The 288,358-nt window shown below is 42.2% G+C and overlaps 9 protein-coding genes and 4 non-coding genes across 22 annotated transcripts in view; 3 read left to right on the top strand and 10 right to left on the bottom strand.

The window, feature by feature from the left end:
• Nucleotides 1–51,400: 51,400 nt before the first annotated feature.
• On the bottom strand, nt 51,401–51,473 carry Trnak-uuu. The gene has a single exon. It is a non-coding gene; the product is annotated as a tRNA-Lys (tRNA).
• A 5,893-nt stretch (nt 51,474–57,366) lies between these two features.
• Nucleotides 57,367–57,439, bottom strand: Trnak-uuu. The gene has a single exon. It is a non-coding gene; the product is annotated as a tRNA-Lys (tRNA).
• A 4,266-nt stretch (nt 57,440–61,705) lies between these two features.
• Nucleotides 61,706–72,533, bottom strand: LOC119660491 (exocyst complex component 4). Its single transcript, XM_038069078.1, has 10 exons — nt 72,469–72,533; nt 71,610–71,947; nt 67,307–68,060; nt 67,114–67,238; nt 66,713–66,964; nt 66,247–66,648; nt 63,410–63,842; nt 63,170–63,349; nt 62,902–63,108; nt 61,706–62,845 (listed from the first exon to the last, which is right to left on the bottom strand). The coding sequence occupies exons 1-10, from the start codon at nt 72,523–72,525 to the stop codon at nt 62,669–62,671; spliced, it is 2,925 nt and encodes a 974-aa protein (XP_037925006.1). The 5' UTR covers nt 72,526–72,533; the 3' UTR covers nt 61,706–62,668.
• A 154-nt stretch (nt 72,534–72,687) lies between these two features.
• LOC119660492 (katanin p60 ATPase-containing subunit A-like 1) lies at nt 72,688–264,036 on the top strand. 4 transcript variants are annotated; one of them, XM_038069083.1, is made up of 6 exons: nt 72,688–72,776; nt 82,931–82,941; nt 165,259–165,295; nt 262,036–262,280; nt 262,363–263,394; nt 263,455–264,033. In XM_038069083.1, exons 4-6 carry the CDS (start codon nt 262,067–262,069, stop codon nt 263,778–263,780), a joined length of 1,572 nt encoding a protein of 523 aa, XP_037925011.1. In that variant the 5' UTR covers nt 72,688–72,776; nt 82,931–82,941; nt 165,259–165,295; nt 262,036–262,066; the 3' UTR covers nt 263,781–264,033. The 4 variants fall into 4 exon arrangements, with proteins under 4 accessions (XP_037925011.1, XP_037925009.1, XP_037925008.1 ...); XM_038069081.1 differs by lacking the exons at nt 72,688–72,776; nt 82,931–82,941; nt 165,259–165,295 and adding an exon at nt 243,140–243,988 and having other exon boundaries at nt 263,455–264,032; XM_038069080.1 differs by lacking the exons at nt 72,688–72,776; nt 82,931–82,941; nt 165,259–165,295 and adding an exon at nt 252,448–252,848 and having other exon boundaries at nt 262,036–262,262; nt 263,455–264,036.
• On the bottom strand, nt 76,788–78,860 carry LOC119660494 (tubulin alpha-8 chain-like). Its single transcript, XM_038069084.1, has 4 exons — nt 78,528–78,860; nt 78,207–78,435; nt 77,734–78,154; nt 76,788–77,676 (listed from the first exon to the last, which is right to left on the bottom strand). The coding sequence occupies exons 1-4, from the start codon at nt 78,528–78,530 to the stop codon at nt 76,965–76,967; spliced, it is 1,365 nt and encodes a 454-aa protein (XP_037925012.1). The 5' UTR covers nt 78,531–78,860; the 3' UTR covers nt 76,788–76,964.
• LOC119660495 (uncharacterized protein ZK1073.1) lies at nt 81,850–180,471 on the bottom strand. 6 transcript variants are annotated; one of them, XM_038069086.1, is made up of 11 exons: nt 179,900–180,471; nt 168,964–169,280; nt 96,026–96,076; nt 95,892–95,955; nt 91,362–91,479; nt 91,083–91,293; nt 90,933–91,004; nt 90,234–90,242; nt 88,651–88,763; nt 88,233–88,395; nt 81,850–84,939 (listed from the first exon to the last, which is right to left on the bottom strand). In XM_038069086.1, the coding sequence occupies exons 2-11, from the start codon at nt 169,051–169,053 to the stop codon at nt 84,700–84,702; spliced, it is 1,131 nt and encodes a 376-aa protein (XP_037925014.1). In that variant the 5' UTR covers nt 169,054–169,280; nt 179,900–180,471; the 3' UTR covers nt 81,850–84,699. The 6 variants fall into 6 exon arrangements, with proteins under 6 accessions (XP_037925014.1, XP_037925013.1, XP_037925017.1 ...); XM_038069085.1 differs by having other exon boundaries at nt 179,907–180,471; XM_038069089.1 differs by having other exon boundaries at nt 168,991–169,280; nt 179,907–180,468.
• Nucleotides 190,622–196,667, bottom strand: LOC119658967 (E3 ubiquitin-protein ligase BRE1A-like). The gene is made up of 4 exons (XM_038066845.1): nt 196,307–196,667; nt 196,027–196,247; nt 191,850–191,943; nt 190,622–191,787 (listed from the first exon to the last, which is right to left on the bottom strand). Exons 1-4 carry the CDS (start codon nt 196,590–196,592, stop codon nt 190,622–190,624), a joined length of 1,767 nt encoding a protein of 588 aa, XP_037922773.1. The 5' UTR covers nt 196,593–196,667.
• On the bottom strand, nt 199,659–205,786 carry LOC119660496 (uncharacterized protein C11D3.03c). Of its 2 annotated transcripts, none has more exons than XM_038069091.1 (3): nt 205,630–205,786; nt 200,076–200,695; nt 199,659–200,014 (listed from the first exon to the last, which is right to left on the bottom strand). In XM_038069091.1, the coding sequence occupies exons 2-3, from the start codon at nt 200,688–200,690 to the stop codon at nt 199,823–199,825; spliced, it is 807 nt and encodes a 268-aa protein (XP_037925019.1). In that variant the 5' UTR covers nt 200,691–200,695; nt 205,630–205,786; the 3' UTR covers nt 199,659–199,822. The 2 variants fall into 2 exon arrangements, with proteins under 2 accessions (XP_037925019.1, XP_037925020.1); XM_038069092.1 differs by having other exon boundaries at nt 205,626–205,760.
• Trnan-guu lies at nt 205,337–205,410 on the bottom strand. The gene has a single exon. It is a non-coding gene; the product is annotated as a tRNA-Asn (tRNA).
• Trnar-ucg lies at nt 212,359–212,431 on the bottom strand. Its single transcript has one exon. It is a non-coding gene; the product is annotated as a tRNA-Arg (tRNA).
• Nucleotides 212,791–223,035, top strand: LOC119660498 (protein jagunal). Its single transcript, XM_038069093.1, has 3 exons — nt 212,791–213,110; nt 221,194–221,566; nt 221,774–223,035. Exons 1-3 carry the CDS (start codon nt 213,022–213,024, stop codon nt 221,903–221,905), a joined length of 594 nt encoding a protein of 197 aa, XP_037925021.1. The 5' UTR covers nt 212,791–213,021; the 3' UTR covers nt 221,906–223,035.
• Nucleotides 228,222–237,225, top strand: LOC119660499. Its single transcript, XM_038069094.1, has 2 exons — nt 228,222–228,557; nt 236,951–237,225. The coding sequence occupies exons 1-2, from the start codon at nt 228,296–228,298 to the stop codon at nt 237,094–237,096; spliced, it is 408 nt and encodes a 135-aa protein (XP_037925022.1). The 5' UTR covers nt 228,222–228,295; the 3' UTR covers nt 237,097–237,225.
• A 22,094-nt stretch (nt 264,037–286,130) lies between the features above and the next one.
• The window catches only part of LOC119660314 (histone acetyltransferase type B catalytic subunit), an 11,979-nt gene continuing 9,751 nt past the window's right edge, over nt 286,131–288,358 (bottom strand). The window contains exons 3-5 of the mRNA XM_038068789.1: nt 287,231–287,732; nt 286,814–287,171; nt 286,131–286,555 (exon numbers count right to left, since the gene is read on the bottom strand). Coding sequence (XP_037924717.1) covers nt 286,265–286,555; nt 286,814–287,171; nt 287,231–287,732 — 1,151 coding nt within the window. The 3' untranslated portion in view covers nt 286,131–286,264. The remainder of the gene's footprint in view (nt 286,556–286,813; nt 287,172–287,230; nt 287,733–288,358) is intronic.

Below are 288,358 nucleotides of genomic sequence, written 5' to 3'. Positions count from 1 at the left end.
ACGGTAGAAGTTTACCACACCCAAGGTCTTTGACCGACTTTAGCAGCGGATAACTAGTGGGTCGGGTGGTGTGCTGTCAATGGTGATGGAATAGCCTAGAAATTTAAGAATGTTCCAAATACTAGGGCTCGGTGGAAGATGCGACCAGAATGTCATCCAAAGGTACAAAACAGAAGTCCAAATTTTATTGTACAGAATGGATGAATCTTTGGAAGGTTTGCACCGCATTACACAGGAAAACAGTCATTCGTGTGAACTCGAAGAGTCCGAAAGGTGCACAAACTGCTTTTTTTGGAATATCTTCGGGATCTTCAGGGATTCGATCATAAGTCTTGGCAAGATCCAAGGTCGAGAAAACACAACAGTTTTTTAAATATTGCGCAAAGTCTTGGATGAGTGGAATGGGGTACTGGTCCGGAATTGTTGGAGCATTCAGGCGTCTCTAGCAAGGTCGCCATTCGCGGTTGAACTTGGGGACCCGATGGAGTGGAGGTGACCAACTGCTATTGGAAGGTCTGCATATACCTTGCTTAAATAGTTGTTTAAAATCTGAAATCTGCAATGGCGAGCTTCTGGGGTTTATTAAATTATGGACGGAAATCTCGAGCTAAGCGATGTGGGCTGCGATGCCATTTTTTGCAGAAACAACCTCGGATTTCTTCTAGTAGTTCATAGTGAGTTTTTCCTACATGCCTATCTACATTTTGCATATGGTGTCAATGGAAAATGAAAAATTGTGATTAGGTTGCTCATTTTCATGAAATTTTAGACGGCGCCCAATGTGGGGTACCATACAGCTTTCTTCTTTTTCTTCAGCCTTTGCCCCGTTTACAAGCGGGGTCGGCGCGTCGTGATCGGCTTCGTGAGGTGATAATTTTCCCCTCGATCATTCAACATCGCAATAAATAATCCATTAACCAATTATCTCGGGAAAATTCAGAGGATTTACTATTCAAACTTTCACACTGAGCCATTTCTCCGATAATCTGTTCTACCTTGAATCGCTTTACGTGGATACACATGCAAATTTGGTTAGGGGATTTCCAGTAAATCTGAAGATTCCCATCAGCGAAAACATATAAAAAATTGACTCAACCTGAATGTAGCATCTGCTACCATGTTCATGGATCTGATTGGATACCATATCTTGCATCCGCGTCGTTAACAAGAACACTGAAACAAAAGATGAACCTTGCAATATGCATATCAGGTACATATGCCAACTTACATATGGACAGATTCGTAGAGGTCCCTGTCTTCTTGGGCGATGATATTTACCTGCTCAGACCTGCAAACTTGATAATCAGACCTGGAGGTTTTGCTACCTCATCGCAGCGCTGTTATTTTCTGCGCATTGATTGTATGCACCACAGGTTCCCATCGGATAATACCAATGACCATCTGGTCCCAATATTAACCGAGGTAGATCGTTAAGTGGATTGAGTCCAATTTGGTAGATTCAGAGTCATTGGAGATTGAGGGGAGATGATTTATTTTGGTCTTGCGAAACAGACTTGGAACTATGTAATTCAATCTCTGGTAAAGTGGTAGATATTGAAGATGATGGCCTTGAGGGCTTGATTTTACCAATCTTATGATTACAGAAAAGATGCTAAATTACACGAAAATTCATTGAATTACTCAGTCATATCTGTTCTTTTGGGTTTCGTTTGTGCCCTTAAGAGCCCTTCATTCGTTTCTCTAATCTAAAGGCTGACAAAGCTCCAACTCATCCAACGTCAATTCAGCCATCCCAGTACTAACAAAACCCATTTTCAGGACATCTACCACTTCCCCCTTCTTAGAAAATTCACCTCATAAATTGGCATAGAATGTCAAAAGCCTCAATGGCATCTTAACACATTATTTCCTTTTATCCAATTTGAGTTGGCTTTTCTAATCAAATTTGCGGGAAATTCGCACCAGAGTACATGGGAACATTAAATGTATTGTCTTCCGGCTTAGTATTTACTCCGGGGCTGACTTTTATACGCTAACGAGCAAAGGAGCAGCTACTCAAAAGTACTGACATCGTTCTTCGCCTGGGAGCCAAGGAGTCTTAGTCGAAAGAGGAAGTTCTTAGAAAAACGATTTTCTTGACTGCAAGGCAACCACGCGTCATAACATCATTAAAATACAAATTAGCTGGAGTTTTATTTTCTTTTTGCTCTAGTCACTAGGAGAAGAAGGATCTACATTGAGTAAGGAGTTTGAGTTGCCAACACCATTAGAAGTCCTGGACAAAGTCGGTATTTGCAGTTTTAATTGAACCACTCCTGGTGGACCCCTACATGTCTATGCAATCAAAACACTCAACCAGCCTCCGAGATTTTGAAAAACAGTCCCTCCAAAGGACTCCCATTATGTCTTAAACCAATCGCTCCCACCCCAACCAAGTCGGTAATACTTCCCCTAACACCATCATGGTTCTCCCTTAAAAGCATCTAATACCGAAGGCTACTTGCAAATTCATGAGCTTTGGTGCGTCACTAGAATTTGCTTTAGGATTTCCCATTTAGATGGGTAAGTGGTAGATCCTTAAAAGGTCGCATTAAAATTTAAATTAGCATTAAAAAGCAGTTTATCTTTGTTTCCTCACTCACTCAAATGTCAGTTGCTTACGCAACACATCCTGAGCACCGTTTTCCTGGTGTTTATCTTATTTGCAAAAGAAGGAAATATTTTTTGAGTTTTCAAGTGTTTGTGTGTTAAAATGACTTGTTAAGGGTGAAAGGTAGTGGCAATGACCGACCACAAGGATTTGAGTGACAAGCATTGGAAGCTGGTGAAATTAAAGCTTTGGAAGTATTTCATAAGCATATGCTTCATTACGAAACTTAGCTAGAAATATTGTAGCCAGTACAGCAAAGCATAGACAAAGGATACACCTGCATTTCAGCTACATAATATAACTTTGCGGCTACAAACAGGGATGACCAGGATTATATATAGTTCCATAGTTTAATATGGAAGTGCCTTTTCACAGAAGTGCCTATGAAATCAGATTAGGTCATGCTAGGACAATAAAGTTGTCAAGAACCACGGTGCAGCGCTGAAACGATAACTACTGCTCTTTAGGTAACCACAAGAAGCATTTTTATTATTATTCTGTTAAGGGAGGGACACTACGTCTTAAATGCACTATTGTGCCCCCTAACTGGTGAGTCTATAGCCGTCAGCAATTTTAATATATTTCCTATTTCAAAGTATCTCAACTTAGCATCTGCTACTAAGTATTCTCACAGATACCTCGACCTACTTTGCATAAGTGCACTGTTCCAGAACGTGCATGAAGCGTGACACTCCATACAGAACCTGTAGGCAGGGCCCGTAGATATCCCTAGTTTTCTTAGGTGATAGTTTAGCCGGCAGTGACCAGCGGTACTCCCACTGTGGACCGGGGGTTCCTCTTGGTGAGGCTTAAACAGTCCTTTAAATGTTTGGATTTATATCATTTCCAATGTCACAGCCATAAACTGGTTTTCGATTCCACAGAAGAGTTCGCTCACTGCCTCATTGCCTTCTAACCCAACATGGTTGGCACCCAAAGTTTTGAGATCTTATTGTGCGACCCGATCATGTTTAGTTTTGTCAAGGCATTCCCATTTGGAATTTGGAATTCACCTGGTCGAACCTAAGTGCCTTAATAGCCGCATCGGTGTTGATTAGAATAGCAATATTCTGCCCCTATAGTTCCTTTCAAGGTTTAAGGAGGCACATCTGTCTGTAGCGTATATTTCCGCCTGAAATATGCTGGTAAGCATTACCCAATAGTTTCAGAGTGCAGTTCCCTGGGATCAATGACCAGCGCCTGCTCCCTCTGCCGTAAGGTGTACCAGATAATTTTTAAGTTTAAATTTAGCCGTTTGTCAATTTTACGCTCTTTCAGTTTGCCCTGTTACTCCGTGGTTCAAACTTCTTATCGAAGTGGAACCTCGTTGTCCTGTTATCCCTTGGTATCAGCCATTCAGGATGCCGCCTAGAAAGAATATCAAATTTGCTTTGATTTAGGTAGCTCCTCGCCTCATTTATACTCCTGGAAATTTCGAATAAGATCTTCCTTGCCCTACACCTACCTTGCCTAGATACAGATCTGCAGAGAGAGAGGAATTAATACAAAAGGGACCTCATTGCCATACGCAGCAGTGATATTTCTTTAGTTTTTATAGCATCCCATAATACATCCGTCAGCTGACACAGAGTAGTTTCGGTTGACCGTCCTGCAAAATAAGTGTGTTGATCCTCTTCATCGTTTTGAATGCGAACAATGTTAGGCAAATTGATCTGAAAGATTTCGGGTGAAAAGGATCCTTTTACTCGCTTTCCGAATAAAGACCAATTTTGCCCGCGTTTATGTACATCCCAAAGCTTCACTGTCCCTTACCACCCTTAGAGAAGATTCTAAGATAATTTCTAGGCCTTTGTCTATAGTGTTGCATAGCCTGGCTGCTTCTGTGGTTTGCTCTGTCCCTTCACAGAATTGCCTGAAGCTGTTTCGTTTTGTTTCCGTAATGGCCTTACTATCTTGCCAACTAACAGTACGTCAGGCTTGTTATGTACAGTTTGGTGATCAGTCAGAACTTGCCGGTCCCAATACATGCTGTAAGCAGAATTGTCAAGTACTGTAAACCGGACATGTTTCCGTGATCAACCCATGCCTGTATGCAAGGTTTTGATGGATGACCTTCCATACAGCATTATGCCTGGTGATGTATTGCACTGGTGCCATAACAGTGCAGTCAGAAATGAGATGGTTCAACGTCTCTAGCGCCGAACCACACATTCTGCACTGGTCGTTTTCCACTCGTTCTTTCATGATGAGCTTTTTATAAGCTCGGGTGGCGACCACGGCCACGCCCTTAGATGAACACACTGATAAGATGGTGTACCACCCTTCCATGACTCCCGCCAAAAACTTTATTATTTTCTGATCAACGCGATACAGGCGTAGGACATTGATTAGAATTTGTAGAGGGTTGGTAACAACGTAATCAGTCTTGTATCTGCGGGATCTTGCACCGTGTCCTTTTTGGGGATAAGGTAGGTAATTCCCGCAATGAGGAAGAGTGGAAATTCCTCCTATTTATGGCTCGTCGAACTTCCTCTTCGGTACCATCCGCATGCCAGGTGTAGTGGCATGGCGAGTGCTTTCGGCGGTGATCCACAAAGTATGCTCAGCGTGCTGAGCGGGTAACCCCTAAAGTCCACCTAAATACTCTTTCCCTTCCGTCACCGAAAACTATACTGTCTGAACTCTCTGTTGGGATTCGTTGAGTGATCTGAAAAAGCTCCGCAGGTTCCTTGCGTATGTTGCATTCTGGACACGTCTGGAGTGACTTTCCCCATACCGTTGGGACCGACTGCATATAACAGAAAGTTTCTGCTTTACCGTGTCTAGAATTTCAACTAAAGATGTTTCACTGGGGATGGCATAGTTTAGGTAAACCCTCTACACTTTATTTTTACCATGATACACAAGTGATTGTAGTTGCTGCAGCGTCATATCAGCACACAGTTGAGATGCAATCTCGTCATTGATTTGAGATAGAATTCCCGGAGTTGCTGGAGATGCATAGAGCCTGGGAATACTTGGTTTATGCAAAGGATTCATTTCCGAGAATTCTATACACGTTGTTTGGAATTCGTCCCGAACCTCAGCAGGGATTTCAGCTGGACGGTGAAGAAGAGTGCTTCGGCGAATGGTGAAACTGCCTGCACTGCAGCGTGGTGTTGTTGATGCCGCCGGCTCTGCTCCCATCGATTCTCGGTCACCAGTTTCCACGCTGACCGCAAGTTGAACACGCTCCCTGATGATGGCCGGGATTGTGTTGCTGCGATTTATAAAGCGGGAATTGCAGGAAACGCTCGACGAATCTCTGGTGCAACAAGGGGCGGTAATATGTTGTAACTGCCCTCGCCGTTATTTTGTTGTAGGAACGGATAATGAAGAGGTTCATTTCTTCCGTCCATTTCACCCGCTGCCTACGCGAACCTGCTGAAGTGGTCGACACAGATTGTGATGAAACAGCTAAAACAGGCGGAGCAATGCTCCTTGTCGTCGTGGCAACTAGATTTGGAACCACCCCACAACTAAGGGTTTCGATGTCGTGCTGTCTATTACGGGAGCCCGACCCTGTCACCAAGTCAGACGACTACCACGGGTTATCAGTACCTGACCTCAGGTTTCTCCTTCTTCTCATTAGATGGATTTGCATTTTATCCTAACCTTCCTTACCTACCCCCTGAGACGTTGCGGTGGTGTAGGCTGAAGGCATCAATCTCTCCTCCTTTCACAATCGGGCTTGGGACCGGCTACGGCTATTATTATTATCCTAGAATATTGTATACAAAGGCACATTGCACCAAGAATTCCTTGCAACGTCGGGGGTACTAGGACACAGGGACGATGAATCGATTGTGATTTCTGAAAAGTAGAAATAGGATCTTGAGGTCTAGAGAGCATGAATCTGCCGGAATTGTCAAGGAATAGTTGAAGGCAAAGCTATGGAACTAGTAGCCCTGAAGATATAGCGAGATCATCACTGAGTACGCTGTTTACAGAAATGGGTCAATTCCTAGTCTTTGGTCAGCCAATTCCAAGCAATAAAATTGGGGAAGAAGGTATCTAATTTATAAAAGATGACTACGATTTCGTCCAGTGCAGAGGCAACTTATCAGATGCTACCTCTGCCTCTAGCCTGGGAGCAGCCTGGCCAAAGTGGTTAGCAGATGTAGTTCGCTCCCTTTGGCATGGATATAAATTATATCCAGGACATCCGTCGACCGGAGTTGAAATATTTCTTGTTTGGATTGGCGGGATCCCTGAATCTGTCACGCTGTTCCCAGGGTAGAAGCAGAGGCAATGTCTGATCAGTTGCCTCTGGTGTGGACGAAACCGTAGTCGTCTTTTAAAAAATGTTTAACTTTGGATGTAAGCCCAAAACTTGGATCCCATGGACCAGAAAAGTGAGATGCAATTTGTCCCCATTTGATCTGGTCCGCCATCAAGTGGATGGCGGATTCAGGGCGCCCCCCACTCCAAACAAGGAAGACCTATTCAAGTTACCATTGGCATCGAATTAACTCCTCTACAGGGTAGAGGTGTATCTATTAAAAGGGATTAAATACTGGATACTGCCAGTGCCAGATCACAGAGCGCTGAAATATTCAGGTCGGACTCGTTCGTTGTGACTGATTTTGGACGTCATGCGTCCTTAATAGTTTTTTGAGGTTTAGATAGGATTCTGTTCTAACAGTAATATTACAAAGTCTACATCCTTCACAGAGGAGGATTCATCTTCCTCTTGGGGAATTATGAGAATCTATTGGTCTTTTCCTCTGAAGGTGGTACGTCAGCTGTCGGCATCAAAACCTCTCTGAACTTCACTTCTTAAATAATATGAAATAAACTACAAACGTTTCCTCTGGTTCAAAGATTGTTGGATGAACTCTAAGCCCGTTACTTCTAGCATTTCTTAGAAAATCCATATAAACCCCAGCCTCCTTCCAAATCTCGATTCCAATTAAAAACCAATTTCAGTATAAGTAATTTTAAATGAAATCTAAATTAAAATGATCTTCCGACAACCAAGTTCCAACTGCAAAAGTCGTGACTTTAAACCATCATTCACCCTCGTTGTTTCAGCTAAATTCCAATGGATTGTACGCCGGGAACACTAGTCACCACCAAGTCGTCATTATAAACGACGTAAGTCCTTAATCTTTCGCGACAGAAACGTGAAAAATACGAAATATGAACATTTGTACGCCACCTCGAAAACTCAACCCTCAACCCCCTTTTCATTCCTTTAAAGTGATGACATTTGAGCTTTCGATTACTTTTACGTACCCCCCTTTGCGTACGACATTGTTTACGATAGTATCCTGTGCTGCACAGACAGGAGCAAATACACGCAACCCGGCAATTTCCTTCCATTGAACGTCTTGGAAAATCAACAATACAACAATGTGGGACAGAAAGAAATGAGGAAAAATTTACTGGGACTCATATTAAAGTGACGACGTTACACAGGACTCTGTATAATGCTTGGTAGCAAGCAGGTTTTACCGTAGGCGCTTTGTTTTCATCATTTCGTCAGGGGTTGTTGCCTTTTGATGTTCTGAAGGTGTGTGCTCATTGCGAAGTGCGTGGTTGGTTATTTAGCATGGAAAACTCACCTTTAATACTAATCTACTACGTCGTGGGTATATGTTGGGTATAAGACGGTGAGATTATTGCCTAGAATTCAATTTCTTTGTATAAGGACTTGAGGAATACCGCGTAGAGGGAGCAGCACGGTGTTTAGGTGTTCCACATACATATTTCGTCGAAAATAAATGTTATCAAACCCCTTTGCTATGTCGGCCAACATTAGAAAGATTCATTCATTCAAACCTGAATCCTTTCTTCTGCTGACTTTATGAGAAGTTCCCCGGAACAGGCCCTCTCCTTGAAGAAAAAAACTGAACAAGGAAAAAACCGTATGTGTATAGGCCACTTAGAATGTAAAGGACTATCTCACCCTGTAAGCAATACAGCGAGGGTGTACGAGTAAATCACATTTTTGGGGCTTAGTTTCAGTTAATCCTAACAAACGATGCTTCACGCAATTTACCTGAGACGATTATGTCCTTGACGATATAGGATGCTGACATTGAGGGGCTGAATGTGTGATACTCATTATAAGGATGATCTTCTTCCTTCAATTTTATGGATGAAACATATATTGCATGAATTCCTTAAAGTAGGAGTTTCCAGGATGTTTTTCTTTGCTAGAAAGTAAGCTTAGGGAGTCTTGATTACTTTTATCCTTTACTCCTTGATGGAGGCCGACTCGTCTATACTTCCATCGTAATAAAGTGGGTTTTCGTGCAAAATTCATCGTTCATTCGATATTATTTGGGAGAGCAATGACACCTAGTCACTTAGGTTTTCTAGGGAGGAGTCCTGAAAGCGCTACCGAGTTACATAATTGTATATATATGTATACACAGAGTTCATTCATATTCATATTTCATATTTCATGTTTGATTATTATGTCACTTTCCTCGTGAGTAACCTTGGGAAACCTTCTCGCTTCCGGTTCCCTCATGGAGCAAATACAGATTGTTGCGACCCGTAATCACCAGAAAATGAAACTCTACTTGAAAAAAAGAGCCTCAAAAAATATTCTGCCTATTTTACTCCTTTTTAATGGACATCTCTACAGAAATAAACCCAGAAACATACCGAAGTCTCCGGTATATTCCTGAGTATAGGACATTCACCCAGTCCCAGTTTTCAATTTTACTATCATCACACTTAATCTTGTGTAAGTGATAAGCTGTTGTAACAGAACAAAGACGACCGGGGCGGGGGGGAATTCCTTTCACCAACTTGAGGGGAGAGGAGGAAGGGAACTATCAGTGCAAGGAATCTAGCCATCTAGCTCATCTAGCTCTTTCTTCTTTGCAACAAGAAGAACCCGAGCGTGTGCTGGGCATCGTCTACAACAACATTGCAAAACACACAATCCGGAAATCTTGCCTTTCCAATCTTGGGCAAGTAACACTGAAAACCTTCATGATCACTTAAGAACTGGGTAAGAAAATAGTCAGTCTCACCATACTCTCGATTCAGCCATGCACCTAAGTTGCCAATGCGCCGCGCGGTCGATCTGCCTCTAGTTTCATTGCGCCAAGAGTCATCTAGGTTGCGTTGCTGTTCTCCACAAGCAACCATTTCCCTTGGCTCTTCTCCCTTGCGCTTGTATATGGCTTGACGCTCCTTAGTAAGAAGGGCAACCGGGATCACTCCCGCGGTCACCATCACGGCCGATTCAGAGTCAATGCGGTACACAGCCGCCACCCACAGAGCTCGATATACCTCCTTGCTAAGAGCATCAGCCTATACCTCTGTGTCATAGAACAGGCCAGAAGACGTCGTCTGCTAGAAGTAGGACCCCCAATGTTTGCCATTAGCCTACTTAACGCCAAAACTCCAGCTACAGCCTTGGTCGCTGCTGCTTTGATTTGTGCAAAAAAGCTCATCTTTGAGTCAAAAGTCAGTCCAAGGTACTTTTGTCTCGATTATCGACTCTCTGAACGATATAGGACGCAGGGTCGAAATTCTCTTTTTAGTCATAAACACTTCTTCGGTTCCTTCCAGTGCAAGGTGGAAACCATGAGCATTCATCCATCCATTTACCCGTCGCATCAATATGACAAGTCCGCTTTGCACCTATTGGACAGGGCGTCCAGCAACAAGCGCCGCGACATCATCTGCATAAACGACTAGGTGCGACTCTTCTGGCATGTCGAGATCTCCGGCCCTAGGATGCATCTCTGCACTACCCCCGACGTAACCTCCATCCTCCTATGATCCTCTAACGTTTCATAGAGCAGGAAGGGGTTCTTCGGATGGTCCTTCAATATTCATAAGAGATTGTTCGGCACGTGGAAAGTATTGTCTAGTGTGCCTAGAATGTCTTTCCATCTTACGGAATTAAAGGTGTTTCTGACGTCAAGCGTTACGAGCAGCACCACCCGTCGAGTTCGGCGGCTATGTGCCTCCGCTCGACGAACGGCATCTATGACTTGCATGACAGCATCAACTGTGTATCTCCCTGCTCTAAAACCGAACTGCCGAGGATAAGTCTCCGGCAGCGCGTATCGCTTCAGCGAGTCTACTTCTGATGAACTTTTCGAGCAATTTCCCAGCAGTGCCAAGCACAAAAAGTGGGCGGTATGAAAACCACAACTCAGGGCCGCCTTTCCCCTTGCCGATCAGTGCAAGCCTCGCCACCTTCCAACGGGAAGGGAAAATGCCCTCTTTCAGGGAAGCATTGAATGCGCCGGGCAGTAGGTCTGGTCGATGTTGGAATAACAGTTTGTATACCTCTGCTGAAATACCATCGGGTCCTGGCGCCTTCTTATTTTTCACAGAGGGGACTGGCTGTTCCAACACTTTTCTAGAGAAAAGTAGACAGCCCTCGGTGCAGAGCCCCGATTTTTCTGGTTACCAGCTTGTAAGCGAGTCCCCGCGGGCCCCCATTCACCTCGTGGACCAGATCCTGTCAGCAGCGAGTTCTGTTTCTGTTTATTGGGTCGCGGAGTCTCCTTTTGGCTGATGTGTACTCTGCCATTTTGGTACATGCCCACTTCCGGTCGTTTCGATGTTGTGTTAAGCGGCGAAGTCTGTGACACTCCTTCCGGAGCTCTGCAATTTCCGACGTCCACCAACACATAGACGGTTTGCCACATCTCGATGCCCCCAAAAAGTTTCGACAGACCTCCCTGTGTTCACCTTTGCAACGTTCCGTGCACAGAAAGAAGGCCGGGGTGGCTCACACCGAGAGTTTATGTCAACCATTACGGAGGTATTGTATTGATGGTCGCTTGCCGAGAAGTCTTCGAGAACCTGCAGCCGTCCACCAGCGATACGGTGGTTACGTTGCAGCCTGGGCGCCGGGACGTTGAGGTGGATTCGGTGTTTAAGACTGCCAGTCCTGTTCTCGCCGCCATTTCGAGAATTCATTTCCCTCTGGAGTCTGGGTGAGGCATGCTCCATTCAAGTGCCCTTGCTTTGAAGTCGTCCCTGACCAAGAGGCTTTATAGCCTGCCTCACCGCATTTGCGGCATTCTGCCCTTCTGTCAGGTCCCCGACAGGTTGCAGCTGTGTGCTAATCCGGATATTGGTTACTTCCGGATATTCGCGTTTGATGGCCTCTTCTACCTCGTTCTTCTCTGTGAGGTAGCTAAGGTCTCGGATTTCCAAAGAGCACGTGGGTTCCAGGCTAGAAACCAAAGCTTTCACTCCCAAGAACCCCTTGGCTGCTTCACAGAAGGTAACATTATTTTGTTGTTATTATTTGTTGTCCTCGGGCCTAAATCGACTGGGTTTCCACCACCCTTCATTTTTCGAATGGAAGACATTTCTGCTCCACTTCGGGCTTGATAGTATCGTGCACGGCCGCCTATAGTCCTTTTTCTGGTTTTTACGGATTTTGTACTTGGTGGGAGTTGATCGAAATTTTTCGCAATAGATGATCCTAGGTGAAAAGTTTTCAACATATTAAGCTCAATCAAAGCTATCAGCTTATACGGCTTATAAATCGAAGAACTATTCAAGAATAACCCGGTATCCTGACACAACTTCTTAATTAATCATAATTCCGCGCTTCGAGAAACAATAACATCGTAAAACTAATACATATAATTTATTCATGCCAACTGCATCATCACATTGTCTTAAGATGGCTACAATGTTAGTACTCCATTATGGCATAAACTATGCAAAATCCTAGACTGCAAATTCTAGGCAACCACAATTCCACAAACTCCACATATGCCCTGTACACCCAAATCCCCCATCCTTGATGAAATTATTTTGCTCTTAGAGGATAACGCGAGCTACGAATAGTGTACTTATCACCCGCCAAGGAAATTGTGGTGTCATATGCAGACATAGGAAGTAGCAAGGACTCATTTGACAGGTAATGCAAGAGGACTAGGAACCTTTTCAGCTAGTTTTCGAGGATATTTCGCATGGGTGTCTGGTCTGATTCCTACTAGCTGACATTTCACTTTTCACCACGTTGGAATTGTAATCATCAAAGGATGTCAAGATGATGTCCTGAATGAATGTAAAGTTTTCAAGGCGAGACTCGGCACTATCTGAAATGTGTTATGTTCATTGTGAGCGTTGTGTGACTGTTTATTATGATAGTTCTGACAGTGTGACTTTTGGAATGCTAGGAAACCACAAGGGTTTAGGTTATTCAACTAGGAATTGGCGGAATGTTTGTGGTAGATATAAAGGGGTTAGGGAAGCAGGAACAAATAAGGAGAGGAGGACGTTGATAAAGGCAAGAGACAAGCCATGAAACAAGTGATATGGGAACACTGAGGCAGGAAAGGTAATCTCAGCAAGAGTTCGATCGCCAGTTTTGTCAATGGCTATGATGAAAACCTCTTTCTACAGGCTAGGAAAATGGCTTACTTCGAAGCTCTTATTGGAAATAATGAAGAGTGGAAGAGAAAGAATTGACCAGTCTCAATTCCAAAGGGGGTAGAGGACCGCCGTGACAGCTTTGGCGTCAAAGTTACCAATGAGGTCCTCGACAAGGAAAGGGGTAAGGTGGAGAATGGCAGGAGATACGAACAAGGCTGAATTGACTAGCGGGAGAGAAAAGAAGGGAGGAGAGGGAACATAGAATGAGAAAAAGTAGCGACATAATAAATCACAAGATAGTTGGGGTAAGTTCACAGAGGAGGCAGAGAATTTAATGAAAGGAGGAGATAGCTGGGCGGGATTGCAGGAATTGTGAATATTACAACAGAGTGGTTTGAGGTTTTCGCATTTCAGTGAAACTTCAGCTTTGGCCAAATATTGCTTACTGGGCATACATATCAAGGATTTGTCCAAGGAACGCAAAATGTTGACAAAACAACGAAGTCAGTATGAGGGACTTGGGGAAGGCAACGTACAGGAAGGTTAGAGAAGACGCTTAAATTTTGATAAAAAAAGTCTTAAATTATGAAAATCATTCAAGTTCGGAAAGGCAAGAGGATGGGCTTGGAAGCTCTGATTTCCCTGATCCTCTCGTAAGGCTTGACGAACGCGGAAAAAATTAAGATTCGGAGACAGCGTCGAAGTCGTGGGTATATGTCACTTCGAAGTAAGCGATCACTCGTTCCGGGGGCCATCCTTCTTCAGCTTCACACATGAGGGAGTTGACTATGTTGAATTAGCCTTGCTTCTGATGCAAACTAGAATATCGACCAGAATAAGTAATGGAGTAAGCTAGCGTCGACACGAACAACTGCTTTGGTGGCGAGGCAACGTTCAGCAGGGGACCGCTGGAGCGCAGCCAATGCAGGGAACGTGGAAGACGATTGTTGAGGATGATTTGGTTTGAAGGGTCTTCGAAATGGTGCATGGCAGACAAAGACGGATGACTAGTCGTCCGGGGCGGATTAGGTATGGCGCCAGTAATGTTAGCCGATTAAACAGGAGCTTAAGGAACCAGATTAGAACGAGAACTTTGAAGCTGCATGCAGAATATGTTGAAGGTTCGATGTGCGTTGCGGCAATTGTTTACTAAACACTGCTATGTTACCAAATTAGAAATTAGAACTTCGATCAAAATCGCCAACCCTTAACAACACCGATTGCTTCGCATGTCTTTAACTCAGCATCTTCGAAATGCGAAATGCGTCGGCGTAACCCAGCACCGCTTCCTTCGCAACATTAACATTAAGAACATCGTTGAATGTTACATGATGCTCCACGGTAGTAGGCCCACTGCAGAACCCATTGGGGCACCCCGGACACAGCGTGCTCCTGGGGTCCGTCATTGGTGTTGCAGAGCGCCCGTTCTTGTAAATATATTAGTAACTGACAATAGCTGCGAGATAGGCGGGAATACCAATCTTCGCCAGAGATTCCTATGTAAGGTTCCAATTGGCCGTTATATCCAGAGGTCGCTAAAAGTTGTCAGTGCCCTCCTCTTGCTGGGGAAATAACTCCTGGACGGATTTTAACAATACGGTGAGGCGCTTCCGAATAGAGCTCTTTAAAGCATTCTCTCTTGCTTCGTTGGATGGCCAGCTTGAGGGTTCTGTTGTCTTCTTTATAGGCACGCTCTTTTTGCCCCTGATCGATTCAGCCCACCGGCCTCAGAGCCAATCTTCTGGTGCGGTGACAGGCTGACCTCTTTACTCTTTCACCAGTTGTCTAGTCTTCTACTAGGGAATGAGCACCTCTTAGGCATGGACGCGTTACATGCCTTGGCGATTTATTGTGCCGCATGCACAGCTCTTTTCGTAGAAGTGTTTGCTTTATTAGGTCGGAATAACCACATCTCTATGAACAGCTGCTCGTCCAAAGCACAGGGCCTTCAAAGGTTAGGTCTACGATTGAGCCACCTTTCCAATCACCTTCGTTGGCCAGAACTATGCCCCATTAAATTTGCTTCTCTGCCACCCCACTCAAGGGAACAAGCATTGAATTCAGCGGCAAGTACCTTGGGGCTACGTGTCTTTGCACCTAAGGCAAAATTGTCAAACATTTCCTTGAAGTGAGGCAGAGTCTGACTTGTTGAGGTGTGCCAGTTGTGCACATATATTCCATTCCAATTTTTGCCCACACAAAGTGGCTTGCTGTCTGATTCGCAGTACATTGTACGGCTTGTCAATTGTCGCTCCACCAGTCGAACGCATACGCCTTTCTATAGAGCTCACTTATGGTGTCAATTTCCTTCTCAGATTCAGGTGATCTGCTCAAATAAATCCTTAGCGACCCTGATCATTCTCATTTTCTCATTGCAGTCAGCGCCTTTTTAAATTTCATGGATTTATCACTTCCGGCAATATGCCGATTATTCGGTTAGGTTAGGTTGATTAGGTGTCACTTAGGTGTCCTGTGACACCGTTGAGGCAGCTGGTATCGACTTGTCCTTGGAATTTCGTTCTTCCTCCCGGAATCTGGTATAGAGCACTCTAATAACTCTAACCATATTTTTTTATTGCTTGGTGCATGTTACGCTTGCCTTTAATAAACTCGGATATCTCAATTATCTTCGCATCAAGCTATGTGAAGGGTAATTGCTCTCGTTCAGGGCTCCGTTCTCCATGAGCCACGATCGGATTACTTCCTTTATATAGTCCTTCGCCTTTGGCATTCCTTGACTTTCTTTCTGCTTTATCCTTTATGGTTTTTGGCAGAGATCCCAGAGTTAACGAGCTTCTCCTGAAAGGGTCTGTGCTTCCTTCTGTCGCTCTTCTTGAACATTGTTACGACGTTATCCGATCTTGTTATTGGTGTTCTCGGCCTGAACACATTCTTCTCCAAATCTAAACCACTTGTAGCATTAGATGTCACGGTGGCCAAGTTACCGAGCACCGAAGCACTGTGGTCAAGGAATATCGACGACCAAGAGTACGCTTGCTCACTCCCAAAAGTCGTTGGTACCTGGATTCAAAGCTCCTATAACGTAAGTTTCCTCCTTCTCACGTCTTCCATGTTCGGATGTCCTCCCCCTAACCATTTTTTTCCACACACAGGGGGTAAGCGAACTCGTCTACTACGACATCCTCTACGCCAACCTCTCTCAGTTAGAAGGTGACTACGCATCCAATGTTGGCAGTTCCTGCCAGCATACAGAACAAGCGGAAGCTCGTATGCTCGTGAGCCAAATTTTCTATTTTCTGGCTCACATGTTAAAATCGATTCAGGGTTATCATCTTTCCAGCGTCTTTCCCCACTGCACTATTATTGTATGAAGGGAAATGTGGATCCAGACGCGTTGATTCCAACTCAATTCAAGCTTCTATACTCTTTTCTCATGCCATTTATTGTGCTTTCCTCCAAACCACTAGAGTCGAATTGTACTTCAATTGTAAAGCAACAATGAAGGGACCTGACTTAAACCGTTGCATCGGGTTCGAGGTATTACTTCGGTTTTTTGACCCAACAGTTTCTCGACTACGAATGGAGGAACTGTTCACTGGGTTTTCTCTGGACTTATTTGACTTCCAGCATCAATGGCTTTAACTATCGCCCGAGTCTAATAGTGGAGCCTCTGCCTCCACCTTCCGAAGGATATCAGAGGAGAACATCTCCCCCTTTTTTGAAAATAATTACTATTTTCTACGTACAAAGTAGCCAGACTACACAGTCTTTCATATCTAGACAGAGTAGCGTTGATCCTATTTCGTATCATTGAAATCAAATCAGGGATACCAAAAAGGGTTGAAGATTTGTGCTTACATTTTTTTGTAGCCAACGAAGCGCTATATAGAGTAATTAATCAAATTGTTTTCCTTTTTGAAGAGGAAAGAAGTGCAAGTGCTGTCCCTCGCAAACTCAACGTATCCTATCGCTCCACTTCCTTAATTAACAAATAGCACAACCAGCAAAGTATCTTTGTTTCTCAGAGAGCATAACAATCATTTTTTATCCTTCCTAAAAGCAACGCTGGAATACCTTACAAAAAGGATCCAATTACAGCTGGCCTTATCAATAAACTTCCTATCTGAAAAATCTGTAAGCCGTTACGGATATTCCATTACTTCAACAAACTTTCACTCGGTTTCGATGCTACGAGCGCAGAGTACCAAACAACAAAAGGCCTGCGGAAAAATCGATCAAATCGCGGAAAATGGAACGAAATTCTACAATCCTTATACAATCTCCAGCCATGCTCTTTTTGCAGATTGACGTGAGTGAGGGAGGAACTAAAAAATAGGGAAGCAAAATGGCTAAAAATGGAATATTGCAAGCCGTAAATCACATACTCGAAATGACCCATTCCTTGCTACTTTCAGTAGGGCAAAGGGAAGAGCTTTTTTTCCGGCCCAATATTTTGTAGAATTTTCTTCTGGGGATGAATTTTACTCATATGACTATGTATGTCGGTAGAGAAGCAGGGTCCTTGCTGGATGATTGTTCACTCAAGATGCTCACTGAACCACACATTTTCCGGGAAAAGTAATCAAAATTGCAATGAAAATTCATCCTGCTCTTACAGTGCCACGAGATAATTCGTCTCTCTTTTATAAAAGGACATGCCTTGTCATGCCATGAACTTAATAATTTTTTGAAAGGATCCTTTTTGCGCATTATGAAATCCGGCGAATGGTTCCCACTTGATGAATATCTTTCCTTAACAGTACTGACCATTGACTGGATCGGTACGATAAAATAAGTAGAACGCAAATGCGGGGTTTGATAAGGTTTCAGGACATCAGGACATCAGGTCAAAATCCCGGTCAAAATGAAGCTTATCTGATTGGGATTCTTATTCAAAAATTTGATTCTGGTGAAAGCAGTTGCGTAACATCAGAGCGGTGTCGAATTTTCCACTCCCAAGACGTTGATTGTTGACTTTCCATTAGATAACGGCATTATATCCCTTACACCCTCCTCCGAACTCCGTAGGAATTTCATCAACCTATTTCTCGCAACATCACTCACACACCTCCTGATCCCTCCGCATTGAATTGCAAATTCTTCATTTCGTTACAAAAACTAAAAACAAAAAACTTACAACCAAACTTCAACCGAATCGAAGCGTCCTTCCTCTAATGCAAATTTCACCCCCAAAAAGGGTTACTTTTGCAAACTTTCAACAAACCTTCAACGTCTCGCCATACAATCGGGCGCTTGAAATCTTTACGAAATAAATCAAAGCAAAGGAAGCCCCCAGAACGAGGAAGGATCCTAATGTTGTTTGTAAACTTTGCATGCGATTGAATGCTGTAGTCGGTTTGCGAGAGGAGCAGGAATGAGTTGAGGAGGATGTGAAGTATCCTTGGCCGGCTGAAGAGAAATCTTGTTTTCAATATGCTAGTGATATTCTCCCAGAGAATGATTGAAACTCATATTTAATGGGTTTATCCTTTTTCGATGGTAAGTGAGTGAAATGGTCGCGTTGAATGGAGCCGCTTATCAAATGGTTTCGATAATGGATCCTAGTTGGATGCTGAGCATTTGGGAAGTTTTAATTAAAGTTTGTTGCACTAAGCACGTTGTCATTTTATTGTGGATTAGGGACGGGCAAGCGCTTATCTGTGTCTTGAGGGTGATATTTAGGGTAGTTTCATTTTGACTTTGTAGTTGTAGTTTTCCCTGTAATCTTTGTACCCCCTGCGCTAGTTTTATGGTTTCTAGTCAACATTTGGGACCTGATATGAAAAAAGGGTTTTTCTTCAGAGTTGCTTCCCATAAATCTATCCTTCCACATTGACCGCAACTACAAAGTTGCATTTTATGGTACTTCCCCATCCGATTTTATTTAAAACCCTTTCAAACTCGGGTACCTTCCTTCCTTTTCTGTCTTCATTCCTTTCAAACATAGACCGTACCTCTGCGTCTATACTCAAGGATGCTCCATCACCGCCAGATTTCCATCTGTCCAAACTGGTACCAGGATTCAAAGGAAAAACAAGCTTCCTATCCTATCTAACAAAAATCCTTGCCATCAGACCAGGATACCATACCGTCAGATAAAGACATTCCACACTGCCATAATGTCGCTGAGATTATTGGACCAGAGGGTGTCGTTTCATGTTTGCTCAGCATTATGGCATCGTGCAATTAAAGTAGTTCAGGTGAACATGTGGATCGTATAAATTTGGATTTAATGTACCGGATACTTTTGGTTTCCTGTTTTGTGGTGTATAAAAAGGATGTGTGGCCGTGAGCAGGTGTTATTTTTGTGGAAACATTTTAAAGTATTTTAATGGTTTGATGGCGAGGAAAACGAATTTTTCGTTTGAAGGACTACAGTGGGGAGTTCAGTTTACCAGTTTAAAAGTCCCACATTCTTGATTGAGTCTTCAGGGATCATATCACTAGGTTTTAGCGCTTTGACCCCTTTGACTGGCGAATCAAATATTTTTTGTTTGCCCCCGAAACATAAGAAGTGGGCTTAATAGCCGCATCTGACAACAACCAACCTCGTATTTCTGAAGCTTCTCCACAGACTTTTCATTTAGTTATTATTTCTTGAGGTGAGCCTATCATAGAGCCTAATGATTTGAACATTTTCCCCGTCCCTCATTGTTCGAGTTGCCAAAATTCGTCAGCATTCTAATTCTTATAAAGGGCATAGTGATAGTAACCTCCTTCTGGTAAACAACTCCTAATTATCCTAGAAGATCAGCTTTGGCGTCCACCATCACTTCCCAAACAATTAACGCTCAGTTTCAAGTCATTGTTCTCCATTTTCTCTCTAACCATGGTTCAATTGACCTCTTCCAACTAGGACTTCAACATTTTGAATGTCTCCATATCTCTCGGATGGTTTGTATTGAGATCTACGACCAAGTAATCCAGGAATCAATCTTGGCCTCCTATCTCGCTTTGAATTTACATTTTTTGATCTCTTACTTCCTCCCTTACCAAAGTTAAATACTTCAAAAGCTTCCACTTGGTACCTCATGCGATTTATGCTCTGGGATGATGGAGAGAAACATGGGGCACCAACCCTGTCGGCCGAAACAAACCAACTGACCGAAGAGAACCTAAACGTGGTGACACTGGGAAATGCTGTACTCACTTTGACTTGCTGGTCGTGATCCAATCGGAAAATATTCCAAGCTTCAATTAGGGCGACCAGACCCGAGACCTGAAGTGGCTTCCTCCACAAAATCTCACTAGAGAATTTGGATAGCCCTTTGAATTTGCATGTCTAAAATTCCTGGGGTACGTACTTTCAACCCAGTTATTAGTGGTTGGCCTCCTAGTGGGAATAATCATGGGGGTTGTGATTACGTCCAAGCAAATGTTGGGTTACATTTACAACTCGGGTACTGTACTCCTTAGTTTGGTAGGTAGGTTTTGCATCCACCAGCATCTTGTACAGATTGGAATCAGTTGCTGCTTGCCACAGTGGGGCTCTGACTGTAGTCACAAAGTCAATCCGTATCTTAAGAAAGCAGTGGGATTAAGTCTAAACTACAGGTACTCACCTTAAACCACCAGGACTATATTAGGAAACAAAAATACTTTCACCTTACCTCGTATATATAGTGTCATTTAAAATCCTGGGACATATGAAACGCACAATCAGTATCGTCTAGCCCATTAAAAAAAATCGTGTGCTGGACCAACAAACAAACAGGAAGATTTTTGAGGAATCGGTAGGCCTTCCAATAAGTAGTAGCAGTGTGTGCATGAATATATGTGTGTGGCGAGGGAGGAGCTGCAGCTTCTTAGCACAGAGGCCGTGTTGGCCCGTTGTACTCGCCACCCCCATCTAACGAAATATTTCGGATTCGTAAACGTATCTCAGGATTTCCGTTAGGGAGTGTGATGCTCTTCAATTGCAAAAGGCCAGGATGCGGTTAACAGATCCGCATCCTGCAGATGAATATCCACCAGAATGCAACCGCTCATGAGTAGCTAGTGCAGTTCACTGCGTAGATAAAAGCTGATCTAGTGCTTATCAGTGAACAGTACTAAAACGAGGACACAGCTCCATGGCACCCCGACTCATCAGGCACCGCTGCCATCTAGGTTCGTGACGGTAACCGTCTTAGGCTTCGAAGGGGTGGCTTTGTCTGGAATCGGTGTTTAGGGGTAACGTTTTTCAGCATTTATCAAGCACCGAATGAGACCCGGATTTCGCGACGTAAACTATGCATCCGGATTACTAGTGTCGTTGGTGAACGGGTTGTGAGTTCTAGAAGATTTCTCGGCAAAAAACCATAAATACTTCGCGTTTGAAATGGTTGACGCCATCTCTCAATGTGAACCAGCCCGGCGCTCTTCTTGGGCGTAGAATGTTGCGAAGGTGAACACCGATAGAGCTGCACTGGAGGGCACTCCTGGAGGCGGTGGCACTGCAGCTCATACTCTCATAGACTCAGTTATAAACCTGATAAAGACCTCCATGCCTAGAAGGGGATCAAGACGTTGCAAATCTTCCATGTATTGATGGACCACAGAAATTGCCGAGCTCTGGAAAAAGTGTCCCAAACTCCGCCTCTTGACACAACGTCTGAACAACTGGGAGGAGGTATGTAGAACAATGACAGAGTACAGATCAGCCAAAAGAAGATTCCGCAGCGCAATAAACAGAAGCAAAGCTCGCTGCTGGCAGGACCTAGTCAACGAGATGAATTCGGACCCATGGGGACTCAGTTCTAAACTGATAACCCTAAAAATGCATGTTCTGTAAAATCCTTGTTCACTTAAGGCCGAGCAGGTGGACCGTATTGTATGGACATTATTCCCTGCACATCCCGCACGGGTTGACAGGGGACCATGGAAGGGGGCGAAGATTTTCAGCGTTTTTCTATATAAGAGGGAAAAGAAGCAGTCCTTTCTATGAAAAACAAGAAGACGCCAGGACCCGATGGTATCCCCAGCTGGTGTTCCAACAACGGCCAAACCTATTGCTCGGCGCATTTAATGCTTGCCTCACCTTCCCGCTGGAAGGTGACAAGGCTTGTGCTGATCAGCAAATAAAAGGGCGGCACTGAACTGCCTTGTATGGCTGACACGGCCAGAAAAGTATTCCAAAAGATCATTAATAGTAGATTTGCTGCAGCGATACATGCTGCCGGGGATTTATCCTCAACACAGTTTCAGAGCAAGGATATCGACACAGCCGCCGAAGTCGACGGGTACTGCTTGTCGTAACATTTGATGTTTAATTCCGTAAGATGGAAAAGCATTCTAGGCATACTAGAGAACGCATTCCACGTGCTTAGCTATCTCTTCGGATATTCAGGGATTATGTAAGAAACCGTTCCTTGCTCTATGAAACTATAGGAGGTCAGATCAGAATGGCGATAACTTTAGGGATAGTGCAGGTATCCACCCTAAGGCCGGAATTCTGGAACGCTTCCTGCCAACGCCGCAAAAAGAGTCGTGCCTGGTCGGTTACGCAGATGATGTTGCGGTGTTTATTGCCGGACACATTGTGGAACAGCCGCAAAACAGACTTGGTATTATTGATGCAATGGGTAAGCAGATGAATGACTGCTCATGGTTTCAGTCTTGCGTTAGAAAACACTGAAGTGGTCATCCTGCTTAAGAAGAGAAATCCGACCCTGCGTCCCATATCGTGTCTCGGATTGATGCTTGATTTAAGGGCGAGCATTTTCGAGCAAATCATAACTGGAGTTTCAACCTTAAGCCGGCCAATGAGAAAGACTGGAACAAAGGAGCTCTTTCCAGATAACATTATTGGGCAGATGCTAAGGAGTGCTGACAGGTACAGTCGTGCTGGGCATTATGTTCGAGTCCTCCTTGTTGTGGTTCATTTTCCTCTCGTTGGTGGGAGGAATTCCCTAACTTGAAGGTTTTCCAAAGCGAGAGAGCGGAAGAGCTGGCCCACCCTAATGTGACAAACAGTTCCAGGCTAGTTTTCTGACGATAGGGAGGAGTTTAGTTGGAAGACCGTGGTATACCATTGCGGGAGTCCAAGACTCACTTCACCTAGTCGTTTCGAAAAAAATGGGTAACATAATACACCATTCAATCGATAAAGGATAATCTCAGTACACTTTTTTGCCAGAATGCATGTAGGCATAGATGTAGGACCTCACTTGTTAGTTGTGTACCAAAACTTCCCTAATATTCTCAATGCAAAGGATGCCAAGCCAACTAGTCTGAAAGATTCAAATTGAAGAGTCTTTACCTGCTTTCAAAAGCCAGGCTCGTCTTCATGCTTGTGGTATATACTTGCCTACACTGCCTTTAGGTTCCGGTTGAAACGCTTCCTCGACACGAAAGCTATAAAGTCGCAAAATGGATTTTTCTTAATGTAGGATATGAGGGATCCTAGGTCCACATCTACTTGATATCGAACCGGACCAAATGGAGAGCAATTCACTTTTTTGGGTCCACGAACCCTTCGATTGGGCATAGTACCCAAGTATTGAAAAAAAACGACTATCGATTTCATCCAAGGCAGAGGCTATTCTTTAAAGCTGGCTTCACCTCCACCCTCGGAGTGGAGGTTATCTGTTCCTAACGCAAGCAGCAGGGTCCTGATTTTCAAAGCAAAAACCAATCTGATGCCTCTAGCAGGTTATGAGGTAGGTTCCCTATGAAATCCTTTTAAACTTGATTTGCAGAAAAGAGATCTCATTATGTACTGCAGGACATTGCAGTGTGCGGCTGTCATTTCCAATTCCATGAGTTCCTGGGCCCCATACAGCATCCGTTCGTTTCTTTTGCAAAACGCACTAAATGCAATTACTTATTCCCGATCTCTCAGAACGAGTTCAATTCTTACAAAAGAGTCGATAAATTCAAGATCAAAATAATTTGTAAATTCGAAATCCTTTTTTAGCTTTGGAACCTATGCACCTTCTATTCAGCCTTTTTTTCACTCCAAAGAATTTGAATACTTCTATGCGCTCTCATCCAAATAGCAAGATGAAAAATTCATTCGGTTGCCTTTCTGTAGCATTTTCCAGGTCTTTTTTTTTCCTTGACTACACCGAGATATTTCAGGAGAAAATTAATGACAAAACTTCTTCGATGCAAGTCGTCCAGGACCGAGGCAAATAGAAGAAGCGATAAAGACGAGGAAATGCAATTAAATAAGTGCTTGTTCAACATTTCAGACATTTGAACATTTATTTTAAACGAAAGACACAGACGACAAGGTGGATTACGATTTAAAATTTGACTTGACACTTTTGCTTTTTAACCGTGGAGTCAACTAGAAGCAATTGTAATTATTGTTGTTGCCTTCGCTTTGGGAAATGTTTGCACACCAGAGAAACTTGATTAATTTAATCATATTTTGGAATGACGGTTTTCACTTACTTCTGATTATTTAAGTAGATTTGAGGAATATTTTTATGAGAGTCAAGAATTTGCATTTGTAAGTCAGATTTGTTAGCAACGCGAAATGGGACCCGATTTCTCAAAGGGAAAAAATTGGAGAAATTTTTCGACCCCGTCCTAGTATCTTTCTGTTCTGTGGGTACCTGTGTTGTTATGCTTTTAGATTTACTCATATAGTAATGCCCTGACTTTTCACAAGATCTTCTATTCACAAAGCAACATCAGTTCAGATTTATAGTAAATTAATGACAACCATCTGAAAGTCATACCAAACAGATAATGATACCCATTACTTGTTGACTGCCACCCATGAAACGTTCATTATTCCAAGTGAGCCCGATCCTATCAAAATATCACCCCAAACTGATCATTATCACTTCATCTCGTATAAACAATTGTCACCACTTTGATCATCAAAATGGGATTGACACGACTTGAAGTCATCTCTAAGGGTACTCTGTCTTCTCAACTGCACCGTCTGGTGCATGCCATCCCACCCAAGATCTGATTACCATATCCATCATATCACAAAGTGTTTCAATCTTGTGTTCCTTGAGCGTGTTAGCTTCTCTATGGCGTCCTCAATAGAACTGGAGACCCATATTGACTGTAATGATTTCAAAGAGTTGAATTACATGCATGTGGTATGTCCCGGCATGTAACTTAGATGCACAAAGAGCATCTGAATGGAAAGATGCCCCATTGGAACAGTGGCTTGGCAACGGGTTGTAAGATATCTAGACGGGGCTCTCAGTTCAGTGAAAAGGTGGCTCAGAACTAGGAACGAAGAAGGACCGAGATCTATACCACCGAAGCTTCCGTAGCGCTGGAAAACTCCGAGGTATCCAACGTATTGTTTGGATTAGGCTCCTCATCTTTCGTTTTTTCAATTAGAAAAGTACAAGTGCCACAGATCGTGCAACTGGAAACGTACGAATGACGATCAGCACAATATACATCCTCGCCTTACTATTGTGTGCTTAATCCTATTCAAAGTACCTTCGAGATGATTTCCGGATTCCACTTACATCTGTACGTGCTGTACCAAAGAGGACGCATCTATTCTGGACAAACAGCAGAGCCTATCTTCATCTGAATTGAATATCCAAGCAATTATTTTCGAATCCATCGATATATTGAGAACATGTTCATCTGGTCTGCAACGTATCATCGAATGTGTGGATTTCGAAATTAAATCCAAGAAAATTATTGCATACGCACTTTTCCTTGTATTTTTTTTTCTCAAGTGGAGTCATTAAAAAGATTCTGAAAAGATCACGTTGCGCAGGTTAATTTTAGATTTGAATGTGGAAAAGTGGAAATATGGTTACATGTTTTTGTTTACTCGCCACCACTCAGCAGGGTTACTCAAAATAAGATGAGTTTTTCCGGAGGTTGTTTTGGAAAATTATCACAGGTGAAGGTCATGACTGCATTCGGATTGAATGTTGGAATATTACCTGAATTTAGAGGCATATACTTTGCTCAATACTTTAGAATTGATTGGGAAGGCCGTGGAATGGTTTTCTTATTGATGCTGGATTACATAGAAGTAGAAAGGTGGAGTATTGAAGCGAGTCGTTCGGAAATGGAATATTGTATTAGGCTGTTCCTTCGAAGGTGAACGACACGTTACCAGAACCTTTAGACAGGGACGAGCCTGTTGATCCCCCCGCAACATGTCCGCAAATATTTTATTATTAAGTCCGGAAACATCGAATTGAACACAGCAGAATATTCGACTTTAGCTTCCACAAGAAGAATGTTGCGACACCTTTGTGAACTGCTCTGCCAACGCGGATATTATTTTCCGCATGGCCTCTCGTAGTACACATTGTGCGGACATTTTTGAAGTACCCTTCGCGGAGCTCGACATTTACTTTCACCCCCGATCCCGAGGCTATGCCGGCCCTACAACGCCCTACAGCTAGGGTCCTTTGGTTCAGTCTCCCTCCTTAGCTTTAGCCTTTTATTTGCTCCTCCCTCCGAGGACAATAATTAACTAGCAATTTACTTTTATGTATATTGTTTTTAATTAAATAAATAAATCCATGGGAGCCGACTTATCGCCTCAATACAGGCTCCATCCCTGCTTGGTTGTTAAAATCCCTAAGTATGATTTTGGTATCATACCTGTGACAGGCTTCGAAAGTTCGTTCCTCTGCCTCCTCGAAGATATCCTTCTCCGAATCTGCATTCTCCTCTGTGACCATTAATGAGGCTTATATTTCGCTTAGCTTTTCAAAGCCGATGAAACCAGATTTTAGTTGAACACTTTGAATAAATGGTGTTCTGGATGGCCATTATAAAAGATGGTTTAGCGGCTCTTCTCCAGGAAACGAGTATCTGTCCAGGGCATGTCTTGTAACGCTGCTACATCAGTATTATATTGAGACAGGGTATCAGCTCACTGCTTGGCAGAAAGAATTCCCAACAAAGCCTTATCAGAATCGATTCGATGTCTGTTTGTCCGCCTTTTTTTTTCATCGTTGGAAGGTGGAAAAGTTCGAAACCTATTACTGGCTGCAGCCATGCAGTCATGTGAGACTTTTTTCATCATTAAAACTACCTCCTTCCCCTTCTCCATCCACCCCCTCAAAGGATTGCTATAAAGCATTGCATCGCGGAGCTAGATCAGTTCTTAGCTGCGGCTTATTATGGTTCTCTCCCTTTCTTTCGCAATTCTTCTTGCTTGAGCTATTGATAAATGGTTTTCAACTTTCCTTACAACTTAATTCCAAGCCTCCGTTGACTCCAGCATGAACTCCACTATATTTTCCAGTGTTAAGCGCCTGTCTGCGATCGCCTTCAGCCTAGTTCGTGGTGCGGTAAATCTAGGCAATTAAATACAGCTCCGCATTTTCAGCCACGTTGCCACATCTTAGGAAGCATGGTGGCTCGTCGTGAGCAAATCGATCTAGATAAACCTGATAACCTCCATTTCCACTTAAAATCTGCCTTAGCTCGTAGCCACATGTGTGGGAATTTTTCATACAAGATGAACCAAAACCTCTATACCTGAAGCGGCCAGCTTACCCCAAAGAGTAGGCCTGATAGAGACCTCTACACGGTGTAGGAATTTGTCACCAAAAGTGGATTTTCCACCTTGGAAGGTCAAGCATGGTTCGTGGACATTGAAGGGGCTTTTGGCTGTGCGCCTTTTGAAACACTTTGTGATGCCGCCAGCGAGCATGGTGTTGATGGTGCTTCAATTAAGTGGATCCATGCTATGCTAACTGCTATCTAACTGCAGAAGCAACAAAGGGCTGCCCTCAAAGAGGCGTGCTTTCGCCACTTCTGTGGAGTATGCTGATTGACTCACTACTATGCTTATGATGACGTGGCTGTGCTTGCTATTGATCGGGATCTTGGAATAGTGTGTAGGAATATACAACGTGCCGCTGATTCAGTTAATCCAAATAAAGCGACAATGGTATTATTCACAAAAAGGAGCAAACTGGATGGACTTTGCCTCCCTGAGATGAGGGGTACTACCTTTCAATTCTCCGAAGAAGTGAAATATCTGGGAGTCACTCTAGATAAAAAAACTTCTTTGGAACAAACATGTAGAGGTAAAGATGAAACGGGCTCTGACAGTTTATGGGCTGTGCAGACGGACCTTTGCCTCGACATGGGGACTCAGACCTCATGTGGTAATGTCGATATACGTTGCCATCATTAGGCCGATGCTCGTATATGCATCCGTAGTGTGGTGGGCTAAGGTGAGACAAAAAGGTTTTCATCGTAAATTAGCCGCATTGTAAAGAACTGTGTGTCTGGGTATCACTGGTGCCATGAGCACAACATCTGGCGCAGCTCTGAATGCACTACTCAATTTGCAATCCCTGGATATATATATTCAAAGCACTGCAATGAGAGCAGCTCATAGACTAATTCGATTAGATCAGCATTGGAGAGCATTGGAAAAATCTAGTTCATACAATGCCTTCCGATTCTCGTGTCCCTAGACATCTGTTTGGTAAAAGATATGAAGTTACCCCGAAGCGTAAAGAGAACTAGAAGCCCCAGAGGAATGTGTGGCGGAATATACGGAAGTCTTCTACATCGGTGGCTCAAAAACAGAAGAGGGTTCTAGAGCCGGAGCGGAATCCACGGAGCATTTCCTATGTGAATGCCCCGCCTATGGACGCATCAGGCATCAGATCTTTGGTGCGTATGTTCTCCAATTGCGACGGGTAGCATCACATCCACTAACGGAAATCCTGCATACGTTAAGGAATCCGGAATATTCCGTTAGACGGAGGTGGCGAGTGCAATGGGCCAACACGGCCTGAGTGCTCAGAAGCTGTAGCTTCTCCCCCACCACACACACACACACAACTCCAATCGCCTCCAGAACTGAGCGATTTAATTATCTCGGGTGAATACTATCAGCCCATGGAGAACTGCATAATGAAATTGCTTCACGCATTAACGCAATCAAGCATTCCACAACTGGTGTTCTTTGAGATCAACATTTCAACGAACGTCTCAATTCTAAAATTTATCGCATTGTCGTCCGTTCTGTCGCTCTCTATAGTTCTGAGTGTTGGCCGACTCTAAAAGACAATGAACGGCGTCTTCCGGTAATGGAAATGAAGATGTTGCGTTGGACTGGCGTGACACGTTTTGATCAAATTCGAAATGAGGATATCCGCGATCGATATGGGATTGCAGCGATCGTGGAAAAATTGCGAGAGAGGCGTCTTCGATTTTATGGTCACGTAATTCGCGCGATTTTATGGTCACGAGAATTCACTTGCCTAGATTGTTCTGAACATCAAAGTCAATGGTAAAACCAAAACTAAGGGGGCTTGATGCGCTGGACCCCATTTAAAAGCCTCGAGATTGCATTCTGATCAGGTATTTGATAAAACCAAATGACGAAACCGATCACGACCAACCGACCCATTAGAATATCTTTTTCGCCTACCCGAAGAGCCCGACAAAAACTAGTGAAGGATTCACATCAATTATTTTGGCTCCTTTCAAAGTCATTGCATTCTTGGCATGATGATTGCTAAATCAAAGTGGGTAGAAATTATTCCAGAAAAGACGGTATTATGCTCCGTTTACCCAGTCGCAATTCTCATGGATATTTTTCCATTACATGCATTTCCAGGCATCACGCTATCCGATCACGCAGCCATTTTGACCACGAAAGCTTTCCAGACTTCTTTCGACTTCTTTCCAGTAACTTGTCATTTCAGGCACAACCAGGGAATTCATGAGTCTGCATCCACTTGATGATGGATCGGACCAGCTTTGATTCTTCAGTCAATTGAATCTTATATGGAAAAAAAGAAAGAATATTTTATCGTGTTAAAACCGTGAAGGGGCAAACTTCCCACTTAACCATGACTAATTGAGATATTCCGGTTTTCACGGCATCAAGGGCTTCATGACCAGATTCAAATGCCAATTTTCAGACTAGCTCAGACTTACTCTAAAAGTGAAGGAAAGTAAATCTCACTGCTCTGCATAATAAATCACTCCAGTAAAAATTTAATAACATTTTTTCATCCCTTCCCACACATGTCTGGTACCGACACAAATAACATTAAACTGAGTTGAATAAAATTTAACCCATTTCGATCCTTTCCAAACAAATTTCGGTCCAACTCAGCGCAATGAGGAACAAGTGGAAACAAATGAGTTTGTGAATGTCTAATGGGGTTTTCCGAAAAAAGTTTCATTTATATGAACAGACCTTGCAAAAATTTTGTTTGCAGTGTAATAGTTGGAAAAGTGTTTTCAGGGGGTTGCAGAAAGTTACTCAAATTGAATGCTGTTTCTGTAAAATGGAGATGGAAATTGGTTAGAACTCCCGAGGTGCTGGAATTCACTTTTAAAGTAATAATGCCAGGTATCCCAGGTGGGTGAGTCAAGAAAAAACTTAATTACGCCATAAAGTTGCTTCCCCTCCATTTCCACGTTCTGCTGTCCGACAGGGTTGATGGAAAAAAATGAAATAAAATTTTCGAATGCATAATTTCATAATGATAATGTCTGCGTGCACATTTTCGCACAGTTCGAGAAAAATCCCATTCATTTTGCTTAATGTACGTGCATGAAACTGAATTTCCACTTGTTTCTGCCAATTAACGCCTGAATATCCTTACAAATTGCTCGTAATTGAGTTACGTTACTTCTGTCTGTCTGCACCGAGGCCTACTCTTTGCTCTGGCTCCAGTCACATTATTGGTAAAGTTTGTCGGAAAAGCACTACCGTGATTTCATTATTTTCCCCATACCATAATTTGTTTCCCTGTTCGCATATGTGAACATCAGATGTAACTCAAATGCCGCCATCAATGTACCATTATCATCAAGGGTAGTAATGGGGTGGCTGGTAGTCCTTTGGGACTAGTCCATTTTCGGGCACGGAAACCGGAAAGCTTTTATTGCATACGGATAGCGGATAGATGCATTGCATGATTGAAACCGGAATTAAGTTGATTAAAATGAGTCTGTTTTTTTATCGTTGTCGGAGGCAGTTGGGCTCTTGGAAAGGAGGGGATGCTAGTTACTAAGAAGATTTATTATAATATCGAGAGCTAGATTTGGAAAGTTCCCCTGAAGTCACAATCACACATCAACTAAAAATTCTAACAAAAACTAAATAAAAATGTCAATGAAAGCACATTGGCTCAAGTGGAGTTGTTAGTTCAGGGAACCCCTTGCCTTGCCGCAACACGGCTCCAGCTGCCGGTGCTCTTCAGCATCTCTCTGACAATGTTGTCTGGAGAGAGCACCCCTGTGTCTGCATAAAGCTGCTAACGAAAGCCGTCCCACCTTTTGCAAGAGAAAAAGGTGTGTTCAATGTCGTCCGCCACTCCATTGCAGAACACACAATCAGGAGATCGTGTCTTTCCAATCTTGTGCAGGTAAGACTGAAAACTTCCATACCCGCTTAGAAGTTGGGTAAGGAAGTAATCTATCTCGCCGCGCAGTTCATCTGCCCCTTGGCTCATTTTGCCAAGAGAGTTGCCACTCGGTAAGGGTGCGTTGATATTCTTTAAGGGCAACACCCTCTCTTAAGTTTTCACCCTTACGGCGGTCAATAGCATTACCCTCCTTGGCAAAGGAGGGCGACGGAGATCACCAGCACCGCCGGTTCTGAGACAGTGCGGTAAGCAGACGCCACTCGCAAAGCCCCCACCATTCGACATTAGCCGACTCAAGGCCGAGACTCCAGCTGCAGGCCTCTCCACTGCTGCTTTGATTTGCTCGAGCATTAAACCATGGTGTTTAACCGCTGGTATTGACTCTATAGTAAACTCGCTACTTCGGGTGGCTTCGCTGGCTACTTCGAGTTTTCCAGCGCAAGGCTGAAACCATGAGCAGTCATCCATCGCTTTCCCGTCGCTTTAATATTCCAAGTCTGCTTTCCGCCTATACAAGAGTGCATCCGGCAGCCATTCACAAAGTGAACTACAATAAACGAATTAAAGGTGAACAAGTCTGCGATCTGAACGCCTTTACACAAGGCAAGATATCCATAAGTCGCCTAATCATCAAACAGTCCTCCACAAATAATTCTAGTAGTTCGCCTGTCTAAACACCAGTAACTGTGAAGAATGGTGGAAATACCAACTTCAAGAACCTCTTTGAGCTGAGGGACATCAAAGGTTAAGCGTTGTTACCGTTTTGTCTTATATTGCTTCCCTAGATACTTAAATTCAGCTGTGGTAAAAAGCTTCTTCCCTGGTGATTCATCCCTCTCCAATTCCTTCATACTTAAGAACCCCTTTGAACAATTTAATATAGGATGTCCTCATATTTCTATCAGGAGATGCCAAGGAATGCCATACAAGAATGTATAAGGCAGCCCAGAAGTAGGTTCGTATAGGCAAAAGTAAATGGCATTTACATTTATATTTGCTATGCTGCTTCAAGTCTGACGCAAGCTAGCGCTTGGAAGCAAAAGGGCGGAGATCAAAAGACTTCAATGCATGGGCCTCAGAATGTTGGAGCTCATCGACGACTACAAAGGGCATTGTCTCTTGGAGGTTTTCGCGTAATTAGACACCATATTAGCTAACGATAATCACACCAATACTTATTGGAAAGGGGGGTCCAGTTCGGTTGTGGATGTGTCTTTTGTTAATCCTTCATTAGCTCGTGATATGTCCTAGAACGTCAGTGAACACTACACCAACAGTGAACATCAGGCAATCGTCTTTGAACTGAAGAACAAGCCAATTGGTTGAAGGCTTACTAGTCCAGGAATGAGTAGAACGTCATAGATTAGAGTATTCATAGATATGTGGTTGGGCCAGGACTTTATATCACGCGCACCCTCGGAGAGATCCCTCCATATCACGGAGTGCATTGCGACGTAATGCGATTCAACGATGCTGAAGCGTTATATTTTCCCCAGCTACTGGTGAAATAGTGAATTGTCAGATCTTCGGTCGTCGTGTCATTGGAAAAGACGAGCGGTCCAAAAAGCAATTGGTAGGATTGAACAGAAGCTGAAGCACCGTCTTTACAAGCTCGAAGAAACCTGAAGCTAGCTATACAGCAAAGCAAAAGGACTGCTTGAAACAACTCTGTGCAGAAACGGAAATAGACCCATGGCGAAGTCTACAGAGCTGTAATGGGGAGATTCATAGGTCAGGCAGCTCCGTAAATAACAAGTCCTGATCTCCTACTGAAAATTGTTCAGACTACACACTGTAACCGCTAGCGCTCTTCAGATTTCCTAAAGAGATATGTTTAGATGTGACTGTGATACCCACAGTAACGACTGAAGAAATACTGGATGTTTGCGGTAGGTTGGGAGACAACAAAGCACCGGGCCCCGACGGTATACCAAACAAAGCGCTTAAGCTGGCTGGAAACTCGAGACCAGGCATATTTGTAGAGTTGTTTGAAGCATGTTTGTTGGATCGGATCTTCCTGGAAGCATGGAAAAGACAAAGGCTAGTGTTGTTACCTAAATCTGGTAAGCCTCCTGGTGAATTTTCTTCCTTCAGACACAACTGCTGGATACTACGGGGAAAATTCTGGAGCGAATAATCTAAAATCGACAATTCGGTTTCCGTACGGCCAGATCAACCGTCGATGCCATCAAACTGGTCGCTGTCTTAGCTGAAAACGCGTTGCACGAAAAAGGTATAGGAAGTAGTGCGCACTGATTACCATTGACATTCAAACGGCGTTTACCTCGGCCAGTGAAAACCTTTGGGGACGATTGGTATACCCAGTTACTTAACTGCGCTTGTCGGCAACTATTTAACAAGTAGAAAGTTACAAAACAGAGGCGGTATCTATCACCGAGCGGCTTAAGGAAGCCACTGATCGTATCAAAATGGGCAAGCATATCATCACTTTGAAACCTACCAAAACCGGAGTGATGATAGATGCGAGGCTAAATTACAGGCATCATTTCCAAGATGTTTGCACCAAAACGTCCAATGTTAGCGTAACCCTGGCAAGGGCTATGCCAAATGTTGGGGTCCGCGATGTTCCTATATACTGCTCAAAGCTACAGTGGTGAGCTTTATACTGCTCTGCGCAGTGCCAATTTGGGCAACTTCATTGCAGTGAACGACATGCTAGGGCGGACTCAGTCCAGGTTGAAAGAGGGGACGAGAAAGGCGCGGTTGGGAATGCAAAGGAGCGGCTAAAGCCATGTCCATCCCGCGATGTAATACTTTGCGGTGGTTCCACCGCAATCAAATCTCCACGACCTATTGGGCTCCTTCTTATTTCGAACGAAAGAACCGCGGCTGGTCTGAAGATTTTTCAGCTCCGGAAGTTTACTCTCTAAAAAGAATATTCACTAGAATATTAGCAAAATACTCTCATCTAATGAACAATCCGTGCAATTTCCATTGGAGCTTGAAATGGTATTCCGTAAGGATCAACCTTTCCCTGAGGAGCGGTGGTTAACCTTGGCTGACACGAAGGTTTAAACCAGAAAAGAATTCTAGGATGGAAATGATTGCTGAGCTCCACAATAAAAATATTGAACATCCTTGCTCTCGTGCTTACTACGTATACCGAGTCCTTTCTGTTGCTATATAATACTCATAGTTATCTTTGAAACTATTACATGCTTCCCAAACTCCCAAGCCTCTTCCCTCCCTCCTTTTTTTCCAACAAACGCAACGTTCAAATCCTTTTATTTCCAAAATTTATTGGCTAGTACGGAGCTTACTACACGTAATATGATACACTCCTTTTTCACTTTTCCCGTATATATTTGCAGTTTTCATACCCAACTCTAATCCATACATCGTTGTCCCCCGAAATAATTCCATCAAAAAGGACAGAACCGTACGAATTTTGATGGACAGATGACCTTTTCAAGACAGAAAACAGTTTATGTGTGGGTAATATGTCTCTCTCGTTGCTCTTCATAATATGGATCAAAGTTTACGGATATTTTACAAAATCCTGTTGGAACTTGATACGAATGAAATTTGAACCCTTATCTTGTTGAATTATAGGAGGGTGAATGTTACAGTGGGGGAAGCACTTAAAAGCTCTCAGTATTATTCCTGAGAGTAAATACAGATTTGTAACATTTAGGTATTTAATATATTTATATTTCGGATGTATTAACCATAACTGTAAAAGATTTGACCAATCTATTGTCCTGAAAGGCTGAACTACAGGGTACCGTGTTTACCGGCTGATTAAGGGCTCAGGTGAGTGGTTATGGAAATTATGAATTAAGTTCCGTGGGTGCATGTCAAAGTTCTGTCTACAGCCCTTAAACTCGAAACAACTTTCGTTTGGCACCAGATATCCTCCTGTATAATCTTTTTTCCTTCCTTCTTTTCGAAGGATAATTTTTTTTTCGTTTGATTTGGAGCAATTTGCCACCCCACATCCTAGCGCTGATCTCATTGAGAATCTCTCTTCGAAGTTTCCATGTCTCTCTAGGGTCCTGTTTGTCATCTTCGCCTATTTCGTATTTGTATCGGGATTGAGTTTGAAGCCCAGTTCCGTGTTTTCTACAAAGCTACACCTACAATTAGATCCTTTAAAATCTGATGGAGGTTGGTTTGGGGTATCACCTAATTTAGCGGAAGCATCAGTGTTCACTTCAACGCTTGAGGCTTTTTCATCTTTTCGTTGACTAATCTAAAGAGAATTCTCCTTGCTTTTGCTGAATAACCTTGTAGCAACGTCCACAATAGAAGCCATGGTGATCACTGCTGCAATTCCCTTTAGCCCGCCGAGTGCTGCAACTTCTTCCAATGTTTGGATGTTTATCTCTCACCGAATCGAGTTTTTGTGATCGCTTATTTCAGTTTTATTGTGGTTCTTCATTCTGGGAGCCCCTGTTTTCTACGCATGGCTCATTTTCTTTCATTTACTGTTAAAGGATTGGAAAACGGTTATCAAGACGAAGTAAGTTTTGTGTGGACCATACTCCACTTCAGCGTGCGCTTGGGATCTCTTGGATTGACCATAAGCTCCACATAGCCTGCCCATTACAGCTTCCGAAGTTATACTAGAAAATATATAACTAGATCGTCAAACAGTCTGCATTGTCATAGTCCAGGTTTCAAAGCCTAGCATTAGCATAGGTATGACGTAAGTTCGGCACTTGGGCGATTTGCACTTTCTGCCTACCTACCTGCTTGACCTCTCAGCCCGCGAATTTCATCGTCTTCCTTGTCATCCTTTCTCAAGTGTGATTGGATTTCTTCGGGTGCCATGTTTCACAGCGAAATTGCGAAATTGTCTCCTTGCTTCAAACCCAAGTCTGTGTTATCTGGGTCAACTCTTCTTGGATTTCGATAATTGGGTTCTATATTATCCTTGATCAGTTTCATTGCTGAGCATTATTTTATGAAGTAAGTAGCTGTCATTAGCGTGCTCGAAATCATTCCTCAAGCATCTGCTTTACTGAGAACAATTGTGCATCACCCAGATGACCAGTGTTCTTTTCCACAGACCAAGACGTTCCTTTGTATCTTTTTCAATGATTTTCGTGAGGATTTTGTATAACTAACATGACAGTGAAATCCCTTATGGTTATCACGGAGACCATCATTCGGTATTCATGGGTCCATATCATAGTACAAAATTTGCAAAAAAAAATCCCACCTTCTACGCATAACTCCATCGGCATCCTATCAACACCAGGAACTGTTTTACCCCTTTGATCGTGTAGGGCTACTCCAACCTCTCCTTACAATAATATACGCGAGTGAACTTCGCCATTTTCACAGGTTTTTAGGATGATTGTTGGGGCAAAGGTATTCGCTACAATGCAACTCAGCAATTCTTTAAACTCTTTGCCTCTACTGTGACTTTTGACACTTATTCCCTGACTAGCAAAATGTTTTTTAAGTTGTCTACTTTCTTCTTTTGGGCCATACTTTCCTTAAAATTACCATGTTTCGCTATGTGGCATCGATATTAGATAGTTGTCGAAGTTGCTGTTTGCCCCAGGCACACGTACTATGGTGGCATCATTGTGCAAAACAAAACCTTATTAAAATCGGTTCAATGTCTGTCTTTCTATCCGTCTTTTTTGTCGATGGAAGTTGGAAAGTTTCAAAAGTTACCGCAGGGTCCTGTCAGACGGTTATGTGGGGCTCTTACCTACGAAAGCCACCTTCGTCTCCTTCCGCAGGAATCCCATATTGTATTAGGTCACAGGGCTGGATCAGAATTTGCTCTGCACTCATGCTCACGTTTGTATTTCTCTATCGTTTCTTCTTCCGAGTGGCTTATTCCTGCCTAAGCTTCATATGGATGGCTGCTCCATATCGAGTATTAAGTGCTCCCCTCTCAGTCCTCTGAACTGCGAACAGTGAAGTAAAATGTGGTCTATGTCCTCCGCAAATTCGAATACTTTGATCAATATGGCGAATCGTCATGCCCAAATCGATAAAGATATGCTCGATAACGTCCGTATCAGCTAAAAGCTGTGTTAGGTCGCAGCCTATTGTACTTCCTCGTGTGGTGGCTCTATTCCCGAATATATCATATGATTTTGTGGGTGCAGCGGGCGTTTCCTGACTCGGGCTTTTCTGACTGAGACGTAGTTTCAGTTCGGGCAAACTGCCGCCGACCTGTAAAATACACTCGATCGTAAGTACATTGTCTTTCTCTGGCCATAATATCAATCAAAATCTTTCCTGCTATCACGCAGGCTACTTCATCGGATATTGTTCTATAAACGCAACATATTTGGAGTGCACTTATGTGATATGCAGCTCCATTTTTCTCTTTTTTCTTATATTTTCCAGTGCATCTATCCACGCTGGGGCAGTATATAGTAGGATCGACCATGACCATGACCTCCCTCGAAATAAGGAACCGAGGGCTCAGCCTTGCACCTGTTTTAACTTTGATCTTCATATACGTGCACTTTCTCCGTTTAATAATAAGTACTACCTCCGTCTTATGTTCAGCGAGTAAAAGACCAGCATTCGCCAACCAGAACTTAATGTCATAAACTGCTTCATTTGCATAAAACTCGACTTCTTCGAGGAGACGGGCCATAATCGTCACTCCAATGTCCTCCGAGGAACCAGTCTAGACTACACCAGTATTGAAGTCTATTGTCAGTGCTTCGTTATACAAAATACTCCAGAAGACCGGGTCTAGGTTAGACCCTTGTGGGACGCATGCTGTTCGATATGATTTCATTTCTTCATCTCATTCGCAGCACAAAACCTATGGATTAAGAAGTCGACGACAATAGGCACGAGGTACTTGGGCCGTCTAAGTTCATTGAGGACTCAAGTATTTTGTTCTATCTCGTGGAATTGAAGGCATTATTAACATCGAGTGTGATCACGGCGCAAGTGTGGCCTTAGCTGTGTTAGCCACCACTTCCTTTTTCGAAAACCGAACTGATTCTCTAAGAGATCGCCTTCTTTTTTGGTAGTTGGAAGTAAGTTGGAAGTAATCATTACATTAGTTTCTGCCTCTTCCACTATGTAAGAAATGTTTCTTCTTTAAAACAGCTTCTAGGACCTCCTCCTCACTTACCAAGGAAATTTTGCCGGTGTCTAGCTCGACAATTGAAATGTTAACGGCACCCACATTGTGTATCGGCTACACAGATTGCAACGAAATTTGGTAGAAAGGTTGGAATTATCAAACTCAGTTTTACGTACTGGCTTTGGTATTCGATAAGAAAAGTGATCACCCTTAAACATTTCGTCGGTAATGTTGTCAAAGTCAGGAGGATTTTCGGATTGAATTTCTGCAGAACGCAATTTCGAACACCATTTGCTCTTGTGGTAATTACTTACTAACGTAACTACCGCAGGTACTCTAGATAGAGACGGATCACCAGTCGAAAAACTTGGGTAAAAACATCCTATAGGTCAATCACGAAATCATTCCATTTAACCAGCATCCCTTCTCACTCAGTTTCCGTTAGCAAGTCTCACTGGCCGCTCGATCTGCAAAGGTCATTTTAGTTCCTTAGTTGCTATTTCAAAGGTCTAATCGCTATTATGAGCGGGTATGCCCGTAAATTATTGGAAATCACTTGCTTCTCCTGGTTTCGGACCTTTACGAGGTGACAAACCTCTTCTTTATAAGGTCCTGTTTCAATCTAGAATTCCCCCTGGAGTTTTCTCACAAGCAGGGAAAAGAGATTTAAATGGAGTTTCATCTTAAGCCCAGATTTTGTCTCTACGGCTTTTTGCCTATGCCCTGCCCTTATCCGCTTCCCTTTAGTTGACAAACGGCAGCGTAGGATGGAGCGAATGGATTCACAGTATTAGCCATAATTTGAAGTTCCTCAGACTTCTATCCTTTGTCTTCTTCACCAAAAGCAAACCTCATAAGGTATTTATAACCTTTTTTTGATTTTTTTTTTCGTCTGGCATTTTGCCAAGGGCTTTAAAAAGACCAATAAATATTTTTATTTCTACCTTTGTGTCTTCGTACATATTGCCTCGACTGTAATCACTATTGCGTCATAAAAAAAGGCAAAAACTATACTCGTCCCCCCTTTCCTATTATCATTAAAAAGATAGCTCCCAGCAAAGTATCCTTGTGGCCTAAATCGATTCCTCACAGTAACTATCTATAAAAATAAGCTTCTTACTTTTCCGATGTCCATCCATTTGGTCGTGTGCCGGTGGATATTGATACTGACATTGGAAATCAAAATTTCCAAATAATATTGAACTAATCTTATCATCAAAAAGACATTTCGTTGAAATCCGATCGAATTGTTCATGCTCCAAATCGTTGGGGCAAACAAGGTTAAATCAAAAGGGCGGCATCAACGCCGACTTCATGCTATCAAGCTACACATATTTTGCTTTTCTGTTATTCCAGACGAATGGAGTTGATAGGAATGTAATTGCTATTTTTGGGAAATTTAATGCTTCTTGATTTCCAGTGGATAAACAATATTAAGGGGAATTGGGATCATTAGGAACTGTACATCATGGTCATGGCTGTTCTTATCGAAAGAAGATTGCGATAATAGGCTGTGAGTTTGTGGAGTATTTTTTTCATTATTTTAAGCAATTACGAACGTAGCGAGAAGTTGCAACAAGATATTAGATCGAGAGTCTCCAGTTGGTCAAAAATGCCAACTAAGGGGTTGAAAATCTTCGGAGAAAATTTCTGTTACATTTAGACTCAGGGCCCTTCTTTAAAATTCGTTGCCTTCACTTACTTCAAAAATTTGAGTGAAATATTTATTCACATCAACTTGGGCAAGAAAGTGGTTGAAATGAACCTCAACTTAGAACCCCTTACCCTTTCTTCAAGTATATTGGATCATATGTGAAAATTCGAAAGGATATACTATACATAGTGGGTCCTTCTCTTTTCAGGAACGATTGATCCTTTCTTGGTGAGAGAATTATTTCAGAACTGAGCCGCTTCCTCCTTAATTGTGAATTTTTATAACCAGTTGTTCATTTTGAACTTCCTGAAAAAGGACTCGAAGAGCTAGCTACCAGCGCTGGCTCAAACCGAAAATTCGAATCGGAAAACTGCTTCTATGGGTTCTCGCTTGGCTTAAGCTTAGATGTGCTCCATTTTCCTCCTCCATAGACATCCAACGACTTGACCTTTACGGATCTTACTGATCTCGTCCACCGTTCGTTCACCTTTTCTGCCCCGAATTTGCATCTTTTCAGCATATTTAGCTTCTTAGATATAATTTCTAAAAGAGAGAATTAGTTACGGCAATTGCTTTCAGACTTTCGTCAAACTTTCGTCTCTGCAATTACCTTTTGTTTTCGCAAGTCCGCCCACCTATCTTTCTTTAAGACTGATTATCGTAAAATAGTGTTCTATGGCTAATCGCCTCCTGGTCTTCCCTCAGATAGCCCAAATATAATTTAGCACCACCACTGAGGTCTATCTCCTTCCTGACGTTAATATACTGACCTGGATGCAATTTTTCTGGTCCCCGCTTTCTGAGCCGGGACCTTTGTTGATTGCGGTCTTCACAGTAGGCCAATGCTTAGTTTGGCTACATTCTTTGACTTCTCAATTCCTCCCTTCTTAGCTGTGGTCACTTAGTTCTCAGTATTGCGTAAATGTGCCTCCTCCTGATGGCCCAATTTGTGTATGCTATGTGGACCCGACTCTTTGTTGTTTTTATTTTCTCTTTTAAATTGCTCGTTTGCAAATTATGCAATGAACACGGTTTGCAATAATAGCCTGGATTCGACGAGGTCACCTCGCACAGAGTCTCGGTTAGCGTAATTAGTTTGATAAAAGCTTATAAATCTTTGTTAACTTCGGTCGCCTCCAACATCTCTAGCCAATTAACAAATTACAATTGAGAATCACAAACTGGAACTCAACGCTTTCCTTCAGTTCGTGTAGTAAGGGATGTCGCAATCAGCAATGCTGTTCTACCAATGGATACGTTTGCTACCATTATTGCTTAAGGCGGAGAGGTTGTTCAGACAACCCTAACTTAATCATAAAAGTTCGGTACTGACTTTGCTGTCATCAAAATTAGTTTCGCCTAAGTTCCAGTTGCGCTGTCTTCTAATCTTGGTGCGATCCAGTCTAGTAGTAGTAGTTTATTTGAGCGCACTCAGGCCTTTGTTTGTCCCATTGTATTGTTCCAGTAAATCGTCCAATCAATGGCCTGCGCCTGCGGTGATTGCAGGCTTTTGCGAATCTGAGAACATTCTCCAGAGGTAGAGAGTGTACAGATTCAGTGACGAAAATCTTACCGAGGTGTCTTTGTCTGAGATCTGAGGAGGTCGGGCAGCTACATATGAAGTCCTCTTTTTCTCCTCACATTGGCTGCATATAGCCGAGACTACCATTCCAATTTTTTTCATGCGCGTTTCCCGTTAAAATCCTCACTAGGGTTAGACTTGTATCTATCGAACGAGTTGAATGCCCAGCTTACTCTCTCTAAAGATACTACTGCTTGCCAGATTCCAGTCTCTTGGTTTGGGGCTGTATGTTGGCCCCAAAATGAGTTTTTGGATACTGCCTAAGAAGCACTCTTTAAGCAAATGGTTTACCATTTCGTTATCGCTATATGCGTACATCCCACTCTGTACTCAGCTACCGGCTACGTTCTTTGACAAAGATCCGCTTCAGTTTTGAATTTGCTTCAAGATAGTTATTTTCCTCGTCTCCATCATGCTCATTTAGCCGATCTTATGCTCTTCTTAAAGCTTTCTGAGCCTCTTTGTACCGATGCGGCTGAATCAGACTTTAGGGTACGATTGAGGAGTACCTTTGTCGGTCTCATCTGTTTTGCCAAATTCAAACTCTGCCATGGTGTTTTACCCTACTTTGGCTTATTAACAGCGCTATTCGCTATTCGCGCTTCCTCAATTCCAGCTTTCGATTTGATGTGTTTCCTAGGGATCATAACTTTGGCGCTCAGTTGTATTTTGCACTCCGCTCAAACTGTCTTGCGTGGATTCAGAAATAGAGTGGTTACGTTCTTGGTGGTGTAACGTGAATACCTGTCGAGTTTACTTAATTTCACGGTCTTTAAGTATTTAACATTCTTTATTTTAAATATTTATTGAATACTTATTATTTATTAATAACAAATGAATTATTGAATTCGTTCTATTTTAAACTTTTATTACAAATTAATTGGCATGAGGAATTATTGAATTCATTCTATTTTAAAACTCTAATAACAAATTAATTGGCATGAGGAATTATTGAATTCATTCTATTTTCAAACTCTCTAATTACAAAATTAATTGGCATGAGGAATTATTGAATTCATTCTATTTTCAAACTCTCTAATTACAAAATTAAATTGGCATGAGGAATTATTGAATTCGTTCTCGAACTCATGGCACACTTTTCTCCGATCTTCCACTCCCGTGGCGTGCTACGCAAAGTGGATAGATCCGCGCCATCTATTCGCTCGCACTCGCAACATTCGAAATAAATTTCGAATGCTGCGAATCCTGCCGCGCCACAGTCTTTTTAAGACACGGATTGATTTTGTGACCATAATTAGAGCCCCGCTGAGACAAGCACAATGGTACCAGTGTATACTGAGTGCATGACTCAATATTCATACAGATGGACGCAAGACCTACCCAATTCTTTGGAGTACGGCACCTGTGTTGACACGCAACGCCACGTTTGCTGAAAATTCATGAACCAGGAATATTCCTGGCTATCCCAGTTCCCATAGTAGCATTGTACCGCTGGCAACGGTTTCGTGACCCAAAGGTACTTCAGATGAGTCATCGTGCAGACTCGGTTCTGATGACCCTTACTAAGCCTTTTAGTATTCGACTATTGCATCACGGTCAGCAAACCAGTGAATAAATACAGCGTTTCCCGGTGCCACTACATGGAGGTTCTCCTCGGCCACTCGGTTTTAGTTAGGTCGACAAGGTTCTTGCCCTTTTTGATATTAGGTTCAGGAACGCCGATAGTATGGAAAGTTGTGGCCTATCGGCTCTCTCTCTCTCTCTCCTGCTTTGCTGCCTAGACGTATCCAGATGGAGGTGTTGAGGTTGTTCCAAAACCTCAGCACCATTACACTCATCTTCTGGAAAGGAGAGGAAGCACTTTTTGAACTATGGCAACTTAGAGACCCTTTTCAAGGTTAGTCGCGTACCCTCCCCTACATCGTTTAGAAAGGAGCGGTGCTACCTGAGCCACTCGTTCGTGTTTTCGTCGGCAAAGCTTAGCCGTAACATTTTACGGTATACTCACACCGTCTCAAAGCGAAGCTTAATGCTTTGCGAGGATGCAGTTTCCTCCTAAGCTATTCGCAATGCTCGCTATCGTAACCGGATGGATTCGTGTCGGCATATAAGACCCATCCATTGGTTGCGACAGCATTGGTTGTGTAAATGGAGACTTAGCCACTGCCTGTCGAGCCCTCTTTGCTGCCTTTTGGGTCGAAGAGTTAGAAACGGTTTGCCCGAAGGTATTATTTTGCTAAAAGGCGGTTTTCCCGAAGGTTGTTTGCTATCCAAAGACAGACGCTTACTCGTGGGTAAAACTTTATCCTATCCTTTTAACTCCTATGACCATTCAGCCCTTGGCACGATAGTCATAGCTTAGGTTGGTTTTGATTATTGCTTGGCTTCAGGTGTCACCTATGATTTCCTGGAGGATCTCCCTTACTGACCTTCTTCACCACGACAAGGTAGGTAATCGTCAAGAGAGCCCCTCTGTTAACTCCACAGCTTTCACACAACCGTGAGTTTTCTTCAATGAAAGCAGGCATACTTTGTCATGCCTTAACATGGACTTTCATTGCAGGGTCTTCCTCATCCATTTGGATCAACCGAGCCATCGTCCTTGATTTCATTCATGACTGCCTAGTCACGATACCGCTCAAAGGTTTCACTATCGGAATTAGTGAACGTTTTCGACAGTGACCTACCTGGGCTATGTGACTCTAGTCTTCCTTAATGGCTCCACAGTCCTAATAGGTTTTTCCCTTCTGCGTGGCGTATTATTGCATTCTAAACAATGCAAATGATAGCCGACTCATCTATAATCCAACAAATATGGATGTCATTAGATTTTCATTTCCAATCGGCCCTATCGATAAGCCTAACATTCCACCCTTATTTTCTAATAAAGTCGGGAAATATTTTGATAGTCACTAGCATATTGGTAATCAAATATCCAACATCCGTGGTCACCCTCAAATTGCAACAATGTTGCAGGATATTGTCGGGTTTAAATCAAATTTTGCCTCACAAAGTGAATGCATTTAACCTCATCACGCTCTAATTCCTCCGGATCATATTCCACATATCTCATCCATACACATCATAGCCTCCTGAGGAATGACAGTGATAAAATTTAAATAACATTTGCGTGCATGAAAATTTAAGTATCTAAACTCGAAAACAAGCTCCCTCAGAGGCCGACAATCGCATGCAGCCATCCAAATCCTCATAATCTGCGATGGAAATATTCACTGATCCGCATAACACTTTCAAAAACATATTCCAAAGGCACACATATCAACGATGGAACATTCCTTCATAATTCATTATTTTCTCATTAGACTCGAAACTCCATCCAGCATCCATTACCAAACATTAAATTTTTGCTCCAAACCGCACTCGTATGCACATCCCCGACCATCGTGTCTATTTCCAGCCCAAAATATTTCCCTCCAGGCGTAGTCCTGACCATAGAGGATATCAGTTGAATGTAATCAGATTCAGAGAAATCCCAAACATGCATGAAGCCCCCGCACAGCCACCCTGCCACCAACAAACAACAATTTGAACACTTACTCCATTATCCATTTGGCCAATAAATTTTCGATTCGTATTCCATCATGAGTTATTGCAGGCATTCCATTCGATATGGTCCGGGGGAAGTTATACTCTGGCAAAAGGTAAATCAGATATAGTGAGGTGTTGGGAAGCGTAACGGGTTTTCAATTCATTAAAGCTAGATTTCAGTTTGGTTGGAGCATTCCAGATTCACCTTTGAGGAACCCATTCAGGGAGAGTTGAGTGTATGGTCTCGGCTTCTTACCCACGGGAAGCACTTCTAAAAGGCTGCAAATGTATTCAAACTCAGAAGAGGGATCTAATCATTTGCAGGAGATTATCGCGTATTCAACATTATGCGGAGAGGTAGATAAAGATGTTGCGATGGGTTTCCATTAGCAGGAGTCAACCGTGAAGTGGACTTTTAGAGATGGTTGCTGGGGCTAATTTCTAAGGTTTTGTGTAAAACATACCACATTGGCATGGACACGCCAACGTGTGCGATTCTTACCCACTAAAACCACCCCCGAAAGGGGGAAGATTAAGTGCATTGTTGTACATGATGTTCCACAGCAGTGGACCCAGTACGGAGCTGACAAGCTGATCGAAGGCTGGTCCGTTCAGTATTCCACCAGTAGTTTGGTCTTTTACTGGGGAATGAGCACCTCCTAGGCATGGACGCGTCACACGCTTTGGCGATGCATTGGGCCACATGGACAACTATTTCCGTAGAGGCGCCTGTTTTATTAGGTTGGTCTAACCACAGCTCTATGAAGGTCTGCTCATCCATAGCTTTAGCAGATCAACCTGACGTCTTTCTCGATTGCGGACATGATAGCCTTCTGCCCGGTGACTCCACCCATAGCCCAAAGAAGATTGCCTGGTGATCGCTGTTGGTGTAGTCCTTGTTGACGCACCAGTACAGGGCTGACAAAAGTTAGGTCTACGATTGAAGCAGACACTCCTTCTCCTTTCGTTGGTCAGAACTATATCCAACTGTGCAAAAGCGTCTAATAGACTGCGGCCCCTTGCATTTGCTTCAATTTCCGTCTTCGCTCTGTGTGCGGCGAACCTCGGGCAGTTGAAAACAACATGCTCCGCATCTTCCGGAATCATCTCACATGTCGGACAATATGGGGAATCGTCACGCCCGAGGCCATAAAGTTATGCACGGTACCCTCCGTGTCCGCTTAGAAATTGAGTTAGGTCGTAGCTAACTTCGCCGTGCCTCCTGTGTGTCCAGTGTCCTTTAGGTGAATCATCACATCCTTGTTGCCGACGATAGGTCGAAGCGTTTGCCAAGATGTCGACGGGGATCATACCTGTTATCACACATGCTGCTTCATCTGATATTGTACGGTAAGCGTAGGACGTTCGCAATGCACTCAATCGATATGAGCCTGCGATTTCCCTTTTATTTGCTTCTAGCTTTAGTTCCGATGCCAAGACTGGAGCTGCATAAGGCAAGATGGAGCTGACAACTCTAAAGACAAAGAGTTGACAACTTTGCCTAGGACCACCTACATTTGGTAACATTCTTACCAACAATGTAGCAACCTCGGAAGCCTTGATTGCTAAATTCTCAAGATGAGGGTTGAATTTCAGCCTTTATCAATCATGACTCCTAAATATCTGAGCATTGGTTGCGAATATATTATGTGTTCGCCAATTCAGATCTTTATCGACGTTTGCTTCCTTCGCTTGGTGACCAAAATATAATATGTCGCTTACAAACGTAACGTCTATCACCGACCCCATATCCTGTCTCCGAATAGTATTGACGCCACCACCATTTGCCCGAACGATATTCAGACGAGAAAATATAATACTTTGAGCAATATGCAGCCTCTTTTATTTGTTTCTTTGGGAAAAACATTAAACCCTTATATTCCCTTTACTCTTGAGAATTTCGCAAAAGGAGCTTAATTCGTGATCACTACTATCAGGGGAGGGTCTGAGCTTCAAAATGGTATATAGATTGGGGGCTCTGGGTGCCAGGAAAATTGCTGAAATCTGGAGGATTCTTGGGAAAAACTCTAAACGCTTATATGTGTTGTTATGTGTTTCTCCGCATAGCAATATCCCCTCCGCATCTTCGGCATAACTTAGACCTAACGTACTTGCTTGTACAGTTTCTTGAAATGTGTCCAAATTCCAAGCATTTGAAACATCTCATTGGCGATATCTGCTTTCGCAGTTAACAACTGACCTAGTCAACGCGAATTTTATCAACAGCAACAACTTTTTTCGCTGCTTCGAATGGCAATTCTATTGTGTCCCTCTGAGTACCACCATATGCATTACGTAGCCTGATCACATTGGACTCAAGGATAGAATCTAGTCCAAGTTGAGTCTTCAAGGCCTCACAGATCTCCGCTTTTGTGGTAATCTCATTCAGGCCCTTGCTCTCAATCAACATTGAGTCCTGACTCACCTTTACTTCCGCTGCTTTGCAAAATGGTGATTCGATCTTCTTATGGAGATCGTGAGACTTATTCTCCCCAGGTCTAAGCTCAAAGAGTAAATCGCCTTTCTGCGTGCGTCTTATCCTATTCACGTGTTCACCCAAGTACTAGATAGAACTGTCTGCCTTAACCTTCCGCAAGATAGTATGCATGCAAAACCCCTTAAGTTCATTCTAGCACCACGAAATTACAACAATGTAGGGTATAACATAGAGCATGATCTTACTAAGTTTGGTGGGATTCGCACTATTCCTAAAGTTATAATATTCCTAAAGTTATAATAGCGAGTGCAATGCTGACCACATTGCCTCCTAGTGTACCGTTACGGTCTTGAATGAAGTGCTCTAACACACTTCAAGGCCCTGATCCAACATGGATTGTTGCGCCAACGATTATTATTATTATTATAATAGGTCACAGTTTTCACTTCTTTGCAAATTCAAGACTTTGAATGTTATTTGTCACACTCAAATATTTTTATAAATGAAATACACAAAACCGCTCATACCTGAAGCGTACAGCTTCCGGTTTCCTGACGGTTTTCAAGGCTTACGTGGAAGTGGCTCCAGTTTCCTAGAAGCGAAGCATCATATCTGGGGGGATGGACTGGTATTTAATTAGATTTTGGACGAACTTTTTAGATAAACTTCATGGCAAACTAATCTACATATTCTAGTTCCTGAATCTTCCTAGAAAACCCTTTCATCGGATTTCAGACCCCTCTTCCACTGATTATTCAAGAACGATAAACCACCTAACACCACCTTGTGTGAGTCCTTCAGTTTTCCTGGTGTCAAAGTGGATTTATCTTCATTTGTATTTATGAGATGACGACGATCAGAAATTAATGGCTAACAATCTATTTCATGTACGAGAACCTATCACGGTCAGAAATTGAACCCAGGACTCATTTTCTGGAAGAGATTCTACTCGGATTAATGGGAAAGCAGTTTCGTGTTTAACGGAAGTACATAGTGAAGGGAGTTCATAGCTTGGGAGCGAGACGTCTTTGTATTTCGTTCTCATTATTGGGGTATAAAGTCTCGTCAGATAAAGTATCTTTGGGTGCCGTGATGATGTGTTAATAGCGACTTGGGGTTAGTGACTATCATTACCAAGTGTTATGCGTTTTTGAATTGACTGAAAATTTCTCATTTGTTGCTCTTGACTCAAACGACCCTGTCTGCATCAGCTACTACCCCTCCTATAATCAACGAAATTCCCAAAAACAGTTTTTTCATCACTATTAAATGTTTCTCCTCTATGGATTCATTACGCCACCCTGAACCATCTCAAGAGGAAATAAGTGGAAAATTCAACTTTAGATTGCTGGTCTCGAACTATGCTCCTGCAATGCATTGAGTTTGAAATGTTTTGCGGTGGATACCTAACGATGGGATGCTCTGGATCGATTGGATGGTTCCACTTGAAGTCAAGCGGCAAACATACTTATAAAAATATTCATGGGTATATGATACACAGAAGAATATTTCTTTCTAGCCCAGGGATCATAAGACGAAAGGAAACTTGCAAATATCTAGAAACTCATGTTCATAAGTACGTACTGGCATGAGGAGGTAAGTATGTACACAAACAGGAGGAGTCATACAAATTCTGAACTTTTTCGTTGGAGTCCTGGGAAATAATATTGCGAGTTTGAATTGAGGTAGAATTCAAATAATCCTGGGGAAAGTTAACTTGCAGATATGTAACTGAAAGCGGATGCATGCTGACAGCTGGTGGTTGCTTCAGTTTCTCTGGCCCGTATGGTTTATAAAATTTTATGGGATCATATAAGTCCATAGCCTTTAAAGGATAGCATCTATATTTCATGTAACGATTGGTATTTTTGAAAGCAGTTTCATCAGCATTTTATTATGAAGGATTAGGGAAAATCCAACCTTTATATCCGTCTGGTGATGCTAATCAATGAAACCCCAAGATGATGCCAGACAATTTGGTGTAATCTTGCTGTTTGTGCTTGGTTATTCATTGCAGAATTTCTTGAGAACCTCATGCTTCATTTCAAGTTTCTTTTAAGATCTAATTCCTAATGACTCTTTTGCACATACTACTGCAATATGTTGCATAATTACTGTCATTTCATCTCAAATATAAATGAGCAAACTTAGTCTTCTTAAACATTCCAGAAAGACACTTTTACTGCAAGGGATTACTTCCACTGTGGGTAGGGCCTTTGGAAGGAGGATGGAGTCGATCTTAGTTCACTCGAGTCCTTTCATATGTATGTTGTCCTGAAACCAACTGCCAGGACTTCCCGGAGCAAGGCCGCAGATGGACTAGTGTTTTCTAGCTTGGAATCCACTGCCGTCGAGTTGGGTGTAGCGATTACTAGCCATAGTATTCCAAATTTGAAATTGTCGACTTCGGAGGCCCCCCTCAAAAGCGGGGACTGACAACAATGTGGGTCATCGAAAACCCACTAAGAAGCAGAAGCCCACTGGAATCCTGCTCACTAGCACAGGGAGTGTGGACCAGTGTTGAAGCCAGGCTTTCGAAGATGGTCATCCAGCATCACCTGGACGACAAAGGCGAACACAGGGGATTCATCCCTTGTTTCGATTCTTCTCAGGTCGTCCGTGGATTCCAGGTTATAGCATGCGAGAACCGACTCTCCTGGGACTTTCTCGGTTAGTGCCTCGCTAAGATCAGCGACGTCTGGGGGGATCTAAAACTCAAAGTCGCTCGCATCTGGTTACTAAAGATCAACCATTGACCAAGTCCCTCCAATCCCTGCGTCTTCAAAACTCCAGGGTTCCCGAGGATGACTTGCTAGTTATCAAGGAGGAGGAACCCCAGGCGAACTCAACTCGGAAATCAACGAAAGGGGTGGTGCGCAAAAGGGCAGTACATCAACCTTACATTTTCCCAGCTCGGAGGACTGTGACGGTTGGGATGAAGTCCTTGATGTCACCTTACCAGCTAACAATAATGGGAATCTTAGGGTGGAGAACTGGAGAGTATCTGACCCAAAGAAAATACTCCAATATCTGTACCAGGGCACTTATCGGGTGATCAGTAGAACGGATAAGATTTTTTTTTAAGTTGAAATCCATCGATCGACCCAAATTTTCTTACGCGATGACTGATGATACTCACAAAGTTCAATCTCGGGCCAATAGCAGGAAGCTTTCATAACAATGACCAAACCCCAGAGAGACATCCCAAAAATCAATGAAGGTCTCGTTCAAAATCCTGCAGTGGAAAACCTAACGAAATCTGGCGAATGAGTACTATCATCATCATCATCAACGGCGCAACAATCGGTATCCGGTCTAGGCCTGCCTTAATAAGGAACTCCAGACATTCCGGTTTTGTGCCGAGGTCCACCAATTCGATATCCCTAAAAGCTGTCTGGCGTCCTGACCTACGCCATCGCTCCATCTTAGGCAGGGTCTGCCTCGTCTTGTTTTTCTATCATAGATATTGCCCTTATAGACTTTTTGGGCTGGATCATCCTCATCCATACGGATTAAGTGACCCGCCCATAATAATTGTTAAAGGGCTAAGTAGAGGTAGCTACTCTGTAGGAGGTGGAAAGCAGGTCCATGCAAATAAATACATTAGTTTTACCAAAAACAGGTTTCAGTAAATTTCTGTTGACAATCCATTTGGCATCACACATGTGTATGTAGTTCTCCAATGCGATTTTTACCACAGTATCTTTGATAGGCAACATGTACATTCCTTCATTATTCCCTCTGCTTCCGAATTACTGTGGATGAATAATGCCTAAATTTGGAAAAAACTCCATTGCAAGGAAGACACCTTGCTCAACATTATCGAATTTTTCCAAACCGAAAGGGGTTTCTTCCTTTAGCTGTGCAATTAACACTTCCAAACTCTTTATTAATTATTCATCAGACGCTGCAATTATATTAGGAATTCGCAAAGCTATGGAAATTATACAAAAAATTAAAGGAACCAGAATAGAGTTTATGCAAATATAAAAAAAGAGTTGCCGCCCGAGCAGGGACTTGAACCCTGGACCGTTGGATTAAAAGTCCAACGCTCTACCGACTGAGCTACCCGGGCACATGGAAATCTTTCAGCACAATACAACTACATTGATATATGCACAGTTATTCATAGCATTTGTCATTGTCATATAAGAAACCAAAATAATTTAACTGCTTCATTGTCAATTTTTACTAAAAATGTATCTTTTAGTCTGTTTTAACTACCTATAAAACGTTAAAGACGAATAATCGAATTGAAAACCGAAATTCCTACCATGAACGTCTAATTTTCCAAGAGCAACAGAACTTTAAATGCGTTTTTCTCGAAGTACAATTTGTAATAAGGAAAGCAGACTAAAACTCACTGAAGAAGGGAACAAATGATCCTCGAAAGGTCGTTATTTGGGATGTGAAAATTCTTATTCGGCATTTCAGGCAAAAAACTTAGTTTTTTCTTTTTGGTTGGCATCAACGCAGTCCGGTCTGATGAGAAAAGGAAGGAAACAGAAGATTTCCCTTTAACTTCAACGAAATTGATTATTATATTTCGAGAGTGACCTGCATAGCTTTCACCCGGGCCCGGATTCAGATTGGGTTAATTTGGTGCATAACTGAAGATTTCGAATTGGTGTGGAGGAAAACCCTTCCAGGCCGGTATAGAATTATGATTTCTTCTAACCGCAATAATGTGTTAGAGCGCGAATCGATGTTCGCCTGTTCTCTTTCGTCCTTTGCTAAGTCAAGTTTAACATCGCAGTGCCTTGCCTATCAAAAGTCTTTTTGTTTCCCCTTTTGTTGATAGGCCAGTTGGAAATTTTAAAGGTTTACTGTATGTCCTGTTCTAAAGTGACAGGCCGATTCAACTACTTCTGTGTTGCGACTTGTACTTCTACTTCCTGGAACCATTGCTTTAGGACATACTTTTTTCAAAACAATTCATCATAATATATTGAAAGTCAATAGCAGTTATCCCTCTTACACTTTTCTGACCATTACACGCATCATCGCTCCTGCCGATTCATCCATTCCAATATCCTCAATCTAATATAATGTCAGACAAAAAATCAAACTGAATTCAGGAAAAGTATAGTAGTAGCTTCAGTCACTTCTTATTTTACTAACATCATTTCTCATAATGTTCCAGTCACGCTAAGCGGTTTTACCCATTATACTCCCTCACTTCTGCTCCTTTTGTTTCAGCAACAGCCATTGCAGCATGAAAGACTCACTCGTAGCCAAGTCGAAACGTTCAGGGCGTCCTGCCAGCGGGAACGATAAATCACAGCCAGGGTATATTTACTTTCGAAATTACCAAGGTGAAGTTAATAGTCACGAAAATGGTGTTGACATTTTCTTTCGTTTCGTCCTTCTGCTTCACTAACTTTCCCTCTAGACGTTGTGTATGTGAAACGAACAATATTAGATTTGTGTCGACAATTACCGAAGGAGGTGGAAAAGGATCAATTACGATTAAGGGATAATATCCTGTCGGACCAATGGAAATTAATGAAGCGTATAAGCTTGGAATTTTACGTAAAGTAAAATTCCATTAGCTATTAGGACTATGAGGGAGACTGAGTCCTTCCTCTGAGTGTTGACGCTTAGTATGTGGCGTGAAATTTGCATTATCTGGACGAGGTCTTCTTGAAAAAAATCTCATTTATTATACGTCCATGGAAGGGAAGAAAGGGGAGGGACAGTGAGGGTTTTTCATCTAGTGTAGATGTTGGTGCCTGATAGCAAGTAAAACTGGGCAAATCTCCTTCTTGGACCACATGACAGTGAGAAATGTCTACGATTCCTTATCCGTAAAGTGGCGGATTGCTGAAATAAGAACATGATAGACAAAGCACATATTAATGGTTCTATTTAACAGAATTCGGTCCATTTCTCCTAATTCGAACCCTAAAGATTATTGTGAAAAAGACTTAATCAGCATGCTATACCTCATCGTCTAGACTGCTTCCTTTAAAGTCTATATTTCTGTAAATTAAATATTTAAAAAACGTCTGCATGCTTCCTGCTGTCCTAATTTTTACGATGTCCGTTCTGGTCTCATAAAGTTGAGTCATCACTATTATATCTCCTCATGTGATCCGGTACAGATGAAAAGATTTGCTTATCCATCGCATCTATTATGTCGGATTGAATTATGCTTTCACATCTGTATGCCAAGAGGGTATATATGGCCAATTTCTGCCTAATATATCCATGCACGTGAAAGATTGTCTACGAAAACCTCTTGTCTTGTCTCCTTTAGATATTTTGTATTTCTGCATGCCCCTTCGGTACTCAAAAACCCATACCTAATTCGTCTCTATCGCATCACGCAATACATCTGTGATGGAGTGCGCTTTCGGAAACTTCCTCTAATCTATTTACACTGAAAAGGGTCCTATCAGTTTTTAAAAAGAAGGCCTAGAATAGGTTCTGAAGACAACCTGGACTGAAGAATCTATGCCGAAATGTTGGTACCAAATTTTGACTCGTCATATTTGTAAAACAAGCTGCCAAATTCCACTGTGAGAATTTTTGTGGCATATTCTTCTTTTGTATATATTATTGCTGTTGAAACTAATAAGAAAAAAAATTTAGGATCTTTGTAGATTTGCTATATGAAATACTATCTAAATTTGCAGTCCTTGCAAAGGTCATGGTATCGTTCATGGATTTCGTCGTTATGTAGGGGGTCAAAAATTCTTCGGAGGATTCTTCTCTCGAACGCGGCCAAGAGTTCGCAGTTTTTATTGCTAAGAACCCAGGTCTCCGAGAAGTACATAAGGACTAGCAAGATCATTGTCTTGTACAGAGAGCTTTGACCCTATGGTGAGACGTTTCGAGCGCAACAGTGTTTGTAAGCTGAAATATTCTCTATTGGCTGCCAACAATCATGCGCACATTTCATCGTCATAGCTGCTATCGGTTGTGATTTTCGCCCCTAGATAGTAGAAGTTTTCAACGGTCTCAAAGTTTTAATCTCCTATTTTTATTGTTTTCGTTTGACCAGTGCGATTCGATGTTGCTGGTTCTTTGTTCTTTGATTCTGACGTTGCTACATGGTGTCTTCATCTTACCTTTATTAATGTGCAGCCCGAGATTTCGTTCCGCCTGCTCGATTTGGATGAAGGTAGACTGTACATCTCGGATTGTTGTTCCCATAATGTCAATATCATCAACATAGGCCAGTAGTTGGGTGGACCTGAAGAGGATGGTGCCTCTTGCATTGACAACTGTAGCGCGAATCACTTTTTCCAGGGCCAGGTTAAAGAGGACGCATGATAACGCATCCTCTTGTCTTAGTCCGTTGTTGATGTCGAACGATCTTGATCCTGCTGCTAGAATTATGGAACAAATCCCGGAGAGGTTGTGCAGGAAAGAATTTTTGTGAAATTTAAAGTTCGACCTTCTGTATTTGGTCTTGCATTTCCCGAGCATCGTCCTCTCGAAGTGTTGAAGGGCTTTTTCTACGTTCCCATGCTGGGAAACCATAGGGCAGGTGTGGGACCACCTGAGCTGCCGTTGGCGTAGGGGATAAGTTTACGGGAGGGGGGGGGGGGGGATATCGTGGAGGAAGATGTTAAAACGTTCGGATGAGGGACTCCTGACTTTACCTTTACCGGGAAGAGTCCTGACTTTACCGGGAAGCCCATCGAATCGACTGGGGCAAGTTCTGTTGGAGATAAAGTCTGCAAAGATTCTGAATAAGGCGAGGAGAAAATTGGTCTGAATTAGTTTAGTAGAGCAAGCCCTCTTTTCAAACTGAATCGAATGCCTTTTTCAAGATCTAAGGTGTAGGCTACTGTGCAAACCCTATTTTCCAGGTGATTGAAGATGTGGTCTTGCGAGTACAGGATTGCCTGCTCGGTAGATCTGAGGTTTTCGAAGTCAAATTGATGAATTGGAATGATAGGATAGTAATAGTGCCTATTGAGGTGACTTAGTAGGATACGTTCGAAGATTTTTCCAATATTGGAAAGAAGAGAAATAGGCTTCATATCTTTGAGATCGCCCGAGCACCTCTTCTTAGGGTTGGGTAGGAGGAGGGCTGATTTCCATGATACCGGGAGGTGTCCGTTGTTCAGGCAGTTGCTGAAGAGGATGACGAGACGTTCGCAGTTGGTAGGCACATATTTCCGCAAGACAATGTTAGAGATACCGCCGGGGTCCATGATTTTTTATAGTTGGACCGGGTGATTGCAAATTCGACTTCTTCTATATAAGTCGGGCGGCTGGGAGAAAAGGGACAAAAGTAAGCTCATTGCAAGCTCAACCTTTTACCGTTGACAGTAGTGGCGATCACCGAGTTCCAAATGGCGTCCGTGGGCGATTTAGCTCTGAATGGCTGAAGTAATCTACGCAGGCGGATATTTTTTCCTCAGGGGAGTGAAACTGGAGGTTGCCTATTTTTACCGGGGGGTAATTGACGTTGAGAGAAGATTTTTTCCCTTCAATCCAATCGATTAATTATTGAGAAAACTTGTGAGCCAGATTTGAGGTATTCGAGGAGTTTCTTGTAGGATGCATTCAGTTCGGACCGAATAGCTCCATTGATTTTGCTGGACAGGTGGTTAATGATCTCGGAAAGGAGACGGTAGTCAACGTTGTATCTGCTCCGTAGCCGATGAATGATCATTTCCTGCGCTGCAGTAGTTTGTTTCTATCGCGGAATAAGAAAAGGGAGGAAAGGCACCCATATTTGTAATAACCAGGCTCTTTGGCTGGAACGTGTTTTTCGATTGTAGTTTCGAAGGCAGAGGCCCTTTTCGTTGTTACCTGAGGAGTCCCAAGTTACGTGCCTGGTGTTCAGATCACCGCCGTGCATGAAAGCGTCGAAACTGGCTGCTATTACCCAGAGTTCGGACAGAATGGGAAGCAGAGAGAGTCGATTAGGACTTGGAGGACGCCTCCATCCAGGTAGTCTGACCATTGGTAACATTCAGTTTGATGCCAGTGCAGCCGATGGGATGCTATTTTCCCTAAATGCCGATCTGACTAGGATGGCTGTGCGTCTGCCCGCGTCATTGTGGAATTTAATGTAACTGGGAGCATGTAGTTTTACGCTGGGGCTTCCCCTAGTCTGGATTCGTTTAAGAGAGCGAGATTGGGATCGGTATCCTCGAGGTGCCTGTGGAAAGCGAAACGTTTGCCGTTGGAAATGAGCGAACTATTGTTGAATGTAAGTACCTTCATTTTGGTTGTCTAAACGGGGGAGATGAAGGTAGTTGTGGTAGAAGATTGTGTTCCACAGGGAGGAGAATAACATGTTGAATAGGGATCTGGCTTCAATGAAGAAGCTCCTGGGAATGGAAGAATGAGAGGGCGATGAAGAGCTGAGGGTTTCGGGTTTTACTCGACTTCTGGCCACTGGTTCGAAAGAAGGGGACAGGAAGGGAGGGGTGAAGGACAGACAGACAAAAAAACCGATTTTGTTTTCACAAAAAAATCTTGAAGACTGTGGAGAAAATCCATTCTCTTTCCGAAAATAAATACCATAAATACCATTCAACCCGTACCGTATCGAAAACCAAAGTTTTGAAAAGGCCAGCGAATTGAATCGTGATTTCATTTCACTTTGATTTGACAAACTTGTCAGTTTTATTAAGCAAAGTTCTAGTCGCAAATCAAGTTCAGTTACTTGGGGAAGTTTTTACTCTCCTTTGTCCGTCCCTTGGTATTCAGTTCTGGGATTCGTCCTTTTTAGGAAATGGATGCTTATGCCTAGAAACCCTAGCATAGTTTCTAAATTATTTATGGAAACTTGAATTTGCAGAGGAGGACCGTGATGCTACAATATCTTCATTTTCTATTCTCTTGAATGAGCAGTCGGTTTCGACGTAGGGGGATTCTTTAGAAGCTGTTTTGCTTTTAATTCTATAATAAATCCGATAATGTTCCTTTAAATTATTCCGTATAAAAATTGATTATATAAAAAAAGAAAACATTCTACTAATTTTTACAAAAAAGTCGACCGCCCGAGCAGGGACTTGAACCCTGGACCGTTGGATTAAAAGTCCAACGCTCTACCGACTGAGCTACCCGGGCCATGGGAACAATTTCCCAAAGTACTTTTTTCAGACTGTTGCAATTATTAGCACAAGCTTAAATCAAAATATCTTAACAAATCATTTCCATTTACATCTAAAGAGATAAGGAATACTCCTCGACGTAAGATATCTCTGTTCGGTTTAGGTAATTCCAATGCTTGAATCTGGATAACCCTTTCGTAAGGGCATCTGCAGATATTTCCTCCGTCGTACGATGCTTGTTAACGATTTTGATGTGCGTCATCGTTTGCGTCGTCATTTTGTTGGAAAAAAAGTTAGCAATCTTATTATATCTCCTTAATAATAATAATCGTTGGTGTAACAATCCATATTGAATTAAGGCCTTGAAGTATGTTAGAGCACTTGATTCTAGACCGTCACGGTACACTACAGTACACTGTAGGAGGCAATGTGGTCAGCATTTCGCTCGCCCGAAATTATTACCCTGATTTGGCTCAGGTACTCATTCACAGCTGAGTCGACTGGTATCCGACATACAATCGCGATAACAAATCACTCTACCATCAGAGTGGCTTGATTCAAGCCTTATTCTCAACGACGAAAAGAAAAGGGCAAATCCCTTCAATCACAGTCACTTGAGTTATATCAGCCAGTTTACCTTCAATCATTTTCAACACGTTTTTGAAAAACATGACGTTATCATAGATGCTTTATAAGGAATTTTTGAAATCCACATCCCAAGCACTGTCGACTTCTCAGCAACCGCCGAAGCTTAAACGGATGACATAGTTGTTCAGAGCCTATCAACCAATTACTCCAAAAAACAAATTAGAAGGAATTTCAAATTTTCGGTTAGAATTCTCAAATTTTCTCTGAGATGTCTGGCATAGGAGCCTTCGCCTCCTGATGTCCGCGGCAGTTAATTAGCGCGAGTAGATTCCACCTTTGACAGTCGCCAGCGAGACACCGACCGGCGGGTACCGAAGGACGGCCAAGAGCAGAGCCCCGTCTGGTCAATACGTCAGCCCGCCCATTCCCTTCTATCTTCTTTTGATCTGGAATCCAGGGCAGATTGTCCTTGAGCGTCCCGCCCAGACCGTTCAGCGCCTTTCTGTACTGTTCCATCTGCCTGGAGGATATCGCCGCTAAGTACAAGGCCTTAATAGTTACTTGGCTGTCACTCAGAATGGTTATGCTACGCTTGGAGCTCGGATCATGTCGCAGCCATCGACAGGCTTCCAGTATCGCCAGTACTTCCGCTTGGAATATACTGGCGGGACCTGAGAGACTATTCGACTCGAATACACAATTTGTATTCGAGAAACTCTTCACACCAACTTCGCAGACCATCTTTGATCCACCGGTGAAAAACACTGTGCCATAACCTTGCAACACGCAGGAGGTTTATGGGGAGGAAATGCAGGAGTACATTGATAGTATCTGCCGGGCAGGATTGCAGAGCCCGAGTAGCCCCTGCACACGCGATTCTTTGAATCTAATTCCGTTCGTCTTCATTCTTATCAGTCTTTACTTTTGAGGGATTTCTCGACCTCGAGGGTTTCGGGTTAGTAGTACTATGTCTGGTACTCGCTACGCACAGCTTAGCGGCAGTGGATTCTAGGCTGGAAACCACTAGTTCGTCTGCTGCCTCGCTCTAGGAGCCCCTGCGGTTGGTTTCAGCATCGCAGTGCTATAACTGACATCGATGGTACTGCTCTCAATGGCTACTGTCTCTTGATTGGATGCCAGCAGCTCTTCTTCTGATGATGGGCATCACCACCCCTTCTTCTCTCGTCGATTTATTTTTTTTTTTTTTTATAATTGAGTCCATTTCTTTATCCCACGAGTATTCCAGGAAGACGCTGGTTAGCCCGGCCACCAGGGTAAGGGGTTTATTTGAAACTGAAGCTGCTCAAGGTATTCAAAGTTCGCATACTACAGACCAAGCTCCCCATTGATCACGCTGTCCTCGTCGTATGCTGTTCCACCTTGGCGGATAATCAGAACGCTCGTGGAGGTGTTCAATCTTCAGAGCAGAGTGGTAAAGAGCTGGAATGCAACCGCCCCTCGACTTATCAGAGACCACTGCTATCTGGGAGATACTATGTTAGGGTTTTCCTTGTTGCAAAAAAGATAAAGATCAACCAATTGAGCGCTCCTATGGCAAGACGTTTCTTGAACTAACAGTTCCGCTCCCACACTTCCCTTTGGTTGGTAAAAGAAATTCCCGACTTGAAGGCTCTCCAAAGCAGGAGAGCGGGAGGGCTACCTCGGCGTAATTTGACAAACGATTTCAAGCTAGTTTTCTGACGACGGCGAAGTGTTTACTTGGTAGTCCGGAACTTTCATTTCTCCTACCCCCAAAAAAATGTCCGCTCGAAGTTTACACACTGCTTCCACCGCTGCCAAATATATCTACTCAGTGATAGCGTAGTTTCGCTGTGCTCAAGCTGAAGATTGTCGGAGGATTAGGCAGCTTCTTCAGGCCAGCTTAATTTACGTTTCTTCAGATGCATCTCTCGGAACGGTGCAATAAGTGGAGCGTAATTCACAGCACAAATCATTGATACTACTCAACACTGATGGTTTTTGATCAAGAACAGCATCGACGGATAATGGACGTTGATAAAATGGTTTTGGTAACCTAGAATGGACATTTTTAATTCCCGATTGAGTTTTGTATTACCACGATTTCTATTATGTTAGCCTGAATGGATTCTGGCTTTCTGGCGCGAATTGTCGACCTCACAAGCACGGGTAAATGTAACCTTAAAATCATGATGTCAGAAATTCATAACCGCCAGAGAACAAGTGGAAGAGGATGTTTCGTTTCGGTTCAGAAGTTTGCAATTGGGAGAAAATGGCCTCAATCAGTTCCAAAACAAAGCGGGGGAGTTTTATGGCGGTCCATGATTTTTGCCCGCACCTCAGTTAACACGGCCACGGACTTGTGACCCTAGTTTATGCGTCCAAGGTTACTGAAGGACCGAGATCTTATTATATATTTACAACAAAATAGTCCATGTTAAAGCAAACTTCGATAAGCATTTGCTTCTCTATACGGCCAAACAGTTCAGTTTAAAAGTATTGTGCGTCATTCAATTGGTTTTGATTACGAAGGTTGTTCCAAAAATAAGGTTCCCAACGCTGTAACTGTAGGGTGTACGGCAGAAACACCTGGCAACATCGCTCTGTCCACTGGTTCTCCCACCACCGATCTTAATAACAAACGAGTGCCATCCGCGATGGAGCCCGTCATCACCGTCAACGTCAGGCGCGAAATTCGGGCATCAAGATTGGCGAAACAAGATACAGTAATTGGCTGCTGAAATTCCTAAGACTCCTGAAGGTTTAAGTGACGGGATTTTGAAAGAAAGGCTAGACTACCTTAAGATGTGTGCGCGCTGGGTGCCGCATATGCTTTCAGAAACCCACAAACAGCAGCGTTCGAGTAAATGTGACGAGAATGCCTAAAATTCCTTGTGCTTGAAAAAATGTGAGAACCTTATTTTTGAAACAACCCTTTTATTAAGCCATAGTTTGAGCCCCATTTCCTTCCTTTTTGGGCTTTGTACGAGGATCAAATCGTCTCGCTTGATTGCGCCATTTTTCTCGGTCTTAAGATTGGTCTGCGTAACGTCTGAAGGCTCTCAAATCACCATCTAGTGTGAGAAGATATTGTTGTTTCGGCTTCTTTTTGGTCGTTTTTTATCGACTTCAATGCTAAGGCTAATCTTAGCGAGTGAGTTATCGTTAGCGCGAATTGCATGACCAATACTATCGCAGACATTTCTACAATTTTTCTACAATGTGGGCAAAGCCATATCGGTTGCGGATATGCTCATAGTGCGTTACATCACTGATTCATCTCTTTTTTACCGTGAGGCATCGTTCATTGTCTTTGACAGTTGGCTAGCACTTGAAATCATAGGGCGCGGCAGGGAAATGACAATGGGATAGATTTTGGATTTGAGAAGTTCGATTATGCGTCGGTCGATGGCAAAGAGCGCCAGTTGTGGAAGGCAGCTTTACCTGTTTCATTCAGATTCAATCTGAAACTGTGTTGCGTGAGGCGACCATTGGCCTCTCGAGATCAATTCGTTCAACTTGCTGTTCCACGTGACAGTGTCCGTGGCAAGAACAAAGAGGAGTGGTGCAATTGCCACACTTTGAATTTTACTCTACCGATTGCGGTAGAGCGCACGAGCTCTTCAGCACTAGCTGTTGCCCAGATGGGTTTGTGTGGCACACGGTCAAGTGCCTCCTCTAAATTCAGGAGCACAATAGAATAAAAAAATCAAAATTTGTAACCATAAATAATTTATTATGTTATTTTTCTAGTGTTTTTAATCAATAGTAATAATATACTTGCATTTTTCGGCTATATACAAACAACATTACTCTCGTATAATTTCATTCTCGTTCGTTACTAATTAGATATATATTGTACCGTTCTATATTTAACTCTACACTGTATTATATACATAGTAAAAAACAATGCGCGCAAATTATATAATAATAGCTCTAATATTGGATCGTTCTCCTAAACATAGTTGGTTATAGCGTAAATGATCATTCTCAAGATGATGCGCATCTCAAGAGTGCATGGATTATACTCGTTCATAGAAAACTTCAATTTCAACTGATGATTGCTTACATACGTTATGCATTCCAACAACTTCAAAACATCCCCACCAAACTTTGGAATATTTGTGTTTTTTAAGCCAATTCTAGCGGCTTGCCGTGAGCCTTTAAAACCTGTTTAGTGATGAGTGAGTTTTTAGGGAAAGGGTTTTGACATCGTAAAGGTTTCCACACTTCGAAATTTATCTCCGGTTAGTTCTGGTGTTACACCTCCGTAAGTTTTTGTCCTATTAAGCATTGGTGGAAGATTTTTTCAGGCCCAATTTCAAAAAGGAGCCGTGACCAACACGAGTTTCAAGTTGCGATCAAATTTGGGTCCCCTCCACAATGACTAAACCCATTCAGTGCAAATCTTACAATTACTTTAATAAAATCTCCTCTCGTGATTAAATTTCTCTTGAATTTTCAGACTAAATTGCTGGATACGTCGCAATTTAGAATTTCTCCTAAAAAAATATGTTCTGAACACAAATAAGGCGTTCTTCCTCTAACTTACTTTCCAAGACACATCACCCACATGTTTTCCTCTTTCCGTTTTGAACATTTAAAGCGAAATCAAAAGCGACACCATAAGATGAGACAATCGAAATGAAACTTTATAAAACGCTATCAATTTCGATCATCAAACAACGACACCTGCTGTCGGCTTAGCACCTAAAATATCAGAGAGCTTCTGTTGAAACGATGCTAGACTGTTCAGATCGCTTATTCCACGAGCCTTGGCCGATAATTGTAAAGCATTTAAATATTGCATTTCGGAAAATTGACTGCCTTTTTCGATAATACTTGTGAGAATTTCCTGAAAATTACAGATTATAAGGGACTAAGCCTTACAGGAGAACAAAATTAACTCACATCTGGATTCATGCATAGAAGTTCGTAGAAATTACGAGCTTGATCTAGCGCTACCTCCCGTGTTGCTGTTATACTACTAAGAGTCTGCTGTAATGCCAATGCGTTCCGGCACATTCTCTGAATATTTGCTTCGTCTATTGTCTCCATGGAATTGGAAGCCTGGATTAGTATACGAGCGCCTAAATGAGCAAGACCCTCAAATATGTACTGAAAATGGAGAGAAACCGGTTACTATCGAATGTCTTACAAAATCCCGAACAATACTCACCCTCGTCTTTCGCGGATGCAAGGCTGACGTGAACGCCTCATCCATTTCGGACAAAACTTTGGTCAATTTCTGAACACTGGCATCCGGTTCTAAACTATCTGCATCCTTACTCGACATAAAGCTATTCGATCTCTCCTTCGAATTTGAGCCTCGAAGGTAGTGGAAACATTGTACACGCACCTGAAATTGCAACCATGCTCATACGCCAGCCCCCAAAGGGTTCTTAACTAACAAACTCACCTCTAAATGCAACACTAACAAACACGTATTCGCTAGCTCATCAAATTCTAAAGCTAAATTTGTCAGAACTTTAATTGTTCCATCCTTAATAGTCACAGATCCATACTCCCCACCCGAATTCACATTCATTCCATTCAAAATTGGTCGACGTAGATCATTGGCGAATTCTGAGATTCTTGATGAAAACCATTCCATGCTTTCCTGAAGTGTGGCAAGTTCCTTAAGTACACCAATGTCAGAGAGTATTTCCTGTTGTGATATTCCACCCTCGCCTAAATTGCTGGTCAGCATTTCAGCCTCTCGAATGTTACGTTGTTGAATTTGAAGTGGACTCTCCTCTTCCGATTGCTCGTAGCCGCTTTTGTGGAGTTTACGTAGGGAAGTTTTCGCACGGGCACTGGAATTTTTTAGGTCAGTCCAATTTGGAAGGGTCCTGGAAATGAGAAGTAGACACTAATGAACAGATCTGTGCTGAAAGTAAAAACTTGGATGAACATAATCTGGTTTGCTAAGAGTTGTATGTCTCTATTGAATTTAATTTTAGGGGTCCCTCCTTGTGTCTTAATATCGAATCCACGAAAGCAGCATCCTCGATTGAATCGTCCCATAATTTCTCGGAGGAAGGTGAATAGGAATTTGTTGGGAAATTGAGGATATGCTCAACGTCATGGAGTTGCTCTTGTGGATATTGTGGTCGATTCGGTAGAGGTAGGAACTGATGCAAACCCGACACCAAGCGAAGCTAGGAAAGGACGTCGTTAATCGCGGGTAGGTTATGCCCGTTTGGTGATATGGCAAGTGATGGTCCAATTAGTTTTAAGTTCCGTAACCGATTTTTTCTCATGAGTAGCAAATTAAGGAGTCGTCTGTAGGCTGTGTCGTTGAGAGGGTCTGTTTTAGGTACTTGCATATACCTTTCGAGGTCCCTCATGTTGTGTCGGATGTTGTGGAGTGGAAGTGTTTTAGTTTCCAGTGCACGTGGTTTTGGAGTAACATTGTGAAAGGTTTGAATATTCGTTTTCGTTCCCATAGAGAGAGGAGGAAAAGATGAACAGTCGCGTTATACCTAGACATCTCAGAGTACAAGCGAGATAAAACTTGACTATGCTAATAGTCGCCACTGAAATAATAACTCTCCTTAGAATTGGGATTTAGAATTCACTCAAAGCATTCCCTGCTTGTCATACCAAAAACTTCAGAGTTGCAGGTCACAAATAATGATTTAGGTACGTATACCTCATCACGAAAAACCTGACAGATGGTTGCAAGGACAAGTAGCTTAGGAGGAAAGTGGAATGAGTATTGGTAATAAACGATTCGACATATTTTGGCAAGGAAGCGTCGAAGTAGGATGGGAAGGTCATAAGCCGCATCTCACCGACATCTGAGGCAAAAGGAGCAGAGAACTTGGGCCTACTGCGCTCGCCTTGAGAATGCCTAACCATTTCGGCCAAATTTCCCCTCCGAAGAGGCGGCGCTTTTCTAGCGAAGCAAGATGGAAGATTTCTCGAAGGGTGTGCCCTTACGAAATCATCACCGGGGGTGGAACTCTAGCAGGTTGAGTTATTGTAACACTACAGCCACCTCGAGTCCAACTCCACCGTTGAGCGAATACGAAGCATGCCTGGACCGCTCTTCAACCCCGAGGCATGCGTTCGCTAAAGATTCCTCCTAAGCCGAAGCAATCGTCCGTTCGTTCCCTTTAGAGACCTGCTGGATTCGGAACGCACTTCAAACTCCCCGGTAACTGGGGAACTGTCCTCCAATAAATTGGGAGGTCTTTGCGGCATACTTGGATACCACACATGTGTTGGTGGGACACGCTACGCTACCCAAGACTTATCAAAACTCATCTTTCTTCCTCAAACCCTTCAAAATCCCTCAGTATAATCGCGATATTAGTCCAGAATGTATGTACCAACGCTCGATTATGTTCACAGAACTAAATGAACCCTCCCTCCTCCATGCGACATGATCTTTGGAAATTCAATTGGGGGATGACGTCCTTGACTATGCTCATTTTTTTTCCTGGTAGCCACCAAAAAAGGATGGGAATAATTCTCGGCTACATAGGGCCATATCTCTTCTCTCTAACAAAACGTAAACAAAGGATGTAACAAACAGCAAAGGTGGCAAGTAGTTAACGAGCTTTTTGATCGTCAGTTTGCCGATGGTTAAACCAAGTCTGTTGGTCAATTTCTTTTACAATATAGTGAATAATTTGAGATGAAAAGAACCCTTCGACACATTTCTAAACGGCAAAGGGCTAAGGCTATTAATCATTTCGCAACCACTAAAATTCCTCTCAAACAGCTCGATACCGTCGCTCAATATCTCACCCAACCCAACCCAAATTATTCCCAGAATTATGCACAGTTATAAAGAAAACTTTTTATGTGGCGTGAAAAAAAAAGAATCTTTATTAAGATCCCAGAAAGAAGGGAGTTTATGTATGTTTCCTTATGTTCAAGTAGGCAAAGTAGTTTTCCAATGTATGAAAGGACAAATTCAAGCCCAACTGACACGAAATAAAGTGGTTTCCACTTCAAGAGGATCCGCTCTTGGTTTGAATATATTAACATCTAAGAGCTATAGCGGAACAAAGAACGGAATATCTTCAAATCTTCAGCGAAAGGCTCCGTTCTCTTCATCATAAAATATCGAGTACTCGCTCACAAATCATAATTTCTTTTCGGCATCAAAGCCGATTATGGCGACTCTTCTCTGGATTGTTATAATTCGGCTCCCAATTGTATTTCTTAATTATCAACATTAAAATTTACTTAACTAACGTCAGAAATCTAGGCATATAGACTAAAAATTCCAGAAATACTTACTTCAAAAACCTGTTGATATCATCATCCTTCAGCCACGCTACACTATAAATCCGCTTATCCTCTGCATCTGGCTGCACAATTCCACGATACGCAGCCTGACATGTTTCCCTGTACGTCTTCAACAATGCACACACCATTTTCAACAATTCATCCGAATAATGTGGTAAATCTTGAATCAATGTCTTTGTTTCCGCCAGCTGCCGCTCCACCATAACAGTCGACTGTAGCAAAGGACGTGACAAATTCAAATCCTTCATATCCTCCGGAGTAATAATTGTTCGCCATGCATCATGATTTTTCGACAAGGAATCAATTGTAAGCTGGAGATTGCGATTATGGCCTTTAGATAGGAAGCTTTCCTTTACGTAGTTTGTCAAAAATGCATTTAGACTGGATTGTTGACTGTGGAATGAAAGGAAGTGTTAGGCTCGGAATCCTTGTCGTTATCTATTTGAGAGGATTTTACCCAGATTTGCATTTGATGAAACCTTCAATCTCATTAATGTAGGACATAATTGGAACATAGACTTTACGGATAAGCGCAGGATCTGGCTCGCAAATAAGAATCTTTTCGCGTTTCTTTCTTTCGCCAGTGGAAGTATTCAAGAGGTTCTCGTCGTTTGATACATCTGAGAGGTTTCTTCGATGTTCTTTGACTGTAGTTTCGTCATGTGGAACAATATGAGAGGATTTATCGAATCGGAAGAGAGTTTTCTTGCTGGAAATAGGGAAAAAGGCACACATTCAGTTGTTAGCGCTAACAATTCGGATAAGGTGCAGATGTAACAAACGGTTACGTGAAATGCACGAATTTCTTTATCCTGTCTAATTTACAATTAACTAAGGAAAGGAATTTTCTGTCATTACCTCTGAACTTTTCGGCGGCTGAAGAAACTGTTTATGTTGACCGTAGGCTCGCTGAAATTACTCCGATTTGTTTCCTCGGCAGTTGCATTTTGTATATCCAAATAATCAGTCAACAACAATTGGAGCTGAATAAGACCATATTCATCAGTTTCAATATCTTCCTCAACTTTTAAGAGGCCACAAAGATACTTACAACAGCCTGCGCTTGAGTCCAAAAATCTGAAATATCATAAGATCCCGAACACAACTGATACCGATGTACCACATTCAAATAATTCTTCAATAGCAAATTGTGTGACTTCGCAATCAATTTGAATTGCTTAAACAAAACATCCAGCAACGCCAGCAAAGGATGTTGTTGCTGCTCGCTATGCGACAAGTCGATGGCACTCATCTGTTGCGTTGTACTCGCTACAATCTTCAACAGTTCCGGCTGAATCCTAACTTTTATCGTTTCAATTGAATCAGGCACTTTATCCAACATTGCAAAACACTCAACTATGATCCCAATGAAATACGTCGCGCTCAATTCCGGATCAATAAGATCACTCTCATCAATAACCTCGGATTTATTCAAATCGAATCCTTGTGACATTTCAACGAGAGCCTGTTTTATACGTGCATTGGCTTCGGCACGATCTGTTGAGCGTCGTAGAAAGTCACGTTGAAAGTGGTTACTTCCACGAGTGGAATTCTGTCGTTGGAAATTGTTGAGGATTTCTCCTGTTGAGTTTTGGTATAGATGTCGATTTAGTTCGTCGATGAGTTTATTGTAGAGTTGAGTTTTTCTTGTTTCCAAGTCGGTGCGAAGGTCCTTGAGGCCTTCAATCTCACGTAGTGGCCCATTGCCAAGACTTATTGCTTGCGTGAGAGCTTTCGTTGCGTGCAAGTAGTGACGCTTGTTTGTGAATGAGGTGATCACTTGAGGGATTTTCCGTAGTTCATTACTGAAAATGTTAAAAAATGCATTAATATTGTATCTTAACAATGTAATTTTTGGTCAATTTTGATAGTAGTGAACATTGGAAGATTGACTGCATTCGATGGGATTCACAGTTCTCGCCTTCTCACCAAATTTCATATCAATAGAAGTAACCGTTTCGGAAAAAATGGATGTGACAGACAGACGAATGGACAGCCAGACAAAACAATGGCCTTTCTTAAGGGTGCATCCTTTGTCCGGTACTTTTCAATAACTCCCTCCCAAAGGAGTGCTCCGATAAAGTGGAGATTTTTTAATATGTTGGTGGCTTTCTCATCATCACCTCCGGAGATTCTAGGGAGGAAGTGGGAGACATATTTCGCCGACAGGACGAACTCTTCATAAACCAATGGAAACTGTTTGTCAACCTCGAAAAATCCTGAACGATTGCATTTTCCCATTCCCGGACGGCTGTATTTAGACTGAACATTAAGAACCATCACGGCCTTCCCTTCAGTGAAGGAGCGCATTGATTCCATCTCGGTTATAACCAAGAGAGTGACCACGAGCCAGCTGGAGTCCACATCCGAGAGAGACCCTCGAATTATTTAGAGGGACTGTCAGCTCCGGTTTTGGACTATGTCTTCTCTTCAATTTTCACTCCCAGGTATCTCTAGAAGAAGATTGAATTCCTCACAGCTGCTTTCCTGAGACGCTGTCTTGGCTCCATCAGGCCCACCCAGACGCATGTCATCTTCGCAAAAGCTAATGAGTCCCCTACCTCCTTCAGAAAAACATTGCTGGCGGAAAGGAAAAATCTAAACGGCAAAGTTAGCAACCTTTATCTCTATGCCTTCATCAAAAACAATCATGTCACCTCCAATGCCCTATCTGTCTTATACAATCCTATAGAATTCCTGTCCTGACAAAATTCCAAACTCTTTCAGGTATGCCTCCATACTAAAGCGCTATTGGGGATGATGATATTCTTACCAAAGTGGACCTTACCTTACGTGGTGAGAAGAAAGCTCAGAAATGCGCGGTTGTTTTTATGTTCAAACGAACAGAGACCTTTGGCCCTCGACGTGGTGTTGCATTTCAGTCTGTACCGAGTGCCATGCACACACCGCGGTATAGACTGATATCGTTGTAGTTTGTCACGGCGGGGCTCTGATTGTGGTCACAAAATCAATCCGTATCTTAAGAAGACCGTGGGATTAAGTCCCCGGGACAGGTACCCATGTAAAATCATGGAGACTAGACTGTGCTTGCACGAGACTCTTACGACATTCTTCCTTGCCAAGAGTATCAGCGCATACTTCTGCGCCCTAGAGCAGGGCAGACTGTGTTGAACTCATCAGGAGACGTCGCTTGCTAGACGTAGGCCGAAACTTAAACTGCAGCTTTGTTCGCTGCTGCTTTGATTTGCTCAAACAGATCGAACTGCCTTAGGGATAAGTTTCTGGCAGCGGGTATCACTTCAGCGAGTCTTCTGATGAGCTTCGCGATCATTTTTCAAGCAGTGTCTAGGATACAAAGTAGGTGATATGAATACGGCAATTCAAGTCGGTTTTCGTTTTGGAGATCAGCACAAACATTGCCACTTTCCAACGAGAAGGGTAAATGCTTTCTTTCAGGCAAGCAGCAGGTCTGACCGATGTTGGAACACAACCTACCTCTCCTGGAATACCATCGGGTCTTAGCGCCTTGTTTTTCAAAGAGAGAACTGCGTGTTCCAACTCTTTTATAAAGAAAAGTGGGCACTCCTGGACGCTCTCCACGCCAACGTTATCATCCCGTACGGGATACGCAGGGAATAGTGCCCGTACAATGCGGTCCATCTGCTCGGCCTTAAGTGCACAGGGTTTCCGCAGAGCCCCCATTTGTAACCGAGTTCTCCAGGTCCCCACTCACCTCGTCGACCAGATTCTGCCAGGAGCGAGGTTTGTTCCTGTTTATTGTGCTGCGGAGTCTCGGATCTGTACTCTGGCATTATGGTACATGTCTCCTTCCGGCCGTTTGGACGTTGTATCAAGCGACGGAGTCTGTAGTACACCGTAGCTCTCCACTTTCCGCCGTCCACCAATACATAGAAGGTTTGCCATGTCTCGATGCCCTCCTGAGCATGGAAGCTCCGCAGGCCGTCGTTATCAGGTTCATAACTGAATTTACGACAGTGTCATGTGCAGCGCGACCACCTCCAGGAGCACCCTCCAGCGCGGCCCCACATATTCCAAGAATTTCGACAAACCTCCCCGTGTTCACCTTCGTGATGTTCCATACATAGAAAGAGCGCCGGGGTGGCGCTCATCACTTCGATGCCAATATATTGATGGTTTCTTACCGAGAAGTCTTACAGACCTCGCCATCTGTTCACCAGTGACTGCGAGCAGCCTGGGCGTTGGAACGTTGGGGTGGATCCGATGTCTAAAACTACAAGTCCTATTCTCGTCGCCATTTCGAGAATTCCTTTTCTTCTGGAGTCTGGGTGAGACATGCCCCATTCAAGTGCTCTGGCATTGAAGTCACCCCCGACCAGGATCCGCCCTTCTGTCTCCAGAGCATCAACCCTGCGTCGTAATTCCGGCATTGTCTCATTCGGTGTTAGATAGAAACTAAAAAACGTCATCCCAAATCCAGACAAAGCCATCCCTTCGACCTTGGGCAAGGACCCTAAGGTGGATACTGTCCCGAACCGAGATACCAGCGGTATCTGATGTTAGGGTCCATGAAGCTGGGTCCTTATTTCGATACTGCTCAAGTTTGTTCTCTGCAACGTGCTGCGCCAGCAACTCGTGAGCGTTGCACTCCGGTGCATATTGATGTTTAGGATGCGAATCATTTGGAACGCGTCATAGCTCTTTCTATTTCTGCTCTGAAGGCTAGACATTGCCCCTAGCCCGCAATGTTCTCATCAGACGCGCCATGGTCCCTGCATAAGAAGCAAATCTCCTTTTAGTTGCACGTGTTCGCTTTATCAATAACATCACTGGATATTATCTCTTTGTTGCATCAAAAAAACGATATTGGATGACGAGGCCAGTAAGACCGAAGATTATAGTTGTTCAAGATAACAAAGCAGCAGAAATAGGTGACTAATAGCCCCAGAACTTGATACGAGAAATCGAAAAATGATTAGTACAAGGCTTGGCGCTACAGTGCAGCTCTAAATTGTGCAAAATTGGGGGAAAGAAGGACTGTCCCTAACCATACCCCTACGCCATTGATTCATTGTCCTGTGACTTCATTATTTTGGAGCACAAACAGGCAACGATTGGAAGACTACGTTAAGCTCCCTTCGGACATGATTGGATGGTTAAACTGCACCTGGTGGATGGCCCAAAAGGTCCAGGGACGATTATGAAACGAACATAAACCCAAATCGGCAGCGCTGGCTTAATGCTTATTCTGCCTCTTCAACACAATCGAGAGAGTGGTCAAAATAATTGCCAGCTCTCGAACGCTGAAATTACATTCGACCAAGCGAAAACTATATAAAATGACGCAAGACGAATCCATTCCATCTCACGTAGTTCTCACCCCCATCGAAATGATTAAAGCAGAGAAAACTTACATTTGCTCCAGCATTTCCAACGCCAGTTTCTGTTGTAGTGCGTCAGTCCACAAAGATCTCAGTTCCTCCCGTCGACAGTGCAAAAGTTGCTTGCAGGCCACCAAATTCTCCTTGACGGCATGGATCTTCTCGCGGCTCGTCCCAATGTGTGCCGATACCTGGCTGAATAGCGGCAGGACCCTAGTCAGCTCCCCGTCATGTTTCGAGACCAACTCGTTCAGTCGCTGATCGGATTTCTTGTACTCCTTCTCGATCTTCTGCTTCTCCTTTTGCCGTTCCTCGTTCGTTTCGCTGAAGCCCAGCGTCTTGATCACGGTGACCAGTGGACCACATCCTATCTGCAAGAGATTCGCAATTTGACTCATTGTGCGCTAAGTGAAGGCAAAGTCCCTGAATAGTGGATATCGAGCTCCTGACACCGCGGCCGAGATAAATACGCGACGGTGCTTGAGATTCGATAAGAAACGCGACGACTGCACTTGCGATAATGAAATCTTAGAACTAGAATCGCGGCGACGGCAAGAACGGAATTACATCATCGCACGATGCGGATTTACTCCCAGCCCGTTGCGCTGATAAATAATATTATCGCGCGCTGTGGCGACACACCAACTAATTAAATCGCGCAATTGCACAAATTACTTTCGTTCGTTTGTGTCCAATAATAAACAACGGGTCGGCCCGAATTGCGGCCCTGTCATCGCATCTGACATTTCGTCGCGGCACTGACAAGTCGATTTTCCAATTGATGTTTCGCCTCCGTTTGGAATGATACGAGCGGGCAGATCGATTTTGACAATGCAGCGAGGATTCAGGAACCTTTTTTCACTGGATTTCGGGAACTGAGCCGTGGGCTTACCTCTTCTTTTCCGTATTTTACACCGCGCGGAGGTTTTGTAGGAGGTGGCGTAGCCATTTTTGATGTTTGACATGCATGTCATCGCTGGTAGGAGGGTGACATCTTGCGGTTGAGTGGTTTTGCATTTGAGGGGCGGAATGTATGGAAGAATGACTCAAAAGCGAGTGGAATCGGTGTTTAGTTCAGCGTCACGATCAGTTGGTGCAGTGGACGCTCGGAATTGTTAGTAATATTACTTGGTGCCGGGTAAATAGTGTTGTGAAGTGTGTGTGTGTGTTGTTTAACTGACCACGGAATGATTATGGAAGGTAACTTGCTTAGAAATTGAACAAATTATGACCCTTCAACTTCTCAAATGTGAAACAACTGAAGGAAAATCCGCTTCTGCATTTCCGCTGCATTCCTCATCTTTACCGCCAGACTGGCAGGAGCCATCTTGGATACGGAAAAATAGGCGCAAGAACCGAATGAATCCAGCTTTGTAAATAAAAAATGGATCAAGATTTTGAAAATTCTGTTTGCCGATGGGAACATTCCAGCTGTTCGCAGCGGTTCAGGTGCATTCCTCGCGTAGATAAGTTAGTTAGGAATATGCCTACTGCTGCCAACGCTACTTCCGCTGACATTGTCCTAAATGGGCTGTAAACCATCAAAACTCTAAGTAAATTGGATCTATCTTCTTTCGGTGGTCAGAGCTTGTAAGCATCTTTGACCGAATGTATTAGGTCGCATTACGAGGTTGGGTGGTTGCCAGGCATATTCTTTGTGCCCCTTGAAGCTCATCTAGTCGCCGCTCATCCTCCTTAAATATTCGATAGCCCATTTTGTTACCACATCTTGCACCCACGTCCGCCCAACTTCCAGCTCGACATGATAAGTAGGTATCAGTCAGCTCTGTGGAGCTCAATGGCCGCTGTGCTGCTACCTTTTTAGACCACAAAGTACTAAGACCATGCCTGCTGTAGGAATAGCATGGGGAGCAGAACCCAGAGTCCGTTGCATTCGCGAAGGGTAGCGGCTCCTCCAATTTACAACTAGAGATCTCTTCGTGGTCCCCAAAAAATTGTTTACCCAGTGTCCGTAGTCCGGGATTAGTTAGGATTCATCATCATCAACGGCGCAACAACCGGTATCCGGTCTAGGCCTGCCTTAATAAGGAACTCCAGACATCCCGGTTTTGCGCCGAAGTCCACCAATTCGATATCCCTAAAAGCTGTCTGGCGTCCTGACCAACGCATCGCTCCATCTTAGGCAAGGTCTGCCTCGTCTTCTTTTTCTACCCCTGGCTTCGCACATTGGTCAGGGTCAGCCTAGTCAGTTAGGATTGCACAATCGCAAAGGAAGCGCTTGAATATTTTTCGCTCCTCTCCGTAACTTTGACAATGCAAATTGTAGGGTGCCAAGTCTGGCGACATGAACGAGAGGGGCGAGGACCAAAGTCTCCCGGATTGGCCATCTGAAGTCAGCGGCTACTAAATAATGCGAGTAGATTTCACCCTTGATAGTTGCCAGCGGGATGCCGACTAGGCCCACCGAGGGCGATGAAGAGCAGAATTCAGTTTGGCCAATTCATGCTCATTCTCCTCTATATACAGAGGAGCGCGTGCCAATACCTGCTACTATACACGGTTCGCCTTTCCTACTTGAGCTACCCTCAATTGTTTCGAACCGTCTCTGACACCAATATTACCGAGTCGTCGATAAAGGTCACCACCTTCTGCCCACTCCAGTACAATATGGGTAGAATTTCGTCCATCACTGTTAACCAAAACACTAGAGAGATGGCGCCTTCCAATCCTAATTTGGTTATTACCTTTTTGATGATTTTGGTACTAATATAATGTATATGGAGGAAGGCAGTTAGAAGATATTTCTGTAATGTACTCATCTGTTACGAAGAGAGCACGGTTTGTATCACATTGCCACCAACATAGTCACCAAGGCTGTCAACCAACCAAACTTACCCCCATTATTGAATCAGACGGCACATGCTGGAACTAACCCGAATGCTAGCAGTTCGTCGAGATGAGGGCCGGGGTTTTAACTCAATAGTCGGACAACTAAACCAACACAGGGTAAGCTAGAAGATACGTGAACTCTCGAGGCGGGCTTATACCACCGAAAATTTCTTTCTTAAAGGAAATAAACTGCCTAATCGCCTAACCAGGGTGGTGACAAAATCGCAAAAAATAACGCGCAGAGGAATCGACTCGGAAGGATTAGCCCCGAATTTATTCTCTCATCTACGCGACGAGTGACTCCCGTCTTCCTTTCGTCTTCATGGGGGCCCGATGACATCATGGCCCTGCGGCGCATTTTTAGTACCTGTAGCCACTCTCCATTGATGCGGAGTGGAAAAGATTGGCTGGGGTTCCTCCTGCTTGACCACCCTGTCGTCCATGGGGATCCTGGTGTTTTGAAAATGCAAAAATTGGACGAGCTTGCTCGTATCCATGCGGATCTTTGGCAACCAGTTGCGAATCACTGATTATCTAGCGATTTCGTCGTATAGGACAAGTTAGTTTAGTTCAGTGGGGAGAACCGGGGCTCCAATCAGTTAGGCCTTTTATTAGGCCATTGTACTATCATCGGAAATCGCCTGTTCAATGGTACCCCGCCTGCGTATTTCGCAGGTTTTTGCTAATATGAGACCGTCATGCAGAGCCAGAGAGTGCACAGATTCTTTGTTGAAGAAAACCGTACCGTGATATCTTCATTTGAGATCTGAGGAGGCCGGACAACTGTATATGAAGTGCAAGGCCGTCTCCTCCTCTTCCTCACATTGGCTGCATACAACCGAAACCACCACCCAAATTTGTCCATGTGGTAGTTTAAGGAACAGTGTCCCGGTAAAACTCCTATTAGGGTTTCCATGTCCCTCTTCTTAAGGGGGCCGTTTTTCATAGATCCTTTTGCCTGCCGACAGGAGTTCAAATTTCTCTATTCGGTTGTGTGAATCCTTGCAATTTCACCCTTCATAAAAGACTTGACACTGAATCGTCGAAAGCCAAAAGCTGGCTCTGGTCTCACCATTGTAGAAACAGACTCTTGGCGAGCCAGCCTACCAGCTTCCCCATTATCAGCGATGTTCGAGTACGCTGACATGCGCATGTGCAATGTTTCGTTTGTAGAGGGCTTCACTCACACGAACCGAGAAAGTCCTTAGGGAATTGGTCCTCGTATGCTTTGACGTAGAATGTACGGACGGCTTAGGGGGAACAAAAGCAGGGAATCTCCCTGTTCGCCCTTGCTATCCAATGACCATCTCCGATAACCTAGTCTCAAATCTGGTCTACACCTTCGGTGTCACTTTGGCACCTCATACTGATGTCGATTATATTTCAAGGTGGCAGTTTTCGCCATCTGAAGTTTCCTCTTGAGGTAATTTTTGTCCCTCTCGTCGATAGTATACCCTCCTTATTCTTTGCAATTTTGCGCAGAGTATGGAAGGCTTTCTGATACTGGCTCTTGATCTGGACCGACATTTTTGTCGTCCCCTGTTCCTTGGGGGACCCCCGACTTCGATGGTTTCAGGGTAGGAGTACTCGCTACGTCCAGTTCGATGAAAGCGGTTTCCAAAGTGGACACCGCTAGTCCGTCTGCCGCCTCGCTCTCAGTGTATTTGTCTCTAAGTACACTTCTTTGGTGGTGGCGATTGAGGGCTGAGTAGGTGATATGTCGCTTCCCTAGGAAACCTGTAGAAAATTTAAGTTTCTGCTCAGGTTCTTCACAATTCAATCGGGAGCCATTTATGGTATTAGAAACCTCTGGGCAAGCTTTTGAGCAAAGGGATCTCAAGCAAACCAGCTCTTTTCAACAGTGCTGCTATGGCCCATGGGATAAGGAGCCAATTGACTTTGTGGATCAGGAGTGCCCTAGCGTCCAGAACAATCTCAGAACCACTCACCGAATGCTGTTAGTCAGTAAACTAGGACAGAAAGCCAAACCACAACATCGTAAGTTACCCTCGTTTGCAGAGCATGAAGTATGGTGATGAACAAACGGTAAATTATTCGCTTAAGGTACAGTTTCCAGGCTGCACACTCCATTCCGTTCTTCAGGCTACTCAGTAACAGAGATCGCTTTATATCCCATATGCTACTGTCTAGCCTTTCCATACTTGAGACTTACATAAACCTGGAACGACCCACTTTGTCTAAAAACCTACGTGCGCTTTAGGGGAAGATGCCAAGGTTTCGAACGATGACCAGAATATTGTGGATAGAGTGCCTGGAACTATGAATATTTCTTATTCGTCGTCCTTAGTACAGAAACGATTTGCTAAGCTTGTGTCATCAAACAATTATATTTTCACACCATCATTTGTAATAAAAATCTATTTTTTCATGTTGAACAAAAGAGGCAAACATATCGAGATACAATTTACAAAAAAGTTAAAGGTTCGTTGATTCAGAGCACCAGGCATCGAGCTTTTGTCCAATACCAGCCTCCACTTTCTCTATGCCTGCTAAACTTTTATCAAAAGGAACCTTAAACTAACCCAAATCTGGTTCTGAATCTATATCAGATGTGAAATTCCCATCATCGTCTACTTCTTTATAATCCTTTTCCAGAGCGGCTAAGTTCTCCCGCGCCTCTCCAAACTCATCAGCTTCCATCCCCTCGCCCACATACCAATGGACAAAAGCTCGTTTTGCATACATTAAGTCGAACTTATGATCTAAACGGCACCAGGCCTCCGCAATGGCAGTTGTGGAGGCCAACATTGAGACACCTCGATGAACGGGCGCCAGGTCGCTATCCGGCACAACGCAAGGTTGCTTGAAGTTTATGCCCACCTTGAATCCAGTCGGACACCAGTCCACAAATCGGACAGAGTTCTTGGCCTTCACCGCAGCAATGGCACTATTCACATCCTTCGGGACGACATCTCCCCTGTAGAGGACACAGCAAGCCATGTACTTGCCCGCGCTCGGGTTACACTTTACCATCTGGTTATCTGGTTCGAAAAGTTGCGAGGTTAAGTCCGCTACACTCATTGCTTCGTGGAATGCCTTCTCTACGGGGATGACGGGAGCATAGGAAGCGAGCGGAAAGTGGATACGAGGATAGGGAACAAGGTTCGTTTGGAACTCCATCATGTCTACATTCAGAGCTCCGTTGAAACGTAGAGATGCCGTGATGCTGGATACAACTTGGCTGATTAGCCGATTCAGATGTGGATAGCTGGGACGGTCGACATTGAGCCTACGGAAAAAAAGTGGTTGCAAAAGACATTAGCTGAAAAAGAGAGTGTATACTCACTTATTTTTGCAGATATCATAAATCGCTTGATTGTCCACCATAAATGCACAGTCCGTTGTATCTAATGTGCAGTGCGTCGTCAGGACGGAATTGTAAGGTTCTACGACTGCCGTTGAGATAGCTGGGGCCGGATAAACTACAAACTCCAGCTTGCACTTTTTTGAGAAGTTCTCATTCAATTTGTCCATGAGCAAAGCCGAGAAACCTGAACCTGTACCGCCACCAAACGAATGAAAGAGGAAGAATCCTTGTAGACTATTCGATTGCTCAGCCATTTTGCGGATACGATCTGCCACGGGTTCAATCATATCTCGCCCAATTGTATTGTAGCCGCGAGCGAAGTTATTCGCGGCATCCTCTTTGCCAGTGATCAACTGATCTGGGTGGAAGAGTTCCTTGTATTTGCCAGTGCGAACCTCATCTGTAAAGGGGTTACTTATATGTGTATCTCCTGATAAGGATGAGGTCCTTACCAATAACTGTTGGTTCCATATCGATGAAAATCGATCTTGGAACAATTCTGCCGTTGTGTGTCTCAGCAAAGAAGGCACTGTAGCAATCGTCGACATCCCCAGGGCTCTCCTTCAAGGTTCCATCAGTGTTAATGCCATGTTCAAGGCAATAAAGCTCCCACGTGGAGTTACCGATTTGGACTCCAGCCTGGCCGACGTGCAAACTTATCGTTTCACGTTGAGAGAAACCCTGGAAAGTTGTCAAAATTCAGGACAAGTGGGGTTACCAAAATCGGTACACCCCTGTAGGATATACCAAGTTCCTAGGAGGTCCATACTCACCATTAACACAATTTAATGAAATATCCTTTACTTATGAACTTGCACACGATTTTTATGGCAATTGGGGGAAGTTATTATATTGCGCAATTTCGATCCTTCAGGGTATGATCCTCTCACACCTTGTGATCTTCTATTCAATGGGGTTTAACGAAAAACGTAGCAGAAATGTTATGATCTGAAACGAACGTTGAATTTTTCCTGCATAAACAATGAACTAATTTAAGTTTCAATTAAATGGAAAGTAAATTTGGCATTAGATTCGGACGAACATTTAAAGTATGTGTTATCGCGACAATTTTGTACTAAACAATGGGATCAATTGTTTTGGCATTGAAAAAATTATGAAAAACTAGGAGAACTTGATTTTGGGGAAATTTTGTTCACGGGGCGTTGAGGGAGAATGGAATTTTATCGAGACTGTATTTGGTAGGGTTGAAAATTAGGTGTACAGATTGTGTGATTGCTGAAAAGTCTTTAGCTAGGGCATAGTCCGTCTGGTAAAAGTGCCATCGTTATCAACTCTTAGTTATGTGTGGCCTCTTTCGGATAGAGGGTTTAAGAAGAACGGACAAGAGACCTTCGGACCTCAAACGTGGAGTTGTGTTTCAATTTGGATGCCGTATTTCTTAGTTCGGTAAAGATTTAGGTAGGTCTTGCATCCACTAGTGTAAATGCTGAGCCATGCACTCAGTATAGACTGGTACCGTTGCGCTTGTCTTAGCGGGACTCTGATTGTAGTCACAAAATCAATCCGTGTCTTAAAAAGACCGTGGGATTAAGTCAACAGGTCCACAGGTATTCACGTGAAATTGCCAAGGACGTAACCACCCCATTTCGGAATCCACGCAAGAGCATAGGATCGGCTAAACAATCATGATGGAGACGAAAAGAGTAACTCTCTTGAAATAACCTTAAAGCTGGAGCGGATCTTTGTCAAAGAATGTAGCCAGAAGCTGGGTACAGAGCGGGATGTCCACAGAGAGAGAAAGAGAGAGTATAGACTGGAGCCGATATCCTTGTCATAGCGGCGCTCTGATTGTGGTCATAAAGACAATCGGTATCCTAAGAGAATCCTAGGGTTATATCTAAATGAGGGATACTTACGTAAGACCACCAGGACGTCACTGATTAACAGCAGTCATTTTTGAGAACGGTCGGCAAGGAAAGTTTCATCAACTGTTCCTAATTTGACTGAATTATGGGCATGTGGTAAAGCCTGGACATTGAAGGCTTTAAAGAAGAATAGGAAGCGGCCTTACCAAGGAATCACCCGGAAATCTTCTTCTAGTCTACAGCGAAAAGCTATCCCAATGCCCGGAAAGTCCCCAGAACCACAAAAGTATAAGAATCTGTTTTCCAACGACCTTCACTGCGTGGCCCATTTTCAATCGGCAGGAAAATTACCTGATGCTCGCTATGAGTATATGCAATGATAATTGACGAACCGGACCATTCCCCTCGCCATTACCCACATATGTCATATCGACTATTGAGTTCAAGACTGTCGCTTGAAAAGTTGCTACATTTCCGGCGTTTGCAAGCTCCAAGTCCAGCTCTGCAAAAGTCTCGAGTAAAATACGGTTCCTGGTGTTCGTAGGTCGACTACCTCAATCTTCTTGCATCTTGAAACTCGATCTCTTCTTGGATGGCATGATTTCCATATTGCCGCCTTCCCGCTTACATCTGTAGCCGAGGTATCACTCTTATTTTTGCGATAAGGCTTTCTGATTATTCGACTCTTCTCTCATAGATGGTCGATGAGTGTGGGACCTGCGCTACCTTGCAATGGTTGAAGTTGATTTGTATCATCATTGCATCCTCCTAAATACTGGGCATCTGCTACTGCTTGCGACGTGGCGGCAGTCGACACCTTTTTACCCCTTACAAAGGGGGTCAGCTTTGTACTGCTTGAATATGTGGCCTTCTTTTCCACATTTTTGACTTATCGCAATCACCGGTATGTTTCGACGCTATATGGCGAAATTCGGGGCATCTAAAGCAGCGCTTGAGAGACACCTGCTCTCTGAGTCGACAAACGGCCCAACCTATTTTTAACTTTACCATTCACCAGCATGTATCATTATGGTATTTTATATGGTTCGCTGATTTGAACCATGTCCGCTCTCTCGTCTACTATAGTTTCTGCCAGGAGATCCTGAGCCGCCGGACCTGCCGCCTCCTGAACACCAGACATTTATTCTTTTCTACAGAACGCACCTTCTGGTATTTCAGAGTAGTCCTTCTCTATAAGGCCTCCGCCTCCGCATCTCCCGCATAGCTTAGAATGATCTTGCTAATTTTTACAATGTTTGGCAGTGTCCAGACATTTGAAGCACTTTGTAATCCTTGCCTGTTCACGGATACGACAGACAACCCAGGCTATTTTTATTTTTTCTATTTCCAAAAGCTTCTCTGCACTTTTTGCAGGAAGGACAAGTGCTGCAGTTTGTTTACCGCGTTCCCTTTTCGCAAGGATATCGTCTCTAAGTTTACTGCTTCCGCGATTTCGAATTGGGAGCGAATCGCCACGACAATGTCCTCCTTGGTAGTAATTTCATCGATGCCTTGACATTCGATGGTAATACGATGGATTAGGGCTCTCATCTCTGCTTGTACAGCCAGGGCTCGTATTTTTTTTATCCTTTTTCGCTAAGTTTAAGAAATAAATTCCCGTTTTGAGTCCTTCTTCCTTCCATGGCTAAGTCCACTTTCATGTTATGTTCAGAGGCATTTGGGGTTCGCATTCGTTGGTGCTTCGTTGTGAGCTTGCGCTTGGTGATCTTGGAATTTTAAAACACTTTTCTTGTCTATTTTTTTTGTTCGCCAAGTTCAGTTTGCCATTATTGTTTCTTCCGGTGTTATTTGTGTTATTCGTATCCATGTTAATTGCCCTCCCCCTCCCTCTCAAAGTTGTTATCAGTGACCTTGTGTGTAGTCACTAAGTGATTCCATGGTTATCTAGTAGTAGTTGGCACAACCCCTTATGGGGGCTAAACAGGTATGGCCCATCTAAACCTATACCACCAGCGTGGTGACGAAACATTGAATGTTCTCTGCGGCGCCTGCTAGGGATTTAACAGGGCGGAGGCGTTGACAACATTAGCCTGAAAGCCGTTCGGCAAGATTTTACCTTAAGTACTCAGGCAACAGAATAGTGCAAATGTCAGCCCAAAATCAATAATACAAATTGTATTCCAGTGCTGGGTGCCGTGCACGTTGCACTCCGCCGGGACCCCCTTTCGTTAGCTGCAGATACATTGCCTGACGGTTAGCACATCGAGGTGAGAGTAGGAAATAGCGTAAAACAAATAAACAATTGAAATTCATTCAACTAGCACTTTAGCTTTTATTGCATTCCAAACAAAATGTTATTCACTTCAACTGTTACATCTTTTTATGACAATATATTTTCTTTTGTCCCTTTTGCATCTTACATATGCAATCTTCTCCTTCTTTTACTTCTTTATTTTCTTCTTAAGTTCATTTGATGTTTTTTTTTATTCTCAAAGATTTATATCTACTATCTCAGATATTCGATGAATTTTTATTTACGAGTTTTTCGATTTGTAATATTTATCTTCTTTGGTGTGTATCTTCTACAAACTATTGGTTGTATACTAGACAACTTTTTATATCTTTTATCATTTTCTACTCATGATTTATTATAAAATGATTTTCTGAAAATTTCCTGACATTTAGTGAAGTTTTAATATTGATTTAACTTGTCAAAACTGTGGGTGGGAAATGAAGATTGTTTAAAATCGTTTGTGGTTATTCTCTTTTTTAATGAAAATAAATGATTTTTTTTATATTATTTATATTAGTTGAGTACTCCTCTTTGATAATAATTGATGTTAATTTTTTCTGTTTTTTTTTTCTTCTCATCAATATATTTATAAGAAAAATTACAATTGTACTTGTTACTTTTCTTTAGTAGACATTGTTAAATTTTGTCATCGCCTTTCATTCTCTTATTAAAATTGAACTTTTCTTTTGGTTCTCTAATATTATCAATCTACTTTTCAACATGCGTATTATATTAATCGCTTAAATCCTCAATAAAATTTATTGAACTTCAGTAGAATTCTAGAATTATTACTGTATTGAAGAAAAGTATTAGTAAAATATAAATATTTATTAGAAATGGTACTCATTCTATTTCATAACCAATAAATTTTAAAAATAACTCGATTTGTTAATAAAATATTCCAAGTTCTTTCATTAAAATATACGTACATATATGGCAACGTAGCAATTATTGGGTCGGTTATAAATTATTTTATGGAACTATATAGCTAGCAATTATATGGGCTTTAAGGCCATTTATATTCTTAAGAAAATTATTATAAAATAAATCTAATGAACATTTTTTGTTAATATTTTTCTTTTGTTTAATTTTTCAGCAAAACGCCTGGTGAGTAGTAGAATGAATATCTATTATGATATCCTAGCAAATTATATTAAATACAATTTAATAGTACTTTTATTTTATTTTATTTTTAAATAAGATTTTGAACTACTTCGGCTAAGTTATATGGCTGCTGTTGATTTTACTAATTGGATGGGAATGAAAGTAAACTGAAATTCATTCAAATTTTCACTTTTTTTGAGTTGATTTGTTTTTTTTTCATTACCATCTGGGCAACTCAAAAAACTAAAATTATAGCGGCCAACATGATTTTCCCTTATTTCACTCATGAATATTCATCTAATAATTGCATGGCAGTGAATTTTCTTGAAGTTACAAGTAAATGGTACTATTTTCTGCCCACAACTGGATAGAATAGTAAATAGTTAAAGCCTGATGTTAAATATTACCCTTAAATCTGGTGGTCTCAATATCATTTTAAAATATATCTTAAAAGGGACGTTAATGACTGAAATTTAACAACTAAACATATGGTTATAATCCCTCTTCTTCCACTCCAATCCAATTAATAAAAACCAATTTTCATACATCACCCATACATCGCCGAGCGCACTACAATTTTAGGCAGCTAAATTTAAAGTTTTTGTGCTAATATTTATGATTTATTTTATTCAATTCTTAATGAAAAAGTTGCATGAATAAACCACTACATTTTTCGTCATTAAGTCCGGTAAGCTTTTTCAATTACGAGCAGGAAATGCTACTTCTCTTCCTTTTGAAAACCATAATATATTGTAGCAACAAATGGTTTTCTGTTGAGGCTCATATGGACCTTATTTTTCAAAATAACAATAACAATATATAATTCATCTGTCTCTATATGCATTTGGCCATTACTTGATAGCAAGGGTACAAGGATATGTTATTAAGTTGATTGTACTGATTCATGTTTGTTGTCTTTATGTTTTCAAGGTGTTTTATGAAAATACTAAAAGTTTATTTCCCTCAGTTTATGAAAGTCAGTTATGGATTTTCTAAGTTATATGTATATTACGAGCGCGTATATATATATATAAGATCATTATAAAAAATGTAGTTTCTTTGTGGTATAGAAAAAAATATGAATCTAAATCGTTTCAGTCAATACTGTTTGTCATTTATATTCAAGTAAGATACAATTATCACTTCTGCAGAAACATGCAAGGGTACAAATAATGATCATTGGCCATTAAGATTTATAGAAAAATCCAATCAAAAGTCTGTTTTTCTATTCATTTTGGCAGAAAAATTAGCTTCGTTTTATGTCTACAACAAATACAAATCAAAATGTTAATCTAATTTTTGAATCAGTACAGATTTAATGCAACAAAATACAATATCGACTTCTCCAATCTAGATCGTTGTTGAATGTATTATGTATATATGAATGTGTGAAAGGTGGTCATCATCGCATTGTTAAAAATGGTAATCATGCAAAAAACAATCTTCTATACTTTTTATAAATATTTATTTCAATTCTCGTATAATATATATATATATATATATTCATCTAAAAAGTTTTAATAACACTTTCGCTTCTTTGTTGTTGTTTAAATAGTGACTCTACTTTTTTTTTAAAGGAATATTATGCAGGTATTAATAGCTTTAAAAAAACCCTCTATAATTTACATAATCATTTTTCTTAGCATATATTTTTTTGCTTTGTATTTATTTGGTATTTGTTTATTTATTAATTTTTTTTTAAATTTATTATTTCCATGTGAACAATATCAACAGATTAACAGTTGCTTATTTTCCATCTTTTTACTTTACCTTGTTCGGTGATTCTGAGTTTGCTGTGATACTGAGCCGCCTGATATTTGGCTTGTCATAGTCTTCCATTGACATACCCCGCGACAATCGTCGTCCTGATGTTGGAGACTCTGTTGATCCACCGGAACTTGTTGAGAAGGCTCGTGAACGATCAACACCAGGCATTATTACGGATGTTAGAAGACCTTGTCCTTTACAGAAAAGTAGAATTGATTGTGCTACTTTGGCAGGCTGTAAAGAGGGTGGGAGATGCGTTATTTGTTTATCCAGAATATGGGGATTTTGAAAAAGCGGTTAGTTTGACCAGCGATATGTATAGTTTTTACAAGGAACATCCAGACTTCGCAGTAAACTCTTTGGTCAACGAATTATATTTTCGTTTGGAAATTGATGTCACTTGCTCATTTAACTTCCGCGTTCGGAAGCCATTTCAGGGAAAGTTGAACTGACTGAAGTGAGTTTTTTCAATATCCTGGAGTAGGTATTGCTTTGGCACCAGGTTGCATCGATTGACAGCAATGCACTTTCTTATTTTTAGTTAAAAGGACTAAGACTTTCCTCTCAACCAAGCCACCTTTTTTCTCAAAGAGAGAGGAAGGATTAAAGTGCGGAAATTTACTAAGCAATTTAACTTAAATAATCGTTCTATTGGATCAGGCTCATAAAGCATGTCATTCATTGGTATGCTTTATGACGCATTGCTTGTGCTAGGACAGCCTAGCGCTCTAACCATCAAACTATCCAGTTCGCTATCCAATTAAAGCCATCACATATTTCGACAGAAAACCCCATGATGGACATCTATTGGTTGACTCTAATGATCGCGTTATTCCCAGAAGTATCGGTGAACGTGTACTCAAGAAGCCATGCGTGTGGTATGGCTTCAATAATCCAGGAATAGCCAGGTCATTCAACATAATTCTGGAGCAAGTTGAGCTAATTTTTCTCTAGTTTTCCTAGCTACTTCCATGCCTTGCGCCATGCTTGGCCTCGTCCTGTATAGACCAGGGGCAGATGGTCGGTGAAAGCTATAAACAAGCTGCCTTCAAGAAGTGCTGCAACTGCTTGGTGGTGTTAAGATCCTTTGGGTTTAACGTGAGTACCCGCAATGGAGCCATAATCATACGACCATCTTCGGATACAGGTCGATTTGAGACCAGAATCAGAGCCCCGACATGCCTAGCACAATGATACTTGCTTATACTAAGTGCAGGCTCAGTATTCATACCAGTGGATGTGAGGAATATCTAAAACATTTACCGCAACTAGGAATTACGCCGGCCGAGTTGTTTAGCGTAACTCTACATTTGAGACCATAAGGAGCTATACCTGTGATATAGGCACAACCGCAACCACTATGAGACTCCTACGCCGAGAACATATCCCCCAGGAATCCCTCCAGAACATATGCTCTCAGGAGCCATTCCGGTTCCAATGGTATAAGACAATCTCTGGTGAGGCTTCATGGTAAGAGCCATTTCAGATGAATCCCTTGCAAACTCGGGTCTGATCATCCGCCTCGAGTACGTGGGAACGGCAACTGCTTAATGGCAGCGAAAACAACAAGTAGTTCTTGATTCTAAGCGTTGCACCGTTTCTCTTTACTGAGAGTTTTTATTAAAAGAATCCCAGTTAGTGCCAGATGTTTCGGTAGCTTTCTTGCCTAAGGACAGCCTCGGCATTGGCTAGAGTTGCGTTTGTCTTCAGAACCGAAGTTGTAGTAGCATCGTTGAGCGCTACTTTGCCGTTTCGGAATGCTGTTTTTGTCTGGTGCGTTGACGCTAGAAGGATCTTCTTGAAAATTGAGGATTTCCGCAAATTTCGGGTGTCTTTGTTTATCCTCATTGGCCTGATATGCGAACCGCAGATCTGATTTCTTTTACGGAGACGATGTAGTTAAGGTTTTATGATGAATGAAGCGGTGAGAGATGTCTTAGATGTTTTATGTGTTGCTCATGGTTGTTTAAAACAAAAGGAAAATGTCATCCAAATAACGTTTACCAAGCAAACAGTTACGCAGCGGATGGCTCAAGGTGCATTGATTTTTGCGGAATATCATTCTCCGCTTTCATTAATGAATAAATACCAGCCTTACGCAGGTCGATTACAGGATGCTTGCGTCTACTACACATGCCCGAGAATACTTAAGCCTTTCGATGATACTTCCCCTCCGAAGAGACGGCATTTTTCTGGCGAACCAGATAGAACATTTTTTGAAGAGTGTGCCCTTACGAGATCCTCACCGAGAGCTCAACTCTAGCAAGTTGACTTATTCAGCACCACAACCACCCCGAGTCCAACGCTATCATCAAGCACCTACTGAAGCAATGGTACTCGTAAAAGCTCAACCCTAAAGTATGCGTTCGCTATGTACTCCTCTTAAGCCGGTGCAATCGTCTGTTCAATTCCGTTAGGGATATTCTTAGATTCGGAATGCACTCCAAGCCCCAACCTCTTATGCCGTCTAAAGGTAAACCGTTGAACCATCCTCCTGTAAAAGATCAGAGGTCGTTGTGACAGGCTTGGTTACGCGCGTGTATTCGTGGTTACACAGTTGCAGTATCCAAGTCTTGTCTTGGTATCATCGACATGCCCTCAGATCTCTCGTAGTTCCTCCTTGGTAATCCCAGGTTAGTTCGGATATACCAATATTTTTTTACTGCCACTTTGGCAGTCTTCTTGCATGACGGCATCCGTATCAAAATTTCCACTTTCGCCAGATTGTAGTGTCACATGCCTCAGCTACACGGGTATCACGGGTATCAATTTTTCAATTGCCTTTCTATCCGGGCCATTTACCTCTCTGAAATCAGTAAAGAATGTCCACTTCTGAAAAACTCTGGTAGACCAGCCAATCAGCATAGTTTTTTTTTTATTTCCAAGTTGCGATGACGAGGGAGATATCCTCATGGTCACTATTCGTGTAGTGCCTCCCTGTTCATCAGATTGTAAATCATCGTTGACTTTTGAAACTAATCCCCTACTTCGGAAAATGCGCACGTATTTCACGTAGTTTAGTACGATGCCCAAAAGAGGCAAAGCTGGTGCCGATCTGAAAAACTTAGGAAGAATCAGAAGGTGGATTTTTTACTGTCCTGCGTGGGTAACAATTCAGTATAGAGAGATGACGACAACGGCTTATTCTATACTGAAATAAGTAGCCTTTAAACTAGACTACTAGGTATCTTCTGTCTTAAAGAGTGAAAGGGCGAAACCGATCATGAAGAGCTGACCCCGCAGGTGGACGGGACAAAGGCTGAAGAAAAAGAAAAAGTTGAGAAAATCTTTGACAATTTTTCGGGCTATGATGCATTCTCGAAAAAGTTAACAAATTCGTCCTGGAAATTCCTCAGGCTTCGGCAGGTCTTTTCGAAGAATTAGAATCCCTCCATCCTTATGAAGGTATTCTATTGTATTGAATTAAAAAGAAAGAAAAACCACCCGTCCAAAGTCTCCCAACATACAGGGAAACCCTCATAAATCAGGTCAATTTGATAGTGTTGAAAGTGTAATTTTTGACTTACCGCATCGGCCAAAACATCTCCAGCTCGTTCAATTTTCAACATGGTTACTTTTTCCTTGTCCAAATTGTGATGAAGTTTCTCTACGACAGTTGAGTATGGACTAAGCATACCAGTTATAAGTAGAATGTCTAGTTTACAGGATTTTAGTGGAAGATCTTTTCGGCTGAAAATAGAAGTTTATTATAAATTTTCTATTATGATTTAAGTTTTCTAGTCATTCAATTTTCAATTAAATTAAAGTCTACAAAAAGCACACTAGACTGGTGGTTTCCCCGAAGACTAAATGTCAACATAACTTCCATTTTTACTGTGTCAAACAACGGTAGCATGGGGGAGCCAGTGTGTTATGATTTCTCCATGCTACCGCGCAGTACCACCAGTCCTCAATAGTCCTTTAAAAACACTAAATGAAACTAACCTCATGAACGATTTCACATATAATCCAACATTCTTGCTATTAAGGGCGCCACGTAAACGATTCTGATACTCGGCAACGATTTTCTCTTTGTCTGGATTATCACCGACCAGTTGCTGTATGGGTATAGAAACAAAATACAGCTTAGAATCTATTTTCATTTGACTATAAAGATATTTATCTATAAACACTAATTTTGTAACAATAGGAGCAGAAAGCTATTGCTGAAGTGATATATGTATGCATACAAAATGCTGGACATTCCACCTTAGTTTTTTTTTATTTATTTAATTTTGTTATTATTTAATTTAATTTTATTAAATCCATTTTTTGTTCTTTTATTCGCTTTCTATTTTTAAAATTTGTCTTTTTTTTAAATTTAAAAATATTTTGAAAACTAAAACCAATAATATTAAGCTCTATAGAAACATGTTAATGGAGTATCATTCATTGTGAGCTTTTAAAATAAGGTGGAACACACTATTCGAAAATTAATCTTTAGTAGTCTATTCTAAAGTATCATAGCTAAATGAAATGAACTCAAAATCAAGATAGTTTTCTAGCGAAAATACATTTATGAGCCGTTACATTTTAGACTATGATTTTTAAGACTATCTATTGCTTCAAATGTGAAGCAAAAAAGGGTTTTATATCTCTACCAATCCCTAAAAAACTCTAATTATATGAACTTTACTAGTCCTGGAAAGTCCCATTTTCTATTAAGTGGTATTTGTGAAAATGAGGCTTAGCTGTTGCGTGACTGTGAAAGATTGTTTTGAAATACTAAATATGGTGTTAAATTTGAAGCATGTGTATCTTGGTGTCGAGAAAATATTGCATCTCTTATTGTGTATATATTTGATAAATAAATGAGAACTGAAGTGAGTTAACATAAACGTGACTTGATGATAGTCCATTGCACAAATCAATGTAAATCATATTGTAATGGCGTGAGCGTATCGTGTTAGGATTATTATTATTATTTTTGTTCTATTTTTCTCAATTTATTAAAATTCGGAATCCAAGTCAAAATAATTGTTTATACGTATTACTTTTCTTTGTTAAATTTAGATCCATGATGAAGGTAATTTTCTCTCAATTTTCACTTACAATACTTTGTAGTTTTTTGATTTCAAGTAATTTTATTGAATAACAAGTCAAAATATTAACAATTCATTAATCAATTTAAATATTTATCATTTTACTTTCCTTTAATTCTCACTATAACACTCGAAAAATATGTCAAGTAGATACTATTACCATTTTCTTTAAAATGCATCTATATTTTTAAAAAAGCCAACTTTTTCAGAAAAAGAATGGAGAATTACTGGAATCGCTACCTTTTGAAAGATCTGTGAATTTTAATTCAACTTTTCAAAGAAAAACTAAACGATATTTACCTCCAAGCTATGTATCATATAAATTAAGAAACAAAGAAAGAAAAAAACTGAAAAAAGTATAACATGAAACTAGTTTAGTTTTAAAATTGCAAGCTCTGAAAAAGTTGAATACTAAATGCCAAAGCTATGAAATGATTTGCTAGATTTTGTGATGTATAGTTTGAGAAATCTTATTTAATTTCCTACCTCCAAGATCTGTTTTTAAAAGTATCATACATTTTGTTAATACATTGAACATTCATAAAATGAAATCAAAAGATTTTATTTGTTAGTTTACGATCAACAACAATTAGTGTTGATAATATGACAATAAAAAGAAATAATGAATAATTCAAGAATTTTATTTAAAATAAATGTAAAAGATATGTTAAAATCAATTTAATATTCTGTCTATTCTATTTCATAATAAATCTTTTTTTTTATTCATCATTCTCGAGAGTGTGATCAAGTTTTAGGAAGAACTATTGAAATATTCATTGAAAGTTTACAGTATCAATCTAAAGAAGCAGATCTCAATCTGGCTTTTTTTCCAACGGTTTTATGATAAAGCAAACATTGAATATAGAATTATATTTAATGCACGACTACTACTAATACATATATAATTTTTAATGCTCAGTACATTAAGCCAGTACTGAAATTGTTTGGAAAACGAAAAAAATTAAATAAAATAAAATTCAAATGAAACAACTGGATATTAACTAAATAACTAAATTATTTATTATAGTTTTATTACCATTAAAGATAATAGAAATAAATAAAATTAAATAAAATTAAAAAAAAAATCGTATTAATCGCTAATCTTGATCACACTTAAAGCTTATTTGTAAAATTCCTAACTATTCTCCTTAAATATTGAATAATTTATTAAATATTGACACTTACATGCCCAAATTTGTGATACATCAAAAAATCTTCGGCAGATTGTGCAACTTCATTGCCTTTCCAGCTTATGAACTTTCATAAAAATAAACGAAACATTAAGAATTAGTACTAATCCGACAGTCGCTATTTAGAAAAAAAAACCCAACTCACTTTATTCTTAAATGAATCCAAAACTGAAGCCGTGCTGCCTGTAACATTGATTAATATCAATCCAAGGCAACGTGTTGGATGTGCTAGGCCAAATCGAGCTAAAACATTAGCACCAGCTCCCTCACCCAAACCCAATACGTATTTAACATGGAGAAAATCAAGAACGGTAACAAGATCCTCACCCAATGATTGAAGTGATGGAAATTGATACCTAGAAGGTTATTTATTAAAAATTTTCAATTACTAATATTATTATTAATTTAATCCATGTGAAATTACGTGTCAGGTAAGGCTGCAGCGCCATCTTCATGTCCTGGAACATCGACATGTATAAAACATGAACGCTCCTTGATTTCAACCATACACGGACTATTGACGAATTCCAAAAATGAGTGGTCTAGATTTGAGAGAATATTTTAAGTATCTTTATAAAGAATAGGAGTTTGTTTTTGGTTTATTTAAAAGTATAAGAAAGAAACTCGTTCAGGGGAATATATCCACGCACACTTTTCATTCAACGTTCACTAGTTGTCAAGACGCATTTATATATATTCTCTACGTAAAGTCGTTGCCAAAGAGTCAAATAGATTGGGGCTGGTATTTTTTTAAGGGCTAAGAAAATATTGTAAACAGTCCATGGACCACAAGAGAGGAAGTAAGTTGCTTCTCAAGTGGTCTGGCCCGTCATCAAGTGGATCCGTACTCAGGACTCCCAGGATCCTTAACAAAAAATTCACTTCGGTCTGGTTTAGGTCTGAATTTACGACGGATTTTACTTCAATATAATTCGCATTCATGTCGTGTTTGCGATTATATACAAATGGGGCGATTATCACCTATCACTACTTTCGGTCACGCTGCTCCCAGGGCAGAGGCGAGGAAGCATCTGATGAGTTGCCTCTGTCCTGCATGAAATCGTCATTCACTTTTTTTTTATTCTAAGCAGCTCTCATCCTCCTCGTAACAAATTGATTCATCTTCTTGCGCTCTATTCTTTTTATTGTTGATGTCAAGTGGCCAGAACCAAACAGCCACAGTATCATTAGGTCACAACCATCAAAGTTAGGAATCAAAGCTATTGCGAAAGTTACTCCCAGGCTTAAGGAAAAACTTCCTTAACAAAGGATCTGGAACAGAAGCAGATATGTAACCGTATTTGCCCTAGACACCGGTCCAAAACAGCAGTTCCAAACTATTGCAACAAAATTGAAGATTAGTCCCGAAAATTACTTTGAAATTTCTTTCTGGGCACAGCAGATGCGTCAATTGAACAATTTGGAACGAAAAAACACACAGGCACATCTTCACGATCAATTTCGCCAACTTTTTAAGTTTTTTGGATGGGGCTCCCCTTTAAGTCGGCTCATTCCGAATGACTATCTCTCACCATGAAAGCTGCTGATAGTAAACCGCGACTCAAATCAATGAGTACACGATACTTTCGACTGACTCAGGGAGCTAAACGAAATCTTCTTCTTCTTCGACCTTTGTCCCGTAAAGAAGCGGGGTTAACCCATTTTGATCGATTGCGCCATTTTGCTCGATCACAGACCCGATTTGAATGGGGTCGCGAGGCTCCAAAATCACTATCTAGCGTGAATCTTTTGAAAGCTGCCAGAAACGCTTCTGTAGACAAGTCGTTGACTAATTCCAAATTTACAGCTTTGATCACCTTGAGAACATGTACACCTTTTTACTTTTTTTTACGATTTCTTGAAAAACAGGAGGTGCCTTATAATTTTTACCGGCACTGCAAATGCCTTTTGTTAACTGTTTTTGTACAGTATAGGGCATCGAAATGGTATCTTTTTCGTATTTGATTTACGTTGGTTCAGTTAATTCAGGCAGTATAGGTCGCAAGGCGAAAACGTTGATTGGTAATCACGACGGAGCATAAAACCTGGGAAATACCTGCTATATCAACATCAAAAGCTCTACGGCCAAACCCTATTTCCAGCTCCAGGTGGTGATCGTTGGGATTTCTTTCTTAACAAAACGATGCAACCGGAGAAGAATGAAGGCGAATTTCCCGCGTCTCAAAACGGGACAAATTGTACCAATTGGTCTTTCAGATTGGGAATGGGGGAAAATGGCTAACTAGCTAACGATTAGCTCATGTTCTTATGGAAAGAGCGCTCCCTGTTTAGATCGAATACTGCACAGCAATTACCCGATACCCTGTTCCTATAAAAGGTTAATGTAACTTTTGACGAATAGTCGTAAAAGCTCAAAATCGCCAGAATCTTTAAAAATCTAGATTTCTGAAATTATCACCTCATTATATGCAACAAATGGTAAGACGTATGTATGCACTGTAACATCAAACGAGGTTGCCACAAAGGTTGCGTTTAGCCTAGCAAACGGAGCAGTTAAGCAAAGATAGCTCTTTATAAAGAGGGGGGATAGGGGGAACATAATATCCCTAAGCACGTTAGATGTATCCGCCCATATTAATCGGGAACTCTTTGGGAAAGAAAAAAGCCCTGAGCGATAGAGGTCTGGTCACTAGTGAAGTATCTCAATCAAATCCTTCGCATGAATCTCCAAGATTTCCTCAGTGGTTGTGAAGCCCTTATCAGCCATGGTACAACTTCCGCAAAAGGGGGGTCTCCCGGGTAATGAAAACCGACAATAATGCCAACTGTCAGAAGCTAAAACCAAGTGGAAGTCCACTGAAGTCCTATTTAAGACCAAAGCCACTGACCTAATATTAAATGATGGCCTGATCTTACAAGAGAAGTTAGTGTTTCCGTCTGTTTCCAAAGTTAAAGGTCTCCCTGAACGATGTTTTTTTTTCAACGTATTCTTTGCCTGTCAAAAATGACTTGTTCCAGCGGAAAACTTAAGGTCGGGATAAGAAATGTTCCCATAGGCCAGTTTTAAGTTTTCAAACGTCATACTTGCCGAATCTCCAAGCTCAACACAAAATTTAATGGCAAAACGTTACTTTCGAATTCCGCTGTTCCATTTTTCGCGACGCACAACCAAAATATAACTTCACTAGTAGTTACAAAAATTACTTAGTTAACGAAAGAAGTTCAAACTCGGACTGAGCTATGAGAGGTTACTGATACCTGTGCGAGGGATCTGCCAGCAGTGTTGGTAGTCTAATTACTTTTCTGCCACACCTCGTAGCAAGTGGGACCAGTTCTCCAGGGGTGCTCTTAATTCGTGCATCGCTAAGATTATCCCCGTCCAGGACCTGTTCCTTGCATCTGATTGCTGAAGATTCGCACGGATAAGGACCAGCTCATGCACTTCCTGCGTCCTTACATTCGCAAGATTCCCGTTCATGGCTGGACTACAGAGTGCGGTTTGGAATCAGGAACGAAAAGGACAAAGTGTTATGTTCCTCGAAACTCGATGACAATCCAGTTGATCCAGTTGACTTTCTGTGTTCGGGTTTGATTTCAAGCGTCCTAATAGTGATAAAACTTTAAAAGGCGGGAAAGGGAAGTATCTATATTGCCTGGCAGCATTAGCGGAAGAATTACAAAATCTGACGTCTAACACTGCATCGAGAAAAGCTAAGATATTGATAGAAATCAACGAAAGAGACGAGCGCCTCTTCGATTTCATTATTAACAAAAACCTCTTGGTCTGTAGTAAACGAAGTAGACCAATCTTTCACTTCACAAGCTCGGTGAATTGTGACGCTTGGGAAGTGATCCTTAACATAAACTTACTAACTGCTAACGGGACTCTTGGAGTAAAGAACTGGAGAGATCATTCTCAGATCACAGCTGAATACTTTTCAATTTGGTCCTGATTATAAAAGTTTCTTAACCTTTCAGAGACTCCAGGAGGACCAACTGGAGGAACATTGCTCAGTTTAGTAGAACCAAACTTACCGATCCTACCAATGGCAACATTACCACTTCTGAAGAACTAGAGTCAAAAGTTACAAATCTAGAGAAGACATTCGAAAGTCCTTTTAAAATCTCGTCACAAAAAGCAGCAAAAGACATAGAAACTGTGAGAAACCAAAACCTGTGTAATCTCAAGATGCTGATCAGGACAGTCTTCAGTGTTTCCTGGAGGCATAAATACTGGTAGACAATCCTTGAATGGGATTGTCTGATGAAGTATAAGTCGGTCATTAGGACTGCAAGGAAGACCGGTTAAAAATGCGCGCCTGGTTCTGCTATTCTTACTCAAACATCTCAACTACGCTTATGATATAAGATTGCTCTCTTATTGTGTCATGCATCTTGGCCACATAGCTCTGGTTTTGGAAAAGAGGGCAAGCAGGTCTAAGATGAAGGCCAATTTTCCTCCCGTGAAACCTCTCTGGATGTGATTCTGGATCTTAAGTTAATTTGGGGACTAAACATAAAACTACGAGTTAATAGGGCCTGTAGTACCTACGTAAAAAAACCTTCGTGAGAGAACGGGATCTCTGGCTGAGGGTAGTTCTTTGGCTCTACGCAGCCGTGGTATTTCCCTGATGATTTTATTCTGTGGTGGCCGGCGCTGAGAAGGAAATAGAATAGAACCCAGCTTTATAGGATCAACAGAACCGTATGGGCAGGTTCTCTGCAGTACCAGCCGATTGATAGCCTTGAGTTACTCCTGCAACTCCTTCCGCTGGACCTTTATATTAAATACGTTATAAGGTCCTTGAGCCTAATGAATCATTCCAGGGTACCATAAAATTATTTTATTTGTTTCCCGTTGTCTTCTTTTCGAGTGTCACTTTTTATTAGCAAAATCTTAAAAGCAGATTGGACACATTCACTCATTTATTGACTTGAATTCCTATCACCATTCGTTAACATTTATCTACCCATAACCAACGAAATCACTTACGATTGCATCCTAAATCGTGTACGGTCATAAATACTGCTCGTTTGTCCTGCTGTGATAGATCACCCTAAAAATAAAATTTTCAATAATTATCAATAAATATTCTGCATTTTACTTCCACCTTCAGTTCTACTTACTTGTACGGTAACGTGAAGTTCACCATGGGTATCCGTATTTATCACATATTTCTGCAAGTCAAAATTGAATTTGGGAAAATTTGATTAAGATAATTTTTGCATTAAAAATTGTTCAAATTGAATTGATAGAGTCAAACTCATAGGAGAGTGTGAAGTAGGAGATGATCAATGAAGTAAAATTTGTCTCAATTGAATTTTTGATTGAGTTTCTTATCGGACGCATGAATTATGACTAGATTGCATTCTCACTCAGTCCCGGGGGGAAAAAAGATACGAGTATCTATTAAAAATACATTGCAAAGAAAAAGTATAAATTGGATCTACTGGGATTATTCTGTGTAATACGCTTTGATGTGCGGACGGAAACAGGAAGGAGTGTTTTGATATTTTTAAACTTAGCATGCCAACTGAGGGTTGCCTATTTTGATTCACATTAAAACTAAATTACGAAAAAGGGTGGGTACCGGTAAAACCACGAATTGTAGTCACTTCTCATTGCTAGAAAGTCAATAGAACCAGAACTAAGTCAACAAGGGCCTATTTATATCTAGCTGCACATTAACCGTAATTATACCTATAAAAACTGCTAACTCATCCAATCTGAAAAATATAGATCGAATATAATTACAAGGATATCAGCTCTCATAACCAAAGCAAACACAACTTTTTCTAGCAAAGTCTAACAAGGTGGAACTCCCCATTAGCGAGTTGCCCTAAATATGCAAGCAAACATTCAACAAATTACTCTTAGCCTACATTTCTTAGCTCCAGTTTTTTCTTTGCTTCTTAGAAACTGAAACAAATTAATAAGGTGCACGTCAGCCGATCGATTTCAATCAATTTATCAAGTTTATTGTGCAGAGTTTACGAACGAATGGAATCTAATTGAAAAGTCCAGCGTCCATCGGTTATTGTCAATAAGGAAGGTGAGGCAAGAAACAAGCTAGAAACGTATACGAAGGTTGTCGTTATCTAATAGTGTTTCCGTGCGTCCGATGTAGCGGGGACGTCAATAGTCACTCCTGTATAACAGGTTGCATTTTACGTGACCAATTTCTTGTAATCAAGTGAATTGAAGATTAATAGCCGGAGAATGTTGTTTTCCATGTGATAAAGGATAGAATACAATATCAATTTCTCGGTCTTAGTCTGGGACGAAGACGGAGTGAGTGTGAGGATTGAGTGACTATGATTGTGGGAAATTAGAGGGTCCTCTCGATTTTTTATTGTCTCGCCTTCTTTCTATGGGAAAAGTGTCGAGACATGTGGTATGCGCTTGGAAGTCGATATTCTTCAAATTATGAAGCAGATACGCTATTCCCCACGGAACTATCTAGAGACATTACATTGAGGAGCGAGTTAAAGACCTGCCGGCTTAGTTTAGTTTAGTGGGGAGAGTCGCAGCTCCAAGCACTCAGACCTTTGTTAGGCCCATTATTGTCTCCCCGGAGATCGCCTTTTCATCCGCCTCTCGCCGACGACGTTCGTAGGCTTTTGCGAATCTGAGAACATTCTCCAGAGACAGAAAATGCGCAGACTCTTCATTGAAGAAAACCTTACCAAGGAATCTTCGTCTGAGGTCTGAGGAGGCCGGGCAGCTGCATACGAAGTGCCGGGCCGTCTTTCCTGCTCGCATTGGCTGCATATGGCCGAGACCCCCACTTCGATTTTTCCAAGTGGTAGTTTAACGGGCAGTGTCCCGGTAAAAGCCCTACTAAGGTTTTCATGTCCCATTTCTTATGGGACAACAAAAATGCCACTCTAGCGGATTCGTTGTCAAAGATTTTCGCCTGCTGGCAAAAGTTCAAATTTATCCATTCGGCTGCGTGAATCCTTGCCATTTCCCCCTGCAGAGTAGACTTAACAGTAGATGGCCGGAAGCCAAAAGCTGGTTCTAGTCCCACCATTGCGAATTCAGAACCTTGGCGAGCCAGTCTGCCAGCTTCCTCATTACCAACGATGTTTGAATGCCCTGACACCCATATCAGCAATGTTTCGTTCAGTCGGCCAAGTTTCAGAAACATCTGAAGACAACTTCACACCAAGTGGCTCGTTATGTCATTGCTGATAATGCCGCCCGACTGTCGGAATAAATTCGAATGGTGCGAAATCTCCATTTTTGCCGCAAACATTATTCTGCTACCAATAAAATGGCGTATATCTTCGCCTGGAATATGGTCGTTATTTTTCTGAGAGGTCGAGCCAGTTGCATAGTCAGATTTCCCAAGACCACCCGACGTTGAAGATTATTAAGTCTGTAATCCTAAAATACTCGTGACCATATATCGACCATTCTTCTCTTTTGGTGATTACGACGGAGTATGTCTTTTCGAAGACGATTCTGGAAAACATATGATCGGCGGGCATCAGAGCCATCTGATGTTTACCAGGAAATTTCCAACTTTAATGATTGGCAAGCTTTCCATGCGCCAACAGTATCAAGTTTATTTGCGTCGTTAGCTGCTTTCCGTTTCACTTCTAACTGGATTGGGGGTAAATTTATAATAGGTTCGAGTGACACGGTTGGCTGGCTATTCATTGCTCCAGTAATCCTTATGCAACCGAGTTTCTGAATCTGCGTCAGCAGCTTCCAGCTGCTGGAAAGCTCAGCCCCGGCCACCAGATGATACATGCACTCATCAAAATGGGGTTTGTTATGGGTGTATATATTCAATTAATCTTGACTGTTTGTACTAGCTGGATTTCTGCCCCTGCTGAGGTGGGTGAGGCAGTCACATACTGTGCCCGCACATTTGCTGATAATTATTACGGCTAAATCCTCCGCAGATGCTTGTGCGACCTTTGTGTCCTCCAGGAGCCATAGCAAGTTGTCCATTACCAAGAGCCATAACAGAGAAAAAGAACCCCTCCCTGTGGGTAACCCCTAATACACCTTGCCTCAATAGACTTCTGTCCGACCAATATGTGGATTTTCCTCGTTCCAGCGAAACTACTTTGCATGCCAGAGTCCAATTTTCTGGTTAAAGAATTTCTGTATCGGCCCCAAGATGAAATGTTGGATGCCGCTTGGGAGGTGTACTTTAAGCAAATGATTTGCCGGTTCCTCATCGCTTTCTGTGTACCTTTCGCTCTATAAACGTATATAAACCAATTGCTGCAACAAGGATCCGCTTTAGCTTTGAGGTTGCCTCAAGAGTACATTCCTCACAAAACCGTCGGTTGAATCAGACTTTAGCGGTCGGTTGAGGAGCACCCTTGTCGTTCTCCTCTGCTTCGTCAAAACCGAGTTCTACCATGGTATTTTATCCTCCTTTGGTATCATGAGTGGACAACTCTCTTTGAAAGCTTCCCTAATGCTAGTAGTCATCTGGGTTGTTTTCTCAACTTCAGCAATGGATTTGATGCGTCTCCCAGATATCGTAACTCGGGCGCTCAGCTCTGTTTTGTATATTGTTGAAGAAAGTGGTTTCATTACTCAAATTGAAGATCTGGAATTCGGTTCCTACCAGATACTCCAGTAGTCTCGATCCCCTCGCGTTGATGTTGGAAGTTCTCCACTTTTGGCATATTGGTTAGCTCTGATGGGGAACTTCGTCTACGTCATAAGGAAAATAAGCAGTGCACCATAGAATCTCCTTATCTTCCTTTGGCTTTTATGGTCAATTTGATCGTTGGTGATGGTGTCGCCATCACATAGGTCGTAAATCAAGATAGCTTCGAGGTCTTTTGAAACCACTATGCAGGAGCGCGGTCTATCACTTCCATTGGCATACAAGAAGTCAACATTTCGGAAGTTTAGGACCCGAATTTTCCCACCAACAACCCATAATTCTTGTATGGGGCCCCACCGGCTTACTCCTACATTGAAAATTGTTCCCTCCCTGCCGCTTGTTCGTAAGCGGTATGAGCGCTTCAATCCTCCTCCTGGCCCACTTCTCGGAATGATCCTCTCCACTTGTTAGGGTCCCGTCAAGAGAAGTTCTCTGATTATCAAATCTCGAGCACACGAAGAGCATGTGCTCCGGGTCCTCGTATTCGTTTATTCAGTGAAGGAGGAAGAATCCTCATATCCAAAACCATGTAAATACCTGCCAGTGCGAAACTGGGTCAAGTGGTAGCGGACACCTCCATGCGAATAATCTAAAGCTCGATATTTGGAATCAGCCCGTGCGTCCACCTTCTTTTTATGAGAATTATCTTTAACGTTCCTACCACATTCTGATAGTGCGTGTTCTCTTCTCCCGTCGTCGATCTTCAGCATTATAATCACCGCGTGCTTTAGAGTTGTATAATCTTCACATCCCCTCAGCTAAAATATCAGTGGGCACCATTCCCGCGAGTACGAAAGCTACTTCCTCAAAGGTTGTTTGGAATGGGCTAGCCATCCTTAACCCACTGAGACAATATACTGAAGGTAATTTTCTTCTATATGCCTAAACATTAAGGGCCTTTGTCCAAACTGGTGATGCGTACAGGAAAAAAGATGAGCCCACTCTGGCTAGTAACAGGTTTGGGTCCTCCAATAATGGGCACTATGGAAGTTTTCATTGAGAGTGAATCGATGGTCCAGAATAACACCGAGGCATTTGATGAAAATCTTGAACTCTATCACATGCCGCCGCACATGAACCGTAGAATTTATTTCAGTTTGCGACTGCTGATCACTACAGCCTCATTTTTGCGTTTCGCCAACTGTAATCCATGCGATACTAGCCAACCTTTGATCAGCCTAACCGATGCTCGTATGCGCAGACAACATCCTGTCTATCTGTCTCTCTTTCCGTCTGCCTGTTTGCCTGTCTTTTTTCGAACTACCGGGATTGTCTTCTCCCAATAGCATCTCTATGAATGCATCCTCTTCAAATTTTCTCACGCACCAGCCCTCCTTTCCAATTTCGCGTGGACGCACATCGCACATATTCGATCTGAAGGCAAATTGCCTGGTGGTCGCTATGAGGGTAGTGCTTACTAACAAAACAGACCATTCTCTTCGCCAATATGGTACTCACATATGTCAGATCGGCTAGCTCCACAAAAACCTCGAGCTGAATATGACCCCTGGTCTTAGTCCTTAGTCCCGCTTGATGGAGCATAGAAACTATGGCCGCGTCGATTCACTTGTCGTAGGGTCATCTTTGCATTTCCTGAATATATCACCTTCTCCCCCATATTTTCTGCACCTTGCCCTCTGCGTCGGCAGACGATCTAACCTTTTCTTGCTTTACCTGCCACCAGCAGTTTGAACGCTGCTTCAGTTGGTAAGCTTATAGTTGCCGTTTCTGTGCCTCCATATGCCTTCCTCAGTCCTCTGATTACGGAAACTTGCAGACCGAGTGCCTTGAACTATTTTTCTAGGGCCTCGCGGATATCCTCCTTCAATGTCCATATATTATATCATAATCTCTTGCTTTTTAGCCTGTACTGCGCTTCTTCTCCTAAGCAGGAGATTTTGCCTGGAAGCGTTTTCTACAAGGGCCGTCAGCTCCGGATCGAGTTTGACCTTCCTGAGGATATCGGCGTATGTCATATCACCTTTTTTCAAGATAATAATCAATTCGGGCCGTAATCTCCTTTTATGTGGTCAATTTTTCTTGCCACCAACTTTGGTCCATATATCCATTCTCGGTTCCTTTTTGAGGCTTTACCTGCGGTGGGTCGATTGGAGCTGGCGCCACTGTTTTCACGATTTAGGTCAACTGAATTACATTGCTGCACGTTCAGCTTAGAGGAAATTCCTATAGACTTAAAGGGGGGCACAACATTTTTTTGTCACTAAATATAACGATGTGGGGTATCAAATGAAAGGTCTTGATTAGTAATTTCTGCTTTGACATTAGTTACAAAGAGGAGGAGTGCTGGGGTCTGAAAAAGGATTAATTGACCCTTAAAGGCTGATTCTCAGAAACTACCCGGCCAAAAAAATCTAAAAAAGATGATGGTGGTCAATGTACATGGTTTCTATGCCCTGACACTTTGAAAAAATATCCTGTCCGAATTGAATTATCTCAGGTAGATGCTTCCATTTTATATATATAACAACTAAGTCGCAAAAAGGAGAAATCTACACCAATATACTATCCAATTAAGCCCCCCATCATCAGCCACTTCCTAACAAATTTCTTGTGGTTAATTAATTCTCCATGGTACCTAGGTGAAATTGTCGGGTTCAGAATCGATTTTTCATAAGGACAACATATGGTTTTCCCATGATACATGCAACAGAATATAACACACATATGATGCTCTGAATCCATGCTACATCAATCATCCGAGAAGATTGGATTATGAAAAGCCAAGTCAAGGAAAAAATTTTTCTCCAAAAGACAGACGGGAAATGATGTGGGTGTGGGGAATGAGACACACAGGCTTCCGCATAATCTTGTTATCAAGGCGTCAGAAAATGCTATAACATCCCAAATGGTCGGATTTGTCATTATATTCATACAATATAGGAATACCAAAGAGGATCATTCACGACAATATAATTGGACATGAATGACATATATTCGTTGTTTATTCACTCCCAATGGGTATAGTTGACATAAAATGGAAAGCCTCAGTGCGAGGGATAAAGTGAATTTGATTTTAATAAGGAGTCCGTAAATAACAAGGACGCGATGTGGCTTTCTTTGTCCTTTGGATTATTTTGAATAAATATCATTGAAATGAGGATTAGGTTACCCTAAAACTATATAGAATGGAGTATTCTAAAGGGTAAACTTGACGAGAAGTTCCGGCGAATGCCTATTTCTAAAATGATTAGCGAAGGGACTTGGTTGTTTTTGATGTGGTTGGCACCATTTAAAGGTTTTCGGTAAGAATATAATGTGGAACTGCTTTTTGCACAGAAAACACGGAGTATTCACCAAGAGTTCCTACCACCAGCTTAAAACCCATTCCAACTTTACCAGAGGTGATTATAGCTAGCAATGCAGACAAGCCAACCAAATCAAACCATTTCACCAGAGAACAATGGCCACAAAACTCAGGAAGTGTGGAAAACAAAATTTTATTCAAATCGGTTTATTGCTCGTCTGTCTGTCACAAGCATTTTTCCGAAAAGGGTTACTCCTATTGGTTCGAAATTTCTTTGGAAGGTGGGAATTGTGAGCCCCTACGCTTGCAATTCTAAACTCATTTCCTCAACATTTCTATTACACATTGTTCGCCTTCTACCTGCCTAAAAAGTCCGGCATTGTCCCTTTTATTGATAGTGCATCCCATTCCTTTTGCCCTTTTGCCATTCCGGAAAACTCCGAAAACTCTTCTATTTTTAGTTCTCCTCAACGACTTTCCCTGTGCTAATGTGCTGACAATGTGGGCAAATACCACTCGTGGTGTAACTACTCGCTTTAATCCTCCCCCACTCCCGTTTCATATTCTCTTGACGTAACCTTCGTCGATGAGCCCTGCTCCAAAAGTGATTGTCCTGATATGCTTCCAGAATGCTCCGTGATCTGATCGAAGTTTGAAGGTCATAGCCGGTGACTTTAATGCGTGGTCCATCGAGGGGAGCGACAAAGAGACTAACGCAAGGGGGCGGTGTTTATTAGAAGCATTCGCCCAGTTGAATATAGTTCTAACCAACGAAGGTAATGTGAACACATATCAAAAAGGGAGGCCCGGTTCAATTGTAGATATAACTTTTGTCACGCCTGCGCTGGCACGTAATTCGTTCTGCCAAGTTAGTGAGGACTACACGTACAGTGGCCACCAGACAACCACCTTTGAACTCAGGACGGAGCCACAGGGAGATCCGCAGAACTCCTTATGTTACACAATGCATCGCTAAAGCATGTAACGCATCGATACCTAGGAGGTGCTCATCCCCAACTAGAAGGTGCAATTACTGGTGGAATCGTGAACTGGCCAGTCTTCGATCGACTTGTCACCGATTCAGCCAAATGACAAGAGGGGATGTTTTATGATATAAACCCGAGGGGTAGCGCCTATAGAATAGTAACGGGTGATAATAATCCAGGGGTTATTTCCCTAGCAAAAGTGGGGTATTGACACCTTCCAGTCACCCCTAAATGTGATGCCGATTTAAGCTGTCATCAGGGACGAGCTGCTAGAGATTGGCCGTCGAATAGGCGACGGTAAAGCGCTGGCTCTGGAGTGTGAATGAATAATGAATAAGGCTCTGAAGGTTGCCGCAAAATGTAGCCAGGATATGTTCGCGGAACTGTTAGAAACGGGCATTTCTGAGGGGATCTTTTCCGTATCATAAAAGCGGCAGAAACTTTTACTGCTGCCTAAGGCTGATAAATCTCGATAGAAACCCGTAAACACAGATTATTCCCAGTCGTCGGCAGCGAAGGAGAATTTTCAGATCGGCAGTATGGGTTTCTTAAAACCAGATCAACCATTGGTGCCATCAAAATGGTTATTGACTTGACCGAAAATGCAGTTCACGGAAGGAGTGGACGAGAGAAATGCATTCAGTTCGGTCAATTGGAACCGTATACGAAAATCTCTGGAAGATTGGTGTTCCTACCTATCTCGCTGATATTGTCGATTGTTACTTGCGGTCGCTCTGGTATGATACCGATGATGTACCCAAGGAGTGCGTTGTCTCTGCGGGAGTCCCACAGGACTCTGTACTGGGCCCACTACTGTGGACGATTATGTATTATGATGTATTTAACCTTACGGTTCCGACGTGCGCTGGTTGTGACCGCAAAGCATCTCGAATTTTAAGCACCACATGGGCCTACTTGCGAGAAAGCATCCATCACGAGTATGGCTCTAGCAAGAATGATACTGAAGGGAGGGGGCCGCGGCTTGCAGGCTGCTCATAGCCTATCTATCTGTAGTTCCCCTTTGGGAAAAAGCGCTGCATGTTTTGGGCAATGCATATAGATTGAGTGCGGTCTAAAGAACAAGAGCCTTAAAAGTGTGTTTCGCCTTCAGGTCTGCAGTTTTCATCTCGGGAATGATGCTGATTGACATCCTGGCAGACGAGATGATAAACATATATAACGCAAGATCCATCTCCCCTTTATCGCAGGTGAAAAAAGCCAAAAGGGAGAGATCAATAAGCAGATGGCAACAGCGATGGGACCAGTCAGAAAACGGCCGTTGATCCCTTCCATCGGGGTGTGGTTGGAGAGGAAGCATGGGGAGATCAATTATAATTTCACGTAGCCTCACTGGCCATAGGGGATATGGTCAACACCTGTATAGGTTTAAATTGGACACCTCATCTGATTGTCCAAAGTGCAGGGGGTCCCGAAGGACCCACCAAGTGCTCTCACCGGAATCCAGGATAAATTTCGAAAAGCGGAAGAAGTCAGGGAGGCGCGGTTGCGCACTCCGCGGATTAAAGAAAAGAGACCTGACTAGAGAGCTAACTCCACCCCGCGGCTTGTGATTTTAGTGAGTAAAAATCCCACCTTTTAGCGTGTCTCGGCTAGAATCTTTTGGAGATTTCCAAGGATTTATTTTATACAAAACCTTAAAAAGAGAAAAAGCGAAATCAAGAGGGAAATATCTAATAATGTAACAATGAATACCAACTAAACCAAAAGCCACATTATAGAAAATAGAGAACAGCTGAACCGTAATCAAGCAAGCGTTACGTGATGGACATTTTATCTTCCACTGTTTTTTGGTCGATTTCCACTTTATTGAAGTCTCCACACAACAAGAGTCTCCTTGGCTGTGAAAATGATTTATGGAAAATGAAAAATCACATCAATTTCTGCCTTCCTTTCCTGGTCAACTATCTACAGGATATATCCTCGTTTATAGATATTTTTATTGTAGATATTATTCGCTTAGTCCTTTGTGGATATAATGGCTTGGTATACGAGCATCATCACTCTTGAATGTGCTTTTATTTTGTTGTCCTTGAAACGGACCCAGTGATTTACAAAAGTCATCCACAGATCAATAAATTTTGGGGGATGATAGATTGGAAATAGGAGGATTTATTGCACGTGGTTTTCGATCTGAAGTAGCAACATGTAATTTTTTATCCCAGGTCGGTACCATGTTTGAAAGTTATCAATTCTGATAAAGTGGTTAGAGTTTGAAATATTTGAGAAAAGAGTACGGAAAAAAAGTTATCCTTACCACGTTTTTGTGTAACGAAAAGGGAATAGGATCCCAACAAATAGATTCGCTTTCAAAAGGACCACATCATTTTCCCCAAACAATCACTGCCAGCATTCATCTCTATAGGAATTTTCTTGGAAAGCGTGTCAGTTTTGAGACTTAATCCCCTCGAGGTTTATTACAACTGAAGGATGTGGCATAAATTCAGGAGAAAAAAAGATGTCCTTATCATATTTGTGGTACTCCTGAGAGCAGGATAACGATGTCAGTTTGAGTAAAACGCTTTGGTGTACGCTTCCGAAATTCTTATGATAGCACTTGTGAAAACTCTTGGTTATTTAAGACGAAGATGAAGGATGACAACAAAGAAAGAACACGGGACGGGAAAAGGAAAACGATTTGTCCGAAGATTCGAGCATTTTCATTGAATCGCATTGAAGCTCGTTTTTGGTGGTTTTTCGGTACTCCTGAAAGATGGAGCACATTATAAAGGGAAAAAGTGCTTTTTTATGTTGAGAGCACAATTGATGTTCGAGATTTTTGCTGCTGATAATATCCATCTAATGGAAACGCTTCCTTCTCAAGGTGTGGATATAAAAAGGGAGTTGAATCAGATAGGGATGGAGAATTTTGAATGCAAAATGAGCTTTCATATTTTGTACTCAGCCTGATTACCCTTGTATGACTTGGGTATCATTATTTATAAACGAGGCTTTTATTGGAACCTCGATATCATAGAAAAGGATAATTTGTCACACATGGGGTTCGATTTTTTTTTAATTGTTCTTACGAATAGATGTCAGATGCATATGTACATGTATTTATTTACTTTTAGTAGAGTTTCTGGTTTACCTGTCATTGTTTTGGCCTTCCAGGTATCCCAGATTTAGGTATCGTCGTTTGCTAGTAGGGGCTTCGGCCAATGGCCCCTAAATTGTAGTCGCGAAATTTGATGATATAGTCGTGATACCTTTAAATCGACTAATTTGAACTACATGACACCGAGATAGCCGCCTTCGTCGATAATTAAGGGTATAAGGATATGATCCGAAACCCATACTAGAAGTTTGAAGGGCACCTGGTGGAGTTGTGCCAGTGGTCTCTTTACACTGTGTACTCTGGCACATGGCAGGCAGACAATTGAGCTCGAATGCAAATTCCACGTTATTGTTGATAGGCAGCCGGAGTGAACTCGCTCCACTTGCTCTCTGAATTTTTCCGCGAAAAAATTAGGGATCTGGTGACATAAAAGTATTCACAAGATTTGGTGAAAAAGTGACGATGTATATATCAAAGCATCAACGTGACTGAATTGCAGAGGAGGAACTTCAATGCTGCAGGAATTTCCTCAATTGTAAATAAGATTGGTATGCTCTTGCCAAGAAGATTACATACAAAAGACTCTTCTTCTGTTACATTGCTTGAATTTCTATGGTGGAAGAAAAACATTGCACATGTTCGACGTTTTTCAATCACTTCCGGGTAAAGAATTTCGGGCGTCTTTTTGATGATGTTGGTTTCGTGTATGTAATGCATGAGATGCACACATGAATCGCCTTGGTGTGATCGACACACGATTCAGTTGGCTACCTAGTAGCTATCCCCCGTATATGCAATGAAATTCCGTGCCGTTTAGAAACTTAATCTGCTCCTCTAGTATGTAGTGTTCTTAGCCTTGGTGGTTCATTTTTTCATAGCAAAGCCTCTTCCGATTTTTTTTTAAAAGCATCGTAGACAGAAATGTGTCCTGTCTCAGAGGCGTTGCCTTGAATCATTAAAGTAGCACCTCGTTGACTAGCGCAGATTTTGAACCTATAGAACACTTGCTCAAACTTCGCTATTTAAATATTTGGACTCTTGCCACCTTTTCAGTCTCAGCAAGCAATGAATGCAATAGAGCTAAGACTTTTGTCTTTCTTCCTAGTTTCGACGCTTGGCAGTGTCTGCCAGATATTGCCAATAAAAGTTAATCATTCGTACTGCCTTGATTTTTGTTCGAACTGGTTTAAATTCGTTCTTGGTGATTTGATGCTTTTGGAGCCTTAGAATAGTCTTTATCTGAGGTGTCCTCGATGTCCTCCAAGGAGCTCTGAACCAACAAGAAGGCTCTGGTCAAATCTTTTGTTGAGAAGATATTGTATGTATTTATGTATTTATTAGAGGCGGTCACATCGTTGAGATGTCTGTAATCTTCGCAGCTACGCCAGAATTCGTCTTTTTGTTCTCTGTGATATTATAAACTGCAAATCAGCTTGTGCTCTTCGCTGCTTCCTTAAGGAAAGTCTTGTATTGAATGGAGTAGTTACCTCGATGTATTCTTTAAGATTCGCGTTGAAGGCCATTCTTTGCTCAATTGTGAAGATACCTGGAGAGATGAAACTATACATAACAATTCCAAGTCGAGCGGTATCAGCGAACTCTGGACGCCCGAGGTGGAATGAGCATTTTCTATTTTGCGGTGCACAGATGAGATACGCTGCCTACGATCGACAACTTCTTTGAGTACATGGTGGACTAGTGGCACTGATCATAGATCGATTGCCTAATAATTCACACTAAAAACCAACTAGAATAGATGAATCAATTCATGGCTAAAATATTCTTTATTCGAGAAAGGACTTTTAAATTGATACCTTCCCGTGTATCCCCCAGAGAAGGGAGGGGTTTCTCGAGTATTCAAAGTAGATAAATCTTGAACAAACTTAGTCGATTATGCAATTCCGAGGGCGAAACAGTTGCTGGAGATGCATAGAGCCTGGGAATGTCTGTACACGCGCTCTTTGGAATAGGTCCCGAACGAAGAAGTGAGTTTTGGCGAGTACTGAAATTGTTGCATGTAGTGTGTCGTGGTGTTGTTGATGCCGTCGCCTGTGCCCCATCGACTCTTGGTGAACAGTTTCCGTGATGACGTCAAATCGAACCTGGTCACTGATGACGGAATTGTCTCCCTATGATAATGAAGTGGTACTGGTCTGCGACTGCCACACAGTCGTGGGCGCGTATTGCTGATATTGTATTGTAAGATATTGTAACTGCGCCTTTCCGTTTTTATCTTGTAGTAGGAGTGGATGATAGAGAAGTTCCTCTCCTCAGACCACTTCATCCCCTGCATACACATACTAAAGTAGTCATTGCAGACTGCGGCGGAATAGTTTCTGTCACCAAGTCAGACGACTCCGGCCGGTTATTACGAATAACCGGACCTCAAATTTCTCCTTCTCTTTTTTGGGTTTGCATTTTATACCTAACTGTCAGGTGTGGTGATAGCTTGCTCAGTGAGTAATCTGCAAGACTGCAAAGTTCCTGCACATTCCTCATCTACTCCCTTCTCAGCCCCTGACGACCAGCCATTCAGACTGAAGCTACCTATCCTTCCTCGTTTTACAACCGTGCTTCGAACCGCCTACGCAGAATATTATTACTATTTTTTCACATTTCAAAACGGAATCCTCCCTATTAACCTTAAACTTATTTGTTTGTCAGCACACTGTCAGAATGACAAAAATATCAAACACTCGTCTCAAAAGTTGAGTAACTCAACTTAGAAACCGATTCGTACTTTTCTGTCAGCTAAAAACTTTTCAATTTTGATATTCCCAAAACAGTTTTGCTTTTCAGCCTCAGGATGGAATATTCGCTATCGATTTGCATATTCATCATACTTCGGTTTGACTGTGTGACTTGTTTTTCAATGTATTCTACAGAAGAAAGTTCAAAAAGGATTTTCCCAGCTGCAGATAATTGTGTTTGACACAAATTCGATAAAACGGTTTCCACTCAGATTTACTGCTACGATTAGATTAAATGATATTCCACAAAATTGAGGTCAATTCAAAAAGGATATCTAATTTGGTTTGCTCAATAGGACAAACACTTGGTCAAAACAAAACTTTTCATAGAGTCCTCCCTGTCTTAGTCTACTATAGATAACATCACAACATCAGCATCTTTTTACCCATCCTTGGAAGGAGAGTATGCTTTTGTTTAAAGTAAATTCCTAGCATTTATACTCATAGATACTTTGAAGAATCTACAGTGAAATCTAGAATGGAACAAAGCAATGATCCTGGCTTGAAGAGAAGGGTTCGCTTTCACTTTGAAATTTCAAGTATTTGCAGAAAATGTCCCAAGAAAGGGAAACATTTTTCGTGGGGTTTGTTCCTGGAATTGTAATATGTAAATTGGGTTGAAAGGATTCAGGTTGACTTTGTTGTTGTAATTTCAATTAAACCGGGATTGGGTTGTTACCCTAAGTTGTGTCTTGCAATTTTCTACAATTTGTTAGATGCCCTAATATAACTTCGTGTAGGAATCCAGCATAGGATTGCAGGATTAGTCGAGGCCAAATCTAGGATTTAGTCGACTGAAATCAAGGCCCAAGGATATTAATTGTTGGCAGTTCAAACTGTACAACTCAAAAAATAATATATAGTGTATCTCGTGGGCCTGAATTGAAAACAGCCTTCATAAGTTTGAAAATATTCCAAAATTTAAAATAGTTTTCGAAAGGATAAAACCAATACGTAAAACAGGACACAATTGATTAAACAATTTGCTCCAATTTCCCTTTTTTGTTTATTCAAAAATATGACAGGTAACAAGTATAGATACATTACCCTGAAAAGATGAAGACATGCGTGCCATAAACAATTCAAAAACTGTGTCTACGTCATTTTGTTCCTGCTTCAAATATCCTGACAATTTCCTATTTGGATTTTTCATTTTATTTCATATTTCATCATTTGATTTTCTACAGCAAATAGCATTTATTTGGTTCAAGCATGTGTTTGTATTTCAATTTTCTCGGAGGCATCGCCTTTGTAGATTGTAGCTTTCTTGAATTCCTTATATCCTCGTCCAAATTCCAGTCTCTATTTTTAGATAGCGCTTGGGTATGTAGGGGGTAAAAATTTTATGCGAATTTCAAAAGGAATTGAGCCATTTTCTGAGAAGAAGGTTGTCATATAATCCTTTTTAAAAATAGCACACAGGGAATAGCTTTTGATGTTTGATATTCAAAAAGGACTTTGTACCCACACTGCGTAGCGAAGGATTAGGCTTCTTTAGCATTTATGAATCGACAATAAGCATGTCTGATGGGAAGCAATTCTATGGAGGAAGCCAAATGCAAATTCCCATCGACCAAACAAAGATTTGAACCCACGCTGCAAGGGTAGATAGACTGGCGCTCAACCGCTTTGGCCACACTTCCATATCCTTTGTTTTATTGGTGTCAAATTGTTTACTTTAAACAATTGAATCTTATAATCCTTCGACCCGTGGACGCCCCGGTTGAATATCCGAAAGATGTGACTTTAACAAAATATAGTGATTGGCAAGCCTCAATCCAGGACGAAATTGTGAGTTTCTCTTTTACCTAGAGTGACAGTAATTCGTCTGCTGGACAGAATGGAGTTTTTGGTTCATTTTTCAGCTGGTCTCACCTTTTTAAGGTTTCAGGTACCCCAGGGTGAGGTATCGTCGTTCACTAGTAGTGACTTAGGCCAATGGCCCTTAAATTCTGGTTAAAGAATGATTCGCTATTCTTGCTTATGCCACCCATAGGGGTGATACTAAGCTAATTTGAACCGCTTGACCCCAACGTTGGGGTCTTTGTCAATAATCAGGAGCATGGGAACGGGATTCGAAACTTGTGTTAGAAGTTTTAAGGTCCCTTCATAAGGTGGTCTTTTTGCATTGTCTTTTCTCACAAGGGCACGTGAGCACGAATGTAGTCCTTGCAAATGACCATTTTGTGTCAGTGGTGATGAGGTGTTGGAGTTCATTTCTTTAAAAACCTTTACAAAAAAACTAGGAATCTGGGAGCATGTCCTTGGAGAGGAATATTTCTCCAAATGTTCAGAAGGAAATCTTATAAACTAACTCAACCACCGATGTTCCTCTATCCTCTTTCTTCTCCCCTTCCTCCCGTTTGCTCTCTATCCTCTCCACTCTTCTCTCTCTTCCTCCACTCTCCTCTGTCCTCCTTCCTCTTTGAGACCGCTGTGGAAACCAAATAGAATAATCGGAAACATGTCGACCCAGCTCGTATTGACGGGTCACATTATGGCTACTTTCAAAAAACTGTTCCAGAGCTCTACTACACCGTTGACTGTAGGGTGGCAAGCTGTTGTTCTGGTTTTCCGAAAGCCGATCAAATGAGAGAGAGCTTGAAACAACAATGCCTTGAACTGAGGTTTCTACACTGATGGGACGATTGTTGGGGGCCTGACTTTGGAAGTCGAGCAAATAGCCTCAACGATTAAATCGGCGTTGACTCGCATTCCCAGGAAAAAAAAAAGCCGAAAAAAGATAACTGAAAGTCGACAAGATTCTTTAGAGGTCGGTCCTTCTATAGGGTAGAAAAGAAAAGATTCCTTCCGGGCCATTTTCGAGGGGCTAGAAAGCATAGACTTTAGATCTAGAAAGCATAGATTTTAGATTCATTCTGTTTGCCTCTAAAACCGAGCGCTTGGTGGAATAGCGTCGCTTACCTTGTGGCGTAGTTTTCGGGCTTTAAAACATGAAATTTGAAATCGAAAAGTGCGAGGCCTTGTTAAGAGATAATTCAAAGGATAAGTCCTTAAATGAAGTATGCCCCAGTCCGACACCTGTGAGATGAAAGAACGTCCTGAATCTCAGCAATATTAAGACGTTTTCACGATCAAGTTGCGAGGAAACTACTCGCATTTTTGATGTGATTTTTGCATTAGAGTTAGTTAAACGTCAGGCTCTCGATCTCATTGCTTCGAGTTCGAATCCCGCTTGGTCATGGATGTTTGTCTCCATCTCTGTGCTATCCTGTTGCTGCTGTAAGCTTATCACTTGTATTAAGTCTCATTGAAACTAAAATAGGACGAAAAAGAAACTAATCCACAAAGAAGTGAACAGAAGACTTACGTCAGTATACTATCTTTCGTGAAAACTTAATACTTTTCCTAGCATTTTGACATGTAACCTATAACTGGGAGATTGGAAGAGTTAACGTAACGATGTAGCATCATGACAGAGTACAGATCAGTCAAAAGAAGACCTCAAAGTGCAATAAATATGATAGAAACAAAGCTTGCTGCTAGCAGTACCTAAGGATCCGTGGAGACTCGGTTATAAATTGACAACTACGGAAACTCTGTTCATTTAAGGCTGAGCAAATGGACCATATTTTTGATATTCTCATCTAGGTTTATTTTGACGGTTATTTTTATTATTTATTTGGTTTATTTTATGGAATCTGGGCGGCTCAAGTGGTAAGAGCGCTGGGCTATCGGTTCAAATCTCACTGATAGCTTAGGGGTTTGCTATCGTGACTAGATGTCGGATACCAGCCAACTCAGTTCTGAAAGAACACCTGAGTCAAATCAGGGTAATAATCTCGGACGAACGCAATTCAGACCACATCACCTCCTACAGTGTACTGGAGTGATCCAATATGAATTGGTGCGCCAACGATTATTATTATTCTTGATGATCGTCTACTTTTGTTTATAAAAGAGTTGAAAAAGGCAGTCCTCTGTATAATAAATAACCCAGTAGCCGTGTACAAACTGATGTTCCGACATTGGGCAGACCTACTGCTTGGCTTGGCTGAAAGAGGGCATTTTTCCTTATGGCTTGAGGCAGGCAAAGCTTGCGCTGATCAGCAAAAGGAAAGTTTTTAAGTGGGCACGGAAATTTTCAGTTTTACCTGAACAAAGTTGGGACGACACGATTTCCTGACTGTATGTATTGCAATAAGGCTGTAGGCTGCTCTTGTGGACAGTGGCATGGGATTCTGCATCGGCTTTATTGAAACACAAGGAAGATCTCTCGAGACAACATTGTTGGGGAGATACTGAGGAGCGCTGACAGATGGAGCCGTGTTGCTCTAAGGGATTTCCAGAATCCATAACGCTAGTGTTAAGACATGGTGGATATGCTATGCACGACTAAGGATTGGCGAGCAATCACATGCAAATGTGGAACTTTCAGCTTCAGATTTATCTAAAGATATGCGTATTTATGTATAATGTTATATATTTCACAAATATTTGCTTTGGAATTGCATTTTTCTGGGGTGCTACTTAATAATCGGAAAAGCCATTCCAGACTGAGCTAATCGAATGTTTCCTTTTCAAGCGCTTCCTACAAATTATTGGAACATCCTCCATATTACAAACATATTATGTTCGTACATGTGTTTAATACCAAAATCGAATTGATTCCTTATTTTAAGGCTTCCATATTCTTTAAACACAACAAAAAGACCGAAATAGATTTAATGAAAAATACATTCCAAGTATACAAGTGCGGTAAATGTAATGCGCATAATACATGTGTCTCGTGTTAGTTGTCCATTCATTGTTAATTCCCACCCGCTTGGTACGCACGTAAACGTGTAGGCAATCTATCATGTCCCAAAAACAGAAATGAAGAAGAAAAAAACTTTTTCCCAACAGTAACAACAATAGTAGAAGCCCCAGCGATTCATTCTTTTTACCATCAATCATCCCCTAACTACAGAGTGTCACAACGGATATTGATTTTTCCGACTTCTATTTATTTCTATGATGAAAATAATAAATTTTATCCATCTCGAAAAAGAGATGTTCCATTAAAACTTAATAATTTACCGAAGTGGCAGATGGAGGTGTTAGATGCCCGAAAACAGTTAATAGGATAAGGGTCGTGAAGTTTGTTGACATGGAAATTGGGTTGCCGATTTTGTCAGGGGGATAGTCTGGGTGTTTAGGCTTCTACTTAGCATAGAGTGAAAGTTTTGCTGTAATTAGTGCTCAGTTTTTGGAGGGGATGGTTTGGTGTGCCTGAAATTTACCAACTTGTCAGTCCTTTGAGAGATTACTAGGAAACGACCTGTCTTTTGGATAAATGATAGAGAAGGATCTAAGGGCGAAGAATGAACTTAGAGTTCGAACACATAGTACAGTAAAATTCGTCCCGTGATTGGTGCGCCAAATAAAGGTTTGTGGTAATTCAATATATATACATTTACGCTATACACTGTCATTGACGTACTGTTTTGAAATTCATCGCATACCAAATTACAAACCATCCAATCAGACTAACTGCCAATCTTGTAACCACCAACTTCCTCCGATGTGGTTTCAGTCTAAAAAGGCTTTGATGCGAAACTGAACTCGGCGGCCCATTTGCCATCGCTCGACACAACACGCGATCCAAGAAGGAGTCACAGTAAAACGTGCCTCCTTCTACGCTTGAATGCTTGAAACACCCCCCAACAGGCTCATTATTACATCAATTTATTATCCAGACCAATTTCTGGGGGGAAAACCTGAAAATTTGATGAAGCTTCGAACAATAAATTGAAATTTTCAAAACTTCCCCTTCCCTTCGCTCATCTGACTCTCTCTCTCAAAGCGAAACAATGCCAGGATCCAGTCACCTCTGACCACTTTATCCATACCGAGGTATTATGCGTTACTCACTTTGAATGAACTTTTCCCTGGAAAACTTTCTTTTACATCGATGAGAACTGAGAACAATGGGATACAATGGAAATGAAAATGGAATTCAATTTGAAATTGCAAACTGTTGGGTACGACAAGAGTATGGAGGCAATGTAACAATGAATGGCTTTGACTGTAGATGTCCATTTAATTTCAATTGATTTGTATTGTTTCTCGATAATAAATTTCAATCAAGTTTAATGTGAGCTCGTTAGAAGCAAGGTTGTGATGTAATGATTACAATGTTTCTCATGGAAGTTGTGGAGAAGAATAATGGAAGTTTTATGTAATGGAACTTCTACATATCCACGTATTTCAAATTGTGGGTAGAGAAGTTATTTTAGAGGAATTGAAGTATGGTGAAATTTTGGCTCCATTTGTAGTCCAGTTCATCCATAAAAAGCAGAGATAACATTTGCTGGACTCTGGGTTTTAAGCCCCTCCCCTTCTGCTGGAACTCTTCTTTACCCCAAATAGAAACTCATAGCAGTCACCTCCTTCAACAACTATGAAATGTTAACAGGTTGTTGTTTTTATGTCATCGCTAGAACCGGGCTGAAAGTATATTGACCAGAAATTCTCGGGAGGCATGTAAATTCAGGGGGCTATCCTGCTTCCTATAGTACTAGTCATCCCTTCAGATGAGCTTCAATGCAAACTCGGGTCTGATCTCAGCAGACGCACCAATCCTGAGTCTATAAGACTCGATCTTCTGTCACCGACCGGGAATCTCGCAAAGGGCCTATGAGGTCGAGATGGATCGTCTAGAACTGGTTGGTCGTTCGAGGGAATGAGCCCACTTTTTTTATTACATGCCTGATGACCTTCCACTTTTGGCACGCGAGGCACTCTGGCTCAGGATCTGATGTCGTTGTTCATAGCGGGTCAGACGTATTTTCCGGTAACTAACCAATTCGTTGTCCTAATGCCTGGGTGCGCCAAATCGTGAACTGCATGGAACACTTCCTTGCGAAAGGTGGCCGGACCGTATGGCCGTGGCCGAGGTCCCTTCTCCGAGTTTTCGCAGAAAATGGTGAGGTTTGAGTCGAAGATAGGTAACTCCCGAAATTTGTATTTGGGGTTGGACTTGAGGCTCTGAAATACTGCGTGATCTTCTTGTGCCTTGGCGATAGCCGGAAAGTCGACTGAGGAGAAGATGTTTACTTCGGAGTTACATGACAAAGCGTCAGCAACTATGTTGTCTTTGCCGGACACGTGCTGTATGTCAGAAGTGTACTGGCTGGCTTATGAAGCTCAGGTGTCGAAGCTGACGAAGGGACGCTTTGTCGGGTTTTTGTTTTAAAGTATACCTATACTGTGAACGGTCTGCCTTCTAGGGAGAAACGGAAGTATTTGATGCTCAAGTACGCAGCGAGCAGTTCTCGATCGAAAGTGCCGTAGTTCCGTTGAGCGGAGTTCAGCTGCTTAGAGAAGAAACTCAACGATTGCAGCCTCTTCAGACCACAGAATCACTCGTGTGTCGACGATAGAAATTTAGCATGCCCAAGAACCTCCGTAACTCCTTCACTGTCTTAGGAAGCGGGAAGCTTGAAATTGCTTGCGCCTTGTCTGGTTCGGGTTGGATTCCGTCAGGAGTAATGGAATGGCCAAGGAATCTCACCTGATTCTGAAGAAACTTGCATTTGTCCACGTTTAGAACTAGTCCGGCCTTAAGGAGACGTTGGAAAATGCACTCGAGATGGGCCAAATGCTGAAGAAACGGCCAGAACGTCAACTAGGTATACGGAACAGAAACCAAGGTTTCGAAGGATCGAGTGGATAAACCTTTAAAAGGTTTGCGCACAGCCCAAAAGTCATCCGGCATATTGCCGTCTTTGGTATATCTTCGGGAGTTACAGGGCTAAGTCCAAGATCGAAAAGATGTGAGTGCCATTCACCATTTGGCTTAGGGAACATATGGAGTGACGATGACCAACAGCTGTCTGAAAGTCGGCAGATACTCTCTTGAATTAGTTGTTCAAATTCTTTCCGTGCTATAGCCCAACTTATGGGGAACCAGTGGTGTTGGATGTGGTGCAGCACATCGTGTTTCACTGGTTTTGAGAGACTACATTCCATAGTAATTTGGCAGAACTTTTGGACAAGTGCCCCCAGCTCGTTGGAACTAGATCATTTCGAAAGACTTTTTCTGCGCAATGCTCTTGGGATCGATGAACCCATATTCTTCCTACTTTCTGTCTTGTTTGATGGTAGCATTAGGAGCCTTGAAGGGTGTCTACCGGAATCTCTCCCTTTTTTCATCCGTCCTCAAAACAAAGTGACACTTCCTTTGTTGAGGAACAGACAGCCAGAATTTTAGAACAGATTTAATGGCCAAGGACCAACCAGAAGACACTTCGCTACCATGATAGTACTACATTACTCCAACTCTCATTTACTTCTTTGTCCTACTTTTCAGCCACGGTTTCTGGCAGGGCTAAAAGTGATTCCTAAAAAGCGACCATCCTTAAACCATTACCATAATTAATCCATTAATTCAACAAAAATCCGCGCTTTTAAATTTACAACTTTGTCAATCTGATTTGCATATTTGTGTCATTTAGAATGAAATTTAAATTTTTCACGGAATTCATTCAGCATTTCAATATCGATTGCGTACATAGAATATTCATGGATATTCTGAAACATTCACATCTGCCTTGAAAATCAACTAGACAGAATCCTGTGCAGTTTCTAGGATATGGGCAGAATTCGATTTGCTCTTCCTCCTCGTCAACTGGTTAATATTTCATTTGGACTGAAAAACTTCGTCTGAATTTTAAATTCCCATTTTATCATAAAATCTCATTTGGCTTGAAAGGTTGTCACTGGAAAAGTTCATATGAACGTATAAACCTTCGGATGACAGTCTTTTTCAGTTGGGAGAGGGGAGGGTGAATAGGATAATCAGACCAAGCCACAAAGGATGTCTGAATATTGAAATTCAGAGACGTAATTCGATTCCTTTTGCCTTTTATGAGTTTTTTCTTGAATACGCTTACAGATTATCTTCAAAGATTATGAGGTCTTAGAGGATAAAATCACGCGGAGTAGAAGGTTTAATCAAAAAGGGTTAGGTAAGGCGTAATTAAAAAGAGCATTATTTTCCATTTTTAGCTCAGCATTTCTTAAAATGGTTCTAAAAACCATCCGTCTGGTCGCCCCTACTCAGCTACCATCTTAAAATCCTTCCAACAAAACGAACCACATAATCTTTAGGAAAATATTCGCAAAAAATTCAATTGGCCCAAACCAATCTAGGAATGAATTGACAGAGTAAACCAGCTTATTCCCAATAAACTCTGCGAAAAAAGTGACCGTTTTTAAAGCTTTCGGCACATAACACGTGCCCAGTGTTAGCTTAGAATCATCAAGTTCGGGTTATGTTAATCTTCCACAAGGACATCCAAAGTACATAACTCCCTGTCAGCCGTACTTTTTCTGTTGAAATGCTATGACCGTTCTCTTTGCCGTCCATGAAGGACAGTCGAGTCCTAGTAATATGGTCCCGAAAAAGGACCAACCAACGAGAACTTCATCGTGTTATGTCCAGTCTCGTGAAAGTAATCCTCTTCCGTTCACTTAGTTTCCTATCCAAATAAAAAATATACACCCGTGTCCCACGATCCTTTCGAAGAAAATATTATGTGGTCGCTCCCGAAATCGTAACAGTCAATATTTTCTCGAAAGTAAGGGATTTCGCAGGATTTATAGTAATAGAAGGAAAATATTTGTATCAGGACATTATATTCTTGGAACTGGACATTTCTCTCGCCAATTCAATCCGCCAAGGACATGTTTGTCCTTCAAGGTTTTGGGACGAATGAAGCTGGTGAGGCAGTGATTGGTTTTATTCAAGCAAACGAAAGATGGAAATGAGTATTTTGATTAAAGTAGCTGAATCTATAGATTTTCCTTTTATTGAGGGACTGAACGACAAAGCAGAGATTCTACTTTTGCTTCTGTGCGTGCTAATTGAAAGACAGCACGAAGCCAATCAAGTGAATAAAGACTGGGACTGCTTTCTGTTTTGAGGACTAATTAATTTACCATTCCGATTGGTTTGCTATTGTCAATGTAGAAGAAGATAATATTACAAAAGTTCAATTACCACAGCTCGAGATTGAAAGGCATCTGGCTAAGAGTACAGAACACTCCTTTTCTGGGTTCGTGATTTAATTAGTGTTGGGTCATTGCTTTTCAAAAACGAGCCAGACTTACGGAAGGAATGTAATTGTATGGGGGATCAGTGGGTAGATTTCCTTCCGCAGATTAGCGTTTAAAAAAAAGGCAATTGTTCATGGTGTACTTCTCTTTATTTTGGTTTGATTAACAATATAATCGGTTTCACATCCACAGTCACGAAATGTTTCCTATTCAGGACAATTGAAAAAGAATCTATTCCAACTCTCTGCCGAAACAGCGATCAGATATCAAACAAAATTGATTGTTTGGATTAAGTGAAATCGCTCGAATCATCAATTCACGAAAAGGTCAACTTTAAAGCGCTGATGATCAGAGCATTCAGAGAAAAGGCCAAATGCAAACACACGGGATCCATCCCCTGCTTTGATTCCTCTCGAGTGATCCGTGGGTATAGTTTGCGAGGACCAATTCTCAAGGGACTTTCTCGGTCCATGCGTCGCTAAGATCCAAGACGCCTGGTAGGACGTAAAGCTCAAAGTTATCCCCTATGACGAGATTCCCAGGAGATCGGTCGCCCGCATCTGATTGCCGAAGATCGGCATGGATAAGGATAAGCTCGTCCAATCCCTGCGCCTTCAAAACCCCAAGACTCCCATGGTCGACTGGGTTGTTATCAAGGAGGTGGAACCCCAGACAAACAGCCAACCTTCTCTACTCTGTATAAACGGAGAGTGCATGAAGGCACTGGAAAATGTTCGGAGTCAGGAACGCAAAGATAAAAGTGTTTCGCTATGCAAAACCGCACGAGCACCTGGATGTTGAAGGAGATGGGGATCGACGATTCAACAGGGACTGACGAACCCCCCACGCAAGCAAGCAATCTGCAGCACTCAAAGTGCGCCTCGACTAATTTGCTTATCCTCCTCCTAGAGGAAGACATCGACATCGCACTAATACAGGAGCCTTGGGTCGGAGTCGACCGCATCAAAGGGCTCCAAAGCAAATATTTTAATTTATCCCACAGCACAGAAGACGCTGATCAGGACATAGCTAGAGCATATATCTTCGCGATGAAGAATTTGCACGCTTTTCTGTGTCCGGACCTGAGTTCCAGCGACCTAGTCGTGGTCAAACTGGAACAGGCGAGAGCAGATAACGTGTATATTTGTTCAGCTTACGTGGCTCGCGACCGATCAGCTTCACCAGAAGAGCTACAGCATTTGAAGAAAACCAAGCAACAAACAAAGCCAACCTATTGATAGGCTGCGACACCAATGCAAGTCATACGCTTAGGGGCAGTTCGGAAATCAACTAGAAAAGTGTATCATTCTTTGATCTTATTATTACTTCAACCCTATCGGCGTGTAATAGGGGCAGTACACCAGCCTTTCATTTCCCCAGCTCGGAGAACTGTGACGATTAGGAAGAAGGCATTGATGTCACCCTAATAACCGACCACAGATCCTTCTCAGATCACAGTTGGATACTTTTCAGTCTAGATCTCTCCAAACCCTTCAGAAACCCTAGGAGGGTCGACTAGAGTAGGTTTGGTCAAACAAACTCTCCGGTGCGCAATTTTGCAAGATTGGCACGACAGACGAACTGGAGTCAAAGATTTGGGGTGCTAGAAAATGTATTCGATGCCGCCTGTAAAGTCTCGTGCCTTGCTAAGTACAGCAAGAAGATACTGTCACCGTGGTGGAATTAAGATCTCTCCAGCTGTAGGAAGCTGACCAGGGAAATCTTCAACATCTGCTACAGACATAAATATTGGCAGCCATACAAGGTCTGGATTGGACTATTGTCAGAACATCGAATGCACCAGCGAGTCCGCGAGGCTCAGTAAGTTCTGTCGAAGGAGCATAAGAGTACATCTTTTCTTAAAAAGTCGGAAGGCTCCTGGATGAAATCTTCTGATGAAACCCTGCAGCTGTTGGTACAGATGCGCTCTCCCGTCAGCGAGGAAGACTGTAAGTTAGAGCCCTGTTTGGAGGGTTTGCAACAACCCCAGCCGTGGAAGACTATCAAATCGGTAATTACCGAGGAGAAAATCGGCAGCTTCTCCGCATATAAATCTCCGGGCCCATATGGCACAATGCCAATCATGCTACAGAAGCCGCAGGAAAGGGTTGTGCCGTGGCTTGTTGATATTTACCGGAGCTGTGTCTCTTTGGGATACGTACCACAGTCCTGGAGACATACACGAGTGATTTTCGTACCGAAAATGGGCAGGCGCGGCCATGAGTCGCCGAAGGACTTTCGACCAATCAGTCTCACCTCTTTCGCGTTTTCCTAGAGCGCATCCTGGACTTCCACTGGAGGGCGATAATGAAGAGAACGTCTTTCTCTAAGTTCCAGTATGCCTACCTTAGACATTGATGATGACAAAAGGCATAAATTTACCTGAGAATGGTTTAAGTGTAACTGTCTTTCCAAATGTTGTTTGTTGAAGTGGCCAGATAGTCCCCAACGTTATGAGTTTTTCTTTCCTCGAATGCTTCGAAAATGTGTGAGCTCAACTATTGCCCACTCGACTTAGAGGTGAAGCGTTTTAATTCCAGGCAGCCAGTTAGGAGCCAACTGAAACTTGTATTCTGTATACCCCAAGGGAAAGCCTTAGGCAACTGCGGGGCAATAGTAAAACTACGCACGGATATATCGTGTGAGTCCCAAGTAGTAAGAGAGATATCCGTTACCCCAGTTGATGTTCTACGGGGAAATGGCTTTGTTTCTGAACAATGTAATGTAGAGAAGGCTCAGGGACAACTAGTGGTCCCGATTATTCCAACCACTGCTGATCCATTCCAAGTATCACTAGAGCAAGTAGAACCAGCATCTTACACTGGGGAGAAAGGATTGCAAGAATCCGAATATTTATCTGACTGTAGCATGAATGAATACTAACAGTGAATCATGAACAGATAGGGACCGACCTGAACCTAAAGCAAAAATTTCAGGGGGATGCTCCTACTGTTGCGACTCCGGTCGCCCAGCGAATTCCTAGCAAGGAATTGAAGATACACACAGCATCAGGGGCCAGTGAAGGGGCTGACTACCCCACACTACCTAGCAGCCGCGGGCCTGAGATGGCGAAGGCTTACAAGCGGTGCCAAGCCAAGGAGAATTTGGCCCGCTTATAACATAGCCCGATCACGAGAGCTCCTGTGCCAGACGCGTACAAATGCATTCAAGATTACGGCGGTCTGCACGGGGCACTGGCCCATAGCGGACCATGCCGCTAGGCTCGTCATACCCTACAACTCGCATTGCCGAAGCTGCGGAGAAGGAAGGGAAACCCTCATTCACTTTCTCTGCGATTGCCCACCTCTGGCTAGAGTCAGGCTGCGGACACTGGGTAAACCATGCTGCTTTCCTTCGTGAATGCTACGGGCTGGCTCTGAAGATCCGAGCCGGCTGGACTCTGTCTCCCTGCTCCCATAACAACAGTCACGGTGTTAGGCGTTTGTGACATCAAAACGGCGCATCAAAGCACCAAAGGTTGAATAGTTGACTCTCATGACCCACAAAAAGGCAGAATTGCCAGTGATTAGGTCACAAAAAAAGGATGATAATTTAGTTGTTTGCTAAATAGAAAACTCACTTGCTCAGCATGATCGACAAGTTAGTCGTCCTAGTGTTCTATGTTTCAGAATATTCAAATAATAGCTTTTGAGTTATGAACTCTGAGCTTCACAGCAATCGAAATGCCATGTTTTTGTAGCTTCCCGATAAAACCCCCCTGTTATTGCTCGCAGCCTCATCTGTAGATCTGCTGCACCACCCAGACTCCACTACTTACATTTGAACAAGTTGGAACAATTCCACGTTGGTAATTAAAACTGACCAGCCATTAATGAAAAAGGCAATTCCATGGTGTTATATCCAATATCCCATTTCCAACCACCTGCGCTGCACAATAATGTGTAACCATAACACTCAACCTTTCATTATGAAGTGTTAATTCACTGTTTGTAGAAATAAATTGTGGCCATGAACCCTCACAGAAACCATTAACACTGGAATAGTAATTTTCTGCATTAGATGCCTCCCGTACGGGGAAAGGAAGCGACAGAAAAAAGAACCCTTGACTGCTGCAGTTGAAATGATTTTCATCTCCTTAACCGAAGCTTTTCAACTATCTAGGCTGCGTATCTATTCATATATATCCTTTCGTATCTTTAAAATCGGGACTATGCGGCTCATTTATGTAATATATATATGTTTCTGTATTCCTCACGTTCGCATCCTTATGGAAGAATGAACAAGTGAAGTGGTACTTGATAGAAAACAGGACTAAAGTGTGCAACAGTTGCACCTACTTAGCGAAATGATGTCATTGCAATTGCAGTTTTTGCTGACTTCATTCATGGAATGTATGTTAAAAGGGGATGATATAATGGGTCGTGCTTTGGGAGAATTCATCATAGTTTCAGCTGCAAAAAAAAGTGTCATTTCCTTCTCTTGGAAAAAGGACACGATTTGCATGCATCGATAGTATTAACACCATTCGTGTACTGCTGTTGTCCTTCCGTTTTATCTACATGTGAACGCTATCAATCTAAATGCTCCCTCATTTCCGCCTAATGGGTAAATGGTCATTATCCCTGAGAATCTACTTGTCCTTTTCATGTTACACTAACAGGTTCAGTTCCCTGTTTGTATATAATATTTCTAATTCGATTCTTGATCGGAAACAACATAAAACGAGTCCATTACGATAATTACACCTTCTGAGTATTCCATATTGTTGCACATCGATTTTCCGGCCACGCTTGTCTCATAAAGTGCTGATAACACCAGTATCCATCAGAAATTTCAAGTTACGACCATTGCGGTGGTAATATGGGGATATCTTCAATTCAATTCCTTGGATACGTGCCAGAGCCAACCCGAGTAAATGTTGCGAAGTAATAAAATTCGATAGCACACATATGATCATAATTTTTCGTCCAATTTATTTTCACCCTAAGTTGGTTCATATTGACTGAGTCTGGCTGATATACACATGTATCTGCAATGGTAGATACTGACGCAATGGAAAACATCAGGTACCGCAAAGTACGAGTACGTAATATATTTCCTGTCTCCTCCTATATTCATAAGGATCTACTATGTTGTTTGTGTCAAGTATCTACGCATGAGATGCCTTGAAGAGTTTGTAAGACACGCACGATAATGTCCTCCCTTCCCAAAGGCGCCGGCTAAAGTATCTTTGCCCGAAGTCATTCAACTCTTTCCGCAATTTCTATTATCTGCAACATGTCATGAGTGTACGGAAGAATGGGGACTATCCTGCGTACGGAGATGACAGTATTCAAATCAATCTCTGGAGCGAGAATTTCAGAAGATAAGAGGACCCGGACTACCAAATTTTTCTTTATTATTCTTCTTTTATCCCGTCCCGACCCTCATATGGGTCTTGTGAAGACAGATTGCAATGTGATATTTTGTATTCAAATCAGGTCTTTTGTGATGTATTATTTTGGGGAAAATCTTCTGAATATGTTTATATCGACGCCAGATATGATCTCACGTCTTGATACTAATTTAAATTCGCTTTGGGATTAAACCTGCATCCATGTTTGTATTTCGAATAGAATTTGGAAAATTCGCTTGAAATGGGTTTCAAATGAGATGGATTTGGATGGAATTCGTGTGTGAATCGATCATTCTGCTGAAATATGTTAGAATTTCGAATGAAAAAAAAGGGAGGATGTCCTCTGGGAATATATTAACGTACGTTTAGGGCATTCGCAGAGTCTCCTATTTTCAACCCACACTATGTCGTTTTTCATCGTTCACGAGATAGTGTTTCAATTTGCTTATCATTGTGCTTAATGCTGTATGAACCTACAGAAGCGAAACAAGCGCGAAGAGAAGCACAAACATCCATGGCGCAACTAGGGTTCGAACCTGAGGCCCAAGATATACAACCGAAGCATTAGGCTCTGTGTTTTTATATCTTATAAAAAATTGAGAACGCCTTTCCGATTCACTGAACAGCACGGCTTTCACGGTTTCAGGTAGTAAGGCCTGACGAAATGGATCGGCAAAGGGGGGAGGGGGATTCCCCCGCAGTTTTCTTGGGACCCGTAAAATTTTCACCCCAAGCCCCATTTTTCTGCATAATTTTCATACCGGGGCTGGATTTCTTCTCTACGACCCTGCAGATATTTGACTTCCGAAGAATCCTTGTAGCGTACTTACCACCTAAACGCTAAAATCATCCTTTGAGGTCCTCTAATTAGTAGTAGCAGAAATGCAATTACTGAATTGAGTGATCTCATCACGTTGAAGTATACCATCCAATTGAAGTCCTGCAGTTGCGTAACTGCCTATGAAGCCTGTATGAGAGACTGATACGCCAATCCTTGACAATGGTAGATTTAATTCTTATAGAAAAAATGTTCAAACCACAATAACGCATTTTCCATTTATTCCTAAGTTTGTGCAACCCCCCAGATCCGCTCGTCCTTGAGTAAGCCGTCAGCACATGCATGCACTTCACTAGTAGTAGTCAACAAACTGACTAGAATCTTTCACAGATATTTTTTCCATGGTGAGGGACATGCCCGCGCTCACCCCTACTTGGAATTTACATTTTTTCCCTGAAAGCGAACGTTGAAGATCCTAAGGTGAACCAAATTTTAAGGTAACTTAAAAAGTAAGACACTTCGCCACATGATATCATCTAAAAAAAGTAAAGTGAATACCTTTACCTTTGGATACTGTATCGCCGAATCAATTGAACAAGGAAAAGGATGATTCGTTAACTAGATTGTTTTCAATCTAGATATCATCGCGAAAGGGGAAAAGATGGACTACGTCGCGACAATGTTCTAAAAACTTCGGACCGGAACATACTTTGAACTGAGGAAAGACCATTTACCAGATTCCATTAAACGGGTGGAAAAAGTATTAATGGAATGCCGCCACATTGTGGAGAATCCAGCCAAACTTTAAATGCCCAACCCCATACTGCCAAGAATAAAGGGTTTACCAAAGATCCACAAACCTGGTAACGAATTCACGGAAATTCTAATAGCCACAAACTCGCCCACATAAAATATTGGCAAGTGGCTTTTGAATAGATTTAAGGAACTAGGGGGGACTGCCCAATAGAAAAGCCATCAGAAATAGAGAGGACCGCATCAGCCAACCAAAAGATGTGGAACTTACGATGCCGGATAAATGACTAGTGTTATTCGATGTGAAGGCCTTGTTTCCAAGCATCCCAGTGAAGGAGGCGCTTCTGTTTCTGGAGGAATCGCTGCTGACGACTAAAACCCACTTCACACTACTCCTTATATGTTGCAAGAAGCGAATTTTGACGCTGGGATGGGGACGTCCGCCCTTGCGTCCTACCTAGAGAGGAAAGCATTGATTTTGTGTGCTGAGACTTGGGAGACTCTCAAAGTCTTCTCTGCTTGTCGTAAAAGGCGACTTAAAGGGATAGAAATTTGTGGTCTAGCAACCTGTAAATTTCGAAACTTAATTGCTGCCGCAACGTCACTACGCCTCGGATAGGAGCCGAAATCACGACCTCTACCTATCGAAAACGGTCCTTTGCGGCAATGTGCTTTTGTACTCTGGAAAGCCAAGTGGTAATAGACGAATTCTGATAGACTTCTCACTGAAAGATTCTGGTTCAGGTTAAGGGCATCATATTTTTACAGTGCTATGCACCAACCGAGACTTCCAATAAAGTGGAGATCAATGCTTTCTACGAGCAATCATATTCAGTTCAGGAGCGGCTGCCTTAAGGTGACATTGTGATCGTGATGGGTGATCTGGCATTCAGATCGCCCATCACGATCACAATTCGGACATGTGATAGGGAAACATAGTCTTGGGGACCGCAACGGTAATTGTGGGAGGTTTGTAGATTTTTGCAGAATCCACCGCCTCGTCATTGGTGCCATATTGTTTGAACACAGAACCTGGGATAAGGTCAGTTGAATTTCAACTGACCGACACCATACGAGCAATCGCATTTCACGAGGAAAAATGATGTGATCGACGTAGTCGCCTAACCACACAAACATGAGATCGTGCCTTCACCATCTTGTGCAGGTAAAACTGAAAAACTCCACGCCCAGTTAGAAGCGAGAGAAGGAGAGTCAATTATATTATGTTTTTGGTTCAATCACGGACTTCAGTTTCCGTTAAGACATGCAATCCATCTATTTCTTGACTTGCTTTCTCAAGAAAGTTGCTTTCATTCAGGGTACATTGACGTATAAGAGCAACCACCTCCACTGGATTCTCTTTCTTGTGGTTGTAGATGATCTTGTGTTTTTTTAACAGAGAAAGCATGGGGATCACTTCTGCGATAACCATCACAGTGTTGCACCCATACACAAGCACCTGCTGCTTTACTTTCACTTACGTTCACACGTTTTCCATTAACCGACTTAATACCAAGACTCCTTTTGAAACGACTGTTGTGGTTCTAGTGGTCAAAATAATCCCGGCAAGATATTTTCATGCTAGCACCGAGTAAAGCAGGCGTATGAACTGCAAGGACGACTCCTTTCCAACATGATATTGGCTGGATATGTTTAAATCCACCACCTGATCTTCTCATAGAAAGTAATCTAAGGAGCAGTATCTGGATTACAAGCTGTGAACACCTGGATTTATTTCCACCATGTTATGGGGTCATACCAAAACGACTGCATGCAGGACGTTCGCTTCCCGACACATTGCTTGAATTTGTATGGTGAAAAAAAGCATTGCGCAAGCTTGACGTTCTTTAATTAGTTGTTACCTCGTACCTAATCATACGCTTGGCGAACTATCCAACAATGCTTGAATATCACTAGTTCGTGCCCTAGAATTGCTGTGTGAAGGACACCCAGAAGCAAAAATACAATCGAGGACGAAAGAAGGAGTATTCTAACGAGAACCACGTGTATGGCATAGCCTAATTCCTCTGCTTCCTTTTAAATTACACTTAGTTTGGCATGCTTTAATTGTAATCGCTTCTCATAAACCAGACTTCATCTCTTGTTCCACAGAATCCGTTCTAAACCAGCCTTGCAGCAATCAGATTCTTCCAAGCATCCGACTCTTATCTTGAACAAGCACATTCCCAGAATGATTTATTATCCGTAAAGAAAGGCTACGCACCAAAGCGTTGACCTTAGACATCCTAATGTGATTTTCCATCAGAAAAACGCTATATCCCTACACAGTCAAGCGTATTCCCCAGCACACAGTAACAGAAAGTCTACAGTTAGCACAAATTCAATTTTTCTATTCCTTGGAAATAATAAGAGCAATTTTATGGTAAAAAGGAAAAAAATTTGCATAATTCAATTCACCTGAAAGAAAGGACGAGTCGGAGAAATGAAAGACAGGAACAGAAGGAGGAAGAAGAAAATCACGACGGTGAAGTTCTACTCAAGAAACGACAGCATTCCGCCGTATTAACCTATTCCCACGTGTCGTTATGACTCCGTTTATCTGTTCCGTGTTGTATCTTTTTTTTTTTATTCGGTAAAATTCATTTTTATTATTTTACCCTACATATTTATACACAATGACTTAGGGGTGAGTGGTAGTGGCATTGTTGATTGTGACTCGAACCTAACGAGCCTACGCTCCCCGTTCTATCCTCAAGAATGTTCGTGCCAGGATCAAGATTCACATTTTATCTAGGAACATGCCTTCCTACGTACCAGGAAAATAGCAAACATATTCACTTTATATATTCCTGAAAAGGAGGTGTCCTTCGGCTTCTTGCTAGGAAAATATTTAGGCAAAGCTCGATTTAGTGTTATATTGTGTCTGTAAGTTGTTGGCTCGGAACCAAGTGGCAGGTTCATTTCATCTACATAAATTTACGCGCGTTATCCTTAAACGAAAATACGATGAATGCAAGATTCCAGGAAATTGTCTTCGTTTCTGGAATTTTCCGATTTTACTTCATCTTGCTTCGTTAGAGATATGGACTCGACTAGGGGCGGGAGTTAAGGGGAGAAAAGTCTGAGAGAGTGTATGAGCAAATCGAGTAGAATGGAGTATTTGTTGCTTTTTTGAAGTGGATTTTCCATAAACAAGGATTTAATAGTTATTTTGTCAATAAATTTTGATGACAGTGCTAAATTACTCAAGAAGATCATCTCATTGTTACTATTTTTCCACTTCAGGGGCACAATTATAGGGAAAAATAGGGACGTCAAAAGGAATTCGGCGGTCACGTATCCTTCCAGTGTTTTCTGCCTCTTGAAAAGAGGAAAAATAGGGGTGAAGTCATACAGGCCAATATGCTTGCTCCCGGTGGCTGGCAAAGTGCTGAAAAGGCTCATCCTTAACAGACTGAATTCTATTCTTAACGACAGACCAAGAGTTATGAAGCGACAGCTTGGGTCCCGTTCAGGGAAGGGCACCAAGGATGCAATCTACGAAGTGGAAAGTATTGTGCGAACTCGCCAAAAAAGCAATGCACTTGTAATCGAATTTGATATTCGAAGGAGGCTTCGGCCACTTTTAATGGCCAGCGGTACTTAAAGAGCTGGGAAGAAGGGAGTGCATACCTACGCTTATTTGGCTCCTCACAATGATGTCAGGAAATTTCAAAAAGAGCATCTACAGGGTATGGCAACCGCGCTTTCAGGGTTTCTTGCCGTTGCACAAACTTCCAGGGTCGTAGGGAGAAAATGCGACCCGAAGAGGAAGAACATGGGCTACATATAAAATCCAATTTCGTTGAGACTCTATCGGCGAGTCCTCCGAAAAAGCGCTGGCCTGGGAGGAATCACTCTCTTTTACCCTGTTCTTGACGATCTTTTCGTTGCTTGTTCACGAAAGTGGATAATGCTCATTACATAGCTGGAAATGTACCTCTCCAAAACATTTTAATTGGCTCTGGCTCCCTAGTAGGATAGCCTAAATGTCCTTCCACTTCGCCCAACATGTTTGCATTCTCTGCCAATGTAGTTCCTGACAAGGCGGCAATTAAGCCGTTGAAATGTGTGATGATCGTCTGCTTTTCTGTGCTTGGAGCTGCTGGAGAAGTTAAGTTTCGCTAGCTCCTCTTATAGTCGTTCCTGTACTAGTGTGCTAATATACCCTATCACAGCTTCACAAGCGAATGTTTGCTAAAATTGGTTAATTGTGGCATCTACCAAGCTTCTCTTGCTCGGTGGTGGACAACTTGACTACCGTGGCATCTAATACTACAAATTAATTAGATTTGAAGAAAGAGTTGTTCAAACAAAGCAAGACCTTACCAAGAACATCAATAACGAGAGCGAAAAATGGTGGACTGAAAGGAAATCGCGGGCTGACGAAGGGGATTTCGATGGGAGACGATCGCAGGAGATACTCCAAGATTAATGAGTTTGCCCATCCAGGAGAAACTCTTCAATGCCAAATACGGTCAAACATGAAAGTAAGGGAAACACCCTACATATTAAGGATGACGAAGTGTTCAAAAGGTTATTCCGACCAAGGCTCATAGGGAACACAGTCATGGAGGAACTACCCTTCATGCATCTTGGAGTAAAAATAATTGACCTCCTCAGGTTTATCAAGGACAAGCACAACGTTCACCAAGCTATCAAAAGCATGAGAGTCATCTATTATATAATATAGTAGATCCCAACAGGAGGAAAGAACAGCCAAGCAAAAGCCGAAACCGGCCATCCAAACAATTCCACAGGCGACATTAAGCTTAGTGCCATTGACCTGCAGGCGTCTAAGAGGAAAAAGGCAAACTAGTAGTTCCGAAGAACGAAACTAAAAGTATAGGGAGGAAGCCTGTACCCCAAGTACGATCGTCGGAAAAAAAGCTCTCGGTGGGAATGTTGCTAAATCCGAAGGATCTCATGTTTGACTGAGTGAGGACAAAACTTGTGGACTTTGTAATCAAATTAAGAACTCACTTTGGAAGAATGTTACAGTATAAGCCCAAAAGCATAAGATCTATATACAGTGCAAGGATCTCGGCGCACTAACATCCAGAGGAGAAACCACCCCGTCTTTCTCACCGCCACCTCTGAGCACCTGTCGACAGGACAAGTTCGAGTCGGATTAGTTGTCTGCTGTCTGAGATTTCATTAAAGAGGTGCATTCAGTTCCTCATATTTGGACGCTCCGCCAAGGCATGCAGCGCCGGCATGGGTCGCTCTGATCAATGCAGAATGTATGGGGAGAAAGTCCATATTGCCAATGAATGCAATAGGGACCTCAAATGTCTATTGTGTGAAGAGAAGAAGGGCCGGAATAACTAGCATATTGCAAGGAAAAAAGTTAGGTTTATCGAAATAAACCTGACATTGCAAGGTCCCTCAGGATTTGCTTGAGCAGATCATCCAAGAGCCTGAAATGGAGGTTGCCATAAGTAAATCATTCAGGAGCCTTGATGGGAGCGTATGGGTCACAGACTCGACTGGTGGAGCGGCGATATGGCTTGCGGTAGGCAAGCTATACAATCCTTCATGAGTCAGTCGGCCAGTGACTTTGTGTGAGGCTCAATAACAGTGTGTACGTGTACGGCTGTTACAACCCACCGAGTCTCACATTGTCTGAGCTTAAAGGCATGTTGGATAATCTTGATAACGACGCAAGGGGACGAAATCCCAAGGGGATTGCGGGTGATTTTAATGTGTGGACCCTTGAATGGGGAAGTAGAGAGAATAAAGTAAAGGGCAGAAGTCTATTAGAAATTTTTCCACAATAAGATATAGTTCTCCTCAACGAAGGCATTGCCGGAAAGTAGGGTTTGCTTTTATCGTACACCTGACCTCTGTTACCCCTTCACTGAAGCGTTGTATATCCGAGCATGAGCAAACCTTCATAAAAGTAGGTATACCAGCCTACTAAGGTCCCACCAAGAGAGCTCTCTATGTAACACAATACACTTCCAAGGCATGTGACGCGTCCATCTCAAACTGGCCATCCAACGGAGCAAGATGAAATGCTTGAAGAAGTTATGCTCTGAGGCGAGTGTAACCCCTTAGGGGAGCGTCTATAGAGTTGTGATGGAACGATTCAGAAGCCAGTCATCGCCGTAAATTACGCTTCCTTACCCTTTTGTTGAAAATCATTCAGGGTTTTTCCCCACAAAAGAGGGGCTGATACCTTTCATAAATCTCTGATTTGATACCAATGCGGACAATAACTACAGACGAATTGTTGGAGGTCTGCAGCAGGATGGGTGACAACAAAGCTCCCGGCCTGGACGGAATATCGAATAGGACCCTTAAGCTCGCCGTGAAATCCAGACGGGACATTTTCGTGGATTTGTTTGAAGCATGCATGTCTGAGGGGATGTTCCCTACAGCATGGAAGCGGCAGAAATGGGTACTGTTGCCTAAGGCTGGCAAACCTCCGGGTAAATTTTCTTTCATTATGAGGGAAATGCTGCAGCGGGTAGTCTGTAATCGATGCCTGGTTATTGAAAGCCAATGAGACCTTTCAAATCGTAAATCCAAATCAACCATTCATGCCATCAGATTGGTTATTGGCTCAGCCGAAGATACAGTGCATGGAAAGGGTGGTATCAGCAAATATTGCGTCGTCGCACGCCTGGACATGAAAAATGCATTCAATTGGAGCTGCATACTGTATAGAAGTCCTTGGTTACGATTGGTATTCTCACGAATCTTGCTGCCATAGCTACTTACGAGAATGACACCGATGATGGTCCTCAGGAGTACGTTGCTTCCGCGGGTCACAGCCCTCCATATTGGGCCCATTGCTGTGGAATATCATGTACAATTATGCACTTAATCTTCCGGTTCTAGCGAAGGTCTGGGTGGCGGGTTACGACGACAACATTACACTGTTTATTATCGCAAAGCATCTTAAAGATGCTGAGGTGTACACAAACGAAGCAATCAGTGCTACTAAGGCTTGGTTGGCTAGCGCTCAACTGCGGAGGAAAAGATGGAAGCAGTTCACTCGCATTAGAATTGGGAATTCTATCAACACTTGTAAGCCAGACATCATGACATCACTTGTAAGCCAGAATGATGAAAGATGTCACACTTAAGGTTGTGTTCTTTCTTCTGGGCCATCTCTGATGCATCATCAGAAACAGGTGTTTGTCATCTTGGAAATGATGCCGAGTGGAAAAAGGGTTGGGACCGCTCAAAAAGGGTCGCTATACACAGGTTGATCCCTACCATCAGCCTGAAGAGAAAACATGGGGAGATCAATTCTATTCTCACCCAGATTCTCGCCGGCCATGGGAATTCATGTACTGATTTAAATTGGACACCTCACCTGGTTGTCCAAAATGCTGTAGGGTGTCGGAGGACCTATTGTACGTATTCTTCCAATGCCCGCGATTCGTAGAAGAAAGGAGAAACTTAGAAGAGACTCCAGGTTGTCCAGAGAATGGCATCTTGCCAGAAGCGGTGGGATGCGATCAATTTCATAATCGCCACGAACTGCAAAATGCGGAAAAGGTCAGCGCGGTTACGATCGCCGTGGATAGAAGAAAGGAGGCTTAGCTACACTAAGATAACTCCATCCCGTGATGTAATACCTAAGAATGGTTCGACAGCGTAGGGGGGTCGGGGGTGGTTTTAGTGGATAAATCTCTCACATATTCAGCGAATCGTGTCTGCAACATTATCGACCCTTCGTCATCAGTTTTCAAGGTGACGAGTCACAAACCATCATGGTCATTGCACTGACTTGTAAGGTTTCTTCGACATTCAACTTTTTTTATTAAAAACAAATAATTAGCCCAACCATCCTTCAAGAAACGTAGGCACTAAATCTAAGGTTTCCCTCCTTTGTTATTTCTACAAACAACCGATGCTATTACATAGTACATAGTACTCAAAACGCGCTAAACTTATGAGCATTAAAATGGCCTTTTCCTTGATAGATTACCGCCACTTGACGGTAAACATTACAGAGCAGAAACGTGCCAGGACTTCATATTACTTAATTGGAATCTGTTAGAAACAATACTGAAGCGTGAAAATCGTCTGGAGGCATTCTAAGGAATGAGAAATATTTAAGACGAAAACAGCCTTGGCAACGAAATAAGTAAGAATCGTTTAAACGGAAAAGATGGGGTACGTGTTATATAATCTGCCATCATCAGGGTCGTAAAACTGGGGCTATGAGGGTTTCAGCGAAAAATCTAATGACACTCAGCGAATGAGATCAAAGTAGATGAAATCCCGTTTGTAATTACATAGTCAAGGAGGATTTAAATTAAATATGGTCGAATGTCTGCGCAGTTCTTATTTTAGTTTATGAAACTTTGATTAAATTTAGGTTGTTGAGTAAACATTTCAGGAAATTACTTAGATTTCTGACATGCACTCAAATTTAAACACTTCAGCGTAGTCTCGCAAGAGAACTCTTCCAAATTTGAGTCTTCCTGAATCTTCTGCTGATACGACTACAGAGGGTGGTTGGAAAACAAACAACTGTGTTTTACACACGCCTCTGGAATACTACCTACACGTCTATCTCACCTCTTGCCGGAATGAATGGAGTCAATACCATTAGATGTGTAAATACACTCGCTATTTGTGTTAACAGCAATCACACTACTTCCCTAACAAAACACATCCTTAGGCGGTTCTATGGCATGACTACTTCAAACATTTACGTTTACATATCAAACGTTTTCCTTGTTTGTCCTCCATTCCAGCTAGTACATCCACAACTCCTCAATCAAGCATTCATAGAAAGGACATCATAAAATACAATGAAAACCAACCACTGAACACAAGGTGGTATCATTTTCTTCTACTCTCATCCGTGTCAGGATCAACCAATAAAAATCAAAGGAAAACCAACTTTTTTCCCACTAGCACAGAGGTGGTTAGAGAACCATCAGACAACACCTTAAATATCCATTTATCCTTTGTATTTCTCGCTAGTATACATCTCCATCCTTCTTAGCATCCCAATAGCAATCACATCCCCATCGCTTCCGTGATTCCTTTCAAAAAGTTAATGTTCTTCGAAATATTGTGTTTGTGGAATTGATTCTGCCGAAAGGGAAACACAGTTCCTTTGGGAGGAATATTATGACTGTATTCTGTATTCTTGCCTTTTTCCCAACTGAATCGCGCCAGAATGGATGGATCAATGCGAGAATTTTTGCGACAAGGAATTAGCCCAACACTCTTTTGTGCTGAATCCGAGCTTATAGGTACGAACGAAAGGATATCGATTTTAGGATTGTGGTGAGGTAAGGATACTGGTGGCTGTGGTAGGGTCAAGAGGAGTATTACGAAGTTAGTTGGCATTCGATGCTAGAAGTTTCTTGTAGCATTTTTTTTTTGGGGGGTTTGAGGTGTTTCTACTAAGTCATGTTGGAAATAACGTCGAAATTCAGGATGAAAGGAAGGAAGGAAGGTGTCTTATTGACTTTCTGGTGTGTCAGCAAGCCAGGAAGAAAATTAAGGTTGAAAGTGGAATATGAGTTAAGTGGAGTGATGATATTGCCAAATAAGCACTAGAGTACCTGTCCTGTGGCTTAATGATAACTAATCCCAGGTGATACTGTGATACTTTAGAAACCTGAACAATTTATATTCCATTTGCGATGTTCCAGATCACATCTAAAGGATTTTTCAAAACTAATGCTTGACTATGCCAATCAGATTGTAAAATAACACCTTAAGATATCGTATGTCACTCGTGGGGTAAGCCTCCCTTTTCACTAAGGAGAGCAACCTGTAACAGGGTCCTGGACGCTCCTTCGTTTACAGAATTTTACATTGAGTCAGTTGACTTCGACCTCATAGTGCCAAGAATACCGGTTACTGACATGTTTTCGATATCATTGGTGTTCGCTAGATTGCCACAGGTGCTTTCCACATCTTTGGCTATACGGTTTCAAGGTTATTAGGCATACATACAGGCATGAAACCTCCACTAAACGCCTACAATAAATCGGGAAACAATTCTAAGGACCATCTGAAGTCCGCTTATAGGAAGGTAGGTAGGTAGGTAGGTATAGGAAATTTTCAAAGTTTTTCATGTGATACCGGATTTCCACCATTTGTACAATTTTTGTGTTCCTTTTCTACTCGAATTCAGCAATCATAGACTTCCCTCCCTTGCCCCGCTTTCCATTTATACAACCTTTTAACACTTATATGATTACCCACATCTTCCCACATTTTCGGCGATTTTTCTTCCTAAATGTTCAGTTCCACAGATATCTGTCGCCAAAGTTTTTCATATGATTTTCAGGTTTCCGCCGGAATTGTCAACTCCACATCCTATAGTGGTTTGAGGTGCCGAGGAGATAGACGGGACACCAGTCCTGACCGGCGGAAAACGCCTTATTCACATTGACTTACTAGTCATGATGCAGTACCTGAATGCTTCAAGGCGTAATTAGGACGATGAGACCCAAGTCTACACGAGGACTCATCGGAGGTGGCTTCACCCACCCAGTTACCATTGTGGAACCAGGATAAGTCTCTGAGTTCATATGAGTCAGGAGAATACGGTGATCACTCAGCTCTTGAATTCGGAGCGGAGTCCTATCAGTCTAACTCCTACGCTACGTAGAAACAATGTTAGTTTAACAACCGCAACAAACCCACCCTCAGGAATGTGGGGAGGGGGTCCTTTGACTTAGTTCACAATTACGGATATAGTTCTTGACCAGTGAAACCATTTTAGACCAGTAGAACCACAATGGCAATCTTCCCAAGGTTTTACCAACCCCCCATGTGCACTCAAAAGATGATCACGGGCGATTACCTCAATCGCATCACCTCCTCTGGAATCCAAAGTTTCCAAGCTTGTTACCCTTGTAGCTCATCTCCTGAAGTATGATTGGTTCGCTTGTATACCAGTTCATCGCATGCAGATCAAGGGGTTTGCTGCGATTCTCCGTAATGCGCTCCATCAATTGCAAATAGTCCGCAGATCGCACCTCCGCTTGTGAATACATGCGAGATAGAGAATCTGGCACCAGATGTTGTGAGCCTTTTCTGTGTTTGTTGATGAACGAGAACTCCCTAACTTCAATGCCTGCATCTGCTCAGTCTACCGTGAAGGTCTGACTGGTTCACCAGTCATTTGAGCGAAGCATGGTCAATTACCACTTCGAGCGTTATCACTGCCTCCACCGTTGCCAAACATCCCTGTTCAGTGACATTGTAGTTTCGTTGAGGCTGAGGAAGCTTCCTCGGCATGTAAACTATCGTAACTTGATCTCCCTCCTCTGTCTTTTGCATTACCACCGCTCCTATGCTGTATTGACTTGCCTCACAATCCCGAAGAGAGACTCGTTTTCAGAGCGTCGAAGGCCGATGGTTTTCTCAGATCAACAAAACTAACGCTTCTTCTTTGCCTGTTAATTTCCCATTACCAATGATATGCCACAAATATCCAACCATCTTCATGACAAATTTACTCTTCCGGATGTACAATGACAAGCCAGCGCGTCTCATACAGAAAGCCATTTCGCTTAAGAGCAGCAAGTACCGATCGAAGGTCTCTGCCATGAGCAGCAGCAGAACGTCATCCAAATATATAAAGAATTAATGGCACAAGTGAGCAAGTCACTGCACGGCTTGAAGTGCATTTCAGAACCTCGTTAGCATGCCACTTACTGATAGATGGTCGTCCTGGAAGTGTGAAGGCAATCTTGTCCTTGAACAGCCCATCCAGTGGAATTTGCCAAATTGGAAGAATGGTGAGGTTGACTATTTCCTTATCCAGCTCCTAACTGAGCACAGAAGTTGTCAGTCTTACCTGCACGAGATTGGGAAGGCACGTTCTTTTGACTGGTTGTTTTGCATTGGGGTTATGGATAACGCCGATCACATCTTTTTTTCTTGTGGAAAATGGAATGGGATTCGTCAACAACTTTTTCGAAACACAGGTGAGCTCTCTCCATATAACATTGTCGAGAAGATGCTAAGGAGTGCTGATAGGTGAAGCCATATTGGGCATTAAGTTCGGGTTCTTCTTGTTGCAAAGAAAGCTTAAAGGCTCCCCAAGAGGGGAGAGCCAGCCCGAACTAATGTGACAAACAGTTCCAGGCTGAACCTAGCAGTGAGGACTAGGAATGACCTACTCGCCCATAGTTTCGGAACAAGCCTAAAAGGGGGAATATTCTGTGGAGAAAGCAAGAATTTTAGCTGTTTCCCAAACATAATAAGCCACCAGATGATCCAGCATTATATCGCCCAATCTGTTAATTGAAGAGGGGAAGAGGATTCACTCATCTACAATAGGCCATAGGAGAACTGCTGAAAGAAGCAGGGATTAGGGATGTGGAAGGAACTGGAAGCATAAGGACTTAAAGATAAATTCATCCCGCAAAGCAACACCTAAATGTGGTTTAGTGTCATAGGTCTGGAGAGACCAAGGGTGGTTTTTAGTGAGTGTAAATTACACCCGCGTCCCCTCTAGCACCGACGTTCACATGGATACACTAAAGTATACATGCCTTTTCGAGATTTTCATACGTTCGCGTTGGAACACTCATCGACTCACTTTGAACACATTCATATGCGCACTCTACGTTTTAATATCTCTGCCTGACTGTAAGGTGAAAGCTATAGAAGAGTATCCCCTCCCTACCAATATTCCTAGGGATGGAGAATTTCCACCGTTGATGCTTTCGATCATTACACAAAAATCTTTAAAACTGACTTCTAGCTTTTGTTAAGGATGCTGGGAATTTTGAGTCCGCACCCACTTGATGACGGTCCTACTTTCGGTCACGCTGTTCGCAAGTTGCCTCTTGAACAATCTACATAAATTGCCAATCTTCTTTTTCTTCAGCCAATGAAGAATATAATAACCAACGCCCCAGATGAGTTCACTGTACACGAGTTCCGAAAACCAGCACACAAGGTGTTCTTCGATCTGGTGAGACACAGCCTTTAAAAGGCTTCTATACTAGACTTACTACCACGTCTGATAAAATTTCCTATCCTGATAGAAAAATAATTGTGTTCCTAGATTGACTCTAGATTTTTTGTTGAAAGATAGGTGCGTATCAACCATGTAACCTCACCAGTGGAAAAGCCCTGAAATAACTATAAGGACTAAAGGACAAAGGGTGGCAGACGTGTCACATCAACAGAGATCAGATGTCCCCGCCCCTCTCAAACCAGTGACACTTGCTAAAAGTAAATACAGGTACTGGCATAAGAAATCCTTTGATAGTCCTTAGCATTCAGAAGAGGGGGGAAGTGATTAGCGAAAGGTTCCGAGGGTCTAAAATTCATATCTGGAGCACAGAAGCCATTATTAAAATTTGATCAGATGATATCTGATCACGAGAAGTGAAGAGAAATGCAGCAAGGGTGGAGTATGCATAAGGGTCTACAAAGTAAAGGAGCTTTCCCGCTTGCAAAATAATCTAGGCCGACATACTAACAAGCTTTAAAAATTAATAACATCAATGATGTCAGCTATACCATAAAAGGGTTCATCTAAAAATATGCAGAGTCATTCAATAAGACACATCCCTTCTTCATGAATACTTAAAGCCTATAAGCGTCTGTCTCTCAAACCCTCCGCAGTGGAACATGACGTAGCAAAAAGTCGTTTACTTTATCCTTCCGCAGAAAAACGTATGACTGCAGCTTTCGAAAACCCTTAATCTCCCGTAAAAAGGACAAAGGGCCAGCACAATTCTCCGCCCAGAATACAAGCTTCCTCGAAATGGGTAACTACTAAATAGAAACAGCCACAACTTAACATCACACAGCATCCTTTCGACCCTTCCCTCAACAAATAAAACAACCCTTAAATCCTTAGTGTCGAAAAACAAGCTACAAAAAACTTTACGTAAAAGATAGTTTCGTTGTACGTACACTGATTTTCAGTTCAACATGATGATGGTGATGATGAACGTGAAGATTCAAATGATGTTTATCCATTTCGGCGTTGGTCGAAGTGAGGAGCAAGTTCTGAATGTATCCTGCTTCGTTGTGAGTTTTGGTGTTATTTGGTATCGTGCACTTCGGGAGCTCTGTTATGGTTGTTTGGCTGCGCCTTTTTGCGTTTGCACACTAAGCACTACTTTCATGCGATATAAACATAAACTACATCCTTTATTAGTAACACCACGTTGAGCACAAGCTACACTCACAAAACACAGGAAACCCTCAAATCACAGGATAAGGACGCTCAACTCTTGAGGATGCACCGCGGAATGCACCGTAAAATGCACAAGACTGTGGTTTACTTGATAGCGTTTCGCCACTGGATGTCCTGTTTCGCACTATGGGTTTGTCCGAGTTAAATTGAGTTCTAATGGAATTAGGTATCCCTGCTTGTTGCTGTATCCTTTTTGAACAGTTTTTTCTTGGAGCTGTTATCTGGGTTTTTCTATGCTCGGAAATTCTCCATGAACCGCTCTGTACACATCCAATGACCGTTTTCAACTGTGTTAGGAAAGTTTTGCGCCTCAATTTCAGGCTTCAGGATTGTAGGCTAGTACCCATATGTAGGTATGTGCGCACGAGATGTTGAAGAAGATGAGCATGAATAGCAAGACAAAGAAGAAAGCGAAAGTTTTTGGGCGGGAAACGGCAATAAATCAAAGATACGAATGAGCTTTTGTTGCGTCATTCATGCTTGTTGGGTTACCAGATTTTTTAGATAAATTTCCCTTCCCAGTAGCTTTTTTAATGAGCGTGCACTAGTCAGGATACAGCTAGAATGCAGCTCAGTAAAATCAAAAAGGGATGAACCATAACACCACATTGGGCGCCGAAAAGAAATTGTTACCAAACATTGTTTTGAGAATTATCTTAAGGATTTAGGTCAAAGAGAAGTCGATTTTTGTTTTACTTGGAGGCAAGGCGAAAAAAGAAGTGGATTTTATGTGCTTACGGGATTATAAGCGATGCATGTCACCAAAGGATTTGATGTAGCTCGGACAACAGTCGAGAGACTCCTCAATGTCATAGGCGGCATCACTTTTGTGTTTCTGTTTTGATTATATAATATGTACCGTGGGAAATAACTACTGCAAATACTCTTGTTATATCTCATTCAAATACTCCTACCCGCCTCCTTCGACCATCCCTACCTCTGGTACCTCACAGCCAAAACTCTCTAATGGCGGGGCCGATTGAGGCACCACACATTGCGGTGTAGCTAATTATACTGGGTCCTCAGACTGTTAAGCTGTTGATGGAGGCCATTGAGGTGTTAGACGTGCACTTCCCAATGCCGTTTGACTTAGACGATACGGCATAGCAAGCTACGTAAGCGTAAAATGAATTCAAGCTGTGGGCGTCTACCCTGATCAAGCCTTGTAAAAGCGGAATACTGCTAAATTGAGAAGTTTGTTATCTATGTGGCTTGTGAATGATCCTCTACATATTGCCCTCCTTATTATCTTGTTCCTTATTGAATCATGCAATCACAGGCCAGAAAAAAAATATCCGAGTAACTCCTTTATTGAAAAAAGGGTGGACCCAAGAGCCTCTCTCTCTGATCTCCTTTTTTTTATTATATGGAAGGCCTTTGAATAGTTCGTTGGACGGCGGCAGGATGTTGGCTGGGTTTGGCATCCATCGCCATAGTAATTCGACATTGGCATGTACGGGGTGGGACGGAGGCTCATCATGGTCTTGACTTTATGTGGAGACACTTGATACCGTTGGGGTACTTTCAGCGAGTGAAGTAAGTGCATACCTGTCGTGTTTCCGGAACTCGGAGCTTAGCATTGCAAAAGACTTGAAGAAGTCGACGAAGATTTTAAAGATGTTCGCGGTGTTGCATAGTTTCCCAGGAAGGTTGTTCCACGCTGCATTACCCCGAGAAGACAGCATGGATTCAAACAATCTCAAAAGGCTTTCTAATAACATTCTTTGGAAAGTCCTTCTCTGCTAATTGGACCTGATAAAACATTTTTTCATCCCTATGTTCCTCGGGCTCCCTCATTAGCTGAACCCGCTTGAATTTTTCTTTGATTGTGGTAAGACGGGAGTCAGTGTTCCTCTGAAGGCACTGGAGATGTTCGAGTCGCACGTATCATTTTGCAGGTAACCTAGAATGACAGACAGAATCGCTACCAAACCGCCTACCTTCGTAAGGTCGATAAATTCCTGCAAAATACTATTATATGTGGTGCTCAGGCCCCTGAAGGCCATTTATCATGATTTGATGGTGATCCTACTGGCAGGTAGTGAAATCAATTCGTCGAGAAGTAAGCCTTCAATGACCGGGAGCCTTCTGCTCCTGATGATGTCGTTGTTAACAGTTAAGCGAGCGTCTTCATACAACGAAAGTGTAAGGCGTCACCAAGTTCGGCCTTGCTGAAGACCTTCTACAAGTGTAGATTGGTCGTATCGTTCAGGTGTTTTGTACTCTGTAAAGCCGAGTGGTAGCAGATGCGAATTCGATGTCAGGTTATTTCTTACGGCTACCACAAACCGCGCTCTCTTTATCTTGGAGCTGGTTTCTGACAGACTTCTGACTGCAAGATTCCGGTCTAGGTTAAAAAATCATATCATATAGAGCTTTACACCAAAGGGTACTTTCGATATAATGGAGAAAGATGATGTGGTGAGGGTTTCAAAGGGTGATATTCTGATTCGATAGGTGCTTCTAAGTGTCAGGTGAACTCTGACAACACCTTGCCGGGACATTGGGATGGAGAAACACGGTATTGGCGTGTGGATTTCAGTAACTTCCTCGGCCTCGTTATTGGTGGCATATTGCAGGAGCTGAGAGCCTGCTACCAAGTCAGTTAGATTTTAACTGACTGACATCGTATGAACAATCAGATTGACCACTTTGAGATCCACAACAGATTTAGAAATTGTATCTAAGATGTGCGCAACAAAAGAGGCGCTAACATCGTCCTCGAATGGGATCCCGTTCTCCTGGTCATTTCCGTTTACTTGCGTGTTGCGTCGGCCAATTCTGACAGGGTTGGAGGGCTGCGACCGCCCAAATTCAACATCGACCACTTGTATGATCCAATTGTCGTTCGGCAGTGAGAGACCTATCTTACTGATCGAACGGGAAATATACTGAGTAACCCCCAGCGAGATACAGTCTGCGTCCCGCTGGCGATTCAGGTGGCGAAGGCTCATCACCAGTCCCAAGTCAATATACAGATAAAACAAAAACTGATCGCGAGAGCTCTTGTGCCAGATACGCACAGATTAGGGCGACCCGTACGGGGTACTGACCTATACTCGAAGTACCTGAAGTGCGTTTCGGATAACAGGAAGTGCAGCACTATGCCCCAGCAAGGGGTAAATGGCAACCAATATGTAATTGGCATATTAAATGCAGATCATAGAGGCTCGTCAATTTTATAGACTACAAGGCTGATGAAAAAACTTTCCTTTCTAATTATCCAATAGGAATTAATTTTATCGACTTATTTGAGAAATCTGATTCCTAGTTGTCGAAATATTTCAACTGCTCTCCTGTAGTTCTTTCCCGATAACTACAAATGACACTGTCTATACGGTTTGTTCAAAGCAATCTGGAAAACTCTGATATTTTCGTTTCAGTTTCTGGTTATCCCACATACGTTTTGTCCTTAGTCGCTAGGAGGCACAACGAACTCAATCTTGCAATTTCCAGATTCTGCTAGTAGTTTGCATTCCTGCGAACGACCAAAAACGGTCTCATCAAAGCATCCGCATTTATTTCGATTACATAAAATAGTCCCGCCTTCTGATTCACTATTTGTTTCGGGCCACGATGTTTTTAAAAGCAGCAATATGTCACCGTCAAAAGTATATGTCGGGGAAGATGGCCTTGTGAATGGTATAGTGGTAGGTAGTAGGCTATTTGTTTAACGAAATGAGAGTGATATACATTAAGCGACAATGGAGTCTAACCCTGTCACCCCGATATGATTTTAAATCGCCCAGTACCATGTCTAGCTTCACCATCCTCCTCCAACATTTGTCTAGTGACAGTGTCATCCGTTAGGTCCTCAATGGAATCTAATAACCATAAGGGCCATAATCGAACCTAGCCACCTCCATCGGGAGATGAACTAATACCATCTCCTACTTCGCAGGATTGCAATAATCTTTAGCTAGTGCTACGCCCTGAGTCCTTAACACATCAAAAACACTCTAATCCAGCTAGTCAAGTTCGAGAGTTAAAACGTTAATCGTTTGATCCTTTTCTGATATCCTATCTTTTGGGACAAGTGTTCAATACTGTGCATAAATTTATTAGGACTAATTCTCAGAGAAATGAAAGCAAACCACTACCCTTTGGAAGACATCCCTTAAAGGACTGAACGATTTCCCTGTTATTAAATAATTATTCGGGTTAGAACAAGATGACTTAAAATGATAACCACTTCGACTTTGGTATAACCGTTTTATCTGAAAATGTTCACTATTTCCCATTTCCTCCAAAGATCACATCAGACAACCCCTTTTTAACTGAAAAGCTCCCCAAGCCAAGCTCCCACTGAACCTCCCACCACCCCCAATTCTCTTGTTGCGTACTTTATTTTGCTTTCCACTTTCGCGTCATTTTCAAATTCGATTGTAAACATTTCTCATCCATCCTGCTGCGTGCAGGCGAGCACATGCTACCAGCCCTGCCTGAAAACCTAAACTTCTGGAAGCTTCTCGCTTGGCTTCCAGCGCTTTTTTCTGCAATTATTCAGTAACATCTCAGAGAATACTTTCTCCTGTGTCTATACAAATGGTCCACTGACTTGTATCTTTCATCTGGGGGAATCGAAAAAGATGGAGAATGAGCAGATGCGAAAAAATAGTTCGATGGAGTAACTTGCGGTAGTGCTGACATACGTAGTTTGTGGCAGATGGCCGGGGGTTGTAATTTGTTGGCTGATGTGTTTTCTATGCCCGGATCCTCGTATAGTTGAATGATTTTCCAAGGAGGAGAACGAGGATGCTGAAAATGGTCAAGTGTAGTTGGAAGAGTAAGAATGTGGAAGAGATACAGCATTGGAAAGGGATAGGCTCGAGCGGAGATTATGCTGCTTTGTGCTGCTCAAAAGGGGCATTTGACTCGAAGGGTCGTATAGAGTATTCATTAAATGAGGTTGAATAGAGAGCACTCCGCTTTTTGCAACTCGAAAGCTAGTTTATAAAATAAGATTCCATTGTAGCGGGAAAGACAGCGCCTCCAATTGAAGCAAAGTCACGTATCTTATTCTATTCGATCGCTCCACTGTTCCTTCAAGAGAATAAGACACAAAATTGCTACACAAAGTCTGCATTTCAAACTACCCCAAATAGGACAATAACCACCTAAACAATAATTGCCTGTTCCCAAATGAAAAATTGTGTTGGTATGCTATTTTCTCGGCACAGCTTGAAAGGGATGTGATGCTTGTTCAAACACATTTCGGTATATCTGTATCTGCAGACATAAATGTATTTCGCACATCATTCTCAACATTGCGTTATTGCAGGATTTGCTCCCTATTCATCCAGACCTCCGCCCCCCGGTCTCGGATTAGCGTGAAGCTTCAATTATTTGGTAATTACATGCTGGGCAAAGGGTCTGCCTCTCATCCTGTACCCAAGCCGTGAATTTCAGCAAATACAATTTCCCTGTTTCGGTAATCTTGTTTCCCCAAACTAAAGAAACGAAAGACATCCATAATCGACTTGGGGAGTTTTCTTGTCAGAGACGATGTCATGAATACCCAAAAGATATCGTTGGGCGGATGATAATCCATTTTTCATATTCTTTAAGAAAATCGATAAGAAGTTTCGTTTTGTTGTACAGGATGGCGACATAGAAGACGAAATTATAGCGGAAGTGTTGTATCGCGCCTAACAATGGGCCCAGAATGAAGAAGTGACAGAAAAACAAATTTCGGGGTTAATGCCAGATTAGATATTTCGTTGGGGTGGGATGTGCTTTAAGTGTCTAAACTTTTTTGATTACTTTCATGTGGAGTAAGTGAGGGTTTCATTTTGAATATGAGACTGTGCGGAGGGAAAAGACACGAGTGAGGTAGCCAAAAATTGTGGTTTACCGATGTACGCAAATGAAAGCAAGGGTACCAGTTTACATGAATGTAATTTGCCGTGTCGGAGCACCTGTGTTTCAAATGTATTTATATGAAATATAATTCCACGTGGCACACCCTTGTATAACGTGCCATTTTTGAATAAAGAAACATGAAAGGATGCATGGTGTAAATATGATATACGTGGAAATAGTATACAGAACTGAAAAAAGGCTCCGGAGGTTTTGAAAGAATCCTTGTTTCGAAACAAGTTATTATCTCCCCAGGAGCTCAGAAATCGCGTTATATTCCAAACGGACTAGGTATGTATTTTTGCGTTTTAATCTTTTCTCTACCACTTTCGTAGATGATTAAGTTAATCCTTAGGCTCCTTTTAAAACACTAACAACTGACAATCTTGAATTCGCATAAAATGACATTGTGTATTGTTCTCATTCAAAAAGGTCTCTATTTCCAATAGTTGAATGGGGAGCAATTATAAAAAATGCCTACCTATCCATCATATCTATCTATGATATATAATTGCCCCAGAGATCTTATCGGCTGCGGAAGCTAATTCATCGGAACTTTCTTAGAATTTTTCCCGGGTCGCTACTAAAAATCTGTTGCTAGCGCATACTTCCTAAAATTCCTTGGTTATCTCGGTCATAGCTTTGACTATGTCCATTTTCCTCCAGTGGTAAAACGATAATCAAGGGTAATTTTCATTCATGACTTAATCAGATAGACTCTTAAGTACTCAGTAAATCATTAGTCTATCAGATACCCTCACAATCCAAGAAAGTAGGAAGTAAAAGTTCTGCCAAGTTATCAATTCCTGCCTTCAAGAGGAAGGAAGGTTGGAAGACTGAAATGTAGATGATGTGCTTTTACTTATTTATTTTATTCAGCTCATTTCTCTCCTCTTTCCCAAATTCCCCGGTGTCCATAGATTCTATTCTTGATGAAAACCAAGGATAAGCTCATTAGAGTATACAATTAGTTGAACTGAGGAAACTTAGGAACCCTAGGATGATGTGCCTCGTGTCCCGGCAAAAGTTCAACAAACAAGGACCAAATGGAAACTAATCCAGAATTTCAACAGAGAAAACTGGAACTGGACGTGGTATTCGTAATAACAACTTTTTTGAAGTTATGGCCGAATCCTTTTCTTCAAGATGGCATTCCTTGTCAAGTATATGATTTTAACGGATGGACTCGATGACTTATGGAATTTTATAGACGCGGTGCTAGTGTTTGTAAATCAGTGTCTAACCACCTCACTGTCACGTCCCTCATCTGTCACCTCCTAATCGAAGAGTTATGCCAGAAGTTTAGCTTCCCCCAGCTGGTGCTTGCTGGACTTAAACGTTTTGACAGCCTTTGGGGCCACACAATCAGGTGGGACTCTTTGGTCTTCAGCCCAGAGAAATAAGCGTTAAGGATCGAATGATGGTGGGCGGCCTTGGGAAAGAAAAGATGATGGAAATATAATATGCCTAATCACCTCATTAGATCCTTAACTGATTTCGGAAACGTGAAGCTCAAAAGCCTGTACAATTTTAGGAAATGTGCTGATTTACAACAAAACAACTTCCATTTATTTTGAGGTATTTCAATAACACATCCGTTCTCAATCTCCTTATAATCCTCACAACAGTTTGTAAATTGTTTTTCTCCTTTTTTTCATAAGCCATTACAACAAGAACAAAAACACCCTCATCTTACACTTGAAACAATTTCCTGCAACTCATTATTTCTGACCTAAAACACAGTTTCGAGGACTCTTTACAAACATCCTTTTCCTGTAATGTATCCAAGATACAATGATTTGGGAAAGTTTTAGTTTTCCTCATGCATACATTTGGAGTATGCAAATAAGCAGTTGTTCTTATTTGTAAATTCTCTAACTTCATCCTGCATGACCTCAATTTGATGTTTTCTTCTTGTTTCATGCATAAATAAGTACAGTAAAGAAAGAATAAAAAACGCGCTAGCTGCAAGGATATTGTTCTCACAAACACACAAACTGGAATGTAACTCGTTTAAGTTTAAAAAATTCATTCGAATTTTGTACTTGTGACTTGAAAATCTTCAATTTCTTTGTTCCGGAAAGGATACGATCCTATGTTTACACTGTTTACTAGGAAAATAGTGCGAATTTATTCTGAAGGATGATATTAGATTGTCGAAATAGATGTAGGGAAATGTATACAGTTTTAGCGCTACTGCCATTACGGATTCTGGTTTTACTGTCATTGAAGAGCGGGTGGTGACTCCTTTTGATGTTAAGCTCAGTGAAAGAGTTTAGGTAAAAATAGAGGGGACAGATAAAGCCAAATGTTAAAACCAAATCTACGTAAAAGGTCCTTATTCTGGAACCGATTGAAAGAACAAGCCAACTAAGTTCTTCCACTGCTAATAACCACAGGACTAGATATGTTGATATATGGGAATGTGCTAATAAGATTGTCATTATCCTGCTAGACGGTGCAAATAGAGAGTATCCTGAGATGGCTTGGAAGACATGTCAATAAGGCCCTTAAACTATGACCAAACCGTCCTAAGCATGAAGCATGGTAAGAGCAAAACTGGGAATAATATCAATGCTTTCTGCTGAGAGATGCAAGGATCAATTGTAAGCAGCAGATGCAATGATGCTGAACGTAGAAAGGTCACGGTAAACATGTAAATTGCTTACAACCGGGGTGATGGGCTCCATCTTCTTCTATGAACCGCAGGGTTGTAAAATATCAGAGAGTTCATATAGCAGATGACACAATATTCATAATTCAATATTCATCTCTTAGTTAATGCCGAGCATTTATAACGTAGAGTTCACTTCTTTTTTAACGCAGACTACGAACGTCGGAGAGCAGAGGTCGACGAGTAGTAGGGTTGGCCGACATACCATACAGGCTTATCGTTTCTATGCAGAAGTAGTTGTAGAGATGAGATGGGGAGACGGACCTTAATCTGACCCAATCTTCTATAGGACCATATCCTATCCCATATATGGAGGATACTTCCAGGGCCTCTTTAGGTACGAGCTGAACAGCTCATGTGATTGTTCAAATCACAGTGAAGTTGCGGAAAACCCGATATTCCGTGCACCTTGTATGTATGACGTAGATTTGAAATATACCTCTTAAATATAAATTCAGAAACACATTTGAAAGAAGGCTGCTGACAAAAATAAAATTGAAACTAAACGTAATGGAGATCAATATGGAATTAGGTGCAACCATGACTTCTATGAATCGACTGATCAGCCTGAAGTCTCCAAAATAACCCAACTGAAAAAGGAACAATATCACTCAAGGCACACATCTTACTCGAATATTCAAAAAATAATCGAAGAGAGATCAAAAAGAAAGATTAGTGGGGAACTTAGTGAGTGCTGGACAGATTCAATCGGCGAACACGCAGTATAGTTCGACTCCAGGAATGGACGGGGTACATTCGGAGGGTCGAGACTTAAAAGAAACCATTAGAAGTGAAAAGAGCTACTTGAAACAGTTATGCCGCCATACTGTCATAATCTACACAGTGGTAACGGAGAGGCGGCGAAGATCGCCTCCATGGTTCCTCATTATGAAAACAATAGTCCATCTCCATGAGCGCATAATACCTTCAGTGACTGCAGAAAAGCTCCGGGAAATATGTGGTAGGATCAGCAACAGGACCCCTGATTTGGATAGCATTCCTAATACAACTTCAAAGATGGCAGTGAAGACCAGACCCGACCTTTTCGTCAACACCTTCGAGACGTGCTTAAAACAAAGAATATTTACTGCTCAGTGTTGCTCGCTCAATAAACTACCTGGAGATCCAGCATCATATCGCCCGAACTGCCTGTTGGATACAATGGGGAAGATGATGAAGAGAGTCATATATAGCAGACAGTCACCCATCCTCGAAAGCAGTAACGGCTTCTCGAAACGCCAGTGCGGTTTTGGGTGCGCCCACTCTACGGTGGATGTAATAAGCATGCTAGTGAACCTAGCAAGAAGTCCGTTGGTTTTTGGCGGTTACTGTACCGTGTTCGCATTAGGTGCCAAAAATGCAGTCAACTTTGCCAAGTATAACCGAATTAAAGACGCGTTGGCTGGCATAGGTGTCCCTGTATATTTAGTAACTCTAGTTGAAAATTACTTCTCAGGGTGGGCTCTCTAGTATGGGACAAATAATGGCCCCAAAGAGTACATTTTGCAGACTATCAAATAGCTGCTGGTCTTCTCCACTACACATGGTCCCAACGCCCAACGGCGAATGGAGACCATGTGGCGATTACAGAAGTCAAAATGCTCAGACCATTCCATACCGTTACTCCAAACCACTCATCCACGACTTTGCGCACAACCTTGATTACTGCCGAGTTTTCACGACCTTAGATTTAGCCAAGAGATTTAGCCTAAAAAAGTCAAGGATCTGCGAAGGTTCTAGGGCATGTTAAACATCAAAGGATCCTCAATGCCTACTTGTCTAGACCCAAAACCAAAGACTCGCGCGTGATTGCGTGGTTCACTGCGGCCGTCCAGGCTTTTGAGTTAACCAAACGACAGTTGGCGGACGCTACACTCCTGGCATTTCCTCAAACGGATGCATTACTAGCCATATTTGTCGATGTCTCACACATAGTTACTGCCCTTCACCAAAAGGTGAACCAAATCTGGCAGTCGTTGAGCTTCTTTACCAAGAAACTGAATACAGCTCAACACAATTGCAGCACCTACGATCGTAAGCTATTTGCCGGGAACATGACAATAAACTACTTACGATGCTCCCTAGAAGGCAAGCCGGTAACAGTGTTCACGGACCACAAGCCTCTTACCTTCGCTATCAAGCAGAGCATCCCCTCGTCAAGTACGGCACTTGAACTTTATAAGAAAGTTTATTTCGAACATCCAGCACTTGTTCGGTAAGGATAATGTAGTTGTAGACGCTTTGTCACGCATTTCAGAGGTCGAAATCTCTGCCACGGTTGATTTTTCGGCAATAGCCGAGACACAGAATGATCACCCAGTACTTCAGAGCTTCAGAGACAACCCCAAATAAAAATTTCGGGAGTTTTCGGCTCAACCTCCGAAATGCTCTGCGATATCTCTGAAAAGGGACCAAGGCCATATATTTCGGCCACTTTTCGCATGGAAGTAATCCATGGAAATTTTTCTGGCTCTCAGTGAGTAAGGATGTTAACTCTTGGGCCAGACAGTGCATGGCGTGCCAGAGGTGTAAAGTCACCAAGCGCATACGAGAAGAATTAGGTTCATTTTCTCGGTCTACCAAGCATTTTCACAATATCCACCTATACACCATTGGCCCCTTGCGAGATTCGCAAGGCTTCAACTATTGCCACAATCATCGATAGGTTCACGCGGTGGCTTGAAGCAATACCTCTGGCCGACATTTCTACACAATCGTGCGCTGAAACCCTTTGTTGGGCATGGATCCTACGCTTTGGAATTCCAGTCATTACTGACCAGGCAAGGCAGTTCGAGTCGGAGAGAAAAGGGTAGGCTTCAAACGCCATCGCACGACTGCTTACCACCCACAGTCTAATAGGGTGCTACAACGCTGGCATAGGACTCTGAATGCCGCTATAATGGCACACGATGACTCTTCTTGGTCGCAATTCTTGCCTTTCGTTCTACTTGGCCTCCGTACAGCTAATCGTGAGGGGTTTGCCGCCAGTTCCCCGAGCTGATATACGGGGAGAATTTGAGACTACCAAGCGAACCTGTGTTCGATACCAGGTCGGCCCTTTCCACCATTGGGCTTGTTCTGGGACGCCGTGGCCAAATTAAAATCACCCCCACCATCCCCTCATTCTTTGATGAAGGCTAACGCCACCAAAGATCTGAACGTTTGCACACACATATTAGTTCGGGTGGATGCTTCCCGGAAGCCCCTGCAACCACCATATGAACAGACTGGAGCAATTATTTAGGCTTGACGTCGACGGCAGACCCAAGAACATTCACGTATTCAGGCTAAAGTCTTTTGTCTCCGGGGTTACGGTCTCGGGGAAGAAAGATGTACGACGCATGAGACACGATCTACGTCGCTAAACTTGGTGAGCCAGGAGTCGGGATTCCTCTTTCAATGTTGACTCAGGTGACTTAATTCGGTAGGCTGTTAAGCCTCTGACGAATTTATACCACAAGGGTTCACTTTTGTCGCATATTTCATACCTTACCATTACAGGGCGAATTTATTTAGTTTCGTCTCATTAATTAACCTCGGAACCAGACGCCACCCGTTGGTAAATTTAAAAGGCCGAACCAAGCCGTAATGAAACATAATAAAGTTAATCTAAAAGCACTCATAAAATTTCGCTAAACCTATTCATCCCTCATAAGCTCATAAATTACCAAGAAAAATAAATAAACCATTTAATCTCATCTGGGCCGTAAGTTAAAGTGCCTGAAACCGATTTCCGCCCACGTAGGAAAAAAGCAAACCCGAGGAGAAAAAAATCATCTTAAAGGATTTCTTCATCCGCAAGTAACATTTTGCGCTCAGCATTTCCTTAAAAATCGATTCAACTTAATGGATACATGCTCTTATACTATACATAGCCGTCTTGGTGAAGAAGCCAAAAAACAAAAGGACTCTATTGTATATTTTTTTCACCCTACTAACAGAAACTTGAGAATGGTTGGATGAGCACTGTGGGAAAGAAAATACCTTCTCGACATATTTCTGGATCGTTGGCTTCGATAATCGATTGTTTGTTCCAGTACGAAATTGTAAATTTTGAATTTGCAGGCATAGGGGTGGGAAATCAGTTATTGAAGTGACGTTTTGATTTATTGAGCCATCAGTTTAGTTCAGGATTTGTGACGGCGTTTTCCAGATGCATGAACTAGTATCCTTTCCAAAAGTTATATTAAAAAGATAATCAAGCAAACAGAAAATAAGAGGAGCCCTATGAATATAAATACGAAGGATATAAAGAAACCCAGAAATAACGAATCCTCCTCCAATTGCTAAAAGGATTTTTGCATACCGAAAATCAACCATCTTTTTCTTCTTCAATGACGCTGTAGCCGAAATCGACCTTACTTTTCAGGGGATGTGGCCTACATATACCATCTATCTACGACATTTTATAATAATTTGACGTAACACATATGACAATCAAAATATCCCTTTTGCAAGATAATCATGATGGCCTAAAGTGAGTCAATTCTCTTCCAATAGGACGTAACTACCCTTGCATTTTCTATATAAAAGTAAATCCTTCTAAACCTCAATTTAACTCTCACTATTTAAACAATCCTATTGGTATTACAAGCTAAGCAAAAAAAGATGACTGTCATGCTAAAACTCGTTCTTTTCAATTTTCAAAAAGGTCCTTTTTTCGCGTTGAATCCCTTTTTGTCTTCTCATAATGTAAATGGCGAAAATCTCTCTTAAGCGGATAATTTCATGATTGTCGTTGACCTTGAAAATGCTCTCCATTCTGCAGAAAGTCCTTGAGTAAATAGAAAGGAAATAATAAGCTTCAATTAGCATATAGACAGGGTCTGAACACAGAAAAGGTTGTTCGCAATAAGGATTTATATGAAGTTTTGAGATTTTATTGCTTTAAGAATGCGATATAGTTTTTACCACTTGTTTCAAGTCCCTACAATGGGATTGTTAATATAACGCCTCCTAGTATTTAGGTCGTCTTGTTATAACTTTAAAATTCAATCAATTAAAAAGGATATCACAGAAATTAAGCCATCCTGAAAAAGACATTTCCTCCTCTCAGGTCGACCCCACCCTAGTACCGATCAAAACTCATGAATCCTTTACAATAAAAACTGTGTAACAATATGTCGCGTCTGCACTGAAATTTCAGAGGTAACTTTCCACATGAATAACCTTTTTACAAGGATATCCGAACCATACATTATGTTATTCCCAAGTTCGTTGACAGACTTTAGCCCCAGAAGGTGAAGAAAAAGTTATTCAAGTGTTGGAAATTCGTCGAGAGATAAAAAAGCGCGAAGGTACACAGAGTGATATAGGAAGGAGGGGCAGTGAATGTTCGTAGGTACTCATGAACATATTGGGAATATGCCAATCAGATGGTAAAGACCAGAAGTTGAGAAGAAGTCCTTAAAGTTGATTACTCGTACAATCCGCTTTGTTAACAGAAACATATCGATTCGCCTAACCTCTATGTTACTGAACAGGTTTCACTTAAAGCAACCTTGAGTCGACCCTTCCCATATACGTCGTTCAGAGTGCGAAGGAATTGCGTTTGTTTACGCAAGCATAACTTAAAGGATTTTCGGTAATCGATATCCGTATGTAGTCAGCCGAGGGACGTAGAATGCTTCAAACCCTTTATTCCAGTGAAGCAACTCCGAAATCTGCGTATCTAGAAGGTAGTCTTTAATAGTTTCACAAAATAATTGCTCAAAAGCAAGAGAAGCAATCCCTCAAAATTTGAACAAGAAAATATTTAATCCTTTGAAAATCTAGTCCTTAATCAACGTAATTTGCTCTAACACGCAAAGGCAATCTATCAATTATTCGGTCCCGGTAGTCTATGCTTTATTTTTCTGTGTTCGGTGGAGCTCTTGGAATAAATAGAACTACTAGAATAAAGGAAAGATAGCGGAACAAAAAAGGATGAAGAAGAGGTAATTACTCCACAAGATACATGAGCTCTCGTAGGAATCGTCCTGTTGGTATGAAAAATGCCTGGAAAGGGATTTAATTACGGAGAAATGATGAATTCTATTCCCTGAATTGAGAAAAAAAAACGAAAAGTTTTCTTTGGTTTGTTTGAAAGGTCGAATGTTGGATGTTTAAGGCTGAAAAAGAGGGTATTTTAGATATCTTACAATTTTACATAACTGTATCTTAAATGTCAGTATAACAAGGGGTATACCCAAGAGGAAGTGCTAATAAGTGGAGAACCTAACTTATTTGAGGAAGGAAACTGCCGCTGACAAAGAAAAAGATGTGTTTTGAGCGAATTAATCCTTGGAATTCATGTCCTTATCTATCTTGCTCTGAATTTATTATAAGAGGAAAACTGAAAGGGTTAAAATGAGACCTGCATGATCACACCGCACTAAAATTAACAAGTCGGGAAACCGAAAGCTCGACGTTTCAGGTATGACAGGTTTTGTGTATTTGTTTTATAAAAACATTTGTGTGGTCATTTGTCAACCCCCCTACCATGTAGTATATACATAATTATGCAGAAATACCCACTTTCGCCTGATACTGATATTCAAATTCTTAGATTTGCACAGAAACGACAAATTTGACCTATTTGTTATGATGGTTTGTGAGAATTGGTCCGTGAGAGAAATGATCACGGATGCATGGATGGGGACCCCCCTTAAATTCAGCGCGGAATGATATAACTCACTATATATGTGAGCGTTCACGGTTTCCCCAGGAACCCAGGAGTGGAGTCGCAATACCACTGTCACAGAAAGCGCGCATTATTGTATATCGTTCAACGAAGGTAGTGGAACTAGCTATAGGTGAGGATGGTCCAGTTCAATTACAAACCTAAGATTCAATAATGTTGTGCTAGCTCTCAATATATCCTAGTATATCAGCGAGCACGACCCTAACAGCGGTTATTAGACAATGCTTTTAACTCTGAGAAACAAGTAAAACGGACTGTGTCCAAAAGTAGGGAAGACATAAGGCAACTCGGCGAAAGCATTAGGTGATTAATTCTTTGTAGTTGATTGACTGGGCGTGGACGTGAATTGTGGGGAATATGCACATTTCCAAGATCCAAATGCTGGCTCATTCGGGGCAGTCTGGAGGCTCGTCCAATCCAAAGCGATGCAAGTACTTCTGGTATTCCTAATGGTTTTTCGGAAGTCTGCAGTCATAACGGCCGGATTCCCCCTTCTTCTCCGATAGAGATAGTGTGCCTCATCCGCTAGATGATCTAAGGGAATCATCCCCACGATGACACGCATTGCCCTATCCGATACTGTTCTATATGTGTTCTACATCCTCAGCACGATTGGCCGGTATGGCGAACTTACTCTTCTCTGGTTCACCATGTTTTCAAGTGCTCCCGCCCAGACAGGAGCTGCGTACTGCAGAGTGGATTTCCCAGCCCCTGTGATAAACCCACAATACGGAGCCTTAGGGAATGCCTGCTGCGGCAACATATTATTTCGCCCCGTCATCTGTCTCGCATCAAAGAAATCTCTCCGAGAAATAACTCTCGATTGTCCGAGCTAAATATTGGAGACATCCAGTTTAGTCAAGATGCCTTTAATCCAATCCCAGTTGACTGAGTTAAAGGCATTCCTGTCCTCCAGATGGCCGTTTATATTGCATCCATTGCAGAACGAGCTCTCCAAAACCAATATTGCTTCTTCGATAGACCACCCGCTACCTCGACAAACGGAAGTAATCTATTGTATATTTCCCTCGTCCAGCATCTTCCCCATAGTGTCTTAAAGACAGATAGGGTAGTAAGAAGATCGTGGGTCAGGTGGTTTTTGGCGCTTCGGTAGCAGAAGCAACCTCTGTCTCCTCCACTAGTCGGGAATCATGTATGATTCATATGTGCTTATGGACTGTGCGGATTCACTTTGACTTCAGGGCTTTGTTTGGAATCCCGTCCAATCCCGAAATTTAATTATCTCCAATTCACCCCCAGGTCTTTCGTATTTCCTCTTCGATCACTCCGAGAATCGGGGACACGAAGGGGGCTACACCACCAGCTCTGCTTTTTAAGCCGACGGAAGTCAAGACCTTTGCGAAAGCTCCTAACGAAATCTGGTATAAGATCAACCCCGAAAATAGCGAGGCAGAAGTGTTTTCCATTCTTCCTCTAAGGAAAGGAAGAGAGTTCTATGCAGGAATCGTGGTGCGTCTGACGGAAGTGTTGCACATACAGGCGCAGGTGTGTAGTCTTCAGAGCAAAACTGGTAAGAACAAGGATGCGGTGAACATGATCCGCATCCTAGAGATCCGGAGTGAAGCCTCTCATGAGTTGCTGGCATAGTTCATCAGTGAACACTATCGAAGCAAGGACCCAGCTTCATACGCCCCGGACTTATCAGGTACCGCTGTCATCTGAGTTCCGGATTGCGCCCGGATTAGTATTCTTGTCCAAGGCCGTGAGGATAGCCTTGTCTGGATTTAGTGTTTAGGGATAAGTTTAGAGTTTAAGAGTTTAGAGATAACGTTTTTCAGTGTCTATGAACACCGAATGAGATGAATCCGGACTTTCGGTGCAGACTTGATGCTCTGGAGAACGCTATCTTGGCACGGAGGGGCGGAGCCTCAGTCCGACTGCTGAGGGAAACGATTTTTTGAAATGGCGGCGAGAGCAGGCTTTACGTTGGAGTCACTAGTGTCGCTGGTGGACGGGTGGCGAGTCCTGGATGACTTCTGCACAATCGACCAACAATATATCGCGTTCGAAGTGGTTACAACAACCACCATCCCAAGCGCTCTTTCTGTGCGTGAAACGTCTCCCCTGTTGAGATTTGTCGAAGCTCTTAGGGTATGTGGGACTGCTCTAGAGGGTACTTCGGCGAGTGGAAGCCCTGCAAGTGACACTGTCATAAATTCAATTACGAACCTGATAACGACCGCCTGCGTAGCTTCCATGCCCAGAAGGGCATCGAAACGTAACAACCCGTCTATATGAACGGCGGAAATTACCGAGCTCTGGAACAAGTATCGCAAACTCCGTCGCCTGAGATAACGCTGAAACGACCGGAAGGAGGCATGTAGCACATGAAAAAAAAATTGCCCACTTTTCTCTATAAAAGTGTTGGAGGAGACAGTCCTCTCTATGAAAAACACAGACAGAGGTGTGCAAACTGGTGTTCCAGTCTTGTCTGCGCAATCCTAATTGTGTGTTTTGCAATGGGATTGCAGGCGACGTCAATCACACTTTCTTTTCTTGTGGAATTTGGAATGGAATTCCTAAACAGCTTATTATAAACACAGGGGAGTTCTCTCCAGACAACATTGCGCTGGCAGGTGGCAATCATTTTGCAAATTTTAACACCTTGCTAAGTGGAATATCCTTTACAATTAAAACGTGATGGAGAATCTGTCTTAATGGAGAGATACATCTCTTTTACCAAACATGTGCCGACATCGTTTACTGAGAAATTTAATAAAGCCCTCATTATTTATTATTTGTAGCACCACCTCAATAATCTAAACACTCTCAGGTGTTTCTAAGCCAATTAATCCAAAAATCCAGAACAGTTACCCGAAAGCCTACAAACATCCCAAAGTAAATCAATATTTAAATATTCTAATAGGGTTTAGGCAATTAAAGTTCCCCCAACGATTATGGCTCTTCATATAATACAGCATGGCTGGAATCTACTCCAGACTCTTTAGAAAAAAGCAAATGGGAAGATTATTGCTTTTATTGATTTTTTTAATTAGGAAATTAAACATCAACTTCTCAATTTATGGGAATGATGGAGGGCCGAATTCTAAGAAAATCCAGGGAATTTTCGGGAAACATCTAAATTTTTCTCAATTAATTACTTCCTTCCTGTATTATAATGATGAGCTTATTACCAGATGGGTTTCGGCCTATATTGAGACTTCAATTTCTCGTGAATTCCTTGATTTCCATGAAGGGAGGGTATCGGAAGCTGGTGTTCCGATATCAGGACTTATTGATGAAGAGTATATTCAGAAGTGTGGGAATTAATAATTGAGTAGATTTTCTTGACGTTTTATATTTTGGTTAATAGGATCTTACAGAAAAACAACCCGGAGATCTCCAATCATAATTAGAATCTGCTTAGTTAGATCTGGAAAGGAGCAAGTATTATAGGAATTTCGTAAGTCAAAGGGACTGTGGGAGTTTTCCAAGAAACGACAAAAAATTCAAATGAGCAGGCAAACAAACCTGGTCCTTGATAAAAGTTCATTGATTTTCTCACATCTTGGAATTTGGAAAGGGATTATTTCGGGTCAGGGAATTCCGTTCGCCAAAGGAAAGAAAGAGGAGAAAGGAAGTCGTTCATTGAAAGAACCCACTGTCGTGTTGTCCTTCTGTTGGTTGAGCTAATTGTTTTGCGTTCCTTAGCAAGAGGGCAATAAAGATTTCTTTCGCGATTATAATCACAGCCAGTTCTGAGTCAGTGCGGTAGACAGACGCCACCCACAAACTCTTCCTCTTTGCACCTGCGATACACCTCCTTGTCAAAACAACAGCTTAAATCTCTGCGCCATAGACCAGAATGAAATGCGTTTCTCTCGTAAGAAGACGTAAATGTAGGACCCCGGAAGTTTGCCAATAGTCGAATTAAGGCCGAGACTCCAGCTGCGGCATTGTCGGTTATTGCTTTTATTTGTTTGAAAAAGCCCATCTTCGAGTGAAGCATCAATCTGAGGTATTTAACCGGTTTGACTCTATAATCAACTCGCTATCTACATGATTTGCAAGGCCGTGGTTCTCTCTTTAGTCAGGATATCTGAAACCAGGTGAAGCAGTTCTCCATCCGTCATTTCAATATGCCGAGAAGTGCCGCAGCATCATCTACATAACCGACTAGGCTCGACTCTTCCGGCATGTCGAGTGTTAGCAGACTATCGTCAGATGCTTTGCCCTAGGATAAGCCCCTGTGATACTCCGGATAGAATCTTCGATTTTTTCTGGTCGTGTAGCGTCAAATAATTCCTCAATATGAGCAAGAGTTGGCCCAGCACGTAAAATTAATTTCCTAGTGTACCTAGCAAACCAAAACGGACGCATTTTTGACATCAAACGTTGTAAAAAGCACTACTCGTTGAAATCAACGCTTTGTGTTTCAACTCAACCTCCACGACAGGATTCACTATGGAACTCCCTGCTCTAAATTCGAACTATCTCGGGGATAAGTTCCCGGCAGCACGTATCACTTTGGCGATACTACCTTTTCCAACTCTTTCATAGTGAAACGTGCGTAATTCTCGGTTCCTTCCTTGCTTTGGCCAAGAACCCGAACGGGATCCGGAGCGAATAATATCCGCCCAATTCGGTCCATCTGCTTTTCAGGGCCACGATTTTTCGATTGAACAGTTTATAACTAAGTCCCCATGTATCCCCATCCACATCGTCGACTAGCTCCTGCAAGCGAACTTTTTGACTATCGCTTTGCAGAATCTCATTTTCACTGATGTGTACCCTATCGTTGTAGTTCATGTCTCCTTGCGATCGTTTACACATTGTGCCAAAGGGCGGAGCTTATCACATTTCCTCCACACGTCGGCAATTTCCATCGTCCACCAATGTATAGACGAATCGCCACGGTCGAGGCATAGAAGCCCCGCAGGCTGTCGTTACCAGGTTCGTAACTGAATTTACAACAATTTTAGTTGCAGCGAAAACATGCTCGCGCGGCCCTGCCTGTTTTAGGAGCCTCGGTGAATCTGAATATGGCAAGGACCTTATTTTTGTCATTATTAAATACTGGAAATTTTTCAATTGTTTTAATTTGATAGAACAGTTTATACTCAACAAAAAAAAAACTTAAATCAGTTTCTGTGATACAGAACCAAAAAAAAAATTATTATGAAAAATTTGGTCCAACTGCTACTATTATCACCATAATAAAGCGGGTCAGAATTTTAGATTTTATTTGCAAATTACTTTACTCTAGATGAACCCTGAATGATAAATAAAGGCGAAGCGAAATTCCTTTTTGTGGTAAAGCATTCTAACCCTTACTTGATTTCTTTTTTAAAAAAGAGAATTGCTCAGCTGTAGTCTGCTGCTTGGCTTCAATTAGGGAACCTCACTACCTGCAAACGAAGGCAGTCAGTTAAATATTCATCTGTGGAAAGTTTAGGAACAAGAATTTAATTTCAAAATTTTCCGTGAACAATTTCAATCTCAACATCACCAATTCCACTTTCTAGGTATGCGCTTGTATCTAAGATTTTTCGCACCTCAATTTAGATAATATGCTTTGGATATCTCGAATTCCCTCTCCGTACGTCCAGGTGCATCCAGTGGCGTTACCACACGTATCCTTACACCAAATAAAAGCATCAAGAACACATTTGAAATGGTTCCAAGACATTGAATTCAAGGCACGTCTGGACCTTTATTGTCAATACCATAAACCATGACCATTAGAAAAGAAGGGGGAAATGTGGGTCAAATACATCCAGTAATGTCATACCAAAGTTAAAAGCTTTTCACGGTGACTTCGTCACACCTGACATATCTGCATACACATATGTATATAGCGATACCCAAACTAACCCTACGTATATTCCAGCCCCACGTTCTCGCTCTTTATCACAACCCCAACATCCCATTTCAAACCCCAGGTGAATTTATCGTAGATGTATCTCCTTCCCTACGTTTCGATTGTACACATGACTGCAAACGCCACATAAATAAATACTTAACTAAAACTCGCCTTTCAGTTGAGTCGAGAAAGTTTCTTTAAGGGATCTTTTTTTTTCAGAAATTTCCAACTTTTTCTTAGGAAATTTTAAGAAGCTTAGGAAGTTCTTTCCGACGATTTGGCAGCCTTTTTTGATGGAGCCATATTTTAATGTTCATGCTATAAAATTGACTGGGAAAATTAAGTAACCTTTGTTCCTATTATGCTATGTAAGGAGAGAGGGAAGAGTGCAAAGTGCGTTTTTATGTCTATTAAGAGTGGTCAGGAGGAAGCAGGGTAAATGACTGGTTTGTGTAGACGAATTCATTAAATTTTAGACATAATTTTCATTTTTGTAATTTATCTGCGTCCTTCAAGTTTCGTTGATGTAACTTTTATAAACTCGACATGTCCGAGAAGCAGAATCGATTATTGATTACCGAGCAAATGGGTTCATTGGATATTAAATGAGATTTTTATCATTTCGCAAAGACATCCTGTCACTTTCTTGAATGCTTCTATTTCTATAAATTCCGAAGTGGAGACAGAAAACTAGAGATTGTTGGAAAGATTTCGCAATAACTCTTAGATATCAGAATTATTAGAAAGCTTTTGAGTTTACATAGCATATTTTGTAAGGATATTCCCTACCTGTTTTAACAATGGTTGGTATTTTGGTGACATTCTTTTGCAAAGTAATTTTCCGAACGACAACTGAGTCCTTGTAGAATTTCTATTAGAATTTCCAGCGCGAGTTCAAGATTTGAAATATAATTTAATGCTTGTACACTTGGAGGCATGAGCCCTGCGTTCGAAGGAGGTGACCAATGGCATCGCCAACTTCATTTTCTTCTATATAAGGTGGCTTTGAGAAGCAGTAGCCTACGAGGGTCCTGCTCTACGGCGACATATCCTGCCCGAAAAATAATGAGAAGGCGTTTTTTGACTTGTGGAGCTCTTAAGGGAAATGTGTAATTTGGAGGGGGGGGGGGGCTTAAGGGACCTGGAAGACAAAGGCTCGAGAAGAGGTCAATTGACAGGAGATGGATTGGGTGCTGGGTGGAAAGGTCCCCACTACCAGTGTGTTAAGCCTATATAGTTCCGTGCAGTTAGATGCCGAATAAACGCATCCCGAGGAGGAAAACCCGGGTTTAAAGTCAGGGGGCCTTTCGAGTTGTACGGAAAAGAATAATCATCATTCCGGGGCGAGGAGGACCAAGAAGGCCAAACGCTGGGAAGCCAGGATGACCACGAAAACTTTATAGATACGTGCGTACGTCAACAGTCGTCTAGTCTAGTCAAGAGTCTGGAAAGCCTGGACGACCACGACTTGTCGCGGAATGAAGAGACGTCACAACGACCAGACGAAGAAGTAACAAATGAAATCTTCACCCAAGACGGCAAGATAGAGATCCGGGGTGAGAAGACGCGCTTGAAAGCTCACTACAACGGGAAGATAAACGTCCTCGAAACGAAAGCAGTTCAGAAGACTCGAAAGAGTTGACATAGAGCACCGAGGAAGACATGGACGAGGGAGAGGAAGTAGTCGAAAAGTTAGCTTTGTGGACGATGCCGAAATCAAATAAGTTATTCGAGAATGGAAACCCCGCAGTGAAAAGTTAGAACACGGAACCTGGTGAAACGTCCGGCACGAGGGAATGGAATATAATTGGTTCCAGAGTAATACTGAAGAACAAGATGGACGCCGATAAAAAACATCGACCGAAGGAAGGCGTGCATAGTAGCGAGAGGATTTTCGCAAAGGTATCTTTTCCACCACAACGGCTGTGAGCACGAAGATACTCCTTCAATTGTCATACTGAAAACGGGCCCCTTTTTTGAAATCTTTATAATCATTTGTTTCTCCCAGTCTCTGGGAATGGTCTTGGATTCCTAAAATTTCCGTACGATTCAAAGGAAAACTTTGTCCCAAGCTTCTGTAGACTCTTGAGGCGAAGTGTTCTCTTTTATTGAAAGACTCGGAGGAGCGCAATTTACAATATTACTTGTCCTCGAGATTGCTATGCTAATCAGTGGCACATCGAATTGAAAAGTAGAAGGCAGAAATTACGAACAAAAAGAAAGAAATTTTGCTGAATTTCTTATTGGTACTAAACGTCACGCACCTGCAAGGATCAAACATAGTAAATGGGAGATTTTCATTAAAGTGGAACTATCTACGCCAAGTGTATGGCGCGAGACCTATCTACATAATATCCCTCCTATTTAGTGTACCACTATTCGAACATTCACGGGTATCATGGATTCTCCCTAGCTCTGGAGAAAACTGAAGTCGTTGTTCTGACTAAGGAGAGGGATCCCACACTCCCCCTTATTCACCTTATTCATTTAGTACACCATGGTTTTGTCGAAGCCGGTGGCCTGGGCATCATGATAGACACGAAGATGAGCTTCTTCGAGCAGATTCGCAAGACTGCAGCTTGAATGTTTGCGATTTGCTGGCTGAGGCACTACGTCGGAGGTCCCTTAGCCAACAGGCGTCACTTAGTGATGAATACGGTTCAGTCCGTCCTCCTTTACGGTTCCGAAAAATAAGGTGACTCCCTCAGTAAGGAAATTTATCGTAAACGCCTAGTGCAAGTATGAAGACGAGGGGGTCTGCGGGTTGCGTCCGCCTATCATACCGGCTTGTATAGATGGACCGCGCATCTCATAGAAGACTTGCGGCTGTGGTTCAATCGAAAGTACGGTGAGGTTGACTATTACCTAACCCAGCTGCTCAGCGGACACGGCTATTTTCAATCTTTTCTGCGCACAATCGGGAAATCACAGTCGCCCGACTGTATTTATTGCAAAGACGTGATGGATGTTGCATGCCACACCTTTTTCTTCTGCAGAAGGTGGGAATGCCATCACCTTTCGATGAACGGGTGTCTTGGGTCCTCGAACACCGTAATTGAGCTCATGCTGCAGAGTGAAGACACGTTACACTAAAAGCGAACTGCGAAGTAGTATAAGGAAACGTTTGAACTTTTCGGAATGTCCTGCGAAGAGTTAAAGAATATTGGAATAGTCATAGTTCAAACGCTTCGTCCATTTGGATGTTCAGAAAAAAACATGAAATACATTTCTTCGAAAAAAACAAATTAGTAAAATATTTTTCCCCCGACAGCGTTGAATTTCGCCCCCTTCCCCTCCCCTAGAATAAGGTTTTGTACCTTACACACTTATGTTACCAACATTTTATATAAAATTATTGTCAATTTATAAAAAAAATAAAGCAAAACAATGAATCGGATGCCCTAACAATGAAACTAATTGTCGCCTCTTCATTCTCTACTTTTTATCCAACTTTCTAAATGCCAACAAGTTATAATATGTGTCTTTATAATTTCACAGATGAAAACTTCCTCATTGAAGGTCAATATCAACAAATGTAAGTAAACAACATTTAATTATATTTCCTATGCCAACTTCTTCAAATTAATTTCATCTTAAGAACATCCCAAGACAAAGGAAAAAGACCAGCAACTCATGATTAGTCTACGTGACCTCATTTCCGAGGACTTTATATCGTCTTGCAGTCTTCCCTAGTCACTAAATAGATGGATACACTCAAAGCTAATTAAGGCTATACCATTATTCAGTATTTTACCAATGAAACGATACTACCAAAACAATCAACAACAATTAACCGATTTAGCTTGGAAAACAATTCCACTTCTGCTTTTTTTCTCGGCCCCAGTACGCCGGACTATCCAGCACGGCAAAGAGAAAAACAGACTCATATTGTCGCCGTAAATTTCCAACTCCATCCCCTCTCGCATTTATCTATTATCTTTCCGCAAGTATCTTAAATACAATTGCATTTCCTTTGGGCCTGCCGAACCCATGAGCATATGAATAGATGTATGATACCAGCAAAACACTGGGGGCTGGTCTATGCCAGCCTGGTTAAACTATATTCCCATTAAGCTAATTGTGGTGGATAATGATAATCAGTCATCGCTTTGATCACTCTTATTAAAATGAACTTCAATATGAACAGCCTTTCCTAGACTGCATTTTCTTCTTGGAAAATTAAGGCAACACCCATCAACGATTTGGAATGCACAAGTATCCATTTGTTAGTCTGTATTGCGAACTGCATCTGTGGGTATCTTTTTTTAGCCCAAAGATATTGAATAAATGAATCTATTTTTAGAGAAGTCTCTTCGGGAGAATGTGGGGCTCAGATGCACCAACTACTTAACTTTTGATGCACTTAAACTTATTGAAATGAATTCAAGACGAATGCTTTGCTGACTACAGAGTTGACATTGAAGACTACGCCAACGTTTAAGTAGTGAAGCTTTGAGTCTTGTGAAAAGATACAAAATTCAATTCAATTTGTGCAAAATTGAATAAAGGAAATTGAAATTACATGAATTCCGAGGAGACAATAACGCAGGTTCACCTACGAAGGGTTCCACTTTTGATGATTCAATATTTCATGGATGCTGCGATGTCGCCCGGAACAGTAGGCAATGTCTTGAATTTTTCCCAGAATTTCAAATAAAAATGGAAGTTTTTATCTTTTATTATTCAGCTCATCCTTGAACCCTCATCATACGAAATCATGGTATTGATATTCCATCGAATATTTTTAGCGCACCCATCTTCATTGCAGAAACTCTATGAAACCTTAAGTACCTTTAATTGCTAAAGACAACACTCAAGATTCTTTAAATCCTTAAGAACCTGCCAAACCATAATTTCCCTCATTTCTACTCTCAACTCAAAACGTGCCCTTCACGTTCAAGTATCCTTCTCGCGGCAAACACCTCGTTAGATTCTGAAATTAGGCATTAGAATGTGAGCATAATGTCGCGCCATAAAATTTATGAAATTCAGTAGAGCAAAAGATAATTAATTACCATCACAAGATGACATTAAGGATTACAGATAGTAACAGTATCAAGAGGAGAATCAAGGAAGTGTGATGAACTAATCTCAACTGAGGATAGTAGGAAGTGGAATCAGAGGTGCTTAGAGCACATTAAATAGCTTTTATTATCATGCAGAGACGATATGCCGCGTCCTTTGTTGCTCAAGTGTTGGTTTATACATGATAAGCTATTAAGGGATGTGAAGGAGTTTCCGTGAAATTTATGAGTCCTTAAATAATGTAAACGTGCGGCGAAGATAGAGTGAAAACTTACTACATATATATGAAGTGTGCCTAAGATAATATGAGGCTTAAGACAGGCATCAATCATAACATTTTGAATATTATTCAGCATTGTAAAAGTTGACTTAATCAGCTTTTAACACCTAGGTTTGGGGATTTAAACAAGAAATTTGATTCATAATACTTAGGACATCAGTGGGTGTTGGGAATAGTATAGTGGGGGGTGTGCGGCTCCCTGAGAAAGCCAGGCAACTGCATATGAAGTGCAGGGCCATCGCTTCCTCCTTCTCACATTGGCATAAGCATAGCACAATCCAGCACCCAATTTTTTTCATATGGTAGTTTAAGAAGAAGTGTCCCGTTAAAAGCCCTACTATGGTTTTCATGTCCCACTTCATAAGGGACTACAAAAATGTTGGCTCAGGTCTCTTTCACAAAAATTTTCGCCTGCCAATCTACAGGATTTCTAATATTGTTCCTCGTTATAGTGCTTCCACGTTAGCTTGGAGTCGAGATGTACTCGCAAATACCTGTTTGTTTCGGCTGGATTCCCGCCCCTGCTAAGGCGGGTAACGTGTAGCTTGCCGACGTGACGTTCCTAGTGAGCATAACTAGTCCAGTCTTCCCAGTGTTCATCATGAGTCCCTTGCGGAGGCACCAATTGTGGATTACATGCAGAGTTGCATTGAAGCGGTCACAAACTTACCGGTGATTGCTACGCCTAGATCGTCCGAAAATGTTTGTGCGAGGACTTTTGTGTCCAGAAACCATAGCAACCAGTCATAACAGAAAAGAGAAGCACTTGTGTTCCTAGGCTGAAATCTTACTGAGTCTCGCAGAATTGATAATACTTTCGATATTCTGGCAATGCTCCAGCCAGGACCGCTTTTTACGAGTGCTGATGACCGACTTATACTTCTTCAGGAGGGCATTGTATGGTTGCCAGTATGTATGCCTACATCAGACGTTGGAAACTTCACTGATTAGCTTTCTGAGACTGGGTAGGTCTTGAATCTACCATGATGACAATGTATTTTTGGCTCGTATGAATCTCTAAGGATGTTCTCGAATGTTTCCTGCAAAGCCCCTACTGGCCTCCTGAGATCTGTGAAACGTACCGAGAGCTTCCATACAAATTGATGCCTTAAACACTACTTCTCCTCATGGTCTACTATATCCCGATTAACTATATCATCAGGAGAGCCCTAAAAGGACCTGACAGTCGAGTGCCTAATTTCTATCAGCTAAAAACCACACAATCAACTACACTGTTCAATCTTGGAAGTTAACCTCATTGTGAAACATTAGATAAGGATAGAGTGGAACCTTTGGTCACTTGGTCATAATCCCGTATTAGCTTTAGGCTTTACGAATAAGATGGTATTAGCTCTTTTTCGGTTCAGATGCAGTACGCAAAGTACACGTATCTTTTAAGACTTTTTATCCTAATCTCACTTTTCGTTGGCAACTCATTACTTTTTTATATACATGACTGTTTGGTTTTTGGTCAGGACCGCGTGTTTTTTTTTCTAGGGTATCCAGAATAAGTCCTACTAAAATCAATTAACTGTAAAACAACCTTTCTGAAAGCCTCTTAGACAAGAAATTAACTACAGATTAACCAATTAACAATTGCCTTTAAGCAAGCTACATTTCTCACCGCTACTTTGTCCATATGACGCAAATATAAAAAGTATCTTATTCTATGGAGAAAATACAACAAATCTAATGACTGAAAATGAAAAGTACGTAAAGAAACAAGGATATAAAACAACAAAACACACACACTTTCTCAGGAACAAATTTTCTGAACTAAGTACGCATTATGTTTTCAACTGCTACAATGCCAAAATCCAAGCAATCCTTGCAGGGAGGGAATACAAGGTAAACCCATTCCTATTTCTTTTCACACGTTTTACTTGATCATCAGATACCTCGTATATCGTGTTCAAAACTCTCACCCTCTCAATCAAGCTTTCTGCACGTCGGGCAAAAGATGCTCGTCGTTGTTGTGCCGTTGCCATTTTTCCTTGGGATTTTCCTGGCTTTTTATGCCTGTTGAGGATTCGTTGGAAATAATTATCCGCTATTTATACACTTTTCACTTTTTCTTCACTTTGATCTGATTTATCAAACCACAGATAACATTTTTTTCACATTTAAACACTTTTCACTTTGGGGACGATTTTATTTGATAAGAAACAATTTTAATGCACTTTAATGAACTTTTTGGTGTCTGGGGTGATGAAACCTGAAAAAAAGATGAAATAATATTAAATTTAAGATTAAAGCAGAGGCAGTTAAAGATATAATAATGAAAAAGTTACAAATACTGAGATAGTTAATACATTACTTAGGTAGAGACATTGAGGTGGTACGGCCCTTAGGGGACATAATATAAAGCTCGTTATGAAACTCATTAAAACGATATGCGGCTTTTCCACAGAATTGAAATTTTAGATATTTTTTCCAACCAAATCATTTATAGAGGAAACGAAATAACTTTCTCGGTGACGAAAAATAAAATATCGCTCCCCAAAGGGTTTCCATAATGATGATCGCCATAGTAAAGCAAATGAAAAACGCTATTTTTGATAGAAAAAAATTGCAAGCGGCCCTCTTCATTATGCTACTATATATTGCTATGAAACCTGGAAAACAGTCTCAAAAAGTACAAACCAGAAAGTTTTCACGTTCTCCTGGAAAATTTCGATAAATGTTTACAAACTTCAGTACTCCAGCCCCGTCGTTCATTTCAACTAATCGTCATTGAATATTTCACCAAATAGCACAAATTATACCCATTGCATGCAAGAATCGTTCAGGAGTCGTAAAGAATATTAGGGGGAATTCGATAACAGTAATAACTAATATGGCAAGAACCAAAACATTTAAAAAATTCCGCACGAAATAGAAGTCAACCTAGCATAAAATAATTAAAGTATATGAATTCAGCCCTTTCTTGGTGACTGATGGTTGTGACCAATCATTTTCAAGTCTGGCTGAATTGAATAGATGTGGTGAGAGAGTAAACAGATATGATTAGCGTAGTTGAGGCGTTTGAGGTAAGATGTCATAGTCCATTGAATTACTCCAATTCCCCCGGAAAAGGTAACATGAAGAACGTCAGCGGTAAAAAGAAGGAATAATATCTGTGACGGAGTGCAGCCCTGGCGGACTCTGCTTCAAAATCCTCCGAGCTTTTACCTAGGTGAAGCACATTACATTTTGGGCCATTATATGTCGCTCTGATAACAGCTATTAGTTTCTCTAAAATGCCCCTCCTGCGTAGAACATGCCAGATGTATTCACTGTTCACACTATCGAAAGCTTTCTCGAAATCGATGAAGAGCAAATGCAGCGAAGATCTAAACTCAGCGCATCCGGAGCGGAGACCAACTTGCTTGCGAGATGGTCCTTGGATTCTCCCAGAATTATATTAGCCATTATCTTTGCACAGCGGCAAGGAGTCCGCAGATACCCCTCCAATTGTCACATTCAAAACGGGTACCATTCTTAACTAATCTTATCGATCATCCTCTTCTTCCACTTTCTGGGAATTTTTTCGGGCTCCCAAAATTTCCGTGCGAATGGAAGTTATAGATATGTTGTAACTGCAAGTGCAGCGATAATTAACTCTGCGGGGAAACGGTCAAATTCAGCGGCTTTAGTCCGTTTGAGTGAATTAATGGCCATTTCATTCACAAAAGAAGGGACCTTACCGGATTTGGTATGGTTAAGAACCGTGGTGAAGTGTTCTTTCCACTTCTTCAGTTGCTCGCCATCGGGGATGAGCAGACAACCGTTAACGTCCTTTGCAGAACAATGAAAAAATTTGCAACTATATGCAAGCTCTTTCGTGATGCGGTGAGAGGTGGAAAATCTTAGAAAGGTACATCCTATATCTACAGTGTTTCGGCCCACTAACATTCCGCAACATTCTTGCAAGTGTCGCAATAGTAATAACTGCTTTTTGATATGCATTTTTCAGCTACCCTCTGAAGCTTAGTTTCATGTCAATTATCACCCCCATGTGCTTGACAGCCGGCTTAGGCACGACCATTTGTCCACCGACTTCTACCTTCACGGTATTTTTCTTTTTATGGTGTGTTTTCAGACTGTTTTCGTTTTCTCATTCGCCAGAGTCAACTCGGACTTTTCCAACCAGGTCTTTACCACTTTCACCTTCTTCGTCGCGTAAACCTCCACATCCTTTGGGTGCACAAGCACTGCAGGACATTCCATAACAAAAGGCCCAGTTCTGAGTGGAGGTATCACCACTGTAACGATGTAGTCTTTGAGAACTTCATCGGTCCCGTACCAGAGAGTTCTATTTGAGAGTTAATTGCCGACTAGACCCGCTAAATAGTCAGGAACACTTATGTCAATGCGCCTTCAATTCGGCAATTTGAGAAGCAAACACCAATTTTTGCTTTTCCCACTGGACAGGATATATTTCTTCTTTTAGGTATGTCTCAAAGGTGTTGGCGAAGAGATCGGATCTGGTCTCCGTAGTCAACTTCAAAGCTCTGTTGGAGATACCATCCAAACCTGGGTTGATTTTGTCACCGATCCTGCCACATAGTTCGCGCAGCTCCACCTCGATAACCGAAGGTATTACGCACTCATTGACATGGATCGTGGTGAGGAAACAGAGTGACAATAATTTTCACAACTGTTTGAAGCAGTTCCTTTTACTTTTGTGAATCGTCTCTTTTAAGCGGCCCTCAGTTGTCTATGCGTCTCCTCTCGATCGTCACCTATGCCTCTTTGAAAGCCCTCTTGCCCGAAAATATGCGGCTCGCAAACTTACCATTTCGTTGTTCCACCAGTAGTTAGGTTACCTACTGGGGAGCAGTCGCCTTCTGGGCGAAGTATCGCATGCTTCCGTCTGGGGGCTCTTTCTATGGCCGTAACATTCAGAGTCAGACGAGAAAGATTATCAGTACGATCAAATCTTGGCTTGACCACCGACGATTGCTTTTTTCGCGAGCCGTTAACCCTGCTCTTTTATACGCGGCACCAGTCTGTGCATAAACGATAAAAATCGTAGAAAATCGCAGACAGCGTAGAGCTGCATATCGGCTAAGTGCTCTCCTAACACGCTCCGCCTATCGGACAGTATCGTATGAGGCAGCATGCTCAATTGGGGGGAAGATTTAAGTATATATTTTAGTCAACGAAACAAGCGTGCCTTAGCATGCAAACTGAGCGAATGAGGCCATTCCCGAACATAGGTATATGGACTACGCGAAATTCTTAAGCGGATACGAGGGGTACAGGAAATATTTCTATAGGTTCAGTTTGGATGACTCGCCCGATTATCCTACGTGTAAAGGTGCAGCAAGTGCACCGACTACTAAAAGAACCAGAAACTGAACGGAGGCATAGAAGCGAAGTTATTGCAATTAGTACTGTAGAAAGTAGTAGCTCTTTCTCCATGACAAGTTAACAACTAAAAAGCCCTGCGAGACAATACCAGAATAGTGGTCCTGCGGTCCTCGTAGAGGTTTTAGTCAGTAAGACTCCGGCATGTTTGTCTGCATTTTCAGATGTGTCTCCATGAAGGATTTCCTCAGCAAAAAAAGACAGGCGAACAGTAAACCGATTTTAATAAAACTTTGTTTCATACAAAACTTTAAAAAGGAATGATCGGCGAACGACAGACTCAATCCAAAACAACATAAAATGTAAACTAGAATCTAAAAACCATGACAAGAGAATTCTGTCTTAGGCTTATCAATGACAAAAGGTTTTTTGTAGTAGTCTACGATGGTGAGAGAGGGTGGTTTTGTCATCTCCATACCCTCGTGGCCAATCTGAAGAAATATTAAGTAAAACCGACGACGAAAACAAATGTAATAGGTTCTCAGTATTTCAAGAAAATTGGTTTACGATACATTCTCCGATATTATCTATTTTTGTTAAAGTTAAACAACTACAACTGCTGCAAACACGTCATTTAGGAAATCATAGAAATTTACATATTACCATTGTGCGAGTTGTCGCTTTGTCTTTTATTTAACAAAAACTCTAATAACACAATACAGTGCTCTACTAAATACAACATTTTCTCACGTACAACAAATTTAACATGTACTTTCTGTTCTGGGCGACAGTTTATTGCTCAGAAAAGAAAAATTGCCTTCTATAAATAGAGTAGACTCGTAAATGTAAAGCGGTTCAAGGAAAAGAAAATATCACACTGGCCACTTTATGTGATCAATACTTGTGGAGCTATTGAATGTGCAAAACAGATTACCAAGCGACTTCCATATGATTTCAAACCAAAAATCTAAATAGTCCTCCTACCATTGAAAATTGGCTTTATATCTATAGTTTTTCCAGAGTAAATGGGAGCGAAAGTCCTTAATTGGGATATTACAGACAGACAAGATAAAACGTATATGTTATAAAATATCCAGGGCAAACACTCTTTGTCCTTCTTCTGTTGAACCATACCCTAAAAATTTACCTGCTAAGCCTTCTGATACCTAACATCCAACGTACGAATCCAAAGGGATCCAGGAAGAGTTGATCCGCAATCGACCATTTCAAAAGCTTTGCTCTCTAACCAATAAACATATGAATTTTATTGTCTTTGTCTAAATACTGATACGAAACAAATCCTTGCAGGTTAAAATTAAAGGGAAGGTAGCAATCCGCCGAGCTTTCAGGGTAGGTTTCCCAAGGGAAATCACCACTCTGTAAACGGATTTTCGCTATGTTTGCTCTAGAAATCTATCTTCTCTCTAAAGACTATGAAAGTTGTTTGGACTTAGAGCCTACTTACGTTTTATTATCTACAAATGCTTGTCGATGCATGTATACTCTAAATAAAGCAAAACTATCTGGCACTGTAAATAAAAAAATGCTAAAAATACAGTTTGGATACTGACTCCATAATATAATTTTTCTCCAATCTGCTCCAAAAATACTAACCACAGTTTTTCTACTATTCCCATATAACCATTGTCCCACTAGACAAAAGGACTAAATGCTTACAGAAAGCATCCACTCCGTCCTTGTAATAAACTTTCTCTCCGAAATGCATTAACTTTTAACCTTGTAGCCATTGAATCTCTTTTGTCCTCAAGCCACTGGACTTCTTAGTCCTTTCTTTTATTTCCATAAGTCGACCCAATTTCTCCCTGCCTATACAACTTACATTTGTTGTTCACTCATCCATCTGTCAATAAATAATTCCCCACAAAAGGAAGAAAGTTATGTCCCAGATAAATGTTTCAACACAACAGTCATGTACACTTGTTGGGAAATAGATAACACGCGTAAAATGAAAATGAAAGTTTTCCACACGCATCATATGATTTCCATGATATATCAATAGATATATGTGTGTATATAGTACACCAACTTACCCGGAAAAAAGCTATAAAACTATGAAAATTACATCTAAAGTTGGAGGGAGAGAAGATATCCTTATTTTTGCTTTCTCCATCAAGAAAAAGATTTAATATCGTAGATGGGAAATGTCACTGTTTGATTTTTGTTTATTGTCGTGTCTGGCTGTGCATAGACATTTCGTTCGTTAATAGCTTGAAAAAGTCTAATTAATAAAGTTCTCATAAAATGTGTGGGACCTTCTCTCGTCAGACGGGTATCTTAAGTTCCTTGGCGATAAATTCGACAACAAGAAGCACAAAAAAAATGAAAACAATAATAAAAGCAAATCAGAAGAAGAAGCAGAAATAAATTTAATTTTTTTTTTGTTGGAATAATGCCAAGGACGGCATCTAGACTCATATCAGAATGAATTAAATTAGTGAGCGAGACGTGTTCAGCATTTCCTCATGTAGTATTGCTTGGAATGTATCTTTTCTATTCCTTGTTTGTATCTTGTTCAAACAATGCAGTTGTTGGAGTGATCTTTTTGTATATGTCAAATGTAGAATTGAATAGAATCAAAGCTCGATTCAGCTTATTGATTGATATCATCGGCAACATTACGCTCTTTCTACGGCGAGTCATGAATAATATAATGCGGTGATAGATGTGAATCAACTCGCGTTATATAATTATCGTCATGAAAGTGGACGATATATTTCCTGAATTTTAGTCGAAAATGGAGGTGACATTCTGTTTCTATATTCTGTATATAATTGATGTATCTAAATGCCCCTCTTATATTCATGTTACTATAAAATTCGTATGTAAATCTTTTATGCTTCAGCAAGTTACTAAAATTCAGTTCCACGTCTCCGTGATATAAAATTAATCAACTTAGACTTGAACACGGTTAGCAATTATTTAGTTTTTGAAGTTCCTTGTCAATATGTTTTACAAATTATCGAAACTGTGTAAACTTGGATAAAATTCTCTATCCATCGAACCCGCCAACTAAGCCCACTGTACGCCAGTTTGTGAAGATTATTCAGGAAATTGATCTGCTCTTTGATTACAAATTAATCCGATTTTCTTCTTCTGCACTCAGCCCAAAAAATGCCTGCTGTTACTCCAACATCAATCCGTTAGAAATCTAAAATCCTGAAAAAGAGAGTAGCACGAAAATTGCCGTCACTTCCACCTACGTTATCCTGAACTATAATGACCAAAATAAAAGCAAGGATCACTTGGATTACATGTCCTTTCCATCTCTTTAGCTCCTAGATGATGGGTATGGGCAGCTTAAAGGAATTCATACCTTGCCAAAGAAAATGCAAGAAAATTTACAGCTACAATGGTTGTTGCGCCATTTCGCTCTGTCAAAAGCTTGATCACTTCTCCAACGCAACATCTTCACCTTCATTACCGCGAGGCACAATTCATTGTCTTTTATAATTACCCAACACTCAGAACTATAGAGGGCGACAAGGTGATAAGTTAAACTTTTGCTCATCAGTATTTCCGCAGTTCTTGACAAACCCTGCTTAATTCACGGTTATTTGAACAATGTCGCGAACACGGTTGCCAATAATGCGTTCAAAAATCTTCATGATATAGGACAGTAACCGGTTCGGATGGTAATTTGCATATTCTGCTGGACAGGACTGTGGTGCTTTCTTACCAGTCAGATGATGTTTTACCTTCCTAAATAACTTGATTGAAGAACTCAGTGAACCACAGGGGTGGGTCTTAGCTCTTTGCTTACCAGAGCTCGGATGCGATGTCGTCAGGTCCTTTTGCTTTCCTCGATTTCATTCCGTTTATTGCATCCTCGACATCAGTGCCGTATGTGAGTGCCAATGACAAAATATTAAGGAATTTTATAGCTGATACCGTAAATGGGGAGCCTTTCGACTCTATTCAGACAAAGCAGCCAAACTTATGGTGGCCTTCGCACTTCAGAGAACAAAGGTGTGAGAACAGATAACAGCGGATGGAAAACAGAGGACGAGGTAAAGAGTGAAGAAGACACAGAATAGATCACAAAAGAAGGAAGGCTGAGCACAGAGAGCAGAGGACGCTTCGTGATTGGTTGACACCTTCCATCCCCCCTCCTCCCACACCGTCTTCTTCATAAATAGAAACAACTAGAGGATTTTAACTGGAAAATAGGATCTGTCAAATATTTGCAACAAGACAATTAAAAACTGAAAGGAAAAGGTCTCAAATCGATGAGGTCCATTTGTCACTATGCGCTACTGGTGGATATGCATCATAGATCCCACAACCTAACTTACACAACTACCGAGCGTAGTCTCTCTGAGGGTGTTAAGTATGATGTTCAGTACCACATCAACACTACTGGCTCTCCAATCTTCTCGAAGGTGAGTCCACCATAGAAGGCCTCCGTTGTGTGGAAAGAGTTTAAACATCTACTTAAGCAGGGTATATGGAGACCTTTCAGCAGCAGTTGGTCATCTCCACTCCATCTGGTCGGTAAGCCCAATGGCAAATGACGAAATGTGGAGATTATAGATGCCTGAATTTTCAAACAGTTCCAGACCGGCCCAATTCCATTCATCCAGGACTTTGCGCATTACTTAGGATCTCGCCAAGGTTTACCATCTGACCCCAGTACCTACCGAAGATATTCCAAAGACAACAATTTGGACATCTTTTGGACTCTTCAAGTTCACACAGATGACTTTCGGCCTGTGCAATGCGGCGCAAACCTTCCACTCTGGACTACGAAATTTGAACTTCTGTTTCGTCTTTGATGACATTCTGATCGTATCTTCCACATAGCCTGTCCACATTTCGAATGCATTTTCCAACATCTCCTTAACAATGGCCTAATTCTTAATTTTGAAAAGTGCAGATTTCTCCAGCAATAGGTAAAATTTCTAAGCCATACCATCACCTCTGACGGCATACAACCCGACCCAGATATGGTACAAGCGATCGCACGCTTTCCGTTGCCAAAGATGGCTAAAAACCCCAGAAGATTCTCGGGTATGGTAAACTTCTTTCATCGTTTCCTGGCTCAAGCCGTTCACTATCAGGCATAATGTCTTTTTGTTTGATCTTAAAACAGAAGAATCGTGGCAGGTTGGCTGGTTTTTAAAAGCCGCCCATACATTTGAAACAACTAGGCAACAACCCCCAACAAGATATACCCCAAGCAGTGTTTGTTGAGCGCTGCTTGTCATTAGATGGTGAACCAAAGCTGGCAACCGCTTTCCGTAAGGAAATGTTTCGCTTTTTGCACGATCTTGCTGTGTGCTGAGACACAGGGATTTATGTGTGCCATTCAAGAAGGAGTGGAACTGATAAAAAGCTCATAAGAGCGGCTGAAGAAAAACTAGTGCAGAATGTATTCAGCGCTTGAGACGGTTTTTTTCTTCTTCTCCAATGATGCGACAGGCCAAATCGGCTCCTGGCCTCCAGGATAGGCTTACGCCAGCCATCTCCATCCTTCGGTGGCGTTTTACAGTTGAAAAATGTCTGCTGCTTTTTACTGGCTTTGTCCACTGAATCCTCCCACCGTTTGCATGGCTTTTACACAGGGTGGCATCCTTCAGGTGTGCCTTTGAACACTCTGTTAGATATTCGCTTGTCGTTCATACATGACTGGCCCACAGCAATTTTCGTAGTTTTTTCATTATCAATTTTGCCAGGAATCTTGTCAAACCAAACGTGCTGTTTTTTGACAATACAGGCGCACTTGGCGCCAAACAGTAAAGAAAGAGCGCAGCAATCTCAGGAAATCGTGGGGGAGACTAAGCAAATTTCAGGTAATCGCGAGCGATAGCGCGTATGTGTTACTGATGCGCTATATTCCACCAAATGGTAACCATATATAGACTCTTCATTCCGAAAAAGGAGACAGGAACAGAACGAGGAAACATAGAAGGCCCTTGCGTACGAAGTCTAAAATCTGCGAACGCAACACAAAGATTTAGGAAAACAGCTTATAAAGCATGGTCATGAACACTTCCCCAGACCTAGTTCACGTGATTCGTATACCCAAGGATTTCTTCCCTTATCAAGTTTAAAGCCTGAATCTTGCCAATAAAATGGTTATCGAGAGACATTCTTCTTTCAGGAATGAAGATCCTGAGGTTTTGATGTGAGAGCCTGCCGTGTAAGTGAAACCCAAGTTCTCTTCTCGGACATGGATTGATTTAGGGATCCCAATCAGAGCCCTGGTATGGGTAAAACGGCGGTAAGGATTTATACTCCACATATTGAGCCACAACACACTCTACTCGTAATGTGGATGAGGCCACACCTATCATCAAGTTCACCAGAAGACAACCCCAAATAATGTTGCCAAAGGAACATCCTCCCAGAATTCTCCTGAAGCATACGCTTCCAGAGAGCCATTCTGGGTCTCTCCGGTGTGGCCTCCCTACAAGAGTCAACTTAGATGTAGACTGATCAAATCTGATCGACCTCCTTGTCTCCTTGAGTACTTGTCCTACGACTAACTAACAGGGATAAGGGAAAAAGGAAAGATAAAATCATACACACGCCTACTCTACAAATATGCGTTTCACATAATAGCAAATGAATTTTCCTCCAATTTTCTTATCGCTCCACTTTCTCTAAACTATAAGGCCTCTCATATTTACTCATCATTACCAACTGCAAACAATAGATCCAAAAGGACGCTCCCCAATGTCAACGATAACAATTAGTAAACAGTTTTTTCTGAGAATCAAAGAAGCCACCAACGAGATAAAGGAGATAAAATCATGCGACAATGGACAATATAAAGATATTAATTCGCGATTCCAAATAAAGTAAACAAATTCAAATCAGCCACACAAATATTGATAAAAGATATAAATTCTGTTATCTGATGAGTAATAGATACTTTTTCGTTGCGTTGATTTAGTTCGATTTGGTTTGTTTTATCAAACACTTGTGCGAGCGTACTATCTTTTGCATTTTCTCTATCTTTTTTTTTAGAAATTTTGATTCAATTAAGTGCGTCAATCATCATTTATTATTTTGGGATTTCGAAATCAATTTCATGAAGTCATCTCCCATATTTTGAGGCAAATCGAAACTTTTGATCCAATAATTGGCAAATATGATTGGATTAAGGCAACTTGGGAGCAAATGGAATATCTCAGAAATCAGAAACTTTGAACAATTAAACTATGCCTCCTTCCACTTTTGTTTACAGCCTACGAGCCTCGTAAATGTGATGGCACAGTCAAGGCAAGTCGACTGCATATCTGCATCTTTTTTGCATCTGCATCTGTATCTTTTCCACTCCGAAATATTTTTAGAAAGATTCTGTAGATTGCATCAACGATACGTGTCGCCAGTCCAACTCCTGCACTGGTCCATTGATGCCAAAATTAGCTTACACCGCGCTGATCAACACTTGTGGCATTCTAGACTCGTTCTCGTCTTATTTTTGCTTTATCTTTTCATTTTTCACTAAATCCGAACATTCTCGGTTTTCCATTTATTTTGATTTTTTATACAAACAAGATTAAAAACAGAATTCACCTCCGACCTTAGTGATATCAGGTCTAAATTCTGGTTCCCTCCGACTGTTTTCTTGAACAATTCACGAAAAGATTTCGAATGAAAACTTTGTGGCTTATCGACGTGCCCAACACTGTCCACTTTTCTTTTTTTCTTCTGAAAATTTTTTTGATATTTGTCACCACTTCACCCACTCACAACAGAAATTAGGTTATCGATTCAAAGGGGGTTGATCGAACGAATAAAACTGAAAATTATAATTTATTTACTAGACCGAGTTCGACTTTCTCCCGAGGATGTATCTGCAGACGATGCACAAACCTTCAAGTTTCCGGTAATACTAAAAAACTAGAAGGCAGCCAAGACCAAAGCTGTAACGGCTAAATACGCATTCGAAATGTATATAAAGATATAGCCGGCCAGCCATATGAGCTTGAATGGATTTGTGTATTAAAAACGCCAATGAGTGCAGTAGTACTAGTACTGAAAAAGTATCTATCGTTCCACGACTTAGTATGCTGCTTAATAAGTGGATTAGTACGACCGTAGTGACTGTGTGTTCGCGTTTATCACCTAAACATGTTTCCACGTCTTTTCTTCTTATGGTACTGCTGCACGTTTTACGCATTACATGCTAGTCGGATTGCATTCTCTTGGAGCTGGGAAGGAACCGGTGGCAGGTATACACTATGTACGAGGGAAATGTAACATGATAGCACCCCCAAGACATCCTGCCTCATTTCCTTACAAAACTTTCATGCTTACATATGAGGAACGCGGTAAAAACCATTATTATTTGGTGTGAGCCTACAAGCACATTCGTAAAGTGGAGCAGGGGTCGGCAATTAGTCGTATGCGAGCCATCTAATGACTTGGTCTATTATTAAGAAAATTGCTGTGGGTGAAGACGGAAAGGAGGAGGACGTTTTCACTTTGCGTGTGAGCGACACCCCATAAAATTGTCAGGAAAGTCTTTATTTCAATGAAAGTTCTCATCGATACGTATTGGTTCATATTCAGGGTTTAATGAATTATTTGCGTTAATTTCTTTACTTCACAGACTTAGATAGGTAACAGTGGCTGCTCCGAGCAGCCAAATGAACGATGCGATGCACCTATTTAATGTCACAAACTCCTAAGACTATTACTGTTGTGGAAACAGCAAGGTGACAACCAGCTCTCCCGCTCTGCAGCTAAAGATCTCCCTAAGATTCTTAAAGAATGGGTTACCTAGTGTCCTCCAGCTACAGCGGGACAATCACAAGTGCTTGAAGGTTTCTCCGTAGTTTTGGCAATGCGAATCGTAGGGTCTGACAGCAACGTCCTCTATAGGTCATTATTCTGTATAGACTGCCATATTCCTGTACACATTTACACGCATCGGACACAAGAGCTCTAGCGATTGGATCGTTTTGTTTCTATGACCAGAAACCCAGAGTAAGCTGAATTTGAGCGTGTCGCTGAGACTATTCAGGAAGTTCCTGCACTACCCCACCAGCATGAAGGATGTCACCACTGAGAACAAAGCATTAACGGCCGCTTGGTTGTCGGTGAGAATGGCTATGTTATGCTTGGGGCTTGAATCATGCCCTAGCCACCGACAGGCTTCCAGTACCACCGATACCTCCGGTTGAAATGCACTAGCGAAGACCGACTGCGCTGCGTGTATCCGAAAAGACTCCTACCTCGATTGCACAGACCATCTTTGAAGAGTCGGTGAAGGATAATGTGTCATAGCCTTGTTACACGCCGGTCCTCCACTCTGCTCTGGCTGGAAAGTCCACAGCAACAATTTTCGTGAAGATCGACTTGCGTGTGGCCTCATTCGTAGGGAATACCCAAAGTTCCCGTAGTACTTCGCCTAGGATGTTACTATGACCGTAGGGCTTCGTTGGAGAGGCGGAAAGAGGTACAGAAGTACATTGAGAACATCTGCCGGTAGCACCTGCACACCCAGTTCTTTGAATCCTATTAGGCTTTGTTCTATTGTATTTTTTGTTAATCGTTTTGGTTGGATTTATACTGAGTCCGTATCTTGCAGTCTACATGCACACCTTTTCCAGTGCTCCTTTCACTCATAATAGACGAAAAGATCCCTAATACCAGTATCACCAAATCGTCGTCATACGCTACCACTTTGATCCCGCTCCAGCCAATATGCATAGAATTTCGTCCATCATTATAAACCAGAGCACTCACAGCTCTACAACTTGGGTCCTTTGACTCTGTCTCCTTCTTTATTTTTAAACGTAAGCTAAGACATTTTCTTACTACTCTCTCTCAGGACAATATGTAACAAGGAATTTGTTTTCTGTATATTGTCTTAATTAAATAAATGAATAAATTTACTTGTGTGGGTATTCGTCAATCTCCTTTAACAGCTCGTTGGTGACATCAACTGGATCCAGGTCGTCGTCCGGTTTCGCGGAGCGGAATACTTTCCCCTTTAAGTTCCTGACTCCGAACCGCACTTTGTAGTACGCCTTTTCCAGTAAATCCAGACACTGGCCATTTATACGATGCAGAAAAGTTTGGCGGTTGCTCCTTCTTGACAACCACCCAGTCGTCTATGCGAATTTCGGGGTCTGAAGGCGCAGGGATTCGACGAGCTATTCCTTTTATCCATACGTATCTTCGGCAACCAGGAATCTCATCGTACGTTTTTCCAGTCGTTGCTGATCTTAGCGACTCACGAACCGAGAAAGCCCCTGAAGAATTAGTCCTCGCATGCTGTTGCTATAGTGTGGAACCCAAAGACCATCTGGGAGATATCGAAGCGAAGGACGAATCCAATGTGTTTGCCTTTGTCGTCCAGGGGATGATCGATAACCATTTCCGATAGCCTGATCTCAACACTGGTCCACACCTCCGGCAACACTTTGCCGCAAACAGAATTGCCATCCGCCAGCGCCACACATAAGTGACTCCTGGTATCGTCACTGATGGCAGATGCTGCTTAACACCCGAGGTCTTGCACCCTCTGCTCCGCTTGTGTTTTTCTTCGACCTAGTCCTGAAATCGATTGCATTTGAAAAAGGTGGGCTTCGCCTTCTGCTTGTCTTTCAAGCGTTTGTTGTTATATTCTTCAATAATCGCCTGGTATTTAGCAAGGTCCCTTTATCTCGCTAATCGATAGTACCGGCCTCCTTATCTTTCACAATTTTGTTCGGCCCTTGAGCATGACTCTAGTAGATCTCCGTTTCTTAGCCGGTTTCCGGTGGCCGACATTCTTGTTAGTATTTACTTTTGAGGGGCCCCCGACGTCGACTGTTTTGGATTGGGAGTACTATGGCTGGTATTCGCTACGCGCAGCTCGACGGCAGTGGGTTCCAAGCTGTAGGCCACTAGTTGCTCTGCTGCCCCGGTCTGAGAGGTCCCTGCGGTTGGTTTCAGCACACCACCTTTAGCACCCTCTTGAAAAAAAGCATAACCCAAAAAGATTCTATCGAAAGAAGAATAGAATTGATAACAAGTTTCCACTATCAATGATAATATTAGGTTCGCCGCTAGAATTGGTTGATTACCTCCGACCCTTTGTACACCTACACACCACTAGAATTGCATAACATAAACTTTGTACAGTGAAACATTGCACAATATATACTCTAAGTTATAGGAAAAACTATCTCAACTTTGGTATTCTAGTTCGAGGCCAAAATCTCCGAGTATCCTCCCTCTAGGCACCGCATCCAAATCCCATACATACACCGCATAGTTCCTCATCTCAAACAAACCATTTACTAGTCCTACTTTTCCATGATGCATACAAAAATCTTTTCCAAAGTTCCAACCTGCTTTTTTGCAACATTACCATCACAACTGCAATTCTCATAAGTACTGAAGGGTAAGCAAAACTCGGAAGCTATAAAAGTGCACTTACTCCTCTAAGTTGGTATTGAATACGTATTACAGCATGAACAGCACGAATGGCTTGGAAGGCTCAGTTTGAAAGAAGATTGCAAAGAACGGAGAGCATAGTGCACACGAAGAAAGAAAAATGCACCATCAATTGACCCTTTTCATCAAGGGTGAGTAGCAGCCAGTCAACTGTGACAATGTCGGATTTTGTAAATCGAAGCTTCAGAGAGGATGAAATAAAGAGAGAATATTTTTGGTTCTCTCTCAAATTGCGCTAAGAAAATCCATCGAAGGCGGGTTCATAAAATTTGTTCTCTTGTTTTTGATTTTGACGTGTCGAGTAGACTTTGACAACAAACGTCCTGAAACGCTTATCTAAAATGCGCAGTAGTAGTATCTAAAAGACCCCCAATTTTCACTAAAAATTACTTAGTTGGGCTGGCTACTAAGTTATTGCGGATTTTTCGGATAAAGTCATTTAACTGAGCTTCTCAATATATGTAGCCCCTCATTTATTCTTTGTTGTCCCAATCTCGTCGGATGCCGGATTTTACCTAATACTAGCACTAAGTGCCAAGCATTTAAGCTCGGACGATCCTATCTACTTAAAAACTAAAGGGGCACTGGTGGTAGGCGCCCGTGGCAAGTCAATGGGAGAATCCGTCGAGGGCTACCCGCAACATCAAACACGTATGCAGAATGGTGTACTTCTACATGGTTTGAATCAGACTGTGTGAAAGTCCCAGGATATCAAGGGAAGCCATGAGGGATTTAAGTACAATACCTTTAGCTGACAATATTATGGGAACTACAACCACCCGCTCGAGACGCCAAATTTCTTTGATTTCCCAAGCCAGTCGCTCATAATTCACCTTCTTCTCCACGTATTTCTGTTCGATGTTGCTGTTATGCGGGATAGCAGCATCAATATATACGCGGAGCTTGTATGCAAGGTTTTGATGGATAATCTTACATACAGCATTATGCCTGGTGATGTATTGCATCGGTGCCATAACAGTGCAGCCAGAAATGAGATGGTTCAACGTCTCTAACGCCGAACCACACATTCTGCGCTGGTCGTTCTCCAGCAAAGAGTTCCCCAGCACACAGCCATCTGTTTGGCAAATGCGAATCGACAAATCGCTGCCAAAGACCATTCACGTGTTTATCGTGCATTGCCTTCGACTTCCATTAATCGATCCGCTCTTGCTCCGAGTTCACCCCCCTCAGAGGATTAAAAGATCGATCCTTCAAGTTAAGCGAAGTCAGCGCACAGTCTGCCTTACAGGGGACTCGCCTGCACTTTGCTGTAAAAATAAGCGCGCCGCGAGTCGACTTGGCGATGATGTTGTGCCGCCACGTCAACTACGCCCCTACCTCCGATGCACGAGGCAGGTTCATCCGCTCCACGGCTGAGTTTGGATGATGCATTCGGAATTTGGACATGGTTGTCCGTATCCGCCCCTGGACATTTTCCAGATCGGTCCTCATCCACGACAATATTCCGAATGCATAAGCCAGTGAAAGGATAGCAAATACATTCAATGCGTTTATCTTATTCTTCCCCGAGACATGCGATTTTAACACCAGCTTTACACGTCGCAGGAATTCGGACAGCAGAGCATCCTTCAAATCACCAACTCGAGCATGGGTTCCTTGCAGAATTCCTAGGTACTTGTGGAAGTCTGTCTCGGTCATCTCATCATTGATTTGAGATAGAATTCCCGGAGTTGCTGGAGATACAGCCTGGGAATACCTGGTCTATGCAAAGGATCCATTTCCGAGAATTCTATACACGCTCTTTGGAATTCGTCCCGAACCTCAGCGGAAACTTCAGCTGGCCGGTGGAGAAGAGAGCTTCGGCGAGTACTGAAACTGTTGCCTACAGTGCAGTGTGGTGTTGTTGATGCCGTCGCATCTGCCCCCATCGACTCTTGGTCACCAGTTTTCGCGATAACCTCGTTCCCTAATGATGGCCGGGATTGTGTTGCTGCCAGTTACGAAGCGGTACTGGTCTGCGACTCGCTGCACAGTCACGTGCGCGAATTGCGGGAAACGCTCAACGAATCTCTGGTGCAATAAGGGGCGGTATCACGTTACACCCCACCCACGCAGTTATTTCGTAGTAGGAGCGAATAATCTTTGAAGGAAGGAAGGAAAGACTCCAAGAAAAAGAGGTTGAGTTCAAAGAAAACCAATAATTCCCATGACTAAACGAAGTGTATAGTAGTGCAGAATCAAAGCTAATTTTTCCACAAAATCCGCAGTCATATAATTGCCAACCCAATATCTCTTTACTTTAATCCGGAACCATTTCAATCTTTATTTAGGTAATCAAATTTGTTTTGTCGTTCTACCCAGAGAAAGAGGCTCGTCATGTTAGTTGACGTTGATTAAGGGGGCCAGGTTTGTCAATCTATGTCTCATATGCATAAATGGCCATTCGAAAGGCGCACAGCCGACTGCCAAAACACAACCATTAAAAACATTAACGAGAAGCTTTTTACATTATTCAAATTCGTGTCCGAAAATAGATACATTGATGTGAGCTAATTCTAGACTGAATAAGCCGATTGTGTTTTTAATAAAGTCCCAAAATGTGACATGTTATGTGATCATCAGTGCCATCCGGAACGTAAATATTTTGTTTACAAACTTTTTTCCAACCAAAAGTTGTTTAAACAATTAAAGCTTGCCAATGCGCGGCACGAATCGGTTGCCTGTGCCTCGAGAGTTTCCAGTGAAATTTGTATCTGAAGCTCTTGAGTGAGATACAGATAATTTTTGGAGGTGCTATAGCCTGACTGTAATTAGTGCTAATAGCATGGAATAAATTTAAATAAGAAACGCAATTGTCGCGAAATAATGCTTTCATTTAGTATATTTAGACTTTTCCTGATGGTGGATTGCAGGATGGGGAAGAGAGTGGGTTTCAATTAAATATTATAATTTGGCTGGATTGTGCAGAACGACGAATAAATGCTTATTGTGTGTGTGTGGTAGGCGCCAAACTTATCATAATTGCATTATTGTCAGAATTGAGATAAATGACTTGATAAGAAACAATGGAACCAGAGGATATTATGCGGAAACAAGTGGAGGACCACTTTAAGCGAGTTGCTGAGAGAAAGATGACTCCAACGAAATGAATAGTCCTTGCGTTTACCATTAGTTCTGACGAGTTTTTAATTATTATCCTTCTTGTTTGAATTGTATCTGTTTATGAACGACTGATCTTTATATTTCCCATTGGAAAATAAAGGGAGAAATAAGGAATTGAATTAGTATTATCCTTATTATGTCACCAATAAATGCGTACCTTAAAAAAATTCAACGAAAATTCCCTCCAAAGGTGCAAATATAATAGTTAAAATTTATTATACACGGTTACCTCAAATGTGCTTCAGCTCCACCCCACGGTTTTCCGAGATACCTGAACTCCTTCTTTACTATTCTGCGCCAAGTGGGCCCACCCACCCCGGCCATCTTGGGAGAGTGGTTACCATTGTAAAGCAATTATCGCCTCTTCGTAATATGTGACGTACCCACTGCCACCTCCGCCTTCCCTTCACAGTGCGTACAAGTCCTACAGAACCAAGTTCTTCATTTCTGATAATATAAGACTAGCGTACTCAGAAAATACGACACAAACAGGTATTGATGAAAGCCCGGAGCCTTCGAGTAATATTGGGGTTCACTTTCCAAGTGCTACTCCCATATAACAACACAGAAAGCACACTAGCACACAACAGTCTCAACTTCATCTAGGTGTTGAGATAACTGCATTTCCAGATATTAAGCAAGGTAGCGGAAGCGGATCTAGCGCTGGTAATCCTCGGGCAACATCGAGTTCCGTGTACCGTCCGATGCTTTTCCCATTAATGCAGATAGGTACCAAGGTCCATGACAGTGAAAGAACAAAAAGATGTCATCAGTGTTGGAAAGATGTCGGAGTCCATAGAACTCCTCCATGTCCTCCGGACAAGGCAGTGTAAAGAACATCTCCGATAACAAGAAGATATAACATTGGTGGCATATGCAACTCCTGCGAAATCCTGCGTATCCCGCTCAAAATCCTCTGAGATTTTACCTCGACGTAGAACTTAACACTTTGCACTATCATATGTCGCTCTGATGATAGCTAGAGTTTCTTCGACATGCCCCTCCTACGTTGAACAACTCAGATACATTCCTTGTTCACGCTATCCAAAGCCTTCTCAAAATCGATGAGGAGCAGGTCAAGTGAGGATCTAAACTCCGCGCACTGTCTAGTCCAGCAGTTTTACTCGTTTTGAGTGCATTGATGACCAAAATGATTTTTCTTTTGCTTGGAGGAATGGTCTGTATCCGCATGTTACAGTGACTGGCCATTCCATACACAAGAAGAGGAACCTCACCGAATGCCATACGGATAAGAACCGTGGTGAAGTATTCCTTCCACCTCCTCATCCGGTCATACGTGGATGAGAAATCGACCTTCACACACATCAAAAGATTTGAGGCCATACGCAAGATCTTTCGTGATACGGTATACACTTCTGAAATCATTCCGTTTTTCGGGATCTTCTGCTTCCCCGTCATGGCTTCTTTAGTCATGGCGAACACTACGCTGAACCTCTCAGGATTTCGTTCGATATTGGAGTTGGAGCGCGTCACGCCCGTCATAACCGACCGCAGTCAATTAAACTTCCAACCCTTCCATTTATTGATCCACTTCCACAATTCCGCGGTCAGCCAGATTTTATAACGCCCCTTCGGAACGTGGACGATCTGCATAGCATCCCAGAAAAGAGTATTTTTTATGGCAGCCGATATTTTCAGGCGGGTTACTCAGTATATCTGCAATCCAATCAGATAGATAGGTCTCCCACTGTCAAGCGACAGCTGGATCATACAAGTAATCGATGTTAGACTTGGAGGTCGCAGTTTTCCAACCTGTATCGCTGCACGGCCCATTCTTGATGTGGAGAAAAATTGATTGAACCAGATCATTCTCCTTGTCAATGTGGTCAAATATGCCAAATTGACTATTGAACGCAAGCTTTTCCCTCGAAAAGTGGTTACATTTCCGTTGTTTCCAAGAACCGAGCCTAGCTCCGCAAAAACCTCGAGCAGAATACGGCCTTTGGTGTTCGCAGTTTGACTGCCACAATCCACAACCGTTAAAATCACATCACACATTACAAATTCTCCCCCACGTTTTCTGCACCTCTTTGATCTTTGACAGTCACCGGTGTATGGTCAAATTCAAGGCATCTAAAGTAGTGTTTTCTGGACACCTACTCTCTGGGCTGGCAAACGGCCCAACCTATTTTTACTTTACCAGTCGCAAGCAATTTGAATGCTGCTTCAGCCGGTAAGCTGCTTGTGTGCCCCTATATGTCTTCCAGAGACCTCTGATTTCGGACTCTCGCAAATTGAATGGTCCGAACTGTTTCTCTAGGGCCTCGTGGATATCCTCCTTGGTGGTAACTTAATCAATATCTGTACATTGTATCACATCTCGTGCTTTTTAATTTGTAGTTCTGTCTCTTCCTCTAAGGACTTCTCTACCTTGCCAAGGAAATTGTCAGCTGTCTTACCCGGAGACTTCTTCAGCTCCAGCAACGAATCTCCTTTTTGGAACGTCTTATCCGACTGACGCTTTCTCCAAGGTTCATCAGTTCCGGATCGAATTTCCTAACCTTCGTGAAAACATCGGTGCATGAAATATCACTTTTTTAGAGATGATTCCCTCGACCTTGGTCCATGCTTCCCCGGTTTCTTTTGGGGGCTTTACCTCTCTTGAGTTTATTGAAGACGGTTGAGTCGATGTTGGCCACTTTGTTGGCCTTTGATGTGCCTGTCTATCGGTCAACCACACCGGGTTTCCTCGGAAAGAGCTCAAGTTATTGTCACGGAATTTAGTGAGAACGGGTGGTCTGTGAATCCCTTTACATACAATGAGTGACATCATTTCGCTTTGTGTTTAAGGAAAAGCTCCTCATGCACGCTTGAGGGGAACTATAATGTCTTTGAGGTAAAAATTCCTGGAATGACACTAAGAACTTATCGAACTTTGCAGAAAATTAAAGTAGATTGGAGTAAAGCAAGAGCATAAAGTTTTGATGGCGTTTCGAATTAGGCTCTAGTCCTTAATTTGATACAATCTCTAACAGGAACAAAAGCAGGGAAGAGCAAAAAGCAAGGGCATGCAGCAAATTTGGGAGAGAGCAATATAACTTAAGAAGTTTTGCTATCAGGCTAATTAAGCGGATTTTTCGGCCTCGCCTCAAAGAAACCTGCGCCCTTTTGCTCTGTTTTCTGATGATGATTCTCTTAACCATTCACAAAAGCTTGAGCACCTCAATGTCGCCCATTTTTGTCCCCACCAGCAGTTATCCCGTAGTAGTTCTATCAGTGTTCCTTTTGAGCCATGCGCAGACAAGGCCGGGTAGCATCGCATTGGGTGAATTACCTTATTTTTAGGATTATTGTTCGATTGTAAGAAGTGGTAAAAACTGACCCTCCTGTTGCTACACATCAGGCTCCAAAATTGAGAAAGTTGGACTAGTGCTATTCAGAGTAGTATCCAACAAAAATAGAGCGACCCAGAATATAACCCTAGGAGAACCCTGGGAAAGATGAAATATTTGCTATTACTGTTGATTGTTTCGCTTTATTATTATTTTGAAAAATAACTTCCGAATTATCGATAGCTTTAATCTAAATGTTAAAAAAAATATTGCGAAAGAAATTGGCAACCTAAATAAATTATTTGCTGTTGTTGCTTTGTTTTGTTCCATCCAAAAGCTTATTTAAAACTTGGTCCTATGTTTTTCCTCTTCAGTATTTTCTTGATATATTTCCTTACCCTCAAGAAAAATATAACCAAACAAGAATTTTTCAAAAATTTCCCGCGGCCGCCGCCTGCAACCGTTTCAATTCCAATTTTTTCCGTAGCTTGATCAAGTCCGGTGTTAACACCAATTCTTTCTGATTGCATTTTGATTTTGACGGTTTTGGGACGTTTTTATACCGTTCGATTCGTCGCATTGTATCCTGAAGAAGCTTTTGTTGACGTATGTGCTCATACTGGATTCGTTCCCGTCGACTCTGAATTTGTTCTTTAATTTTTTCTTTTACTTGAGCGAGGGCCTCTTTGAGCTGAATAACAGACATTTGACAACTTACCCCTATGCTAGTGCCCTGACCACGATTGTCACATACATTTGGACCGGATTTCGATAGGTGCTCCAGTTCTTTGATCTGACGAATTAGGGAGATTTTTTGATCCAGTTCACGCTTCCTTTGATCTTCGATTCGTCGTTGAAGCTCACGAGACTCTTCCTGGATTTGTTTTGCTGTCATCTTGCGCTTGTTCAGGAGGTTTACCTGAGCGAGCCTTGCTTGCTCCATGCTGCATTGATTGCGCTCGGCAATCTCCCTCATGCGAATCATTTCAAGACGACGCCATTCTTGAAGTTGTCGCTCCAGTTCCTGGCTTTGTTGTTTCAATTCCAAGGCTTTCATTCGATTCGCTTTGATTGCAGCAGATTTGGCAATTCTAGCTTCTTCACGACTAAGAAGTCCTAGAAGGTGTTTTCTCTCGATCTCTCGTAGTTCCATAGCATTTTCTTCTTCACGTACCTCTTCCAATAGTTTCGCTGATATGAAAGGATCAGTTGACCCGTTACAAAGATCCCTAAGAACTTTTTCAGCCTCCTCAGCCTTTTTCTGAACTCTTGCTCCTTCTCTAAGAACTTGAGCCGTGGTTTTCTTAATCTCAGGAGGTGCTCGAGACCGCCGAGTTGTTAAGGGACGTGGAGAACTTATTATAGAAAGTTGCTCCTCTTCAATTTTTTTTAGTGTCCTCGCTCGTTTTATTTCAGGCTGGTGACCTAGTGGAAGGGATAGATCAAGGGCAAGCTTTCTTGAATCGCTACTACTTCGAAATGAATCTTCGGAATATTTTGTTTTCATACTGCAAGGTTGCGGACGTACTGAGTTTCTAGGTGACCAACTTGTATTCTCCAGATTAACTGTTTGAGACGACTTGTCGTCGTTGTAGGCTAGGGAAAAAAGGATATAAAATCTGGCTGCCATGAAATTATAGAATCAGTTCAAGTCTCACCTAGTAACATCTGATGCGCTTCTTCGAGATCCAATCCACATATTTGATTAACACGAGAGCCGCTCGCCCTTAGCCTTTCAAGAATTTGTTGGAGCTTCAAAGAAAAATTTTGTAGATATGATTAGGATGTGAAAACTTACACTGATGATTAGAATATGATTATAGTAGTAGCCAGAATATATAAACTCTCGGTACAGGGGACAACCAAGTAGATAGAAGCGTCTACCAGGCTATAATTGCCCGGAGGCCTGCTCAAATTTCGCAACTGATGAAACCTCTTCGTCTGTTTGGTTCGAATTCCTTGATGTTGTTATTGGTGGCTGGCTCAAACTTTCTCTCCACCAGGAGAGGATACGTTGACAGTAACCATAACCAACTGCCAAGAGGCTACCAAGATGAATGCTGCACTGAGAACAAAACTCACGGTCATGCTCAACCAGTGATAATAATCACGATGATGACCAGCTGGGTTCATAGTTGATCCGAATTCCAGGGATGCTGTTCAAATATCTAGCTGTAGATCTTTGATATCCTAGCCGAACATAGACGGGTAGCATTCTGTTGGCTGATCTTCCAGTTGACAGGCAGAATTATTTTGGTGGAGACTTCCACAAGCCTTTTTACTTTCGATACTGTTGAATAGTGCAGCAGTCACCGGAATGCACTATCCCCACGTCCTCTAGAGCCACCTCGTATTTGTGCCCGTTACAGATTATGGAACATGTTATAGATGTGCTGGAGACATGCAGCAGATGCTTGCTGTCATTAACACTTTCCGGAGCGTACCAATGTTCATGACCTCCTGCATGTGACATCTCGGTTTGTTCGGGCGTTCATATATTGCATTAAGCTCACAGTTGGGCACGTCGTTCATATTCTTAATCACTTTAGGTGTGCGAAGGAAGGTTTTATCTTGCTCCAAACAACATTCCAGTGAGGCTTGGTGAAGTTCGAAATAGTTTCCTAGGTCGAAGTCGATCGCGAGTATGCTTACGTCAAATTGAGGCACCAGATATCGGCCCGCTTCAGTGGCTCGAGGGATGGCCGTTACGTACAATAGATCGCACACGTATCTACCAATTATGCGGAGATATCTCAACACGCGGATTTGTTTTGCTTCCTTCCGCTACGTCGTTTGGTCTAGTGGAACTCTATCAATCTCATATAACCTGCCCTATCCTCGCTAAGACATTCATAATCGCGTTTATCAGGGTTTCTTTGTCTAGAAACCTCAATAGGCCGTACAACGCAGCCATGATTCGGCTATGTTTTGTGTCGAACTTATTGAAGAGTCCATCCTGATAAACCATCTGTTCATTCGGTTTACTGACTATTTAATCGTTGCCAGGCTGCGGTGTCATCGATTATAACATGGTAAGCTTTCCTTGTGGGAAGTCTTCGATGGCATTGTAGACGTCATAGATTACACCAAAAACTATTGTTAATACCTTTCCTAGTCAACCTATCCTCCTTCTCCTCGCTACTGGGAGGTTAAGTAGTTCATCAATTTTGCGAGTTACATCCTGGCATTTGAAATTTGGATGCTTTCTCAGCACGTCACAATGGGTAGTTGTCATTACTTTCGTAGCTTCCTTGCACAGTGCCTGCAAATGGCTCAGGACATTATCCATATTACACGATACACCTCGATCCGTAAATCATCAAATCAACTGAGACTATCCTAATTTCTCGAGGTGGTAACCAGCAGTTTTCAAAATGTCAGGAACAGTATAGCTAGATGAGCAATGTCACTGTTCGTGCCGCCTTTCGTCCCTTTTTAGGAGGTTCTCCCACTACAGGACTTACAGCCTTATTGTTGTGTTTTGGCTTCCAGAGATTGGGGCAGGTGGCAGTGCTGGGTTTTTTCTTTTCGCTAATATTCCTTGCCTCACGAGGATTTTTCTGCGCGGGTCCCTCCGGTAGTTCTGCCGGCAGTGGACACAAATTCACGAGGCCCACTTGCTTCTCGAGTGATGCGTGGTATCAAATGGTGAAGGCTCGTATTTTCCCATCGTTCCAAGGATCTGCTGCGAGCCAATGGCTAGTTCAGCGGCGGCATTTCTCTTTCCTTAATAAGAACTAGTTAACCGAGCTTCACGTTAGGAGCCTCTTTTCCTATCTGGCTCGTGTTTGTAAGTGTTGTAGATAATACCGACTCCATCCCTCCCATAACACCTGATGTAAAGACTTTATCTACTGCCATCATTGATACAGACAGCGCTGGATCCTGCCTACTTGTAGTAGGGCTTTCAACAAATTCTGAACCAAAAAATGACTTGATTGTCGAGGCCTCCACGACGTCCGGGCTGGTGGAAAGGGTAACAGATGCTTCGCATTTTTCGAGCGAGAATCTGTACAACCTTGAAGTGTCTCTCTCCCGCTGAGTGTTGCTGAAATTTCTCCAGTCTCTATTCTTATCGCATTTACTAGCGCGAATCAAAAGTCATATCGTTGGTTTCCTGAATTTTTGTAGTCTTGGTTTCAGCAGGGAACTATTTTTTGGGTGTGGGAGTTTCTAATTCAGATTGTATCGTCAAACGAGTCCCAGCAACTGGACTTTATTGTCAAGTAGGCTCACTATACGTTCGCCACCTGAAGTTCCCCGCTATCACAGATTTGGTCACACCGAACCCATGGTGTTTGTACCAGAAGACATAAGAGCAATCTTGTCGCCAACAGAAAGGAAGAGGGCATGCTGCTATTCAATTTGATTGAGCTTTTGTCTTTTTTGGAATAACCGTAACACTACGCTATGTAACGAAAAACAGTTAGAATCATATGGGGCGGTCAGTTCGAATGCCACCATAGTCACAAGGTTTCCCTAAAATGCTTGTGTCAAAGACTCGGTCCTCTTACGATCGATTTCTCAGAGAAATGTCGCGTTTGAAAGTGAAGAAATTCCGACATCCTCATCCACAAAGTATTCTTCTGTTTTCGACTAAGTGCCTTCACATGGTGGCTAGTCAGTGCAGATCTGATACTACAAACAAACCGGTTACACTCAGCTTACTTTCTTCCGCTTCTTCCTTTAAAAAGGAACGGAGAAGTTTCTAGCAGGTAAGATGTAGCATGTTGTCCCTTCACCAATGCGGCCAGTGCGGGACCATAATCGTTCATAAGATTTTTGCCATTCCTGAACTTTGCTCTTCTTTGCCTATTCCTTGCCTTCATCCCATGAGGCTGGTATTTGTCTTTTTTCTCCGGCCTTCGTGTTGGTTTTCCTATGGAAAATATCGGCTTTATTGAGATGTTGTTCAGTGATTTAATCACTTTCCTACTTAGCCCCCGCGGAAATGTGAAAGTGGGTTCTAGAACGAAGCACATCGAAACGTTGCCCTTGACAAGTGTGTTGTTCTTAACACTTCCTTCGCATATTAGCACAGAACCAAAGAATCTGCGGCGTCCAGTGCGGATCCCACCGTAGTAAGTAGCTTCCTTTTCTCACCATCCAAAGAAGGTTTTGCATCCTCCAGTTCCTTTCCCCCCACAATTTCCCAAAAAGTTTGGCCTTCTTTCGTAGTGCCCTTTGCGGCCGGGTGGTCTGCTTCGGTCCCCATGGATCCGCTTTCACATACCGGTATTGGGCCAGTTACTTTCGCATTACAAGCTCCCCTTTCTTCCACTTTCCCTGGTAAGAGTGGAAGAGATGGTTTTGACACAATTTTGTCTGCATCCCCCCTTCTTTAGGGGCTGAAGTTTCCTTCTGTCATCCTTAAGGGAGTTTCCGTATTCTCCTTTTTGACTGACTGCGCGGTGGGCATTAAATGCAGGCTTTCTATTGAGGTGGAGAGCAAGTCTTCCCGTGGCCAGAATCCGCGATTGCTAATAGTCGCTTGTTGATACGAAGTCGGTACCGTGTTACAATTTGGAGAGTGTAATAGCGAACTACTTCAAGCAACTCATCCTCATTATGGTGGTGTCAAAGGAGAGGATAGCAGCCTTTGTGGTCACTATCTTTGAGTTTCGTTTCAAAGGCGTATCCACCAGGGGCTCTTTTCTTGAATTTTTTTTAGAAGTTTAGAAGCTATGGAATTTAAGGATTTTTCGAAGATATAAACTCAATCAATGTAGCCCAGGTTAGCGAATCTACTCCATAGCTCCAATACTTTTAGACCAATTAGGCCAATTGTTGCATCATTAATACTTCGCATCACACGGAAAACAAAGTAAACCTTACCATGTCAGCTCTTTCCTCGATCTCTTTAAGTATGCTTCCTTGTTGATATTCGTTAGAGAAAGCTGATGAGCACTTTTCCAACGTCATTTTCTTCACTTCACTACTTGTAAGATACACTAAAATATTCTCAACAGTTTTCTTATCGAAATGATTAGAGAGGCTTGCAACAATCCGGTCCAGATTTGACGGAGATACATAGAACAATAAAAGATAAATATGTACTGAAATATCAAAATATCTTCAGTTAATATCTATAGAAGGACGAAATTTCAGGAGTTACCTAACCCAGCTGGCGTAGAAGGTAATAGATCTCCTTTGACAAACTCATCCAAGAACGGGCGTAACGAACAAATTTCAAAAAATATTGTTACACATTTCTCTTGCATGTTATCAACAAACAATCGTTTTTCACAAAAATGAGTTTTAATAAATTCTTCGGGGGTTAGGATCTTGTTTCCTGTTTGTGATCGCGGTGTTCGTCGTAGTTGTTGATTGAGCTCATCGTATCCTGATAGAAGGTTAATGACAATGTCGATAAAATTATTTTGAGATTCCGATACTGACATGGTTTTGGCCCGGACTTTTAGACAATGGGAAAAATAAAGTTCACTACAAAATACAATACCCCCTCTTCATTAAGAAGGTAAGGATTTGTCATTTATAAAAGTTTTGAAGTAATATGCAAAGGGTGCTTTGTGAGTTCATGTTTTGACTAAGTTCTACAAAGGAGACTGATCTTCAGTCTTTGAGCTGCAGCTCCAAGACATTTTATAAGACCCATTGTACGGCTCCTAAAATCGCCAGCCTGTAGTGTTCGCAGGCTTTTGCGAATCTGAAAACGCTATCTTGATCAACTATCTGAGAGGGGTAAGAGCTATAAGTGCACTGTCGTTCCCTCCACTTCCTCATATTAATTGCATACCATTATCTCATTTTGTTTATTTTTACAAAGGACAATGCCCTGCTAAAGACTCTTCTAGGGTTTCCACGCCTTCCCACTTAAAGAATAGTAAAATGCCGCTCTAGAAGCCCTAGGTTATTCTGCAGCAGCAGGGATTCAAATTTCTTTATTGGGTGAACCCTTGCAACTTCACTCTTCAGAGTAGACTTGAGGCTAGATGGTCTGGCTTGAGGAACCAGCCTTTTCACCGTTTCATTGCCAGAAATGGTCGAATGTCCTGGCATCCATATCATTTTGTTTAGGAAATGAGGACTCCTAAGTCCGCCATCCACTTAACGGCGGACCGGACCAGCTGGAAAGCAACATGCTTTCGCGCACCCAACATGCAAAATTTAAGACTTGCGGTTTCGTCCAAGGCTAAGGTAACTCATCAGACGCTGCCTCACCTCTGCCCTGGGAGCAACGTAAAACCGCAAGTCTTAAATCCATATCATGTTTCGAATATTTCGTTCAGTGAGCCAAGTTTCAGCAGCAACTGGCTCTATATGGTGTTAATATTTAGTGCTGATAACGCTTCCTGACTGTCGGAATAGATTCGAATTATTCGACTGCACCATTTTTATCGCGAGCATTTTTCAGCTGCCAATAAAATTACGTACATCTCCACCTAAAACATGGACGCTATTTTTCCGAAAGGTCAGACCAGTCCCATAACTGGGTTTTCCGAAAATCCATATCAGAACCAGCTAATGTTTGCCCGGGGATTTCAAGATTGACATCGTTTTTCTTCCCGCGCGCCGATAGTATCAATTCTATGTGCATGCTTAGCTGCCTTCACACCTGTACTGACAACTTTTCGCTGCTAGTAAAGTTCAACCTCGTTTGTCCATAGACTATTTTTGTGTCAAAACGGTAGGGTTTAATTTCGAACTCTCTCCCTCGAAAGAGAAAGAAGAGAGAAGCAAGAGGTCCTCTCTCTAAGACCGTCTTGAAAACTTGCGATGCACATCCCCCTTAAAAAATTATAGCGGAAAATTTAATGTATACAACAAAAAGAGAAAAGTATCCCTTTCCACCCCTGCTAAAAACCCATGCCGGTCGCGACTCCTTAAAAAGTGTTGGCCCCCCGAAAAGCGCTTATTTTCGTATGATTAATAGACGTTGCAGAGAGGGCCCGACCACATCGCGATGATGATTATCCTGCTCGGATGCGGAAGGAAGCCTTTTCTGCAAACCTCCATGCTACGTTCTTTGACAAAGATCCATTTTATCTCGACGTTTCCTCGAGCGAGTTAATCTCTCTTTGTAACTTCACAATCCCAAGCCCTTAGTAGAACAGGTAGCTTGTTTATTCTCGAACTTTTTTTAACATTCAGTTAAGGAATGTCGATAGTGAGGACAGTTCTCAGCCTATCAGTTTCTCCAGCGCCACTGCTTAGCACTAAGTGGAAGTACTGGACACTAGGCTGCTCCAAAGCCACAGCGCCTTTACGGTTCTCATCTGGAAGTCAGTGAAATAGCGAATGGGCGAAGACCTTTGCAGTAGTCTTTCTGAGCTGTTTGCAGCGCTCATTATCAAAACCTCATGATTGAGTCTCGTCATACAAGGCCCATCCATCCGTTTCAGCAGACTTGGCTGCAAAAGATGACGTGACCGTAGTTGGCCTAGCCTACTTTGCTGCCATTGTAGCTGGCAGGTTGGGATAGTCTGACCGCTGGAACCGTTGTTGCTTTGGTTTCACTTTAGCTATAGTCCGTGGTATACCCCAAGAGTTATAGTTTGCCCAGAGGCAAATGCTTAGCCGTGTGTAAAACTTTTGCCTCAACTGGTAGTAACGAGTGGAGCTCAGGATCAGTAGTAATCACAGAAGGGGCCTATTTTGCCTCATCCTTTACGGCCTGGGACCCAATTATACTGCTTACCAACTGAATAAGTGGAGAGCCTACATACTTGGATGAGGTCTGGGTTGCCAAGATTGCAGAAAGGTTCAAATCTGAGGGGGAATCAAACCTATGCCGGACTTTTATTTCTGAGCAACTAAGTTGTCAGAATGGAACCCCCGCGTCTAGTTAATTTGGTTGTGATCATTAGGAGTGAGGAACGCTGACCATTTCATACTTTCAGCTAACTCGCTCGTAGCGTTCGCGTGTTGTCAGCAAAAGTATACTCCCCAGTTATGCAACACACAATCATACAATTTGTTCTTCACGGAGGAGCCGAAGCGGCAGAAATTTTCTGCCCATTGACTGCATTATTTGGTGATCAAATACTGTCAGGGACCCGTGCATTTGCCTGCCATACAGAGTTCCAGGAAAAATGGATACGTGGCACGATCGCCGCCCTGAGATCTTTATCATAAGTGAAAATACTCGAGCGGTTCGAGACATTATTGAAGGGGGAGATGAAAAAGCATAAGCGACGAAACCAATCGATTCAAGATGTCATTCTCCTTCATGACAGCGAAATGCACTGGACAGCCATTGATCCTCCTATCCTCAATCCGGCCCTATCGCCCTGCGCCCTGCGTATGAACCACCTCAAGAAGCTATAGGAGGACAGTGATAGCAAAATCTTCCAGAAGTGATTAAGTTCGTGCGCAATTGGCTTCTGATCCCATCAACTTTGTTTTACGATATTCCTTCTATGAAAAAAGTGTTTGTCAAGCAAGAAGCTTGGAGAAAAATAAATTTAAATATTTTTTTTTATTTTTTAATAAATAATTTTAAAACGAAAAAATAAATTCCGATTTTATTTGATCCCACTATGGATGAAGAAAACTTCCTGAGGTTAATAAGCAAAAGTTTCCCTTCCGACTAAAATCAAAAACTACATCTCTAGTAGCTCCAAATCTTGTTTATATAATTTTCTTCAATATCCTTTGCAAAATCAAACTATTAAATGTCTGATCTAAACACTTCCACTCTCAATGGAAAGCATTTGCTATCAGGGACCACTTGGCCAACTGCAGTAGATACATCTCCTTGTGGGCAAGCGCTCAGGGCACATAAAAGATCCATCTCAGCAATAAATTCCAGATAATCTCCCTTGCGAGCTGGGGTTGGTTTAGCAAAATATTGCTGGGTATCCTGCATTAGAAAAAAGCCAGTTAATCCAGATACTTTCTGGGCTAAATTTAAGATAATATACCCTAGTAAACCCAGTACACATAAACACATTCCATACATCGTGAACATCCTCCTCCTTCAAACCATACTCACGGACAGCCTTCATCAAATTACTATGGCAGCTTCCAACTCGATCTTTGCCAGTTATCAGCTTGTACGTGTAATCATCGCACCTGGTCCCTATAACATCATGCAGTGCACCACCATCCTTGTCGATCCCATATTGGCACAAAGTATCATAAACGAAGGTTGCCATCGGATTCAAATACGGCAAGTTGCTCCACAAACGATCATACATCCGAAGATGCGATCCATGGAGTTGTCGTGTTTTTCCAGAGTAGAAACGTTCCTTGAAATTATCTAAATTCCAAAGGTTAAGATCGCCTACTTGAGGTCCTTCTGGGAGGCTGATTCGGCACAATTCTCCCTTGAGCACTTTGAAACAACGCGCTTCCCTTTTGGGGACGTCCAGCAATAAGATTTGCTCTCCCTTGAGGAGTGCTTGGCGCTTCTCATCATAGGTCCTTCGATCTACTATTGCAGCTGCGGGTGCGTCATAGCATATCATTGATTCATAGTCGTCGAAATGGCGAGGCTTCTTGAAATCCTTGTGGGTTATCTCCAGTTTACGTGACATTTTTGCTGAAAAGATATAGACGTAAGATTGGAAATTGGACAAAAATTGTGTGTAAAATGGAAGATCGGAAGATATCTCCGTAATTCGAGGAAATGAAGTGAATTTCTTGAGCCGAAAATTGATTGGAGAAAATGAACCAAAGATCCTGCATATCAACCTTTTCACATCAGTATCATTCGGGGCTTTGTTAGTTGTGACTGTCTCGAAGCCCAGTTTTCCTAGTATGTCCTTTATGTTTTGTGTCATCTTTGAATAGGTTACTGTTATCCATTTTTTCGGGTTCCTATTTTCTTCTTTGGAAAATGTGCTGTTGAACCACCATAAGGTATTACATCATGAGGCGGAGTCTCTTCTGCTTTTCGCAATTTACGTTAGATCGAACCAAGCATGTGGTTAATCGCCTCCCAATCCTCTTGGCATGTTATCATCTTCTGCATAGGATTTTCCGATTCTAGCACCTCATCCGGAGTTTCCTCTAGATTTCCACGCTCGTCCACAAATTTTGTTCAATTTTAACATGTAGAGGTACTAGCGTAGGTACTATGAGGTAGTCAAGGGGTTACGGGAAGAAAAGGCTTTTTAGTCTTGAAGACACGTGTTCTCTGGAAATCTGAGAGAAAGGACCATTAATCGTAAATATCCAGAAGTAACCAATGCTTGAATATTTATCACCTCGGCGAATTCTCGAGGCCGAAAACTGCTAGCACAGTTCGCTGCTGAGGTAAAAGCTGATCTAGTTCTCATCAATGAAGAGTATCAGAACAAAGACGCAACTTCGTGACACCTCAACTTATCAGGTACCGCTGCCATTTAGGTTCGAAACCTCACCCGCCTTAGCGTTCTTGCCCAAGACCGAGGGGATGACTTTGTCTGGATTCGGTGTTTAGGGAGAATGAGACAATGTTGGACTTTCGACGCAGGCTTAGTGCTCCAGAGGATGTTGTCTTGGTCACGGAGGTCGAATCCTGGTTGTGAGTCACTTCAATGTCGAAGCACTTGAATGGGGCGTTGCTCACCCCGACTTCTCTTGACCCTAGAGGGAAATTAAGTACCGAAGTGTCGGCAAGAACAGGGTTCGTAATTTTAAACACTGGTGTCACCGAAGGACAGGTCACGAGTTTTCGGCAAGCGACTATCAATACCTCCCGTTCGAAGTGGTTGACTCTACCTCTCGGTGTGCAAAAATCCGGCGCTTTTCCTGTGCATAGAACATCTAGAAGCTGAACACTGGAGGAATTGTCGAAGCCCTTGTAATAGCGAGAGCTGCACTGGAGAGATGGTGGAGCTGCAGCCTACACTGTCGTTAATTCTATTAAGAATCTAGTCACGACAGCCTGCAGAGCTTATATAGCTAGGAGGACACCTGGACATGGAAAACGATTCTATATATTGGTAAATAACGACAACTGCCGAGTTCCGGAAGGTACATCATAAGCTCCGCCATTTGACACATCGTTTAAACCACCGCGAGGAGCGGCCAGCACAATGACAGAGTGCAGCTAAGCCAAAAGAAAACTCCGCAGTACAATAAGATGAAGCAAAACTCGCTTCTGGCAGGACTTGGTGTCGACGAGGTTATTAAGGACCCGTAGGGACTCGGTTATAAACTGGTAATCAGAAAAATCGGGGCTCTGCGAAAACCCTGTTCATTTATTGCCGAGCAGATAGATCATATTGTATGAGCATTATTCCCTGCACATCCGGTAAGGGTTGGTGACAGCAGCGTGGATGGTCGAAAATTGCCTTTTGTTCTCTATTAAAAAGTTGGAAGAGGCAGTCTTTTCTATAAAAAACAGAAGACCCCAGGACCCAATGGTGTCCCGGTAGAGGTATACAAACTGGGACCTGCTGCTCGGCACATTCAACGCTTGGCTGAAAGACGGCATTTTTCCTTACCGGTGGAAGATTGCGAGCAGAATAGATTCGCTGAAACGATACGTGCTGCCGGGGATTTATCTTCAAGACAGTTCAGTTTTAGAACAGGGAGATCCACAGCGGATTCTATCAAGCAAGTCGTGGATGCGATTCTTCAAGGTGAGGCTCAGATCTGCTCCTCGTAACGCTTTATGTTAGAAATGCCATAATTTCCGTAAAGTGGAAAGACCATTCATTCCACGGGGTAGAGTATCTCTTATAAATATTGAGGGCTTATCTGAGAAACCGCTTCCTACTCTATGAGATGTTAAAGGGAATGAAAAGGTTGGAGATCACAAGGATCCGTTCTTGTGCCGGACCTTTGAAACGGTTATGAGGATGATGTTGCGGCACTTATTCCCGCACGCACTTTTGAATAGGTACAAAGCAAACTTGGCATATTGATGCGACGAACAAGCAGATAGTTGGCTGTTCATGGTTTCAGTCTTGTGCTGGAAATAAATCGACGTAGACATCCAGTCTAAAAAGAGAATCCTGACCCTGCGTCCCATATCGTTCGGCAAGTTGATAATCAAGTCAAAAACTAACAGTTAAGTTTTTTGGATTGGCGCTCCACTCAAAGATGAGGTTTTCGAGCAAATCAGAGCAGCAACGAGCAAGACTGCTGCTGGAGTTTCTGCCTTAAGTGGTATAACTGTAAAAATTTAGGGTTCCTCATCTAGCAGGTGATATTTTCTAATGAGTGCAACACAGTCTGCTCTACTTTACGGCGCGGATGTATCAGCTGATCCTCTGGTAGGAGGTGTATCGTAAGCGCTTTGCACAAGTACAAGGGGAACTCTGCATGTGGCGTCTACCTATAGCACTCTCTCTGAACCCGCCGTGATGGTGATTACGAGAGTGGTTTCCGTTTCCCTTTTTTGCTAAGGAGCATGAAGCCATGTACACTTGCAACGAAGAAAAAGAGGCAGCACACACTAAATGAACGGCAACTATCCTTGAAAAACAAATCAGGAAGCATATAGACTGCACGACTAATTGGCAATGAATGCTACCCAGCTTCTAAGCGAGAACGGAGATTTTCAGTCTTACCTGCACAAGATTGAGAAGGTACGATCGCCTGACTGTGTGTTTTGCAATGGGGTTGTAGACGATGCCTTTTTTTCTTGTGAAAAGTAAGATTGCATTTGTCAACAACTTTATTCAGACACAACAGAACTCTCCCCAGACAACATTGTCAGGGAGATGCTGAGGAGGGCTGACAAATGGTAATGGTTGGTGAAAAGAATTTTCTGACTTGAAAGCCTCTAAGGTAGGAGAGCGGGAGGGTTTGTACGAAGTAATGTGGCGAATGATTCCAGGCTAGTTCTCTCTCGACGGGGAGGTATTTAGCGGGTTGTCCGACGGCTTAGCGTTCCGGGAGCCCAACACTCTGTCCACAAATGCATCTACCTTACCCAAAAAAGAAAGATTCGTATCAACATCATTCCTGCGATAACGAATGTTGCATCAGCTGAGCTGATCATGAAGAGAGCCCTACGTTGGGTATCATCCTTGCCAGAGCCATACTCGCTGTGAATACTTTGTCACCAGCATACTACAACTCTTGTTCATAGTTGAGCTTCGCGTCGACTTTCAGTCCCAACTACTTGATAGAAGTGATAATATAATTTCTAGTTCTGAGGTGAGCATCATTTCTCTTAGGGAGCGTTTATTCAGAGTCAATTCCGAAGGAACCTAATCTGAACTGAAACCAGGGCAGTGTCTTGAGCCCAACACTGTTTCTCCTGTTTTTCCTTACTGTGAAGAAGCCAAAATAGCGACATTTGCTGTAAGCAGATCCTAAGGCCCATATGGACCTACAGCATCCAGCTCTAGGGCTGTGCCAGAGAATGAAGCCTGAAGGCCAAACAAACGTTGACGCTCCCTGGTTCATTCATGATACGGATCTGCATAGGGATCTAAAAGTGCAGCTGGTTAGTGAAGTCATTTAAGACCAAGCAATTAAACATAGCCACCGACTACGGGTACATGAAAATAACAAAGTCCGAAAATTGACGACTGAAAAGACTAACACCAAACGACTTGCTTGCCTAACGGATGCCTAAAGATGTAAGCTACTGAGAAACAACCTCCTCAGCGAAGCCAACCAAAGTGCTGAAGTGGACCGCTGGGTCGCTGGGCGAGAGGTGGTTTTAGTAAGTACTCTTGAGGATCTTAAACCCTGACGTTAGTCTGAAGTAATAAATATAGTAATAGAGGTTAGTCCTGAAGTAATATTTCATTCTGTCGCCCAATTTTCGCCGCAATAACTGGAACTTGGTTCTCAAAAAAAATATCAGGAGCGCGGGCCACGGGTGTTCCGCTTCATAATTTTTTGTCAGAAAGTCAAAACAGTAAAGAAGAAGAAGGAGTATTTCTTGGACGTTATGAGATGTTTGCTTGACGCAATTCATCAAAAACAAAAGGATTTGTAGGCAAACAACTCGCAGCTTTTACACAACCACAACAAGAAATGCCATTAGACAACCGCCGGATTTAACTGATTTGACTCCCTACGATTTCTTTCTGTTCAATCAAATCAAATAATTGCTAGGGAAACCTGCATCACCAGGAGGAGGTAATGGAAAAATCAAAGACGGCTTTGATGGACATATGTTCCGCATCCGAATAGGACAAAGACTAAAATAGAATTTTCTACTATTTATCGTGGGAGTTTTCCTTTAATAAAGAAAATGAAAAATGCAAGAGACCAAATAAAAAAAGTTGACCGCCCCCGGGTGGGCTCGAACCACCAACCTTTCGGTTAACAGCCGAACGCGCTAGCCGATTGCGCCACGGAGGCTGCGAGTACAGTGTTGCCAGAAGACATATTTCTAGCCAGTCGGCTGTTTTATATTTATAAATTTTATGAGCAAAAAAATGTAATTACACAGCAACTATCAAGCATTATCAGTTATACTGAACTTCAAGTAATCTAAGATAACATTTTCAACAATCAGAAATGTTCGTATTGCAATAAAACACAAAATTAACTACGAGAACTTCACCTAGTCATACTTACTTTGATAGTATCAGTTGATTAAAAAAGCTATTAAAATCTGATAAATTAAATCTTCTAATCACTTCACGGATAGTTTTGTTAGAACTCAATGAATGAAGTTGTCTTATCAACGTTTACAAGAGGACTGACTTTATTGAGAAGCTTTCCTCACATTTCATTCAGTTCATTCATTTAAAGTAAACTGTATTTCAATGCAGTGAATCTAATTACATAAACATAAGTCGGACAGATAGATAGATGACTTATTAAACGGCAATTTTTATGAAATCTTGAACGTGCGAGGAATACTCGAAAAATGTAGGGAGATAAGTTCTGAACGTTTGCGGATCGTTATTTTTTTTTTTCTATAAACTCAGTTCTGTTTCCGGATTAGGGTTCGCTCTGGAATAACCATTTGAAATAGTCCCTATCGTTCCAAATTTCTCTGTGAATGCAATAAGGTTAGATGTCCAAGTGCAATGAATAGAAGGTACAGATTGTTCAGAAAAAAACAGATTTATCAGACTTTGCATATCGAACGGTAATCAATTCTTTTAGCCTTCAAATAGCGAGGCTCATCATGGAACATTATTGAACCCTGAATTATGAAAACCTCGTTGGTATCGTGGAAACCATCATTCTCGATTGCATTTACATCTTTGAAAAGTCCGCAGATTATTAGTGGATATCCATCTATTAATTGTTAATTCGAATTTTCATGGATAAATTTATACTTGGTCTTAGAGTTTGCTCACACAGAGAGCGGTCAGGTGTTCCGAGTTCCGCGTTCCTAATTTGGAGTTCCGAATGCACACATGCCGCAGTCAATTATCGGCAGTCCAGTTTCACCTCAGACATTGTGTCTTGCAGTCAAAAGATTGTTAGACGAGATGGTAATATCTAGGTGGCAGCTTATATGGAACGAATGTGGAAAAGGTTGGGTCACATATGAGTATGTTGAAGCTGTGTCTGCCAGAGAAAGTTTTGTCGTGGACTTTGGGCTTGAGATGGGCGTTCTTCTGACAGGGCATGGTAGTTTGAATGAATTTCTCTTCTTACCGAACCTTGTTTTCAGTCAGAGTTGTGTTCTATGTGGGACAGACTCAGAGGGCTGGTTTCATGTTCAATGCGTCTGTTCAGCGTACTGTGACAATCGCAATCTTGAAAACAAGACACTGTATCTTCAACTTGAGCCAGTGCCTTGCTAGCAGTGATGCACTAATGCATATGCTCGTGCTGCTTTTCGGCCAAGGAGAGAGTTCATCGTTGTTGTCTCATTTGCAGTATGTTGGACGATTAGCCATATTAGCCGTGGTGGACAGCCACCAGTTCCTTGTCTTTTATGCTAGTTACATTGTAGGCAGAACGGTAGTTAACTGGTGGAAAATATTCTCACGGTTCTTCGTACTGAGCTTATTCCAGTTAACCCCGTGCCGTCTCCACGTACTGGAGGAGAGCGATCAGACTTATTTGCTCGTGTCTGCAAGGAATTCATCTGAAGTGGCTCTTGCCACGAAGCCTCACTGGTGGTTTCCAGGTTACATGGGAACCTGATTGCCCTTTCGAGAGTATACTTCCCAAGAGAATATCTGGGGTGTATGTTCTCGGCCCGTTTATTTACGGTTGGTCTCCTTGTAGGAGTTTCATGGTGGTTTCAGTTATGCCCATATTAGGAACCAAGCATTCTCTGCGTTTCTATAAAGAGAACGCCAAAACGCAAAAGTTTTCATTAGCCGCCGCTGTCTAACCGTCGTCAGTGTGCGTTGTTACGTCTTTACTTCTTTTTCTTTAGCTTTTGTCCCGTCCACAAGCGGAGTCGGCTCGTTGTGATTGGTTTAGCCAATCACTATTCTATCAAAAGCCTGATCTGGATGCAATCAGAAAGCTTTCAAATTCCCATCCAGCGCATCAAGCCACCGGTGTTTTGGTTGTTTACCATCGACTTCGATGTTGGATGTGGATGTTCTCATTTTGAATGATGAGATCACGACGTGTTATGCCACTGGTCTATCGCTGTCATCTCCATTACCGCAAGGTGCCGTTCGTTGCCTCTCATAATCAGCCAGCATTCAGAACCACTGAAGGCGACAGAGCGGATGATATTATGATAAATTTTGAATTTGAAACCTTCGTTGATGTGTCGCTCAAAAAGGATAGCGCCAATACTGGTCTGGCGATAGTTGTGCAAGTAGAGCGCTTCAAGAATGTGCGACTACACGAAATTGAAACCATTCATGCTATCAAATCATGGTCACAAATAGTCTACCTGGAGGATCCTTTTTGTCTGCTTTCAGAATGAAGACCATTTTTGCCCGCCTCCATGCTCTTGTTATATATCCCAAAGCTATAATGCCCTTTACCACTCTTAAAAAGGACTCTAAGATGATTTCTAGGCTTCTCTGGAGTAGTGCTGAGAAAATGCCATCTAATCTGGGTGATGTCAGTGGTCCAAAGCTACCACTGCCCACCTTACTCTAGCTTCTGAGCGTATCTCTTTTGTTAGTTTCTAGTTCTCTTTCCTCCCCTTCTGTTTATTTTTGGAGTGTCAGGCAGAATACTGTCGCCTTCCGTCATAGGATTTTGTTCTGAGAAGCAGATGTTCTCTGTCTTCCTCATCTCCTGGCAGAAAGAGAAAACTTACGGAGCAGGAACTTCAGGACCGGCGGCTCTTGGGGAGTGAGCAAGCGGACTCCCAGTCGTCGATATCCCTCGACCGCAACAATGGTGGTGAACAACTTGGCAAACACATCATCACTTCCAAGCCGACTATCAAATATTCGGGAGTGATGATAGATATAAAGTTAAGTGTTGAACAACACGTGCAATATGCTTGTGACGAGGGATCCGCGACGAGGATGGCCCTGGCAAGGATAATGCCGAACATGGGAGGCCCACGGTATATTTGTAGGCTACTTATTGCCAGGGTGGTGAGCTCGATCTTGCTTTATGCCACTCCTAATTAGGGAAAGGCATTTCGCATGTCATCTAATGCTTATAAATTGAGTGCGGTCTGTAAGAGGACAGCCCTAAGGGTACGTTCTACCTTCAAAATTGTCTCAGATGAGGCTGCATTCGTCATGTCCGGAATGATGCCAATTGACATCTTGGCAGATGAAATGAGTATATACAATCTGAGTCAGTCTCTCCTTTGTCGCAGACGAAGAACACCGAAAGGCAAAGATCTATAAATAGATGGCAGGAACGTTGGTACCACTCGGAAAAGGGTCGGTGGACACAGAGACTGATCCCTACCATCAAGGAGTGGTTGGAGAAGCAATATGGGGAGATTAATTATAATCTTTTAACTAAAATAGTCCATTTCTTTGCAAACCACAATTTTTAGGTACACCGGAACATAGACTAGGTTTTTACAATCAATACTCGATAGATGAAATTATTATAATTTATTAATTTTAATGAATGTAAGAGCGAACGACTATTTACACGTTAGAGGCAGAAGAGAATCCTCTCGCTTCATGTGTTTCTTTCTGCCCCTAACTCATGGCACACTTTCCTCGCTAGTCTCCCAGTCCCTTGGCGAACTCTACAAAGTGGATAGTTCCGCGCCATCTATTTGTTCGCATTCGCAACATTCGAAATAAATTTCGAATGCTGCGAATCCTGCCGCGCCACAATCTCACCCAATTTCTGACGGGGCATGGGAAGTATCGCCATTACCTCTACAGATTCAAATTGAAGTTCCCGAGGACCCAGAGCTCATATTCTTCCACTATCCTAGATTCAGGAACGAGAGAAGAAACCTAGAGGAAACTTTAGGTGTAGCACTGATACTGGAAAATGCGATGAATAAAATGCTAATATCGCAGGAGGATTGGAATGTGGTAAACTCAATGATCACATCAATCCAGGGCAAACTGCGAAACGCAGAAGAGATGAGAAAGATCCAGTTACGAACATCGCGCATTGAAGATAGGAGAAATAGCTAAAGTGAGCTGGCTCCGCCCCGTGATGTAATACCTTATGATGGTTCCACGGCGCAGGGGGAGTCGGGGTGGTTTCAGTGGGTAAAAATCCCGCACTCTGGCGTGAAGATTTTCACCTCCTTACAAAAAAATGTCCCATCTTCTGTCTTGAGACAGACAGAGGGTATTGCCCTATCTTTGACTATAGCATTGTATAGACTGGATGCTTCTTCACCCCTCCCCCCCTTTGGTTTTATTTGCCTTATCACGTTGCTATACTTCTTTAGTGTATTTTTGTACCTCTGCCAGTTTTTTGAAGAATTTTCGCACCTGAGACTGGGAAAGGGTCTGGCTACTTCCTGCTCCACCAGGATACGTTCTTTGATGACTTGACTCATACGCGCCAACGATGACTATGTTGAGATCTTCAACCACTGTGTCCAGCGCTATTTCGCTTTTGATGTCTCCGCCATATTGTCGTTCAGGTGCCTTGTGGAGGAGTCTCAGTCGGTTCTTCTGGGATTCCTTGTTATTCTGTCTACATCCAAGTTGCCTCAATGTTGAATTTGATTATTCTCTCCGACATGGAGTGCTCCCCCCCCCCTCCAATTCTTGACCAAGCCGTTCATCAAAACATTCCTTAAAGTTATGTCATCGCAAATGTTGGCGTATTGTCTACATTATTCCTCTCGAAGAACTTCGCCAGTATAACGAGTTTGATGCCATGACTGACTCTCGTGTTCTCTCCCCGGCTTGCAATGAAGCTTGGACAGTCACAAGGTCTCCAGTCAGAAACTATGTAAGACATATCCATTTTAAGTCTTGTATGAGAATGCTGTAAGCTCTTGGTTTGTCACAAAAGGAATCCCAAATATCCTGCATGCTTTGGCCGTATAGATCGCAAATCTACCTCGGTAAACTCAGGGTTCTTAAGCAACCACTACTCCAATGTTATTTTTGGAACTTGCTTTTGTAATTACTGGAGATGGAGGTTTCGCGTGGTGAAAGTTCACCTGGGCTATGAACTATCTTAGTGCTGGCCATTGGCCCCATTAGTGCTTAGAACTCTTCTCCCACGTCAGAGGATGATCCTTCTCCTCCGACATGCCATTTTCTTGCGTTTCGCTGTCCGACTTAAGCCCTAGAAAGTCTAGATCAAGGTTATTCAGCTACTTCTCTCCTGTAGGCAGTAGGTCCACTTCCCTGTTTGGTGCTCCCCTTTGAGTCTCTATGGCATTCGTGATTCCTTTGGGGACCTCAGTAGTTTTCCACCCGATATGCCCTCCGAAGTATCTTTCCTTGGTTTCTTCCTGTACATGTGCACATGTGCGTTGCCAAATCTGTAATTAATGAGGCAGTTGCAGCGTTTAATTGGCTTCAGGGATCGCTCACCTACCCCAATCGGGATGAGTTTGTCTTCCTCCACTTCTAATAATTCTCCATAACCGCGTGTAAAGATCTCTTTTGAGTCATGAGAAGGCGCAGAAGCTTTCCGGTCTCAAATGCTGCGGGTATCATTTCCAGCACATGTCGACAATTCTGTTTCCTTTCGGTCTGGTAAGTTAAGGACTATGGTCCTAAGTCAGTCCACCGTGTCCTTCGTTGCGCAGTTTACCCGTATGAGACCTGATCGAAAACCTATGCCGGTAAGCAGGAGCTCTTTACTCCATGCCTCGCACATCTCTATGACGGTCAGGGTCAAATTAACGACGGGTTTCCTGGTTCTTGCCTTCACTCCTGGCCACTCCGAGATTTCCCCTCTCTTTGACTCAGGTTTAGATTTCTTGGGAGCATTTCGCTGAGGGTGGGCTGATTGATTTCGGTTGGTTCTCGCTTTGCTAGCTCTGGTTCCGGGAGCTTAGATCTATCCTGAGCCCTCTTAAATGCATCCTCTGGTTTCAGGCCTTCATTCAGATACCATTTAGCAACTGCGCCACTAAGACCTTTTTTCTTCCTGACATCTGATATGGCAACCTCAGATGTATCCTTGCTCGTCAATGGTTTTTGAGTGGAGTGCTTGATCTCCCAACATCTCCGTTTTCGGGTGCACCTGTCTTTTAGTATTTCGGAGATGTACCTCCGCCTGATGGGGCAATTTGTGTGTGATACGCGGTCCAGCTTGTTTGTTATTCCCACGAATATGGGCGTTAGGAGGTCCACCGTGCTCCCTTCGTAAGGTATACTTACTCACTGAGCCGACTGTGTACCAGTAAGGCTCTTTTAGAATACAGCCAGTTACCCTCGACTGCAAATTATTCAATGGACACGGTTTACATAACACCTTGGACTGGGGGAGATATTTCTCGACTCCTCAGTCTAGAATCGTAGCGTTAGTAGGTTCACTTCGTACGGAGTGTGGCTGTAACCACCCACCAACGGTCTTGGGAAACGAGAGGCTTGGCTCCTGGAGAGCCACATATCAACCCCAGAGAGAGATATATTGGCTTCCTGGGCATTAGAATATCCTGCAGTCCACACCCTCGACCTCTTCTTGTACCCAACTTTTTCACTAGTTTTCTTTTTCTATGATCGACTCGCCGTTCGTCTCAGTCGTAGTAGGCTTGATCAGGGCAGTGCCAAGAGTTTCTCAAAACTCCATCTTACACATCTAGCCATCGCCGTTTCGGTTGATGTTTGGGTCGTTTTCCATCCAATTGAATGTTTCGGCTAATTTTAGCTAGTGAGCTTTTTTAGGTACTCATTTAATCTTGCGTCTAAGCGTTTATCATTAATTAGTAGATTAAAAAAAAATGTGTAAACGCCTTCCTGCAGGTTGTCCCAGGTACGGTTAATATTCGGGAAAAATAGCAAAAATAAAGCTGTTGCTCGACCGTGACAGGACTCGAACCTGCAATCTTCGGATTCGAAGTCCGACGCCTTGTCCATTAGGCCACACGGTCCTCGAGCTTCATCCTTTTACCGAAAATACTTTACCAGCTTAATTTCAAAGGACTCAACTTCCTTTGCTCCAAATTCTCTTAGCAAAGACCCAAACACATATCCGGACTTGCTTGATTTTATCTGTTATACAAAAGCCGCGACGTGTATAACAGTTTCATTGAGTTGGAGAAGAGCTCCAAGTTACTTTGGGTGCTTCTGTTTAGATAAAATTCAAGAAGAATTAAAACGAAATTATATTTAAGGTGAGTTAAGGAGAAATAAATATTATATCGTTGGAAATTCGTTAATATAACAATGTATCTGAGTCAGTCATACCAACCTTCCCAGAAAATAAATCAAATCTTTCCCAATTGTCACTTGCCCGTCAACTTTTGACGTTAAATTCCAGGGCAGACTTAGCTACAAGTGCTACGGGGTCTCTTGCCTCATTTACGTGTTTCGGGCCGCGCGATCGTGCTGCAGCTCCAACCGGAATTCTCATAAATCCCGCTCGCCAGGAAATGTTAAATCCACCCGGTCCCAACCGAACGGACTAAGACTGCAACGAGGACTTCTCCACATCGAAAAGAACGGCTTCTTACCTGCAAAGATGGCATCTAGAGGCGGACCAATGATCACTGGGACGGATGGCACCGATTTTCAGCACAGACAGCGAGTGGCAGCGCACTACCAAATCAGGTTAAAATGCATTTATTTACCGGCTCTCAGTTAATTGTGTTCTCATGTCGACTAGTGATATTTTAGGATAATTTTCTTTGAGTTCCCGGCAGATGACTTTCTCATACTTGACACGGCCGCCTTCGGATCTTTGGCCAGGGCCTGTCTCGTCTTTTTTCCGTCAAGTTCCACGTAGACTTGCGCAGAGATGAGGTGGTCAGAGACGCGAATGCAATTGAGAATTTCACTTGCACAGAAGCCCACGGCAAAATGCCAAAATCTGTTTACATTGAGTGATTGAAGGCAGAAGTTCTCTTGATGGATCTTTTTGATGTTTCGTGGGAAGATCCACTAAATTATGTTGGAAAAACGCGGGGTAAAATGTAAAAAATTGAGTAAATGTACCACGGTAAACTCAAAACATGTATACTGTGATCAAACTAATAATTCGGTTCAAGATATAAGTACACTTTTACTACGCTTATAACCAGCATTGAAATGCTATCTGAATATTAAGGATCTTCGTTCCGCGCTGTTCAAGAGTTGATCTCAAGAACCATTGCTCACCGAGCTCGAGTTTTCCCCTAGATGACGGCTGATTTATCTTCAAGAAGATTTGCCACTATCGTCCAAGACTTCTCGGCCTTTATAGGCTCGTAGCAATGGCGCAGTTTTGAGGTGTTGGCACCCAACATAATTTAGGATAATGTCGGGTACATCTCACCTGAAGAATCGATAAGCCGCGGATTAAGATAGAGAATTGCTTTTATCACTTTCTGTTGGTCCTTCTGGAATATAGGATCCTATCAAGGTCATCTTTTTTTCATCGTTGTTCGTTGGAAAGTGGAGAGATTCAAAACCTACTGCTGGCTCATGCCATGCAGTTATGTGAAAACTCCTACTCGCTCACGAAAAGCACCTCTTTCTTCCACTCTCCCCACGGGACTGCTATAAGCATTGCATCGCGGGGCTGGAACACTTTTTAACTGCGGCTCATTATTGTTCGCTGCTTTCTTCGCAGTTCTTTATGACTTGGCTGTTGATGAATAATTTTCAGCTCAATTACCATTTGATTCCACGCCTCCGTTGATTTCAACATAAACTCCACTATATTTTCGGGTGTTAAGCGCATGTCTGCGATCGCCTCCAGGCTAGGTCGGTGTGTTGTAAACCTTGGGCACTCAAATACAACATGCTCCGCATTCTCAGCCACGTTACCACATCTTGGGTAGCATGGCGACTCGTCGTGTCCAAATCGATGTAAATAAGCCTGATAAACTCCACGTCCACTTACTAACTGTGTTAGCTTAGTTCCCCGTGGCTTCTTTCAATCCATCTTCGAATGGAATGGAATTATACGGTAGGTCCAACGGCCAGTTTGTGCCTCGTTCCATCTCTTCTGCCATTCTGCGATGGATTCCCACCGTGCTAGTTGCCGTCGAAGTACAACAGACTCCCCAATTGCATACATTTTGTCGTAGAGATGCCAACCTGCAATTACATATGCTGCTTCTCCTGATGTTGTTCGATAAGCACTGCATACCCGGAGTGCACTTAGTCGATACGTTATTCCTAGTTTTCCGCAGTTTGATTTGATTTCCAGAACGGTTGTCCAAACTGGAGCTGCGTAGAGCAGCACGGAACTAACTACCCTTGAAATATGACGACGTCGACTTTGCCTTGGTCCGCCAATGTTCGATAGTATCCTCGAAATCGTTGCAGGGATGGAAGACGCTTTAGTTGCAGCGCACTCAATGTGTTTTTTAAAGTTGAGGCTTTTGTCAATTATTATTCCCAAATATTTAAGCGACTCTTGGGAGTAATCAAGGTCATACCTCGTATGACATTTACAGGTCACACACCAGCTTAGATTACAAGTGGAAAGACAACCAGCTTAGATGAAATGGCAATGAAATATCGTTTCAAACGTCCTCAGCGGAATTACGAACATCAACACGAATGGAAATTAGCCCTCACACCTGTCTCTCTTTTTGTAGTTCTGACACAATAGTTTGCTTTCTGATGAGCGCCTACCGCTTTTAATTTGCTAACTTTATACTCCACTCTTTATTGGCTTTCCAATTGGAGAGGTTACTTTTCTATCATATCCGAGGACTATCTTTGGTAAATATACTGGCTCCGGTGGAAGTTCGCGGATGTGATCGATTTGCCGGAATATGGACGTTGCAAGGTCTGCGTACGAATACATGAGTATAAGTTAACAGGTCTTTGTACACAAACGAGACGTCGGTGCAATGGTGATTGTCTGGTGGGGGTCGAATTTTCTGCATTCTCTCTCTAAGTTGTTCGAGGACTATGTGAAAGTCGGCTGTGATGTCATCGCTGACGAAGAATTCCCCTTGTATGCGAAGGGAGTTGATGAACAATTAAGGTCCTTCTTGACTGTCATGCAAAGGTCAGGGAGCGCTTCCGTCCAATACTTCCCTAATGTGTGGCACATTAGGGGCGCTTTGAGCATTCGGTAAGTCGTTATCCTCGTGTACAACGGATGTAATGCAGTAAAGATTTTAGTAGTCCCGATTGTAGCTGTGAACCACGATCCGTAGTGATGGTGACCGGAGCTCCGAAACGGCTAACCCAGCGTATATAAAACTCTGCGGCCATCGTTTCGGCGGTTTCTTATTGAAGGATTTGTTGTATTCCGGGTCAGTGTGTTGATGTTTCGTATGCCATCGACATGGACGATGTTTGTGGAAAATCACGCAATATATTCCAGGTGCCGCACTTACCTGGGGGCTGCTTTATCTAGACTCTGATTGAAGGCGAAAGTAAGCGGTTTATGATCCGTTTGAAGCGCAAAAGTCCTGTTCTCCAGCATGTAGCAAGATGTCTAATTCCTTCGTAGATTGCAAGGAGTTTTCTATCATAAGTTCTGTATTTTTATTGTGTTTCGCTTAGTTTAGGAGAAAAAATCTAGTGGCTTCCAATTTCCCTCTTAGAATTGCTCCAGCACTGCGCCTATGGCTGTGTTCGATGCGCCCAGGCTTTGGATGCGCTAAAAGGGTCGCATTCGCAATTAAATTTTCGCTCACTTCGAAAACAGCTTAAGCTTCTCTTGTCCGTTCAACGGACCTTTTATCGTTTTTTCGGTAGCCTTTTGTGAGTTTAAAGGCGCTAATATCGCAGCGGCTTTCGGCAGAAATTTGCGATCTTAGCGACTCAGCTAAATTTTTTTTCGGGCGTTTAAAACTTTTGATTGCTACCACTCGCGTAGAGATTGGCTTGGTTCCAAAAATTAAAAAAGGGACGAAGGCGGCTACAGTTGCTTACCAGGGATGCGAACTTAGGAATCCCCAATTCCTAAACGGATTTACGTTGAATATAATTCTCACCATAGGGTCAAAGCTCTTACTGTACAAGACAATGATCTTGCAATGGTGAATTGCTCCATGCTTCTTCACTTAGGTATGAGCACAACTTGGATGAATTGTTATTCCACCACCGTCGCCCTTCGGATCGGCACATCAACCAACGTCTCAAATATGAAGTCTCACACATTGTCGTTCGCTCTGTCGTCTTCTGTGGACCACTGTGGAGCCTAACGACAGAGCAACACACGAGCAAAATCTGGAAAGTAAACAATACAATAAAATAATGGCTCGACCGTGCACATGAACCAGTTCAATTTTTTGGAGCGGTTGCTGAAGCCTCGACACAAGACGTCTAATGTCCTGGTAAAAAGAATTCCTGCTCATTCTGCGTCCGGATTCGGATCCGCACCCAGAGACCAATATCTGGCAGCAAGTCCCGGAATTTATCTGGGAGAGCCTCCCTTCGATTCGACCATGGAGCTCCCCGTTTTGTTTACCAGAACTCCCAGTACCAGTCCGTGGCTTTCCCTGCGGAAAGAGCATATATACGTGCTCAAGCAACGGAGAGAAGTTCTCTTGTAGAGTCGAATGAGTCAGAGATTCTACTCTAAAAAGGAACTCATCAATAGGCAATGAACCCTCCAACAATTATACTTCAAATCCCAGGAGTTCAAAATATGTGAAACGTAGACCAACTGGCAAACTAGTCATTCTATCATCGACGAGTTCGTTAGAATAAATGATCGCTACTTCTCAGCAAGACCTACAAATACGACATTAGCTTGGCTTCCAGGATTAACACCGACAGCAATCCCGTTGAACCATTATACAGTCTTCTACAATGAGATAATGCTTTAGAAGGCCTCTGTCATCTGTCGGAGAATAGGTCGAACAATCGATGGTGCCTGTGGTTCTGATGGTGATTCGACTCCCAGCCTACTGCTTCGATCCGGATCACCATCGCGTTCACTGTCAGACAGCCCAGCTCCGCTATAGATTCCGAGAGAGAGAGGAAGAAGATGTTACTTCCTCAATCCCAAAAGGCAAAAGACAATCCAGGAAATGAATGAATCCTGATGATATAATCGCAACGAAAGAATTATATATATCTTCTTCCTTTATTTTTCTTCAACCTTTGCCCCATTCACAAGCGTTTGTCAAAGGGCTGATCTGGTTGTCGTCGCGAGGCTCTCAAATTCCCAATCTAGCGTATCAAGCCACCGTTGTTTCGACGGGCTTTCTGGTCGCTTACCATCGACTTCTATGTTCAGACTAATCTTATGAATTCTCCATATCTCGTTAGCGTGGTTTACGCGACCATATTATCGAAGACGCCTCTCTCATAATTTCTTCACAGTCAGTGCAACCCCACCCATATCGATCGCAGATGTCCTCATTCCGGATGTGATCAAGGCGTATTACGCCACTAGTCCAAGACAACGTCTTTGTCTCCATTATTGCGAGACGCTGTTTATTGTCTTTTATAGTCGTCCAGGACTTATAAATTTTAAATTTGAGACGTTCCTTAATACGTCGATCAGAAAGAATAGCAGTTGGTTGCGCTAATGCGTGAAGCAATTTTATAACGCAGTTCTCCATTGGCTGACAGCATTGACCCGAGATATTTAAATCGCTCAGTTCTGGACAGGTCACTGCCATTAACAGTGATTGTGCCTGTTTCATGGGGATCGGTCAATGAAAATTCAGTTTTATTGGATGAAGTGGCACTACTTAACTGGTATTCTTCGTAGTCGATGTTTTAATGTACATCTCAGTAGCCCTTCATTGTGCTAAACAGTCACCAAAAAAAAACAATGAATTAATGCGTTTTTATTGAAAGAAGGAGTTTGCGTTCGATCAGTGACATAGTTTGCTATATACATTTCCGAAATGGAAATTTTCGGAATCGATATGGAGTGGGATCCATCGTCGAGAAATTTCCACAGTACTATCATATCATCTATGCTAATGATGAATCGCTAACTGAGGTTCAAGGTTAAAGATTGGAAAATGATCCAAAAGTCCATTGAAGTAAGCATGGATAAGCTAGACTGTGATTTGAGAACTGGTCGGCTCTATTCGGGTCAAAGTTACAAATTAACTCCACAACCCGATGAAAGAAAGAAGTTTATTTAAGTATTATATTCTCTCGCATAGTTAGGTGTTCCGATTTGTCAAAAACATAAAGGACGGAATAGACGAATTGAAATTGGACTGAAAATCAAATAAAGTAATTGCAACAATGTTTAACCGCTTCCCTAGCGTTATCAATAAGTATTTGCATCGACGACAGGGCATTCAGATTAACGCTAGATATCCTTGATTCTTTCACAACCAGACTTGGAACCGATTATAACGCAGTTATTACCTTAGTTAGTCATTTATTTGTCCTATATTATCTCTGGACGTGATTACTAGAATGAGCGCTCCCTGTGTAGTTCTAAAATCCTTTGCCCTATAGGGTCATGCATCTGTTGCTATTGATATCGATCCAGAAATAAATATCGATTATGAGGTTTTCTTAGGCAGACGGTTTTCAATTATTTTGTAGTTTGACAAGACTTATGGCAAACTTATGACGTTTTTAGTGTGAATGGGGGCATTGGGACTATGCAGGTCACTCAAATATAAACAGACCTTTAGCTAGGCATTATCTATTTTATATTACTTTGGCAGCGATCAAATTACGCCCGATTGTTGGCAGCCAACAAAGACTATTTCAGCTTACAAAACCTCTTTCGCTCGAAACGTTTCACCGTAGGGTCAAAGCTCTTAGTGTTCAAGGCCTTGCCAACCTCATCTCTTTCTCGGACACTTAGTTTCTTGGCAAAAAAAATTGAAAGAAAAGAATTTTTGGCCTACTACAAGAGGATGAGGTGGGCGGGTTACTTAATCCGTATGGATGAGGATAATCCAGCCCGGAATATCTATAAGGGCAATAGCTATGGTAGAAAAAGGAGACCGAGCGTATGGCGATGGCGTACGCCAGGACGCCAGACAGCTTTTAGGGATATCGAATTGAGGGACCTTGGCGCAAAACCGAAATGTATGGAATCTATAAGGGCAATAGCTATGGTAGAAAAAGGAGACCGAGCGTATGGCGATGGCGTACGCCAGGACGCCAGACAGCTTTTAGGGATATCGAATTGAGGGACCTTGGCGCAAAACCGAAATGTATGGACAGGCCTAAAGTAAATGCTGTTTATTGCGCCGTTGATGATTATATAACTATGGAGGACAGTCTTTAGCATCACTTTTCTACATCCGGCTCCTCCACCGGTCAAGTTCTATCTTCTTAGCAACGAGAAGGGCCCGAACGTAATGGGCAACACGGTTCCACCTGTCAGCAGTCCTCAGCATCTCTTCGACAATGTTGTCTGGAGAGAGATCCCCTGTGTTTAAATAGAGCTGCTGACGAACCCCATCCCACCTTCCACAAGAAAAAAAAGTGTGGTGGGCGTAGTCCACAACTCCATTGCAAAACACACAATCCGGAGAACGCGCCTTTCCAATCTTGTGCAGGTAAGACTGAAAACCTCCATGCCCACTTAAAAATTGGGTAAGGAAATAGTTAGTCTCACCATGCTTCCGATTCAGCCACGCACCTAAGTTGCCGATGAACCGCGCAGTCCATCTGCCTCTAGTTTCGTTTTGCCAAGAGAACTGCCACTCCTCTAGAGTGTGTTGCCGTTCTTCGCGAGCAACCACCTCCCTTGGCTCATCTCCTTTGCGCTTGTATATGGCCTGATGCTCCCTAGCAAGAAGGGCAACGGGGATAACTCCCGCGATCACCATCACGGCCGGTTCAGAGGCAGTGCGGTACGCAGACGCCACCCGCAAAGCTCCCCGTCTCTGTACTTGCGCGAGGCGTTTACGACATACCTCCTTTTTAAGAGCGCCAGCCCATACCTCTGCGCCATAGAGCAGGACAGACTGCGTTGAGTTCATCAGGAGACGTCGCCTACTAGACGTAGGACCCCCAATGTTTGCCATTAGCCTACTTAACGACGAAACTCCAGCCGCAGCCTTGTTCGCTGCTGCTTGGATTTGCTCAGAAAAGCTCATCTTTGAGTCAAGAGTCAACCCGAGGTACTTTACCACTGATTTTGACTCGATGATCGACTCGCCGAACTATATGGGACGCAGGGTCGGAATTCTCTTTTTAGTCAGGATGACTACTTCGGTTTTTTCCAGTGCAAGGTTGAAACCATGAGTAGTCATCCATCCGCTTACCCGTCAAAATCAATATGCCGAGTCTGCTTTGCGCCTGTTCGACAGTGCGTCCAGCAACAAGCGCTGCGACATCATCTGCGTAGCCGACCAGGCGCGACTCCTCTGGCATGTCGAGTTTAAGCAGACTGTCATAGGTAGCGTTCCAGAGGTCCGGCCCTAGGATGGATCCCTGTGCTACCCCCGACGTGACCTCCATCCACCTTTGTCCCTCTAGTGTTTCATAGAGCAGGGAGCGGTTCCTCAGATAGTCCCTCAAAATCCGTAAGAGATAGTTCGGCACGTTGAAGGTATTGTGCATCGGCTCTGCATCATATTTGTAAGACGCTGCTCTTAAATGACTGAATCCAACTCCACAGCTTTTGGGATCAATAGTTAATATTTCTTTTTCCTTTTTCTTCTCGAAATCTAGAAACTAATAAATTACTAACAATAATTTAGGTAGAGCCGATATGGGAACAATTTTTAACTGAATATGTTTTCCCAATTTGATCATGATCAAGTAAATTAATGACGATTTTTTCGTTTATTCTCATTCATAGTGTCCTCAACAAATCCCGACTGAAATATTGTATATTTTTCCATTCACTACTATTTCTTGCAATGTTAGCCAAACTCTCAGCTGACATACTGGATCGGTTAGATATTTTCATTTTAGAAATTGAAGAGTTGGAGATCCCTACACCACTTTTCTGGGAATATGCTTGGTGCTTATCAATACTATGGTCTCTTGTCGCTTTATCAGCCATTCGTCATAACCGAATACGCGACATGCAAAAGTACATTATTGGACTTTGTGTGTTTGGATTTCTGCCATTGATTTATTGTTTCCTGTATTATTTCGGCGACGTTTGGGAATACTTTACACTAGATAGTGGCGTCGATATCGAGGATACGGACGTATTGATGTGGCGGGTAAGTGTTGGGTAGTAGAAATATTATTTAGAGGTTTACGAATAAGGAAATGGTAGTGTAGATCACACGGTTCTGTGAGGAAAAACGAAACTGGTGATGATCAAAGCTCTATTTGTGTCTAGAAGGGTTGAGATTGATTTCTCCTAATATTCGTTCAACAAGCTTAACCAATCCATTTGATTGAATATTTGCTTTCTTCCCCTCCAGGGCATGCCCTACGGGTTACTATGGTATGCATTTGTTCTAGTCGGTTTACAGGTTCATGGATTTTCTGCACATTTCGCCTGGAATCTTGTACAAGTATGGAGACAACGGAGTGCAGCACGAAAAATGCAATAAATTTAGATTTTAAGCTAAACGAGACTTGAAGACACAAACACATCCATACACACCGAATTAAACACAATAAATTATATTCAACCAAACAAACGGAACAATCTCTCTATTTTTGTCAATCATTTCGACAGCTAGAAAAGGAAAAGGCCAAACCAGAATACAATAAAACCAAATTGTTATTTTCAAAGTAGAGAATTGTTGTTTCTTTGGAACATGGTGCACAAGAGAACTGAAACTAGTGAGATTTTAGATGAAACGATTGCAAATTAAAGACGAAAGATGAAAAACTGAACACTATTTTTGGAAAAGTCTATTTTATAGGTGAGAACAATCTGTTGATGAGATTTTCTGTTTTCTATTCTCATTACTACGACAACAAGTATGTAAACACACTGCCTCAATTCAAAAACATTCACTTCAACACAAAAGATAAATTTCAACTAAACCGTTCCAATTTGTTTATTGTATTCAACATTCTCATACACAAACGATGTTTATCATGCCACCGCCGCTAAGCTTGCATTGAGTTGTGAACTTTCAAAACTACGAAAACGAAATACTCGCACTACTTTAAAACGAGACCTATACCGAACATATTTCCTTTTAGTTTGTCGTCACATAATTTTAAACCACCTCATTTGAACAATTCGTCCTTAAACTCGTTCCTGAAATTCCAACTCCTTGAGTTGCAGCTTGAAAGAAAATAATTAGGACGCACATATGCGCACATGATTGTTCCAATCATTTGATTTAGTCATTAGAGAATTTGCCTAGTTGTTGTTTTCTGTTCTTAAATGTGAAAATGTTACATGTACAAAACTATAAAACAAAAAAGATACTTAAAAATTGACTTATTGATAGTAGACGTGACACTAAAATAGATATTAGTCCGAGGCGGATTGTTTTTAATTGGAAAGAGGATGGAGGAAGAAGTAGAAATGATAAATTGAAGCAATACTTTATAGAATAGAATTGTGAAAATAAAATCCATGTGCCTAATGTTAGTAATTCTCAATGGAAATTGTTGAACTGAATTGATTTATTGTTGTAAAGAATGTTTGTTAAAAACTCCGCCCCAAATGATATGATTTCATTTATTAAAGTAATAAATGTACTGTAATTTTATTGTGGAATTTACAAGAGTATTTATTCTGTTGTAATAACAACATTCCTGCCCCGAATAGATTCCATTTGTTTATAAAAATAACTCGGATCATCGCCAAGGTTAAAGAATGACCTTTTTTAATGACCAATTTGATAATATTCAGGAGCTCCTTTCTCGTGTTGTAAATTGATGTGTCCCTTTTTGAAATTACCTTCTGAAAGGATTTTTTCCTATCTATATTTCCTATCAAATATTAAGGTTGAACTAGATTTAATTTCAATATTTCAGAGGGCAATTATCACATACTTCATTTAAGTTCCCCTTACTTTTTAGTGATAATATATTCAGGGCCATGAATCAACTTCAAAATATTTAATTATTCGGTCCTGATACAGTTGTCGAAAAAGTAAAAAGTGCATGTGTTAGGTTGGTTAAAAAAAGTGGCTGTTTTCGAATAATTATATTCCACCGAGCCTCCGATCCTATCTTGCTCCATTGTGCCTTCAACGGGACAATATCCGCAGCCTCCGATCCTATCTTGCTCCATCGTGCCTTCAATGGGACAATATCTGCAGCTAAAATTGATAGACCAGTAGCTTACTCCAAACTACAATTTTATTTTATAGTGTAGTGCAACTTACTCCCTTCATCAGTCTGCAGCCTCCTCAGCAAGTCCCGAATCGGAATACAGCCGCTCCACTTTTTGATATCGTTCCTGTCGCCAACGAAGCTCCACTTCCCGGCGCTGCTAAATACCCTGGCACTTTATCCATCAACCCCCGACTAATGTGCCGTCCACACCTAAACAGCTCTTTATCTCCAGGCTAGTGTCCGCAATTTCTACGGGCGATATACTGGAGTACATAAAGAGCAAAGTTGGCTTACTTTCTTCTCTGTCCTACGTAAAACTGACAAAAGACAACAACACTGACCGGATGATTGCGTCACTTATCCTTATGAATTTGACGTCCTTGGCAACCCTTCCTTCTGGCTTGAATGTGTATTCCTCAAGCCATACAAGCGCCCCCATTTGTGGGTAAATTTCAGGACAACCCGCCTGCCTTGCCGAGCAATGTAACTGAATCCATGTTTACTGTCTGCCTGTTTTATCAGAATGTTGGGGGTTTAAGAACCAAGCTAGCGGTCTTCAATCTATCCGCGCTAGTTCAGCAACACCAACCCATCTGTATCTTCGAAAGCTGGGTGGACGAAGCCATATTAAACTCCGAGCTATGCATTCCATTGTGAAGTCAATGGTTAAAAAGGCGCATAAAAGGTACTTATTGAGTGTCGAAGCCGTCCTTGCCCACGGTAACTTGAAACCCTTTTGGTCACACACTCGCAATTCTCGTAGTCCCATTTAATCTCCCCCTTCTTCTATCCCACACAATCCCCATAACAATCCTGCGACCTCCTCTGCACCTACTTCTCTTCCGTGTTTTCTACCTCGACCCCGCCACCCTCTACGCCTCTTCTAACTGTAGACGGCCCATTTTACGTAATTGAAGGAATTTCTGACATCAAGCGTTATGAGGAGCACTATCCGTCGAGATTCGCGGCTGTGTGCCTTTGCTCGATGAACCGCATCCACGAACTCCAAAAGAGCTTTCACCGTGGATTTCCCTGTTTTGAACCCGAACTGCCTAGGGGATAAATCTTTTCGAGCATTGTCCCGGCCGTGTCAAACACACACATCAAGGCTGCGCCGAATGTCCGTCACCGTCCCATTCGACGTTAGGTAAACGCTAAAAAACCTTATGAATCCAGACAAAGATATTCCCTCGACCTTGGGCAAAAACACGACGTCGAATGCTGTCTCGAACCCAGATGGCGGCGGTGTCTTCCACCACAGTGAGTTTTTGGCCTTGAGTGTTCACAGAAGTGATATTTATCTGGGCTTTGGTTACCTCTGGACATTCACCTTTTCTGTGAGGCAGTCAAAATCTCGGATTTCTATAGAGCACATAGACTCTAGGCTAGAAACGAGAGCCTTCCCCTCAAGTAGCCCGTTACCGCTTCGCAGAACATACTCTTGCTAGTCATCTTCGCCTAATTCAACTAGGACTCCACCATCTATCGTTTTCCGTATGGAAGATATTTCGCGCGAATTTCACTGAGGACTGCCACAAATTTCTTGCCTTCCGTCGGTCTAATGAACAGAGCGACGGTTCAATTCCTCGTCTCTTCTGTTACTGGTGGCGTAGCGTGTTCTTTCCTTTTGTCTTTCTTTGCATTCCTATGTTGGGTCCTGAAAATTACTTGAGTAAAAGTCCCCGGCCTGCTTTGCAGTGAGCTATTCGCGGTGAGGCTCTTTCCCGTAGATAGACACTAAAGAACATTGTCCCTAAACAACGAATCCAGACAAGGCCATCCTCGGCTTGGGAAGAACCCGAAGCCTGCTACTGTCCTGAATTCAAATGGCAGTGGTACCTGATCACTGATCACTACTAAATCAGCTTTTACCTCCGCAGTAAACTACGCCAGCAACTCATAAGTAGTTGGACATGTTAGCTCTTTCTAATTCCGTCCTGACACCACTCAAAACTAACAATATATGCTGACCAATGACCAGACCCGACATGATCCCTGCCCCTCCTGTGCGTTGCAAATCTTCGCTTTGTCCTCTTCCTGCGACTGTTACCTCATTGCTTACCTCGGGGCATCCACGCTAGATGGTTTCTTCTATTCCGGTCTGCATTTCTCCGTTTTCCATATGAACAAATTTCTGCTCCACTTTCTTCGGGCTTGATCTTATAACGGATCTCGCCTTGGCACTGACGCACTTGGCGGTACTTTTAGTAGGAAATGTGGTTGCTTCTGTTCTTCGCGTATCTTGTGCTGCTGTACACCACCTGTAGAAGGACATGCAATCATCACTTTGCACGTTTTTGCTGGCATTTCTCTGGACGAAGGTTGTAGATCGCATACACTTCGCAACTATACATTTCCTGATAAACCTTTCCTCTACAGTTCTAAAAAAGACAGTCGATTGCGCTCCCACTCGACTTACGAGGGCAGTCCGATAAGTATGTAACTTCACCACCGCAAGGGAAGTTCATTATCGTGTAGTACATTTCCGTTCACGGCTATTTTCAAAATTTCAGCCGAATCGGGCTCGTACTTTTGTTTTGACCGCGTGTGGAAGTGGGCGTTTCCCAGAGTTTTAAAAAATTGAAAAGGAGCTATGTCGGTCGGTGGTTTTTGGAAGGGAAGCAGCACTTGGATGCTGTATACGGTGAAGGATAACGTGACAAAAATCCAGGATCTCGTGTTGGTAGACCGCCGATTGAAGGTGGCGCGATAGCTGAGACAGTAGGCATCTAAAAAGACCGCGTGGGTCATTCCTGGCATGGAATTTTGGGCATGAGAAAGCTATCGGATCGATGGGTGCCGCGTTTGTTCACTGCGGACAACAAACATAACCGTAAGACAACTTCAGAGCCATGTTTGACGCTGTTTAAGCCAAAAGCGAAGGAGCCTCTGTGTCGTTTCGGGACGGTCGATGAAAGATGGCTCCAATGGTATACATCAAACGCCAAGGAACAGTTGAAACAGTGAATTTCACCCGGTGAACGTGCTCCGAAGAAGGCGATGACTGGCATATCGGCCGGAAAGGTGATGGCCACCGTTTTTCGGGATTCACAAGGTGTGATCTGCATCGACTACCTGGAGGAAGGCAAAACGATCACTATGCCAAATTATTGGGCCGATTCGACGCGGCATTGCTGGAAAAGGCCTCATTTGGCAAAGAAAAAACTACTTTCTACCCTGACAACGCATCAGCTCACACCTCCGGCGTTGCCACGGTCAAATTGGGCTACTTGGGCTGTTACCCCATTCACCGTATTCTCTAGATTTGGGCCCATGCGATTTCCTTTTGTTTCCGAACTTAAAAAAGTCACTCGTCGGGCAGAAATTTGAGTCGAACGAGGAGGTCATCGAGCCACGAAGGCTTATTTTGTAGACCTCGAACAAATGTATTTTTCAGATAGGTGAAAGAAGTTGAATCATCGCTGTGTTAAGTGTATCGAGCTAAGAGCTAACCCTTAACGATGCATTTTCGTGCTGCGAGCGCTCGGGGTCTGCTAATAGCAGTTCGATGCACGCAACCTGACTAATGTCCCGAAGAGGCTGATTTCCGATATATTCCACAACTACTATCTTGGCAAAGCTAGGTTCACATTACCTCGCCGGCACTGGCAGAGAACTGTCGACGGCTCCGAAGACTCCCATTGTGTTCTAACGTGTATAGGTCATTCGTGGTTCGCTCTTTACCGAGAGGCTTTTTCAAGGCTACTACCTAGGACGCAAGGAATCAGAACTACTTACTCGGCACCACGGGGACGTCACTCCGCGTATCGTAAGCGACCTGTTGAAGATCGTTGACGACCCCTGAGTGGTCTGGCTCTCTGAATTGGCAAAAGATAACTACGGGAGATCTTTATCTTTCTACGATCATAGGTTCATTAAGTGATAAATCTGTTACTTATTTATTCGGCTACAGGCAAATACTGTAGCACTAAATTGACTACTACTGATTGTATGTGATTCCTTCAGACTGTATTCCCAAATATCAACAATAACAAATGAGAAACAGGTGCTCAGTAGCCTTGGATAGTTTCGAAATAGTGAAATTGTTACGCTGAACTACAGAAAGATCACATCTGTTTGTCCACTCATATTCGTATCCAAAATCAGCTCCCGCTTATGAACACCTGAAGTCAACTACCCCAACCATCAGTTATTCTATTATTTCTGGGTCATTATGATATACGAAAACAACTTCCAAAACGACATAAATATGTTTTCCCACATGTAAATTAACTATCTATTAAGTTGTTCCGAATCAATATGCGCACATATAATTATTATAGCAAGTACCCAGTTACTGGCTTAACCACCTGTTCAATTAGCCCACAAGAGTCGACTCACCACGTCATAGATGGATGGATGGAGGGCGCACTTTTTCCACGCACCAAAAACAAAGCTCGATAATAAGATAAATAATGTCGCAGACACTCTCCCAGAAGTCATATATAAAAATCTAGAAATTATTACGGAATCGTTTTGTTTTTTACTCCCAACCCAGCCCGGCTTATCAGAGGAGGGGGTGCTATAATTCAAGTACCTATCATTAAGTACGTGGTGTGGGCTCCGTTTATGATGGGACTTCACACTAAATGCCTGTAGATCTAGAGCTCCATCTCACATATATAAATGGAGGTGTCAAGATATGATCAAGTTTAAGTTGTTATTCGAGCCTGACAGAATTCAGTCTAACAGCGGACATGAATCTGCAGTGGTTTTCAGTCCAAGTGATATCCGGTGTCCTTTTGGTTGTGCTGTCTAACGTGTACTGTGATGGAAGTATTGAAAACGATAGGATCGGAATTTATAGTCGGAAGTCACCAGTGTATTTAATAAAATCACCACTTCATCGGATGTACTTGGAATGGCTAGCGGAGAATTTAGGGAATAGAGAAAAGATGAATTCGGGAGAAGAACAGATTTTTAGTGGACTCATGGAAAAAAGGGATAAATTTAGTAATTGTAAGTTTTTCTCGATTGAAGTTGTGAAATGTGCATCAGATATCCTGTTGTGTTGTAAACCATGTTTTCCTTAAACTCATTCAGTGTTTCATAGTCATTCATTGAACTTAAAACGTTTTCTAGTCCTTTCATAAAAAAAAAATCCATCCATCGAGATTCAGACTCTACCAACTTCTTGTCTCTATGTGTAAGGTCCACAAACTAAAGCGGGCGACCAAATTCTAGGTTTGACAAAGGGCTTATTGACTTTTGATTAAACGAACCCTAATTGTCATAAAATTATTTTCTGCTTGAAAGGGTCCTTGCCTAACATTTTCATTCTCTTGAAATTTCAAGATGGAGCAGGATATCCCTGTTTGTCCTCGATTTTGACATATCATCAAGTATTCGCCAGACACTATCTTTCCCCTTTCTAGATCAGAAGTATACCGAATATTGGCATTTTTCTCGTATACACTATGAAGACCTCCAAATCTTTTGTCATTCCAAACTTATTCCACCCTTTGCACTCTCCTTTTTGGGTTGTTTATCCTTTTTTCTTTGTCCTGTATTTACGAAAATAATATGTATCCATATAGGAATCCTGTAGTCCAAGTTCCGATTTAGCCAGTTAGGTCATCCAGGAACACACAAAACTTTTTCAGAATCTTTTAATATTAATTCTGGAACGTTTCTAGCTTAATTCGATGCTCAATATCTATTCTATGTAGATACGTATCCATTGTAGTCAAAAGCACTCTTCCAAAAATGTTCATCTGTTTCACATTTCGGAAAAATATCATTTTCACAGAGGAACCAAAATAGGCCCTAGTTACTACTAGCTACCTACAAACAAATAAATCTTCATCTAAAGGGATATAATATATAATAGATAGAGCCGAATCATTTCTTTGGAACGTGATATCTGACTTCAATACGTCAATGCATTAATCTGGCTTAACTAGCTAATTTAGTAAGCCAGGGGTGGCAGGGGTAGGTTTATCATTCATGGCTCTCGTGCTTCATTCACCAAAGAATTCAGATGATTAACGGTTTCATCCAGGGCAGAGGTAACTCAACAGACGCTGCCTCACCTCTGCCCTGTCCAAAATGAGGGGTCTGTGGATCAAAAAATTAAGAGTAAGCAGCCCTCCATCTGGTCCGGTCCAACATCAAGTAGATGTGGACTTAGGATCACCCTCACACCCCAAACAAAGAATTTAGCTATTTAGTCCTCCAAACATGAAATCTTAAACCGGGAACTGGAAGGACATCTGCAAATACATGAAATGAGAAAGTATAGCTACAATGAGTTCCTTTTTAGAACTTAACAACTGTTAACACTCCTACGATCCTTTTGTTGACAGACTTCCATTAGAGGGTGATCTAGATTTCTGAGCATATTCCAAAATGCAAGGACAAAATTGCTTCCCGCCCTTGGCTTTCTTAGGTTGAATCAGGTGTTAAAGGTTTATAAATATTATCGATGAAAGGGAGCATAAGAAGGCTTGTTCTTCTATATTCTGTTGAAAATATTGAAGGGCTCCTTTTTACTTGATGATATACCGGTGAAGCTTGTCCAAATATGAATCCGGCCAGAATTAATTATGTGTTACATACGCGGGGGGGAGATAGGTCATCGCTATTCGCAGGACTTGACTCCGCAGCTTGTTGCAGGAGCTGGTCAACGAGGTGTGGAGATTTGGTAATAAACTGATCACCCGGTAATAATCAGATGAACCGAATTATGTGAAAATTATTTCCAGCCGAAGATTTTCCACTTTCCACTATGAAAGACCTGGAAAAGGCTATTCTTTCTATGATAAATAAGAACGAGCTAGGACCCAGCGGTATCTTGGCAGAAATGTATAAACTGGTGTTTCACGCCGGAAGGTAAGAAGAAAGTTCAGTTTACGAGAAGGGAAGTCCATCATGAAGGTTGTGAATTTTGTTCGTCGAAGTGGAGCACCAGTCGTCGCTCCGAGTAGTGCTCCTCGTAAAGCTTGAAGTCAGAAATACTTTCGACTTCGTAAGATTGTGGATATGAAAGGTACACTTGAAAGTTAGTTCCACGTGCCGGGTTATCTCTTGCGGATATTGAAGGATTACCTGAAAGCTGCTCCCTGCCCATGAGACGTTGGAGAGCCAAAAGTGGATGGAGATAACCTCGAGGGTAGCACAAGCACTTATCCTAGGACTATGCCTCTGAAACGCATCTAACGATAGCCTTCTAAGGCTCAACATGTCAGAAGAGTCATGCCTGGTCGATTATGCAGATGATGTTGTGACACTTTTTGTCGGATGCGCTGTTGAACAGGCCCAAAACAGATTTGGCATATAATAGTTTCAGCCTTGTGCTGGAAAGAACCTAAGGAATCATATGAACCAAAAGGAGTGTCCCTGCGTCTCGTGTCGAACGGCAAATTAAGTCAAAATCAACGGTTAAGTATCTTGGATCCACGCTTGATTTAAAGATGAGCCTTCTCGAGCAACTCAAAGCAGCAGCGAACAAGGCTGTAGCTGAAGTTGCGGCCTTCAGTCGGCTAATGGCAAATGTTGGGGTTCCTTTCTCTAGTAGAGAACGTCTTCTTGTGAATGCAACACAGTCCGTGCTAGTCTATTTCACGGGATTTCGGCCGATGCACTTGGCAAGAAGGTGTATCGTAAGTGCCTTGCGCAAATACAGAGATGGGGAAGCGTGTGGGTGGCCCTTGCCCACTGCGCTATCTCAGAACCGCAAATGATAGTGATCGCGGGGGTGATCCTCATTGACTCCTTGCTAGGGACCCAAAACCATCCACAAGCGGAGGACTCAAGGGAGGCTGTTACCCGTGAAGCACGATAGCATACACTGAATGAATTGAAACTCGCTTGGGAAAACGAGTCAAGAAACAGATGGATATCACGTAGCAACTTAGGTCCGTGGTGGATCTGAAAGCCTAGTAAGATTGATTATTTCCTTACCTAAATTCAAAGCGGGCGTGGATTGAGGAAGGCATGATTCCCAAACTGTGTGTTCTGCATGGGGTGGCGGACGACATCATTGACCATTTTTTTCTTGTGGAAGGTGGTATTGAATTCGCCAGCAACATTTTGCAGCTGATGAAGGGGGCTCTCTCTGGGAAAAAGTGTCTGAGGGGTACTGGGGAGTACTTACTGATACAGCCGTATTGCCTATTACATTTGGGTACTTATTTTCGCGAACAGAGTTGAGCTCGACCAGTGGAGGAACCGAATCGCAGGGAATTTTTCCAATTAGCAATTTTTCTTCCTCTTCTCCCCTCCTTTCGTTGGAAGAAATTCTCTGAATTGAAGCCTTCCTAAGGCAAGAGAATGGGAGGACTAGCCCGAACTAATATGTCAAACGATTTCAGATTAGTTATCGTATGAGGGGGAGGTCTTTAGTTGATTATCCGAGGCTTACCGATATATTCTTCTACCCTACCCACAAAATGAAAACGGAAACACGGCCATATGGGAAAAATGGAAATTAAAACATTAAAAATTGCATTGTAAACAGAAAACGAAATTATAAGCTTCAAAATTAGAACCACTTATTCTAATTTATAATTTCGAGTGACTACTGTACTAGTGTTTTTCGCTGGATTTATGTTGAGCCTCACTCTTCTCCACCTGTAGTGTCTTCAGTCCAAGGGTGTCAGGCAACCTAGCCTTAAAAATTTAGGATGAAAAAGATCCTTTTTGCCTGCTTTCGGAAGGAAGACCATCTTTACTCGCCTCCATGCTTTTGGTATATACCCCAGGACTTCAATATCCCTTTCCTCACTTAATGTTCAAGGGAGAATTTAGAATAGTTTCTAGACCCCTTTGGAATAGTGCTGGAAGAAACTCATCCGTGCCTTATGGTTTCAGTGATTTAAAGATTCCCACTGCCCTTATTCTACTTTCTGAAGATACCTCTTTCGCTACTCCCCAGATTCCTTTTCGTCTCCTTCTAGCTGATACGAAACACCGAAAGAAATCTAATCTAAAAGTTCTACGGATTTCGATTAGTAGTACATCGGCAACCTCATTTTATACACTCATTGTTCTATGGTACAGTTTTATGTACTTAATAAAAAACAGTTACCTCCTTTCGAGTCTTACTTTAACAATGGGCTGAGTACTATCAAGTGAACCCGATTGGCATGCACATAATGACCCTCCATTACCTACAATAAAATCCCTAGCTCTTGTTCCGTATATTGCAAAATTGGTTATTCAATTTGATAGTGCAATGGAGAAAGCATTACACTATGCTTTCTACGTTATGTCACATAATTTATCAGCTCATGTGTAGCCACTACGTCAAAATTGGAATATTATATGCTTTTCAATCCATCTACTATCTTCCTTCGCTATTCACTTATTGTGCAAATATTCAAGGACGAATAACAATAAGTAATGATTTCCCAGAAGGTAAGATGCCCTAGAAATTAATTAAACGCGGGGAAATTCTGAAAGCTTTAATGTTTTATTTGGAATATAAATCAACGTATCTTCTCTGTTTATTTGACTTCTATGACTAAGTAAGAAAATCTTTTTTCTAAGTTCGAAAAATGCTTTTATCTATAATACAAACGATAATGAGACTGACATAATGGGCTTCACTTTCATCTATGAAATTAAGGCTTAGGTTGGAGAAATGTTCTTAAAACGTTAAGATCTCTTGATTTCACATTCACACATTTTTGTAAATATTTGAAGAAATTATCTTTTCTAGTTCTGAAAAATCGAATTAGAGAAAATGAACGCGCATTGTATGTAAGTACACATGGATGCTTATCTTCAAACACAGTACTATGTGTGAGTTTTGACTTTTTGGCCAGAGTCACAGCTTAAAATGCATGCAGCCCAGGCTCCCAGGAGTTTCCTTGCAGCAGGTTCAGAAACCTCTATGATCGTGGCCAACATCCCATGATGACTCCTTTTTGTTCCTGAATACAGAAAAATATCTGATGATGTTACATCTGAGCTGTACTTCAGCTAAGCGAACTTTGTCAAGCCGTTCTAGCGAGAACATATTACTCAAAATGGAAAATTCATTGGTACATTACCTTGGTTCGCAATTCTATTGTATACGATTCCTTTCCTAACGCTTTTCACTCTACCTCGCAACCAAGTAAGGGCTCAAATATAATGTTTTGCTATTTACCGTTTGTCTTCGAGCCACAAACTCCTTGATTTTACTCTGATCCGCAGGCGATACTACCTTTTCCAACGAAAACTGTGTCAGATTAACGCTCCTGGTTCGTACTTGATATTTACGGCACAGAACCTGTATCTTATTAAAACACATTGCTTTCTATACCCCATCTCTAAGGCTTCTGCTATGAAGTATTTATCAACTGCTATATATGCATACATATTTTTTTGCGCGTACACGGAAGTAGAAAATCTTAGAAAGACACGTCTGCTGCAGCTCCGCCGCATCAATGCCGGAGGTAGAGCGGGCGTGTGTGAGACTCACATCCACTAAAAACCACCCCCGTTTCTCAAGTCCCAACTTCGCGGGATGGACGTTCCTTTAGGCTCTCGTCTTTCTCCTCCTTTCGGCGTTCATCCTTCTGTAACTCCTCCTCTCCATTGCGAACATTGGAGAGTGAAACATCACATATTTTGAATTCTCCGATATGCCATCCCATCTAGGACAATTCGGTGAATCATCCAATCCAAAGCAGTACAGGGACTGACTGTAGCAACCACCGTGTCCCGTGAGGAACTGGGTGATGTGGTAGTTGGTATTCTCATGTTTTGATCAAGCCACACCCTAATGTTGGGGATGAGCGTTAAACCGACCCTTCGTAGACTCGTCACATATGCGTAGCAAAAGATCATGCCACTCTGACCTTACCGCATTCCTATGTCTGGCGTGCCTTCTATACGTCTTACATGGTACAGCACACTTATTTCTTTCGCCAAAATGTCGACAGAGATAATACCCGCCACCACCAATAATGCCTCATCTGACGTGGTTCTGAAAACAGTGCAGACCCTCAAAGCCTTCAGTCGGTAAATCGAGTACACTTGCTTCCGTCTCTGAGAGTTTACAAGCAGGATAAAGGGCACCACTCCAGCTGGAAGCAACCTCCGACATTGTGTTTCGGCCTACCAATATTCTGCAACATTTTTGCAAGTGCCACGGTGGCACTGGCTGCCTTTTGGCATTCATACTCTAGGTGCTCCTTGAAGCTCAATTTGGTGTCAATTGTCACCACCAGGTATTTGATAGCCGGCTTTGATACTGACTTCTACTTTCACAGTATATTTTTTCCTTCAGCCAAGGTCAACTCGGATCGTTTTAACCAGGACTTTACCGCCCTCACTGTTTCCGTCGCGTATACCAGCACATCTTCTGGGTGTTTTACTGCAACAACCACACCTGGATCATCTGCAAAATAATCGCCAATCGTAGTCCCCTCTGGGACGGGAAGAACAAGCACCCCATTATACACGTTATTCCAAAACAGGGGACCCAATACCGATGCCAGTGGTATCCCGGCTGTGACAATGTACTCTTTGGGGCTCTCATCCGTCTCGTACCAGAGAGTCCTCCCTAAGAGCTAATTTTCCACCAGATTTGCTAAATACCCGGGAATACCTGAGTCCATTGCGGTTTTCGACGATGTGTCGGGGTCTGTTGTAGATGACTCTCTCAATCGTCTTCCCCATTGTATACAGCAGGCAGATAGGACTATATGATGCTGAGTCTCCACGTGGCTTGTTAGGTTTGTGGAGCAACATCAACTTTTCCTTTTTCCACTCAGCAGGAAGTATTCCTTCTTTTAGGCATGCCTCGAAGGTGTTGGCAAAAAGGTCGATTCTAGTCTCCACTGCTTCGGTTAGGAATGCCATCCAAACCTTGGACCTTGTTATTGCCAATCCTACCACATTTCCAGCGCGGAAAACGTGTCCCCTTCAAACGCTTTCGCCCTCTAGCCGAGCAAACCACCCGGCATTAGACGGGAACTCTTTTTCGAGTTCAATACGCCCTTGATTTCCATGCAGATTGCCTGTTGGTCACTATGATCCCCACTCATTCGTTATCAGGCTGCCCTATTCAAGAGGCCAAGCGTTAAACGCACCTGGTATTACGGTCGGCTAACGTCCTCTTGCATCCAAAACGGGAGCGTTCAGCATCTGCTCATACTCGGCAAGTGTAGCGCTGGGTGGAGCATAGCAGGATGGATTCCTTTCACCTTCGCTCGAATGAAGCCTTCTTTCGGATGCTCCATTATTTCCTTGAAGGCTTGTTTTCAACAACCTCATCTGCGATTTGTGTTAAGGGCTCTTCTGTATTTCGGAGATCTGCTGCTGCTCGAAATGTGCCAATGGTCCACACCCTCCTTCCTTTACACAGTAAGCGATTTGGGTCAGTTCCGCAGTCCTTGCTGATATTTCCTTCCACTCCGTATCTCGTGCATTGTTTCGACCTGTTATTTGGATTGGTGCATACCTTTGCAATGTGATCGAAGCCAAGGCATTTAAAGTATCGATTCAGTACCAGCTGCTCCCTAACCCGACACATAATCCAACCTATTCTAACTCTCCTTGCTATCAACAGTTTGAGTGCTGCTTCCAATGGTATGTTTTCCTCAGCATTTTCACCGCCGACTCCTGTAGTCCGATAAAATCGAACTGTTTCTCCGCGCTTCGCGAACCTCCTCCTTCTTGGTGATCTCACCTATATCTTTGCGAATTATAGTGATCTCCAGTCTACTAGCCTTTATGTTGACTTCCTGTCCTAGCGATTTTCCGATTTGGCTCTAGAATTTGCCCGCGGTTGCATCTTTGGATTTTTTGAGCTCCAACATAAGGTCTCCTTTCTGGGTCCGTCTAATGCGGCTGATATTATCTCCCAAGTTGGTGAGTTCGGGGTCTACTTTCACTCTCTGAGAATGTCGGCATATGACCCTTCATTTCGTTTGGAAATGATAATCACGTCCGGTTTTATCTTCCTCCGATCGTCTTTTTTTGGGATGCCACATTCCAAGCTTCCGCATCCGAATTTAGAGATTCGCTACGGTCTCCCGAGGTCTCCGGTCGTCGTCGTTTCTCTTTCATGCTATACTATAATAGTTTCTGCGTTTATAATAGCAGTCGAAAGGAGCTATAACTCTTTGACTGTCGTTAGAATTAAACCATCTTTATGCTGAGAGTGTCACTTAACATATACATACATAACAAAATCTGTTTCATTTTGTTGTTAATTTCATCATAATTTCATTTTTTATCCATTCATTATTGCCTATCATATAAGTTACGAACTACATCACAAAACGCACTGAAATGCACATTCATATAACACCTTGCACCCTTTCATAGCCACATATGCTTTTCACTTTGCTTCCCAGTCATCTATTATGTATTTAACGGGCAGAATTAAAGATTCTCTATGTCTAATATTTTCCCAGTTCCTGCCCTTGAAGCGTATTTCATCTATAAAGTCAATCGTGATAATTGTATAAATCTGGGCGATGAAGGATGCGTGAATGGTGCCTTACCGGGAGCGGGTTCAGATAGTGGTTTCTTGAATGGCGGAAATAATCCAGGAAAATGAATAGAGTGCTACCTCATTAAATTATAATATTATAATTATGACATTTATTCATGACAATTTATATTTATGAAATATCATATACAACAATTTAATTTTATAATAAAGGAAATATAAAGATTTTACATTTTATATTACTTTCTATGTTTTATTTTAAAAGATACATTTCAGAAAATCCATTTGCAAAACAATTGTGTTGTTGAATTTAATGGAGTCGTTATCTCAAAGGGTACATTTTGTGGTAGTTCCTTTATTTTCGGTCTCCCCCAAGAGTAGTTGATATTTCGCGGAAAGGTGGATATTCCAAGAAAATGTATGCACACTGAAAAAATTTCTAGGAATCTAACCCCTCTACTTCTTAATCAACGGTTATCCTTTCTAGCCGGATGGGAACGAATATGGTAATTCGGTATGTGTAGCATTTGCCTACATATTATAGGTACAAATGTGTATCGAATGATATTTGAAATGTACTGCTGAGCTTGGTTCGAAGAATATACTGACCATTGCAATGAGCGTGGTATATGTAAGGACTATCCAGAAGAAGTATAGTAAGTTCATCTGTTGAGTTTCTAGAATAATTTACATAGATTTGATTTCAAGTGCGGAAAGATAGATAGTTCAAGATTCGGATTTTTTGGTCAAAACTGAGAGGAACTGGTAATTATATACCCTTCCGTCATCATCATCATCAACGGCGCAACAACCTGCCTTAATAAGGAACTCCAGACATCCCGGTTTTGCGCCGAGGTCCACCAATTCGATATCCCTAAAAGCTGTCTGGCGTCCTGACCTACGCCATCGCTCCATCTTAGGCAGGGTCTGCCTCGTCTTCTTTTTCTACCATAGATATTGCCCTTATAGACTTTCCGGGTGGGATCATCCTCATCCCGCCCACTGTAACCTATTGAGCCGGATTTTATCCACAACCGGACGGTCATGGTATCGCTCATAGATTTCGCCATTGTGTAGGCTACGGAATCGTCCATCCTCATGTAGGGGGCCAAAAATTCTTCGGAGGATTCTTCTGTCGAACGCGGCCAAGAGTTCGCAATTTTTCTTGCTAAGAACCCAAGTTTCCGAGGAATACATGAGGACTGGCAAGATCATAGTATTGTACAGTAAGAGCTTTGACCCTATGGTGAGACGTTTCGAGCGGAACAGTCTTTGTAAGCTGAAATAGGCTCTGTTGGCTGACAACAACCGTGCGCGGATTTCATCATCGTAGCTGTTATCGGTTGTGATTTTCGACCCTAGATAGGAGAAATTGTCAACGGTCTCAAAGTTGTATTCTCCTATCCTTATTCTTCTTCGTGTTTGACCGCTGACAGTTATTTGATTATTCAAAATATTTCTACTTTTTTTAAACTTCTTTACCAGAGTATATGATAACAGTAGTTAAGAAGAGATTTACTCCCGCCATCGACATGTTCAAAACATTATTTAAGTGCCCAGTAAATATTTATTCAAGTCTAAGTACATACTTCATAGGAATATACAATGATAACGAGACGAATTTTCTTGTTAAATGACTACCAGTACTATATCTATTAAAATTATGATGGAAAAAATAACTAAGTGTCCTGTAAGATAAAACTGAACACACGCAGTAATTGAATTTCTCAAGTTTTGTGGGAATGTAATTATTGTACATTTCAAGACTAGATAATAAAGCGTGAGTGTTGTCTGGAGGGTTCACGTTGATAATTTGGTGGCGTTGATATGTTAGTAGCTATGCAATTCAATTTTCACTACTTAACTCATCAATCTTTTCCTTTTCTATTACATTATACAAATACAAATGCATAAGAAGGTAGTAGAAGTCTTCTAAAATATGTTAGTGTCAAATACTAAACTGGCCTTAAATTATTAAAAAAAATAGAAACACAGAATGACCAGAAAAAACTCCCAATTCCCACTATACTTCTATATTTCCAGTTTTAAGATTTTATGTAAACACAAAATTTTATTAAAATCGGTTCAATGTCTGCATCTTTCAGCCACTTCTTTTAACAGTGATTGCTTCGGATGAATATAATTCCACATCCGCGAGATCTTTTGCAGCAACTATCACCGCTATGTCATCGGCGTAACATAGTATTGTGGCCTCGCTAGCAACTGGGACATTGAGGACATCATTATACATGATATTCTATTATAGCAGTCCCAGCACGGAGCCCTTTGGAATACCCACGGAGGCAATGTATTCTTTGGTTCCATTGTCTGTGTCATACCAGAGCCTTCTAATTGTTAGGTAACTTTCGACTAGCGCAGTTAAGTAACTAGGTACATCAATCGCTGCCAATGACCTCCTTATAAGGTTCCAACTGGCAGAGTTGAGTTCCATGTCAAGGGTAATTACAGCAGAATACTTGCTAATGCCACCCTTTCCGTGCATCGTATTTTCAGCTAAACCAGTGACCAGTTTGATGACGTCGACCGTTGATTTGATAAACCTCCCAGACTTTCTACAGCTGGGAGCAATCTATTGTATATTATTCTCTAAAACATTTTCCCCATAGTGTCCAATAGACATATATGCCTGTAGGAAGATGCTTCACCAGGAGGTTTACCAGGTTTAGGCAACAACATTAACTTTTATTTTTTCTATGTCTCAACAAAGATCACATTCGCCAAGCATGCTTCAAACAGCTCTACGAATATGTCTGGTCTCGACTTAACGGCCAGCTTAAGGGCTTTATTTGGTATGCCGTTGATGGCGCGCGCTTTGTTTTTTCCTAGAGCAAATCTCCAATACTTCTTCCTCCATTACTGGGGGTATTACAGCCACATCTTAAGATGTCTGTAGACTGTAATTCCTTGTGTTCTCCTGAGTGGGTTAGGCTAAGAACCTTAATTTTGCTTCTGTTCATCTTCAGTCCAACTCTACTTGTCTCTTTTTCCAAATTCAGAGCCATTTCGCCAAGGTCCATGACCTGGTGAGAAAGCAACTCGATGTCATCAACGTAGTCGAGGTGTTTAAGGAAAGATACCGTTATCCATTGAACTTCTCCATGAGCTCCGGACAAGGCAGCGTGAAGAACGTCACCCATCACAAGAAGAAATAATATCGGTGGCGGACTCCGTTCAAATCCCTCTGATATTTTACCTTGATGCGGCGCATGAAATTTTTCACCATCATTTGTCGCTCTGATGACAACTTAGTTTCTCTGGAATGCGTCTTCTGCGCTGAGCACTTCAGATACACTGCCTGTTCACGCTATCGAAAATTGGCGCACTGTTCCAAAATGATCCGCTGGGTGTTGATGTGGTCAATGCAAAAGCATCCGGAGCGGAAATCACCCTGCTCTCTGTCGAGCAAGCCTTCGAGATGGTTTTTGATAGTTTTCAGAATTAGCTATTATATTTGCAACGGTAGGGAGCACGCAGATACCTCTCCAATTGTCAAATTCAAAACGGATCCCCTTCTTTGGGATCTCGACGATCATCCCCTTCTTCCACTCTCTGGGAAAGGCTTCGGATTCTCAAGATTTCTGTACGAATAGAAGCGGCAGATCGGCAATAACTATAGGTGCAGCGATAAATAACTCTACGGGGAGACCGTCCAGTCCAGCGGTTTTACTTTTTTTAAGTGCATTGATGACTGAAATGATTTCTCTTCTGCTTAGAGGAACAGAGTGTATCCGCATGTTACGGTGATTAGCCATTTCATCCACAAGTGGAGGAACTTCGCTATATGTGATACGATTAACAGCCGTGTTGAAGTGTTTTTTTCACTTCCCCAGTTGTTCACTAGACCATCGAAAGATTTGCGACCACATGAAAGCTTTTTCCTGATGCTGTATAGATTCCTGAAATCATTGCGATCTGCGGAATCTTCGGCTTCCCTGACCAGCGTAATAACAAATTTTCTCTTGTCACGGCGTACACTGCGCTGAACTTCTCGGGATTTCGCTCGGTGTCGAAATTCGAGCACGTCACGCCCGCCCTTCGGGACGTGTCCAACGACATATTTATTTATTGGAGACAATATACAGAAAACAAATTCCTTGTTACATATTATCCTCAGAGGGAGGACCAGGTAAATGACTTGTGTGTGTGTTTGAGGTGGGGGGCATTATGGGAAGCTTATTCCCAGCTTTTAATAGCAGCATCAGCCGATGCTGTTGTCACCCCAATTGTTGGTTCCAGTCCGGGCATGGGGGAAATTGAATCCTCTTTTGCTAAAGCATCAGAGATTTCATTTCCCTAAATGAACCTAAAGGTGACCACCTTACGCTTAAAACTAAAGGCAGAGACAGAGTCAAAGGACCCAAGCTGTAGGGCGTTGTAGGACCGGCATAGCCTCGGATCGGAGAGTGAAAGTAAATCTCAAGCTCCGCGAAGGGTACTTCAAAAATGTCAGCACCACGTGTGTTATGAGAGGCGGTGTGGAAAGTAATATCCGAGTTGGCAGAGCAGTCCATCAGGCAATTGCAGAGTTTGACACAACACTATTCATGGATGTTTCTGACAAAGGAGCTGAACAGTGTTAAGGAGAGCTGAATTGAGGTAAAGTCGGAGGAGGAACAAAGGATAAAACAGGACATTTTGGAAGATCCATGGATGATGTCAACGAAGTTTGAAGAAAAGTTTGTCGTCGAATATTACACCCAGGTATTGGAAGGAGGTCAATGTGAAAGGGGTTGTTCACTAAGAGAATAGGAAAAGTATGTTGGGGAGGGTTTAAGCGAATAGCAGATCCAGTGGTATTTGGTGGCATTCAGTATCAGCAGTCAGTAGCACCCGGGAAAAAAACATTTTTTATGGCAGCCTAATGCTCATCGATATTCTCTGGAGGTACTCAGTATATCTGCCGTCCGATCAACAAGATAGCTCTGCCATTGTCGAGCGACAGTTGGATCATATAAGCGGTCGATGTTGAACTAAGGGGGTCGCAGCTTCTCAACCATGCGAGAGGTGATGGACGCAACACGCAGGAGAACGTAAGCGACCATTAGATAGTGATCCCTTTCGAAGCCGGTGGATGATCTGATTGCCCGTACAGCGTCGGTCAATTGAAACCCAACTGACCTTATGTCAGGCTCTGTGCTCGAACAATGTGCCCCCAATGACAAAGGGATGGAATTTGCAAAAATCCGCGAACCTCCTATCATTACCGTTGGGGTCACCAAGACCGTGTTTCCCCCATCACATATCCGAGCCAGGCGTTGTCACATTCCACCTTGGAATTTAGATTAGCATCAATAGTTTCAAAATTTGCAGGTTGCTAACCCAATAAATTTGTCGGGACTACTACGGGCTTGTCGGGTTGTACTACCAATTGTTTATTAATAATCCGTTGGACACTATATTCTAGATATTTGTTTATCTATTTTCTAGAAGCCATTAAATCAAGCGGTGCATTCTGTTAAATTCAATGGTTGATATTTTCAGTGAATAAGGATCAAACCTCACCTCATTTGAGTTTATAATATCGAGGAATGGTACTATTCCCATTTTCAGAAAATATGTCGACTATGCTTTTCCCAAATGAGGTTAAAAATGTTCAGAAATCATTTCGGCTTTCTGCACATCGCTCCCATGCTACCGCAAATATGTATCTAGATACAAATCAATAACAGATACTTGATATGTACTCGAAATATTCAATGAATCTCTCACTATCCGCAACGACCTACTCATAGCAATGGCATCGCCAAGTACCCTCCAAAATCAAATTTTCGGTTCTAAACCACAAAATCCTCCATAACGGATGGCTTACCTCTCCGCAACTACCAACTGAATAGACTATACTTCCAAGTGCAACCCATTTACAAGGTATTAAATGCAAATTATTGTACATCCCGGCGAGAGTTATGTATAGAAGAATTTAGCAGGCTGGAAAATAAATGGGGGGAAGACTGGCTATCGTGCTACCAGCCAAGCACGTTGTTATTGCTATTCTTCCGCACCTCCATTGAGGCCATTTGTTGGTCACTACTTGGTCAACGTATCCAACACTTTTAGGGTTGCATTGAATTAGTGCATGCAATTTATGCTGCCTTTCTATGTTAGTCTCCCCAGTTGAGTAGTGCTGACCGGTTCCTTTGATAAGTTTGCTGCATCAGACTTTCCGCTAAGCTCACAGCGTAAACAAGTTAAAATCCTAATCAAAACCATTCGGAGATAGCGGACAATTCTAATTAACAAAACTGTTCGAGTCATTCAAGTTAATTCCTTTCAATAACTCCCATCTTCCCCCGATCCATAAACGTGACGGTTTTCACTGCTTTCCATTTTCCGCACAGATAGACAAGGGACATATGTACATGAGTATCCTGCCGAGTGCGGATCATGCGCAAATTCATGTCGCCTTCATCTCTTCATCTCGCAATGCTGCTGCGGAGCATCCTTGATTCGAGTCTACTTCCATCAAATCGAATTGAAAGACGTTGACATAACTAAATTGCTATTAAGGTCATGTTCCGACCCTTTTCCCATGAATTGATATGTTCATTGGGAATCTGTGCCGATGGACCACTATCTCTCTTTCTAATCCGTCTGATAATCTCAATCAATCCGAACCTGCTTTCATCCCAGTGATAGTTTTTTCGGGACTTGAAATAAATTTGCCGAGGCTAGAGTGTATGTGAGTCGAGTTATTGTTGGATAACTGCTTCGTATTGTTTTTGTTAGAAGTAGGAGGAGAGCTGGATAGCGGGACGTGAAAGTGCAAGTGAGTTTGCAACAGACCTGGGAGTGTGTGGTGTCCTTAATCTAAATTAATTGTTGTAAAACTGTAAATAGTGCAGAAATTCAAATAAACGAAAATGAGCAAATTACGTGGCGAGGAGACATTCCGTCGAGTAACACGCGAGAAACTGGTTGTGCGTGGGAATACGGCGATCCGGACATTGGATACAACCACATCATTTCTACCCATTTTGGACAGGTTAGTTCATTGTTTTATGGTGTTAATTGATAAACACGATTGTAATTAGCGGATTATGTGTCGTATCATGTTCCATGAGGTGATTTTTGTTATCAGCGGCGTGATTTGCCCTATTCGTAACTGAAAAGTCCTGATTATTCTGGTTACTTCGAATTAAGCGAAAACGAACAGAAGTTATCAGAGAACAGGCGGCTATATTGGGGGTGATTAAGAATGCAAACAACAAACACTTTGTCTCCACATGAAACGGCCATTCAAGGTTGAATGGTGAATAACACTTTCTAACTACTGTGTATTCGGCATTTAACTTTATTGATTAATTGGGCTAGTATCCCTGATTAACAGGTGGGTTAGGATATATATTTACATTGTAAGTATCAGTTTCTAATAGGCGGTGTGTGTTGATCATGCTCAAATTGCCTGCCCGTGCAGGCAGTTTTGTCATGATCAACTCCTACAATCTAAATACTATATTTCAAGGGATTAAGCACAATTTCCGGCAAATGTCTTCATGGCGGTTTCCTCTCTCATCAATTTGAATACCAGGGATAAAGTCAAATTCTATCTTTTAGGCTGGGAAATCTTTGTATCTACTCTACAAACACTACTCCTTTAAGAACTTTTATCCAGGTACAATTTCTCGCAATTCAGTTTATGATTTGAGCCGTAAAACTATGAGGCAGCCTCCGACTAGTCCTTCAAAAGAGAAAACATGCTCTGAATCCAGGCTCGTAGATAGGAAAAACCGGGCCCGAAGTGAAAATCATGTCATGGGTTCTATATTGTCTTGGAAGCCTTTCATTCCCAAGCACAATACATACTCTTCTTGTTCTACATAAACTAACAATGAAGAAAGGTTCCCGAAAACCTTTATTTGCAAAGAAAACCCTTTGCCAAAAAAGAATCAGTCAAGAGTTTTCCCAGATTTAGAAGAACATCGTATTTCATGAACTAATTTACTTCCTTGTCTTTGGACAGACGGGTGTCTGACAGCATATCGTGTTGTGTCCTTTTGTCTTCTTTTTTCATCATCAACGGCGTAACGGCTGGCATCCGGTCTAGGCCTGCCTTAATAAGAAGCTCCTGACATCCCGGTTCAATTGAGATCAACCAATTCGCTATGGTTAAAAACTGTCTGGCGACATGGCCTACGCCATCGCTCCACCAGAACCAGGGTCTGCCTAGTCTTCTTTTTCTACCGTAGATATTGCCCTTATAGACTTCACAGGCTGAATCATCCTCATCCATACGGATAAAATGACCCGCCCACCGACAACCAAACGGTCACGGTATCGCTCGTAGATTTCGTCTTTACATAGGCTACGAAATCGTCCTTCCTCATGTAAGGGACAAACATTTGCAAAGAACCCAAATCTCTGAAGAAAACATAAAGACTTGTAAGATCTCGTAGTAAGCGCTTTGATCCTATGGTGATACATTTTGAACGGAACAGTTTTTATAAGCTGTAATAGGTTCTGTTGGCTGCCAACAATTGTGCGCGGATTTCAAAGTCATAGCTGTTATCGGTGGTGATTTTCAACCGCAAATAGGAGAAGTTATCAACGCTCTCAAAGTTGTAATCTCCTGTTTTTATGCCCATATTATTTGTTGCCTCTTTGGTTTTTGGTGCTGACGTTGCCACCATGTATTTCGTCTTGCCTTCAATGATGTGCAGCCCAAGTATTCGCGCCGTCTGCTTCGATCTGGATGAAGGTTATTTGTACATCTCGGGTTGTTCTTCCCACGATATCGTTATCGTCAACATAGGCGCATTTACCTCAGCATCACGAATCCCTTTTTCCAGGACCAGGTTAAAAAGGGTGCACGCTAGGACATCTCCTTATCTTGGTTTTATTTTCTTGGGGCTTATAAACTACGTCGATAAATCCTCCTTCAAGCGCATCTTCTTTTTTCCGTTTTTTCCGCTCCTTGCCATCTGTTTGTGCTTCCAGTATTCTCCGTGGGTTTATACTTATCGCGCATCTTCCGCTGCCGTCCACGTTCACCTGTAGAAGGAAATGCAGTCCAGCAGTTTCTCCAGTTCCATCAGCCCGTTTTCGACCCCTTTGCTGACGTTCTTCTGGAGGAACATTGCTGACCGCATACGCTTCACCACTGGCACGCATTTCTTGATGAGCCTTTCATCTTCGGCTCTAGCTAGGGCGGTCGACTGTTTTCTCTTTGTTCGGAGGTCCCGGTGCCATTTCTTGATGAGCCTTTCATCTTCGGCTCTAGCTATGGTGGTCGACTGCTTTCTCTTTGTGCGGAGGTCCCGGTGCCAAAGCCCCTATCCCAGTTCTTTGAGCTTAACTGTTCCCGGAATTCACGGACAGATCAGTGGTCGCTCGAGGCAATACAGATTCAATGCATACAATACTCGATGGGAGTCCCGAAGGGGATAGATCCTGATACACGTTACAACTACCATTTTAATAGAGCTAAGTTCTCATCATCCTAGCGTGCCTCGACGTGTATCGGTCATTCGCTGTTCGCTCTTTACCGAGAGGATTTCTCTACGCAATTACCTAGGACGCAGGTATACTGCCAACTAAGAAACCAGAACTACTTCCTCGGAGACGTCACTCCTCGTATCGTATGCGATCCATTAAATTTCGCAGACGACTCCTGAAGTGAACACTTGAAATCACAATATACTTTTTTCACCCATCTCTCGATTAATTAAGCCAGTAGACAGACGTACGCAGTTGGCCGGATTAAAGGCATTTTTGATTATCACACAACGCTTACCAGCCGACATCGTCTCCGAAGCCAGATCTATTGTCATAACTATGGCACTGACTGTAGAATGGACCGAATTATGTACTGTATGTAGTACTGTGTACCATGTTCCGCGTAAGCCTGATAGTTTGCCATAACGTACCCATGGCTGGTCATATTTGTTCAGGCAAATCATCCTGTCCGACTTGAGTCGAAATTCTCTGTTTACGGAACTCCACCCTGTCAAGATATTTCTGCATGCTGTAAGGTGGCGGTGAGTAAGACGGGGCAGCAACAATATCGGCCATACTAAAGCCAAGTGGCCAAGGAGAACCTCCATAGTGGTGGCACCAGGCAACGCTGTATTCACTTTGGTTTGCTGACCATGATGCACTAGGTGAATGCTCCAAACGCCTATTAGGACAATCAGAACCAAGGGTATACTGATGCCATGAGAACGGAGATAGCCCCTGAATTCAGATGTCTCAGGAAAATTCCTATATCCTGTGCGTTCAACTTGTTTATAGCGATTGACTCCCTAGTGGGAGTTTCATGGGAGTTGTCGTTACGTTCAAGCGAACAGAGGCCTTCTGGTATTGCGTTTTAACTTGGGGGCCATGCTCCTTAGTTTGGTAGAGATTTAGGTCGGTCATGCATCCACCAGCGGCGCAAAACCGGGATGCCTGGAGTTCCTTATTAAGGCAGGCCTAGACCGGATATAGTCAGATGTCAGGTCTCATTGATGAGTTTTTTTAGTCTTTTTATTCGGAGGAGCTGATGAACCTAGAAGTAAGAGACTTCCGGTTTCTCCAAGGGAGTCACGAAGAAGCTAAGCGAGCTAAAAAGAAAAATACTGAGTCACAGCCTCGCTCTAGTTTGATGGATGATAAGGTTCGATAATTCACCATTCTTTTAGTAATTCAGGCTTCCGTGAACGAATGTGTACATTTTCAATATTGGCGCATTTGGAGATGGAGGCAGGCATTCTATTGGGTTTCAGTCATTTTTTCCTTTTACCTTGGGGGGGTCAAAAAGTTAGGGTGACTGCGGTAACTTGGAAGCGGGTTGACGAGTGATGAGAAATGAACCCTCTTATTGCCGCTACATGTGGGGAATTTTTCATTCTGTTAAGCAAAACCTGGGCAAATAATAATGATTTCGCTACGGTATACCGTACCACGAAAGAATCTCATGGTGGTTGCAAGCTTTTTAATGGTCCCGTGAGGGACGTTAACGGTCGACTCTTCATTCACGATGATAAGCAACGTCAGCATTGGAGGGAAAATTTCACAACGTTTCAAAGCGTAGTTCCATATGGACTACTCCTTCAAACAAAAGAGGAATCATCTCAATGCCTTGGTTTGAGGCCATCGGCGCGTTGAGAGGGGGTTGTGAAGTTTTTTGAAGTGCTACAATAAGTGGATCTCGCCTTATTCAGTGGACCATACGTTAAAATAACCTGAATTACCACCAATGCAGGACTTCAACACCTGATATCAATCCATCTAGCATTGACGAATTAACGACTCCATCCTTGGTTCCTCACCCCTGGTGTACATGAATTCGCATAGTCCCTCTGAACAGCCAACTATAGTGGCCTCCTGAGAGATTTTACCACTCAAAAGGTGTGAATAATTCTTCTAGACCATTAAACATACTACACTCATGACCCTGCAAATTGGTTGGATTAGTTGAGACATCAAATGCTAGCAATCTAAATAGCTCACTTGCTAATATCGTAAGTCCCCAAAGGCTTACGAAAACATCAATGGAATATAATCATTAACAAATGCTTCAAATTAAACCATTATTTGCAATTAATTTGTTCTATTAAAGCCAAGCCAAACACGAATTTGCGGCTAAACTCTATATGGAAATAGGCAAAAGGATGTAATGTAACATGTTACCCTAGAAAATTGTTCTTTCTATTCATTATCCCACTTACGTTTCCGCAATAAAGCAATAAAACCTTTTCCACTCTGAACAAAATTCACTACCCCATGAAAATCACAACCCGCAGATTAATAACTGGCCCCAAAAAAATGCGTATAAAATCATTATTACAAACACACAAAAAACAAATCCTTCTTTTTCGAGTGACATTCAGGCTACGAATACCTCAGCACAGCAAGCAGAAGGAATGATGATTTTCATGTTTTCGGCCAGAACAGGTAGTGGGGTTTTTGCACGCTTTTTCAATATTATCAGGACGCCATCATGCTATGTATAGCGACTACTTGAGCCACCATTATACTTGTATCTTAAGACATTTGCATAGTTACAACCTGATATTAGGTCAACAGTCGGTATTGGAGAAATTTATTATACTCCAGATTGAAAAGTTATGGCGGAATGCAAAAAGGCCAAGTGCAATAATAAACTGTGGTGCGGAAACTTGACATAGTTGGAAAGGGTGTGATGCTTTGATTTTTTTTATACTTTTCGAAATAACTGTGCATTGATGCATATACTGCACTTTCCATTTTGATTTGTCAAGGGAGAGGGAGTAAAACTGACCCCAGTCGATGGTGCGATGGTAGAATTACTAGTGTGTAATTTTTCTCACAATGCATGCACAATCTCTTTTGTGGAAAACCTCTTGTCAATGATTCACTCGTACAGTGGCTATTATCTTTTGCATGTGGTCAATCCAATATATCCTCATCACATACTTTTTTAAGCTTTTATTTCCGCCTTCTTCCTTTACCATCCCAACATTCTGTCCCTAAACTGTCTGCTAAATCCTATCTAAAGTAGCATTTGCCAATCACTTTTAAACGACAACCTCAGTCAAACAATCCCTCAATGGTTCTTATGGAGCAAACTCATGAAGCGGTTTGATATGGCTCTAAAAACCTTAAAGATTCCGAGAACCATTAAACGTAAATCGAGCTTTCATCTTTCTGAGTTTGTAAACCCCTCGCGGAACGAAAGGTACTTTTTGGCAAACCTACCCCAAGTGCTCCCAAATGCGTCTAAAAGTCAGCCGCTAAACGAGCGCGCTGGAACCCAGATTTGGTGCTCCAACAAACCATTATTAGTATCGCAGATAACAAGCCCTTTCTACATAAGTTTTTCCAACCTGTATCCATCAAGCACACCGAGTCTTACAATGGTGGGTTTCCTGGTGAGTTATTGGAATTGGAAAGCAATACCAAATTGTGTTTTTTCCACTAGATAGGGAATATTATTTGCCAGTGAGCGGTGAGCTTAGTCTATGTTATTAGTTTCAAAGATTTGTTGAGAATACAGTGATCGGTTAATGTGTTGCCTACTGTAGAACATGAGCCTTGCATCAAATGCATTTGTGCTCATTGAGACAACTTGGGTGCTTTTTATATGGCAGTACCATTCAGGAAGATAACGGTCTCATTATTTTCTGAAAAGTGTGCTTTCCGCAAACCCCATTCCAGTATAATTCCGATGCCGTTCGCTTATTATAGTTACATCAATGTTTTCATCGTGGATGATTTGACAGAGTAAGTTCTGTGCCACCGGGATTCAATTTGTATTAAGAACTCTCTGGATTTCAGGAACTTGCCACCACAGATCTCTTTTTACAGCCATACATTTTCTACTGATATACCCTGCACTAGGCATTTTCCGCATTGCTCACGGCTATCATTAGCTATATGACCAAAGCCAGGGTCTCTGTAGCATCGTTTCAATCCCACGTACGGGTTATTTTTACTTTCTTTGTACTTTCTTTGTTGACTGTTCCTTTCACTGATAGCCTGATGAGGTTTTTCGTAACATCATTACTGCTGATTCCTGAAGTCCGATCAGCTCGAACTCCTTCTCTATCCTCTCCACTGTGGGGGCCTCATATACACCTTTGCAATCTATAATGATCTGCGACCTGCTTGTCCTTATATCTACTTCCTGTCGCAAAAAGGCTTTTCAATTTGATTCAAAAATTTGTCTGCGATGACATCCTTGGATTTTGCATGCATTCCAAAATAAAGCTTCCTTTCTAAAATCGTTTGATACGGATAACATTTTCTCTTACAATGAAGAGTTTTTCTTCTGAGTGAATCTGCGGTGGTTGTATCTTCCTCCTATTTCTCCTTTCCGTAGATGCCACCTTCCTCTAGGGCTTCCGCATCTTCATATGTGGCTATACATGTTTTACTACCAAATCCAGCTGGTTTTCTGTCCGGTTCCTCCTTCTGGGATGTGACCTTATGTCGCTTGGGGATTTGCAGTCCTATTGATACGTTTAATCTTTCATGCAGCTTCTTCCATGTTCTGTGTTGTGAATGGGTGTCAACGATCTCGACTAGTTCCCCTTGCGTTCGATGTTTTTATGCCTCCTTTATACACCGACCTCCATAATCGTACTAGCTAGTGAAAGTTATTTCCGCTGGGTTTCAAGACGCTCGGATGATTAGAGGTCAGAATTATCCGTCTCCGTTTGCCTCACGCTATCTTCCCACTGATAAATGTCCCTTGAATTGCTAGAGATTATGCCGGAAGATCCGTAAACTCAATTCAATTTTTTTCTAAACGCCTACATTAATGGAGTCAGTTTTATCGCATAAATACACGTGCATCCCCCTATGCCTGCAAACACACCCTAAAAAGAGATGTGTCTGATGGAAAATCAGAGAACTTCATGCAGTCTAGTTCTCTACCTAGTATTCATTCCTGGGCCTATAGGATATCGACACGCAGGATCGTGGTTGGCGGAAAAGTACCATATTTAAGGTTTCCCTTATTTTGATCAATTCCTATCAAACCACTTGGGAAAACCTCCCCAAATATCTTAATCGATGAGTTATGAAACTCAAGTCTTAAATTCTCTACCAGGGGAAGATCCTAATGCTGCCTTGAGGGATTAAATAGAGGGTGCCGTAGGCTGTTTTGTATAAAGAGCTATGTGTATCATCCAAGTGGACAAAGTGCTTTTGCAATTTACAATAGGGTGGTAATACTATTGCAGGATTTTTCGAGGTTTAGATTGACCTGGGTTCCAACAGTAACACTGCGGGACTTACACCCGTCATAAGCTGATCTCAGCACACTTCGTTGAGAAGAGCGCTCACCTTGGTCCCATAAAACTATAACACCTAGTGGACCTTTTTTTCAGGTCTCACGCCAGACATGGAAAGACCTTCTATGTCTAGCCTATACTCATTTAAACAAAAAAAGTGCGGTTCAGTTCTCAAAACTTTAGGGACCGTAACAGGATAATCTCACAAGTTTCACCATTTACTTCTTCTCATTACAAAGTTGAATGATCCTTACCACCATATTCGCTTGCTTTTATAAATATAAAAATTAAGTCCAAGTGACTCATAAAATCATCTAGAATATCTCCTTAAATAAAATTCAACCGCACACAGCGGTACTTATTTCATTTTACTAACCACATAAGAGGCTAATGATACGCAGATGGGTGGCCGAATTATTTTCAAGCATAGGCTAAAGTTCATTATCGTTAGTACAATGTCCTACCCCCGAAAACAGGTAGCCCCCATTTTGGTGGAGTGGTATTAAGGCAATTACGCGAAACTAGTTGTCCTCCTGGCATTCTCCTCCAAATCGATTATGACCAACATGTAGTGGTCAGTGAGTTGTATTCGTAACAAACAACGTCCTTACAGACGACTTTCCTTAAGACTGAAACCATGTAAAAATTGGAATAAGCGGCGAGTTGAATTTCTAGCCACAGAGTCCTGAATAGCTTTCAGTGGTCAGTTGACAAGTATCCATTGGAGAGGATGGTCGTGTGTTGCGAACGGGTTGAGGGTAGTATACTTTCCTTAATCCAACTGTGATATGTGTATATACTTTTGATATAATAACGATAAACCTAAAACGTTGTTACTGTAAAATATGTGGCCTAGAATTGCTCAAAAAGTTTAGTACAGTATTTAGTGCAAAATCCTATCATGAGGATGTACAATTCAAATCAACAACAATTCCATAACAACAATGGGATGAGTGCTAATGTCGGTTATAACAATAATCCTCACACAAATGGTCCTGGCTACTTTCGCAATGATCGGAGTGTGTCCAGCTCTAATCCGGCATTGGACAGACAACCAGACAATTACCATGTGGAGTATGAAGTAGCTGTGCCCATCATTCCATCTTTCCGACATACACCGTATCATTCACTATGGAATTTACACCAGTGGTAAGAAAACATGAGAAAGGATATTAAAAGGATGTTTAATGAGCTATGGGCTCATGTATACAATAAAGTTTCTAGGACATCTTCTGCATTTAGGGCAAATTGAATAGCATTCTAAATTTGCTTCAAGGGACGGAAAAGGAAAGAGTCCTTTTCAACAATTCACATGATAGGTCTACATTATCGTTCAACCATTTATTGAATCCTTACTGAAGTAGAGACAACTTGAACACGTGTAGTTGGTGTGATGACAATGGTCTTAAAAATCAGGCCGTTGGGAACAATCAAAGTGTAGTAGGTAGAATATTGCTCATCGGAGAAGTCTGGCTCCGAAGGATGCTATTTTTAGTTTGAAAACCTTTTCATTGGATAAATTCAAACACAGACAGAATATTTCCAGAATATGCTCAACTTATGTAGAGTGTGACGTCTATTTGTAGAAGTTTCGATGGAATACTTTAGATGCATATAACGTTCAGATTGTCGTCGCATAGGGAGGCTTTCTCCATTATCCTCTGCTCAAATTTTATCGTAAACATCATTGTGTATTGTGTGTACTTGTCTATATAGTCCTAATGTCACTTAGTGAAAATGTTTGATGAATGAAGCCATTAGGATTGTTGTTTCGTGTGCGGGGAATACATTTTTAGGTATTTTTTTCTTTATAAAAATACGTCGACGTAAGCACTTCGTTGTCGCCTAGACTGAGCTTTGGCATAGTGGTTTCTGTCTCTTAGTCCTTTCTGTAATCAATGGAAAAAAACTCATTTTTGCTTTGGTTCGTTCTTAATTCTTGGAATAATGTCCTTTTTTGAGGCAACATTCATCCTCTTCGTTACTCCCCTTATTCAATATTCTTCCTAAGGCATTCAGAGCTCCCGCGGGGCTCTCCTTGGAACATCCACATTATTTCGTCTACTAAAATGCTATTCGGCATCATTTCGACGATACCATATCGCTGTCTCCCTAAAAACTGACGTAACTAAAATAACATTGGAAATAAAGTAAGGCCATTATCGGGCCCAAAAATGGTTTCTTCATCCTGTGGATTCAGTTTACAATTACATGGAGAAGGCCATAAATAGGGTAACCGACTTAGAGGCAATATGCTGACTCCTCTGCAAAAATAACATATTTATAGTTAGTTTCAGTGTTGCACCACCAACATTTATTTATCAGATAACACCAAACCCGGAAGGCACAACATATCCTTACATGCGCTAGAGAATGACATTAATTAGAGTCACATAGGTGTCATGTTTCCAATTGTGAACAGTATGGAGGCATGCCGCAATGTTTGGCATCATCCTTACCATAACCTGATAGGATCAGTCTGATTAGTGCCTAACATTACTTCTTGGTAGTCAATGACCGATATCAAGGTAAAACAGTAGTTCCATCAAATAGCAGTTGCCAGAAGTGCGGACGCCTCGGTAAATTCTAAGGGGAGCTGAAGAGCATTTAAAGTAACCGCAGACGATGACGCGTAGGTGTGGTTGACGTGCTATACCTCACCAAGAGGAAAAATCCCAACCATATATCATGAGTCGGTAAGCTATGCGATTTTCAGGGACTTCGACCCTATCCTCTGCTTGAAAACCACCGACAAAGATCACAGTGTCAAAACCTGCTATGACTTCACCACTCTGTTATCTACTCCTAGTTGAAATCTTAGTGGTGAAGCACTTGGTTAGGCTTATTTTTTTGTATAATCGATAAATCTAAGGTCATTACAATGAAAATCTTTTAGCCCATTATCAAACTAGCGGCCTGGGGTCAAAGTGCAAATGAAAACCAAGTCAATCAGGAGCATCACACTTTCCTTTTGGGTTTGCTCTGCTTCCACGGAATAATTCTAACTGGTTGTCTTCCTTGGATGAATAAAGTGCCATCAAGCAAGATTCCTGTAATTTCTTCCCACGGTTGTTGCTGAATTTAGCTGACATTTTTCAACAGTAATGAAATATTGAAATACTGAAGCGCCTGTCTTCCAGCTGGGTTGCTTGCTGTTTCAACTTATCTATGCATGGTACTAATCAGACACTTTATTTTGGCACTTTTTGTAGACAAAATGTCTAGTGTTTCCTGTAGCTTTTCTCCCGTGTTTTCAGGTGGTGAGGAAGACGGGGTAAACCAACCTCCATAGTGGTGGCACCTGGAAATGCTTTATTTGCATTAGTTTGCTGGCCGCGATTAAGTAGGCGAATGCTTCAAAGGGGATTATTCTTTACTACATTTCAGGATAATTTTCGCGATCATCCTTCTGACAACAGGAAACACGCAAACTCGCAACCAATTAAGGACGGGTGTCCTTTGGAATCTTATTAATACTCAGTTAAGGGCAGTGGCACTGGGTCCTTAAAGAGCTATTGTGCTTCTCTTACTACTTATAGTATACTTATTAACTATAGTATATTAATAGTAATAATTGTTTGCGCTAAAATCCAATTGGATCAGAGCTTTGAAGTGTGTTAGAGCACTTCATTCAATACCGTGACGGTACACTACAGAACAGTGTTGGAGGCAATGTGGTCAGCATTGTGCTCGCCCGAGATTATTACCCTAATTTGACTCAAGTCATTCACAGCTGAGTCGACTGGTATCCGACGTCAAACCACAATACAAATTTCACTGCCACCAGTGAGATTTCAACCGCGACCTTCCGTACGACAGCCTTGTACTCTACCCACTCAGCTATCTGGCTAGTATATGAAGCCAGCCTATAATGATTAGGAAATTTAATATATTCCCTACTTCCAAGCATTTCAAGTTGGCATCTGGTATTAAACATTCTCCCAGGTACCTCGTCCTACTTTGCAAAAGTGCCGGACACTGCCTCAGAACGTATATAGAGGTATCATCACACACTACTGGCAGTGTCCGTAGATATCCCTAGCTTCCCCAGGCGATAGCTTAGTCGGCCAGTGACTGGTGAGTATTCCCACTATAATCCGAGGTCCTTCTTGGTGAAGTTTAAACATTCCTTTGTGCACTTGGGCTCGTATCCCCTATAAGCACTCTGAACTGCTCCATTCCTGGCGTTCGTCTAGTAGATCTTTTAGCCTCTACTCTTGCGAAAATTGGGACACATAAATTTGGTTATCGATATGAGAGAATCCCCAACGCACTTCCCGAACTAGCCAGCAGCAAGGGGAAAAAATTGTTGCCAATCGTTAAATAGAAATTAGATTTCAGCACTTATTGTTCACTGGCCTGTCAAGCAAAGGCAGGAAAAAGGGTCTTCCCAAAGAGCACTGCTCAGATCATGCTTCGGACTCAGCCACGCCTAAGTTGGCAACGAGCCGTACAGTCCATTTGCTTCTTGTTTCATGTTGTTAAGAGAGTTGTCACTCATTTAATGTACGTTGCCAGTAAGTTCCTTGTTCCTATATTTGTGTAGACGTTAACGATATACCTCCAAGAGCCTTAGCAGACTGCGTTGCTCTCATTAGAAAACGACTCAACGCCGAAACTCCATGTGCATAGGGTCGGGATTCTCTTTTTAGTCAGATTTTTCCAGTGCAAGGTTAAGACGATCAGCAGTCATCCATCCGCTTACCCGTCGCATCAATATGCCAAGTTTGTTTTACGCCTGTTCAACAGTGCTTCCAGCAACAAGCGCCATAACATCATCTGCTTTACAGACCACATGTGAAGCCTTAGCAAACTACCATAGGAAGCTTTCCACAGGTCCAACCCTAAGATGAATCCCTAGGCTACTTCCATCGTGAACTTCATCCATCTTGGAGCTTCTAGCCTCTAATAGAGCAGGGAATCATTTCTCAGATAATCCCTCAATATCCGTAAGAAATAGCTCGGTACGGGGAAAGTATTGCCTAGCGTGCCTGGAATGTCTTTCCATATTAAGGAATTAAAGGTATTTCTAACTGCTCGATGAACTGCATCCATGATTTGCATAACGGTATCCACTACAGATCACCCCGCTCTAAAAAGTTTCTGCCGTGGAGATAAGTCTCCGGCAGTTCGTATCACTTAGCTTAAGCGACTCAATTTCTGTTAAATTTTTCGAGCACTTTTCCGGCCGTAGTCGGTAAGTGGAGCCTGAATTTGTGACATCGCGATGCAAACAAGTGCTTTCTTACTGAAGGCCGTTATCCCGCCAGTAAGCAGCTACACACGTCGCATGTGTGAGGTAACATCGCCCCTCTCGAGAGAGTCTTTCCTTGGCCACCGTCTGCTACGTGTTTCCTCGTAATCAATATAATTCTCCCTATGAAACGTTATAGATTCCGCGTTCTTTCGAAGAGAAACGCTTTTTAAGGCATTTATCCGCGTCTCTCGAATCGCTCCGCTTTGTTTCTTTTGAAGCCAAACAAAGAACTTCTTAAAAGCGTTAAAAGCGTGGAACCTTAATGAACAGGCCACGCTCGAGGATGAACTTATGGCAACCAAACCGTCCTTTTCAGCCATCAGCATGCCGTCGAAAACCTTAATGACAGCATCTTCGGCGAGGTCCTCGTGCTCCACCGAAAAGAACCCTGTTGCTCAAGAGTTGGACGCCCTTCAGCATGGCGCAACTCATCTCCCCGCGAGACAAGTTTGAACGACCCATAACCCCACCGAAGATGCTCTCCAATCAGGGCAATAGCTGTCAACGCACCGAAATCTTCTATTAAAAGAAAGCAGTTTTAACGACAGCCTTCTATGTTCTGTGTAGCTAACGACTCACTAATTCCCACATTTGGTTCTGACTTATTAATGCTTAGTCTGGGGTTGCATCCTGGCGGTTTATCATAGCTAAAGTGCGCTCCCCAATTATTGACGCAAACTTTCTGGCACATCACGGTTTGCTGATTGATGTCAAAGGAAAAGAATTGGTTGACTCGCAAACTGATATCGCTTCAAAGCGCAGTGTAGTAATTCCCACAGCCGCTCACAATATTTTCGTCGTTTTTCAGGCCGACAGCTATACTCATTACCCCCTCCTACTATTCAGCATGAGATTTACACTACGGGCTCTCTTGCTTTCGAGTATCCACATAGGCTCGTTGGGGACTGTTTAAAAGCACCTGTCGGGCAATTTAGGCTCTAGGGTATCGTACGTCCCTCATTCAGTCAGTAGACCAGCCCGATCCACTTCGTTCCGAAGCCCACCATAGAGACGTAACTGTAGCTTCTGCCCATCGTCTAATACCTTAAATGTTTTACTAAATAAATTTGTGAGTCTTACATTTTTTTGAAGATTTTGGCCCGCAACATGGTAAATGAGAGCCACAGACAGGGACTTTGAAGTAAATGGCCACTAATTTAAGATCCCCCTTCCATTCCAAAAACGTTGAGCCAAATATTTACTTCTTTACAATATATACACATATGTATGTATATCCATATATCAGGGTCTCCTCAAGCATAGAAATACCCCAGAAAAACTTACAACGCGAACAAAATGTTTATGTTAATTGCCTCCACCATCCATCTTTTGTTCTAGAGTGGCGAATAGTTACAAAAGAATTCCAGACTTTCCAAGCACAGAATTGTAGAGTGCCTACCTATTAAGTTAGCTAAGTCACGTAAGTTTTTAATTTGCGGGGAACTGTGGTGGAGTACATCCTTCTTAGCAGTAGCGATAAGACGAGCTACTCCTTTGGGCACACTCTACTCAACTTTATTGTGTTAGCCTCATAAAATACTCCACTATTGCAGTCAAGAATAATAGTAGAATGTATCTAGAAATAGAGTGGATTTTGATTGAATTTATAAACTGATATCGCCTCGTAAAAAGGCATCAGCAGATCTTCGACAGGCTGTTATTATTTGAAGTTATATCCTCGATAGTAGGTCAATTGCTTCTGCTTCCATTGATACGTTCACATGGAAGCAATCAAATGTCGGGGAATTTACTAACGTTCAGCTTATAAAAACCATATCCTCAAACAGGGACACATATAAATTGTATTACACGTTTGAAGGCAATTACTTGAAAGGACGAAAAGCACAATAGGTATAGAAAGCATAATTCGTATGAGAAACACTCACGTCTGAGCAGCAACGTCTAATCGCCGACCTAAATCTTAAAGACATTTTTACTAGTTTGACGTCAATATTCGCTTTTTCCAGCCTTTTTTAATAGACTTAGGTGTAAGGAACCCTTACGCTTTTATTCACACATATTTCCCTTCGGGTCGTTGACCATTACGTTATTTACGTTTCTTGCCCCAGTTACAGAAAATACAAACTCACCCTTCATGTGATACTCGAAAAACTGAGAGGTGTGCCAACTTAAGTATACCTAATCACAATACACACTCATGCCCTTATTTCCATGTCAAATTTAAGGATATTGGGGAAAAGAAATCATAACTCCATCAAGCTCCCCTACCTCAGGTCGGTCAATGAATTTTAGAAAATCCACTGACTGATTTTTCCTTGACCGTTGTCCATCGTCCGGTTGTATCGACCGAACAAGTGATTCACTGGGTTATCGATTAGTATCAAAGTTTGTCTACAGGACATTACCCTTAACTTTGAACGTCGCGACTATGGGGGTGAAACACATGGACAGTTACATGACTGTGCAATGCAATATTATTAATACGTGTAATCACATCCCCCCAGGTACCATGTTATTTGATGGTTATTTCTGGGGAATTTCCTAAGTGGCCTATGTCGCGTTGTATTTAAGTTCGTTAGTTTTCAGACCGCTTTCACGTTCAAAGGATATTGACCTTTACAGCAACTAGAAATTTAAAATAGCATGCGGCACTTATCACTGGAATTTAAACATTCTAAAGATAGCTATCAGCAATTTTTCCGTCTACACGATATGAAGAGATTTTTTTACAATTTTTCCGTCGTTCTTGACCGTTTGAAAAATGGATTACATAGCATGACTTTAATGGCAGATTTTTTAATGTATCTTGTTCCCTCCTTTGCTCTTTTATTAGGGTTGAAACGCAAATAGCAGTATAGTTCCTTTCTTGCGAAGCCTTAGAAAGAAATAAAAATAAATAAACGGCGAATAAAAACGAATAAAAATAAACAAACGAATATTAATCAAATCGCAACCTTATAATTTCGCTAATCTCAGATTAAAAAGATTCATATGTCAGCCGGTTATGATTCGTGAGTATTCCCACTATAATCTTAAGATCCTTTTTGATGAGGTTTAGAAAATCTGGCGAGTGATTTAGCATCCTCGACTATTCCGTTCCTGGCAAGTTCGCTCAGTAAACTTTCCTCAACGGTTCTTTTATTCCCTGAGCTCCATAGCTATAGAACCCTTCCCGATTCTAGAGAAGGGTTCCTATAGCGGCGTTTCTGCTTTGTGCAGCGCATCCATTGCGTTATTGTCTTCTAACCCAATGTGGCCTAGAACTCAGGGTATCCTGAGCATATAGTCCGAGCCAAGCGTATTCAATCTATTATGACGTTCTCATACCAGCTTTGTGTGCACCTGGTTGGACTTTTTGGGAGTAGGGTAGGTGAATGTGTTTTCGCACAGAGTGTTGAAATCCCGCAACAGTACGTTGTCGGACTACGAACTAAACACCTCTTTGTCATCAGAGAACTAGCTTGGAACCGTTGGACATATTACTTCGAGCTAGCCATTCCGCTGTCCCGGCTTTGGGAACCTTCAAGTCAAGGAATCCCTTTCCCCAACGGGAGGGAGGGGAGGAAGCATCAAGCCGGCGCCGAAAGTCCGACATCGTCTCATTCGGCGTCAGGTAAACGTTCAAAAACGTTATCCCTAGACACCGAATCTAGATAAAGCCATTCCCTATTGGGCAAAAACACGAAGTCGAGATTCCATGAAGCCGGGTCCCTGTTTCGGTATTGCTCGCTGATTAGCACTAGATCAGCATTTACTTCCTAATAATCGGTTGCACTCTGGTGCATGTTAATTTTTAAAATGCGGATGCCATTCGCGCCCTAGACCTTTCCAGTTCCGCCCTAAAAACCGCCCCGAGCAGCAATGTGTGCGACGCTCTCATCAGACGCGCCATGATCCCTGAGAGAGAGAACACAACTTTTGCTTTCATTGCAGGTCTTTGATTGGTGACCTACTTGGCCGCATCTCCGGCATGTTGTCCTTCTGTCGGGTCCCTTGCAAGTTGCTGATATATGTCCGTAGTCCAGACACTTGCAGTACTTGGTGGGGACTATTCGCATTCGTACCCTGTACACTACCCATTCAAGTTTGATTTTCCCGCTGGTTCCTGGTTGGACTTAAGTGCCTTGATAGGCACCTGGCCGTCTGTTCAGATCGCAGTATTTCGCCCTATATAGTTTCCCTCGAGGTTAAAATAAGAACACCTACATTTCTATGGCGTCCATTTTCAAGTGAAATATATCGGCATGCTTCAACTAATGTATTCAAAGTACGTTCTCCTTGGACTGATAATGACCCCCACGTCCACTTCCTCTGCTGCGAAGGACCATTCGTTGTACAAGGGGATCAGTAGCTGGTTGAAAGCATAGGTCACTACCACACTCTCACCCTTTTGTCTCCTCGTCTTTCAAATTTTTTATCAATTTATACAGCTCTCTGCCTTCTTACATTCTGAAAATTCCCATCCTTGCTTAAATCTGTATGTGAAAATGAAGTGGGGTCAATCCCAGAAGGACTACAGGAATGCCATTGCACATATTCTCTAATGATACACATACACAAGCCAGTTTTGAAGTTTACCCGACTCCCTGATTGTTGTACCGAATTTGATTCTATCCAGCTTACCGGCACATAGGTAATTATTGGCCTTACTGTGCGGTATATGCCCATTGTAGTTTTTTCCAGGTCCACCTCCATTTTCCCTCTAGTATGGACCTACAAATCATCAAACCCCTTGTAGCTTTCCCATATATGTTCCTGATGTGCGTCTTCCACAATAGCTTCTTGTCCCGTGAATTCCCTATGTTTTCTGTCTAACTTCAATTCAATGCTTTCAAGTAATCAACCTTGTAGTAAATGACGCTTCCCTGGTTTGAAGCGGAGGTCCACCCTTTGTAGTAATTTTCACCTCATCTCAAGCGTAGTTCGGTAGAGATTTAGATATTTAGGTATGTCAGCAGCTCCTTTCCCAATTTTACTGTTTTGCTCCTACAATGAAAGTATAAAATGCTTTGTCTAGGACACTTTGCTTTCCCTATAACTCAACAAGGTCCTGCTTTTCAATCTTTTCAATTGTATCTACATTGTGTAAAGGCTTAACAATAAAATCTCCTCTTGCAGCTCATCATCCCCAGCGAATGGCCTTTCGCATATGGCACGTATGATGGATTCCCTAATCCTTGATCAATACCCGCCATTCACTTTCACAAAAATCACAGCAACACACCGACCAACACGATCCAATGGAAGCCTCAAACGTAATGGTTCATCTATGCCTACAGGCGGACCGTCATCATCATCAAATATGTCCGGAATGGGTGGAACTCTTCGGGTGAACGTACAAAAAGGTCGTATTCCAACACAAGGTGGATAAATTTTCAATCTATATTTCATATTCATGAGCATATACCTGCAAAAACCATTCTCATATTATTTTCTTTGTCATAGAAGTTCCTCCGACTCCACGTGCTCCGACGGGAGCGTTTCAATCACCGCCATCGACTAGCACAAATACTAATAGTAACAACCCCAATCCAACTGATAATCGCTGGATCTCTTCGCTCAGGAGACGTGACCCGGAATTACAGCCCACGCTGCCTTCTATTAACAATCACTATAGTTCGACCACTGTAGGCTTGGCTTCTACATCTGTGGAGAAACGTGGAAGAAGCAGTAAATTAACTGCATCCCTGCGAAAGAGTCGATCCGTAGAAAGAGTACGAGCCCGAAAACTGACCAATCCAATAAAACTCAAGGAAAAGCCGAAGAAAAGTTCATCCGAAGAAGCGGCAAATTCAGACGATCAAGAGGCTACTTCCATCGAGGAGAACTCAACTTCACATAGCTCACCGAAAAGCTCACCGAACAATAAAAACAAAATCTTCTCCCCCTCAGGATTCGAGCCACATTTAGTCGAGACATTAGAGAAGGATATCTTGCAACGACATCCAGGTGTACAATGGACTGATGTGGCTGGGCTGAGTGAAGCTAAGGCGATCCTCCAAGAGGCCGTTGTACTTCCGGTAATAATGCCTGAATTCTTCAAAGGAATTCGTCGACCATGGCGAGGAGTATTAATGGTTGGGCCACCAGGAACTGGGAAAACAATGATGGCGAAAGCTGTGGCGACCGAATGTGGAACAACGTTCTTTAATGTATCGTCGAGCACATTGACGTCCAAGTATCGCGGGGAAAGTGAGAAATTGGTGCGACTACTATTCGAAATGGCTCGTTTTTATGCGCCCAGTACAATTTTCATTGATGAAATCGATTCGCTGTGCGCTAGTCGTGGCAGTGACTCAGAACATGAGGCGAGTAGGAGGTTCAAAGCCGAATTGCTAATACAAATGGATGGACTTAATGCTACCGTGCAGGATGATAAGATTATCATGGTTTTGGCGGCCACTAATCACCCTTGGGACATTGATGAAGCGTTTCGGCGTCGATTTGAAAAGAGAATTTACATTGGACTTCCGAATGGTGAGTTTTTTTGTAGTTCGATTAAGTCTTTTTTTAACAATTTTTCTTATTTACTTACAGAGGACACACGGTCAGCCTTACTCAAACTATGCCTTAAGGACGTCAACTTATCACCGAGCTTAGACCTGTCCGCAATCGGTGACCAGCTCAAAGGATACTCCGGCTTTGATATAAGCAATGTGTGTCGCGATGCAGCCATGATGTCAATGCGTCGCAAAATCTGTGGTATTTCACCATCGGAAATCAAGCAGATACGACGCGAAGAAGTTGATCTTCCGATCACATTGCAAGACTTCCAAGATGCAATGGCACGCACCCGGAAATCCGTTTCGGCTGCCGACATTGCAAAGTTCGAGAAATGGATGGATGATTATGGCTCTTGTTAGAAGTTACGCGTATGCAACAAAAGTAGATATTTATCTCGACACAAAAGTAATTTAGGACGTAATCTGTTATGCATCTACGTGAATATAATCCAGGATAGTCTTTAGATATGTAATTCAGAAATATTAGTCTCTCATAATATTTGACAAACAATTTTTTCCTACATGGCACAGTTATATGGTAATATATTGAAAGATTTATACAAACAAGAAACAATTTCGATGCCTTTGGATGTTTTGTTGGACAAATTTTTGGTTTATCAGAGAAATCGTCAAATTTTAAGTATAAGAATGGACACATTTCCATTTGCTGCGAAGTGCGTTTCGGAATAGAAAAAGATAGCCCAGACTATACTGTGGTGAAGCCACATTTACTCGTTTTATGCTTCCTCCAAATTGTTATGAATATGAGAAAAGAGGAGATTAAATAGCAAAGGATTTGTAGGAGAAGGCGGTGATTGCTTCATGGACTACCAAGTTACTAAGAACAATAGAAGAGATAAGAAATCTCCGCCACTAATTACAAAATGTTAGATTTTAAGGTTTCTTTGTTTCTTTGTTGTTTTTTTTTTCGTTTCTTTTCAGGGACTTCAACAATTTTTTCTAGGAGGCTTTCATTGATAACTAGTTTACGGCGACAAGGCACACCACTGCCGAATCCAATTAACTCAACATATCTGCGCCACTCTCAGGTAAAGTAAAGTAAACCAATCCCTTTTTCTGATTCGTTTGTAATGTTTCTCAACCAAAATCCTTATGGTAAACAAGAAACGAACCCGGGAAAAAACGTGTCGTTAAATACCTCCTTGTCAGAAGATTGAATTCATGGTAAGATCCATGTTCCTATTTTAAGGCAGCTTTTGATGAGTTGCCTCTGCCTTTGACGAAACCATAGTGACTTGTTTTCTGAACTTTGTGTATTGCAGAAAGGGATCCAAGGACCAAAAAAATAAAAGAAAATTTCTCTCCAATTGGTTCGGTCCGGTCCGGTCCATTATGGTATTGTTAGTTCCTTTAAAATTAGTGAAAGGGAACAAATACTTACAAACCGGTAAGACCCCGTGCGAACCACTAATCCGCTGGGATTAGTGAGAGCATCTGCACCACAACCTGGGGCAGTTTACCCTCAAGTCACGCAGCCCACCAAAATAAGCTTTGCAGGTCTTCTCGAGCCCAACGCCGGCGACTCTAACCCAGGTTTCACTCGACAATCGTGCTTCATTTGAGAGGTCTAACTTCTACCAATCGAAAATTGCATAGGAATTCAACATCGCTGACTAACCTGTTGATATTTACTCTAGCGGTACTCTGCTGCCTTACAATTGTCCGGATACTATGACAATGATCGTGCTACTGCCCTGTGTTAAGCGATGCGAAACCCATATTTTCCTCCTCGACTTATCTCTACATCACCCAACCTTTCCTCCTTTTATTATGTCCTATGTATATTTTTTTCTTATGTATATTTGATCTATATTTGCATTTTGGATCTATCCCACCAGCCTACTTGAGCTTTACTTTTATCCTCACGTTAACCATGATATTCATAATTCAGTTATTGAATTCAATATTGTATGCAAACCTGCTAAATTCAACTTACAGGTGGCTAACTTCAATAGTTTGAACTTAGTCCTAGCAATTATTAACTGAGCTCCCAACTTCACTTCCTTGACGTATGAAATAGCAGCAGCACCTTTGATAACATCCTATCTGACCTGCTTCCGTTTTCAATACATTGATTCCTCATTCAAGACTCCATCTACTACTGAAATCGTAAAAAAAAATTCTTCAAACTTGCAATAAGTTCCTGATTTCCAGAAATCGAATCAACTTTGCCCGTTTCAAATCTCTTCATTCCTCTCTCATATAAGTAATACGTGGGCACTGTCGAATTCGTGTGAAATCATTTAGCTCTTCTGATCTCATATGTCAGCTACCACGACCCCGCCCAGCTCTTACCCACTTTCACCAAATTCACTGACTTCACCTCAACTACTGTGAGTCACTTGCAATTTCTGGTCCGGGGTGTACGGCTTCCCCTCTCCCCCATTTGGTAATGAAATTGCTGCCTTCTACGTGTCCCTTTTGCACCAGCTGCATTAATGTCGATCCGGAGATTATTCGCATTCCTTTTCGAGTCCCGCCATGAATCGGCGGGGACCCTACAAGCTTCGAGCTCTTACGAAAAGAATTCGGTATGAATCTCATTCGTCCACTCCACTTTTATCTCTTATGGCACAATAGCCGAATTTCCCAATACAAAAGCGCTGCGGTCGCTAGATATCGGCTGCCAGGAGCTCGCTTGGCCACTCCCAAAAACTGCCGATACTCGGTTTTCGAAACCCTACACTGTAAAAAACCTTCGTTCTCTCCTCTTCTATATTTTTTTTTAAATTTTTGGGTATCCTTTCCATAGCCTGACCATGCCCATACACATTTCCTGAGTCGTACATGTGTATGCCCATAATGCACCCACCGAGCGTTCCCTTATTGGCACAAAGAAATTACTCTAAGCAAACTGGCTGCTGTCTGAGGGTTAAGATGGCCTGTATAGCCTCCTTCGCCTACAAGAAGGCCTTCGTAAGGAAATGGAGTCTTCAGTTGAGGATGGTTCTTTGTATATACCCAGCCGTGGTTCGTCCCACCCTAATGCACTGTTCTATTGCGTGGTGGCATTGACTTCTTTTTTTTCTTGCATACACGGAGGTGTAAAAATCTTTGAAAGACACGTTCACTCCAGTTTAACCGTGCGAGCATTTCAGCTAGAGCAGGCGCGTGTAGAATTCTCATCCATTATAACCCATCCCCGGTTCCCAAATCCACTGGACGGAGTGGGATTGAATTTAGGCACTCGTGCTTCTCGTCCTTTGAGCTTTCCTCCTCCTTACTTCCTTCAGCAACTCCTTCTTTATTCTTAGAATTGCGGAGGATACTGACGCTCCTTCCCAGCACTTGATTCAGGTTCTTTCTCTCCATCGTGAACCTTGGACAGTGAAACATCACATGCTCCGCTAGTGTTTCACAGCATGCAGGGCAATTCCATGAATCATCTAGCTCAAAGCGATGCAGATGCTGCCTGTAGCAACCGCCGTACACGCTGAGGAGCTGGGTAATGTGATAGTTGGTTTCTTCATATTTCCGCTCAAAGGGAAACACAAACACTTCATTATACATGATGTTACACAGCAAGGGACCCAGCACCAAGTCCTGTCTTACCCTCGCTGTGACAATATACTCTCTCTTTGAGAGGTAATTCCCGACAAGACTCGTCAAATATCTAGAAACATCTGTTGACCCTTTAATTCGGCTCCTGTTGGGTGGATTTTCAGGTGGCTTAGTGGGTTTCGGAATCAACTTTTGCTTCATCCACTGGGCAGGGAATATTCCTTCTTTTAGCCATGCCTCGAAAGTGTTGATGAAAAGGTCAGGTCTAGTCTTCACTGCCAGCTTCAAAGCTGCGTTAAGAATGCCTTATTTTCAGCTGCTCCTCGGTTACTGAAGGTATCACACACTCGTTAACCGGGACTACAGTGTACCTTCCCTGTTTTGGTGGTGATGAAACAGGATGGCAACAATCTCGTTCAGAAGGTGTAGATAGACCACCATCCTTTTGCCTACTGGGAGCAGTCGTCTTCTAGGCAATGAGCTGAGTAAGTTTTTCTTTAGCCGTACCATTCAGGATACGTTTCCCGTCCAACCAGACAACCCACTCGGAACTCACTGTGAGTGAAGTTCTCACTAACTTGCCATGCACGACGCTCACTTAGGTCAAAACCACGGTACCCCAGGCTCCATCCTCCATGAAAGTGTATTGGGGGTCCCCACATTGTGAGTACTACCGAATATGTCCTCTCGCATACGTTGTCTGGCTGCTCTATTCAAGAGTCCACGCATGAAAATCACGCGCTATGATTGTCGACTAGCGTCCGCTTGCATCTAAAACCAAAGCGCACAGCACTTACTTATACTCGTCAAGTGTAATGCTGGGTGGAGCATAACAGTTGTATATATGAACTCCTTTCACCTTCCTTTTCTGGAGGGTTTGCTCTCCGCAAGCCCATAACGCTGCTTGTCCGTTGTGATCCTTGGCCCAAATGGCACCATAGTGATTTCGATTTGGCTCGCTAAATATTGTCACTGATATCTTTCTCGCGGATGGTTTGCTGGAGTAGATCCAGTGCCGCCTGGAAATGGCTGAGGTTGATTTGTGGCATAGACATTTTGACCACTGAACAGTCTGGTCTCTGGGTTCCTACTCATAAGAACATTGAGGGGAATTAGCAGGCCGACGGACTGCCCAGCCCACTATTTGGAAGCCGCTAACTCCAGATGGTATAAGTAAGTCATGGAGCAACAGGCGCTTCTATAACAAGAACGAATTTCAAAGGTTTTTGGCCAGGAGTCGTGCAAATGCGTACAGAACTACGGTGGCTTACACGGTATACTGGTCTATAGCGGACCATGCCACTAGACTCGACATACCCTAAAATTCGCATTATCCAAATTGCGAAGCGAAGGGATAAACACTCAGCTGCGTTGTTTCCGATTGCCCAGCTCTTGTCAAGGCCAGGCTGTGGACATTATTCCTAGAGGATGGTTCTGAATATCTGACCCGGCTGCGTCCTGCTCCACTTGTCCTTCCTACAGCGGTTAAGTTTTAAGGAGTTTACTCACTACAGAGGTAATTAGGCTTATCGGTGTGGCCACTGGGACCTGCCTACCTACCCACACGCCTGATAACAAAATCCCTGGAACTATATGATAAACTATCTGCGGTAGTCAAAACGTTGAAGATTTCTCACTTTAATTTCAACCTTCTGCAAGAGATCTATCCATTCAGTTCATGATATATTGGACTATTTCGCACTCCTTTTACGCTAAATGCAATTTTGACTCTGATAGCTGTTTGAAAAATGAAAGGAATTCAGGATCATATACGCCCACAGTGCGCACTAAATTCATTCAAAGTATTTTCCCCGACTCAAACTATTTTTTATTAAAGAAATTCCAAACGAGAAAATTCACGCTTGAATCCTTTTCATGAATTTGCAATTTAATGTCGTCGACGATCCTCATGTTGATCTTGACCAGTGGTGGTGGTGGTGGTGGAGCTTTCCTCAGTGAAAATGATATTTTGGTGGACATTCCTCTTCCTAAAGAACTCACAGAGTTTATTTATGTGTTCTCCCTGTGAAAAAAAAACGTTTTCACAGTATGCTGCCTTCTCGTTCGTCTTTTGCCATTTCCGCGACAAATCTCGACTGGCGAGTGGTAACGTTGTCCTCGGTGGTGGCATTTCAAAATTGTGAGACTCTTACAAAAAGGATCCGGTACGGATTTCATTCCCACTCCCCACTATTCTCTCATATGCCACAAAGGCCCAGTTGAGGATTTGCTAGTGAATATCGACGGCTGAGTGCCCGCTTGCCCATTCCCAAAAATTGTCGGAAGCGGAAACACAGTTCCGGCCCCGTTCTTTCTCGTGATTTCAGCGTGTCATGGCCATAGCCATAGGCCATGCTCTGACCTAGCTGGCCTGTCCATGAAGATGCCCATTCATGCACATCTCCTAATGTGTACATGTGCATGCTTATAATGAATCTCCGGAGCGATACCTTATCCGCACAAAGGGACACCCATCTGATGGGTCAACTTCACACAGGCTGCTGAATGAGGGTTAAGAAGAACTTCTAGAGAACCTTCTTAAGGAAATAGAGTCTCCGGTCGAAAGAAGTTCTCTGGATGTACACAGCCGTGGTTCATCCCATCCTAATTTACGGTTCTATTGTGCGTGTGGCATTGATATCCTCACCGATTGCTATGCCCCCATTAAGGCTTTGCACTCCATGGCGACATCCTCCACGCTGTTAGAGCAATGCAAAGACGAGAGCTTCACTGAGTTCCCGCTCATAGGAGCATAGAGGGAAATTATCGAGCCGTTGGACTATAAGTCAAGGAGCAGCCAGCCCTCTTATAACAAGCCCCCGCGAGAGCTAATGTAATCCTCTGGTTTGCACGGAGGACTGTCATGTAGGGGGGATCATGCCACCAGACTCGACGTATCTTAAAATTGGCATTGTGGAAGTTGTGAAGAGGAAGGAGCGCTTCCTTTATGATTGTCAGTTCTAGCTAAGGCCAGACTGCTGACAATATCTCTACAGGCTGGTCTTGCCTTGCCCTTCTCACAGCAGTCACGGTGTTAGAGAGCTGGTTCACTACACCGGCAATAACACGGCCTATGGATCAATAAACTATCTGCGGTGCTCGATTTCACACTCTAATTTCAATCTTTTGCAGAAGCTCTATCCTAATATCCTCCCATAATCGCTTCACAATTGAAAAAATCAGGATCATATGCCCGGCGTGGGAAATAAGTTCATTTGCGATTGATCTACGTATTTTCCCCGACTCAGAATACTTTTTATCAAACCAATTCCACCCCAGGATATTCACGATTAAATCCTTATCGCCAATTTGCCATTTAATGGCGTCGACGACCCTCATGTTGACTAGAGCTCACAACAAACAAAAGGTAGAATCTCGGCACTTCTCAAGTAGTAAACAAACCCAAAAATGGCCGGACTACCTGAGAGTGGACCAGATTTAAGCGTAAACAATATTTGTTTACAAATAAAAACTAATTTGGTGATAAAAAGCGTAAACAATAATATTTGCATCATAACAACAGGCAGGTCAACAAATTCGGTGTGAAACTGGTTCCCCACTCCTAACAGAAGTATTCTGTCCAAGAGCAGGTATCGTTTGCAATTTGAGTGTGACCAAAAAGTCTGGGACCACTTGGTTTGGTAAATAATTTAATTTTTAATTTGATTCAAAGTTTTTTTGTTTAACAGTATCCTTTTTCTTATCACATAATACATTTTCAGGACAATAAAATTCAATTTTATGAAATCTATGGTGTTTTTTTTCTAATTTGAAAGTGTCTAATGTCAGGTCTAGCCCAGGAACCCTTTGAAGTCTGGTGATTTTTTCAGAAAACTCCATCAAAAATGGAGCGCTCCTCTTTAAAAACAGTCTTAGCTGACTGAAAAGGTCACTCCGTAATAACAAAGTCCATCTAGGTCGTCTAAACAGGACTTTTCCTTATCCAATCAGGCGAAATCCACCAAAAAATGCATTAGGCAAACATGGAAGAAAGGTAAGATTTACGGAAGTTTCCTACTTCAAACCATCCTAGCGTGCAAGCCCAATTGAAAATTTAAAACAGCAAATACGAACCAAAAGCAAATAAAATTTTTATAATATAAAAAACTAGATGACCCAAAACTTCTCCGACACACTGTAGTTTTGTTTGTAAACAAATATCATTTGCGGTCGCGCCCAGTCCACACGTCGAATTTATTTGTAAACAAACATCAAGCCCAGTCCACGCGTCGAATTATTTCATTGAAAATCGTCACCAGATTTTCTCTGAATTTTTGCTTGCTGCGAGTTCTGGTCGCCGAGTACTTTGGGCGATAAATTGCAATTTTAGAAATCTCGCGTTTGGTGAGCGATGATGTGGGAAGGTCGGTCGGTAGCCATTTGAGTCGGACGTGTATGGGAGTACGTGAGGGACTATTTCTGAACAATTTGAAGAAAGGACAAAGGTTTTTGAGTTTCTAAAGGAAAGAAGACATCCATAAGGTTTCCAACCAGAATTCCTGCAATTTAAGGACCTGAAAAATTGAGGAATTGGCAAGGATTTAAAAGGAAACACCACCAATATTTTTTTTTTTTAAATTTATTGAAAACAACGAGGATCTACATGGTACATGGTATCATCACATTTCATACTAAATACAAGGCAAATTATCAAGGATGCGCACAGGAAAATGTTGCTCAAAGAAGTGCAGGATCGCCATCAGGATCATCGGTGGCAGGATTAAGTGTGTTGAAAGTCTATTGAATCCCAAACGATGATGTGTGATGAAGTGCCGTAACTGCGAGATGTCCAGTCGCCCGGGGGTCCTAATCTGTTGCTGGTCCCAGCAGGCCGATTCCCTGAAGCATGATCCTTTCGAGAGCTCACAGATGACCAAATACGACCCAATTGGAATCCTAGATTGAAAAAAAAGGATATTTAGTGGAAATGAATTTAGAGAATGTATAGCGCAATTATAGATCTTTGAACTTACCATGGATGTTGGATGTGTCCCTAAGAGTTCTTGAGGTAACGGATTCAGGTGGTTGTTGGTATCCTTGATGGTTGGAACTGGAAAACCCGATATTTTCCGTATGCGTGGAATTCGAATGTGTTTGCACGTTATTGCGATAGTAGATGTTCTAAGCAGGCTGCACCAAGTCTACGGGGAGGAATCCGTCTAGTCGATGATGAAAGTTCCGTCCAGCTGCTGTGTAGGCTCTGTTCCTATCCTGTCGAAAACGATAACGAAAAGGGGTGGAAAATTGAAGAGATATTATGTTTGAAAGACTCCCGGGGGGTAAACTGAAACTGGTCCTCTGCTGTTCCTAGTTCGGGAAGGATTGGCCACAACCGTTTTTGTGGCACTCTGAAGTACGATTTACCTAGAAATTATATGCCATCAAGTGCTGTCCATCCTTTTCCCAACGAATTGATGTTTGACATGAAGCTACTGGCGATGATATCCAATTATTTATTTGTTTATTCAAGCACAATGGAGTCCTTTGTGCCAGCAGTGCAATGATAGAGGGTATTGGAAGATTTCACGCCCAGTAATCACTAATATCGATCTTTGGAAGTGACGAACAGTTCCCCCCAATGTCCTGCTGTCCGGCAAATGGCTACCAGGTCGAACATCAGGACAATCGACGTTGGTAGATTTGCAGAAGCTCTCTAAATAATGGTAAAAGGACCATAAGCCCGAAACGCAAAGTAGAAGAACTGCGATTGAATCGTTAGTTAATTAGCCAACCAGGGCTGTAGGAGGAAAATCCGGGCCCGGGGTGAATATTATACGGAACAACTAGGACAGAAGGGAAAATTATGAGGGTCTGGAGAGGAAAGTGTGCGGGCCCGCTATTATCCTATTATATTGCATAAAAATTCGTCGTCCTCCAAGGAAACTTTAGGCTCGGAGGGAATCCCACATTCCCAACCACATCTTGTCAGACCTGAAGCCAAGAATGTGCCTTATCACCGATGCATCGGCGCCAAAAAAGGGAATCTAAGAGAAAAGGGGGAAGTCACCTGTGTACAGGTTAGCGGTTGAAATTGTAAGTGTACGAAGGGATCGTCTCGGACTTCGGTGGATTACAAAAGTCAAGATGACTCAACTCCCCGCAGAATACAAGATAGCGATAAAGAAATTTCACCACGAAATTAATAAGGAAAAAGCATGCTTCTAGCAGGAAGTAATCAGCGATATTAGCAGAGATCCATATGGCCTCAGGTATAAGTTGGTTACTAAAAAACTCGGTGCTCATCGATCACCATATTCCATGGGAGCAGTAAAGATAGAGGACATCATGCAATTACTGCTATTGGGGACAATATTCAGTCATTTATTTATTTACTTAAGGATAATGGAGTCCTTAGTGCCAGCAGTGCAACGTTGCAGGGTACTGGAAAATTTCATGGCCACTGATCACCGGGACAAAGAGGTCTACAGGTGGAATATTAGGAAAATCGACTTTAGCAAATTTGACGACGCTCTCTGAAGAGGAGTAAAAGAATCGCAATACCCGGACGTGTATAGAAGAATTGCGACTGAATCGATTATGAAGTTAACCAGATCCGTAGAGAGAAAATCGGGCCCGGGGTGAAGGAGGAATTATATGGAAAACGATTCCAGAGAAAGGAAATTATAGGGGTCTGGAAAGAAAAGTACTTGAGCCCGATATTATCCCTTTTTAATTACGATTTCTTTTCCGGGCCCGGGGAGTCGCCCCTTCCCACCCATCTCTTGTCAAGCCTGAAGCCAAGAATGAGCCTTATCACCGCTGCATGCGATGCATCGGCACCCAAAATGCGACGTGTGGAAAATTGAAGAGATATTATGTATGAAGGTTTAGTTCGGGAAGGGTTAGACACAACAGTTTTTGTGGCATCCTGCAGTACCATTTAGTTAGAAATTACATGCAATCAAGTGCTGCCCATCCTTTCCCCATCTAATTGATGTTTGACATGAAGCAATTGGCGATGATGTCCAATTATTTATTTGTTTAAGGACAATGGAGTCCTTAGTGTCGGCGGCCCAATGTTGGAGAGTAATGGAAAATTTCACGATCAGTGATCACCAGTACATTTCTTTCGAAGAGGTTCCCCCAATGTTCTGATGTCCTGTAAATACCTACAAGCTCTCTGAAGAAGGGTAAAAGAACCACAAGCCCCAATGCAAAGTAGAAAAACTGCAACTGAATCGTTAGTAAAGCCAACCATGGCCATAGAGAGGAATTGCGGGCACGGGGTGAAAACTATTCAGGAAAATGAAGACAGAGGAGAAAATTGTAGGGGTCTGGGGAGAAAAGTATGCAGGTTGCCTATTATCCTTTTTTTTTCATTAAAAATTTATATTCTGGGCTCTAGGGAATCCCACCTTTCCACCTACCCTGACTGACTGAAGCTTAGAATAAGGCATGCGATGAATCAATGCCCAAAAAGAGACTCTAGATGAAGATGGGGTAATCACTTATGTATTGATAAGCGATTGAAATTGTAAGTCTGCGAAAGAATTGTTCCGGACTTCCGCGGATTAAGCAGTGCACAAGAGGCTAGGTAACCCTTAAATCTGCAAAATCTAAACGAGGGGAAAAAGGAACTCCGCCACGAAATCAACAGGCAAAAAGCTGCTGGCAGGAAGGCTAGTCAGTGACATTAACACAGAGACCCATGTGACCTCGGGTATAAGTTGTTTATCAAAAACTCGATGTTGGCGGATCGACCTGTTTTATGAGAGCATTAAAGATGGAAGAAACCGTGCAGGCACTTTTACCTGACGTTATCCATGAGGAATGCTCTCTTTTCATCATAATTGGACTAATCTTATCCATTGAGGACAAAAAAGCCCCGCAACTGGATAGTATTCCCAGCGAAGTGGTGTTATAATCCGGACTTGCTACTCAGAGTGTACAACCCATGTTTAACAGCGGATGTTTTTTACTCCCGCTGGAAAAGTGCCAGGCTCATGCTTGATAAGCAAGGGCAAAAATGACCCCGAGAAGTCGTCCACGTACTGTCCTCTCAGTACAACATTACATTAAGAAGCTCATTGAACGAAGATTGGCTGACGCAAAAGCTACTACTTTTTTTAGAGCGGGGCGATCCACAATTTATGCAATTGAGGAAGTGGTCCAAAAGGTGACTCTGGCTAAGGTACACATTCGTCACTATCACCGAGTGGTGCGTCTTGTGGCGTTAGATGTAAGAACGGCCTTCATTTCTACGAGGTGTTGCGATATGCTCAAGGTGCTGAGAAATTGCTTCTATTTTCCATATTTTTGCGGATATTGAGGAATTATTTAAAGGACCGAGCCCTGCTCTACGAGACCTGGAAAGGACCATTGGAACTCCTCATAGGGTAGCCTGCTGTAACTCGAGAAGTCTGATTAATCGCACTTGTGGCACTGATCGTCACTGTACTTAGCACACACTAGGAATGGTAAGGCGGCGAATCAGCAGATGAATGACTGAGCATGGATTCTCCTTAGCTTTGGAGAAATCCGAAGTAGCCGTTCTGACCAAGGAGAGGATTCCTTCAGCCGTCTCGCTTATCCAGAAGATCTTGTTTGCGGTTCAATTCGTTCTTTCTTAAGGTTCTGAAGTAAGGAAACGTTCTACACGCACCTAGTGCAAGTACAATGGCGAGAAGCTTTGCCAGTAGCGTCCGCTTATTGTACCGCCTCGGAGCGATACGGTGATAGCAGGATTTATTCCGATCGCTCTCTATGCTGCAGAGCAGACCTCATAAGGAAGTTGTCGCTTGTGAAGAGAAAGCCGGATTCTCGGCGTTTGGGAACGAGTAACGAGGGCTGCACATCCTATCAAAGACGTACCGCTATGGTTGGTTCAATCAATAGCAAGGTGAGGTTGATTCTTACCTAACTCAGCTGCACAGTGAACACAGGGGTTATTTTCGGTCTTACCAGCACATCACCAGTTTCTTCGCAACGTGGCTAATTCCAGTCATGCCATTTGGGCTCCAGAAGGGCAATCAGACCCGAGTCCCGGGTCTGAATGGGACTCATCTGAAGTGGCTCTTACAAGAAACCTCACCGGAAGTTATCTAGTAGTATGGGAACCGGGATGGCCCTCGAGAGCATACGCTTCAGAATTCTTGGGAGCTTTGCTTTCGGCTCAGCTGTTTGCGATTGACCTTCTTGTGGGAGTTTCATGGTGGTTGGAGGCGTGCAGTTGCGTTGTACAACTCGGATGCCATACCTCTTAGCTGCGAAAGAGGTGTAAGATAGGCCTCGCATCCATTGATTTAAACGCTGAGCATGCATGCAATGTATATCAATCCGCCCGACTGCATTTACTGCAAGGATGTGGTGGATGATGCCCATCACATTCTACAGCAGGTGATTGAGCCATCGCTTGTTTGTTTGTTTGTTTTTGTTTTTAAATAGGAAGCTGGTGGAAATACGTTGGACTTTTTCTATGGCAAGACAAGCACAGTTGCAGGAAGGCGACCAGATAACGGAGGAATACTCAAGAATGCTGAAGTTGAAAAGTGTTAAGAAGGATTAGAGCAAATCAAAGTCCGCATGTCACCAGACATTATGAAAACGTGATTGCAGGCATACAGGCAGTGTCTGCTGAAATGAAGCCAGTCATCGAAACTTACACCGAGGTCTAGGATGAAGCCCCAGTGTTATAAAAGTTAGCTACCAAAAAAGTAGGAGAGGATTTGAGAGAGTAGCACATCGAATGGTGCCTGATGGTGTGTCATCGGCATAAAGCAAGCAAGGGAGCGTAAGGAGAGGGTAAAGTTCGCTGATGAAAAGTAGAAATAGCAGAATGTCATCTTGTGGTACCCCAGAGGAGGGAGAAAAGAGACGGGATATGCAAGTATTAAAAGAAACACAGCAGGAACGGTTGTCTAGGTTGGAGGCGAGCCATGTAATGAAGGGCAAGGGAATGTTAACAGAGGCGAGTTTACACGCAAGTAATTAACAGAGTCAAGGACCGAAACAAAAATCCATATAGATGACGTGCACTTCCTGCTGAGAGTTTAGACATTTGGCCGTGAAGCTGGCAAAGTATAGTGGGTTAGACACGGTCCACAAGGCAATGTTGTTTTTAACTATAAAGTAGCCAATGTGGGCAGTTAACCAGTCGTTGATAAGCCTCTAAGAATTTTAGAAGAATATAGGAGGGAAATAGAACAGTAATTCTCGGCGAGTGTAATATACGGCCTTCTTGTACAGGGATAATGGGAACGTTTTTCCACGGGATAGGAAAATGGCCACCTTCAAGGCTTTTATTAAAAATTAAACAAAGAGGGAGGGAAATGAATTGTTTGCATTTTAGTAAAAGGAAGATAGGAATGCTTTCAGGACCGAGACTAAAATTAGCGTCAGCAATCTTATTGAAAGGGGGAGCAGGTTGGGTGGGAATGCTGGTGTTGCTGATGTGAGAGCAAAAGGGTTTGGTATTTCTACAAGCCAAAATGCCACCTCGATACTAACTAGACACTACTTCCTAGATTTAGATATCAGTCACTTTACTGAAGCTCGCAGGGTTTTAAAGCAAGTTAGATCAGTCTTATATTTTTTGGGAACCATAGAGATGAGCTCGAATGGATAAGAGTGCAGGAACCTGGGAACGAAAGAGTCCTAAGAAGATAGTACGTTAGTCAGAATGGTATAGAAAAAGTCGAGGGTTCCGTTATAGTTTTGAGTGAGCCTGAGATTCCAGTTGATGGTCACCAGGGCTGAATCCTAGCCTTCGAAATTGCCCATTTGAAAGTTGAATTTGCAAGTTTGCGGACAATTTGAGAATTGATACGAGTGATTCGCGCATCAAATTCAAGAGCAAGATGATGTGCGCCATGAGCGACGTAAGGAGAGGCATTAAAAACTTGGAAAACAGCCAAGTAAGAGAGTACAAAGTCAAGAGTGCGGTTTAGGTGATTTCCGGTGAGGTCAAAATGAAGAGCAGTAAACGTGTTCATGAAGGTACAAAAAGGAAATGGAGAGTGAAAGATAATACTTGAAAGTGGTGGATAGACGAGAAATTTACCCCAGCATAGGAAAATTAAAGTCACCGTAATTAGTAGGGAAAATGGAGAGATGGAAGACTACAGTCAGGATATCTGGTAATTTTTCAAAGAATTCATTGTACAGATGAGAGGGACTAAGAAAGAAAAAATGTACACAGAAAATGATAAAAGGACTTGCGTTCGACGAAGAAATCCGCAGGATTATACAGTTGTAAGGGGAATAGTAGCAGGAAAAATTGAGTTCGGCACGGAAGGGCGACCTCACAGCGATTAGGACGCCTGCTCCTGTGGAATCACCCAAAACCATGCAATCTCTGTATCAGCGAAACACGGAGTAGCTTTCGAGGAGCTCAGAATCAAAAATCCTATCATCCAGAGAGACTTCGGAACCACAGATTATATGCTACTGGAAAATCCGCGTAGATAGATTCATAGACTTCTTACACTTTGAAGGGGCTAGTGTTGGATGGCGACGTAGTTCTGTGACACGGAAATTTCCTCTTGATTTGTTTCTTTGGGACGCTTTAAGGGAAGGGGGGTTGGGCTGCAGTGTCAAGACCGTGGAGATTCATTACCTTGAAGGAACTTGTTACACAGCTGCCAGAGTGCCATCCTTCGTCAGTTTCACACGCGAGGAAGATGCCAGGAATGCGCTGGTTTTTTCTTGAAATAGTCAGCGAAGCGAGGGACCTCAGTGTTCGAGGAAACATTGTCGCCCAATAAAGCAGTAAAGCGGAGTTGTGCGTCGAAAGTGGCTGCATGATGGAAGGAATCTTGTCGACCGCCTGTTGGGTCGCCGCTAACGCCACAGTACTTTGGCACAACTGAATAGCATTGAAGAGCGTTGTACGGCAGCAAGCATTACGCCGGTAGGTAATATTTGATGAACAGCGACATGAAAGCCTAGGCACTTAGTAGGGAATCAGTTCCCACAGTATTCATCCTAGTCAATGAATAGGTTGATTTCGACTCCTTATAAGTAGCACATCTATGTCATGGATCGGCGAGGATGATACCGCAATGCTCAAACTGCAAAATTAGAGCTTTAAATTCGGATGTAAAGCAGCAGCCAGCAGAAACGGAGGGGGCTCATTCTAGCCAGAGTGGCTAATAGGCACCTGCCTGGGATCCCTTGATTTTGATCTATCAACATAGTAGGAGACCTTTCATAGGAAATTGAATGCAGTCTAGGGGACAAGACTGTCTTTGGGATATACATAACAAGAAGACGGATAAATCTCGACCCTGAACGAGATAATCATTGGTGATCGCTCGCCATCCCTTCGGTAGTCCGCCCTCCCAGCATTAGTAGTTCCTAATTCACATTTTATGAGTCGGAATGAGTAATTCAACTTCTGGTGGAGAAATGGCTATTCGCCATAACAATAGAAGTGAAATCATGTCAGCTATCAATGTGTTCAACCAGGCTAAAGACGGTAGGCGCTGCACTTAGCGGTTTCGCCGCGGAACTTGTGCTTCCAACCCCTACAGTTTCTACAGAAGTATTTCTTACATTTATTGAAAAACCTGGTAATTTGAAACCTCACTCTGGATCCTTCTGGACTGATTGCTATTGTGGAATAGTGTACGAACTTCAGTTCGCCGGCCTTCCCGTCAACAACGGATATATGGCACTGACTAAAATTTAAGTTTGGTCTGAGCATCGAAGTCCATGGGTACCAACCAAAAGACCGATCGAAACGACGATGCTTTAATACGCTACATCGTGACTTGGAAGCCTCTCTAGTCCAGCCAGATCATGCCTATGGCCGAGCAAAACAGCACAATCGATCATGACGGGTTGGCCCCGCTTCTGGATGAGACAAAGGCCAAAGAAGAAGAACGGTAATGCTAGAAACGTCCGAAGTTTTGGCTCGATTGTCCAAAGAAGTAGAAAAAACTAGTTTTTCCATTCAGGGGAATACGAATTGGATTTTTTCACACAGTGTTTTGTATGTTTTTGGCAAGGAGTTAGGTGTCACTCGGGGAAACAGTAACGAAGAGAGTTTCTGTTGCAAAACAGCTCCATTGGCTCCCCCAGAAATTTGAAAGCTGTATATTTGAGGTGGCCCAGAAATTGTTGGCCATAAGAAAAATTCGGATGGGTTGTCTGGCGTCCCATTAGCGCTGCAAATGCCTCGTATTTAGACACTTCGCGAAGATACGGATCAGCGGCATTCATGGGTTCGATCGGAACAGGTGTGAGGAGAAAAGACATATTACCAAGGAGTGCAATAGAGATCCCAAATGCACTTTATGTAGAGGGAAGGAAAGACAGAACAACCAGCATATTGCTAGAATTGATAAATGCCCGAAATAAAGATAAAGTATCGGGCTACGAAGGTGATATAAGCATCTATCGGAAAGGACGGTCTGGTTCAATTGTAGATCTGACTTTTGTCAGCTATGCATTGACGGGGACTTCATATACAGCGGCCAACAGGCAATCATTTGTAACTATGGAGAGTGCGACAGGGCGGGAGACCTGCATGCCGAAAACCAAAATCAAGAAGAGCGTTAAGTTGACCTGGAAAGCGATGGATGAGTAAACATTCATGAAGGTGTGGTTAGACCACCCTAGTAAAGCAAGCATCTCCATGGATGGAGTTCACCATATAACACAAAGAAGTGTGAAAGCGCGTCCAAGCCTTGGAAATGCACATTCACAGTAAAAGGCCCAACTATTGGTGAAACAGTGAATTAGCCAGCCTCCGGTCGACTTACCCCAAAAATCTCAAGCTAGCCATCGAGCGGTGCAAGAGAGAATATTTTAAGTAGCTCTGTTGGGAGGCGAACGTAAAACCATGACGGGGCGATTCAGAGGGCGTCCCTCTCCGCAGCTCATGTCCCCTTACCTCTTATATGTTATTCCTCAGTCAGATCTGCGGTACAATAGGCGATAGCAAGACCGCGGGTTTACCCAGCATAACGAATAAGGGTCTTAAGCTCACCGTGAAATCCAGAGCGGACATATTCACTAAGTGGTTCGAAGCCTACATGTCTCAGGGGATATCCCCTGCAGCATGGAAGCGACAAAAACTGGTAAACCCTCGAGTGAAGGTCTCATGTCTTCTAGGCACTGTGAGGAAAATGTAATCTACATTTAGAGTTGAGACATGAGAAATTCATTCTATTCAATCAATCGGAGCCTTATACCGAAGTCCCTAGCTACGATTGATGTTTCCACCTATCTAGCTGCTATTGTCGATAGCTACTTGGAAGAACGGAGGCTCTGGTATGGCACCGATGATAGATCCATCAGCGCGGGTGCCCTACAGGGCTCCGAACTGCGCCCACTACTGTGCATTAGGCACAATGATGTACTTAATCTTCCGATTTTGGAGAAAGTGCTGGGTTTAGCCGACGACAAAGCACTGGTTGTGGTCGCAAGGATCTCGAAGATGATGACGTGTACTCTGGTTAAAGGCGGAAACAGTCCTCATCACCGATCGCCGCATTAAAATTAGGAGTCATATCATCACTTCCAAACTATGGCCAGTTACAATACATACTTCAAACTAATGATAGATCCAAAATCCAATTTTAAGCAGCACGTTAAGTACATACAAGCGTCCACCACAAGTACAGTTTAGGCAAAAATGCTGCCAAATATAGGATACCCACGCCATACTTGCAGGCTCCTTATAGCCAAGGTGGTGCATCCCATCTTGAGGAACAGAGCTGCATGTTTTATGTCACGCATATAAATTGGGTGCAGTCTGCAGAAGAATAGCCTTAGGTCTGCATTCTGCCTTTAGGTTCGCCTCAGATGTTACAGCATCCGTTATCTCCTGAAGGATGCCGATTGGCATCTTGGGAAGCGAAACGACGAACATATATAATGTGAATTCCATTTTTCTTCAATCGCACGTGAAAAAAACACGAAAGGGAAATGAGATCACTCAAAAAAGAAGCGTTGGACACACGGGTTGATCGCTACCATCGGAAAGTGGCTGGAGAGAAAGCATGAGGCCAAATATATAATCACCCAGATTTTGACGGACCATGGAGGAAACCGTCAGTATTTCCACTGGTTTATATTGGATTAGTGGATACAAATTTCATGCACTGGAGTGTTCACGCCTTTTGAAGATTTCCATCTCCTTGAAAAAAAAAAACACATTTTTGGTTTTGCAACTTTCCTCTGGGATACCATGATGTATTAATTTATATGATTGCTTCTATACTGTTGAATTCGGAGGTACTAAGCAATAATAGTTGACTTGAAAAGGACTCTAATTTCGAACTCGTCAAAATCGCAGGGTCATGCTCAATTTTTATGGCCGAAGGATAACAAACGAGAATGGAGCTCCCCAAAAACTGCGCCTCGTTAAGATCAGAAGGACTTCTCGTCTCAATCGCCCCCATTCGGGTCAAAAGTCTTCCAGCGCGCGGTCGAGCCGATTTTTTGTTATATTTTTAACTTCGCGTTCGTAGGTTTTGCGTAATGTTGCGCGATAACCCTTTGTATTACAGGTTCTGATGGGGTCCGATGGATCTTCTCAACGACGCGCGAGATGCGAGAGGCATTGAAGTGCCCCAACGGATCCGTGCGTGGAGGCATGCAAGCATATGCCAACAAGATACTTCAATAGAGCTCTACCCAATTTCACGGTCAATTTTGCCATTCTCTTAGATTTGGGGTTAGCTCTTGATTGATCTAGGGCAACCCGGATGGTTACAAAAACTAGTCATTACTGCTTTCCGTACCATGAATCCCCTTAAACAACCAATTGCCAGGAACAGGATACAAGGCTTCTAATAATGGAGATTGGGCTTCTGTTTTGAAATTTTAAACCTTTAAAATAGAGACAATGGAATATTGACGATGTGCTACTTCCAGAACGAAACTGATTTGGTTTTGAAATCAACGATAGGCAATTAATGAAATGACTAATTCGGTTGTGAAATCTGCGATAAGTAACCTCACGTAAACTTTATTGTGGAAAACGCTACAGTAAAAAGGAATTCGGAGACACTTTCAGAAAGGACACCATATTCAAGTAAAAGGCAACCAAATTTATATCAATTTGTGAACAATTTAGAGCAACTAGGATAAGAGCCAAAAATTGCAATGTGTGACTTATGAATTGGCACGCACCTGCAGACGGGAAGGAAGAACGATTTAAGGATGAATTATACTATATTTGATTGGGGAACGTACATATGATTCTTTGTCGTCTGATGATGTCAAGGTATTGTTCTGCGATTTGAATGTAAAAGTTGAACGAAAACAAAAGCAAACAAACGAACAAGACCACACAATCAACATATAAATACAATAAGCAACAAACAGTGTGTATGACTCCTGTTCATTCCTTTGTGGAGTATAAGGCATACACAGTCTTTCTTATTTTTTATTTTCATTGAGACTGTCCTTCAGTTTAATTTTGATATGCTGTGCAAGTAATAAGCTCACAGCAGCAGACAAGGCAAGAACACGAACACATACATTCATAACGACTGCGAGTCCAGTCCTGGCGCTCTAATCACTCAACCATAGTCCTGTCGCTGAAGCCTTGCCGAATTTACTGGTAGCAAGCATTTGATAATCAGCTCGACATCCTTTCCATCTCATTACGTCCAAAGGAAACATGCTCTTACTCAGACAGCACTAACTCCTTCTAAATTGATTATGCTGAAATCTAAGAACATCAATTATTATAAATGCTGAGATCCGCAGCAGCACCTAATTGCAATTCTGTCAATCCTGGTAGTGGATTAAATCTGCAAACACAATGATTAATTTGATGTGAAATGTTACCAAGGAATATCGCTTATAATAAAACAATTAAGAAAAAAGGGTTTTTAAAGGATAAATAATTGACAATTTGACAGTATCTCGGTTGTTTGTTTGTTGTTAGCCATGTACATTTTCTGGTGCTTATAATCGTAGGTGGTCAAAGGGTACTATAGATCCCAGGGCGAAACGTGGATTGGTTTCCACGATGGAGCATAAAACCTGGAAAACGCCTGGGGAACCAACACCAACAGCTCCACTGCCAAACCCTATCTCCATCTCCACGTGGTGGAATTAGAAGTCTCGCCAACTGAAGACGACGAAAAAATGCTGCCACCACCAAGTATAGAAGAACCAATCCGCGCAATTCATCGGCTTAAAAATCATAAGCCGCCAGGAGTCGATGGAATTGTTTAAATGTGGAGGCAACCAAAACATCAAGCGGTTCATCAACTTATGCTCAAGATGTTGGAAAGCGAATCAATGCCTGACGACCAGCAACGAGGCATTATCTATCCGATACATAAAAAGGAAGATGTCACACTACCTGGCTAGGTCGGATAGCCCCATACGCCCAGAACATCATCGGCCCATACCAAAGAGGCTTCGCTCCAGGCAAATCAGCAACAGATCAGATTTTCTCTCTGCGGCAAGCGATGGAAAAACTGTTGGAATATGGACACCAGTTGCACAATCTATTCATCGACTTTAAAACCGCCTATGATAGCCATGAGAGAATTCGGTATCCCGATGAAATTGATAAGACTGACTAGGCTGACCGAGACCAATGTGCAAGGTCAAGTAAAAGCAGCAGGATCACTCTCAAGACCATTCCACAGCAACAACGGTCTAAGACAAAGGGATGCCCTATCATGCGTCCTCTTTAACCTAGCCCTGGAGGAAGTGATCCGTGATGCTGAGGTAAATGCAAGAGGTACGATCCTCTTTAAGTCCACCCAACTACTGGCCTATGCTAACGATACCGACATCCTGGGAGTAACGACCCGAGACGTACAAACTGCCTTCATCCAGATCGAGCAAAAAAAATTAAAATAAAGATCTCGCTCAGAGCTCTGTATGATATTTGTTAATTCCATAACTCAAACACCATGGTAAAAACTGACTTTTATTGTATAATTGAAACATAACCGGCATCCGCGCGTAGATGTAGAGTTTATAGGAGCGAGACTCAGAATCTCAGGAAAACGACAATCTTAAATTCGATGTTAAATCCCATCGTTGCCAAGACATACGTATGTACATATCCGTGCTTATATACCACTTTGAAATAAAGTTAGTTGGGCGCGATCTCGGTTGCTTTGTTTGGGCCTAAGCGCTGAACTCTTTTGACAACAAACCAACAAGGTCCTCAGAAGGTCATGGTGGTTACGTTTGGCCTTTTCTATTGGTTACTCTAAACATCACATGAAAACACTTAAAAGTTTTTTAATTCTGCAACGTGGATATTTCAATCTGGATCGTTCGCGCTTCCTGATGGAATTCTTTTGAAAAAAATGTGAATTCAATAACCTAATTTTCAGTGTTTGGTCGAACAAAGGATGTGATATCTTAGCAGACGCGAAGCAACCCCCTAGCAACACCGGGGTTAGTGGGACTAAATTGTTCCTCGCGAGTCCTTCCGTTACGATCTTTGCGTAAGTCCCTCGTATGCTCCACTTGTGGCTGTCCTGGTCCTGGGCGGAGCCGAGGACACATTGTCCTGGGCAGCAAAGCAAAACAAACAGATGACGCACAACTTTTCCGCTGCACACTATTGACCCCCATCCAGTTCCTTAGCTGTTCCTCCAATCAGCCGGTCCCCGGTTCCGCTGCTCTCTGCAACAAAAATGCATCCTCACTCGCCTCAACCAGACCAACCGCTAGGTCTGCATTCTGAAATATAGGAACCGGTCAAGTTTGAATACAAGGTCAATGTACCCTTTTGACCGATCATGGGATGTTCGGCATTATTATTGTATACAATTTGTATATAAATTTATAAATGTTTAAGAAATTTTAGAGAAAGGTAACATTTGGTAAGTTTTTGATGGTTTTTTAAATTTTAAATGATTGATGTAAATGAATGTCAAGAATAGGAAAAAGGAAATTTGGGGAGCATATTGGAAAAGGTAAGCGGTGTTAAAAAAGGAAGAAATGAGAAGAAAATTGTATATTAACGGATGCACTTCCTTTTTGATTGGCTGTGAACAGGCGAAGGAAGGACTGCACCTGTGGCACAGACGAGGGCCCTTCAAATTATAATTATGATTTTGTTCAACTCTGCTGGTGACATTGGTGGTAAAAATACTTATATCTACTGACATTTAATATTGAGCGATGCCAATGAGCAAATACATCCGAAATGGGCGAAATATCGAAGTCTAATCTCCCAGCAGGGCAATATGCACCAAACAAATCTGCCTAAAAAAATGCTAAATCCAATCGTTGAAAGTCCTCAAACAATACAAATCTATAAAAAAATTATAATTAGTATTCACATGTTGAACATTAATTAAACAAACTCCTTTATAAATACTCTTAAAAATAACTTCTTCTCAATTTCAGACATAAAGATTCACAAATTAGCAAGAAATCCTCTAATTTCATGGATTCTTCAAGCGTTTAATAATTTTCTCATAGTAGCTTTCCAATTCTTTGTATTCCTTGTGTAACTGTTCAAGTCGCTCCTCTTTACTGGGCAGTGTTGCTGTCATCCATTGTGTGTCCACTCCTACTTTTGTCATTTTCTCAATATCTCGAAGTTGTTTGAAGTAGACAAGATTCAGTCGCTTCTTGATATCTAAGCGAAGTTCTCTGTACTCTTTTTCGTTATGGATGTTCGTGTGCATTAACCGAAGAATTTCGTAGACTTTGCGACACTGACGTGGATTGATCTGGGAAAGGAGAATATTATGAATGAGTACCCATCTTGGGCGTCTACCTTTTCAAGTAGAAAGCAAAGGTTGAAAGACCCAAACTGAAGCTCATTTCCTCCAAGTTTTTCTTCGTTTGGAAGGAGATAGTTTGGAACGGAAAGTCACGACTTAACAACTAAAACAGTTCAATCGGAAATTTCACTAAAACTTCAAGAATTTGTTGTAAAACATTTTGTAAACTCATTAGAGAAGGAAATATTCCTACTCTGTCCCTACCTTGTACTTTTCTCGTGCTTCCTTTACCATATCCTTCGTGAAACCGTTCTTGATCACAGTCGGACTGAATGCTGGCAAATCTTTACATAATTTTGCATCAACATAATTTCGAATCCTTTGGAACTCATCTGATGGATCTTCTACTGTGATGTCGATTACCTTGGAGTCGCCAATGAAGTACTGGTAAATCGTTTCAATGAACTTCGCCCCAATTCCCAATTTCTGGAATGGTGGCAAGATCATCATTTGACTTATGCGTGGACGCATATTCTCCGGATATGCATAGTACTTATAAACGGTGGTATAACCAACTGTGGCGTAATGATAGTTCCCGTCGAGTTCTTTGTATTTTTCGTAGCTAAATCGGAAGGACAGGATTTAATCCAAAAATAACCTTAAATAGCTGTCCGAACTTACCATATAAAGAAAGTCCACTGCGGGTCGTCGATATCAATATACGAAGCAGCATCGACAAACCACAAAACAAACGTTTGTAATCGCTCGAAAAATTTGCTGAATTTATTATCGATCATATCACATTGATAGATTTCGAAATGTCGGTCAACACCGAAGCTGTCCTGCAGTTTGTATTCACAACGCTTCTCACCGAACGGTTTGAAGGTCTCAGATTTAGCCAGGGTTTTGAGAAATTCATCGATATTGGTGTAGTAACATCCATCGGGCAATTTGCTAGCTATAATTCCAACTACATCATCCGCTTTTAATCCATCACTGAGATAATCGTCGATTCGTTGCTGATACTTTATGCCAACATATATGTCCAGAGGTCCGGCTGTGTACATGAGACGTACTTGAAGGTCTTTGTAGCCAAAAATATTCTCATTTTCGCCGAAAATTTGATGAGCCATGGCTGGAGGAAAGGCAATATCTTCACAATCGACATCTTCACGTTTGCGAACTGGAAAAAAATATTTTATGTGAAGCAAAATTCCGGTATATTTATGTCTTGTAAAATAAATTTGCAAAGGATGAATATTTTGGGATTGGTATGAGGAACAGTTTCAGATGAAAACGGTGCGATTTGTGGTTTCTTGATTGCAGACAGTATCGGTAACAGGGTAATTGTATTGCTTAACGATACATCGTTTTATGTTAAAAGTTATCCCGACTTTCCCTTGGTATTTAAAAATGTATGGTTTGTAAGAGGCTGGCGTCAAGTCAAGAAGAAAGATTTACGACAATATAACCAATACTGTCCTTAATGAGATGATGAAATTGCTAAAATCACGGAAAAAAATGAAAAACCTTTAGGTGGAGCAACTCCTCCATTCTACCTAATCTCAGGCTCTAGAACAGCCCACCCAGGAAAGCGCAATGTATATCGGCTACCAATGACCCCCATAGTCGAAGCGACAGGCGGAGATCTAATTGAGGATTGAAGGAGGATTTTTAACAAAACGGCGCCAACAAGATGTAAGTAAACTGACCCAGAATATATACATATTCATGCTTGCCAAATTAACATTGGTACGCATCTTTGAGTTTTCGTGACGCTGTTAAAGAAATCGCCCGTTGCTTACTATC

This window comes from Hermetia illucens, chromosome 6, assembly GCF_905115235.1.
Source record: "Hermetia illucens chromosome 6, iHerIll2.2.curated.20191125, whole genome shotgun sequence".
NCBI lineage: Eukaryota > Metazoa > Arthropoda > Insecta > Diptera > Stratiomyidae > Hermetia > Hermetia illucens.
This window is presented reverse-complemented; position numbering and strand designations above follow the sequence as displayed.

What these genes read in the sequence shown, in the direction of transcription:
- LOC119660491 (XM_038069078.1), bottom strand. Translation starts at nt 72,525, where the DNA reads ATGGCTACGCCACCTCCTACAAAACCTCCGCGCGGTGTAAAATACGGA. An exon ending in TTGGAAATGCTGGAGCAAAT is followed by an intron (nt 68,061 to 71,609) that starts GTAAGTTTTCTC and finishes TAACATTTTCAG; the next exon opens with TAATGAACTACGGAAAATCC. An exon ending in TGCATCCGCGAAAGACGAGG is followed by an intron (nt 63,109 to 63,169) that starts GTGAGTATTGTT and finishes CTCCATTTTCAG; the next exon opens with TACATATTTGAGGGTCTTGC.
- LOC119660494 (XM_038069084.1), bottom strand. An exon ending in TATGGAACCAACAGTTATTG is followed by an intron (nt 78,155 to 78,206) that starts GTAAGGACCTCA and finishes ACCCCTTTACAG; the next exon opens with ATGAGGTTCGCACTGGCAAA. An exon ending in TATGATATCTGCAAAAATAA is followed by an intron (nt 77,677 to 77,733) that starts GTGAGTATACAC and finishes TTTTTTCCGTAG; the next exon opens with GCTCAATGTCGACCGTCCCA.
- LOC119660495 (XM_038069086.1), bottom strand. Translation starts at nt 169,053, where the DNA reads ATGGCAACGGCACAACAACGACGAGCATCTTTTGCCCGACGTGCAGAA. An exon ending in TTTTGAACACGATATACGAG is followed by an intron (nt 96,077 to 168,963) that starts GTATCTGATGAT and finishes TTTGACTTGCAG; the next exon opens with AAATATGTGATAAATACGGA. An exon ending in GCTGCAGCCTTACCTGACAC is followed by an intron (nt 91,294 to 91,361) that starts GTAATTTCACAT and finishes ATAACCTTCTAG; the next exon opens with GTATCAATTTCCATCACTTC.
- LOC119658967 (XM_038066845.1), bottom strand. Translation starts at nt 196,592, where the DNA reads ATGTCAGTATCGGAATCTCAAAATAATTTTATCGACATTGTCATTAAC. An exon ending in TTCTACGCCAGCTGGGTTAG is followed by an intron (nt 196,248 to 196,306) that starts GTAACTCCTGAA and finishes TTGATATTTCAG; the next exon opens with TACATATTTATCTTTTATTG. An exon ending in AGCGCATCAGATGTTACTAG is followed by an intron (nt 191,788 to 191,849) that starts GTGAGACTTGAA and finishes TTTTTTCCCTAG; the next exon opens with CCTACAACGACGACAAGTCG.
- LOC119660496 (XM_038069091.1), bottom strand. Translation starts at nt 200,690, where the DNA reads ATGTCACGTAAACTGGAGATAACCCACAAGGATTTCAAGAAGCCTCGC. An exon ending in TGTGTACTGGGTTTACTAGG is followed by an intron (nt 200,015 to 200,075) that starts GTATATTATCTT and finishes TTTCTAATGCAG; the next exon opens with GATACCCAGCAATATTTTGC.
- LOC119660498 (XM_038069093.1), top strand. Translation starts at nt 213,022, where the DNA reads ATGGCATCTAGAGGCGGACCAATGATCACTGGGACGGATGGCACCGAT. An exon ending in GCAGCGCACTACCAAATCAG is followed by an intron (nt 213,111 to 221,193) that starts GTTAAAATGCAT and finishes TCTCATTCATAG; the next exon opens with TGTCCTCAACAAATCCCGAC. An exon ending in CGGACGTATTGATGTGGCGG is followed by an intron (nt 221,567 to 221,773) that starts GTAAGTGTTGGG and finishes CTTCCCCTCCAG; the next exon opens with GGCATGCCCTACGGGTTACT.
- LOC119660499 (XM_038069094.1), top strand. Translation starts at nt 228,296, where the DNA reads ATGAATCTGCAGTGGTTTTCAGTCCAAGTGATATCCGGTGTCCTTTTG. An exon ending in AAGGGATAAATTTAGTAATT is followed by an intron (nt 228,558 to 236,950) that starts GTAAGTTTTTCT and finishes ATATTTTCCCAG; the next exon opens with TTCCTGCCCTTGAAGCGTAT.
- LOC119660492 (XM_038069079.1), top strand. Translation starts at nt 252,601, where the DNA reads ATGAGGATGTACAATTCAAATCAACAACAATTCCATAACAACAATGGG. An exon ending in CTATGGAATTTACACCAGTG is followed by an intron (nt 252,849 to 262,035) that starts GTAAGAAAACAT and finishes CTCCTCTTGCAG; the next exon opens with CTCATCATCCCCAGCGAATG. An exon ending in AGGTCGTATTCCAACACAAG is followed by an intron (nt 262,281 to 262,362) that starts GTGGATAAATTT and finishes TCTTTGTCATAG; the next exon opens with AAGTTCCTCCGACTCCACGT.